Source organism: Taudactylus pleione, unplaced genomic scaffold, assembly GCF_031769625.1.
Source record: "Taudactylus pleione unplaced genomic scaffold, aTauple2 ptg000400l, whole genome shotgun sequence".
NCBI classification, from domain to species: domain Eukaryota; kingdom Metazoa; phylum Chordata; class Amphibia; order Anura; family Myobatrachidae; genus Taudactylus; species Taudactylus pleione.
Window position 1 is genome coordinate 1,916,043 of NW_028284802.1, and position 288,358 is coordinate 2,204,400.

General features: G+C 46.3%; 3 protein-coding genes and 1 pseudogene across 8 annotated transcripts; 1 reads left to right on the forward strand and 3 right to left on the reverse strand.

The window, feature by feature from the left end:
• Nucleotides 1–9,945: 9,945 nt before the first annotated feature.
• LOC148506504 (HLA class II histocompatibility antigen, DRB1 beta chain-like) lies at nucleotides 9,946–81,568 on the reverse strand. 4 transcript variants are annotated; one of them, XM_088446643.1, is made up of 7 exons: nucleotides 81,549–81,568; nucleotides 75,521–75,620; nucleotides 67,530–67,808; nucleotides 27,215–27,499; nucleotides 23,133–23,246; nucleotides 20,257–20,289; nucleotides 9,946–12,035 (listed from the first exon to the last, which is right to left on the reverse strand). In XM_088446643.1, the coding sequence occupies exons 2-7, from the start codon at nucleotides 75,594–75,596 to the stop codon at nucleotides 12,019–12,021; spliced, it is 804 nt and encodes a 267-aa protein (XP_088302769.1). In that variant the 5' UTR covers nucleotides 75,597–75,620; nucleotides 81,549–81,568; the 3' UTR covers nucleotides 9,946–12,018. The 4 variants fall into 4 exon arrangements, with proteins under 4 accessions (XP_088302769.1, XP_088302768.1, XP_088302771.1 ...); XM_088446642.1 differs by lacking the exon at nucleotides 81,549–81,568 and having other exon boundaries at nucleotides 75,521–75,641; XM_088446645.1 differs by lacking the exons at nucleotides 75,521–75,620; nucleotides 81,549–81,568 and adding an exon at nucleotides 68,047–68,183.
• A 6,278-nt stretch (nucleotides 81,569–87,846) lies between these two features.
• LOC148506505 (RLA class II histocompatibility antigen, DP alpha-1 chain) lies at nucleotides 87,847–113,969 on the forward strand. Its single transcript, XM_088446519.1, has 5 exons — nucleotides 87,847–87,993; nucleotides 99,029–99,274; nucleotides 104,473–104,757; nucleotides 107,328–107,480; nucleotides 113,438–113,969. Exons 1-4 carry the CDS (start codon nucleotides 87,912–87,914, stop codon nucleotides 107,471–107,473), a joined length of 759 nt encoding a protein of 252 aa, XP_088302645.1. The 5' UTR covers nucleotides 87,847–87,911; the 3' UTR covers nucleotides 107,474–107,480; nucleotides 113,438–113,969.
• Nucleotides 113,970–190,843: 76,874 nt separating this feature from the next.
• Nucleotides 190,844–190,962, reverse strand: LOC148506506 (5S ribosomal RNA; annotated as a pseudogene).
• A 63,166-nt stretch (nucleotides 190,963–254,128) lies between these two features.
• On the reverse strand, nucleotides 254,129–264,924 carry BRD2 (bromodomain containing 2). Of its 3 annotated transcripts, none has more exons than XM_088446647.1 (12): nucleotides 264,441–264,924; nucleotides 261,236–261,536; nucleotides 259,745–259,882; nucleotides 259,486–259,624; nucleotides 259,198–259,394; nucleotides 258,659–259,027; nucleotides 258,291–258,419; nucleotides 258,001–258,207; nucleotides 257,184–257,428; nucleotides 256,733–257,037; nucleotides 256,034–256,183; nucleotides 254,129–255,501 (listed from the first exon to the last, which is right to left on the reverse strand). In XM_088446647.1, exons 2-12 carry the CDS (start codon nucleotides 261,509–261,511, stop codon nucleotides 255,368–255,370), a joined length of 2,289 nt encoding a protein of 762 aa, XP_088302773.1. In that variant the 5' UTR covers nucleotides 261,512–261,536; nucleotides 264,441–264,924; the 3' UTR covers nucleotides 254,129–255,367. The 3 variants fall into 3 exon arrangements, with proteins under 3 accessions (XP_088302773.1, XP_088302772.1, XP_088302774.1); XM_088446646.1 differs by lacking the exon at nucleotides 264,441–264,924 and adding an exon at nucleotides 263,623–264,423; XM_088446648.1 differs by lacking the exon at nucleotides 264,441–264,924 and adding an exon at nucleotides 260,497–260,599 and having other exon boundaries at nucleotides 261,236–261,323.
• Nucleotides 264,925–288,358: the final 23,434 nt, after the last annotated feature.

The window sequence follows — 288,358 nt, forward strand, 5'->3', positions numbered from 1 at the left end:
GCGCTGCATTGTTTCCGGATGCGATAAGGTAGTGTAGGCAGGGAAAAGTATCTATTTCCCGAACAGCTGTCATCGCACAAATGACAGCTTTTTCGGAATAGAGACTTATGGAGAGGTGGAATGATGAATTCCACCTATAATTAGCTAGAACTCCATGCGAGTTCTAAAGCTAATTATCTCCAGAGAATTTTTATGTTTAATGAATAGGCCACAATGAACGATAACAATATCGTTATCATTCAAATTCTCCAATTTATCGTGTAGTGGATATGCGCCTTAAGACTAATAACTGTACCTTAGTTATTGTGTCTATTTTTGAAAAAAGTAGTATAAACAATATTCTTAAAGATACTGTCATAATAGGTTGTGTATATAATATCCAATTTTCAGATATCTATGGATAATATAGATTAGAAGAACCATTTCTCTATATATCTATATGTGTAATCACCACCTCGTTACATTTCCCTAAAAGCTCCACCCTGTTAAAAACGATTCTATGTGAGGATTTATAACTCTTAATATTTCTTTACCATATTTTCACCACAGCCCATACACGAACTTTAGTGCTAGGGATACATGTTGGACTATACATAATAACAGAAAAGGACCATGTGTAGGTAGGGACCACGATACATCCTAATTGTGGGCCTGATTCACTACGGATCGCTATTCTGCTTATACGCACCAACTGCGTTGCTAATATCAGTGGTGATATTTAAATGTTTGCATCCGCATTGGTGTTGCAGCCTGGCATAAGGACGCCCATTTCCCCTTACTCACATCCATATACTAGGGTAACATAGCGTAACAATTGGTAACATCGGACAGTTAGGGAAGCCCAGAACTCACTCAGGAATTGCTTACTTATGTGCACGCTATAACGCCTCAGGCAGCATCTGGTAGTGGATAATGTATGCACGCCCATAAAACTGCGTGCGAACGCACTGGCACGCCTGCTTTCACCCGACCACCCCTATCACCACCCATAAATGGCACTTCCTGTCAATCACTCTGCCATGGGTCTGCATAGCCGCTGCGATTGCAGTTCCGAACGCAGTGCCTGACTTGCTAATGCGCACTGCATACGCAAGTGCAGTGTGAATTAATCGATTGATTGCTAGCGCATAAGCAACTGCGTTCCTCGCTGAATCAGGCCCTGTATTCCTATAAACAAATATCCCATTTGTCACAAAAGCACTTACATTAAATCAGGGCCGTAGCTAGGGTAGTGCGGCCGGTGCCATGGCACAGGGCACCACAGATCAGGGGGCACTGTTTGGGCCGGTCACATTCCTGTTTATTATCATTCTCACTTGTAGCTTCCTCTTATTTCATCCCCAGCATCTCCTGACCTCTCCTATCTCTTCCCTGGCCCTTCCCCATGAGGCCATGGCCCTTTTTTGGGTGCATTATGTCCCTTTGAAAAATGAGGGGGGTGCCAATGCTCTTTCTGGCACAGGGCACCAAAAAGTTTAGTTACTGCTCTGCTTTAAATTACTTTCAACTACATCTCTTTGTTTGGAAGGGATCGGTCGAAATCCCGACGCCGGCAGGTCGAACAGGGTAGATCCTGACGGAGGTGAGTAAACTCCCTTACCCTCCCCTCTCCCCCCCCTAACCCTCCTTTAGGGGTGCCTAACCCTAACCTCCCTCCTGAGGTGCCTAAACCTGACCACCCCCTCCCCGCACCCTAAACCTAACCCTCCCGGGGGGAGCCTAACCCTAACCCTCCTGGGGGGATGCCTTACCCTAAATCCCCCCTGGGATGCCCTAAACCTAACCCTCCTGCCCTACAGCTATGAGGATGCACAGACCATACTTACCTCGTTCGGTCCCGCATCGTTCTAGATTCTGGCATTGGGATTATGATAGGCGTCGGTATTTCAACGCCTATCAATAATCCCTAGCCGGAATTCTGCCATCGGGATTGTGGCCGCCGGTCACATGACTGCGTCCCGTTTGGAAAGCATTATTTCTATTTTTTTTTTACTGTTACAAAGTATACGTGTAGATGTACAGGTTTTTTTTTAACTAGCTATCTATCTTTCTCTTTTTGTGTATACAGTAGATGTCACTGACTCTCATGTGCACCAACAACATTTGACATGTTCAATGCATTAATTATATTAGAGCCGTTACTAGACTTTTTGGTGCCCTGTGCCAGAGAGAGCATTGGCGCCCCCCGCATTTTTCAAAGGGATATAATACACCCAAAAAAGGGGACTGGCCTCATGGGGAAGGGCCAGAGATAGGGGAGGCCAGGAGATGCTGGGGTTGAAATAAGAGGAAGCTACAAGTGAGAATGATAATAAACAGAAATTTGACAGCCCAAACAGCACCCCCTGACCTGTGGTGCCCTGTGCCATGGCACCGGCCGCACTACCCTAGCTACGGCCCTGATTTATATTGTTGTACTCTGACTATTTTCTGTGGACTTCCAAGCTGGTGCAGAATCCTGCCCTACCCCTAAAACTTTAACTTTACATATTATTTGTAATAGAAGTCAAGGAGATTATGGCCCTCATTCAGTCGCAAGAAGCGATCGCTCTCTCTGAATGAGGGAGGCCGCTTCTTTTTTTAGTGCGGCCTCCTGGTCGCTAGCTAAGCGGATCGCCCCGTTTTGTAGGCGGGTCGGGGGGGTGGCTAGCCAAACAGAGGCGTTCCTGAAGGAACGCCTGCCGTTTGGGGGCGGCCCTACTGACATCACACGTGATGTCAGTAGTGAACTTCCTGCTTTATTAGAGCAGGGAATTCACTGGGGCCTGCGGTGGACGAGACCCTACCACAAGGATCTCGTCGCAAGCCCGATGGTCGCGACCATCACCTGGCCGTCCGCTAAAGCTCTGGGTGGTCACCCATAGCTTAGCGAGCGGCCTGGAGGCCGGCCCAAAAGAAAAAAACAGGCCGCCCTGATTCAGAGCGAGCACTCACAAAGAGCGTCCGGCTCTGAATCAGGGCCATAGATCGATGCACTTTCATTAAAATATGACCTTTATTATTTAACTTCAAAAGTCTATATAGAATGATAAAACAATGAAATATAAAAATATAGAAAAGTGTTGTAAAGAAAGAACTTAAGTGAAATAAAAACAACCAAACTGTTTGGAGCTCATACAATGACCTTATTGATGTGTATTTTATTGTGTTTAGCCTTATAGAATATATCATGTATCAGTCTTTCTGCATCCTGCCTATGGTTTACATCTTAAATTCAAATTTTTTCCTGCTATAGTCACTCCAAAGACATCAAATTCATCTGTTGGTTTGTTGAAAGATTCTTTGCATGACTCTAGAATGCTGTGTGTTATGGAGTCATGGCTACGCCCAGATGTGCGGGCACGTTTTTGTGCTCTAGAGTCCATGGTTTGACATGTGGTTGGCATGCTGGGTGTTTGTATGGTGGGCAACTCCCTTGTTGGAGATTGTGTTGCTGTTGGCTCCTCACTGAAAACTGCTGGCTATGAAAGGATAAAGATATACTATAATATATTGTACAGTATTAGTTTTCAATTTACTTTATGTTCCAACAGTTCCCATCCACATCTGGCAAGAGATTGTAGCAGAGTCTGACCACCTAACTGCGGTGGTGCTATAGATGGCAAGAATGTACGCATTATGCAGCCAGCAAACACTGGCATATCTTTTATAACTACAAAGGATTTTTCAGTATTCTACTCATGGCCATTGTGAATGCACATTACAAGTTTATTTTTGTTAATATTGGTAAAAAAAATGGTCGGGTTTCTGATGGGGGTGCATTGGAACAAACAACATTTCATGACAGACTCAAAAAGGGTACATTATGCCTCCCAACACCAACAGAACCAAGGTGTGGGTTGAATTTTGTTGCAGATGAGGCTTTTGCTTTTCAACCCCTGAAAGGTGCATATTCAACTACCGTTTGTCCCGAGCAAGAGGTGTGGTGGAAAATACATTTGGCATTATGATTACATTTAGAATTTTCCACATAAACATCAATTTATCTCTGCATAAAATCAATAAAGTGGTTTTAGCTTGCTGTGTGCTTCACAATAATCTGAGAAGGAAAAACAGTAAACAGTTAGTTGACCTTGAGTTGGAGGAAATCAGGAGCTATTAGAGGAGACACGGAGATGGACCCCACTTGAAGTCAGTGTTGGCCGTAATTTATCTGAAGAAGCTAAACGAAGCAGAATCAAATATTTAATTTTTTCAATGGGGAGGGGGCAGTTGACCTTTTGCTTTAATTCCCCTTATGTTGAGCCTCTATTTGTTGTGTTATGCATATGTAACATGCCATATTTTTGTGAACTAATGTTCATTGAAATTTATTAATGTTAAAGTGGATTGTGTTGTGTTATTTTTACATTAACGTACCATTCCAGATATGTCTATACTTCCTGTAAGTCGACTCTCAAATAGCTCTGTATTCAGGTGCGTAACTAAGGGGGGGTCGAGCAGGGCTTGTGCCCTGGGCGCCACCGGCCGCGGTCCAGGACCGCAGTGACCAGACGGAGTTCGGTCAGCAGTACACACACAGTAACAAACACACAGCCGGCAGCACTGGCGGCTGTGTGCTTGTTTTAATTAGCAGTCAATGAGAGTCAGACAGACTCTCATTGACTGCTGCACCCACTGCCGAAGCCGGACTGGAGCTCACTCATGAGCTCCATCTTCCGGCTCTTGCAGTGGGTAATGGGAGAGCCGTCATGACGTCTCTCCCATAATGCAGAGCGGGCCGGCCCAGGAGGATGGAGGAGCGGATGGCGGCGGCGGGAGCAGTAGCCGGAGCAGGGATTCAGGTGTTTTATTTTTTTACGTGTGTGTTTGTTGGGTGAGGACACCAATACCTTGGGGCACTGCATTGGGGACTACTACTGGGGGAGGGGGGGACTAATACTCTGTTACTTGCATTGGGGGGACCACAACTGGGGGAGGACTACTACTGGGGGCACCACTAGTGGTGTCTACTACTGGGGGGGACAACTACAGGGGACACTGCATCAGGGGGGAACCACTACTGGGGACTACTACTGGGGTAGGATGACTACCACTCGGGGCACTGCATCAGGGGGGGTTGACTACTGCTGGGGGCACTACTAGTGGTGACTACTACTGGGGGTGCTACTATTGGGGGCACTGCATCAGAGGGGACTACTACTGGGGGGCAACTACTACTGGAGGCACGGCATCGGAGAGGACTACTACTGGGGGCACATTATCGGAGGGGGTTACTACTGGGGGGGGGAACTACTACTGGGGGCACTGCATAGGGGGGCCTACTACTGGGGGTACTATATAAAGGGAACTGCATAGAGGGGACTGCTACTGGGGGAACTATATAAGGAGCTTACTACTGGGGGCACTGCACAGGGGGGACCACTGCTGGCCCTGGGGAACTGAATAGGGAGGACCACTTCAGTGGGCACTGCATAAGGGAGATCACTACTGGGGTCTTCATAAGGGGCACTACTACAGGGGAACGTGTAAAAGGGGCACTGCATAGGGGGATCACTACTGGGGGGCTGCATAAGGGACCACTACTGGAGGAACTGTATAAGGGGAACTAATGGGGCCTGCATAAGGGGGAACTGTATAAAGGGTACTTCATAGGGGGGATCACTATTGGGGGTCTGCATAAGGGGGACCACTACAAGGGGAACTGTATAAGGGGCCTGCATAGGGGGGACCACTACAGGGGGCACTGCATAGGGGGGATTACTACTGGGGGCCTGCATAGGGGGGACCACTACAGGGAGCACTGCATAGGGGGATCACTACTGGGGGTCTGCATAGGGGGGATTACTACTGGGGGCCTGTATAGGGGGACCACTACAAGGGGCACTGTATAGGGGTAACTAATGGGGGGGCTGCATAAGGTGGACCACTACTGTGGGTACTGTATAAGGAGCACTGCACAGGGTGGACCACTACAGGTGGCACTGCATAGGGGGGATCACTACTGGGGGCACTGTATAAGAGGAACTAATGGGGGGCTGCATAAGGGGGACCACTACTGGGGGCATTGCATACTGGGGGTACTGTATAAGGGGCACTGCATATGAAGGACTGTATAAGGGGCATTGCATAGGGGGGAATATGAAATGGAAAGGAATGTTCCCAGAGTGAGGAGAAAAGGGGTGTCATGTTGATCCGCCCCATTTTTCAGTGACCACGGCCATCCCTATGGGAGCCGCATGTGCAGACCAACAGGAAACTGCACTCTGCAGCCAGAGGAGAAGGAGAACGCCGGCAACCGTAATCAGCGTGACCATTGCTGCATGCAACCAGGATCCCATGCCCGCTGCCCCACCAGAGTCCCCAGAGAACAATGCCGCAGAGGTAAGCTGACGCCGTGGTCCAGCATGTGGTGACACCCTCAGGGAACGGCTCTCATTCTTCTTTATTGGCTGGATTTCAATCAGTGAATTGGGACTCAGTGCCTGATTCAGACCCGCTCGCATCCTGCGTATGCCAATTTTTAAAATTGACGTCATGGGATGCGATCGCTCGCCAAGACAAAAGCACACCCACTTTGGCTGTGCGGGCGATCGCTCTGCGCATGCAGCCGCCCATCAGAGTATGCAGAGACGCCCACTAGCGCACGTTATCTCCTGGAAGTGTCTTAAAACATTGGTACATCGAGCACCATCGGAAGCTAACGCAGCACTTGCGGTTGCCTTACACTACCGCTATCACTGCGAGGACTTCAGTGTAAAAAAACAGCCAAGTGACGTGGACTATGACGCTGCCTGTTAATTATGCACTCCTTAAAAACAGCGTTGAAACACTCAGGCACGCCTGCGTTCGCACCTCCACTCCCCCGTTTTTAATGGACTGCCCATGTTACCACCCACAAACGGCCTCTCCTGTCACTCACTCTGCTGGGCTGTCTTTGCTGGGCGAGCGGGCGGTATGCGATCGCAATGTGCAGTTGGCGCACGCGCACTGCGATGCGTACGCAGACGATCGGGCCACTTGCGAGAGCAAGCATATAGCGACCGGGTCTGAATCAGGCCCTCTATTTCTTATGCATCTCTGGCCCTGATTCAGAGGCGCTCGCAAAAATCGAGTGCTTGTATTTTTAGTTGCGGCCTCCTGGCCGCTCACATAGCTGTGGGTTACCACCCACAGCTTATGCGAGCGGCCAGGTGATGATAGCGATGGTCAAGACCATCGCGACCATCGGGTTTGCGACGAGACCCTTGCGGTAGGGTCTCGTTGCCGCAAGCCCCAGTGGACTTCCTGCTCTAATAGAGCAGGAAGTCCACCTACTGACATCACGAGTCCCCTGAACTGGCACCCATTCTATTTGCCCCTATAACCTTGCAAGAGATACTTAAGGCAATACACCATCTGAAACCTGGTAAAGCTCCTGGCCTAAACGGTCTAGGCATGGATCTATAAAAAAGTTTCAAAATAGGATAGGAGATACTGTTGTTGCTTTTTATAACCACATTTATTCTACCAAAACCACTCTGCTATATTTCGACTCGGCTATTATAAAGGTCTTACGAAACCAGGGTCCTATAGGCCTATCTCACTTCTCAATTTGGACTGTAAAATTGTTACAAAAATCCTTGCCGAACATTTGAAATTTATTCTCCCAACTATCACTGAGACCAGATGGATTTCATATGGGGCAGATAACGTTGAACCTGCAATGCTGGATGTGAACTTGGTTGGATGGAAGCCTAGAGGGCTGATGCATTAAATTGAAAGTCCACACAGACACAGAAGTGCAGCAGACACTGCTATGGTATTACTTGCAGGAAATCCACACAGATGCTGAAGTATGGCAGAGACGGTAGATACACACTGGACACGAGGAGCTGGTACACACAGGAGCATGAACTTAGTAATATCACCGGCAAGCAGGAACTGACCAGAATCCCTAATGAAGGGAGAGGTCTCCTCTGATTGGTCCATCAGGCTGAGGTCAGGTAACGAGACTACCAACAGGTGAGTAGCTGCACGTAACATCCAGAGTTCAGGTAGCTAGGATAGCGACTGAGAGCCAATCAGGAAGAGAGCTGCAGCGGCACATGTAAGCAAATAATAAATACTAGCAACATGAAAAAAGTTAACATGCAGATGCAATGATAAGTAACCAGTGATCACTACACAATAATGCTGTTACGGGCAGCTGTCGAGACTCATTTCTCACGCGAGTCTTGGCTGTTGCTAGGCGGCCAGGATGCTGCATCTCCTCGGCCGCACTGGTGCTTAGTCCCACTGGTTGCTAGACAACCGGGATGCCAGGTGGCCACAGGGAAATCTGGTCCCAGCTGAGGCTAGCAGCGAAGACGCCAGCTACGTGCAGCGCTGCAGCTGCTGTCTAGCATTACAATTAGGGGGATGGTTCCACACTTCCCTGCCAGTTGGCCTGGTCGACTGATTGGTTTGCCAGCGGTTTTAATCAGGTGCTGGCTCTTGGGCCTGTGTGGGTTGTTCTGTTCTGGCTGGGTCTCCCACAGGATTCCATGTCTTGCAGCTGGTTCTAGCGGTTTGCAAGCTGCCTAGGAAGGATTGCTGGCTTCTTCATCTGCTAAGTATCCAGGATACAGTCTATTACATATTATTGCTAGCAAATGTACACCTGGCTAATATACTACTCTGGATAGTCCATGTGTTTTGAAATGTCTTATCCTGCAATTTGCTGTATATCTAAAGAAATTACTGTGTTTTGCAATTACTCTCATGTTTATTGAATTGTCAGTGTGGGATTATTTTGATTGCTTAAGAATGTATTTGCTATTAATGTAGTGAAATATAACTGCATACCCTTTTGTTAGTTGCTTAATTTTAAGTAGCCAAATAGAACCCTTGTTTGTTACTAGCTTGCAGTAACATTAAATGCAGGAAAGTATTCTGGTAAACACTCTTTAGGAGTGCTATTTAGTTTGGAAAACTAAGCAGTAAGGGCTTGGGTTTATTTCTGTATGGGAGACCTCCTGAGAATCTAGGTGTAGTTCCCTATAGGAGTTCTTAGAGTGTCACATTCCTATATTTCGATGCCTGTGCACTGTAATAATTTTAAGTGCGGCAGCCGAATAACTACGAACAAACGTGTGCTCCGGGAAAGGGGGTTGTTATTGGTGAAGGGCACTTTGTTTTGACAGTGTAGGAGCTCATCAGGTATCATAACAAATTCTCTCAAGTAATCCAACCATCTGTATGTTCCGGTGTGACTAGTTTTCTAAATCATAAACTTTAAAGTGCAGGTTTTCTTTATGGAGGCATTTAACCTCTTGGCAGAGCTCAGCTACATCATGATTAGTGCACTAAAGTTGAAGCTCAGTGTCAGAGACACGCTGTGTCAGATCCTTCAGCTGCACGGAGATGTCTGCCACTGCCTGGGATTTTATGGCGTCCACTAGGTCACCATACGTTGCAGGGGAGTCAGAAGAGCGTCCTACCTGCATAGCAGCAGGGTCCAGCTCAGCCGTGGCTGTCTTTGATACGCGGGAGGCAGCATCAGTGTCAGCGTCCGGCGTCATATTAGGGTCGTGCTGCGTGGTAGCAGAGATTTCACCAACATCTGCGGCATAATATATTTGTCCACCCAGCAGCTGGGGGGTTCGGAGAGGCGGCGGGCACCCAGTTGGAGGCTTAGGACAGCCGTGAGAAGTGTGAAAAGGGCCTAGACCGGCCGAAGCTCCAGAGTGGGGGTCTTCATGCCATATAGCTGGAATTGGAAGACCAGAATATATCTATCTTGTCAGAGAGAGCAATTTTTGGTGATACAACTCAGTAACATAATCTAGTGCTACTGCTAGATAGTGTGATTCATAATACCAGATACGGGTGACTAGAAAACCAGATATTGGTCATCTAATGAGATAAATCTAGCAGGATAATTTTCCTTATTTTTATTTCTCATCCACTGTCCACAACCCAGCATTCAGACTGCTTTGAAAATTTGGTAAACTATTTAGCCGAGATAAATGTACTAAGACAGCATTTCTGTTCAATTTTTTTTATTAATCTGTATTACAGCAAAGCTCTGCAGGAATTTATCCTACATCTAATTATAAACATATAATTGCCATTTTTGCTATATTTTTTCCCCCCACTTTATTTTAAAAATCATATAATTAAGTGAAGTTTTAAAAAACTACAATCTAATTTAACACAAACAATCAGTAAGAGTGCCCTGAACAAAGACTTCTTTTCTGTAATTCCTTGATATCTTATATGACTCTAGGGAGCTTCGCCAGCTTGTTCATATTTTCCTTGCAGTGGATTATAAATTTGCATTAAGGGGGAATTCAATTAGCTTCGGTACTTTACTGTGAGCTAATTTAGTGTTCACTCCAACTCCGGCAGGGCGCCGGAGCTAGAGAGGGCACTTCCGCGCGTGCCGAAAAGGGGGCGTGACCATTGAAGAGGGGGCGTGTCTAAGACGTGTCACCTTTTCGTCACTCTTGGAGGCGTGCCCGGCACTTACGGACACGCCGGGCAGCCCCCAAGCTCTGCTGACAGGTAGAATAGATGCCGGGCGCATATGCCTAGTGTCTATTCACCGGCGGTGACCACACATTTCCCCACCCGCGGGACACTACGACCCGCGGGTGAAGACGGCACCCGCAGGCTGTCTTAGCAGTGAGGGCAGGGTGCTTTTTGCCTTCCAGGAGGGGGGCAGGGCGCTTTTTGCCCTCCTGAAGGAGAGCAGGACACAGCACCCCGCTAAAACAGCCTAACGGGAACACTAGGCTAATTGATTCCCTGGGGCTATCCAATTAGCCTCGAAGTCAGCCCGCAGCACTGCACTTAACGCACATTTATTTTCGGGTCTGGGCAGACCCAAAAACATATACGCAATAAATAGCCTGTTATGCGGTGCAAACAGCAGGTTACCACATAGAATCTGGGAAAAATTCTCGGACCGATGTGTTAACTCCCAATAAAAGATTTTATCGGGCGAGTAAAAAGGGCTGTAATTGAATAACCCCGGGGTGTAAAAGCCCAAGGCGAACCAGCTTTTTTCACCCTCGATAAATTATCAGGTCTAATTCCCCCCCTTTACTTGGTTTCTTCTCATAAACTTCACATTCACTTCATATCAACTTGGACTGAGTTGAGGATAGGGGAAGTATCTAGTGCTGACTCCATCCCAAAATCTCTTTTATATAGGTGATGTCCATAACAACATTTTTTTAGATTCAGTATTAATGCAATCATCATTTTATATCTGGGCTCATTGAATAGAAATGTTATTCCCTGGCTGAACTTTGAACTATAATGGGGAGAGGTGCAGAAGTCAGCATCTGTTACATCATTCAGGAGAAATTCTGATAATAAATCATCTGATAGTGGACACGGCCATATAAATGGTTTAAGTTTGCCAGTAATTGAAAAATATTTACATACCTGGTGCTAATGTGTGCGCGGCTAGTCTGGCTGTAGGGTACAATGTTGACTACACGTGATAAGACTAGCTCTGGGGAGTAGCTATTACCGGAGCAATCCATGCTGCCACTATGGGGTCCTCAGTGCTATGTGGCCACCACGCGGGAAGCCCCTGCTCAGCTGAGCATGGGCACTGGATCTCTATGTAAGTTTTCAGTCACACAGGACAACTGAGATTGCTAACGAGACTCCGTTGCACATACCACGGCCCAATGCAAGTACAGCAGAGCTGCGGTAAGTACACACACACTGCTCTGCGGCCAGAAGATTGTGACTAACGCCCCACGTTCCCACTAGTAGGATTTTACCAAGATACTTCTTAAAAATTCTATTTAATAAGACTGCAAGATCCCTGGTAACATTACGTTCCTAAATGATTGTATAATAGAGGTCAAAGGCAATATATCTATATCATTTTACTTATAGTTACTAATGCAAAAATTATTTACAAATACAATTTCCAGCTCTCTGTATTGTAGCAATAGCTATATCCCAGGCTTGGCTTTGAATAACTTGGTCGCTGCTGTCTCTTAATGCGGCTGCTTCAGAATTCGCAAAGTAGAAGAGAAAAATAAAATAAAATCAGCAAAGTTGTAATTCCTTTATAGCCAGACGTGCTCCGGGCTATGTGTCTATGAAATCTGAAGAAATAAAGAGAAAATCGTCATTTAGCCTCTGGCCTTAATTACTGTACATCTTTTAATGCATAAACACATACAGAACAGTCATACGTATAGCGTAAATACCAGATGGGACCTTCAATGTCACTAAGGGACAGCATACTGAAACACGGCTACATTATAGACAATGGCAAACATTTAACATTCTGGTTTCAGACATTCCCATGAACCCCTTGGGGTTGGACACAGGCACAATCACCGTACATTCTGATATTTATTCAGCTAATCGGGGGAAAAGGTTTCAGCTGACAGACCAACAGGTCACATTCAGGATATTCAGAGGATGGACTATTGGAGGCAATTCCTAATGACCCCCCAGACACATGTATACCGCTGGATACAGCACAGAGCCCGGTCATTATCTAATCTGGTGTATACACTACTACACATCAATAAAAATGATGTTACTATAAAACAATTACTTAAATGTTTTTGTCAAATCAAATATTCTAAATGGTAAAAACAAAGGCTAATGCTTATGTGGAGAGGTAATGTCAGTAAATACAATGCGAGTTGCAAGTTAAATCCAAGATCTTAATACCCAAGATTCAGGGGCCTATTCATCAACACTAAATTAAAGTTTTTAAGGACATTTTCCTTAATTACCGTTATTTTAGTATTCATGAAGAGACTTAACCAGGAGATATCACTGATATCTCCTTGCTAAGTCCCCCTGTGTTAATTTCCACACTCCCCATACATTAATACATTAGTATAGGGATGTGGATATTATGCTATTCATCAAATTCCGAAAATTATCTATTTTCGGAATTTGATTGAGTTACTATCCACCACTGTGAGGTGGCATATAGCGGGTTACACTTACCTGTGTCAGCGTGTGCAGGTCCCCCGGCGTTTCCCTCCGACGCTCTGGTCCATCCTCTAGCTTCGGTGTCTGCTCTGACACGTCTTCTCCCAGCAGAACACAAAGTTTTTTTTTTTTTTTTTTCTAAACTGTACTGTGGTCTGCTGGGAGAACACGTGTCAGAGCAGACACCGGAGCTGGAGGCGCTGACACAAAATTACCGCAGGTGTAGGCAGTGCTGCGCATGAGCTGATTTTATGAATGTAACAGCGCATGCGCAGCACAGATTCCAACTGCGGTAACAGAGTAGAGAGGGAAAACTATTTCCCGAAAAGCTGTCATCGCAAAAATGACAGCTATTCGAAATAGATAGTTATGGGGAGGAGGAATGATGAATTCCTCCGGTAATTAGGTAGAACTCCATGCAAGTTCTAAACCTAATTACCTCCATCGATTTCTTTACGTATGATGAATAGGTCAGTCAGAAAGAAAATTGTGTAAAGTGCTAAAATTTAAGTGTGGCCTTATGTATTGTAGCAATGACCAGCACACAATAACATAGCATATTATACACACACAGAATGACCAGCATATTATACATTACTATAACAAGCATATTATACAAGCTGAAAGGTCAGCATATTATACAACCCCTATTAAACCGCAAATACTGGGTGGCAAGGGTTGCATTATATACATGGGCAGTTTAAGAGAGGAGAGGGCCTATGTGCAGCATCCACGCAAGCCCTCTCCTCTCCAGAAGCGCAAAGTCCACTGCGCACGCGCAGCTCTTCGGGAATATGGTGCTAGAGCTGTGGGCTTGATTCAGACCCGCGAGCGCAGCGGGTCGATGGTGGCCGAGTGCGCATGTGCATGACGGAGCCGGCTCCGTCGTACACATGCGCGAGACCCGGAAAGCGACAGGCAAACCCACAGCTATGCGAGCGGCCAGGAGGCCGTTCAAAATTAAAAAAAAAAAAAGAAGAGCCCAGCCCTGATTCAGAGCGAGCGCTCTGTCAAGAGTGTCCGGCTCTGAATCAGGGCCTGTGTTCCAAGAGACTTCTCTATTGTACATGTGCAAATCACTGGGAAAATGGCCACCGCATCATTCTCCTGATGATTTCTGTCTGCATTGCCAGCCGATGCAGGACTCCTGATCGGTTATTATAATTATATGGGCGCACGGTGTTTGCGGTGTGGGCCCAGGGGCCCGTGCGCACCGCACTCATAGATATGCCAATGAATATATGGTGTCCTTTAGAACATGGTCGGCATTGTATAGAAGTCACAATTAGCAGGGTGTTTTGTAGTTGTGGCCGTCTGAATGATCCCTGTATTGTAGGTTGGTCACTAGGACGGGCTCTGTATTGAGAATACTTCACTAGAATGCTCTCTGTACTATACAGAGGTCATCAGAATGCTCTTTGTATTTTGAATCTGCTCTCTGTATTATAAATTAGGTGCCGGGAATAACCCTGGTAATGACCAGAGTCAAGGACCGGGGACGTTGAACCTGGGTAGACTCTTTCACACAGAGAAAGGACCCGGGTTGACCCGGCTTGCCATTCAATATTCCGGGTTCAAATATCGGAAAGGAATGTGACAGTTTGACCTCCACCCCATCACAAATTAGTTTGGATTTCCACTGGATCATGGGGTATTAGGGTATCCTGTTATTGACTCCACTCACTGCGCAGGGGGCAGATACATTGCTTCCACCACCAGGTCCTACCGCCGGCCCTGGAACCGCTTGCTGCTGCATATGCGTCGATCAGTGCGGTCACACCTCCTGATTGGTGTCAGCTGATCCCTCGCAATGGACCAGGCTCTGCACGGTAGCTGGCAGGGGGCTTGAGCTTTGAGACACTGGGCTCAATCCAGAACAGACGGAGAACAGGATAGAGTTTGGCGCAATTCTGTTGTCGGAGGATTCAGATGTAGTCGTTGTAAAGGCAAGATGTTTATTGCTCAAATAGTCTTTAAAAAGACTCTTCCCCTTAGTTTTAGGGGTCAGCATACAGATGTTTCACAACAGTACAATCCTTCTTGATATTCAAAAAGATACACACCTAACCAGGATCGCAGGCCCTCTTTTATGTCACACCGCCCTGTGGTTTTTACCCAATCAAATTAAGTGACTGTGCCTCGCATGCCCACCTTTAGCATTTTCCCTAATTGACAGTGGGGAGTGGTCATTCCCCTGTGCCTTAGCCCACCCACAGGGCTCAGCGTCGCCCAGGCTAAGTCACGTTTGGGATGAAAAACATTCCCTCCAAAATGTACTTCCAAGAATCTGCTAAGGGACCAAGCCTGCCACCTCTAGCCTGAATCGGAGCTCCAGAGGTGGATCAAAGTCACCCAGGCAGGGTTTCCTGGCCACAGAGGGGAAGCTCTTTGGAGCTCCCTGAAAATAATTATCTGACTGCCTTGGCCAGTTTCCCATACATCCCCTCATACCACTTTCAGGCATCAGGCTGCATAGGAGGGCAATTTATTTCTCGGGAAGGGTCTGGAGGATCCAGCAGCCCACAGAGCAGTCTGGATCTCCTGGTCTTCCAGATAACGCAAAAGGTAAGTGCACTTTCCTTTAAAAATATACATTTAAAATACATACATTTGATTTGTACTATACACCCTTTAAAAATAAACACTCTGAGCCTGTGCCCTGCAACAGGCCTTACCAGACTGCAGCACAGGACTGCTCTCCTGGCCCAGTGCTGCACAAAAATTTTAAAACACATTTTAGACATTTTATTTTTCAAACTGCGTGCCCAGCACTCCGCTGGGGCTTTACTAACACAACCCTGCAGTGCTGGGAGCTAAGCTCCCACTCCCCAGCCTAGGGCACTTAGCTCTGCAGCCTGGGACCATGTCCTGGCTGCAGCAGCTTTACCTTCACACTGCTGTGCTCAGCTGCTGTCCTGTTTTTCCTCATCGCTGGGGGATCCAGGGAGCGTGCTCTCCCTGACCCCCAGCGTGCATGCATACAGCCCCAGCTGCAGTGGCTCCACTCCACTGCGGTAAGTAGCCGGCGCGGAGTTACTGGCAGTAACCCTCGAAGTGCTAGGGCGCCGGGAGCCAAGCACCCAGTCCCCAGGGGCTCTATGCTCCTCCTAGCCCTGCTTCGCCGCACAGGGAGTCTGCTAGCGCGAACAACACCAGTGTGCGGCACTCAGCCCGGCTGCCCTTTAATGCTGGGCAACGGAAGCCAAGTTCCCGGACCCCAGCAGTCACCTCACACAGCCCAGGCTGTACTGTGCCTGACGCTCCCGACCCCCAGCATGCGGCTACTGTGCTCTGCAGTCCGGGACAAGTGTCATTCTCCCGGTCCCCAGTGTGGAGCACTCAGCGGCTCCTTACAGCTAACCTAGGTTAACACTCAGCGCTGCCACGGCCGCTAGAAGGGGTCTGGGGCCGCGGCACATAAAAACGGTTTAGAATAACATTGTAAAAACAGTTGACGCCTAGCACCGGCATTATATTGCAAAGATGGCGCCCCAGCTAGGGGTATGAGGAGTATGAGTAGATGAAATAGATCTAATTTGAATACCGGTCAGGCGGTGCTCATGAAATTGGATTAATGCTTTTTGAAACAATTTTTAATCTATTTTGCCGTGTAAAGCCACGGCCACATTATACAAACCACGCCTACATAGTTCTATCACACCCATTCCTCTGATGAGGTGCACTGCTACAAAAACCTAGGGCACATACGCACATTTTCAAAACTTTGCTGGTCCTCCCGTTACACAGTATAAATGATCAGCCTAGTATACAGCCCCAACCACCAGCACCGTTCAAGGACCTTCCAGACCACCCGATACAGCAGCCAGACAATAACAGAGTACATTAAATAATCAACCCACATTAGTTTATTTATGGTGCAACTTTGCAAGAATGTTTTTGCATTTAGGAAAAAAAGGTTTAGAATTTGTCTTTTTATTCAATATTACAATGATAAATGCTACGGGGCAAAGAAGAGCAAGTAACTTTGTATCTAGTTGCAATGCAAATGGTGCAAATACATGTATTATTTTGCATGCAGGGTAAATACTGGCTGCTTTTGCATGAAGTCCACAAATGCTGGACAGCGTTATTGTTACACTGCAATTTACATTTCAGTTAGGACTCACACCTCCCAAATCTAAATTGCTCTGCAAATGTTACATCTGCCCCACCTGTAGTGCAACATGGTGTTACCAAGGTGCAAATTTACATGCTCATTTTTGCTTTTCTCCCAACTCAGAATCAGCCTCTATGTTGTGTTGATTAGTGGTTGAAATAAATAAATCCATTTTCATACAACTATGTCAGACAGGGGCGCCAGGACTTTGGACATGAGACTTAGGGGATCTTGACATTTTTGTAAAGCCTGTGTGTTGAACTACCTAGTCATTTATTGTATATGTAGTATGTCTCTGTATATTAGTCTAGTACCATCACACCACCTCCAGCAATTTTGTTCCTTCATGCATCAACACTAGCAGCAAAGTACAGAGGGCCTGATTCAGACCCGCTCGCGAACGCTGAGCGCTCGCAAGCGGGTCGATGTTGGCCCAGTGCGCCTGCGCACGAGGGAGCCGGCTCCGTCGTGCGCATGCGCGAGACCCGGATAGCGACGGGCAAGCCGTCGCTCCGGGTCTCGCTACAAAGGGGGCGTGCTGTTGATGAGTGACAGCACGCCCCCTTTGGTGGGCGTGCCGGGGGCGTGGCTGCCCAGACGGAGGCGTTCCCATGGGAACGCATAACCGTCTGGGGCCGGCCCCACTGACATCACAAGTGATGTCAGTGGGAGTACTCTCGGCTCTGATAGAGCCGAAAGCACTCCAGGGCTTGCGGCAACGAGACCCTACCACAAGGGTCTCGTCGCAAGCCCGATGGTCGTGATGGTCTTGACCATCGAGACCATCATCCTGGCCGCTCGCACTAGCTGTGGGTGGTCACCCACAGCTATGTGAGCGGCCAGGAGGCAGTTCTAAAAATACAATAGGCGGGCACTGATTCAGAGCGAGTGCTCTGAAAGAGTGTCCGGCTCTGAATCAGGCCCAGAGTGAGCTATTCCAAGATAACAAAACACCAAAACTGAACTTCATTGTCCACTTTTTCCATATCCAACACTTTAGCCAATGTCCTATAGTGCCTGCTTCTATTCTCACTGGTATCACTAGAACAAATAAAATTCTTCAAGGCACCTCTGTTGTTCTGGCTGTAGCCCTGCCCCAATGACATCACACACACGACAAAATGTGGAATTTCCGCTAACCGATGTCGTGGCTCTAAATCAATCGGGAGATTGGGATGGACCAGTATTTAATGGCAGATACGTAGATGGTAGGTGGCAGTGGCATGTGATGGAGGTTAGTCCACACAGCAGATCAACTCAACCAGTGATTAGTTTATTAGCAGGTACAGAATAACACAGGGTTAACAACATGACACAGCATGTACAGGATACAAGGATTGCCCCAGTTGCATCCAAGAGCATTTAAGAGTATGATGGTATCTATAGAGCACCTATAGTAGCACTCTGGGGCAAGGATGTAGCTACAATGGGTGCAGGGAGTGCGGCTGCTATGGGGCCCAGTGGACAGATTGCCCAGGCTGCCTCAGGGGCCCTGCCCTCTCTGTGCACACACTAACCCTGCCAGCTTCTCAGATGTATATGGTTGGCTAGCTCCGTCTAGGCATGGCCATCGACCATCAAAGTTTTTAAAACATCGAAGGTGGCCAGGCAATGTCATCTAGTTTTGCCAATGGTCTCTGCCATCAGTGGATGAGTGGTAGCCGATTTTTATTTTTTTTTCCCCCTCGACAGACGGAGCTTAGCCCCATCCCCATTTTTGATAGCCATCGCTGCGGGACCCATCGAGGGGGGCTCCATAGATGATTTTTGTGCCATCGATGGTAATGATCGTTAGGGCCCATTGATGGTAACCATTGATGGACACCCCACCGATGGCCATCCCTAGCTCCGTCTTTTCTCACTGGGAGAATGTGTGGCTTCAAAGTACATCATGTCTCCTACAGAGAGCATAACTTCTGAGCTGATTTTTTAGTGAATCAATGTTCTTTTATACCACATTATATCATTATCAGCTACAATTATTTTAAATATACAGTATTTTTTCAATTATAATACTTACCATATGGTTATCGCCATTCATTGGGGGCGATTCAATTCAACAAGATGTTGAATAGCCGCGGGAGGGAGCTCCCGCAGCTATTCAATACACCACGCTGTTTGGGCGGGCTAAGGATTTCTTCTCACACTCCCCTGGGGATGCGAGGAGAAATCCGACCAAAGTGCCGGGTGCGTGGCTGTTTTTCTGCTTAGCGCGGCGCAAACAGCCGCTCGCCCGGCACTTTGGACAAAGAATGCCGGTTACCGCGCCTTAACACCCTTGTTAAGGCGCGAGAACCGGCATTCTCCGACCACACAGCGCACTGAATTGAATAGCTCCGGGAGCTCCCTCCCTGCGCTATTCAATGCGCGTTGAATTGAAATCGCCCCCATTTAAACCTTTTATGTCAAATAAACAGGTAGAAAGTGCAAACATTACATAATGTACAACCATACTGCATAAACTGCAAAATAATGCGGAAATGCAGAGTAGCAGCTTCCTCCCGGAAGCCGATCTATGCTAATAGCAGCCTGGACTGGCAGTCCCAGGGGGAGGAGATCCCTCCACTTGGGGCTGCCCGTTGTATATGTGAGTGGCAGGTGGCCAATAGGAAGCCACTACCCATCACAGTGTAGCCAATGGCGATGGTGGCATGAACCATTGATGGTATAAAACTATGCAATTACATACCATCGATGGTTTTAGACCATTGGAGATTTGTGCATGCACAAAAGAAATTGCCTATAAAGGTGGGCAGTTTCCTTAGCGCATGCGCAGCGGCCGGGCAGCTTCCTGACGCAGAACCCATATTACGGCCATCGCAGCTGCTACCATGTTAGCAGATCGATCCTCTGCTGAATCAAGCCCAAAGAACTACACTCATAAAAACGAAATTATCAATTATCTACAGTATGTGCCATGAGGTCTCCTCTTGCAGGAGCAAAATACATTTTACATATTAAAATAATGTTTCCGTATGAAGGCCTTTTACTTCTGCAAAAGTAATATCACATCTGAAAAGTAAACGCATTTTCATTTATTAAAAAAAAAAAAAAAATACACAAAAATCAGGTTTGAAGAAAGGGTTTAAAATTTTAAATTGAGGATTGTCAGTAAATTTGTACGTGTAATTTGATGTTTTATTTCTAGTAGATGGTTCTGCCTAGTCTGCATAACCACTGGCAAACAAGAATATAAAAAAAGTTTTATGCACAGCTAAATTTATACAAAAAAACAAATAACCAAAAAAACTTACGTTCGGTCTGTGGTCCTCGGAACGAAGTTTGGACTGAAAAGAAAAAAAAAAATCAAATGATCTAGTTAAGGCTACAGGATTCTTTATTACCTTTCATTGTCACTCCTATATATACTGACCGCTGCTGCCCGCCTCATTTACCGCTCCTGCCGCTCTGCGTTAGCCTCACCTCTCTCCAGGTTATTTGCAGAGTAAATTATATATTTTTTTGACTATCCTCCTTGTACCCCAGCATCTTCTTTTTACTGCATGGCACTACGTCTCAGCATAGTAGCGCCTCATATTGGGGGTGATTCAGAGGTGGACGCAGTTGTTTTATGCTAATGCTGCAGCCGATGGGTGGCCTATTGAGGTGCCCACTAGCTGTGGTGCGAATCCAGCGATTTGCGTACAAAGACGCACTATTGCCGCATCATCAGACATTGCACCTGCCTACAACGTGCCCTGTTAGCCGGCCCCCAGTTACGGGCAGCCCAGAAACGCCCATGGATCTCCATGCAATGTTATTCTGCGTCCTTCAGCAGACGCATGTACAGAGGGAAAACATCAGACGCATGCACCCAATGCTTTCCCTGCGCCCACTTCTGAATCACCCCCATTATGTTTAGGGCGTGTGGTCCAAACCCTCCCCCACACTCCTCTGTCAACTATGTCACTGGCTCCTCATCCACCTCAAACTCCTCAACCTCACATATAGAGCCCTTACCCATGGCACTCCCACCTTCATCACCTCTCACATTTCTAATCACACTCCCCCACTGACCAATGCCTCAACTCTGATCACCTCTCACATTTCTAATCGTATTCCCTCCACCCTCTCATTGCTCCTCCACTGACCAATGCCTCAACTCTGATCACCTCTCACATTTCTAATCGTATTCCCCCCACCCTCATTGCTCCTTCACTGACCAATGCCTCAACTCTGATCACCTCTCACTCATTCACAATTTCTCACATCTAGACCTTATTACCTCTCCCTATCAGACTCTTCCAGTATCCACACATTCAAACGGGCCCTGGAGACTCACCGCTTCATAAAAACCTCAGCCCTCCATATAACTCCTTACTCTACCCATCTGACCTCCCTCCTATTCTCTTTTCCAGTCCACCCTCATGGTTACATCCCTCCCTTTGGACTCTAAGCCCTCACAGGCAGGACCCTCTTCCCCTGTTCTCTTCTCCAAGCACTAGTGTGCCTCTGTTCCAGTCTCCAATCCTTCACCAACGTCTCTGGTCCTGTGTGCCCGACAACTTGTTAGGTACAGGTTCACTGACTGCCATTTACTAACAATTGCTCCATAACCTGAATTTTCATTGCTTGCTCTCACTAGCCATAATGAGTCGCTTTACCCTTCCCCTCGCTTCCCCCCGGTACCCCACTATGTGCTTGGTTTTATCGTTTTGTTATACAGGTATAGAAGTTCATTTATATTGTAGTGTAGCACCCTGTACCTGTCACAACCCGTGCGGATCCTCTTTCCTGCCTGGGGTGTGTCTCTCTGCTCTGGTGCTTCTAGCACACTCTGGTCTGTATCTCAGCAGTTTGTTGCATCAACTGAGTGTGCTAGAAGCACCAGATCAGAGAGCGACACCCCAGGCAGGAAAGAGGAACTGCGCGGGTTGTGACAGGTGCAGGGTGCTAGAATGAACACATAAGCGGCCCATACACGGTGCGGTTTTTTGCACAATGTGCAGGATTTCGATCGATCGGAACGATCAATCGTGCACATCGTGTGTTTGGTAGGTTTTTGATGCGCGTCCACGCTGTCGTATAGTTGGATCGTACATCTTACAAAAAAGAAACTAAGAACACGATTTATCAGTTAGGATGTATGATGGTAATGATTAATCGTACACCATTTGACCACATCGTACGAAGAATTTCAAGGGCAATCGTACAACACATCTGACCAACTGAAAATCGCACCGTGTATGGCCGGCATAAGGGGCATATTCAATTAGGTGTGAAAAGTCGAAAAACTTTTCGCATGCCGGACTTTCCACTGTCATCGCGGGTTTTGCACGCGGAAAAGTTTTGCGCGCGTCCCCACTTTGCCCCGTATTCAATTAAGAAGTAGTTGAAAATGACACCCAGCGAATTCGGACCTGGCGAAAAGTGCTGTCACAAATGGGGAAAACAGTCTGTACCCCCCGAAAAGCTGCACTAACATAGGGGATCACTATGGATGAGTACTAGCACCCCTAATAAAGCTATTCTGGGTACTTAAGTTCTCTCATTTGCTTGCTATTAGTGTCTTTGCATAAATGGTGAAGATTGGCATTAAGCAATATTTTTTCAACAAAATAAGTAGTCCCAGCAAATTTGGGGTACATGAAAATGGGTGCTAGCATATTTAAAAGTTGCTAATGTGAAGTTTTAAAAAACGTAAACAAACAATCCACCTGCCGCAAGCACCTGCGAACTTAAAAACACCTGGCGCATACTTGGGGGACCCCCTGGAGTCTATTTCGCTAGTTTTTAAGTTTGTCCCCCAACTTTGGTCTTTTTCACCCACATATTGAAAGTACTTTTTGGGGGTGTTCTTAAGTTTTTTTTAAACAATTTACCTTTAGGGGGCTGTCCCAAGGGTGCAGAGTGGTTTTCTGATGTTTGCACCCCAAAACTGCCCTTTTTTCCGCCTGCTTTCATTTGGCAAAACTTTTCCGCCGGGTACAACGCATTGACTTTCCGCACCGGCGAAAAGTCTCCGCAACTGAATACGGGGATAAGTTTCCGTCTGGCAAAATTACGTCACCGGAAAAACTTCCGCCAAAAACGGCTTTTCGCACCTAATTGAATATGCCACTATATTGTGTACCCCTGTACGGCACTGCAGGTACCTTGAAGCACTATATAAATAAAAGATAATAATTACCTTTTCGGCCTCTTATGTACATAACCAGACCAACAACGATGAATACCGTTCCCAGAACGATTCCCACAATCCCTGTCACCTGCTTGCTTCTGGCGGAATCTGATGTCTCCGGCTCTAAATCAGGAGGACAGCGGAGAAAAATTAATATCTCATGACTGGGGAAACCAGCAAATACTCCATTAATATACTGGTAGATACTCAAAAAGCAGAATTATAAGTCTAGGCGTCGTCTGGGATCCATATACGAAACTCAGGATTTATCTCAGGCAGCAGGATCTCGGACACAGGGCCCGATTCAGAGCCGGACGCGATTTGCGGACGGTCGTTCCAAAAAAGGGGCCGGATATTTAAATTGAGCGCTCGCTCATTGCGGTTTGTTGACGCCTCTATGTCTGAGCGAGCGAAAAATGCGCTCGCTATTTTGTAAAAAGACGCCCCTTTGCCGTTCGCATCACACGTCATCTCTGGTATTTATTAGATTAATCAGGAACATCGAAAGGCATCTGAACTGCTCGCAGTGCTTGTGGTAGGAATTACTTCCCGCTGTCACTGCGAGCAGTTCAGGCTAAAAGACAACCAAGTGACGTGGTCGATGACGCTGCTTTGTTAATTATGCACACCCATGAAATGCCCTTTTGACCGTTAGGCACACCTGCATTCTGATCTCCACACCCCCGATTTCAAGCACCTTCCCCTGTTACCACCTACAAACGGTACATTCTGTCAATCAAATTAGCAGCCCCTCGCTATTTTGCGAGCGCACGATTTCCGAACGCAATGATTGGTTTGCGCATGCGCAGTTGTGCGAACATCGCTCATAGCGAACGAGCGGCTGCTTACGAGCGGCTCTGAATCAGAGCCACAGTCTTATAGCTGTCTAGGCCATCGCTGATCACACTTTTGTTGTATTACCTTTAATGGGGCTACAAGCTCAGTAACTCATTTACAGAATGATATTTTTGATACAAAGCAGTTGGCGAGTGTCAAAATACAAAAAGAGGACATAACTACAAGCGCCATTAAAGTAGATACTGCAAGAAACCCAAGTCTACTGTTAACCCATCCTTTATAAAAGGTGATTTTATTTTAATGATTTCTTAATATTCTCTTATATTAAACTTTTTTTTTTTTTTTTTAAACATTATAACAAAACTTGACTATTCCCAATGACTACATTTACCTAATTTTTTGGTCTATTTGGGTTTGGCTTATGTAGGGTTTTAGTGTGGCAGATACCATTTATACCATTATAATGACCTTTGCTATTCAAAATTGACTTAATTTTCTATCCATTCATTTTATTTGCACTTACTGCTAAATGAATAGGAATATACTAATTATTGAAGCAACAAAGTGTTAACTGTGATGTCACCAAAAGGAAAATGTCTGCTGTGGGAGTAATTGCACTACAAGTAGCAGCAAAATGATGAAGAGTGGAGCGGGATAAAGCCTGACGACTAACAATGACTGCATGGCGTTCGCGTTCTCTTTTGGTCATCAAATATGAGGCCTCAGCAAATTGCCCATATCATGTCACCGCCTACAAAGTCAGCAAACAAGATGCCAAGCTAGATATGTGGCATATAACAGTTGCCAAAACAGGGTCCAACATGATCTTACTGCTATCTGACTGGTATATAAGACACAACACTCCCACACTGCCTGGGAAGCCATGGGGCGTTGGAGGTTGGAGCGCTGGTTACAGTTTGAAGCCAGGCACCATGATTCCTGTAGTGACCACTACAGGACTTTGATTAAACCCAGGTCATCATCAGAGTATCTGTACATAATAAATTTCAATTTAAAGGTGCCTACACACTTAGCGATATTTTACACGATTTGCCCGATTCCGACGCATCGTGACGACAAATCGTGTATAATATGCAAAAATCGTGAGTGTCCACTCACAATCACGTTGCCGATGCGCGTCCCTGCAGGTCGTACATCACACCTTCAGATCTGCCGTGCCGTAGGGCAGATCTGACAATCTCAGTCACGATGCACTGGAATAGTTAGGAGGCACGATGCACTGGAATAGTTAGGAGGCACGATGCACTGGAATAGTTAGGAGGCACGATGCACTGGAATAGTTAGGAGGCACGATGCACTGGAATAGTTAGGAGGCACGATGCACTGGAATAGTTAGGAGGCACGATAGATCGTTTGTCACATTGGACAGTTTTTTAACACCAAATCATGTCCACGACTGCCGGGGAGAGTTCAAGGGGAAATCAGACAAAATATCGGATTGTGAGCACATCGCCAAGTGTGTAGGCACCTTTACACCTGGTAAGAAGCAATTGTGGCTAACGCATGGTTTTTGTTCTCGGTGTTTATCCAAGTTGATGATTTTTAAATGAATTGTGGAAAAAAAAAACGGTGAGGTAACCTTTTCCATTTACATTATTTATCCTATGGTATCCTTGGTGTATACGGTCACAATTGGAAACAAATAAGATACATAGACTTATGAGATATGCCCATTAATTTCCAACTTCTTGTAAGTTGATGGTGGGGGCTGTGTGATGTGCATATCCATTTGAATTGGAATTAACATAACCCCTTTTGACTGCATTGCTCACACTTGGAATTTAATACTCAAAAGTCCTTTTTTTTTCAAATACTATGCTGAATAAAATGTAATGTATTTAATATAGTTTAAAATAGGATGTTATGTGAGAAAATCACCACCATCAAGGATTCCATCTGAAGAACGTCTTGATGAACCATTTGGTTATGGACTATTAGTGTTGCTTAGATTTGAACTGTTATTTATTGGCACCAGGATAAGAACCATCTTTTATTTTTGTACTGGCGTCGGCATGCCTGCTGTGACTATTACAGCTCATCTCGTACAAGTGTTAAGATAACTTTCTAGTTGGGTGTCATAAACAACCAGCAGCGCCAATATACCAGAGTGCCATTCACTAACCACTATACATCAATGCAAGTAAAGTAAATAGCGTTCCTAAGAAAAAGTGACGGCTGAACCATCTTCCTTTCAATAGAAAAAAAAGTAAATATACAAAAAGATAAAGATCTTAATATGCTGCAGACAAAAAAAGCCAAAACAAAATGAAGTTTAAAACAAAACACAAAAAAACAAACAAAAACAAAAGCAAAGCAAGAAATAAACGCCTGAAACACAAAATCATAGATAGAAACTTTTTGGTCAGAAATGGAACACAAACATTCCAGTTAGGAACAAAATATATTGTTTTGAAAACCCACCGCTTAAGAAAATCTTTGGACTTTTAGTTGTTCCTTTGGAATCGGTATGAATAGCTGGCAGCTGAATTGCCGGCAGTTCAAATCCCGACACTGGAAGCCTGATGGTGCGGAATCCCAACAGGGGTGTTAAGTACCGTAACCCACCCGCTCTCCTCCCCTTAACCCTCCCTCGGTGGTGCCTAATCCTAACCCCCCCCCCCGTTCCTACATCCTAAACCTAACCCTCTCCGGGGGGGGTGCCTAACCCTAACATCCCCCCGATGGTGCCTAACACTAACCCCCATCCCAGTAGCCTAACCCACCACGGAAGGTCGCTAAACCTAACCTCCCCATCCCTGGGCTAAGTGTCATACTTACCTTCTGGATGGCGGGAGTCAGGATGCCGACATCAGTATCCTGATGTTTCCAGGATGGTGGCATTATGCTGGGTGTCGGGATTCCATCGTCGGTATCTCGACTTCCGGGATCCCGTCCGCCAGCATATTAGACGTATACCAGTCCTTTAATAAACTGACTAATAAATGTAAAGTTGTGCTACTTGCCCTACACATAAAAGCATCACAGAAACATTGGGCATGGAATTAGTATGCTGAGTGGGACTCAGGGCAACAGGTTTGCACTACCCTGTAAGGAAGGTTCATAAGCCACTTTCTTATAGGTTTATTAGGCAATCACTATAAGCATCCGCCTTTGTTCCAAAACATAGGTCTACAGTTTGGTCTGTTTTATTGGGCTCTGTGATATGTTGAACATATATTGGTTATCAAATTGCTTTCCTTTATCAATGCTTAATAACCACACGTTTTGCTCCCTCCTATACTCAGGATTTACAGATAGGTGACAACACTTACTCCAGGTCACACGATATGGGGACGTCAGGCTTATGTGATGAACCTCACAGGTGTAATCGTCTCCTTCCTTAATGTCGGTCTCCAACATCACATGGATTTGGCAAGTCCAGTCTCCATTCTGAAAGAGCTCTGTAGACTGAACCTGATCAGACTCCTCCTGGCCATTCCGGTACCATTTCACCTTTATCTCAGATGGGAAGAACCCAAACACATTACACATAAGCATCTGCTGATCACTATCGGGGTCCTCATGTGGCATTAGGGACACTCTGACTGATGGTGGCTCTGAAACATAGAAAAAGGGATAATTGTGAGTTAATGGTCAATACATTGAGCATCATGATGGATGGAATTTGCATCTAAACCGCAAGCGCAACATACAACCTCCAAAAAAGTGTATTTTGCCTAGCTTGCAGATCTGGCCATTATACAAAATGTGTGCAGCTCGACAAGGGCAGTATATGTGCCTGGGTTACACCAGGAGAGAACAGTAGTATATGTGCCTGGGTTACACCAGGAGAGAACAGTAGTATATGTGCCTGGGTTACACCAGGAGAGAACAGTAGTATATGCGCCTGGGTTACACCAGGAGAGAACAGTAGTATATGCGCCTGGGTTACACCAGGTGAGAACAGTAGTATATGCGCCTAGGTTACACCAGGAGAGAACAGTAGTGTATGCGCCTGAGTTACACCAGGAGAGAACAGTAGTGTATGTGCCTGGGTTACACCAGGAGAGAACAGGAGTATATATGCGCCTGGGTTACACCAGGAGAGAACAGGAGTATATATGCGCCTGGGTTACACCAGGAGAGAACAGTAGTATATGTGCCTGGGTTACACCAGGAGAGAACAGTAGTATATGTGCCTGGGTTACACCAGGAGAGAACAGTAGTATATGTGCCTGGGATACACCAGGTGAGAACAGTAGTACATGTGCCTGGGTTACACCAGGAGAGAACAGGAGTATATGTGCCTGGGTTACACCAGGAGAGAACAGTAGTATATATGCGCCTGGGTTACACCAGGAGAGAACAGTAGTATATATGCGCCTGGGTTACACCAGGAGAGAACAGTAGTATATATGCGCCTGGGTTACACCAGGAGAGAACAGTAGTATATATGCGCCTGGGTTACACCAGGAGAGAACAGTAGTATATATGCCTGGGTTACACCAGGAGAGAACAGTAGTATATGTGCCTGGGTTACACCAGGAGAGAACAGTAGTATATGTGCCTGGGATACACCAGGTGAGAACAGTAGTACATGTGCCTGGGTTACACCAGGAGAGAACAGGAGTATATGTGCCTGGGTTACACCAGGAGAGAACAGTAGTATATATGCGCCTGGGTTACACCAGGAGAGAACAGTAGTATATATGCCTGGGTTACACCAGGAGAGAACAGTAGTATATATGCCTGGGTTACACCAGGAGAGAACAGTAGTATATGCGCCTGGGTTACACCAGGAGAGAACAGGAGTATATGTGCCTGGGTTACACCAAGAGATAACAGTAGTATATGTGCCCAGGGCCGACGAGAGCCGCGCCGAGCCCAGGCGGCGTGACCTAATCGCGGGAGGCGTGGCCACGCCCCCATAGAAACAAACAAACAAAAAGGTTTTGCAGCGCCACAGCGCACTGGGGAGGGGGCCGATGTGTGCCCCTCAGCCCGGCACACAGCCAGTGGGGGGGCGCAATCAGCGTGATCGCGCCCCCCATAGGCATAGGAGACTGCTCCGGCTGCTGCTTTAGCAGCCTAGAGCCGTCTTCCAGTGCAGCCCAGCACACAGCTGGGCAGCTGTGACTTACAGTGCATCCGGAAAGTATTCACAACACTTCACTTTTTCCACATTTTGTTATGTTACAGCTTTATTCCAAAATGGAATAAATTCAGTTTTGCCCTCAAAATTCTACACACAATACCCCATAATGACGTGTAAAAAGTTTTTTTTGCCATTTTTGCAAATTTAATTAAAGAATCACATGTACATAAGTATTCACAACCTTTGCTCAATACTTTGTTGATGCACCTTTGGCAGTTTCGCCCATTCCTCTTTGCAGCACCTCTCAAGCCATCAGGTTGGATGGGAAGCGTTGGTGCACAGCCATTTTCAGATCTCTCCAGAGTTGTTCAATTGGATTCAAGTCTGGGCTCTGGCTGGGCCACTCAAGGACATTCACAGAGTTGTCCTGAAGCCACTCCTTTGATATATTGGCTGTGTGCTTAGGGTCGTTGTCCTGCTGAAAGATGAACCGTCGCCCCAGTCTGATGTCAAGTGCGCTCTGGAGCAGGATGTCTCTGTACATTGCTACATTCATCTTTCCCTCTATCCTGACTAGTCTCCCAGTTCCTACCGCTGAAAAACATCCCCACAGCATGATGCTGCCACCACCATGCTTCACTGTAGGGATGGTATTGGCCTGGTGATGAGCGGTGCCTGATTTCCTCCAAACATAACACCAGGCATTCACGCCAAAGAGTTCAATCTTTGTCTCTCATGGTCTGAGAGTCCTTCAGGTGCATTTTGGCAAGCTCCAGACGGGCTGCAATGTGCTTTTTACTGAGGAGTGGCTTCCATCTGGCCGCTTTACCATACAGGCCTGATTGGTGGATTGCTGCAGAGATGGTTGTCCTTCTGGAAAGTTCTCCTCTATCCACAGAGGAATGCTGTAGCTCTGACAGAGTGACCATTGGGTACTTGGTCACCTCCCTGACTAGGGCCATTCTCCCCCGATCACCCAGTTTAGACGGACGGCCAACTCTAGGAAGAGTCCTGGTGGTTCCGAACTTCTTCCATTTACGGATGATGGAGGCCACTGTGCTCATTGGGACCTTCAAAGCAGCAGATATTTTTCTGTACCCTTCCCCAGATTTGTGCCTCGAGACAATCCTGTCTCGGAGGTCTACAGACAATTCCTTGGACTTGCTTGGTTTGTGCTCTGACATGCACTGTCAAGTGTGGGACCTTATATAGACAAGTGTATGCCTTTCAAAATCATGTCCAACCAACTTAATTTACCACAGGTGGACTCCATCCTTGAGATGTTCCTACAGCTTAATTGATCAGTGGAAACAGGATGCACCTGAGCTCAATTTTGAGCTTCAATGCAAAGGCCATGAATACTTATGTACATGTGATTTCTAAAGGTGCATACACACACAAACGATTTAGTTAATGAACGATTTTAGTAAAAGATTTTCTACCTTGAAAAAATGAACTAAAATCGTTTACTAAAGTTGTTCATTTACTATGTTCATTTAAATGTAATGAACGATTTTTTTAGAACTACAAACGATTTTTGCATATTAACTTAATGAAAATCGTTCAGTTGACAAGTCTGACTGAACTACAAACGTGAACGCGCATGAACAATAATCGTTCATCGTTTGACTCAGAAAGTGAACGATTTTTTCAAACGATTATCGTTAAACGATATAGTTTAACGATAATCGTTCAAAAAATCGTTGTGTGTATGCACCTCTAGTGGTTTTTTTTTTTTTTTAATTACATTTGCAAAAATCTCAAAAAAAACACAAAAAAAACAAACAAAAAAAAAAACAACAACTTTACACGTTGTCATTATGGGGTATTGTGTGTAGAATTTTGAGGACAAAAATGAATTTATTCCATTTTGGAATAAGGCTGTAACATAACAAAATGTGGAAAAAGTGAAGCATTGTGAATGCTTTACCGATGCACTGTAAGAGGGAGGGGGGGCGGTGCCGGACCCGGGCCCCTGCAGCAAGCCCTGGCCCCGGTAATTTGTACCCGCTGCCCCCCCCTCCCTCTCGGTGCCCCAGTATGTGCCTGGGTTACACCAGGAGAGAACAGTAGTATATATGCGCCTGGGTTACACCAGGAGAGAACAGTAGTATATATGCGCCTGGGATACACCAGGAAAGAACAGGAGTATATGTGCCTGGGTTACACTAGGAGAGAACAGTAGTATATATGCGCCTGGGTTATACCAGGAGAGAACAGTATTATATGCACCTAGGATAATCCTGGAGAGAACAGTAGTATATGTGTAATCTGTCCGCTAGGTAGCCCAGGCCGGGGATCCCTGAGGAAGTGGGGACCCCCCCCAATAAATGGTCCCCCTCTCCAGGGCACCCCAGGCTGATAGCCCGGGTCTATCCCTGGCACCCCTGCCTGGTGGGTGCAGGGTTGATAGTGTAAATGTGTGGTGTAAAAGATAGAAGTGTAACTATTATCTTTTGCAATAGAACTACAGGTCCCAGCAAGCCTCCCCTGCATGCTGGTACTTGGAGAACCACAAGTACCAGCATGCAGGGTATTACAGGCCCGCTGGTACCTGTGGTTCTACTGCAAAAAAAATATTAAAATAACGACAAGACACACACCGTGACAGTACAATTTTAATTTAAACACACATACACACTCACCTAGTATCCCTGTAGCCCATCACATCCACTTCTCCAAGGAGCATCCACAGGTACCTGAAAAAAAACAAAAAACTTCATGCTCACCTCATCCGATGCGTTGATCATATCCTCTTCGGTCCATGTAGGCATCCACGGGGTTAAAAAAAATATATAAAAATATGAGATATGGTAAGAACTTACCCTTGTTATCTCTATTACTACGAAGTCCATAGGGTTCCACAGGATACCTTGGGGTATAGGTGTGACGTCAGGCATCGGGCACCATAGAGTTAAGCTTTCAGCCTCCCAGGATGCACTAGGGTCCCCCTCCTATACCCCGCCCCCGAGCCAAGGCACCTTAGTTAGTTACCAAGCCATAGGCCGGAGGAGGAGAAGGAAGAGAGAAAAAAAGATCTGGACACACACACAAGAATCACATTCTCACCAGAGGGAGATGGAAAAACCGGTGACCAGAGCAAAGCCCATCTGCAGCACAGGTGCGACAGGGCGGGAGTCCTGTGGAACCCTATGGACTTCGTAGAAAGAGAGATAACAAGGGTAAGTTCTTACCATATCTCATATTTTCTACTTCAGGGTCCATAGGGTATGTCCCAAAGCAGTATCCTTTAAGGGTGGGGACGTTCCAGTGCTGAAAGGAGAATCCGCCGCCCGAAGGAAGCATCCTGAGAGGCGAAGGTGTCAAACCTGTAATACCTCATGAAGGTATGGACAGAGGACCACGTAGCAGCCTTGCAGATCTGGACTGCAGAGGCACCACGTCGAGCTGCCCACGAAGGACCCACAGACCTAGTGGAATGAGCCTTCACAGAAGGAGGAACCGGCAGGCCTTCATGAAGATAAGCTTCAGAAATAGCCATACGGATCCAGGCTGCCAAAGTTTGCTTTGAAGCAGGCCAACCCTTTTTACGGAAGCCATAGAGGACAAACAAAGCGTCCGACTTCCTAAACGAAGAAGTGCGGTCAACATAAGTCCTTAAGGCCCGCACAACATCCAAAGAGGCCTCACCCACGGAAAGACCAGGTGAGTTAAAGGCCGGAACAACGATTTCCTCGTTAACATGAAACTGGGAAACGACTTTGGGAAGAAACTCGGGCCGAGTGCGGAGCACTGCCCTGTTCCCATGAAAAAAATCAAGAAAGGGGGTCTACAAGAAAGAGCCCCTAAATCAGAAACACGTCTGGCCGAAGCAATAGCCAGAAGGAAAACAGTCTTAGCTGTTAGCCATTTAAGATCCACTGAGCCCAGTGGTTCAAACGGCGGTCCCTGGAGAGCCCTCAGGACCACAGCCAAATCCCAAGGCGCCACAGGTGGAACAAAGGGCGGTTGAATGCGGAGAACACCTTGCATAAAGGTGCGCACATCCGGGATTGTAGCAATCCTACGGTGAAACCAGACAGACAAGGCTGAAACCTGTACCTTCAAAGAAGCAAGGCGAAGCCCATGAGCTAGTCCCGCTTGTAGGAAGGCGAGAATCCGAGACAGACGAAACTCCAGCGGTGCATAACCTCTCGGTCGACACCACTGGAAGAACGTATGCCACACGCGATGGTATATCCTCGCGGAGGACGGTTTTCGAGCTCGTAACATGGTACGCACCACAGAGCTGGAAAAAACCCCTGGACCTCAGCATGGCTGTCTCAACAGCCACGCCGTCAAAGACAGCCGAGTCAGGTCCGGGTGAAGACAAGGACCCTGAGACAGAAGGTCCGGTCGCAGCGGCAACCGCAGAGGACTGTCCACGGACAGACCCTGAAGGTCTGAGAACCAGTGCCGTCTGGGCCACGCGGGAGCTAGCAACAGGAGCGTCCCTCCTTCCTGTTTGAATTTCCGGATTACCCGTGGAAGAAGGGAGACCGGAGGGAACAGGTATGCGAACCGGAACGTCCACCGGACGGACAGAGCATCCACCAGAGACGCCCCTTCGTCTCTTGTGCGAGACCCGTACACCGGCAACTTCTTGTTGTGCCGGGACGCCATGAGGTCGATCTCTGGAAGACCCCACCTGTCCACCAGCAGTTGACAAACGTCCGGGTGCAGGGACCATTCCCCCGGATGAACGTCCTGGCGACTTAGAAAGTCTGCCTCCCAATTTAGCACTCCCGGGATGAAGACCGCTGATATGGCCGGAAGATTGCGCTCCGCCCAAACCAGGATCCGAGAGACCTCTACGAGAGCCGCCCGACTTCGGGTTCCTCCTTGCCTGTTTATGTAGGCCACGGTGGTAGCGTTGTCCGACTGGACCTGCACCGGGTGACCCTGGAGAACCCGATGTGCCTGCTGGAGAGCATTGAAGACCGCACGGAGTTCCAAGATATTTATTGGAAGCTCCGCTTCTGTCGGCGTCCACCTGCCCTGGAACAAGTGTGGACCCGAAACTGCTCCCCAGCCCCGAAGACTGGCGTCCGTTGTCAACAGGACCCAATCTGGTGCCCAGAACGGACGTCCCTTGTTGAGATGGGTCATCTGTAACCACCAAGTAAGGGACAGGCGAACCTCCGGGGTGAGCACAATCGTCTGGGACTTCAGAGACTGAGGCAGCCCGTTCCACTTGGACAGGATCAGGTGCTGCAGAGGTCTGGAGTGAAACTGGGCATATTCCACCATGTCGAACACCGACACCATGGAGCCCAGTAACCTCATCGCCGAGTGTAGAGACACCCGGCGGCTGTGCAGACAACTGCGCACCCTCGACTGTAAAGCAGAGATCTTTTCCTCCGTCACGAAGATCCTTTGCTGTCCCGAGTCCAATAAGGCTCCGAGGTGCAGTATCCGCCGAGATATGATTAGAGTGGACTTCTGCCAGTTTATTAGCCAGCTGTGAAGTTGCAGTAGGGCAATGGTCAGGTCCAAGTGGCGTAGAAGGAGCTCTGGAGATCCTGCCACCAATAAAAGGTCGTCCAAGTACGGCAACATGCGGACTCCCTGCAGCCGCAGAGAAGCCGCCATGACCGCCATCACCTTGGTGAACACACGTGGTGCTGTCGCCAGGCCAAAAGGTAACGCCCGAAACTGGAAGTGGTCGCTGCGGAGAAGATACAGGCAGCAGCGCTAGCACAGTCACATACAATGCAAAGAAATACAATTCCTGCACTAACAGCGCTGATCACTCAACTACGCAGACAGAGGGTCTGGTAGGACACAGCGCTGCATACACAGACCTGACCACAGCGGAGGAGAGGTATGCGGGGGGACCCAGACCACGATGCTTCCGTCCAGTGCTTCCAGCAGCGTTCACCATGCGTTCAGGAAGATGGCCGCCGAGGAGCAGAGAGGAGGCTGGCCTGGGGGAGGAGCGCTGCCACAGGGCCAGTCGGCAGTGTGCAGAGAGGGCTGTGTGCAGCGGGGGAGGCGCCGGCTGTGAGACAGGGAAGGCGCGCTCCCCTGGTATGCATTTAACCCCTGGGACACCGCAGCGCATGCCACTCAGCAGCGGCCCGCTGTCCCAGGGGGTAGTGGAAGCGCAGGTTGGTCGCCTGGCTCCACGCTGCAGCCAGTCCCCAGGGAGCCCCCTGCCTGGGGACTCAGGACCATGTGATCAGCGGGGACCCACCGCGGGACCCCGCTGCTTACCTTACTGTCCCCCTTGAATCCGGCCATGGTCCGGAACATCTGGGGTCACCGCTAGCTGTGACCCCAGATGCTCACCAGCATCCCCGGATCGGTACCGGCGTTCTGGTACCGGCGGGGGTGTAGGGAAGACAGCATGGACGTCAGGACTGACTGTCCATGCTGTACCTCCAGATGTGCAGCCACAGCTGCATAAAGGAAAGCTTCAGGGGCTCTTCTAGCCCCCACTCCGACAGGTGCACCCGACTCCGGTCGGGCACCAAACTAAACTGAGGTGCCTTGGCTCAGGGGCGGGGTATAGGAGGGGGACCCTAGTGCATCCTGGGAGGCTGAAAGCTTAACTCTATGGTGCCCGATGACTGACGTCACACCTATACCCCAAGGTACCCTGTGGATACCCTATGGACCCTGAAGTAGAAACACTTTGTCCTGTTTTTGAACACCCAGAAATGTATCCAATGATGGTTATTCTGTGCATTATTTACATGAAATTCTTATGTAACTCATTGCTTCAATAAAATATTAAATAAAAAAACAAAAACGAGAAATACAAAATACCAGGCCGGACAGGCGTGATAGTATTAGATACATCTAAAAAACCTGAATAAGAACACAACCTGTGCAGTTGCACAACTCCCTTTTCACATAAACTGGAAGATTAGATGGTACTGTAACATATAGGACAAGCATAAGTATGGTGTAAAGGGCAAGAACAGTATAGTCATGAAACTATAGATCAAACTTTATCTAGCCTCCTTCTCCTCCTCACCGAAATCCCTCCTCACCTACATCACTGACCTGACTTGTCCTAAACAGGCTGTTACCCTGCACAACCAATCCCTTGCCTCCACCAGACCATTCCCCCTCCATATGTCCCATCCTCCCCCTCCAAGCTCTTCCCTCTGCCTCTCCCCACTCCATCATACTATTCCCTTCCACTTTCTTTCCCTCAAAGTCTGCCTGCAGCTCACACATCGGTTGAACCATACCCTCTATTTTGACATTTTCTCCTCTTCTGGTGTGTCTGGTGTGTCCACCATTAAAAAAAAAAAAAAAACTCCTTTGGACCCAACTCCCAGTCAAACTAACATCTAATCTCTTTCCTTCTCTTCACCTCCAAAATTCTTGAGATGCTTGTCTATTCTCATCTCTCCACCTTTATCTCAGCTAACTACCTCCTTGACCCCCTCCAGTCTGGCTTTTGCCCCTTCCACTCCACAGAAACTGACCTGTCTCTGATCACCAATGACCTCCTCAGTCACAATCAATGCAGGGGTTAGTTAAATCAGGGGATTGATAGAGTGTTGGCAGCGTAGAGTTGGATATGACCACAGAAGTCAAGACCAACAATGGTGGATTCTCTACCATACAGCCTAGCGGTTGTGTCAGATGGGGTTGAGGTTTGTCAACTCTATATCAACTGATACAAAGAGCCCTACCGACTGCGTTTTGTTCAGATTCTGAATTTATCTCCATCCATTATATTCTGTGGTAAATTTACTGAGCTTATTATTGGGAGCCCTCAAGGATGTTAGCAGCTAACCTCATTACTAAGGTTTGGTCATTTCACATCTACTGCAGTGGTTGAGATCAGTCACAATACTCTTCGATGTATTTAAATACCGACCTTCTAAGATATATATCAAATTTCTGTTGATATTGATATTGTGGGCATAGTTAGTGCATTGCTGGGATTTATATTGGATTGAGGATCAATTGCTCATATTGATTTTTAATATGTTTAATAAATCTAGATTTAGGTTTTTGTTTTTTTCTTAGAATACTTTGCATGCAAGATGACCTTAATTAATTAGTTATACTACTATAGTAATTAAGGAATATTGCTCTCCTAAGGGGATTTCACTGAGTGATTATGCATGTGCTCCAATTTAAGGGTTTCAGTTTATGCTTTACTATGAGCTGCAATTATGAGGCTATACTAATTCATTATAACATTGTTTATTTTTATAGTTATTTGCACCTGGAACGTGTGGTTTTATTAAAAATTATACAATCTGAATACTTGCTAGAATAAAGATTTTACTAAAATATTATTTTTATTTCACCTACCAATATTAAATATGCAGCTTATAAATTATATAAATTTTATGCAGATTACAAAATACTTCAGCTAAGTGTCTAATAGTTCATTGTGAAGAATTATAACATAATGGAAGATTATATAATGGATTTAATCTTAAATGGACAGATGTACAATGAACTAAGGGCCTGATTCAGAGCCGCTCGTAAGCGGCCGCTCGTTCGTTCGGAGCGATGTTTTCCCAACTGCGCATGCGTACGGATCGTAATACGCATGCGCGAACCAGTCAGTGCGGCCGAAAATCGTTTGTTCGCTAAATAGCGAGTGCCTGCAATTTTGAGTGACAGGATGAGGCGTATGTGGGTGGTAACAGGGGAAGGTGCTTGAAAACGGGGAGTGGAATTCAGAACGCAGGCGTGCTTAAAGGTCAAAACGGGCGTTTTATGGGTGTGCATAATTAATACAGCAGCGTCATTGACCACGTCACTGGGTTATTTTATAGTCAGAACTGCTCGCAAGATTGTGGTAGGAAAAAGCAACCACAAGAATAGCGAGCAGTTCATACGCTGGTCGATGTACTCGATTAATCTAATAAATAGCGGACATGACGTAGGATGCGAGCGGCCAGGGGGCGTAGTTATCCAAAAAACGACCGCAAGTTTTGTACGCTTGTTCAAACATAGAGGCGTGAACAGACCGCAAAGAGCGAACGGTTCATTTGAATAGCCACCCCCTTTTCCTGAACGACCGTCCGCAATTTGCGTCCGGCTCTGAATCAGGCCCTGGGTTCATTAGATTTTGACTTCAATCAACAATAATAAAATAGGTGATTTTACAAACTGTCCATGCAACAATATACAAAAAAAATTAATTCAAATCCTATAATTCCGTCCTAATATATAGCCTAAGGTTTTCATAGGAATGTTATGATGAGGTCACTTCTCCCCTCCGGAAAGGATAAAAGGTCCAAAATAAATATATTTATTCCAGTATTTTCTTGCTAAAAGTCAAAACTTTGTTAAAATAGATCCACAACTAATAAGTAAATGTTACATTAGATATCCTATATAAATGGAACAGTAGTAGTTAAACTTTAGTGATATCATCAAACAAAGTGTTAAATTAAATCACCCTATGAATACAGTGTAATTTTCTGATTGGTGGAATGCGATGTAAAAGTATTGATTGTCACAAAGGGTAACCCGATCGTTTGGTTAAAGGACTTTAGATGCAAAACACATGTCAACCTTTATGAAGGGGCGATCTGAAAGATTCCAGAATTAGCTCATTCTGGGCCAAACGCGGTCAAAACTCTGAAAACTTACATTTTTGAAAGTTTGCCCTATCCAACAAGCTCCGGAAAAAGTAACGTTCTAAAGCTTGTACCCCATAGGCAATGTCCACTAAAGATGGCGTTGCCTAACAGAAGCCTATGGGCTTCATAACTCCACAGTGTCCCCTATATCTCACTCATGCGCAGTAGGACTCCCTTATCATAAACCTGAAAGTTTGGACGGCTCTTATCGGAAGAGCTGCTCTTTGTGATTTTTACTGCAGTTGTACATGCATACTGCGTAACTAAACACCACTATGCATACGATCAGTGGCGGGGTGTATCGCATCCAAAATGCTTGATATATCCCGTCCTCTGGCTGAGATTGATTGAATACAGGAAGTTATCAATACATTGTCTGCTGTATTTCAGCCCCCACTCATCATTAGTACTGTATCGTTACACTATGTGTCCCTCTACACTGGCCAAGGTAATTGTAGCACGATGGTGGTTTTGAGCTGATCCCCCTGATCTGTTTAAATGGAGAATCTCGGTGAATGATGTAATTAAACATGAAAAGCATATGTTTAAATCTCGAAACATGGCTACATGTAATGATAAATGGGATAGATGGTGTCGTTCACGATTGGGAAGAACTATTGGTGCAGCCACAGCTATATACTATTTAGCTCTATTCTTGCTGTGGGTGGGAAGTCCTCGGATGGGTCTGTGCTATAGTGGATGCCACATTTATTAATTTTAGATCTTGTTTACTATAGCAGTGTACTGATATTTTCCATCATTGATGCTTATAATAATCTGTTTTATATATTGGTTCTTTTTTATCATTTGTTTGCTGACTTATGTATACTGTTTGACAAACAAATGTATTCTATTCAGTTGTTGATACAGTAATGGTATACGAACAGATTGTAGTTGTACCTTTTCTTTTCCTTCTTATGTCGATTGTGTAACCAATGACTTTTGTATTGTTTAAATTTAAAAATTCTCTTAAAAATAAACATGATTCCAAAATAAATAAATAAAAAAAATAAAGAATGCATGATACATATAAAGTAATTAGTTCATGCGTGCATCATGGTATGCCAGGCCACAGCAGCATTCCCACCATGCAATCCTATCGATCACGGGTGTGAACACAGCATGCGTAACCGGTGGCGTGATTTTCTGCATCAGCGGCAAAGATACAAGAGGACACATCTGTAGCTGGTCCTTAGGTTCATTGCCAATCAATCAATTTATGTAAATGCGCCTGCAGCTGTGTAGCTGATCCACAGACTATATTCCATTCAGTATACTGTATGTCAGTTGTTAACCAACAGTAAATGATTTTGTTTTAAGGTTATGCATATATACTCAAAGAGAACCTATTCTATACTAAATGGAAACAGATCCTAATAAATAGGCATAATTTATCCTTGTAATGATAATGGGATTATAATATGAAGTAGCTTTACGGTTTATTAGATCCTAGATGAGAAATTTATTTATTTTTTTAAACAGGAGGCTAATACAGATGTGTCCACCACGTACATCTAACCCTCTGTGGGCTACAAGTGGCGTTAGACATAATGTGTAAGACCCACGCAACTCTAACGCAGAATGTTTTTTCGTGAAACTTTTTCAAATGTGTCTTATTCACAAAGTGATGCAGATAGGACGCACACGAGGCTTCTGATTAAAGGGATACGTGACATTCTGTGTGCAATTATGTGTGCAGCGGCTGTAACGTAGCATTCCGCATGCAGATACAGCCACACCCAGAATATAGGCCATGGTAGCGGGAGGGTACCGGACGAATCAGGAGGGTAGGCAAGTATGATATAGGCATGCTGCATATCATTTTAATCAGAAGCTGCTTGTGTGACCTATTCGCTTTGATGTGCAAATAAGAGACTAGAAGGGCTGTTTAACGAGCAAGGAGGCTAGATGTATGAGGACACATCTGTAAATGGGTAACGCTACAATAGAAGCCAGAACAAGAGAAGGAAAATATCACTGAGGATCACAGATCACGCTGGGTTACAGGAAATCATATCCTATATAAGGGAATTGTCAAATTGTACAAACCATATTATAGATAGTCCAACAGTTGGGCACAGTCCATTTTGGTAATGGGTACAGATGTACATACTGTAGATTTCTGAGAGATGACACAGATTCTCCTGTATTAATGTTTACCATAGATAAGCAATGTTATTTAAGCAGTGGATGTATTAGAATACAAAAAATGTATGGGCCGTGTGTTCCATTATATCTAAAATATCTATATACCCAAATGATGCACTAATATGTAGGATATTTATGCGAGGGAGGATTGTGTGTATATTGGAATTGATAGGGTATTTACTGTATAATGCTGAGTTTATAAAAAGGATCCTAGGTAGTGATGTCATTGGTGATGTGCGAGTGTTGATAAAGGTCTACCCTGGAGTCCAAGGAGGTGACAATCCTATGGGCCAAATTCTACGCCCACACGTTGCACCTGGAGAAGATACTAGATGATGGAAACATGGACTTTCCATCTTCTGAACACCAAAGATTGATTCAGATATTGGGAGATCTTTCTGGTGAAATGAATAAAACTGAACAAACTGACATTAGAATTATCTGCCTAAAAAGATCCCACAGGACAACATCTACCCTGACGTCAGGGTTTTCATTAATTTGGTAGGCACAGACCTTGATGAACTACACAAGAAAAAATAAATTAAAAAAAATCAATATCGGCAAATGGGACGATTTGCAAATAAAACCATCCGATAAAGTCTGTAACATCTTAATTTGGCCTCAAATACTCTACCTACCACTCTGGCCTATAGACAAATAGATAATTTAGCAGGTTATCAAAAGTTAATCTTCAAACCCACTGATAATTGCAATATATTTTACACCAGGATAACGGCACTATAACAAAACATGGATTTGAATATTTAAAAGGAGGAAAATCCAAAATATTAAGGTTTTACCCTCTACCAAAAGGTCCATAAAAATCTTAGGAACCCTCTGGGGAGGCCAATTGTCTCTGGGATAGGAGGTATCTCCGAAAAGGCAAGCACTTTTGTTTATGTGCACCTAAGAAAACATATCACAAGTTTACCATCACATGTGCGTGACGCATTCGGTATAAAAAACCGGCTGCCGCATGGCCGGCAGTTCGATTCCCGGCTGCGGCAGCCCGACAAATGAGCAGAGCCCGACAGCGCTGGAAATCCCAATCGTCCCTAAGGTAAGTAAAAACTAATCTAACATACCCCCCTAACCCTACTTAGGGGTGCCCCTCCCTAAACTTTCCCCCCAAGTGCCTAACCATAACCTCCCCTTCCCCGCTGCCTAAACCCAAGTCCCCCGGGGGAGGTACCCAACCCTACATCCCCCCCGGGGGTGCCAAACCTTAACCCTCCCTCACCCTAGCCTAACCCTAACCCTCCCGGGGAGGTGTCTAACCCTAAGTCCCCCCCGGGTGCCCTAAACCTAACCCTTCCCCCCCGTGGCTGTCCGCTCGCGGCACCCGGGATGCCTGGTGCCTGTCTCCCGGCGTCGGGAAAATGACAGGCGTCTAGATTCTAGCCGCCTGTCATTTAACCCTAGCCGGGATTGAGGAGTCGGGAAGCCGGCGGTCGGTATTGCGGCCGCCGGTTTCATAAACGTATCCCGTGCGTGACACGACAGATGTCATCAAGAAAATCCAGATCAAGGTGGAATAAATGCATTTACTGGCAAGCCTGGGCGAGGAATCACTTTACAACAGCATAGAGCACAACAAGGGCATAGCTGTGGTGAAATAATTTGACAATGTTAGGCTAGGTGATTTTGGAACGCTTAAATTTTCTACTGCACAAGATCTGTTTAACGTTAGATGACAAGTATTATGTGCAGGTGCGAGGCACAGCAATGGGCGCTGCATGTGCCCTATGCGAATCTCTTTTTAGGCTGGTGGGAAAGAGAAAAAGTCTATAATGAAAAAAATTACATCTATACAAGAATAAAAAAATAAAAAAAACACACACATGGGTGAGATCTACTGTATAGATGAGGTGTTCATGATATGGGAAGGGGGAGCAGGAGCATCTACAAGAATTTCTCACTGCTAAATCATAATGATCTCAAACTTAAATTGATGTACGAGATTAGCCAAGAGCAGATTTCCTCCTTCAATTTGAAAATCTATAAGGACCAACAAGGGATGTTGGCACGTGAACTGTTCAGGAAGGATATGGCCATTAATTGCTTATTACAAAGCACACGCTCCCATTTCCCACCAACTGTGGAGACTATATGCCATGGGGAGAATTCCTAAGACTGAGGCACAATTGCTCAAATGATGAAGTCTAAGTTCAAGAGTAAGGAACTCGCCATGAGATTAAGGGGAAGAGGATACAGTGAGAGATCAATCAAAAAAGCTAACACATCACTGGTTATGACCCAACAGGGAATCCCTTATTTTCCAGGTAACAAAACAAAAAGAAGAAACCACCAAACTGAGATTTATAGGTGACTTCTGTCAGGAATGGAAGGAAATCAAAAACATACTAGACAAGCATTGGCCTGTTTAATTTAGGACTATAATTTAGCAGCCAAACCTGGAAACAGGAGCTCCATGAGCTGGAAACAATACTCAAATTTACAGGACGTTTTGGTGCAGTCACTTTGACAGACTTCCCCCAAAAACTACTAAAATTAGAGGAAAAAAATTCTACAATCAGTGCATGCAAGGTATGTGAGCACATCAAATTGAAATAAAGAACTTCATCAATTGCCGCTCGAACCAATGTTATATATTGCATTACTTGCAACATGAATATATTGGCATGACGAGCAGGATGTTAAAGCAAAGAATACTGGAACACATTAGAAATGTAGGATATGCCGGTAATTACATTATTCGGAAAAAATACAAACAAAAAAAAAAAAACCAACAGGTTGCCAAACATTTCAAAGCTAGCTTCCTGCTAGTAAGACATCCTTCTGAAGAAATTCTCTGTTGAGAAAGAAACATGTTAGGGTGTCCTTGGAGCTAAGCCTGCATTCCTGACCTGCCTTACATCTCTGTGGAGAGATCCCTGCAGAGTTTGCCGATTTGAGCTGGGACTTTCCCCTTGATCTTACTGTGGCCGCGGGAGCTCCGGAGTTGAAATACTCCCACCGAGTGCCTCCGTTGAGCTCCAACATTCCATCACGGCTGAGGTCACACATCACCAGCCGCAATACCAGCCAGATTCCAGCCAGCACCAAACACTGTATTCAGGCCCTCATTCAGAGCCGTACGCTCTGAGCAGAGCGCACGCTCTGAATGAGGGCCGTCCTCCATAACTATTCATCATCTTAACAAACCCCTTTTGACAACCAAAGAAAACGCACACTTCTAACATCTCAATAGCCATCTATAATACAGGATTTCCCCTCCGTGGACTTCAGGATAGACCCTTTAGCTGGCCTTACACTACTACGATATTGTTCTAACCAGCCAACTAATTGGCTAGCTGGCATGATAATCATGCAGTGTGGATGAGCAAACAATAATTATTCATTTGCACCCCAAATGGTGCGTACACACTAGACGATATGCTCCCTGAGCGATATAGTCTAGTGTGTCCCTGGCAGGGTGTGCTCAATGTCATTCATGACATTGAGCACACCCGCTGAACGATATCATTAACGATATAGTTCAGCGCCGGGCTCTCTCCCCCATTCCATAACATGCAGCAACCTGACAACATCGTCAGGTTGGCCTGCATGTTAACCCGATGAACGATGATGACGAATGAGCCGAGGGAACGCGCATAGTAGTTATCGTTCATCGTTTTTGTGTTAAAAATGGACGACTGAACGATAACGATATAGTTATCGTTCAATCGTCCACTTTAATTGCCCAGTGTGTACGCACCAAAACAGTTGTTGTTCCAACTAGTTGGGAAAATCAAACATGTTTGATTTTTCCCAACTAACTGCTCTAGTGTACTCTCCCCCATCCCAACTGAATAATAAGAAGTTGGTGGACACTGGCCGTTAGTGTCTGCCTACACTGGACACAGTGGCTCGTCTCTTGGCTCTGCCACCGGGATAGCACATGTTCGTTGTCTGCTATCATAGCCATTGGAGAGGGTCCAGCCCCTCTTTGTCCAGGGGGAGCAGATGCAGTGTTACATGGTTGGCAGGGAACCGCCACAACGCTGCATTAGTAATGCATATGTTCCTAACACAGGCAGCATCTTTTACTATACAGTACTTACAATCAACAAAGCGTAGTAAAAAATAGAACTGTCAATGGTGGATGCACTCATGCTAAAATATAACTTTTATTATATGTTTATTAAAATTCTGAACAGAAGGAAAAACAGTGAAATATAAAAGAAAGTGTGTGTAATCAAAATATCGTCTAGACTAGTGTGTACATGGCATTAGAGGGATTCTTGAAAAGGCATAACTAGGAGTACAGGATGAATTAAGACTTGAAGCCAAATGTAATAGGGTGAGTTTAGCAAATGTGAGAATTTAGCAGTAACCTCACATTGGTCGAGTTTTATCTTCAAAATGGGAAAACATCTGGATGAGAATTTAAATCGCAAGAGGTTTTTTTTTTAATGTAAAAACTCAAATTTGCATGTTCTTGGACATTACCACCTTGGGCGAGTTTAAAAAGTGTGAGATTGTTTACTGCTAAGAACAGGGCATTTCAATCCGTTGTGCATGTCAAGTAGAGCCATGTGGTGGCTGTAGTGAAAATGGCTTCACTTGAGTGGAACAATATGGCCGACTTCTGTTCTCTAACAGAATTTATTCTGTAAGCTGGAGGGGAATTACTTATTTTGTGTTATACAGCTGGGCTGAGGGGTGTGTCGGGGTTGTCAGGGGGCACACTGATAGTAAAAGCCCTGGGGCCGCTCGAATGGTATCTTTTTATTAGGTCTGCCCATGTGGTGTCAGGAGCGGCTTTTAGGTAATTAGCATAGCCACTCCTACTTAATTGACATCACCTGGAAGTGGGATGCTGCTGGAGGAGTGTGTAGTGCCACCCTGCACATAGCATGCATGCAGGAGCTGGCACAGGGTCAGTGATTGAGGAGAACGTGGGGGGATGTGGGCAATAGCCAGCGCTGGGATGAAGTGTATTATCCCAGTGTTGGCAGTACTGCGGCGTGAGGTGTGTCACATCAGTCCATAAGCGGCGACGGGTAACCTTTGGCACCAATCGCGAGCTAAGAACAGCTCACGGACTGGCAGCCATTAGGAAGCAGTGGGCATTCAAAATTAGTGCGCACACACACCCCTCAGATAGAGGGCGAGATGCAATAGTGTCCGAGTTTTGGAAATGTGCAAGCATAGAGCTATACTCACACACTTTTACAAATCACCCAATGTAATAAACTTGCATGTTTCCTAAGGTGCCCATACACGGTGCGATATAGCAGCCGATCCGACGGATTGGTAAGATATCGCTGCTATATTGTACCATGTATGGGCATGATATTGGACAGAGCGCGCACTCGTGGTGTCGTACAACGCACCTCCAGATCTTATTGCAGGTTAATTTAATCTGGGGATGCGATGTACGATCCCATGCAGCGCTCTGTGGGTTGGGGAGAGGGGTTCTCGCATATCGAGTGGTCGGCCACCCTATTGCACCATGTGTGGGGACCGCCTGCTATGTCAGCCGTCGGATCCCCTGTCGCGTCGCAAGGTGCATATCGCATTACACCCCGGCAACATCTCATCTGCCAGAGTGGAGGAGTGTTAACTCCCACTCCGGGGATCCCTGCCTGCAGTGTTCTCCCCAGGCGGTTTTCTGCGGTCGCATCGCCCAGCAGAAACAGCCTACCGCCTGGCACTTTCCCCCGCCGACCGCTGCTGTGGAACGCTGGCCTCTGAAGTGACCGAGTTGCCTGCTCCACGCACCTGCTGGATCTAGTTAGATCCAGTCAGAGCGAGGCAACGGGAGTGGGAGCAAGTTGAGGTAAATTCTGGGCTGGGACCAGTCTGGGGGCACTGCATAAAAGACATTATTTAAGCCTGGGGGCACTACATAAGGGACCAGTCTGGGGGCACTACTTCAGCCTGGGGGCACTGCATAAGGGCAAAGCAAAACTACAGGGGACATTGTATAAAAGGGGAAAACTACAGGGGGCACTGTATAAAGGGCACAAATACAGGGGGCACTGCATATGGGGATAACTACAGGGGGCACTGCATAATGGGCACTTTTGACTGAGAGCCAGTGAGGGAGCAGCCTGAGACCTGCCAGGTTGAAATGGTTAGGGAGATACCCCTTTTCCCTTCCCAGCTGGCCCAAATGGGCACGCGCGGCATCTCACACGCAACCTGGAGCCGGCAGCTGCCACAGCAGGGACAGTGCTGTCCCTGCTGTGGCGATAGGGCAACGACTGCTGCAGCTGTCAATATCGGTAGCTGTCGGAACGTTCAGGGCCACTGACCGTTTATACATTGCCCTAAACTTCAGCGCCATCTTTTTAGATAGCTGTGCCGATAATGACAGGGGTGCATAGCATAGTCATTTAACACCAGACCCCACAATAATACATGTGGCAAAGTGCCGATACCACGGCTTCCCCATATAGCTGGATAATAAATCTCCCCCACAGTTCATACATTATTTGTATTCTAAAGCTGGCCACACACCTAAAGATTTTCTGTCCAACCATCCAACTAGCTGATTGGTTGGAATAAAAATCTGGTAAGGTATGAAAGCAAATGACAATCAGCAATTTACTCCCAAACGCCGGAAAATGGACAAAAACTGTTTGAACAATTGTTTAGATCAAACATTTAACAAACTTGTCTGACGCCATTTTAATCTGTTTTCTGGCATTTAGGAGCAAATTGCTGATCATCAGTTACTCCCATACGTTACCAGATTTTCATTCCAACCACCCAACTAGTTGGATGGTTGGACAGAAAATATTTCCGCGTGTATGCAGCTTAATACATCCACAACCACTTCTTAAATAACATTGCTTATCTACAATAAACATTAATAAAGGAGAATCTGTGCGTCATCTCACAGATATCTATGTGCATCTGTAACCATTAACATAATGGAAATTGTTGGACTAGCTATAATGTGGCTTTATACAAATTGACAACTCTCTTATATAGGATATGATTTCCTGTAGCCCAGCGTTATCTGTGATCTGCAATGATATTTTCCTTCTCTTGTTCTGGTTGATCTTGTAGCGTTACCTGTATAATAACCTCTGCTATTTCAGATCATTACAATCCCATTATTACAAGAATAAAACAAATTAAAGCCTATTTATTAAGATCATTTTCCATTTAGTATATAATAGGTCCTCTTTCAGCAACTGGCTAGAATCCTTTATTTGCATATATGTATAACCCCTTATAACAATTATTTATTGTTTAACAACAAGCGATATAGGGGTAGTGAGAAGAGATCCCTGCAGCAGCTGGGTGCTGTACAGTGGGCCTGGATCCCAGGGGAATACTGGCATATACTGATCAGCAGCACGCACAGCTGTAGGCTCATTTACATGCATTGCTTGGCAATGAACCCATGGACTAGCTACAAAGCTGCTGGCAAATTTGCATATGCTCACCCAACCTCCTTATGAGGAAGGCTCCAATGGTTGTCAGCCGTCATCAAAGCTGCTGTTCCAGGTTCACATGTAGAAAATGAATGGGAACTCCACAGAGATCTGTCTCCCCACACACTATCACCGGGCAAGGTATTTCATCACGCTCTCTCACCTGAGAAGTGCCAGTACATGCTCCTGCAAGGTGCATTCACAACAGCGGCATCTACTGACATCTTCTCAAACAATAGAAGGGGGCATTCTTTTTCTATATTCAAATCCACACTGGGTGTTATCGCTCTCTCATTGGCCCAATCACTGCCCAGGCAAATAGACCAACAGTAGCACTGGATTTCTTTTCATCTCTCCGATACAACACTAACATGTAATTCACATAGAAATACAAGGTAGTGGAGGGGATGTGATCAAGATGCCGGCGGACTGGACCCCGGAAGTCAATATACCAACGTCATCCCGAAGAGATCAGGAGAGGGGGAGGGTTAGTGTACTTACCGGCCCCTGTCTGTATCGTGAACATCGGGATGCCGCTGTGGCTTTTCTGACCGCCGGGAAGTGGTACAGATTCCGTAGTGTGTGTGTGTTAGATAGATATCTCTATCTATATATCTCATATTCATGCCTGTATTTTAGTGGTGGTTTATGCCCTGACTCCAGCACCATTGGAGGTGTGAATATTACACACACACACACACACAGCTCTCATCTGTTTTGGCTTTCTTAACCATTTAACTGGCATTTGATGTGACCGCAGCCAGAAGTGCTTCAGCTGGCAAGGTCGCATCACATGCCACCACGCCAACCCGCTGTGACCCCCTGGCTTTTGCAGTGGACAGCCGTCCTGCTCAATAGCAGATCGAATCTCCTCCGACTCCCTGGACCCCCTCCTGCGATGCGGCAATATGCAACCACCGACATCACTGCCGGAATCGCATCCCAGAATGCCGGGCAAATGCCACTCCGGGGCGCATGTGCCTAAAGTAAAAATGCGAGGAAGGTAACAGTTCTCCTCTGAGCACAAAATATGCCTCTGCAACAAGGCGAGGGGGTGGGGGTGAGCCATTGGGGAGGACATCTTTTGACTGGGTGGGAGGGGGTGTGGAATATACAGCTCCATAAAAATAGTTTTGGGCTGGGGGGGGAATATAGGAGGAAAAAAAAAAAAAAAAAAAGCACACACACACACAAACTAAGGGCCCATTGACACTGGGGGTGAGGGTGGGGGCTCTACCACAAGGATCTATTACCACTAGGGGGGTGGGGGTGGTTGATAATGCTAGGGATATTTTCCCAATGGTGGGGGACTGTCTTATGGGGGTGGGAAGTGATAATACAATAGGGGCTGGAGGGTGCAAAACACACACCCTAGGTGTGTGTGATATATTTATCTCTCATCCAAAATCAGAGGTGGCACTCAGACTCAAATCAAATACCCTCACAAGAGGGATTTTATTGTGGGTCGACATTTCGGGGCATTACACCCCTTCCTCAGGACAAAGTGAACAGTGTAAGACAACAGTCATAAATACAGTGTATAATCACATCCCTCTGTGTGACCAGGTCCGCCGGCCATCCGTCCTGTAACACCTCCGGTCGCGGCAACTCCGCAAACCGGAAGGGACGTCATCCGATCGGGCTGCGGCACCATAGAAACCTGATAAAGCATCAGGTTATAACATCCACATGTGAAACACCCAATAAGTAAAAACAGTGATGACCACATATAAATTAAAGAAATAGTATACATAGATAGAAAATTCTAGTAAATAAGCAATACCGTGAATATGAATGTCATAATTGTATAATGTAAAAAACATATAAAGATAATAGTGTCTCATTAAAATACATTTATAAACTGTATCATAAATGCATATATCTCTATATGAATTCCCCCCTAAGAGACCAAAAAAATAAGAGATATGGGAAGAACTTACCCTTGTTGTCTCTATTTCTACGAAGTCCATAGGATACCTTGGGGTATAGGCGATGGCGGCAGACATCTGGGCACTACAGAGTTAAAAAGTTCTCCATCCTCCCAGGATGCACTGGGGCCCCTCTCCTATACCCCCGCCCCCGAGCCTCAGGCACTTAGTTACGTCACAAGCCATAGGCCGGAGGAGGAGAAACAGAGAGAAGAAAGTCTGGAACACACAAGAATCACATTCTCACCAGATGGAGAGTGAAAAAACCGGTGACCAGAACCACAGCCAATCTGCAGTACAGGTGCGACAGGGCGGGAGTCCTGTGGAACCCTATGGACTTCGTAGAAATAGAGATATGGTAAGAACTTACCCTTATTATTTTTCTACTTCAGGGTCCAGAGGGTATCCACAGGATACCTTGGGGATGTCCCAAAGCAGTATCCTTTAAGGGTGGGTAAGCTCCTATGCTGAAAGGAGAATCCGACGCCTGAAGGAAGCATCCTGAGAGGCGTAGGTATCAAATGCATTATACCGTACGAACGTATGGACCGATGACCACTTGGCTGCCTTGCAAAGCTGAACCTCTGAGGCGCTACGTCGAGCTGCCCACGAAGGACCCACAGACCTAGTGGAATGAGCCCTAACAGAAGATGGAACAGGAAGGCCTTCATGAACATAAGCTTCAGAAATAGCCAGGCAAATCCATCCTGCCAATGTTTGTTTAGTGGCAGGCCAACCTCTCTTATGGAAGCCATAAAAGGACAAAAAGTCAGACTTCCTAAAAGAAGAAGTGCGGTCCACATAAATCTTTAAAGCCCGCACCACATCCAAGGTGGCCTCACCAACTGAAAGGTCCGATGAATTAAATGATGGTACAATAATTTCCTCGTTGATATGGAAACTACCACCTTCAACTTCGGAAGAAACCAAGGACGAGAGCGCAGCACAGTCCTGTTTCTATGAAAAATTTGAAATGGAGGCCTACATGAGAGAGCCCCCAATTCTGAGACCCTTCTGGCCGAAGCAATGGCCAGAAGAAACAGTCTTAATGGTCAGCCATTTCAAATCCACTGAGCCCAGTGGTTCAAATGGCGGCCCTTGAAGCGCTCTTAAGACCAAAGCCAGATCCCAAGGTGGAACAGGTGGAACAAAGGGAGGGTGAATGTGTAGCACCCCTTGCATAAAGGTGCGGACATCAGGGAGCATATTGCATAAAGGTGCGGACATCAGGGAGCATAGCAATCCTACGATGAAACTACACTGATAGGGCAGATACCTGCACCTTCAGAGAAGCAAGGCGAAGACCCTGATCTAAGCCCGCCTGTAGGAAGGCCAGAACCCTGGACAATCTGAACACCCGAGGAGCATAACCTCTAAGGCGACACCACTGGAAGAAAGCCCGCCATACACGATGAGAGATGCTGGCAGATGAAGGTTTCCGAGCTCATAGCATGGGGTTGACCACCGAGCTGGAAAAACCTCTGGACCTCAAGAGGGCAGTCCCAATAGCCACGCCGTCAAAGACAGCTAACCCAGGTCCGGATGAAGACACGAACCCTGAGATAGCAGGTCCTGACGTTGAGGCAACAACATCGATGTGTCCACTGAGAGACTCTGAAGATCCATGTACCAGTGCCGTCTGGGCCACGCTGGAGCAATCAGCAGGAGCGCGCCGCCTTCTTGCTTAATTTGCGTATCACTCGAGGAAGAAGGGAGAATGGAGGGAAGAGGTACACATACTGGAAGGTCCACCTGACCGCCAGAGCGTCCACTAGACAAGCCTTTGCGTCTCTTGTTCTTGACCCGAGCACCGGCAGTTTGTTGTTGTGTCGGGAGGCAATGAGATCTATCTCTGGAAGGCCCCACCTGTTCACCAGTAGCTGAAACACCTCCTGGTGAAGAGACCACTCTCCTGGATGCACGTCTTGACGGCTGAGAGTCTGCTTCCCAGTTGAGGACTCCTGGTATGAACACTGCCGATATTGCGGTGAGATGCTTTTCCGCACAAACTAGAATGCGGGACACCTCTGTCAAGAGCCGCCTGGCTGCGGGTCCCTCCTTGGCGGTTTATGTAAGCCACCGTGGTGGCGTTGTCTGACTGTACTTGCACGGGCCTTACCTGCAGGACCTGTCTTGCTTGCTGGAGAGCCTTGAACACTGCCCGCAGTTCCAATATGTTTATTGGAAGCACAGCCTCCACTGATGTCCACCTTCCCTGGAAGAAGTGTGGCGTCCATCATCAGAAGGACCCAGTCTGCAATCCAAAAGGGGCGTCCCTGTTCAGGTGAGCAGTCTGTAGCCACCAGGCCAGAGACAGCCGTACATCTGGGGAAAGCACCATAGTCTGTGTCTATATCCGTTGGGGCAACCCATTCCATCTGGAGAGGATCAGCTTCTGCAGAGGTCTCGAGTGGAACTGGGCAAACTCGACCATTGACACCATGGATCCCAATAACCTCATCGCCGAGTGATTAGACACCCGGCGACTCCTCAGGCAAAAGCGTATCTTTGCCTGTAACGCAGAGATCTTTTCTTCCGTCACAAAGATCCTCTGATTTTGGGAATCCAACAGAGCTCCTAGATGGCGCATCCTCTGGGATGGTACCAGGGAGGACTTCTTCCAATTTATCAGCCAGCCCTGAGTCTGCAATACAGAGACGGTCAGTTGCAGATGGCGCTGAAGTTTCTCTGGAGACTCACCCTATCTGGACGATCTCCTGTTGTTGGCTAACAGGCGAACCCCTTGCATCTGCAGGTGAGCTGCCATGACGACCATAACTTTGGTGAAACACCTGAGGTGCTGTAGCCAGATCAAAGGGTAGAGCCTGAAACTGGAAGTGGTCCTTGACCACTGCAAACCTGAGAAAGCGCTGGTGAGCTGAGACAATCGGGATATGCAGATAAGCATCCTGAATATCTAGTGACACCATGAAATCCCCAGGCTCCATCACTAAAATGATGGTACGCAGGGTCTCCATCCTGAACAGAGGAACCCTCAAAAATTTGTTGAGGGATTTGAGATTGAGTATTGGCCGGTAAGACCCATTGGGTTTCTGTACCAGAAAAAGATTGGAGTAATACCCCAATCCCCTCTAAGGCAAAGGAACTGGCACTATGACCCCAGCCTGGAGCATAGAGCGCAGTACCTTCCTGAATTCCCGGGTCTTGTCCTGATTGGACTGAAGACCCGTGGTGAAAAACAGTCTGGGAGGCCTTCTGCGGAAGGAAAGGGCGTACCCTTGAGAAACCACCTCTTACCCACGTGTCTGAAGTGGTCAGACACCAGTTCTGGGCGAATTGCAGAAGTCGGCCTCCCACTTTGGGGTCCCCCAAAGAGAGCCCCGTCCCGTCAGGCCGAAGGTTTGTCATCGGACTTGGGGGTAGGACGTCTGGTACTCAGAGCCTGCTTTGTAGGTTTCTTGGCGGCAGCTCTCCTTGGAAAGGACTGTACCCTGGACTTACTCTGCGTTCTATAGGGACGAAAGAACCCGACCCTGATGGGACTGTAGCCGATGGCAAGCACACAGACTTAGCTGCCGCCAGAGTAGCCACAATTTTGTCCAGATCAGGGCCAAAAAGGACTTCTCCATTAAAGGGTAAACCCTCCAAACCCTTCTTGGAATCAGTATCCGCCTTCCAAGACCGCAACCACAGGGTACGACGGGCTGCCACTGCTGCCGAGGAAATCCTTGAAGCAAGCAGACCTATATCCAAAGCCGCCTCATTAATGTAGGTTACCCACCAACTCCACCTGTTCAGGTGACGAGTCTGGGTCCAGGGATGCCTCCAAAGTACCAGCCCAATGTTCCATGGCTCTAACCACCCAGCACACGACCATAGCCGGTCTGGACACGCCTCCTGTAAGGGAATACATGGATTAGAGACATATTTCAACCTTGCGATCAGTGGGATCCTTTAAGGAGGACATTGGCAATGTAGCACTCTTCAGACGTGTGACGTGGGAAGCCACCTGTGGAGGGGTTTCCCATTTTGAGAAAATTTTCCGCGAATGGGTATGCCACTGCCTAACGGCTTTGGGGCCGATAACGTTTACCTGGCGTTTTCCTCGCCTCCTCTAAATGATCCACTAGCTGACCAGATAGGGGAAACACCGTAGAATCACCTTTAATATCCTTGAAAAAGGCATATTTTGACTTGGTACGGGAGGTACGTCATCCTCAATAACAAAGGCCATGCGGACCGCAGGTATAAGGCCCTTAATATAGACCTTAGACTCAGTCTCTTTATTACGAAAAGTCTCTGGGTCTGACAGGTCAAACATCTCTCAGTCATATATCGTCACATCATCCTGACCAGTCTGCAGCTGTCACTTCTGCAGCCGTAGGGAGCCCCTGTAAAACATCCGTCAGGTGTTGTACGGAGGTGGACAATGAACTAACCTACGCAGGTTCTTGGATGACCTGAGGGGGAGAGATCGGGAAACTCTGGGGTACTACTAACTGTCTGGGGAACCCCTGTATAGGGGATGACACCATAGACTGCTGTGAAACCCCCATCTGGGGAAATGCAGGGGGTGTCGCTAGCTGGCCCACTAGGGTTGTAAGTGCCTTAGCAAAACAAGCCCAGGGCGGCTCCTGCACAGGTGCAGTGACAGAAATCGCCCTTGCCTCTCTAAAACACACCTTACATAACCCATCAGAGTTGCCATCACCCTCCACCAGAGGTACGAGACATATAGTACACTTTGGCTGAAGAGAAAACTCATGCTCACTGTCAGACATGATGAGTGAACCGGAGTTGTATGTGTCACACCACACTGAGAAACACTTGTATAGTGAGACAGTAACACCCTGCAACACCGCACCGCAAGGGCTCTAGCAGAGAAGATAGGGATAGGTAAAATGGCTGACAGTAGAAAGTGAAAGTTACAGACAGCAGCACTTGCGTTAAGTCACATACAATGCAGAATAAACCCTGCACTATAAGCGCTTCATCAACTACAAAGACATCAGCCTGGTAGGAAACAGCGCTGCACACTCTGACCTTGCACCGAAGGAGAGGTATGCAGGGGGACCCAGACCACGATGCCGCCGTTATCAGCGTCCAGCAGCGCTTGCCAAGTCCTTAGAAGATGGCCGCCAAGGAGCAGAAAGGAGGCGGAGTCCAGGAGAGGAGTGTTTGCAGATGCCAGACCGCAGTGGAAAGGCAGTGTGCAGCGTGGAAGGCGCAGTCCCCTGTCATGCATTTAACCCCCAGGACGCCGAACATTTACTGTTTCTGTCCAGCCCACTGTCCCAGGGGGTAGTGGAAGCGCAGGTTTCTGTGGCCTGGCTCCACGCTGCAGCCAGTCCCCAGTGCCTGGGGACTTAGGACTGTGCTATTCGGCGGGGAACCGCCGCGGGACCCCGCCACTTACCTTGACCCCCGTAAATCCGGCCACAGTCCGGATAACCGGGGTCACCGCTAGCTGTGACCCCAGTTACCCACCAGGATCCCCGGATCAGTACCGGCGTTCTGGTACCAGCAGGGTGTAGGAGTGTCGGCATGGACTTCAGCACTGACTGTCCATGCTGTACACTCATTAGTGTGCAGCCACAGCTGCTAGAAGGAACTTCAGGGGCCTTAACAGACCCCCCTCTGTACAGGTGCAACTGACTCCGAGCCGGTCACCGACGAAGGCTCGGGGGCGGGGTACAGGAGAGGGACCCCAGTGCATCCTGGGGAGGATGGAGAACTTTTTAACACTGTGGTGCCAGGATGTCTGGCACCACAGATACCCCAAAATATCCTGTGGATACCCTATGGACCCTGAAGTAGAAATAAACTCATAACTTAAAGAAATACTCTAATGCATTAAATCTGCTACATCACTGATACGCTCTACAAATCTGCACTAAAAATGGTCCTATACTGCCATCTAGTGGAAAAATTGTACCACCACATTTAATACTAACAAAAGGCTCATGAATTCAAAATTAGAATGGCACAGTACCATTCGGCAATTAGAGCTGCTCTTTTGTCTGGAACCAGTGAACAACCAGTGACTCGACACTTTGCCTCTTTGAGATATAACATGGCAATGCTTAAATATAAAATTATTGATCATGTACCCAGTACATTGAAGGGCAGAGATAGAGGAAACAAATTGCTACAGCTTGAGTTCAGTTGGATATACTGGTTAGATACATTAGCCCCACAGGTCATTGGGTTTAATTAAACTTTATCTGAACATGTAAGAACTTAGGTTAAATTAATTTTCGGTGTGGTCACATTTTTTGAATTTATACTGATTTTTTTTCAATGTCTTAGATAACATGAGCCTTTTGATAGTAATATATGTGGTGATACACTTTTTCCACTAGATGGCAGTATAGGACAGTTTTTAGTGCAGCTTTGTAGAGCGGATCAGTGATGTAGCAGATTTAATGCATTGGAGCATTTCTTTAAGTTCAGAGGTTTTTTTTGGTCTCTAAAAAGGTGCCTATCCACTAAGCGAGATTTGCAGGCGACTGAATAAGGACGTTGTTATCAGTCAATCGCCAGCAAATCGTGCATGAATCGGGCACATTTATTCTGGAAACGACCAGCGATGCGCGCGTCCGCTGGTCGTTTCCGACATCTATCATCGCCCGTACATGCTGGTCAACCTGACCATCACATTAGGTTCAGCATGTGCGGGGATGATGGATGTGCCTACACTGAATGACTGAACGTTCAGTGCTGGCTCTTCACAGACGGGGAAACGATAGCACGATTACAATGTCGTAATCAGCTGTCGTTTCTATGTCTGTTAATGGATAGGAGGTCAGTCACAGAGATATATGTATTTATGATACAGTTTATACTTGTATTTTAATGAGAGACACTATGAATTATTTTTATATATGTGTTTTTTACATTATAATATGACATTCATATTCACGGTATTGCTTATTTACTAGAATTGTCTATCTATGTATACTATTTTTTTATTTATATGTGGTCATCACTGTTTTTACTTATTATTGGGTGTTTCACATGTGGATGTTATAACCTGATGCTTTGTTATCAGGCTTCCATTGTACCGCGGCCCGATCGGATGACGTCCCCTCCGGTTTGTGGAGTTGCTGCGACCGGAGGTGCGGTTACAGGACGGACGGCGGACCTGGTCTGACAGAGGGATGGGGGCAAGTTTGAGAAGTCACTGTATTTATATGACTGTTGTGTTTTACACTGGGGTGTAATGCCCCGAAACGTCGACCCACAATAAAATCCCTCTGGTGAGGGTATTTGATTTATGAGTCTATGGGGGCGATTCAAATGTTCTGCCGGCGGCTTTTTATTTTAAGACGCCCGACAGAGCAATTCAATTGTTGCTCTGTCAGGGTACGATAGGATCCGGCGCCAGCATTTCTGCACGCACTCAGGAGGGTGCAAGCACAAATGTGTCTGAAACACCCTGGTTAGGGCGCGCTAACCGCAGATAGCGCGCCCTAACCAGAAATTAATATGGGTTTAGCAGTTTTACACAGCTGACCCTCGTCTCATAGTCGACTTAGAGGGTGATAATTAATGAGCGTCCAGAACAAATGAATAGCAAACTGACGCTCAATTGTCATGACCAAAAAAACATTTCAAATCGCCCCCACTGAGTGCCGCCTCTGGTTTTGGATGCTATCTGTTTGGGGGGTACTAACCCTAGAGGAGGGCACCAGAGCCAGCTATGACAAATTGTCTATTGGAAATTGGAGTGCCGGAGCAAAATATACAATTTTTTAAAAAACACTTTTTAAACTTTATTAATTTAAAAAGAAAAACATTTTTTGGAGTCAAGTGGTCATGGGGAAAGCAACCTCTGTTATCTGAAAGTATTGTGTAAGTCTCTACTATCCTATCTGAATTGAGAAATATAATTCATTGACAGTGGATTTGGCCACATCCACAGTGTATCACAGACACTTCATATATTTGACTGTTTAGTCAACTAAAAAAAAAATTATATATATATTTTTAGGTGTCGAAGACAAATGATATGAAAGAACTGAATCCTATATCAGCTCACGAGAGCTTTCATTGCTATTACTGAACCCTGTTACAAGGTTTACCGTGTTGTCAGTGTGAGGTACTTTATGTATAACACTATTGCTGCTAATAATACATAAGGGTGCAGTAAGGAGCTTAGCAATGTGACTGACAGGTGTTGGATCAGTCCTGCTCTCTGAGTTATACATACAGGTGTACACAGGGCACTCACCTCTCCTCCCTATGGCATGTATATACAGGGCACTCACCTCTCCTCCCTATGGCACGTACATACAGGTGTATACAGGACACTCACCTCTCCTCCCTATGGCACGTATATACAGGACACTCACCTCTCCTCCCTATGGCACCTATATACAGGTGTATACAGGACACTCACCTCTCCTCCCTATGGCACTTATATACAGGTGTATACAGGACACTCACCTCTCCTCCCTATGGCACGTATATACAGGTGTATACAGGGCACTCACCTCTCCTCCCTATGGCACGTACATACAGGTGTATACAGGGCACTCACCTCTCCTCCCTATGGCATGTACATACAGGTGTATACAGGACACTCACCTCTCCTGTCAGTAGTGACGCTGTATATAATAGTATAGTTACATTACATAGTGGACCTCATTCAGAGTCGGTCGAAGCGGCCGCACGGTCGTACGCCACCGATGTTCGCTATACTGCGCATGCGTAAAGTTCGCAATGCGTGTGCGCAAACTAGCCGCTACGATAAAAAATTTCTCTCTCCTTGAACACAGCCAGGTCGGTAGTTTGAGTGACAAATTGAGGAGTTTGTGGGTGGTAACAGGGGAAGGTGCTTGAAAACGGGGGAGTGGAGATCCGAACGCAGGTGTGACTAATTATGCGAACGGCGTTTTATGGGAGTGCAAACGGTTTATGGGAGTGCATAATTAACAAAGTAATGTCATGGCACACGTGACATGGGAGGTTTTTACACTGACATGATCGTAGAGCTTAAGAGAGGGTATGGTCAACCTTAAGCTCTACGACCAGTTCCGATGGTCTCGATTAATCCTTATATGGCCGGAGATAACGTGTAATGCGTACGAGAAGGGGGCGTATTTTTATGAATTCCGGCCGCTTCCTCCCCTTGGTCGGGCAGCTAATGATCCGAACTTAGGGACGCAACATGCGAGTGCATCATTTGCATATCCGGCCCCTTTTCCCGTGCGGCTGCTTCGACCGACTCTGAATGAGGTCCTGTGTCTCCCCCTGTATATTATACATGCAATATATGATAGTATAATACAGGTGTATACAGGACACTCACCTCTCCTGTCAGTAGTGACGCTGTGTATAATAGTATAGTTACATTACATAGTGTCTCCCCCTGTATATTATACATGTAATATATGCTGGTATAATACAGGTGTATACAGGACACTCACCTCTCCTGTCAGTAGTGACGCTGTGTATAATAGTATAGTTACATTACATAGTGTCTCCCCCTGTACATTATAACAAGAGATATGGTAAGAACTTACCTTTGTTATCTCTGTTTCTACGAAGTCCATAGGGTCCACAGGGTTGACCTTGGGGGGTATAGGTTGGGAACCAAATCCGGGCACCACGCAGTTAAAGCTTTTAGCTCCCAGGATGCACTGGGTCCACTCTCCCTATAACCCCACCCCCAAGCCAGAGGCACCTCAGTTTGTAAGTAGCCAAAGGAGGAGAGAAAAAGAGAGAAAACTGGAACACTCAATAACCATACTCACAGAAATGGGAGACGGAAAACCGGTGACCAGCCACACAGCCCATATTAAGCCAGGTGCGTCAGGGCGGGCGCCCTGTGGACCCTATGGACTTCGTAGAAACAGAGATAACAAAGGTAAGTTCTTACCATATCTCTTGTTTTCTACTTCAGGGTCCATAGGGGGTCCACAGGGTTGACCTTGGGGATGTCCCAAAGCAGTTCAACCAAGGGTGGGGACGCTCCTGTGCTGAGAGGAGAATCCGTCGCCAAAAAGGAAGCATCCTGAGACGCAAAGGAAACCAATGCCTAGAACCTTAAAAAGGTGTGGACAGAAGACCACGTGGCCACCTAGTAAGGCAAAACAGCCGAGGCGCCACAGCGAGCCGCACACGAGAGTCACATGGCCCGAGAAAAAACAAGCATCAACAACAGGAAGGCCTACCCATGGGTAGGCCCCTGAGGAAGACCTACGAGGCCATCCAGCCAACATTTGGTTATAGGCCGGCCATCCTTTCCTGTGAAAACCAGAAATCTCAGACCACCAATAAGGAGTCCGATTTCCGTAAGTAACCTGAACGGATCACATAAATCCAAAGAGGCCAGACCACAGTCAATGAGGCCACACCAGCCGAGAGGACTGGGGACAGAATGGCCGTACCATAAGTTCCAGAATAATATGGAACCTGAAAACCACTAAGAAGAAACACAGGGCGAGAGCAACTCCCACCCTGACATGATGCCCTCCAGAAGAGGGAGCCACATGAGAACGCTCCCAATTCAGACACTCTCCTGGTTGATATAAACACCCTGAGAGAAAGAGAGAGCCTAAGCAATAGACCATGTAATGGCTATCACAACCAGCGGTTCCATTGACTGTCCCCGGAGGTAACGAAGAACCACTACTTACTCCCCAGGAGTCCCTCGGGAGGACAAATGGAGGCATAATCAAGAAAACACTCCAAAGGATGAACTGGATACCAGAGTGGAGCAATTCCATATCTTAACCATACTGACAGTGTAGAGATCCGCACTGTCAGGAAGACCAGGCCAAGTGTGAAACCCAAGCCAGCCGGAAGGAATGCCAGAATATCTGGAAATCCTGGACACCGGAGGATTGTATCGACAGGTACAATACCATAAGATCTATGGCTGCCACAGTTTGTGGTAGGTCCCAGCAAAAGCTGATCCATGTGCTCTAATCATTCCAACGATGACAAAGCCAGGGAAGCCGTAAGACCACTGTAAGGACACAGTCAAAGACAAACGACCCAGGTCCAAGGCAAAACCAAGGACCCTGAGACAACAGGTCCGGGCAGTGAAGCATCAGGGATGGAGTATCGATGTAGAGACTCCGAAGATCCAAGTACCCCTGACATCTGGGGCAATCAGGAGCCACCAGCAGGAAAGCATCTCCGTCTCGATTGAAAACACTTCCAAAGACCTCGAGGAAGAAGGGAGACCGGAGAACACAGGTACACAAAGTGGAAGGACCACTTCACTGACAAAGAGTCGCTGAAGGTTGCTTCAGAATCCCCAGAGCTGGACTGTAACACCATAGTGTGATAAAGTCAGAAGGCCATGAGGGTCACCTCAGGGGGGCCCCCCCTGCTCACCAGGAGATGAAACCTCTCTTGGGGAAGAGACTAGTCCCCGGGATGCACGTCGTGACGGCTGAGGACTCCCGCTTCCCAATGGAGAGCTCCTGAAATGAACGCTGCCGAGATGGTCAGGAGGAGACCCTCGGACTATGTCCGAATATGTGACATACCTGTCATTGCCACCCAACGAACAGTATTGCTAAAAAGGAAGCCACTGTCCTGACCCTGTCGGACTGAACCTTTTCAGGTTCACCGGGAAACAAGAGTTATGCCAGAGTAAGTTAATTGACAGGGTGGAATCGACAGACGTCCAACTGCACTGAAAAGGATTCGATCCAGACACTGTCCATAGCAAAGAAAACCCTGGACGAGATGGCCATAGCCACCCCGACAGGGACCGACTTGCCTCCGGAGAGAGCATCATCGTTTGAACAGTTATCCGACAGAAAAAACTCGTTCCATCTGGATATGAGCCAATTATGGAAAGGCCTGGAATGGAACTGAGCCCATTCCACCATGCATCCCAGAGTGTAAAGACATCTGTCGACTGTGCAGACAACCATGTACTCCTAATGGAAGAGAGGAGATTCCGTCTTACGCCAGAAGAATTCTCAGATTCTGAGAATCCAGCAGGGATCCTAGATGAAGAATACCCAGAGAGGGATGCAGGGAGGACTTCTTCCCCGTTGATTAAACGTCTGCACCCTGAAGAAGCCACAGTCATCCTGACCTGGCCGTAAAGTACCCCGGTGATCCCGCTAAGAGCAGGAGGCCGTCCAGGTACAGGAGCATTGGGATATACTGAACAGAAGAACTGTCAGAAAATCCAAAACGCTGGTAAACCCCTGTGGGGCTGAGGACAGTCCCAACAGGCAGAGCCCGAAAAATTGTAAGTGTTGCTGTGATACAGCAAACCTCAGCCCATGCTGAGGAAAGGTCTCTGTAAGTACCCGTAGGCACTCGTCCTGTATATCCAGTGATACCATAAAGTCCCCAGGTTCCAAACATCGTATGATGGAGCATAGGGATTTCCTCCTGAGCCCAGGTAGCTTTAGGAACTGGTTCAGGGAATTGAGACAGAGAATAGGCCAAAGAGGACCATTCAGCCACCGCACCAGAAAGAAAGCAGAACAACCAGTCCCTCACTGAGATAGTGGGGACGGCCTAATTAGCTCCGCTTACCGCAACAACTGCATAGCTTTCTGGATCTGTAAGGCCCTTGTAAAGAGGGCGTACCCTCCTACCCACGTAGCCGCGGCAACTTGACACTAATACCGGGCGAACTGAGAAAATCGGTATCTCCCAGTTGTAGGCCTGTCCCGTCAGGCTGAAGAGATATCCGTAGGTTCAGAAGCAGGATCGGCTGGCAGTCCAGGCCTGCTCGGTACTGGATATGTCGGCCCTTGTAGATGCCGACAGTCTACGAAGAAACAGATCTTTAGGCTGACCCAGAGGACAAAAAAGACTTAACAGACTTAGTCTGAGGCCTTGTAGTGGGCATAGCTGAAAGCGGTAAACTTGTCGTTAGTAATACTGCCAATGTTACTACAATCTTGTCAAGGTCAGGACCAAACAATATCAACCCTAAAGATGGTATCTGCACCTCTGCATTCCCAGAGCGCAGCCATAGGGTATTACGGAGGATACAGTCGCAGCCGGAACTCTGAAAGTTAGGAGACTGGTATCCAATATAGGCATTTCCACCTATGACAACAGCATATATTACGTGAGCGACCAAATACATTTGAACCCCCGACGTGTTGGAGGGGAAAAAACGTTACAAATGCATCAACCCAATATGCAAGAGTATTAACCAACCATGCTATAGCCATGGTAGGATGGGTAACAACTCCTGAAAGCAAGTATACTGATTTCAGGCAGAGTTACCACCTACGGATCCGAAGAATCCGACCACGCAGGAATGGGAGGCGTAGTAACGTCTGTAATCAGACGAGTAACACGCCCATCCACCCCAGGAGGGGCTCGTGATGACCCTCAGGGAATTTGGGACAGGAGACCAAACACTGTTGTAACACCTCCTATCTGGCAACAGCCAGAGTCCCGCTATGCGATCCACCCGCTAGTCAGCAACAGGGAACCCGAAGGCACGCAATACTGAGGGTGTATGATACAGGTGCAGGTCAACATTCACTCTAACCAGAATGGACCTGCTACCAGCCCTAAAGCAGGGATAATAATACCTGAAATAGGCTTCCCCCCGTGTAAGAGGGAAAGAGCCCCAAACAGTACCCAGTTCACGGCAGAGCCAACTGGGAAGTAACCACAGGGCGTCAACCACGCCAATTAGCGTTTCGTAGAAAACGACATCCACCCAGGGTGGCTGTTGTGGTAATCCCTGCAAGGGGAATGACAGACTATTGTGGCACCAGGGGGAATTCCTATACTGCGAAAAACCCCTGCAGGGAGCGGTAGTCTGTGTCACAGGGGAAGAGTGCAAGAAGCTGCGAGATACCCTGAGATGAAAAGGGCAGTATGGTGAAGTAACCCCAAGTGAGGTACAACAATGGGGCCCGCCCGGCGATCCGCAATTGAGAGGATCCCGAGAAAACAAACCGCCCAAGGGGGTCGTGAAAGAGGCCAGCACCAGATGACACCACATACAGAACCCTTTATGAGTCAAATCCTCCGCACTAACACCTGCAGCACATGACTTGCAGGATAGTAAAAATGGGTGCAGTATAACGCTCTATATCCTGGTCAGACATATCTGACCAATCTTGGCGGAAATATCAAGCAGCTCTATACTGGTCCTGACTGATGCCAAAAATTAGCTGCAGGGACCCATTTTCAGCGTATGCAACACACAGTTCCATCTAAAATATGGCAACGTGCAGCACGCAACAGTATGTGACAAACCACACAAATATTAACAAGTATATAAATGTGAGGTCTCAGAACCACCCTAAGTACAGCTGTATTAGGGCAGATAAAGAAAAGGGATAGATATACACTGACAGGTGAGAGAATAAAGTACAGTCAGCACTAGCATAAGTCACATACAATGCAGATATATACATAAACATGTCATATAATATACTGCACTATTACACTGCATTCAACTGCCCAGATTCAGTGTCTGGGAAGGCTACAGCGCTGTGTACACTGACCTGATGGTGAGGTACGCAGGGGGACTGGACTCACTGCCATCTCCAGAGATTTCTGCTGCACCACAGAGATAAAATGGCCGCTGGAGACCTCAGAAGAAGCGTGGCCCGCGGAGGAAGCAGCTCAGCGACGCCAGACTATGGATACTGAAAGGCGCGCTGAGCTGAGGGGAGGAGCCGCTGTAACAGGGAAGGCTGCCTCCCCTGGCCGGCTATTAACCCCCGGGACGCCGGCTCCCTGCACCGATCGTTAAGTCCCTGGTGGTCTAGTGGACACACGGGGTATGGGGGGCCCGCCGCCGCCTCCGGTCTGTCCCCTGAGACCGGAGGCACAGGACTGCATTTGAAATGCGCGGATCACCGCAAGCGGTGATCTGCGACCTTACCTGCTCCCCGTGGATCCGGCAGCAGTCCTGGGCGCCCACAGAGTCCGGCTAGTACAGACTCTGGGGTCCCGCTGAGATCCCCAGATCTGTATTGGCGTCTCAGCGCCAGCGGGGTGACGGAGCAGCAGCTTATACGTCCTATGGACAGTCCGACGCTGCCGCTCTGAAGAGTCCAAAGTCCATGGAAAAAACTTTGTCCCTAAAAAAATAAAATAAGCTTAGGGGCTGCTAATCAGCTCCCCCTGCGCTAACGGTGACCAGACTCCGGCCGGGCACCAACTTAAACTGAGGTGCCTCTGGCTTGGGGTTATAGGGAGAGTGGACCCAGTGCATCCTGGGAGCTAAAAGCTTTAACTGCGTGGTGCACGGATTTGGTTCCCAACCTATACCCCAAGGTCAACCCTGTGGACCCCCTATGGACCCTGAAGTAGAAAATACAGGTGTATACAGGACACTCACCTCTCCTGTCAGTAGTGACGCTGTGTGTAATAGTATAGTTACATTACATAGTGTCTCCCCCTGTACATTATACATGTAATATATGCTGGTATAATACAGGTGTATACAGGACACTCACCTCTCCTGTCAGTAGTGACGCTGTGTGTAATAGTATAGTTACATTACATAGTGTCTCCCCCTGTACATTATACATGTAATATATGCTGGTATAATACAGGTGTATACAGGACACTCACCTCTCCTGTCAGTAGTGACGCTGTGTATAATAGTATAGTTACATTACATAGTGTCTCCCCCCTGTACATTATACATGTAATATATGCTGGTATAATACAGGTGTATACAGGACACTCACCTCTCCTGTCAGTAGTGACGCTGTGTGTAATAGTATAGTTACATTACATAGTGTCTCCCCCTGTACATTATACATGTAATATATGCTGGTATAATACAGGTGTATACAGGACACTCACCTCTCCTGTCAGTAGTGACGCTGTGTGTAATAGTATAGTTACATTACATAGTGTCTCCCCCTGTACATTATACATGTAATATATGCTGGTATAATACAGGTGTATACAGGACACTCACCTCTCCTGTCAGTAGTGACGCTGTGTATAATAGTATAGTTACATTACATAGTGTCTCCCCCCTGTACATTATACATGTAATATATGCTGGTATAATACAGGTGTATACAGGACACTCACCTCTCCTGTCAGTAGTGACGCTGTGTGTAATAGTATAGTTACATTACATAGTGTCTCCCCCTGTACATTATACATGTAATATATGCTGGTATAATACAGGTGTATACAGGACACTCACCTCTCCTGTCAGTAGTGACGCTGTGTGTAATAGTATAGTTACATTACATAGTGTCTCCCCCTGTACATTATACATGTAATATATGCTGGTATAATACAGGTGTATACAGGACACTCACCTCTCCTGTCAGTAGTGACGCTGTGTATAATAGTATAGTTACATTACATAGTGTCTCCCCCCTGTACATTATACATGTAATATATGCTGGTATAATACAGGTGTATACAGGACACTCACCTCTCCTGTCAGTAGTGACGCTGTGTGTAATAGTATAGTTACATTACATAGTGTCTCCCCCTGTACATTATACATGTAATATATGCTGGTATAATACAGGTGTATACAGGACACTCACCTCTCCTGTCAGTAGTGACGCTGTGTGTAATAGTATAGTTACATTACATAGTGTCTCCCCCTGTACATTATACATGTAATATATGCTGGTATAATACAGGTGTATACAGGACACTCACCTCTCCTGTCAGTAGTGACGCTGTGTATAATAGTATAGTTACATTACATAGTGTCTCCCCCCTGTACATTATACATGTAATATATGCTGGTATAATACAGGTGTATACAGGACACTCACCTCTCCTGTCAGTAGTGACGCTGTGTGTAATAGTATAGTTACATTACATAGTGTCTCCCCCTGTACATTATACATGTAATATATGCTGGTATAATACAGGTGTATACAGGACACTCACCTCTCCTGTCAGTAGTGACGCTGTGTGTAATAGTATAGTTACATTACATAGTGTCTCCCCCTGTACATTATACATGTAATATATGCTGGTATAATACAGGTGTATACAGGACACTCACCTCTCCTGTCAGTAGTGACGCTGTGTATAATAGTATAGTTACATTACATAGTGTCTCCCCCCTGTACATTATACATGTAATATATGCTGGTATAATACAGGTGTATACAGGACACTCACCTCTCCTGTCAGTAGTGACGCTGTGTGTAATAGTATAGTTACATTACATAGTGTCTCCCCCTGTACATTATACATGTAATATATGCTGGTATAATACAGGTGTATACAGGACACTCACCTCTCCTGTCAGTAGTGACGCTGTGTGTAATAGTATAGTTACATTACATAGTGTCTCCCCCTGTACATTATACATGTAATATATGCTGGTATAATACAGGTGTATACAGGACACTCACCTCTCCTGTCAGTAGTGACGCTGTGTATAATAGTATAGTTACATTACATAGTGTCTCCCCCCTGTACATTATACATGTAATATATGCTGGTATAATACAGGTGTATACAGGACACTCACCTCTCCTGTCAGTAGTGACGCTGTGTGTAATAGTATAGTTACATTACATAGTGTCTCCCCCTGTACATTATACATGTAATATATGCTGGTATAATACAGGTGTATACAGGACACTCACCTCTCCTGTCTATGGCATGTATAGTCTCCCATACTCCATAGTCGTATATACAGAATGTCTCCACCTCGTGCCTTTTTTGCTCTATGAGAGCCTTATCACTGTTACAGTATTCCGCATCAGGTCTCCCGAGCTCGGTCTTCGGTATGAAATACCCGACATCACTGTCAAAGTAGACAATCTCCTCCTGGTTGTAGAAATATCTGTCCAGAAGCCTCACACGCTGAGTCCCGTTATAATAGTGACATTCCCCCTTTTGTTCCATCACGTAGTCCGCGGCAGCTGCGGATGAAGAGCGGAGGGTTACACACAGGGGACACAGCACCTATCCCCACATTTACACAGGGAACATCGGGACAGCATCACCCTGACCACCCCTCACCTTATCAATGTGACACAGATCCCCCTATTATATTCCACACAGCCACGCCCGGATTAAGGTGGAGCCCCTCCCATACCCGGGGCACCCTGTAACTACAGGAGAGATCGGTGCCCGTCGTGTGTACCGGGCGACAATTACCCAACAGCACGGGTCACACGACCGATCACATTGTATGTATGTAGGGAGGTCACATGGTGGTCTGAGTAACACAGCACAGAGAAGGGAATGTACAGGGGCCAGGGCATTAGCGCCCGCCCGGGAAACTGGCCAACACAAGATCACGTGACCCAGGGTGGGCGGGACTAACGTGACATCGCTGCAGCACTAGCGGATTCCTCAGTGAGCTCCTCCGTGCGAAATGTAGGAGAAGAGCTCCCCCTGCTGCTCTTGAGGTGGTATACATGCATACCCGTGGATGATTCAGGTTCTGCTGGTGAAGGCGTGTCTATAGCTCTTGTGAATGGGGGGGGGGGGGGGCGTCCTAAGGTTGTATTATGAGACGCTCCAATGTTTAGAGCATATTTTAAGGACAAGTCGTGGAATCGTACCATGTATTACACTGTGAGACATAAGCCCCTTAGCACTCACTACAGGGGTGATGCCCTCAGTTCAGTAGCTTAGTTTACAGCCTTTTGTGACTGTATTGGTTACACCATCTGTAGATGGCATTAGCAAAATAAAAAAAAAAAAAAAAAAGTATGGCTACAGCTAGATCCCCTTCCGTAGAGGTACCCTGACGTCATCAGTTACTGTCCAACAGCATTCCCTACCATCCACATGGGCATAGAGGGGGAATATAATCTTGTGGCCGTAGTTACCAAGTCCGCTTATAACAAGTGGAATTGGGCTTGTTTCTGGAAATGGGGGCATGTAGTCCCCGTTTTCCGGGAGTGGCAAGGCTAGGATCTGCATCCATAGACGCAGATTTCCTGGCCTTGCATGATGAAAGAACACGGCCAGTTTCAGCTACCGCATCCTGACCAAAGGTGCAACCATCGCGATCGATGGTTGCAATGGTGATCCAGGACTGCAACCTCGGTCGCAGCCTGAGATCGCAGATGCAGCAAGGAGATTTCAGACACCTTCTGCTGCATTTGCATTTTAGGAAGGACACAATTACAAAGCTGCTTGTGTGCGGCTTTGCAATGCCGTCCTATGCCAAATCAGGCCCCGAGTGCCCTGTGCTTTACTTCACACAGTGGAGTCTATTCATAGAGCAGGGAAAAGCCACGTTTTGCAAATATTTATATGTATTTTAATAAAATGAACAATAAACAATAACGTTTGTGCTTTTCATTAAATTACCCCCACCCCCATACCACCATATTACGTTGGGCTTATGTTTTGGGCTTTATCGGATTGGGTTGGGCTTGTTTCTCATTTCAGAGTTGGCAACAGTGCTTGTGGCGAGCGTGGTCCCCGGCTTCCAGGTTTTGCTATGAAATATCAGAAAGGGTACACTGAACCATGCCCTCTCTAAACACTTCGCAGAGAAACATCAATGTTCACTGAAAGGCATTAAACATATAATTGGTATACAAAAAGTAGAAGGAAATTAGCTAACAAAGGGTCTGGATATTTTTTGGGCAAAAGCCAAAATGAAATTTATATTTGAAGCAAAAACATTAGAACCAATGGGATTAAATGCGGATTTTGTGCTTAAGTGGTGCCTCTGATACGTATTGCCCCTACTTCTATTAAAGTTTACATAAGTATTTTAAAAACCGGTCTAATTTTATACAGTCTTTATCTTCTTAGCCCTTTTTTATTCTTTACTTATATATCTTTATTATCCCCTTTATCTGATTTGATATGATGTATTTTTATGGACTTCTGTTACGAATATGTACTATTTGACATGTGGAGGTTGCATAAATGGGGATTAACTCCGATCATACTGTAGATCAGTGATCCCACTGGATATTTTTTGTCAGTTAGATTTACCCATCTGCTATATTGATATACAGATATCCACAGGACCCTTGATTAATAAGTATTGAGTTAGGCATTAATGATGTATTTATCAGTGAGGTCCTTCTAAAACGAGTGATTTTATCCCGGCTATAACCCGGATATTACATACACGGCGAGCCACTAACTGGAACGTGTCACGTTACTATGGAGAGTAATATCACGTGGTCATGGATACATGACGTTGGATAGGGATGACGTGACATGGAGTAATACGGGGGAACATCTCACCTACCTAGAGGGGAATCGCGCACTAGGAAATTACGCAATGCATTCCAGGGTGAAGCGCACACAGTCCTTATCTAGGAAATGCTGTGGCTATTTGTTGCTGCTGGACAGAATATACACTGATTAAGGTAAATATGTTTAATAGAACTCCTTTGGATGAATATGTATTTAATTTGTGTGCAATTTAACCATCTGTGTATATTAATTGAAAAACATACCCCCACTAAGGGAGGGAGGGACTGAAGATAGTGTGTTATTAAGATCTGGTTCTGTCACCATACACATACACCTTGACAAAGACCATTAGGGATTGAAATGCGTTGGTGGATGTTGGGAGCTGTGAGCCTGAGTCAGACCCGGTCGAAAGCGCTGAGCGCTCGCAACTGGGTCGATGGCGGCCCACAGCGCATGCGCACGACGGAGCCGGCTAGCGACGGGCACTCCGTCGCTTCGGGTCTCGCACCAAAGGGGGCGAGCTGTCGATGTTGAGTGACAGCTCGCCCCATTTGGTAGGCGGGCAGGGGGGGTGGCTGGCCAAACGGAGGCGTTCCCATGGGAACGCTTGCCGTTTGGGGGCGGCCTCAGTAGTGAGCTTCCGGCTCTTGACCATCGCGACCATCATCCTGGCTGCTCGCAATAGCTGTGGGTGGTCAAATGGCAGGTGTTCCTTCAGGAATGCCTCAGTTTGTCCGGCCACCCCCCCACTCCGCCTACAAAATGGGGCGAGCTGTCGATCAACATCAACAGCCGCCCCGTTTGTAATGCTCATTACACATTATGCCACGCACTGTAATGCCTATTACCAAAGTGCCACTTACATATTTGCCCAACACCATTTTATGCCCCACAGTAAGGCTTCTAATTACTTTAAAATTACCTGCTCGTTGTCAAGGGTTTTATGCTCATTGCCAGGGGGTTCCATGCTCATGCTCATTGCCAGGGGGTATCATGCTCGTTGCCAGGGGGTTACATGCTCGTTGCCAGGGGGTTACATGCTCGTTGCCAGGGGGTTACATGCTCGTTGCCAGGGGGTTACATGCTCGTTGCCAGGGGGTTACATGCTCGTTGCCAGGGGGTTACATGCTCGTTGCCAGGGGGTTACATGCTCGTTGCCAGGGGGTTACATGCTCGTTGCCAGGGGGTTACATGCTCGTTGCCAGGGGGTTTCACGGGAGAAGATGCAGCTTTCAGCATCTTCTCCCGGCACTTGCGCTGGCCTAACAGACACTAGAGGTCCAGTAGGACCTCTAGTGTCTGTTCCTCCTTGGCAGTCGCCATTTTTGGATGGCCGTTTTCAGCACAGTACATGCGGAAGGCTAATCCGCATGGAATCTGCTGAAAATGGCCATCCAAAAATGGCCGCCGCCAACTAGGAGATAGACACTAGATGTCCAGTAAGGACCTGTAGCATCTGTCTCCTCCTTGGAGGCGGCCATTTTTGGATGGCAGTTTACTGAATCTGCAGCCTCCAAGCCACCGTGAGTTAGCCCTTTTTCACCCCCTGCATTCCCTCACCCGGTGCACGTGCACCTCTAGCCCCCTCCTAGTTGCGGTCCTGCATCGACCCACTTGCGAGCGTGTCTGAAGGAGGCCCTATGTGCATTCCCCTATTCTTGTTTTGCATATAGCGTATTAATTACGTGACCGGCTTCGAGGGGCACCAGTGTTGGAACCTTTGTGGAGGAACCAGAAATATATTGTTGGGACCAGTTGAGGAGAAGGAAGTCTGGAATTTGATCGTTTTTTTCAGTTTGGATTCAACAATAACTCATATACTGAAGAGTGACTATATTATAAGACATTATACTGATGTCTAAAAGCCATCTTTTTCGTGTTTTCTGTGGACTAAAAAAATCATATTTATTACCTGTGCAGTGCACTTATTACCAAATCAATTCTTTTTTTGCTTTGTCCCTGCCAGGCGGAAGTGCAATGCACATGCGTAGGGGGTGGCTACGCAAACGGAGGCGTTCCCAAGCAAACGCCTGCCATTTGTGGGCGGCCCCACTGACATCACTCGAGTTGGCAGTGGAAGAGCTTCCGGCTCTGTTAGAGCCAAAAGCTCTCTGGGCTTGCGGGAGACGAAACCCTACCTCAAGGATCTCGTCACAAGCCCCGATGGTCTCGACCATCTCCTGGTCACTCGCTAAAGCCGTGGGTGGTAACCCACAGCTTAGCGAGTGACCAGGAGGCCACCTAAAAAAAAAAAAAAATGCGGCTGCCCTCATTCAGAGCGAGCTCTCTCATTTTGCGAGCGGCTCTGAATGAGGTCCTTAGTTCCACGATTATTACTATATAGGCCCCTTAATCACCTTTAACCTGAAGTCCTAATAAATATGTGAATTCAGCAGAAAACACAAGGGGGTCTATGTACTAAGCAGTGATAAGTGACAGAGTGAAAAGTGATAAGTCTGTGATAAGTGCCAGCCAATCAGCTCCCAACTGTCACTTTTCAAACACAGCCTGTGAGATGACAGTTGGGAGCTGATTGGCTGGCACTCATCATAGACTTATCACTTTTCACTCTGTCACTTATCACTGCTTAGTACATAGGGGGTCATTCAGACCCGGTCGCAAGTGCCGATGCGCTCGCAACCGGGTCGATGGTCCCCACAGAGCATGCGCATGACGGAGCCGACTCCGTCGTGCGCATGCTCAAGACCCGGCTAACGACGGGTGCTCCGTCGTTAGGGGTCTCGCAGCAGACGGGGCGAGCTGTCGATGTTGAGTGACAGCTCGCCCTATCTGGTGGGCGGGCCGGGGGCGAGCCCGGCCAAACGGAGGCGTTCCATTGAGAACGCCTGCCGTTTGGGGGTGGCCCCACTGATATCATTGATGATATCAGTGGGGAGCTTCCTTCTCAAACAGGCTAACGAGTGCCCAGACCCTAACCTAGACCATCGCGACCATCACCCTTGTTGGTCGTTAGAGCTGTGGTTGTTAAGCCACAGCCTAACGACCGACATGGAGGCGGCCGTTCAGGATGCAAGCGGCCGTCCTGATTCAGAGCGACCGCTTGCAACCTACGACCACCTCTGAATGAGGCCAGTAGACCCCAAGGTCACAGATCTATGATTTTATATACATTAATAAAAGTTAATTTTTATTCTACTTTAAGAGTGCCCCAAAAACAAGTTCTCTCTTCACTGACTCCAGTTGTGCTTGAATAAACATTAGGATAGCACCACCGATTACCTGCATTCTATTGTACAAGTTATTCACCTTACTAATTTACAGACTATATTACTGCCTCTCTTATACACTCACCACTTATTCCTGTGCACCAACCTACCCTTATATCCTTGTCTCAGTTGTTCCCTTGTTTGTCAGTTGGGGGCAGCACTTACATATATTACTGTATTTTACATATTCAGCAAATGTGCTCAAATATTACATAATACTGTAACTATTTTATTATAGCAATTTTGTTATTAGCTTAACAACGTTTTTAAAAATAAGGCCACAATCAACATGTTTTAAAATATAATGCATACATAATTTCTAAGCAGTATTCTGAATACAGAAGTTCTTACAATTATGCTATATCTCAGTGATTTTCAACTCGAGGCACACTACACAAGATTTTAATATTACCAAGGCACACTATCCGGCTATGCGGTGTGTGTGACCAATAAAAAAAACATACACATTGGCTCCCACATAAAAATATACACACATATTTGCCTCCACAATAATAAAACACACTACATTGGCTGGCCCCAACAGGAATAAAACACACTACATTGGCCTCCACAGGAATAAAACACTACATTGGCTGGCCCCAACAGGAATAAAACACACTACATTGGCTGGCCCCAACAGGAATAAAACACACTACATTGGCCTCCACAGGAATAAAACACTACATTGGCTGGCCCCAACAGGAATAAAACACACTACATTGGCCGGCCCCAACAGGAATAAAACACACTACATTGGCCGGCCCCAACAGGAATAAAACACACTACATTGGCCGGCCTCCACAGGAATAAAACACACTACATTGGCCGGCCTCCACAGGAATAAAACACACTACATTGGCCGGCCTCCACAGGAATAAAACACACTACATTGGCCGGCCTCCACAGGAATAAAACACACTACATTGGCCGGCCTCCACAGGAATAAAACACACTACATTGGCCTCCACAGGAATAAAACACACTACATTGGCCTCCACAGGAATAAAACACACTACATTGGCCTCCACAGGAATAAAACACACTACATTGGCCTCCACAGGAATAAAACACACTACATTGGCCTCCACAGGAATAAAACACACTGCAGTACAAGTGCGCTGAGCTGATCACCGCAGCACACTTGACAACCGCTCGCAGCAGGTACAGTGGTTGACAAACGCTGCTCTATCTAAAAAATATATATATATATATATATATATATATATATATATATATATATATATATATAATTACATACATATCACAAGAGATGTCCGGAACCCACTGTCAGGTACATGAGTACTGCTCCCTGTTGCCTTCCTTTACAGCAAACAGAAGCATAGCTTGTTGCAGGTAATACACACAGACTTGAGGCGGCACTCAGGGATAAATAAACAACGTGGAAGATGCCAATATGGAAGCCAACGTTTAAATACCTTTAATGAGGAAAATGCATGAAACGTCGGTATCCATATTGGCAAACTCATGTTGTTTATTTATCCCTGAGTGCCGCCTCAAGTCTGTTTTTATACATATATATATATATATATATATATATATATATATATATATATATATATATATATCTGTCTATCATCTGTTCACCTATACATATACTGTATATATATTAAATAGCTGGGGGCTTGTGTATTAGAATCTGATCTGAGATCATGGAACCAGTGTGATTTTGGTCAAGTTCGCCTGTAAATGTAAAGCGGCAATTCTGTAATAAGGCAAAACCGTGTTAGCTTACTAAAGGGCCAATATGGGCTGAAACTGCTGACTATAAACCCACCAGTTTATAGCATTACTACAGGAGAGCCATTCATTTTGTACTTTTGTATGTATGTAATATATTACATACATACATAATATATATATATATATAATACACACTCACAATTGGTAAAGCTGGAAGCGCTCAGTAATCTCAGGGATGGAGGCAGCAGCTCCAAAGTTGAAGAAATACACAAGAGATAGACATGAGGCGCTCGTAGAAAGTATTGCAGCTTATGTATCATATTGTCACCATGTATTTTTGTGCAAGTATATATCTGTATACACTTCGGAAATTATACATACTTATATATATATTTTGGAAATTAGCAACAATTTGAGAAAAAATAAATTAAATATATATATATATATAAAATCTTATATGTTTCTCAAATAATTTCCAAAGTTTTAAAAAGACATTTTTATTTACAGAAACACCTGAGGAGGTCACTCACCTAATGGATTTTCACAGTGAATGATGTGGAATCGCAGAAGAAGTAGGATTGGCAGAATACAGAATACAGTTCCCATCTTGTATCTTGTAATGATCAGCTACTGGCGAGGTATAAACTGTTACTGTGACACAAACACACACACAAAGTATACAATATTACACAGTAAGATCTATGAGACTCTCCCTGAAGGTTTCGTGATTGGACAATACTTGACTAAAAAGGCCAATCAGAACACTCGTTCCGTTCATCACTTGTTACTAGGGAGAGATACTATATAGACGAGCTCTCTTCTGTCTGCTCATGCAAAATCTAACAAAAAACACTTAAGCAGAAAGGTGCATACACAATGATGGGCAGCCTGATATTCATCGAGGGTCACCTCCAACCTTCAACAGATCGACCATTACCTTTAATTTCAAGGTTGAAAAACAGCCGCACAACGACCTTGGAACGCATGTATCTCTCATCCGAAACTTCCACCACATGGGCCTAAATCTGAGTCACACGTGATGTCAATATTCACACAATGGTCGATGTTATTCAGCTGCACATGAGTCTAAGTACAGTAGCTAAAAAGTTGCACTGCCCATAGTGTGTGCGTACAGAGGGCCTGATTCAGAGCCGCTCGTAAGCGGCCGCTCACTCGCTCCGAGCGATGTTTGCACATCTGCGCATGGGTCGTAATGCGCATGCGCCAACCAGTCAGTGCGGTCAGGAAATCGTGTGCTCGCAAATTAGCGAGGGGCTTGTAATTTCAGTGATGAATGAGGCATTTGTGGGTGGTAACAGGGGAAGGTGCTTGAAAACTTGGAGTGGAGATCAGAACGCTGGCATGCCAAACGGTCAAAACGGGCGTTTTATGGGTGTGCATAATTAACAAAGCAGCATCATCGACCACGTCACTTGGTTGTCTTTTAGCCTGAACTGCTCGCAAGATTGCGGTAGGAAAATGCTACCACAAGAATAGCGAGCAGTTCATACGCCTTTCGATGTACTTGATTAATCAAATAAATAGTGGAGATGACGTATGATGCGAGCAGCCAACGGGCGTCTTTACAAAATAGCGAGCGCATGTTTCGGACGCTCGTTCAGACATAGAGGCGTCAACAGACCGCAAAGAGCGAGCGCTCAATTTAAATAGCCAGCCCCTTTTTCTGAACAAGCGAGCGCAAATAGCGTCCGGCTCTGAATGAGGTCCAGAGTCACAGTACTGGAATTGAGGTCTGATTCAAAGGTGCACGTTATTGCAGCCGCAACTGCATCTTTATGCTAACGCCACAGTTGATGGACCTCGTACTGGCTGTGGCACTAATCTGCCGCTGTGCATATTAAAAGACGCCATTGGTTGCACTACCGAAGATTGCATCAGCCCCACGGGGTTGCAATTTCTCTGTCTGAACATGGACACCGGTATCAGTGACACTGTGGCAAGAGAAGCAGTCGCCGACCGTACCACGCCCCCTGTTACCACTAGAAATGTGCCGTTTGGTTTTCCTGAAAAACTAACACTCGACCTTCGGGGTTCTGAGTAGAATTAAGTCCCGGCTCAGATCACTTTTGGGGTTCTGAGTAGAATCGAAACTGAAAACATCGTCCGCTTGCATGTGGCATCGACACTGCATCCACCTCTGAATCGGACCCTCTGAGTCTCTGAAATGGACGGAAAATGTACAGGGCGTTCCTGGACGGTGGCTATTCAGACTCCTGGAGATGTAGCGCCTTATGGGTGTCGTGGGCATGTCGTAGAAATGGTTGCAAACTCAGGGCCTGATTCAGCACAAATCGCAAATGCTAAAGCGCACGGCCGATGTTCGCGTTCTGTGCATGCTCGTGTGCAAACTCCTCACTGCAATTTCTGAGTAAGGTCTGGCCTTGTGCAAGTGTTTGGGAGACTCTGGTTTTACTCGATGTCACCGATGGTTTTGCAGACTTGCAAGGTATTACGGATGCGAGTAAAGAGAAGTGGGCGTCTTTATATTGTGCTGCGGCATTGCGATCGCATTCATTTACATAATTTTGCAGCAGAACTGCGTGAGCGATTACTACAGCGTTCCGTGCTGAATCAGGCCCTCAGAGGATTAGGGGGAGATTTATTGATAAATCTGGGCCTGTGTTTGAAAAATGACAGTAGCTGAATGACTGGTACGTTATCTCCACTTTATCTCTCTATGGGGCCCATTTATCAATGAGTTTTATCATACGCAACAAGTTTTATCATTTGCAATGAGTTTTATCATTTGCAATGAGTTTTAAATCTCGTTGTGTATGATAATGGTGCTCCAGCCAATCAGCTCCCAACTGCCATTTTTCAAGCAGATGACAGTTAGGAGCTGATTGGCTGGAGAACCATTTGCATACGCAGCGAGTTTTAAAACTCATTGTGTATGATACATTTTTTGATAAATGGGCCCCTATATTGGAGGCCATACTCTGATGGACAGTCTGCAACTAGCATGGTCTGTGCAAGTTTCGATGTTGCAACTGATTTGTTCGTCTAATGATGCACAAAGTGGGCATCCCAGTCCTTGCACATTCAGACACCAGGGAAGGGCTTGTACTGTACTGGTATTCGCATAAAGTCATAGATGCAACTGAAGAAAAAGACACAAACGAGGACGCTGCTGCGTCCGAATCATTATCAATCCCCATGTCCGAAACTTGCTCCAATATTCCACAACATGCCACTCAGATCTCCCACTTGCTCGACTATAGCCTCACATACCCTGGAGCCCCACTTGTCACAATATTTATCCACATGCACTCTATGGGCTCAAACTTATATGGTGCAAGTTTGCATCATGAAACTCACATATACTGTATACAGTAGGTTGAATGCGCACACCCAAGATATGCAAGGTCCAATTAGGTAAAGCAATTTGCAGGACCTACGGAGAGGTTGCACAACTTTTCTACAAAGAGCGACCTAGGAGCAGTGAGAAAGTGGGGAAACCATCCTTAACCCCCAAAAAGTGACAACTGAGATAGAGGATCATATAGAAGGCAGTTAGTGACAACTGAGATAGCAGGACCATATAGAAGGCTAATAGTGTCCATAAGGAAAGTACTGGAGGTTCTTAAAAGGTGTCAAATAGCTGATTTGTGTTCTTTTTATTGATGGTTTAAAAACGATAGCAAGTAAGTGTTTTTCATCAAATTAAAGTCTTTCCAGCATTTTGGGTCACAGAAAAATTAATGTAAAGTGAGTTTAATGCAAGTTTGTAAGAAGGTGGAAACAATATATTTTAGCTCCCATCTATAGTTCAAAAACTCTTCTCCCATTAATACAACTCCACATACCTGTCCAACATCATTACACCAATTTCCCGTCAATACACCTCACCATATCTGTCAGACATCATTATCAGTACAGCACATCACCATACATGTCCAACATCATTACACCCATTTCCCATCACTACATCGCCTCACCATACCTGTCCCACATCATTACACCCATTTCCCACCAATACACCTCACCATACATGTCTCACATCATTACACCCATTTCCCATCTATACATCACCTCACCATACATGTCCCACATCATTACACCCATTTCCCATCACTACACCAACTCACCATACATGTCCCACATCAGTACACCCATTTCCCACCAATACATCACCTCACAATACATGTCCCACATCATTACACCCATTTCCCATCACTATACATGTCCTACATCATTACACCAATTTCCCACCAATACATCACCTCACCATACATGTCCCACATCATTACACCCATTTCCCATCACTACATCGCCTCACCATACCTGTCCCACATCATTACACCCATTTCCCACCAATACACCTCACCATACATGTCTCACATCATTACACCCATTTCCCACCAATACACCTCACCATACCTGTCCTACATCATTACATCACCTCACATGTCCCACATCATTACACCCATTTCCCATCTATACATCACCTCACCATACATGTCTCACATCATTACACCCATTTTCCACCAATACATCACCTCACCATACATGTCCCACATCATTGCACCCATTTCCCATCACTGCAGCACCTCATCATACCTGTCCCACATTATTACACCCATTACTACACCAACTCACCATACATGTCCCACATCATTACACCCATTTCCCATCACTAGAGCACCTCTCCATACTTTTCCTATATCATTACACCCATTTCCCATCAATACATCACCTCACCATACATGTCCTACATCATTACACCCATTTCCCAACAGTACAGCACCTCACCATATATGTCCAACATCATTACACCCATTTCCCATCACTAAAGCACCTCACCATACATGTCCTACATCATTGCACCCATTTCCCATCACTACATCACCTCACCATACATGTCCCACATCATCACACCCATTTCCCATCACTAGAGCACCTCTCCATACTTTTCCTACATCATGACACCCATTTCCCATCAATACATCACCTCACCATACATGTCCCACATTATTACACCCATTTCCCATCAATACACCTCACCATACATGTCCCACATAATTACACCCATTTCCCATCACTACACCTCACCATACATGTCCCACATCATTACACCAATTTCCCATCACTACACCTCACCATTCATGTCCCAGATCATTACACCCATTTCCCATCACTACACCTCACCATACATGTCCAACATCATTACACCCATTTCCCACCAATACACCTCACCATACCTGTCCCACACCATTACACCCATTTCCCATCACTACATCACCTCACCATACATGTCCCACATCATTACACCCATTTCCCATCACTACACCAACTCACCATACTTGTCCCACATCATTACTCATTTTCCATCACTACATCACCTTACCATACATGTCCCACATCATTACACCCATTTCCCATCTATACATCACCTCACCATACATGTCCCACATCATTGCACCCATTTCCCATCACTGCAGCACCTCATCATACCTGTCCCACATTATTACACCCATTTCCATCATTACTTCACCTCACTATACATGTCCCACATCATTACACCCATTTTCCACCAATACATCACCTCACCATACATGTCCCACATCATTGCACCCATTTCCCATCACTGCAGCACCTCATCATACCTGTCCCACATTATTACACCCATTTCCATCACTACTTCACCTCACTATACAGGTCCCACATCATTACACCCGTTTTCCACCAATACACCTCACCATATATATACCACATCATTACACCAATTTCCCACCAATACACCTCACTATACATGTCCTACATCGTTACACCCATTTCCCATCACTACATCACCTCACCATACATATCCCACATCATTACACCAATTCCCCATCACTACAGCACCTCACCATACATATCCCACATCATTACACCAATTCCCCATCACTACAGCACCTCACCATACATGTCCCACATCATTACACCCATTTCCCATCAATAAACCTCACTATACATGTCCAACATTATTACACCCATTTCCCATCACAACAGCTCACCATACCTCTCCCACATCATTACACCCATTTCCCACCAATAATCCACCTCACCATACATGTCCCACATTATTACACCCATTTCCCACCAATAATTCACCTCACTATACCTATCCCACATTATTCCACCCAATTCCCATGTATACAACATCTGACCTGTCCCACGTCATTACAGCTATTCACCACCAATGCAACACCTCACCATACATGTTCCACATCATTACACCCATTTACCACCAATACATCACCTCATGGACCCCTTTTAATAACCTTTGTGACACGGTCAGATTAGGGGTCCCTCTCCTGGGGTAGATGGACTCCCTCTTTACGCACACAGCAGCCGGAGAAACAGGATACAAGTCTGGGGTTCTCATACAAACTGGTCGGCGCCAGTCTTTATTGTGCCAAATAAATGCAAACATAAACAAAACATAAACACAAGTCCTAGCCCAGCTGGGCACTAGCTACACAGCAGCTTCCCTCTCTATAATAATGGTAGGGCCTATTGCCCTCACCATCAACAAAACATATGCACAGTACTTACAAGGCCAGTAACAAAAGTGTCTCTGAACAGGATAGTCTGCCTGCTCTCCCAGGTGTGAGACACTCAGCCACAAACAAACCCAGCTTAAATCAGCCAGTTCCAGGTGGAAGCCCTAATGAGGCCCAAGACCCGGAGTGGTCTGTGGATGGAGTCCTCCCTCTCCTCACAACCACACCCCCAGAACCCAAACCGGCTTTTCCAAAAGCCGACACTACTAGTCTGCTTTCCTAACAGACTTCTCCTGGGGGTTTCAGAACACATATGACAGGAATCTAGGGCACACATAGAAGCCATTGCACACTTCTCCAGTGCTTCTATCACACCTTCTATACCAGTGGTTCTCAACTCCGACCCTTCAAGTACCTACAACAGGTGATGTTTTCATAATTTCTGTCTGTGGAAACAGGTGGGATAATTACTGATCCAGCAAAATACATTCACTCATCTGTGCATGATTAAAAAAAATATATACTTCTATGAAATTGAATAATACACTGAATATCAAACTGTGGTACGGCCTGCAGCATCACAGTGCTTATATGGATACACTGGGAGGTACGGCCTGCAGCATCAAAATGCATATATGGATACACTGGGGGGGTACAGCCTGCAGCATCACAGTGCTTATATGGATACACTGGGAGGTACGGCCTGCAGCATCACAATGCTTATATGGATACACTGGGGGGGTATAGCCTGCAGCGTCACAGTGCTTATATGGATACACTGGGGGGTACAGCCTGCAGCATCACAGTGCTTATATGGATACACTGGTGGAGTATGGCCTGCAGCGTTACAGTGCTTATATGGATACACTGGGGGGGTATGGCCTGCAGCATCACAGTGCTTATATGGATACACTGGGGGGGTACAGCCTGCAGCATCACAGTGCATATATGTATACACTGGGGGGGTACAGCCTGCAGCATCACAGTGCATATATGAATACACTGGGGGGGGTACAGCCTGCAGCATCAGTGCTTATATGGATACACTGGTGGGGTATGGCCTGCAGCATCACAGTGCATATATGTATACACTGGGGGGGTACGGCCTGCAGCATCTCAGTGCTTATATGTATACACTGGGGGGTATGGCCTGCAGCATCACAGTGCATATATGAATACACTGGGGGAGTATGGCCTGCAGCATCACAGTGCTTATATGGATACACTGGGGTGGTACGGCCTGCAGCATCTCAGTGCTTATATGTATACACTGGGGGGGTACGGCCTGCAGCATCTCAGTGCTTATATGTATACACTGGGGGGGTACGGCCTGCAGCATCTCAGTGCTTATATGTATACACTGGGGGGTACGGCCTGCAGCATCACAGTGCATATATGTATACACTGGGGGGTACGGCCTGCAGCATCACAGTGCATACATGGATACATTGGGGGGGGTATGGCCTGCAGCATCACAGTGCTTATATGTATACACTGGGGTACAGCACAAAAAAAAATAATCTACTTTTTACATTTTTTTTTTTTCACTTATTTTTTTTTTACTGTTATTGAATTTTTTTTACAGCCCGTGGACAAGACAGCACAGCACACCCCTGGATGAAGAGCACACTGGATGGACAGCACACCCCTGGATGGACAGCACAGCACACCCATGAATTGACAGCACACCCATGGATGGACAGCCCAGCACACCTCTAGATGGAGAGCAACGTGGATGGACAGCACAGCCCAGGATGGACAGCACACTGAATGGACAGCACCCCCCCGGATGGACATCACACCCCTGGATGGACAGCACACTGGATGGACAGCATGCCCCTGGACAGCACACTACTGGATGGACAGCACAGCACCCCCCCCCCCCCCCCCGGATGGAGCACAGCACAGCCCTGGACTCAGCAAGGAAATGGTGCCGATCACCATGGGGAGGGACTTATATAAAGTCCAAACCCGCGAGAATCCGATGCGGGATTGTTGACGTTTTGCCTGGCTGTTGGCAGTCATGCCCTCCTTCTGATGATACTGGGAGAAAAAGTCCCGGAGAAACGCGTTAATGTACACGGGCTACCCTCATTCATGCTGCTATATTCAAGACGCAGTGTCCTTGATTGACTGCCATCTCCTCCACTATTCTCATCACCGGCACTTTAGGCGTTACTCAGCTGTGACACCCCTTTGCCGCACACAGAGACATCTCGGCGCCCGACTCCCACTTCAACGCACTGAGCCCTGCTGCTCACACACGGGAGCCCCATACGGAGGCAGTCCGGCTGACTGCCGATGCAGAGGGGGACTGTGGACTTAGCGGACAAACAATCTGGTCCCGGCGGCTACAACAGTGCCACAGCCCATACCATAGATGTCCCAGGAGACCCGAACCAAGAATAATCATACAGCAACTATCCCAGGCTGAGGTGAGCTGTCTGGACCCAAGTGGGAATTACATCACAGCACCCTCAAAACGTCATATACTGTACACTTTATTCATCTCCATCTCTGATACTCCTGGGCCAAATTTGGAATACTTCTCCTTATTAACAAGTGGATTGGACATTGCTGACTTTATTTAGATTGGGTGAGATCCTTATTTATTACATCCATTGTTTCTTATTATATGGACTGACGATGTCAGGGAAGCTATATTGGAGGAACTTTTTACCACCCCAATCACTTCTAGCAGCTTCTATATAAGACACTTATCAGGTTCATTTAATTATATTTGTATGTGCATGTGTGTTACATTGTGGATTATTAAATTATCATTGTTGTCTACCAGCGTTACGCTTTTTTTCCTAATCCCATATAGTGAAGGAATCTGTGAGTCAGTTGCTGCCGCATCCGTGTGCGCACCTATTGCCGGTGATGCGTCTGCGACTTTATGCTAATAACAGTACAAGTCCTTCTCTGGTGTACAGCCGTGCATCTTACTGTGCAGGGACTGAGACGCCCACTTTGAGGGCCTTTAAACGCCACCTTTGGTCGCACCACTGAAACTTGAACCAGCCCCATGCCAGGTGCAGAATCTCCACTAGAATGTGGCCTCCTATGTGAGTGATTAAGCGTCTAAGTTAACATCCACTACAGCGACAATCCCATAATACGTCCATAATAAGCCCATAATACGCCCATAGGCAAATGCAAGGGAGGGTTTCTGGTTGCCTAGAAACCCCCCTCCCCAGCCCACACCATGATGACCACAATAGAAATAACATATAATACTAAAGTTGCATGTTTTTAAGATCCCCTTAGTGTCACAAATGAAATTATTAGCACCACCTGTTGATCTTTTAAAATGTGCCAGCCAGTAATGGATATACTTGTGCACTAACTAGGAGATCTGGAAAACATGCACTATTAGGGATGCACTGATATAGACCATTTATAGGGTAAATTATTAAAATTGTATCCAGTACATAAGGAGACCAATCTGTACATTAGGGTGGTCCAAAAAATAAAACATTCAAATTTTCTTTCTTCACAAGGTTATTTTTATTCATTAGTACATCAATGAGTAATACACCAAAACATTTTCCAAACAAACAATATTTAGGGGTAGCCCTATATTGACCTTTTCTAGACTTAGATCTGCTTCCTCAGATAGTTGATATGTTGCGGAGAATTGGGTAGCTGTGGACGTTTCTGATTTTTTTACATTTTTTCTTTGGTTTTCGTAGACACTCGATTGTCAAAAAATACTAAAGCTACCAAGGGGTATATTTATCAAAGTTCGATTTTACTTTCGATTTGTTGTTCAATTTAGCTCACCTCAAACCGAATGTACAAATCCATCTTCAAATCCCACATTTACTAAAATTCGATTTTAGAAGCTTTTTCTCCCCAGGGATCCCCGGCCTGAGCTGACTAGCGGTCAGAAGTAATGTTTCGGCTGGGGAACCCGGTGATAGGGTTTCCCTGGCTGTGACATAACCCAACCCCCCCCCGGCTAGAAAGGGTCCATTTTCTGTCACCTCTTACTTTAGCCTCCTGCTGCCTGTCTCTCCAGCCTCCTGACACCCGTCACTCCAGCCTCCTGCCGCCAGTCTCTCCAGCCTCCTGACACCCGTCACTCCAGCCTCCTGCCGCCAGTCTCTCCAGCCTCCTGACACCTGTCTCTCCAGCCTCCTGCTGCCTGTCTCTCCAGCCTCCTGCTGCCTGTCTCTCCAGTCTCCTGCCGCCAGTCTCTCCAGCCTCCTGCCACCCGTCACTCCAGCCTCCTGCCGCCTGTCTCTCCAGCCTCCTGCCGCCAGTCTCTCCAGCCTCCTAACACCCGTCACTCCAGCCTCCTGCCGCCAGTCTCTCCAGCCTCCTGACACCCGTCACTCCAGCCTCCTGCCGCCAGTCTCTCAAGCCTCCTGACACCTGTCTCTCCAGCCTCCTGCTGCCTGTCTCTCCAGCCTCCTGCTGCCTGTCTCTCCAGCCTCCTGCCGCCAGTCTCTCCAGCCTCCTGCCACCCGTCACTCCAGCCTCCTGCTGCCTGTCTCGCCAGCCGCCTGCCGCCAGTCTCTCCAGCCTCCTGCCACCCATCACTCCAGCCTCCTGCTGCCTGTCCCTCCTGCCACCCGTCACTCCAGCCTCCTGCCGCCTGTCTCGCCAGCCGCCTGTCTCTCCAGCCTCCTGCCGCCTGTCTCTCCAGCCTCCTGCCTCTCCAGCCTCCTGCAGCCTGTCCCTCCAGCCTCCTGCCGCCTGTCTCACCAGCCTCCTGCCGCCAGTCTCTCCAGCCTCCTGCCACCCGTCACTCCAGCCTCCTGCCGCCTGTCTCGCCAGCCTCCTGCCGCCTGTCCCTCCAGCCTCCTGCCGCCTGTCTCACCAGCCTCCTGCCGCCAGTCTCTCCAGCCTCCTGCCACCCGTCACTCCAGCCTCCTGCCGCCTGTCTCGCCAGCCTCCTGCCGCCTGTCTCTCCAGCCTCCTGCTGCCTGTCTCTCCAGCCTCCAGCTGCCTGTTCCTCCAGCCTCCTGCCGCCTGTCTCACCAGCCTCCTGCCGCCTGTCTCTCCAGCCTCCTGCCGCCCGTCACTCCAGCCTCCTGCCGCCTGTCTCGCCAGCCTCCTGCCGCCTGTCTCGCCAGCCTCCTGCCGCCTGTCTCTCCAGCCTCCTGCCGCCTGTCTCTCCAGCCTCCTGCCGCCTGTCTCTCCAGCCTCCTTCCACCCGTCACTCCAGCATTGCACTATATGGGAAAAGCATACTTACCAACTTTTATTTTCATCCCTGTAGGAGAAGCTCTGAGAGGAGATGCAGCTGACCGCTGTTGGGGCCAGAACCAGGCGCGCCCTCCCCATGCCCCCGCAAATTTCAGCATTATGCTCTCCAGGAGATTCACCTACTCTCCTGGGGTCTGGGGACTCCCTGAAAAATTTGAAGTCTCCCGAATGTTGAGAAGGAAAGTATGGGGATAAGTGTATAACTGGAGAGTGGACATTAGAGGCATTTGATGAGGGGATTAATGGAAGTTGGTGGTGCATACACTTTTACACTTGCACTAATCTTAAAGACTGGATGTAACATCGAAAGACAACTTCAGTGTTTTGTGGCCAATGGGCCTGATTCAGCAAGGATCACTATCGCGGTAGCAATCGAGCACGCAGTTCTGCTGTGAAAGTATGCTAATAATTGAAATCGCAAAGCACTCCCACTGACAACATGCAGACGGCCACTTCCCCTCTCGCACATCCGTAATACCTTGCAATCCATCCAAAACATCAGTAACATCGAAGTACATCGGAGCTCCTTGCACAATTACGGCAGGTCAAACCTTAGTTGTAAATTGCTAACTTTCCTGCACGCAGTGAGAGCTCAAGCTGCGTATGCCATCGCAGTGGCTAATTAATGCACGCCTCTGCAATGCCAGTCAAACGCACAGGCACTGCCTGCGTTTCTCCAAACCCCCCCCCCCGCCGTCACCACCTCCTAAGGGTACTTCCTGTCAATCACTCTGCGATGGGTCTGTGTAGTCACTGCGTCCACAGTCCCGATCACAGTGAGGCATTCGCGCATGCGCAGTATGCAACAATCAACCGTCTACGTACGATTTAGCAGTTGCGATCCACGCTGAATTAGGCCCAATGTTTTAGTGCTAACGATATTTTGTGACCAGTGGTTTAGTCGTATCAATGTTTTGTGTGCAATTGCAAAACATTGGTAACATCGATGTTGTCTTTTGATGTCCCATCCCCTAGCTATGGTTAACCTCTACTCAATGTCTAGTAAACCCTTCCTTGTATGCTCTCAGCAGGAACAGTCTACCCGGTAACTATGGTGTCATGTGCTACAAATACTCCTATTGGCTAATAACTCTAGAACAACTCCGTATTATGTTGCCACAGTTGTCTGTGTGTCTCTGTAGTACAGATATTTCTAAGGAGATCTGTGGACAAGTTGTGTCTCTGTGTTCTATGCACGATGCCTCAAAGACAGCACCTCCACCTGGGCTACTTATCCCTGATATCTGTGTGCTTCATGAGCACCAGTCAAGCTATTGAAGGTAAGTGGAAGCTTAGATCCTATAATGGGAGGTAATGCAGGAGATACACGGGACGATTTTTCACATGATTTTGGTCAGACCAATCGTTTGCAAATAGTTGTATTTGAGTCTTCCGTGACCCCGATGCGCGTCCCCGCCGTCGTCTAGTTGGATCGCAGATCAAATGGTTTTGCAGAGAGATCTACGATCTTTTGAGTACAACCTTATTCACTTCTATGCATCTTATCCTATGATCGTAACGATCAATCGTACACCATTTGACCACATCGTATGAAGAATTTCAAGGGAAGAATTTCAAGGGAAGTTGTACAACTAATTTTACCGACTTTGAATCGCACCGTGTATGGGGGCCTTTAGTTGCAGAGGAAAATATTTTTGCAATAGTAGATGCCTTACAGAGTGGCTGATATATTGGGAGACTTGTAGTTATAACAGTAAAATAAAAATGGTATTAAATTAATTAAAATGTTTCTAGCAGTGTAATACCTGTACTACACTTTACAAAATAAAATACTGGATGTTTTTTGAGAGTTAGTTTAGCGTCCTCAACAATAGTAATATTAGTACATTTAAAACTTCTAATGGGAAAATTGCTCTCCCCTCCCTGAGCACAGACACATATTAAATTGTTTCTTTGCTTCTTTAACCTGTTGCATTTCAGTATCTTTTCTTTACTGAATGTACTGTTCAGGATGTAGTCGGCATCCCGGTGTGCGGGATGCCGACAGTCTGAATACCGGCACCGAAATCCCGACAGGTCGGGATCCTGGCACCAGTATCCTGGCCGTCAACATCCCGAAGGTAAGTATCAGGGTGTTAGGGGGAGGTTAGGGTTAGGTAATGGTTTTGGGGTTGGGCATTAGGGGGAGGGTTAGGGTTAGGCACTAGCAGGGGGGTTAGGTTTAGGCACCGGGGAGGGGGAGGGGGGAGTTAGGGGGGTTAGGTTTAGGCACCGGGGAGGGGGTGTTAGGTTTAGGGTGTGGGGAGGGGAGGTTAGGTTTAGGCACTAGGGGGGGAGGTTAGGGTTAGGCACTGGGGAGGGATGGTTAGGCACTGGGGAGGGAGGGTTAGGGTATGGGTTCATCCAACCATCAACTAGTTGGATGGTTGGATGAAAGTTGGTCTAGTGTGTGGCCAGCTTTACAGTCCAGGTTTTATATCCATGTTTGTGCACAGATGTTATAATCAAATTGACTAAGGTACTAATTAAGTCACCTGTGCTTAAGCATGGATATCTTTAAAACCTGGACTATAGGTTTCCGTGAGGACTGAGTTTGGGAACCACCACTTAATTCTATACCAGGACATTGAAGTGTCTCACATGTCTATAGCATTCCTATTCCAAATTTTCACCAAAAATAACCATTTATATTTTTTACATGTCTATGTTATTATATATTTTATTGTAAATAGCATTGACTGAAGTTTTCTAACTAACCTGATGGCGTGGATCTCTGTATATTTGCACTGCAAAGTGGAGTTCTCATCAGAGATGAGTATTTTGTTATTCAGTAATGACAGGGGAAGTGCAGTGCTCCACCTCTATAATGCCCCCCTGTATTACTTGTACAGCAAAATAATATAGCACCCTGTACAGTTGTACTATATATAACCTCACAAGTTCCCTTTCACAAATCCTTCGCGTTTGTTACTAGTACTACTACTCAGATATTTGTTTACTAGTATTTCTGACCTGTCATTTGCTGGGGCGCTAGCTATTGTGCAGGGGTATTTATTCTGTCCTCCTGTCCTATCCCTTATCTAGCTCTCCCCATTCCCCGCACTTCCCTATCTCTTTATCTTTAGATATCTCTCTGCCTCTTGTCCTATTTCTCTTTTTCTCTCTCCCCCCAACATGTCCCCTTCCCACTCCATTATCTCTTCCCTGCTGTCTTTGCTCCGTTCTAATCTGATATATCCATTCAGTGCCGATATCGATATAATAGAAGTTGCTGTGGACTGTGAGCTACTGTGCGGGGCACCTGGGATAGCGGCTTCATGGTGTCGGAGGAGGGGCCATACTGTATTTGCAATATGGAAAGGAGTGAGATGGGGCAGAGTGGCTGGTGGGAAGGCTGTGGGCAGGAGGTGGTCACTATGTCTGTCTAGCAGCACTAAGAGCTCTGGTGGGCTTAATGGGCGTATATGTTGTCTTCACAGTTGCGCACTAGGGATGATGGAGGTTATGCCACCCCTCCACCCCGGGACCTCTTAGTACTGCTAGACAGACATAGGGCATGCACCACCACCCTTAACTCGACGGCTTCATGCAAGCCACTGTGCCCCATGTCCCTCCCTCCTCACCTACTTTCCATACAGCCAATGTGCAATGTCTAACAATATCAGAGCCCGTCCATAGGCTACTCTGTCCCACCTCTCTCCCTCCTCACCGCCTTTCGGTGCAGCCATCTGGGGTCTGTCACTGAGCCCCCTCCTTCAGCACCACAAAATGCAGGGGAGCCTCTAACCCCTGTACTCGGCGCAGCAGCACATAGTTCATGGGGAGTTTGACCATATCGATATCGGCACTGAACCAATATATTGGTCTAGACCAAAGTAAAAGGAAAAAAAGATGGTGTAAGAGGGGGAGAAATAGGTGGGGGAACATGGGTAAAGAGAGATCGGGAATGGGGGGATTAGGAGAGTCAGATAAGGGATAGGACAAGAGGAGAGAGATGGGAGAAAAGTGAGCAGATATGGAAAGGGAGGTACAGCAACAGGGAGAGAGGAAAAAAATAACAGCCACAACAGCTAGTAACCCACTGTGTACGCTCACTACCCCGAGCAGCCTCAGAGAGAATAGGAGACACTGGGGAGAGAGGAGAAGGAAACAAATAATGAGATAACAACCCCAGAAACACATACCCAGGTACCACTTACCAATAGAGACCGGCTCCTACACATACCCAGGTACCACTTACCAATAGAGACAGGCTCCTACACATACCCAGGTACCACTTGCCAATAGAGACAGGCTCCTACACACCCAGGTACCACTCACCAATAGAGACAGGACTCCTACACATACCCAGGTACCACTTACCAATAGAGACAGGGTCCTACACACACCCAGGTACCACTTACCAATAGAGACCGGCTCCTACACACCCAGGTACCACTTACCAATAGAGACAGGACTCCTACACATACCCAGGTACCACTCACCAATAGAGACAGGGTCCTACACACACCCAGGTACCACTTACCAATAGAGACCGGCTCCTACACACCCAGGTACCACTTACCAATAGAGACAGGCTCCTACACATACCCAGGTACCACTTACCAATAGAGACAGGCTCCTACACATACCCAGGTACCACTTACCAATAGAGACAGGCTCCTACACATACCCAGGTACCACTTGCCAATAGAGACAGGCTCCTACACACCCAGGTACCACTCACCAATAGAGACAGGACTCCTACACATACCCAGGTACCACTTACCAATAGAGACAGGGTCCTACACACACCCAGGTACCACTTACCAATAGAGACCGGCTCCTACACACCCAGGTACCACTTACCAATAGAGACCGGCTCCTACACACCCAGATACCACTTACCAATAGAGACAGGACTCCTACACATACCCAGGTACCACTCACCAATAGAGACAGGGTCCTACACACACCCAGGTACCACTTACCAATAGAGACAGGCTCCTACACACCCAGGTACCACTTACCAATAGAGACAGGCTCCTACACATACCCAGGTACCACTTACCAATAGATACAGGCTCCTACACATACCCAGGTACCACTTACCAATAGAGACAGGCTCCTACACATACCCAGGTACCACTTACCAATAGAGACAGGCTCCTACACACACCCAGGTACCACTTACCAATAGAGACCGGCTCCTACACACACCCAGGTACCACTTACCAATAGAGACAGGCTCCTACATATACCCAGGTACCACTCACCAATAGAGACAGGCTCCTACACATACCCAGGTACCACTTACCAATAGAGACAGGCTCCTACACACACCCAGGTACCACTTACCAATAGAGACCGGCTCCTACACACCCAGGTACCACTCACCAATAGAGACCGGCTCCTACACACCCAGGTACCACTTACCAATAGAGACAGGCTCCTACATATACCCAGGTACCACTCACCAATAGAGACCGGCTCCTACACACCCAGGTACCACTTACCAATAGAGACAGGACTCCTACACATACCCAGGTACCACTCACCAATAGAGACAGGGTCCTACACACACCCAGGTACCACTTACCAATAGAGACCGGCTCCTACACACCCAGGTACCACTTACCAATAGAGACAGGCTCCTACACATACCCAGGTACCACTTACCAATAGAGACAGGCTCCTACACATACCCAGGTACCACTTACCAATAGAGACAGGCTCCTACACATACCCAGGTACCACTTACCAATAGAGACAGGCTCCTACACACACCCAGGTACCACTTACCAATAGAGACCGGCTCCTACACACACCCAGGTACCACTTACCAATAGAGACAGGCTCCTACATATACCCAGGTACCACTCACCAATAGAGACAGGCTCCTACACATACCCAGGTACCACTTACCAATAGAGACAGGCTCCTACGCACACCCAGGTACCACTTACCAATAGAGACCGGCTCCTACACACCCAGATACCACTCACCAATAGAGACAGGCTCCTACACATACCCAGGTACCACTTACCAATAGAAACAGGCTCCTACACATAACCAGGTACCACTTACCAATAGAGACAGGCTCCTACACATAACCAGGTACCACTTACCAATAGATACAGGCTCCTACATATACCCAGGTACCACTCACCAATAGAGACAGGCTCCTACACACACCCAGGTACCACTTACCAATAGAGACCAGCTCCTACACATACCCAGGTACCACTCACCAATAGAGACAGGCTCCTACACATACCCAGGTACCACTCACCAATAGATACAGGCTCCTACACACACCCAGGTACCACTTACCAATAGATACAGGCTCCTACACACACCCAGGTACCACTTACCAATAGAGACCGGCTCCTAAACACACCCAGGTACCACTTACCAATAGAGACAGGCTCCTACACACCCAGGTACCACTCACCAGTAGAGACAGGCTCCTACACATACCCAGGTACCACTCACCAATAGAAACAGGCTCCTACACATACCCAGGTACCACTTACCAATAGAGACAGGCTCCTACACATACCCAGGTACCACTTACCAATAGACAGGCTCCTACACATACCCAGGTACCACTTACCAATAGAGACAGGCTCCTACACATACCCAGGTACCACTCACCAATAGAGACAGGCTCCTACACATACCCAGGTACCACTCACCAATAGAGACAGGCTCCTACACATACCCAGGTACCACTCACCAATAGAGACAGGCTCCTACACATACCCAGGTACCACTCACCAATAGAGACAGGCTCCTACACATACCCAGGTACCACTCACCAATAGAGACAGGCTCCTACACATACCCAGGTACCACTTACCAATAGAGACAGGCTCCTACACATACCCAGGTACCACTTACCAATAGTGACAGGCTCCTACACATACCCAGGTACCACTTACCAATAGAGACAGGCTCCTACACATACCCAGGTACCACTTACCAATAGATACAGGCTCCTACACACACCCAGGTACCACTTACCAATAGAGACAGGCTCCTACACATACCCAGGTACCACTCACCACTAGAGACTGATACTGACTACTGGAGGCAGTCTCATTCACATACCCAGATACTACTGAAGTCTGGCTCCTACATTGTATTATAAAGGGCATTACTGCATGTGGCATAATGTGTTATAAAGGCCCGGGCATTACTGTGTAAGGTGCATTACTGAAATAATTCTTTGTGAGGGGAGAGCTTGGAGGAAAGCCCAGCACCTCCGTAAGTGCTAGGCACGCCTCAAAGTGTGATAAATTGTGGGTGGCAAGGACACCCCCCTTCCCGATTGGTCACGCCCCCTTTGAACCACGCCATCTGTAAGAACTTTTTTAGGGGGGGGGGGCACAGCTGTAAACTTTCGCCCTGAGCTCCACAATGTCTAGAACAGGCCCTGTTCGCACTCTGACCCTCCCCCCCTCCCCTGGATTTGCCTCTGGATGAGGGACACAAGGCGCCAACCCCACCACACAATCCACCTCACCGTGGAGCATGATTCGCACCTTTGCGGCACAGCAAATCCTTTGTTCAAATTTTTTTTTTGTAAGATGGGGCCACGCCTTCTCACATTAGGCCACGCCCCCAAAAGTACCCAGGCCGGCACAACTCACTATTGGCCTGGGGAAGAATAGGGGCAGGGGAGGAGACTAGGGGCTCTATTTATTAACATTATTTTTACTAAAATAAAGTGAAAAAGGGTGTTTTGTGTTTTCACACCCTTTTCACATTATTTTAGTATCACCTATAGTTATTACAGGGCAATTGGAGTAGAATTCGTAAAAATTCGACTCCAACCCCTAAGTATCACTTATTTTTAGTAAGCAGATCGCATCTCCTATAACTGTAATGGGAAATGTGATCCGACCAGAGTTACTAAAAATAAATTGTAAAAAAATACCGGGGAAAGCCCTGTGATAATAACGCCACCTGGAGGTGGCGTTATCCAGGGTCTTCCCCGGTTACCGGGCTCCTACTCTGCTCTAAAAGGCAGAGCCCGGAGCCGGCCCCAGTGATAAGCTGTGTGGTCTAAACAGACCGCAAGCTGATCTCTGCTAAAAAAAAGAAGTGGAAAAAAAAAAATTCACTTACCTGGCTCGGGGCTCCGAGTGATGTCCTCCCTCTGGTCAGCTGGTCTCCCATGCTGTACTGTGGCCCCGTGATCAGGTGGTCAGGTCCCGGTGCAGTATGTGATATCAGCTGATCGTAGGCATGGCATACATCACCGGAGCACCGATGATTGCAGGTAAGTGCTATTAAGGGAGGGGGGGGGTCGCCGGGTGGTCCGCAATCGCGGGGGCGGGGTTTAATGATGGGGGTGGGGCTTAGCGCCGGGGGTGTAGCAGCGGCCTGTCCGCGCATGCGCGGGCACTTTGTCATGGTAGGTATTTTTTGCGAAAATACCGTGACTAGTGTGCTGAGGGGATTCGCAAGGACAGAGCTTTCTCGAATTCAGTCGGTAATATCACACTACAATCTGCATTACAAATGCGGATTGTAGTAAATAGAGCCCTAGGGGAGATGAGAGGAGTAGAGGCAAGAATACGGGGAAGCTGGAGATATTTAGTGACAAGAACTGGGGCAGACGGGAGAGGAAAAACTCTGCACAACAGCTAGCACCCGGGCAAATGCCAGGTCTAAAATGCTAGTTAATACACGATACAACAGTGCACTATAAGGAACCAATGCCTTTCCTACATCCCCCATCAAGTGTTGGGATCCAGCTACTTACAAGTAATGATGGGGGTACACAGGAAGGGACTTCCACCAAAGTTCTACTAGAACTTTAAAAAATATATATATATTTTAGAGAATCTTTTACTGATTCATCTGCAGGGGATGTAGTCAGGAAGCCGACGGTCTAAATGCCGACCGCGAGCTTCCCGACTCTCTAATCCCGGCGTGGTACTAATGACAGGCATCGAAAACTCAACGCCTGTCAATATCCATACACCGGGAGCCCGATGCCCGGCATACCGAACGGAGGTAAGCCGGGCGCGGACAGCCGCGTGGGGGGGGAGGGTTAGGTTTAGGGCTCCCAGGGGGACTTAGGGTCAGGCACCCCCTGGGAGGGTTAGGTTTCGGCTAGGGGTAGGGAGGTTAGGGTTAGGCACCCCCTTGGGAGACTTAGGTTTAGGCTGCGGGGAAGGGGGGGTTAGGTTTAGGACTTAGGGCGGGGTTTAGGCTTAGGCACTTGGGGGGGAGGTTAGGGTTAGGCACCCCTAAGGGAGGGTTAGGGGGTAGAATTAGGTTAGCGTTACTTACCTTTTGACAATCGGGATTTTCACCCTTGCCGGGGTGCCGCTGTCGGTATTTGAACCGCTGGCCATGCTGCCGGCAGTAATACCTACTACACCCATCTGCAGAATGCAAGTACAAGTAAAATCATCATATTTACAATTTACTTAGGGTTTTCACAAGTCATCCATAGCAGGAGACTGTCCATGTAAACTCCCCATCACAAGAAAGTAACTCCCTATATTGGTGCTATAATACTGTAAAACAAGCATCTAAACCTAACTGGGGATCTACCCAACAGAAGTGTGAACATAAGGCCTTAGTCAGAGCTGCACGGTATGGCGCAGCCGCTGCGACTTTGTACCTATTGGCTGTGCAATAAAGTGCTAATGCGGCAGGAGGGGTCTTGTGTGAATAGAGATCTCCTCCCGGCTTCTGTAATCCATCAGATCATTTCTGTGATTATCAATTACTCAGGATGACTGACTGTGTATTTCACGCTTCCGAGGTCACTGAGGCTGCATCAGAAGACGCAGACACTGGCCCCGTCACACCCAAGAAACGCCCCCATTTTCTGGGACGCTGGATGTCACCGCCTCCAAATCATACTTGCCTACTTTTGAAAAAGCATGTCAGGGAGATTGTGAAAGCAGCACCTATGAGCGCGTGTTACAGTGGGCGTGTCCTGCTACATCTAAGGGGCGTGTCCTGCTAAATCTGAGGGGCGTGTACTGCTACATCTGGGGGGCGTGTCCTGCTACATCTGAGGGGCGTGTACTGCTACATCTGGGGGGCGTGTACTGCTACATCTGAGAGGCGTGTACTGCTACATCTGAGAGGCGTGTACTGCTACATCTGGGGGGCGTGTCATAATGCTGACTTACATCCAAATGTAAACGAGCCCAAAAGCAGTCAGTAAGATCTAATTTTTGATGAAAACACACTGATACATTACAGAAAATGCATGTAGCCATAGGGATCACTGTGCCTTATAACCAATGCAGGGAAATTATACTAATCATCCCATTTGGATGTATATATCTCTGTTTATTTTTATATGTAACATTCATAATGGGAGCAAGGTAAAATCAGGGAGATTGCTAGGCTCTTCAGGGAGACAGGGAGATTGCTACTGTTTCAGGGAGTCTCCCTGACAATGAGGGAGAGTTGGCAAGTGTGCTCCAAATGGCCACGTCAGTCATGCAGTGGCAACGTCGCAGAACAGATCCTGCGCATGCGCTAATGGGCAACCACGTAAAGTAAGTAAAAAAGGATATTGTTCATTGGACAGACAAAGTCCTGGTCATTCGGGGTATTTTTTTTACCCACATTCAAGGTGTTTACGCAGTTACACTTATATACACTAACGCCAACGGCGGAGATTATCTTGTATTGTATATTGAATAGGGAGGCAGATACTGTAACATTGAGAATTGTCTTATGAGGGATATACTATTTTATTAATATATTAGTGGGAAATTATTGTTTCATTTGATTACGAGATTAGTATTTATTTATTTATTAATTATATTAAAGGAGCTTGTTAATTGGTCTTTAAAAATATTTTCAATGACGGGGCAGCATGACTACTTTATGATGTGAGCACCATTTATGCAGTTATAAAATAATACAATGTTGGCCCGTCATAAAAACATTTTTTAAACACCAATTAACTAATAAATTAATATTGCCCCTTTAATATAAATAATTATTTAAACTGCTCTCTTTATCAAATGAAATACTACAATTATCTCACTGATATATTAATAAAATAGTATTTTCGCTATATGAGAATTATCAATGTTATATACCTGCTTATTCCATATATAATAATAAACTCTCTATTGTCAGATGATGTATGTAACCACAAGTTCTTTTCAAACCATATTTTCTGAAATAAAGACACAGACCAAGTTAATGCCGTGTAAACTAATAGGTCAGCTTTATTTATTACAATAATGAGTATGGTGGCAGAGGGAAGAACGGCAAAACCACCGGCACCAGCTTGACTTAGGCAAATGGCAAAAGATGTCACACAACTTACCAGGGCCAACTATCCCTTAATGGTAAGTGAGATACTTGCAAGGGCCAACTCTCCCTTTCTGAGCAAGTAAGACACCCATGCCAATATAAAGTACTTGCAAGGGCCAACTATCCCTTTCTAGCAAGTGAGCAGTATCCAACACCCATACCGATACACCATTTTCCCGGGTGAGAGGCACTGCTGACCCCAGTAGGGTGAAACCAGCCTAACCAGTGCATTGAACGGGTGTGCACCGCTCCTACTGCAATAATATGGACGCTTTACAGATTGCCGGTCTTCCCCCACCATGAAATAAAGCCGACACAAGACACAATAGGGAAGGGAGGGTGGGAGATCAGAATCAAAGAGGCTGAACATCCTACAGCTATTACTGATAAGTCCAGTAACCACTCCCCCCTAACAACAAACAACCTATCCCTGTGACTTAACAACTGTCAATCCTCAATTACCACACCTATCACTTTATTAACCCCATCCATCCCTGCCTAGAGGTTTATATGCCCTCCGTTCTATGCGCACCTCGGTTATTTTTGTCTTCACTGTAAGTGAATTGTGATTCCTCTCCTTATCCAGATTGTTCGTACAGCAGCCATTGAGCTATCTCGCCAATCACAGCCACGTTATATATTTTTTCGGCGGGTTTGTTGGTGGGTTTGGGGCAGTTTCTAAAGCTGCAGATTAGTAAATCTGGGGTTTCTATATTTGCAATTGTAAAAACATTAATGGTTAATTAATATTTTATTCTACAGTGTAATCTCTCTGCAGCTTTGCTGTGGGTTTGAGCTTAGTAAAGCTGCGGGATACAATACAACCGGTAAACCGCAGCAAAACCCCTGGGAATAAAAGATTTCCCCCCTAGTGTGCCTAATACAAACCTTTTTGTATTCTGTTAGGTAAGTTTTCAGCGTGTAATAAAATACATTATGGAGTCAATGAAAGTGGTATACAGTATATTACTGAATCAAACTGTAACCGGTTTTATCTGCTGTATATTATATATCTAATAGTCACATTGTGCATCTATTAATTGGTATTACCTGTCTCTTCTGCAGTGGACAATGTGTTTACTCAGTCAGTCTTCTACCAGACATCGGAGCCTAAAGGGGAGTTCATGTTTCAGCTGGACGAGGATGAGATCTTTTACGTGGATTTGGGAAAGAAGGAGACCAAATGGAAACTCCCGGAGTTTGGGAAAGTAGCTACTTTTGAGGCAGCTGCATCGTTGCAGAATATAGAGGTGCTGAAACATAATCTTGAAATGTATATAAAACGGTCAAATAACACAAAAGCGACATATGGTAAGAAATGATCATTGATGCACAAATGTACAATGGGTGTATAACACAAGTGGTTGTGATACGTGAGCAGTGAGGGTCATTACTACTTCCATAGAGTTTTACCTTTCCCTCTACAGGTGTCATGCTAATATATCATGGTATGTTAGTTGTCGGCAGTATGTGTATTGCTCCCAAGTTAGATGTTGTGAGTGATGTTGGTTGTCAGCGGTAAGTGTATTACCCCCATGTTATGATGTTGGTTGTTGGCAGTACGTGTATTATCCCCAAGTTAGATGTTGTGATTGGTTGTCAGCGGTATGTGTATTACCCCCATGTTATGATGTTGGTTGTTGGCGGTACATGTATTACGGTAAGCTGACGGAGGGAATCCCGACCGCCGGCTTCCCGACTGTCTAATCCCAGCAAGGGTTAAATGACAGGCGTCGAAATCCGACGCCTGTCATTTTACCTACGCCGGGAGCCCGGCATCCCAATCGAAGGTAAGCAGGGCGCCGGGCGCGGACAGCTGCAGGGGCGGAGGGTTAGATCCAGCACTCCGGCAGGGGACTTAGGGTTAGGCACCCCACCGGGAGGGTTAGGTTTAGGCTAGGGGAAGGGGGGATTAGGGTTAGGCACCCCCAGGGGGAGGATAGGGTTAGGCACCCCCCCCCCCTCCCGAGACTTAGGTTTAGGCAGCGGGGAAAGGGGGGTTAGGTTTAGGCACTGGGGGGTAGGTTAGGGTTAGGCACCCCTAAGGGAGGGTTAGGGAAGGGCGGATAGGTTAGTTTATACTTACTTTAGTGCAGTCGGGAATTTCACCCACGTCAGGCTGCCGCTATGCCGCTGCATATCATTCTAATCAGCAGAAGCTGCTTGTGCTATCTAGTCGCATAGTTGTGTAAATAAGATGAATTTGAAGGTAAAAAGACGCTCGGCGCTACCGAGTCACGCTATGGCATGGCTCGACTAGAAGGGCTGTTTATCGCGTAAAGAGGCTAGATGTATGTGAACCCATCTGTAGAAGCTGATTGGTTTCTATGGCCAATTTCTCCACTGGTCCACTTTAGAAGGTTTGACATAATTCCTCTTATATCACTGAGAGCCTCATTTATCAACGAGTTTATCACTCAAAACTAGTGATAAATGTCACTGTGTATGATAATGGTGCTCCAGCCAATCAGCGCCCAACTGTCAACTGTTAGAAAAAATGACAGTTGGGAGCTGATTGGCTGGATCATCATTTATCATACACAGTGACATTTATCACTCGTTTTGAGTGATTCACTCGTTGATAAATGAGGCCCTGAATCTGCTACAAACTTCTTTGTATTTACTGCAATTGCTTCAAAACAATGATGCTAGACAGCTGTGGGACACTTGTAAATCACAAGGAATATTGGGCCTGATTCAGAGATGTATGCTAACCCGATGGTTAGCGCATCTTCTCCGATGGTAGGAGGACTGCGCATGCGCAGGATGTGACTGCACATGTGCAGCCCCCCAACTGCAAGTCTGCTCGCAGTGTCTCCCAGCAGGCTGCGGCATTTGGGAGGTGGGGGCGTTCCCTGGCAGCGTTCCCAGAAATGTTTTCCAGGAGGGACGAGGCCAGAGTCATGTGTGGGTGCACACAGACTTCCTGGCCTCGCAAGTTGCCAGGACCCAGCCAGGCTGCGGGAAGCTTTAGCTCCCGCAGCCTGGCCAAAGGAACATCGACAACAATCGCAACCGATGGTGGCTTGAGACTGCAACCTCGGTCGCAGTGCTGGGATTACGCAAATGCAGCAAGGAGGTCTGTGACACCTGTATTTGCATTTTAAATGGACGGAATTGCACATCCGCTTGTGTGCGCTTGCGTACTGCTCTGCAATTCTGTCCATCTCTGAATCGGGCCCATTATACCCCAGCTAGTGACTCTGGGCCTGATTCAGCTTTGGGAATAGAGTAAGAAAGAGCAGGTAACTGTGTACCTGGACAAACCATGTTGCAATGCAAGGGGTGTAAATACATACATTATTTTACATGCAGGGTAAATACTGGCTGCTTTTGCATGTAGCCCACAAATATTGCACAGCTTTATTATTACACTGCACTTTAAATGTCTGTTTGGCCAGACCCCGCCCAAATCTAACTCTCTCTGCACGTTACATCTGCCCCCACCTGCAGTGCAGCCTGGTTTTACCAAGGTCCACAGTTAAGCTGCCCATGGACTAGCAGACATGAAAACGACAGCACGATTACGACATTGTAATCGTGCAGTCGTTTGTCAGTCTGTGATGAGCCTGCACTGAGTGAGCAGTCGTTCAGTGCAGGGTCATCAATCATCTGCAAACATGCTCAACCTGACGTTATCGTCAGTTTGACCAGCTTGTTTGCACGATGATAGATGTCTAAACGACCAGCGGGCACGCACATCGCTGGTCGTTTTAGACGTTTTTGCAAACGATTTATGAATGATTGAACAATCGTTATCGTTCAATCGCTCAACTTAATCATCTAGTGGATGGGCACCTTTACTTGCTCTTTATTACTCTATTCCCAAATCTGAATCAGGCCCTTGGACTTCTGTGACCCATAGGATTGTGCTTTTTTTATACAAGTAGTTTTTATTGGGATTTTACAAACATTATACAAAAGTTGCAGGTGCATTGTGACAGAAGGGGGGGTGGGTCTAACCGACATGTGAAACCAAGTACATTAAACAAGATGAATAAAACACTTGCATGAACACGGAGATGTAACTCAAGATATATGATGCTATAAGACATGGACCACAGTTAAAAATATGGTAGATTGCATAGAAAGGATGAATAGAACAATGTGATAGACCCTTGGGTGTATAGAGCACAAGCAAGAAGGAAAAGGAAAGAAAAAAGTGGGATAGGATAGAGATAAACCCAATAGGGTCTGGGAGGGTTATGAAAAGGGGAGAAGTGAGACCATGGTGTATTGCTGAGGGACCTGAATTTAGATGTTTTATTTGCCAATAAAGGCATTGGAATCAGGAGCCAGAATTCTGGGTCGTACGGAACATCATCTCCTAAGATCTCCCGTGCCACAGAACATCACCCCATCCCAGAAGGCTTTTAAGGTGGTACACAGCCACCAAATGTGCAGAGGAGTCACCAAAGAGGCCGCACACCTCCAGCAACCTGCAGGGTCCCCTGGTAACATTTTTGAAAGTGTGCTCGGGCTGTGGTACCATTTAGAGATGATCTTATAATGTATATCAGTTGTTAGTACATTATTAAGTGAGCTACACCAGGACACTTCAAAAATGGATTATCACTAATAACACGCAGCAAGTCTTTCTCTCTTTAGACTTATAATAAGAAATTATAGATCACACATATGTACTAAAAATCACATTCAGGGCCTTCAACAGCGTTTGGTGATGCGATCACTTTACATTGTGTCTGGAACCCAGCGCACTACTGTGCATGTGTGGTCTGCTGACTGCGCACGTGTGAGTGTGGAGTGTCATGGAGCCTATGGACCCCTGTCCTGGTACGTTTTGCATAATGTAGCCCATATGCTACAAAGACTAACGACATCAGGAGATAGCATTACTTGCTGGGGCCAAGCTCCAGAATGGTAAATGCACCAATTGAGTAATCTATGGGAGTCTATGGGAGCTGCTTTTGTAATCAGAAAAGGAGGGACCACGACAGATATCAGAGATATATTCTATGATCTCTCCATGTTACATCTAGGGGATACTTTTACCTTTTGCAGGGATCCCCCAAAACAGCTGTTTGTGGGGGATTTCTCACAAAAGAACATTAGCAAATATGCCCCATAGACTTCTTCAGCCCTTAGTAGTGAAGCCAGATTCCAGATTCTCCATATCCTGAATATTAAATGGTAAGAGCCTTACATAATGATGACCTGTGATGTCACCTCGTTATACAAAGTTCCTGACCAGACATGGGACTGCAAATCCATAGAAAACATCTTCATTGCTGAATCCAACATTGCACAACCGCACATCTCCGTTCTCACACAAGCAATCACCTTCATACTATACCACAGCTGCAGATGTGTCCTCCTACATCCAGCCTCAATACGCCACACCGAGTGACTTGCCTGGCGTGAGTGAGCCACCAGGTCCCGTGCTACTATGCTAGCGTCGGGCGTCTTTTTTTTTGTCCTGGATGCACCGCGTTGCGACTTAGATGCATTTTCGGCAAAAAAAGACGCCCAAAGCTATCAGAGTCTCACAGGACCTGCCGCTATGTAGAATGACTGCAGCAAAGATGTGTAAGCAGGGCCGTAGAGAGCCCTGGCGGGCCCAGGTACAGAGGGGGCATGGCCTAATCGTGGGAGGCGTGGCCATGCCCCCTCGAGCAAAAAAAACCCCTTTTGCAGCGCCGCAAAGCGGGGCGCTGTAAGCACCTCAGCCTGGCGCAAAGCCAGGGGGGGGCACAATCAGTGTGATCGCTCCACCCCCACAGACAAAGGAGACTGCTGTGGCTGCTGTGAGTTAGAGAAGGGAGGGGGGGCAGCGCCGGACCCAGGCCCCTCAGGAAGCCCGGGTCCAGGTAAACAGTACCCGCTCCCCCCCCCCCCCCCCTCTCGGCGCCCTTGTGTGTAAGGACACAGCTGTATTTCTAGTTTAAGGATGTATGCTACAGACAAAAATGTTTGTAACTTACTGGGAAAATAAGAGCCTTTGGACCAATAATTCCTTTTTGGAAATGATCATGTGACACAGATACATCGATGATGCTAATTGTAATACAGTAGGAAGGGTACTGAAGAGGACCTATTAGGCTTTATTTGTTTTATTAACTCCAGTAACATGTAAAATCTTTCTACTCAATAAATCTATTTATCCCCTGCATGTGTCCAAGCTACACCACGACACTCTTTGAGTGTGTACCATGAATTGCAATGTCGGTAGATGATACAGCGGTGGGTGGCTGGAAAAATTCAGAAGTCTGCACACAAATCTTCCTACGTGTATGAGCAGTCTACAGCTGATGGTACTGTACCATTAGATACATTCTATATAGAGTGTATCTAACCAACCAATAGCCAGAGGGACTGATATGAAAATTTGCCCTTAAGACCTAATTAAGAAGAAGGCCTATAAGATTTAATTACATAGACAAAAAATAAGTCCACCAAAATATTTTGAAACAATTTTAAGATGACACAAATGACAAAGTATCAGATAAAACTCATTTAGGTCATAATACTGTGATCTTGTCTTCCTGCAGTTGGCCCGCAATTGCATGTATTCACAGAGGAGCCTGTGGTTCTAGGTCAACCTGCTACAGTGATCTGTCTTACTACCAAGTTCTTTCCCCCGGTGATCAGGATGAGCTGGCTGAAGAATAATGAGCCTGTGACGGACGGAGTGTCAGAGACAGACTTCTACCCTGCACCAGACGGTTCCTTCAGTAAATTCCTGTATTTGGGCGTGATACCGAAACAGGGGGATGTGTATACCTGTTCTGTGGAGCATGGCGGACTAACCGTGAATCCCACCAACAAGTTCTGGAGTAAGTAGCACCATTACTTTACCCGTTTGATGTGTTACTGTGTGGTATGTGTCACTATTGATACTCTAAGGGAATGAGCTGATTTATACTGTATTATAAGAATCAGGGGCCTATTCATCATCAAAGTCCGTATGGCCTCCGATTATGAAGGAATTAACTCGCTGCGAGGGATACTTTAGTATCCAACTCGTAGCCAGGGAAGCGTGACACTGGAGCAATTCATCATTGCTCCGGAGAGGGAACAAATGTTCCGAAAAGCAGTTGTCCCCGTGAAAAGTATCGCAGCTACTTCTGTAGCTGCGTTACGTACCTGCTCCCCGCCGGCGCAAAGCCGCCGGGAGGGAGTGAGGAGGTGGCGGAGGGATCCGCTCGGATCCCTCTTCGCGTCCCCGGAACTCCTTCCCATAGGAAGGAGAAGTGATCCAAGAACAAGCGCTGTCGGAAGATGGCGCTTGTTCTCGGCAGCAAACTCTGAAAACTTTCCGTTTTCTGAGTTTGCTGAGTACCGGGGGGTCCTATCGGACCCCTAATGATGAATAGCCCGGTAACCTAAATATGCGGAAACTAGCTTTCCGGATGGTTACCAGGGCATTTATCGTATGATTAATAGGCCCCTCATTGTTTTACTTAATTTCAACAGAACACTGTGAACTGTAGAATGCAGTGGGCTTCTTTTAAGAAAGTGTGAAAGTGTAGTTATGGGAATGTGCCTGATTTCCCCTGGAGACTCTAGTATTTCAAACCCCTCCCTGCACCCCAATAAAATAACTTTTGAGCTCCCATCTGACCAAGGCAAGCAGCTCATGTTGCACTAAGCGGGGGTCACTGACAAGTTGTAAAGCTGCCTAAGTGCAGTGTAAGACCAGCTTCCGTGTCCATTTCTGCGGGTACTCCTAGGTTTTGAAGTTAGCCTTACACAGGGTAATATGTAGTTAATATGTCGGCATTCCAAATGTAGACCTATGTCAATATGTTCTTAATGTCAACATTATGTATGACCATATGAGGTTTGGGATGGGCTGCAGGTAAGGTTAGGGTACAATAGTGTTCTGGTCATTCTAACTAGGGTATATACACCACAAAGCAAAAAGACCACTATCTGATCATGCTGTATACCTAACAGGGAAATATATAAAGAAAGTATCTTAAAGTCTGAAAAATGTTCGCGTATCCATGAATCAGTGAAATACTGACATATAAGTCATGTCATTATAAATACTGATGCTAGGCAGATGTACTAAGCTCTGGAAAGTGATAAATTGGAGAGAGATAAAGTACCAACCAATCAGCTCCAAAATGTCATGTTACAGGCTGTGTTTGAAAAATGACAGTTAGGAGCTGATTGGTTGGTCGTTTATCACTCTCTACTTTATCACTTTCCAGAGCTTAGTACATCTAGTAACAGCAGTCCCTGTCAAAAATGAATTTAACAAATAGGCCCAAAACAGTATAAACGTGCTCAACTGAACTGAACTATTTCTCACATTGAGGGTGGGATGCATCAAGCATCGCATGTTAGATGTGCTGCATCCCGCCAATGATCGCATGCATACCGGCGTTTAGTAACACCATATGCATGAAGATTTAAGCAAAGGACAGCTCTCCAGATTAGAGCCGTCCTTTGCGGTGTAGGGACTTCAGGGTTTATGACCCGGGAGTCCTTCTGCGAATGCGCAGCTGTTGGCCAGCATATGTGCTAACCGTGAGAGACCCTGGGAGGGATCCTCTTGGATCCCTCTTGGGAAAAACTCCAATGCATTCAGTAGTTACATCCAGAACAGAAAACTAAAGGGGTAAATTTACTAAGATGGGAGTTCTGTTCAGAAGTGATATTGCCCATAGCAACCAAACAGATTCCAGGTATTATCTTCTAGAAGGTGCTAGATAAATGAGAAGTAGAATCTGATTGGTTGCTATGGGCAACATCACTTCTGAATAGAACTCCCATCTTAGTAAATTTACCCCTAAGTTTGGCTGGTTTGATCAAGATGTAAGCTGGCAATAGACTGCATGATAGTGCAGCAGACACCTGGGAGGGGAGGAGCGAGGGGCCAGTAATCAGCGCCCCACCATACAGTGCAAGATGTATGAAGGTGATCTGCACTAACTAGGGATGTGCGAGCGGTGCCTTCCCACAGGATGCAGAGCCCTTGGGGCGGCACTGCGGCTGCCTGACTGCTCCTGCATCTGTCTAACTCTGGCATTGCACCCTGCAGCCTGTACTGGACACTCTGGGCAGTGCTGTACTTCCCAGTGCTGGAGGCCCTGCCCCCACGGAGCAACTTCATGATGTCATGCGCTCAGGGGAGAAAGGACCAGCACAGGGCGCACAGCGCCGATGATCAGCATTCACAACATGAACTTGGCTGAACAGCAGTCAAGTTGATCGGATAGATCCAGACCATTTGTCAGCCGTCATCAGATTGTGAATGATTATAGTACAGCGTATAACCAGCATTACACTGATATAGGTGTGTATGTGACTGTGTACTGCATTGTGCAGCTTTTTCCTGATCTCTATATATTAATTTTTATTAACATTATTGTTTATTGTCTTTTACATATGACAGGACCAGAGGCCCCCCGTCATGCTTCAGAGACGTCTCATAATATACTGTGTGGCTTCGGCCTGGCTTATGGAATATGCGGAATCATTGCTGGAATTGCGCTCATTTGTAAGGGGAAGAAGAACATTAATGTGGGAAGAGGTCACTGACTTGCAGGTATGACACACGTTTCACTCCAACTGACTGATACATGCTAGTCATTTAGGTAGAATGAAGTTTTATATGAGATAATAAACCCTGTACTGTAATTATAAGGCTATTATAAGTAACTAAGGAATTCTGTAATATAAAGCAGTGTTTCTAAACTCCAGTCCTTGGGGGACCCTAACAGTGCATGTTTTCCATAGTCCCTGCTGTGACACATTTTATTCCCAGGAATGTATACATATATTAGCATCACTAATTACACCCTTACTAACACAGGGCTTTCATATGGATTGTTTAATTCACACCCCAGTTACAGTATTGCCACCCCTGACCTTCAGTTGTGAATTGTCGAGTTTACATATATTCCTGCACTTAGAACCACTTTTTGGCACTGACTCCCCGGCTTGGTTACTTGGTGTTGAAATGACTTGTAGAATACCTATGTACCTGTATGCTGGTTAATATATTCTACCAGAGTTGTGACCATGTAAACATTAAGGACTCATTCACACAGATTTTTTGAAGGGATTGCTGAAGTGCATGAGATTCACCCTATAATCGTGTCATTGAGGTGCTGCTGTCTATTCTTCAGCTGGGTACACACTTGCCAATGTGGGTACCCAGCGATGCGACACCCGACCGCATGATATATCGGGCAGTCAGTACACACTGCATAATACGGCCCAATATGTCGGCCCAGCTCCATATCTCTGTCTGCAACTGTGTCTTGAAGTTGTAGAGATTCTGGCGGCTTGGTCAACATATTATTACACCACATGTCATAGCATCATACATTGCTATAAGTACCATATTATTACACCACATGTCATAGCATCATACATTGCTATAAGTACCATATTATTACACCACATGTCATAGCATCATACATTGCTATAAGTACCATATTATTACACCACATGTCATAGCATCATACATTGCTATAAGTACCATATTATTACACCACACGTCATAGCATCATACATTGCTATAAGTACCATATTATTACACCACATGTCATAGCATCATACATTGCTATAAGTACCATATTATTACACCACATGTCATAGCATCATACATTGCTATAAGTACCATATTATTACACCACATGTCATAGCATCATACATTGCTATAAGTACCATATTATTACACCACATGTCATAGCATCATACATTGCTATAAGTACCATATTATTACACCACATGTCATAGCATCATACATTGCTATAAGTACCATATTATTACACCACACGTCATAGCATCATACATTGCTATAAGTACCATATTATTACACCACATGTCATAGCATCATACATTGCTATAAGTACCATATTATTACACCACATGTCATAGCATCATACATTGCTATAAGTACCATATTATTACACCACATGTCATAGCATCATACATTGCTATAAGTACCATATTATTACACCACACGTCATAGCATCATACATTGCTATAAGTACCATATTATTACACCACACGTCATAGCATCATACATTGCTATAAGTACCATATTATTACACCACATGTCATAGCATCATACATTGCTATAAGTACCATATTATTACACCACACGTCATAGCATCATACATTGCTATAAGTACCATATTATTACACCACATGTCATAGCATCATACATTGCTATAAGTACCATATTATTACACCACACGTCATAGCATCATACATTGCTATAAGTACCATATTATTACACCACATGTCATAGCATCATACATTGCTATAAGTACCATAATATTACACCACATGTCATAGCATCATACATTGCTATAAGTACCATATTATTACACCACATGTCATAGCATCATACATTACGATAAGTACCATATTATTACACCACATGTCATAGCATCATACATTGCTATAAGTACCATATTATTACACCACATGTCATAGCATCATACATTGCTATAAGTACCATATTATTACACCACACGTCATAGCATCATACATTGCTATAAGTACCATATTATTACACCACATGTCATAGCATCATACATTGCTATAAGTACCATATTATTACACCACACGTCATAGCATCATACATTGCTATGAGTACCATATTATTACACCACATGTCATAGCATCATACATTGCTATGAGTACCATATTATTACTCCACATGTCATAGCATCATGCATTGCTATAAGTACCATATTATTACACCACATGTCATAGCATCATACATTGCTATAAGTACCATATTATTACACCACATGTCATAGCATCATACATTACGATAAGTACCATATTATTACACCACATGTCATAGCATCATACATTGCTATAAGTACCATATTATTACACCACATGTCATAGCATCATGCATTGCTATAAGTACCATATTATTACACCACATGTCATAGCATCATACATTGCTATAAGTACCATATTATTACACCACATGTCATAGCATCATACATTACGATAAGTACCATATTATTACACCACATGTCATAGCATCATACATTACGATAAGTACCATATTATTACACCACATGTCATAGCATCATACATTGCTATAAGTACCATATTATTACACCACATGTCATAGCATCATACATTACGATAAGTACCATATTATTACACCACATGTCATAGCATTATACATAGCTATAAGTACCATGTTATTACACCACAGGTCATAGCATCATACATTACTGTGAGTACCATATTATTACACCACATGTCATAGCATCATACATTGCTATGAGTACCATATTATTACACCACATGTCATAGCATCATACATTGCTATAAATACCATATTATTACACCGTTACTATGAGTACCATATTATTACACCACATGTCATAGCATCATACATTGCTATGAGTACCATATTATTACTCTACATGTCATAGCATCATACATTGCTATGAGTACCATATTATTACTCCACATGTCATAGCTTCATACATTGCTTTGATTACCATATTATTACACCGTTACTATGAGTACCATATTATTACACCACATCTCATAGCATCATACATTGCTATGATTACCATATTATTACACCGTTATGAGTACCATATTATTACACCACATATTATATAGTATCACACATTACTACGAGTACCATATTATTACACCACATGTCATAGCATCATACATTGCTATGAGTACCATATTATTACACCATTACTGTGAGTACCATATTATTACACCACATGTCATAGCATCATACATTGCTATGAGTACCATATTATTACTCCACATGTCATAGCATCATACATTGCTATAAGTACCATGTTATTACACCACAGGTCATAGCATCATACATTGCTATGAGTACCATATTATTACACCGTTACTATGAGTACCATATTATTACACCACATCTCATAGCATCATACATTGCTATGATTACCATATTATTACACCGTTACTATGAGTACCATATTATTACACCACATGTCATAGCATCATACATTGCTATGATTACCATATTATTACACCACATGTCATAGCATCATACATTGCTATAAGTACCATGTTATTACACTACATGTCGTAGCATCATACATTACTGTGAGTACCATATTATTACACCACATGTCATAGCATCATACATTGTTATAAGTACCATATTATTACTCCACATGTCATAGCATCATACATTGCTATGAGTACCATATTATTACACCATTACTGTGAGTACCATATTATTACTCCACATGTCATAGCATCATACATTGCTATGAGTACCATATTATTACAGCACATATTATATAGTATCACACATTACTACGAGTACCATATTATTACACCACATGTCATAGCATCATACATTGCTATAAGTACCATGTTATTACACCACAGGTTATAGCATCATACATTACTGTGAGTACCATATTATTACACCACATGTCATAGCATCATACATTGCTATGAGTACCATATTATTACACCGTTACTATGAGTACCATATTATTACACCACATGTCATAGCATCATACATTGCTATGAGTACCATATTATTACTGCACATGTCATAGCTTCATACATTGCTATGATTACCATATTATTACACCGTTACTATGAGTACCATATTATTACACCACATCTCATAGCATCATACCTTGCTATGAGTACCATATTATTACACCGTTACTATGATTACCATATTATTACACCACATGTCATAGCATCATACATTGCTATGAGTACCATATTATTACTCCACATGTCATAGTATCATACATTGCTATGAGTACCATATTATTACTCCACATGTAATAGCATCATACATTGCTATAAGTACCATGTTATTACACTACACGTCGTAGCATCATACATTACTGTGAGTACCATATTATTACACCACATGTCATAGCATCATACATTGTTATAAGTACCATATTATTACTCCACATGTCATAGCATCATACATTGCTATGAGTACCATATTATTACACCGTTATTGTGAGTATCATATTATTACACCACATGTCATAGCATCATACATTGCTATGAGTACCATTTTATTACACCACATATTATATAGTATCACACATTACTACGAGTACCATATTATTACACCACATATTATATAGCATCAGACATTACTATGAGAATCATATTATTACACCACATATTATATAGCATCACACATTACTCTGAGAATCATATTATTACACCACATGTTATATAGCATCACACATTACTATGAGTATCATATTATTACACCACATGTGCCCCATTTGCAAACAATTACAGCATGAGATCCAGTTGCACATTTTATCATCCTGTTCCCCCATCATATATATTGCATTCCTCACTATTCAAGTGAGACTGCCCCTATTGGAGAGCTCTGTCTCGCTGTCACCATCAGGACTTGTAAGCTCCACTGGGGCAGGTGCCAGGGGCGGATTGGGATGCTGGGCCGTTTCCCGCTGGGCCGGTCCCTTATTATGACTTTAGGGGCTGGCGTCGGCTCTTCCCTCACCCACCTCTCTGCCGGCCAAACTGCAAGCTGCCGCGATCGGAGCTCACCACCGATCGTGCAGCATTACACCTTCCAACCGAGGTTACTTTACAAAGTATTGAGTTAAACTTTTTGATTGTCCAAATATTTTTTTCCGCAAGAATATACAAAAAAATTGTTTATAAATCATACAATGTGATTTCCATAATTTTTTGTTCTGATTCTGTCTCTCACAGTTAAAGTGATTGAAATATGATGGAAATTACAGACCTCTCTCATCTTTTAAAGTGCAACAACTTGCACAATCTGTGGCTGTCCAAATACTTTTTTTGCCCCACTTCATGTATATATATATATATATATATATATATATATATACAGTAGACACACATATATATACTATATATACATGTATATACACACACAACTAAAGTGCTGCCCATACACTTGCTATATACTGTGTATTTGTGTATATATATATATATGTGTGTGTGTGTATGTAAACAGCAAAAAAGAGATACCCCCCTCATCGCGCTCTACCACATATCACACAATATCATAACAATGAATGTTGCAAATCATAACAGAGTTCGGATCGGATGACATATCGTTTAGTGTGTACTGGCTGTGCATCATGCAAGGGATTAGTAGTAGCCACAACTGCGTCCAATTTAGAATCAGGCCCTGTAAAGTGGGAGTATCCTATTCCCTCAGCAGACCCCGCCTTCTCAACAAAGCCCGCCCCCCCATAAGGGCTGCGTCCAAAAATTTCCCCGGCTGGTTTTCCATCCCAATCCGCCCCTGGCAGGTGCTGATGTGAATGGCCAAATATTCTCTGTACAGTGCAGCAGAATGTGTGGGCACTATATAAATAACTGGTAATAAATAATTAGTTTATCTTGCTAGGAGTTTAGACTGCATAGGACAGTCCAGGAATGCTCTGCCAATGTTTCATACCTATGATGGTATAGAGTTATAGTATGGTGGCACATGTGTGATATATCTCATTTCTGTTACAGGTTTCAGCACTGTTTGATGCTCCTGGACTGCATTTTCCTGATGGCTAAAATAGTCCCAATTGCTATGTAACCTGAGCGTCAGTTTATGGGATCTGATTGGCTCCTGGCTGACTCCCTTATCTGCAGGAAACCTGACTCTACGGCCTATTTCTTATATCATATGGTCAGAGGACTGTTGTGTTATTATCATTGTTTTTACATTTGCTTGGTTGATTCGGTTTCCAAAAAGAAGAGAAATCTCAGAGGACAACTCAGAATAACTTGCTGGAAACTATTATATTGCTAAAGGCAGCTTCATAACTCAGAACCTAATTTTGTGTGTTACCTATAACTGTTCCTCACCATGTGCTTATGCTACAGATAATAGAAAATGGAGATATAAATTCTGTCACCATTGTGCATTCCGTCCTCCTTGTTGCTTTGTAAATTGTTGCAGACTCTCAGTGCTATAATGCTAAGTACAATTTGTACCACTGCAATGAGATGTTCTCTGTTTATCTCTGTCTCTACTAATAAACGTTTTTTTTCCTGATGGATGTACAAGACTAATATATGCTGCTCTCAGAGTGTTGGTTTATGTGTACATTTACACATTCATTTCCGTCACACAGTAAGGCTGGGCAAAGTCTTCCAAATATTAGGAACCAACGATTTTGTAAGAAAATAACTTGTGCTATTTGCCATTCAGAGGGTGATGTATTAAAATCCTTAGACATGTTTGTCCAGCATGTGCCAGCAGCGGCCAACACATTTTCTCAGCATGCACTATAAAGACCTTCATCGTGTACCAGTAATTCCCATCACAAAGTCTGCTTGGTTGGTCGCTGGCTGGTGCCATCCTGTGAAATTAATAAACCACCTGCAACTGAGGTTGAGCTTTGAGCAATCCATACATGCATGTAGATAGAGTGTAAAAAGCAGGTGGATGGCATAAGAAAGTAGTATGAGCAGTGTTTTGCATGTGGTCTGAGTAATGGAGTGGAAGTGGACTGACCCTAACACATAGGGGCAGTATTACCTGAAGCACCAGGAACTCTGCGCACCTCCGGTGATCGGCTTCTGCCTGAAGGGGTGACCATAGATTAGTCTTTTGCTCACCAGGGAGTGTGGAGGGAGATCAGGTCAGAGATGTAAATGGTAGAGGATTGGGTGGGGGCTGTAAGTGAGTGTGAGAAGTTTGAATTGAGTTCTGAAGGGCCTGTAGGGCTTGTAGAATTGTGGAGGCAGAGGTAGTGCATTTGGAGAGGAAGATGAGCTAAGCAGCATTGAGGACAGTTTGTAATGGAGAGAGGAGGGAGTCAGGGAGACCAGATAGGAGGAGGTTACAGTAGTCCAGTCAGGATATGACCAGTGAGTGAATGAGTGTCCTCCAGGGTGAGAAAAGGTCTGATCCTGGAGATATTTTAAAACGAAAGGTACTGGAAGTGTGGTTTGAAAAAGTGGAAGGAGTCAAGGATAACTCCAAGATAGCGCACTTGCGGGCTATAGAACATGGTGGTGCTGTTAATATTGTAGGTAGAGAAATTGTGGGAGGTGAGGGTATTCAGGAAGGTGGGAAGATGATCAGCTCAGTCTTAGACATGTTACGTTTAAGAAAGCACTGAGACGTCCAGGAGGAAATAGATAAGACATTTGGAGATACTTGTGAGTAGAGAAGGATAAAGGTCACGAGGGATGTAGTCAGCATCCCAGCATGCAAGATGCCAACGGTCTAAATACCGGCACCAGAATCCAGACAGTGTCAGGATCCCGACTTCAGTGTCCTGACCACCGGCATTCCAAAGGTAAGTATTGGGTTAGGGGAGGGTTAGGGGGTAGGTTTAGGCACTAGGGGGGAAGTTAGGTTTAGACACCGGGGAGGGAGGGTAGTAGGGGTTAGTGGTAGCGTACTTACCTACAGCTGTCGGTATTCTGACCAGCGGCATCCCGACCACTGGGAACTCATACCCAACCTGGTCAGGAGAGGAGAGGTAGATTTGAGTGCCAGCATAGAAATATATTGGAAACCAAAAAAGCTGATGAACTCATCCAAAGAGGAAGTATAAATGGAGAATAGCAAAGGTCCAAGAAAAAGCCTTGGGGGACACCTACTGGTAAAGGAAGTGGGGGGGAAGCGGAGTCATGAGAGGAGACTGAGAAAGAAGGGTCAGAGCTGTAGAATGACAGCCATGAGACACAGTAGGCAGACCAGGTGAGAGCAGTTTCTGTGGAGTGAAGAGGACAAAAGCCAGACTGAAAAGGGTCAAACAGGGAGTGGAAGGAAAGAAAGGCGGTGAGGCAGTTGTCGACATTACACTCAAGGAGTTTGGAGACAAAGGGAAGGAGAGAGATGAGGCGGTAGCTAGAGAATGTCGAGATGAACATGGGTGGATTTTTTTTAAGAATGTGGTGACAAGGGCATGCTTGAATGCAGAGGGGACAGTGCCTGATGAGAGGTAGAGATTGAAAAGATGGGCAAAATGGGAACAGACAGCAGGAGAAAAAGTGTGGAGGAGGCAGGAGGGTATGGGGTCAAGGAGGAGGTGGAAGGAGGTGAGGACTGGATTAGGGCCATGATTTCATCTCCAGTTACTGGGGAGAAGATGTCAGTCTTTGTAACATGGATAGGGAGAATGGGGAGAGGAAGGGTGGGAAAAAAGGTGTGGGGTGCTGAGGGCCTGGTGGGATGTGATGTCCTGATATCACATCCTTTTTAGAGAGGGAAAGGGCAGCACCTTAGGTTGAGAGCATACATTTGAAATGGAAGTCTGCATTGAAGTGCAATGCTTAGTAGTATGTGAACACTTTTGCAGGTATCTTGTGTATATGGAATGGCCAGGTTAAGATGTGGATTAGTGATCGCCAGAGTCAAGAACAGAAGTAAGGCAGTCATTGTATAAGCAAACAGCTTGGTCAGGGCAGGAGAGGGACAATGAGCGAGAGAAGTGAGTTGAGCAGAGAAAATAAGGCTAAGGTGTCAATAGCCTCAAGGTTATGCTTAGTGATGGTGGCCATGGAAGGCAGAGGTCGAGAAGGGGTGAGGGATAAGTTAAAAGAGAAGATGATGATTGCATGATTGCACAGTGCTCACTCTATGATATCAAAATCAGGACCGGCAAGAGAAATCCTGGGGCCCGGCACACTCATTTTTCAGGGGCCCCCTGATCCCAACCCAGTACATATATGCACGCAGGGGTGTAGGGAGGGTGTCTCTGGTGGAGCGCAAGCTCCACGCGCCAAACAGATGAGAAGGTGCTGGCTACGGAGTTCCACTAGAGGAACCAAGAGCTTGCCTGCCCACAGTGGAGAAACCCTAGGGGAGTGGAATCAGGGACAGTGGAGGAGATAGTAAGGAGAAGAAAATCTGGGAGAAGAGGAAGAGCTGAGAAGCCCTGTAGTGTGTGTATGTAGATGTGTCTGTCTGTGGGAGGGGTGGAAGTCAAGATGGAGGTATCGTGTTGTGGATAGGTTTGAAGAGAATGGGGGTGCAGCTTGGTACTTTACCACCACAATCAATGGTAATACAGTATACAGTCAGGTCCATAAATATTGGGACATTGACAGAATTTTCATATTTTGGCCTCTATTCACTACCACAATGGCTTTGAAATGAAACAAACAAGATGTACTTTAACTACAGACTTTCAGATTTAATTTGAGGGTTATTACATACAAATCAGATGAACGGTGTAGGAATTACAACAGTTTCTATATGTGACTCCCACTTTTTAAGAGGCCAAAAGTAATGGGACAAACTAAACAATCCTAAATCTAACTTTCACTTTTTAATACTTTGGTGGCAAAACCTTTGCAGGCAATTACAGCCTGGTCTGGAACGCATAGACATCACCAGACGCTGGGTTTCATCCCTGGTGATGCTCTGCCAGGCCTCTACTGCAAATGTCTTCAGTTCCTGCTTGTTCTTGGGGCATTTTCCCTTCAGTTTTGTCTTCATCAAGTGAAATGCATGCTCAATCGGATTCAGGTCAGGGGATTGACTTGGCCATTGCATAACATTCCACTTTTTAGCCCTAAAAAACTCTTTGGTTGCTTTTGCAGTATGCTTCGGGTCATTGTCCATCTGCACTGTGAAGCGCCGTCCAATGAGTTCTGAAGCATTTGACTGAATATGAGCATATAATATTGCCTGAAACACTTCAGAATTCATTCTGCTGCTTTTGTCAGTAGTCACATCATCAATAAATACAAGGGAACCAGTTTCTTTGGCAGCCATACATGCCCACACCATGACACTACCACCACCATGCTTCACTGATGAGGTGATATGTTTTGGATCATGAGCAGTTCCTTTCCTTCTCCATACTCTTCTTTTCCCATCACTCTGGTACAAGTTGATCTTTGTCTCATCTGTCCATAGGATGTTGTTCCAGAACTGTAATGGCTTTTTTAGATAATGTTTGGCAAACTCTAATCTGGTCTTCCTGTTTTTGTGGCTCACCAATGGTTTACATATTGTGGTGAACTCTCTATATTCACTCTTGTGAAGTCTTCTATTGATTGTTGACTTTGACACATATACACCTACCTCCTGGAGAGTGTTCTTGATTTGGCCAACTGTTGTGAAGGGGTTTTTCTTCACCAGGGAAATAATTCTTCTGTCATCCACCACAGTTGTTTTCCGTGGTCTTCCGGGTCTTTTGGTGTTGCTGAGCTCTTCGGTGTGTTTTTTCTTTTTAGAATGTTCCGAACAGTTGATTTGGCCACACCTAATGTTTTTGCTATCTCTCTGATGGGTTTGTTTTGATTTTTCAGCCTAATGATGGCTTGCTTCACTGATAGTGACAGCTCTTTGGATCTCATATTGAAAGTCGACAGCAACTGATTCCAAATGCAAATGTCACACCTAGAATCAACTCCAGACCTTTTACCTGCTTAATTGATAATGAAATAACGAGGGAATAGCCCACACCTGTTCATGAAATAGCTTTTGAGTTGATAGTCCCATTACTTTTGGCCCCTTAAAAAGTGGGAGGCACATATAGAAACCGTTGTAATTCCTACACCGTTCACCTGATTTGGATGTAATTACCCTCAAATTAAATCTGAAAGTCTGCAGGTAAAGCACATCTTGTTTGTTTCATTTCAAAGCCATTGTGGTGGTGAATAGAGGCCAAAATATAAAAATTCTGTCAATGTCCCAATATTTATGGACCTGACTGTATGTACTATTACAGGTGTATTGCTAGCACCACACAAATGTAAATAGAAAGAAGGGCTATTTGCTCTATTAATGCAATATAAATTTTGTTATAGCAAAACTGAGTTATTAGCAAAATAATAAAAGTTTTATTATTTGGCTAACTAGTACAGTGCAAAATGTGCCCTGGGTGGGATTCTGGATTTTTTTTATCATAATAATGGTATCTTTTGTAATTTAAAGACATTTAACTGTGTGTCTCCCCAGTGTGTCTCCGCCCATATTCCCTCAGCTCCATCTCCCCCCTTCACCAGTATACCTCCATTGCCCGCCCAAATTTCTCTAGCCCAGCCCACACTTACCTACGGCAGCTGCCTGTCCTGCTGTGCCATTCTTCTTCCAGGGTGGTCAGCTCACACCCGGCTCCAGCTCCTCTCTGTTCCAGGGTGTGATGTCATGACGTCACGCGCGCTGCGGCGGGCTGCCCCACCTGTCTGCCCAGCTTCTCTGCTCTGCGCCGGGCCGCTGGCTTCTCTGCTCTTTGCCGGGCCGATGGCCCCGGCTTCTTTGTACCTGTTGCCGTTTACAGCAGCAGGCCACCGGCAGAGGCAAGGGACAGGGGGGACACATGAACAGGGCCCGTTTGAGTGTCGGGGCCCGGTACAAGTGTCCCCTTTGTACCCCCCTGTCGACCGGGCCTGATTACCACCTAAACACACACTATCCTGCTACATAGACTTCAGGGGGTATATTTACTAAAGTGCAGGTTTTCAGAAGTGGAGTTGTTGCCCATAGCAACCAATCATATTCTAGCTATTATCTTCTAGAAAGTGCTAGATAAATGTTAACTAGAATCTGATTGGTCACATTGGGCATCATCTCCACTTCTAAAAACTCTCACTTAGTAAATATACTCCAAGGATAGTGGGCCTACGGCCAGCCCTGTATATCACCATTTGATCATAGACTACATACTTTAATTTAGCAGAATGTTCTGCTACATAAGGAGGGGTGAATGTACTAACAAGCGCAGATGATCATCAATGGACCATTCTGATGGGGGAAGCGTTAGATATGTTATTTCACAAAGTAAAGGCCAACACAGACTCTGCTGTACATAGACAACAATCACTACAACACATGGGCCCAGCAGCGTGGCTGGGAATGTGATCGCTGCTTCTGTTTGTGGAACCTATTGCTGAGATCTCATGCCTCAGCAATTACTTTCCTCCCAGCAAGCCACAACCTATTATAATGTGCAGCTCTCAGTTCCTTATTGCACAACTGTAGAAATTAAAGTTTATTCTCTATACTGTACACAGGAAACTGTAGTCATGGTTACTAAATGTTTTGTTATAAAGTGCATAGTTGGAGTAAAGAATAAATATATGTAAATAAACTAGAAGATAACAGTATCGAGAATAGCGGAAGATGCAAAATGTCTTCACTTGGAAGCCGACTCCGCTGCAAAGGTTAAAATGCGCCGCAATAAAATTACAGGATGAGACCCAATCTCTGCCAGCCCAAAGCTGGTGCAAAGAGCAAGTCCTTTTACGGTGTGGAAAAGGGCATGTACATGTGCGATCAGACAGAAATATTTATACTATGTCGCTGATTACATTCCCCCTCATTTCAACAATCTCCCTTCGCACAATGAAACCTCATTTTGTCTCTGCTCAGTGAGACCGATTCTGATATCCCCAGCTGATTCTTAAGCTGCATACACACGTAAAGATTTTCTGTCCAATCATCTAACTAGTTGATTGGTTGGAATGAAAATCTGGTAAGGTATGAAAGCAAATGACAATCAGCAATTTGCTCCCAAACGCCGGAAAATGGACAAAAACTGTTTGAACAAATTGTTTAGATCAAACATTTAACAAACTTGTCTGACGGCCATTTTCATCTGTTTTCTGGCATTTAGGAGCAAATTGCTGATCGTCATTTACTCCCATACGTTACCAGATTTTTATTCCAACCAATCAACTAGTTGGATGGTTGGACAGAATATCTTTACGTGTGTATGCAGCTTAAGTCAGATGGATCTTGGCTGGTTCTCTCTTTGCGAGTTCCATGTGATCCTGAGTCACGTGTATGTAGACGAGAAGCCTCAGACGGTTCTCTTGCATCCAGTATGCGGCTGGTGCATCTGGCAGTACTAATGATGAGGGTTGTGTCTGTGGATGGAAAAACAGTGGGCAGAGCGGCTTCCATTTTGAAACAGTATAGATCCTCTCATTAACCCTATGGATCCTCCCATTAACCCTACGTAAACTCGCATTAAGGGGCATATTCAATTAGCCGCGAAAAGTCGGAAAAGTTTCGCCTGCCGGAGTTTCCGCCTACATCGTAGGTTTTTGGAGAAAAGACTTTTCGTGCCCGCGGCTGCTTTTCACCCTATTCAATCGGAAATTATGTGAAAATTGGACCCGGCGAAACACAAACAGGCAAAAAGTGCTGTCAGATTTGGGGAAATCAGCCTGACACTCCCCAAAAGATGCACTAACATTGGGGATCACTATAGATACCCCAGGATAGCCCCACTGATGGTATTTGGGGTACTTAAATGCTCTCAATAGTTGCTATTTAGCGTCTTTGCACAAGTGGTGAAGAATGGGTTTTAGCAGTTTTTTTGTGTGAAAATAATTACTCCTGGCAAATTTGGGGTACATGAAAATCGGTGCTAGCATATTTTAAAGTTGCTAAAGTGAAGTTTTAAAAAAACTTAAAAAATCCACCTTCCGCAAGTACTTGCAATCTTAAAAACACCTGGGGCGTACTTGGGGACCCCCTGGAGTCTATTTCGCTAGTTTTTAAGTATGTCCCCAATTGTGTACTTTTTGGTCCCCTTTTTCAAAGTCATTTTTTGGGGTGTCCTACAGTTTTTTTCAAAACTTTTTTTTACACAGTTTCCTTTGGGGGGCTGTCCCTAGGCTGCAGTGGGGTTCCCACAAGTTTGCACCCCAAAACTGCACTTTTTTTCGCCCGCTTTCAGAGGCGAATCTTTTCCGCCCATTCCAATGCATTGACTTTCCGCACCGGCGAAAAGTCTTTGCTATTGAATACGGAGATAAGATTTCGCCTGGAGAAATTACGTCACTGGTGAAAACTTTTCCCCGAAAACGGCTTATCGCAGCTAATTGAATAGGAAATCTGAATTCCGCGGCGTCACGCAAAAACACAGCTACTTTATATCCAACTCAGAATTGGCCCCACTGAGAGCACTGTTGATCTGTTATAAATTGAAGATACCTGCTCTAGAACACTAACATGAGATATGTATGTATAGGGTTGCCACCTTTGTTCTGGCAAAATACTGGAAGGGGAAGGAGCGCGACCAAATTGGGGAGGCGTTGCCACGTCCCATCCAAAAGAAAATAAAAAAAATACACTGCAAACGGGAGCTTATAAATTCACACCACTGAGCGAGAAAAGCAATGCTATGGTGCTATGGTAACACAGATGGTAGCCGCATCCATGCACAGAAGAGCTTTGGATACAGTACTCTGCATATAAATACCGGGCCGTGCGCTCCCAGCCGCTCTCACCATGGCACACACAGAAGTGGCAGACAGACCCTGCAGCATTCTGCAGCATTCTGGCTCTCCCTGCACTATAGGCAGGTATCGGTCACAGCCACCCAGTACTGCACATGGGCCATGTAGATCAATAAGGGCATTTCCCCAAAATAAAGTGTCAGATCTTTGGGCCAGGAAAATTAAGTGTGTGTGATGATCCAAATGCCACCTTTATGGCAGCCAGAGGTCCGTCTGTCTCATGGGGGTAGTAGGGAAAGGCACTCTCCTCCGCTGCCTGCATGCAGCATTATGGGGTCTATCTTTTAAGCCTTGGGGGCCTATTCATTAACACTAAAAATTATCTGTAAGTACAGTAATTAGGTTTAAAACTCGCATGGAGTTCTACCTAATTACCGGAGGAATTCATCATTTGTCCTCTCCATAACTATCTATTCTGAAAAGCTGTTATGTTTTCGATAACAGCTTTTCTGGAATTGATACTTTTCCCTATCTACTCTAAGTTACCGCAGCTGTAATCAGCGCTGTACATGCACCGTTACATCCGTAAAAGCAGTGCATGCGCAGCACTGCCTACAGCTGCGGTAATTCTGTCCCCCCCAACCCTCCCCTCCGCTCACCTCCCCCCTGTCCCCCACTTACCTGGCCGCTGTAGCTGCCTCCATCTCCGGTGTTTGCTGTGCTGACACTGTGTTCTCCAAGCAGAGCACAGTAAAGTTTAGAAAAAAAAACTACTTTTTTTTTTTCTACACCTTACTGTGTTCTGCCGGGAGAACATGTCAGCACAGCAGACGAAGCCTGAGAAGCGGCCAGAGCGACGGAGGGAGCCGGCGGAGGACCTGCCCTCGCTGACAGCAGGTTAGTGTCACCTGCTATACACCACCTCACAGTGGCGGATAGTAACACCATCACATTCCGAAAATACATAATTTTCGGAATTTGACGAATAGCATAATTTCCATATCCCCATACTAGTGTACTAATGTATTAATGTATGGGGAGTGTGGAAATTAACCCAGGCGGACTTAACCATGAGATAGTGATATCTCCTGTGTTAAGTGTCTTCATGAATACTAAAATAACGGTAATTAAGGAAAATGTCCTTAAAAACGTTATTTTAGTGTTGATGAATAGGCCCCTTGGAGAGAGATAAAATGGAGAAAGATGACAGTTAGGAGCAGTGTCGGATTTCACCTTTGGGCTGCGAGGCTGCAGTTCCCCCCCCCCCAAGTAAAATCAGACATGTGACGGCACTGGCTCCACTGTGACTGGTGGTGGCTTCCTATTTGAAGCCTCACCTGCCAGTAACTCTGAAGACAGGGGCAGCTCCAGGGGGAAGTGTCTCCTCCCCCTGGGACTGCCAGTCCTGCTGTGATCAGCAGTGGAAGGCGCTGCTCTGCCTACAGGGCTTCTCGGGGCTGCAACCGATGCAGCCCCGAGAAGCTGGGGTTATGCGTGCGTATGCACGGCGCCACTGCCGCTCATGTGGATGCGCCGGACCCGCTGCCTGCCAGATTCATTGTGCAGGCGTCGTGACCCAGGCCAGCAGCAGCAGCAGCCCCCTCAAGTAAGAGTGCAGGAGCTGCTGGTTAGGAGCTGAATTGGCTGGGACTTATCTTTCTCCATTTTATCTTTCTCCAAGGCTTAGTGAATAGACCCCTATGTGCATAGACTAAGAGCATCTGTCCACTCTGCACTTGGAGAAGGAGCTCTCTACTCTGCCTCACACAGTCACCGCCGGGGGATGACAGTGCGGCACCACTACACGCACCGTGCCAGACCAAACCTGAAAACTGGACAAACTGCATCCCATAAGGAATCAATACGGGACAATTCTATATAATTCAGTAACAGGACAGGTGGCAACTGTAGTTATGGGCTCTCTCACAATAATTCAATGTCCAATAAACATGATTCTACTGTACAAATAGGGTGATCAGTGGACACTGGTCATTGTTTCAGCAATACAAGTATATAAATAGCTTCTGGAGTCTATTTACTAAGCAGTGTTAGGAGACAAAGGGGTCTATTTACTAAGGGGAGAAAAGGTGTAAAAATGCTAAAGGCATAGAAAATCCCTGTACATAGCGCTTCTCAGTATGTACTAAAGGGATTATCTCTGCCTGTAGCCTGCCAGTGCTAAGTGCAGGCTACAATATCTAGGGCAGCACTAAGTGTCCCAGGTATTACTAAGAGGAGAGGTCACTTACTGTCTGCTGACTTCTCCAGTGCTGATATCGCCTCCTGTAGCTGCCGCTATCTGCTTCTCCTCACTGGAGAAGCAGGACTTGAGTTTTGTCAGGTTGGTCGTTTGTTAATAAAATTTGTTGAAAAAAGAAAACTCTGTTGCACGGAGACCTGTTGATGGTGACTCCAGTGTCTCTTTACTGTGCTGCTTACACCGCTGAGGGGGAGACTTAGCGTTCACCCTCCTCGGCGGGTCTATTATTAGTAATACCTGTGGTAGCCAGCTCCTGCTTCGCAGCGATAGCAGGCGAAGGAGGAGTGGCACTCCATGGTATGTGGAGCAGAGTTGCCTACCCTCCCGATTTTCGCGGGAGTTTCCCGAATAAAGGTGGGAGCTCCCGCAACCCCGTAAAGTAAGTTGAATCCCCCGCATTCCCTCTGCCCTGTCTAAAAATCCGGACTGCGCATGCGCGAGTCCGGAGGTAAAGGGGGCGGGGCCCGAGCTTAAGACGCAGGGGCGCACTCACCGGGTGCAGGGAGGCAGGAGAGTGGCTGCTGTGAGGTCTCCTGGGCACGCCTTCCCCTGCTCACAGACTGCTGCTCCCAGCATTCCCTGGCCAGCCTGTGATGTCAGAGGGGGGAGGAGCCGACGCCGGAGGACACTGAAGACAGAGACAGAGGAGCTGCCTGAGACTGTGAGTGTAGAGGTCACTGCAGCCCCTGCACATGTATAACTCATGTCAGTGCCGGGGGGGAGGGAGGGCGATCTATTACTGTGTAATTCTATGTGTGTGTGTGTGTGTAGTAATGTGATGTGTGTGTAGTAATGTGATGTATGTGTAGTAATGTGATGTACAGTATGTGTGGGTGTAGTAATGTGATGTGTGTGTGTGTAGTAATGTGATGTGTGTGTGTGTAGTAATGTGATGTGTGTGTGTGTAGTAATGTGATGTGTGTGTGTGTAGTAATGTGATGTGTGTGTGTGTAGTAATGTGATGTGTGTGTAGTAATGTGATGTACAGTATGTGTGGGTGTAGTAATGTGATGTGTGTGTGTGTAGTAATGTGATGTGTGTGTGTGTAGTAATGTGATGTATGTGTGTGTAGTAATGTGATGTGTGTGTGTGTAGTAATGTGATGTGTGTGTAGTAATGTGTGTGTAGTAATGTGATGTGTAGTAATGTGATGTATGTGTGTGTAGTAATGTGATGTGTGTGTGTGTAGTAATGTGATGTGTGTGTAGTAATGTGTGTGTGTGTGTGTAGTAATGTGATGTGTGTGTGTGTAGTAATGTGATGTGTGTGTGTGTGTAGTAATGTGATGTGTGTGTGTGTAGTAATGTGATGTGTGTGTGTGTAGTAATGTGATGTGTGTGTAGTAATGTGATGTGTGTGTAGTAATGTGATGTATGTGTGTGTAGTAATGTGATGTGTGTGTGTGTAGTAATGTGATGTATGTGTAGTAATGTGATGTGTGTGTAGTAATGTGATGTGTAGTAATGTGATGTGTGTGTGTGTAGTAATGTGATGTGTGTGTGTAGTAATGTGATGTGTGTGTAGTAATGTGATGTGTGTGTGTGTAGTAATGTGATGTGTGTGTGTGTGTGTAGTAATGTGATGTGTGTGTGTGTAGTAATGTGATGTGTGTGTAGTAATGTGATGTGTGTGTGTGTAGTAATGTGATGTATGTGTGTGTAGTAATGTGATGTGTGTGTAGTAATGTGATGTGTGTGTAGTAATGTGATGTGTGTGTGTGTAGTAATGTGATGTATGTGTAGTAATGTGATGTGTGTGTAGTAATGTGATGTGTAGTAATGTGATGTGTGTATGTGTAGTAATGTGATGTGTGTGTGTGTGTAGTAATGTGATGTGTGTGTGTGTAGTAATGTGATGTGTGTGTGTGTGTAGTAATGTGATGTGTGTGTGTGTAGTAATGTGATGTGTGTGTAGTAATGTGATGTGTGTGTAGTAATGTGATGTATGTGTGTGTAGTAATGTGATGTGTGTGTGTGTAGTAATGTGATGTATGTGTAGTAATGTGATGTGTGTGTAGTAATGTGATGTGTAGTAATGTGATGTGTGTGTGTGTAGTAATGTGATGTGTGTGTGTGTAGTAATGTGATGTGTGTGTGTGTAGTAATGTGATGTGTGTGTAGTAATGTGATGTATGTGTAGTAATGTGATGTACAGTATGTGTGGGTGTAGTAATGTGATGTGTGTGTGTGTGTAGTAATGTGATGTGTGTGTGTGTAGTAATGTGATGTATGTGTGTGTAGTAATGTGATGTGTGTGTAGTAATGTGATGTATGTGTAGTAATGTGATGTACAGTATGTGTGGGTGTAGTAATGTGATGTGTGTGTGTGTAGTAATGTGATGTGTGTGTGTGTAGTAATGTGATGTATGTGTGTGTAGTAATGTGATGTGTGTGTGTGTAGTAATGTGATGTGTGTGTAGTAATGTGTGTGTAGTAATGTGATGTGTAGTAATGTGATGTATGTGTGTGTAGTAATGTGATGTGTGTGTGTGTAGTAATGTGATGTGTGTGTAGTAATGTGATGTGTGTGTGTGTAGTAATGTGATGTGTGTGTGTGTAGTAATGTGATGTGTGTGTGTGTGTAGTAATGTGATGTGTGTGTGTGTAGTAATGTGATGTGTGTGTGTGTAGTAATGTGATGTGTGTGTAGTAATGTGATGTGTGTGTAGTAATGTGATGTATGTGTGTGTAGTAATGTGATGTGTGTGTGTAGTAATGTGATGTGTGTGTAGTAATGTGATGTGTGTGTGTGTAGTAATGTGATGTGTGTGTGTGTGTGTAGTAATGTGATGTGTGTGTGTGTAGTAATGTGATGTGTGTGTGTAGTAATGTGATGTGTGTGTGTAGTAATGTGATGTGTGTGTAGTAATGTGATGTGTGTGTGTGTAGTAATGTGATGTGTGTGTGTGTGTGTGTAGTAATGTGATGTGTGTGTGTGTAGTAATGTGATGTGTGTGTAGTAATGTGATGTGTGTGTGTGTAGTAATGTGATGTATGTGTGTGTAGTAATGTGATGTGTGTGTAGTAATGTGATGTGTGTGTAGTAATGTGATGTGTGTGTGTGTAGTAATGTGATGTATGTGTAGTAATGTGATGTGTGTGTAGTAATGTGATGTGTAGTAATGTGATGTGTGTATGTGTAGTAATGTGATGTGTGTGTGTGTGTAGTAATGTGATGTGTGTGTGTGTAGTAATGTGATGTGTGTGTGTGTGTAGTAATGTGATGTGTGTGTGTGTAGTAATGTGATGTGTGTGTAGTAATGTGATGTGTGTGTAGTAATGTGATGTATGTGTGTGTAGTAATGTGATGTGTGTGTGTGTAGTAATGTGATGTATGTGTAGTAATGTGATGTGTGTGTAGTAATGTGATGTGTAGTAATGTGATGTGTGTGTGTGTAGTAATGTGATGTGTGTGTGTAGTAATGTGATGTGTGTGTAGTAATGTGATGTGTGTGTGTGTAGTAATGTGATGTGTGTGTGTGTAGTAATGTGATGTGTGTGTGTGTAGTAATGTGATGTGTGTGTAGTAATGTGATGTGTGTGTGTGTAGTAATGTGATGTATGTGTGTGTAGTAATGTGATGTATGTGTAGTAATGTGATGTGTGTGTAGTAATGTGATGTGTGTGTAGTAATGTGATGTATGTGTGTGTAGTAATGTGATGTGTGTGTGTGTAGTAATGTGATGTATGTGTAGTAATGTGATGTGTGTGTAGTAATGTGATGTGTAGTAATGTGATGTGTGTATGTGTAGTAATGTGATGTGTGTGTAGTAATGTGATGTGTGTGTAGTAATGTGATGTGTGTGTGTGTAGTAATGTGATGTATGTGTAGTAATGTGATGTGTGTGTGTGTAGTAATGTGATGTGTGTGTGTAGTAATGTGATGTGTGTGTGTGTAGTAATGTGATGTATGTGTAGTAATGTGATGTATGTGTAGTAATGTGATGTACAGTATGTGTGGGTGTAGTAATGTGATGTATGTGTAGTAATGTGATGTGTGTGTGTGTAGTAATGTGATGTATGTGTGTGTAGTAATGTGATGTGTGTGTGTAGTAATGTGATGTGTGTGTGTAGTAATGTGATGTATGTGTGTGTAGTAATGTGATGTGTGTGTGTAGTAATGTGATGTGTGTGTGTGTAGTAATGTGATGTGTGTGTAGTAATGTGTGTGTAGTAATGTGATGTGTAGTAATGTGATGTATGTGTGTGTAGTAATGTGATGTGTGTGTGTGTAGTAATGTGATGTGTGTGTGTGTAGTAATGTGATGTGTGTGTGTGTGTAGTAATGTGATGTGTGTGTGTGTAGTAATGTGATGTGTGTGTAGTAATGTGATGTGTGTGTAGTAATGTGATGTGTGTGTAGTAATGTGATGTATGTGTGTGTAGTAATGTGATGTGTGTGTGTGTAGTAATGTGATGTATGTGTAGTAATGTGATGTGTGTGTAGTAATGTGATGTGTAGTAATGTGATGTGTGTGTGTGTAGTAATGTGATGTGTGTGTGTGTAGTAATGTGATGTGTGTGTAGTAATGTGATGTGTGTGTGTGTAGTAATGTGATGTGTGTGTGTGTGTAGTAATGTGATGTGTGTGTGTAGTAATGTGATGTGTGTGTAGTAATGTGATGTGTGTGTGTGTAGTAATGTGATGTATGTGTGTGTAGTAATGTGATGTATGTGTAGTAATGTGATGTGTGTGTAGTAATGTGATGTGTGTGTAGTAATGTGATGTATGTGTGTGTAGTAATGTGATGTGTGTGTGTGTAGTAATGTGATGTATGTGTAGTAATGTGATGTGTGTGTAGTAATGTGATGTGTAGTAATGTGATGTGTGTATGTGTAGTAATGTGATGTGTGTGTAGTAATGTGATGTATGTGTAGTAATGTGATGTGTGTGTGTGTAGTAATGTGATGTGTGTGTGTGTAGTAATGTGATGTGTGTGTGTGTAGTAATGTGATGTATGTGTAGTAATGTGATGTGTGTATGTGTAGTAATGTGATGTATGTGTAGTAATGTGATGTATGTGTAGTAATGTGATGTATGTATGTGTAGTAATGTGATGTGTGTGTGTGTAGTAATGTGATGTGTGTGTGTGTAGTAATGTGATGTATGTGTGTGTAGTAATGTGATGTGTGTGTGTGTAGTAATGTGATGTATGTGTAGTAATGTGATGTGTGTGTAGTAATGTGATGTGTAGTAATGTGATGTGTGTATGTGTAGTAATGTGATGTGTGTGTAGTAATGTGATGTATGTGTAGTAATGTGATGTATGTGTGTGTAGTAATGTGATGTGTGTGTGTGTAGTAATGTGATGTATGTGTAGTAATGTGATGTGTGTATGTGTAGTAATGTGATGTGTGTGTAGTAATGTGATGTATGTGTGGTAATGTGATGTGTGTGTGTGTAGTAATGTGATGTGTGTGTGTGTAGTAATGTGATGTATGTGTGTGTAGTAATGTGATGTATGTGTAGTAATGTGATGTGTGTGTGTGTGTAGTAATGTGATGTATGTGTAGTAATGTGTGTGTAGTAATGTGATGTGTGTGTAGTAATGTAATGTATGTGTGTGTAGTAATGTGATGTATGTGTAGTAATGTGATGTGTGTGTGTGTAGTGATGTGATGTATGTGTAGTAATGTGTGTGTAGTAATGTGATGTGTGTGTAGTAATGTGATGTATGTGTAGTAATGTGATGTGTGTGTAGTAATGTGATGTGTGTGTGTGTAGTGATGTGATGTATGTGTAGTAATGTGATGTATGTGTGTGTAGTAATGTGATGTATGTATGTGTAGTAATGTGATGTGTGTGTGTAGTAATGTGATGTATGTGTAGTAATGTGATGTATGTGTAGTAATGTGATGTGTGTGTGTGTAGTGATGTGATGTATGTGTAGTAATGTGATGTGTGTGTGTGTAGTAATGTGATGTGTGTGTGTGTAGTAATGTGATGTGTGTGTAGTAATGTGTGTGTAGTAATGTGATGTGTAGTAATGTGATGTGTGTGTGTGTAGTAATGTGATGTGTGTGTGTGTAGTAATGTGATGTGTGTGTAGTAATGTGATGTATGTGTGTGTAGTAATGTGATGTGTGTGTAGTAATGTGTGTGTAGTAATGTGATGTGTAGTAATGTGATGTATGTGTGTGTAGTAATGTGATGTATGTGTGTGTAGTAATGTGATGTGTGTGTGTGTAGTAATGTGATGTGTGTGTAGTAATGTGATGTGTGTGTGTGTAGTAATGTGATGTGTGTGTGTGTAGTAATGTGATGTATGTGTAGTAATGTGATGTGTGTATGTGTAGTAATGTGATGTGTGTGTAGTAATGTGATGTATGTGTAGTAATGTGATGTGTGTGTGTGTAGTAATGTGATGTGTGTGTGTAGTAATGTGATGTATGTGTGTGTAGTAATGTGATGTATGTGTAGTAATGTGATGTGTGTGTGTGTGTGTAGTAATGTGATGTATGTGTAGTAATGTGTGTGTAGTAATGTGATGTGTGTGTAGTAATGTAATGTATGTGTGTGTAGTAATGTGTTGTATGTGTAGTAATGTGATGTGTGTGTGTGTAGTGATGTGATGTATGTGTAGTAATGTGATGTGTGTGTAGTAATGTGATGTATGTGTAGTAATGTGATGTGTGTGTGTGTAGTGATGTGATGTATGTGTAGTAATGTGATGTATGTGTAGTAATGTGTGTGTAGTAATGTGATGTGTGTGTAGTAATGTGATGTATGTGTAGTAATGTGATGTATGTGTAGTAATGTGATGTGTGTGTAGTAATGTGATGTGTGTGTGTGTAGTGATGTGATGTATGTGTAGTAATGTGATGTATGTGTGTGTAGTAATGTGATGTATGTATGTGTAGTAATGTGATGTGTGTGTGTGTAGTAATGTGATGTATGTGTAGTAATGTGATGTATGTGTAGTAATGTGATGTGTGTGTGTGTAGTGATGTGATGTATGTGTAGTAATGTGATGTGTGTGTGTGTGTAGTGATGTTATGTGTGTGTGTGTGTGTAGTAATGTGATGTGTGTGTGTGTGTGGGGGGAGGTGAAATCTTCATATGATGTGTGTGACTGACTGGGTGTCTGTGTGTGAGAGACTGTGTGTGTGTGAATCTATTCATGGGATGTGCTGAGACTGTCTGTGTGTGACTGTGGGGCCCATTTATTGATCGCATTTTGCAATGCGATCACGGCATGCAGTATCACCCCTATCTGCCGGATGTATTATCCGGGACATGCAGGGAGACGGGCTCATGTGCGGACTGCACATGAGCGGCGCCGATTGCCGGCGGAGGGATCTGGCAGATCCCTCCGCCAGCTGATATGCGGTAAGTGCCCATAGGAAACAGCGGCTAACGCTATCTTTAGATAGCGTTAGCTGCTGGGGCCAATATCGGGAATGCTTCACATTCCTGATATTGATACATTTGGCAGCATCGCATCCCCCATAGAAACCTATGGGGGAGGCGGCTGCCGGCGGCAATGGAGGGATCGCAGCAGGTATCTCCAATACCTGCTGCGGTCCCTCCTTCATACATTCGGGGGATACTAAGTATCTGAGGTAAACCCCCGAAAACAGGTGTTTTCGGGGAATTTACCTCAAATGCACTTTGATAAATGGGCCCCTGTGTATAAATCTATTCATAGGATGTGTGTGTGTGTGTGTGTGTGTGTGTGTGTGTGTGTGTGTGTGTGTGTGTGTGTGTGTGTGTGTGTGTGTGTGTGTGTGTGAATCTATTCATATAAATGAATGTGTGCGTCTGGGGGGGAATCTATTAATGTCAATATGGCAGGGTAGAGATGTAATAATGTCAGTGGGGGAGCTAGGGCGTCAGCTTATAGGAATATATACGCCCATAGGTGGAGTTAGACACGCCCTTTGGGTGGAGCAGACCACGCCCCTACAACGGCGCGTCGCATTCTGCAGCCATCTACAATCTCCCTCAAAGTCATTTTCAAAAGTAGGCAAGTATGATGTGGAGTCTTAGTAAATAGACCCCTTAGTAAATAGACCCCAAAGTGAAATGAGATAAGGTACCAGCTAGTGGCGTCCCTCCCCGCGGTGTCACCTGGGGTGGGGAGGGACGCTGTGCGCCTCCGAAAAGGGGCGTGGTCTCATGGGATGGGGCGTGGCCTTGCAGGACGTGGCGTGGCTTCGCAGCCCAAACCCTGTGGTCTTCTTACCGGTGGGGGAAGTCGGGTCACAGTGTGCAGGATGGGAGGTGCGGACTGCCTTGTGGTTACAGTGCCGGCTCCCTCACAATGTCACTTAATACTACAGTGCCGCACCCGGCTCCTGTCACTGAGGGGGAGTCTGCACCTTGGTGTCACCCCTCGGCGGGTGACACCTGGGTGTGAGGCCCGCACCCCCCTTGTGACGCCACTGGTACCAGCCAATCAGCTCCTAACTGCCATGTCACAGGCTGTTTGAAAAATTACAGTTAGGAGCTGGTTGGCTGGTACCTTATCTCTTTTCACTTTGGGCTCTATTTATTAACATTATTTTTACTAAAATAAAGTGAAAAAGGGTGTTTTCACACCCTTTTCACATTATTTTAGTATCACCTGTAGTTATTACAGGGCAATTGGAGTAGAATTAGTAAAATTCTACTCCAACCCCCAGTATCACTTATTTTTAGTAAAGCAGATCGCATTTCCCATAATTGTAATGGGAAATGTGATCCGACCTAAGTTACTAAAAATAAATTGTAAAAAAATACCGGGGGAAGCCCTGTGATAATAACGCCACCTGGAGGTGGCGTTATCCAGGGTCTCCCCCGGTTACCGGGCTCCCACTCTGCTCTAACGGGGAGAGCAGAGGCGGGAGCCGGTACCAGTAATCAGCTGTGTGGTCTAAGCAGACCGCAAGCTGATTGCTGTAGAAAAAAGAAAAAAAAAATTAAACATTTTTTTTTTTCACTTACCTGAATCCAGGGACCGGTGATCGGGCCTCTGGTGATGGCTCCTCTCCGGTCAGCTGGTCTCCCATAGTACACTGGGGCCCGGTCATCAGGTGATCGGGCCCCAGTGCAGTATGGGAGATCACCGGAGGCCAGGAGGATGCAGGTAAGTGTAATAAAGGGAGGGGGGGTCCGCTATCGCGGGGGCGGGGCTTAGCACTGGGGGGCGGGGCTTAGCGTCGGTGGGGGGGTAGTAGCGGTGGTCGGTCGGCGCATGCGCGGGCTCTTAGTCGCGGTATTTTTTCAGAAAATACCGCGACTAGAGTGCGGATGGGATCCGCAGGGACAGAGCTTTATCGCAAGCTCTGTCCCTGCAAGGGATTTATAGTAAATCCCTGTGATATTGCCTGAATTCGCAATGCAAATTCACTCGGTAATATCACACTACAATCCGCATTCAATATGCGGATTGTAGTAAATAGAGCCCATGGTCTCCTAACACTGCTTAGAAAATAGACCCCTTTATCTCTACACCAGTAACAATAAAGGTTATGGTGCTCCCAATCTGTGTGCCGCCTACTATCAGGTCTGTTGTCCGGTGTGGGTTGAAAAGACAAGAAAGAAATAAAATAATGGTGTATAAGACGGCAGAGGGTTACTATAATGCTGCAATTAGTATTAGTGTATTTGGGCTAGCAGTGACTGGTAGATGTTAGAGGAGTTCCCCTTTCTGTGACTCACTGCTGGTTTCCTAGCTGCTCCTGCCAAAGGTAATAATATTTAGGCAATCAAGACACTGGGCAGTAATCTCAGCAGAGTGAGGAAACTGGGTACTATGGGCAGACAAATGTGTGACAGACAGAGGGCCTGATTCAGAGCTGAACGCTCTGTCCAGAGCGCTCGCTCTGAATCAGTGCCCTCCTACCTGAAAATGGAGCAGCCTCCTGGCCGCTCGCATAGCTGTGGGTGACCACCCATAGCATATGCGAGCGGCCAAAAAGATGGTCGCGATGGTCTTTGACCATCGCGACCATCGGGCTTGCGACGAGACCCTGCGGTAGGGTCTCGCTGCCGCAAGCCCAGGAGTGATTTTGGCTCTATCAGAACGCCTCCGTCTGGCAGCCACGCCCCTGGCACGCCCATCAAAGGGGGCATGCTGTCAGTCACCATCGACAGCACGCCCCCTTTGGTGCGAGACCCCGAGCGACGTATTCCTCGTCGCTCGCCGGGTCTCGCGCATGCACACGACGGAGCTCCCTCCGTCGTGCGAATGCGCATTCGGCAAACATCGACCCGCTTGCCAGCGTCCTTTGCTCACGAGCGGGTCTGAATGACCCCCAGAGAGCCCAGCATACAGGTGTGCCCTCATACACTGTGGTTTCAGTTGCGCCAAACAGCCTCTTTCGGGGCGCCAAGTCCTGGGGGACTCAGTCACACCTGGCTTCTTTCTCGCTCAAAATGTGCATCTTATTCACATAACTCAGCTGCTTAATCAGTAGGATGGTTTATTGAAAGATATGTGATGTACAACCATATTCACTGTGACACACTGGTTATGATGATGGAGCAAAGCTTGAGTGGAGCAGGGTGTGATACAGATCACCAGCCGGTGACTATATATATCTTGTCAGTAGCAGTGCAGGTTTCTGGAACAGCGGTAATTGCAGGATAATACGCCGAGTCTCTCAGAGCTAAGTGGGAGACGTCCATCTCCCACTGTGTCAATCGGAATCGGTATGAAATACTGATGGACGGGATGCCGGCTGTCAGTATATTGACAGCGGCATCCCGAAGGTTCAAATCCCGACAGGGGAACGGTGAGTACTGTTCCCTTGTCCTATTTACCCCCTAACACCTTTCTTTCCTGTACCCTAATACTAACTCTCCCTACCCCACACCTTAATCCCCCCGGTAAGTGCCTAAACCTAACCCTTCCCCTTAGTGCCTAACTGTCCCCCCTTAGTGCCTCACCCTAAACCCACCGGTGGTGCCTGATCCTAACCCCCCCTGCCCGGAGCCTAACCCTAACCTCCCCCCTCCTGCAGCCTAATGCTAACACCCCCCGGGATGCCTAACCTAAGTCGTCGTCCCCTGCGGCTGATACTCACCTTTTCGCGGTGTTCTTCCGATTGGGATGCCGTCTGCAGGAATCCCAACGTTGGCATCCCAAGTCATGTCGGGATTTCGGCACCGGTGTTGTGTCGGCGTTCGGGATTCCGAAGCCAGGGTTCTGGCAGACGGCATCTTGCTTGCCGGGATGCTCACCGCATCCCGTGTCACTCTATTACAGTAAGGAGAAGATGTATCTGCACATGATCATTACTAACCCTGGTGAAATCTTGGAATAGGGAATGAAACCTCCCTGGAGGAACAAAATGGAGTATCCACAATAGCGCACTCCCTTATCAACACTCCCCCTCGTTACAAGCTTTTCCATGATGCACAAACAATCAATTTTAGCTTTTCTGAAGCAACCTGAAAGAGAAACAGGGTTAAACACATAAAAAAGCATCAACATATCACAGTACTTTAGTTTGGCCTTCTTGGTAGATATATTAGCAAGAGTCCCCTCACTGACAGCATGGGCAATAACAACAGTCTCTTGGCTCACGAACCCAGGATTGTTGTCACAGGGCCTGATTCGCTAGGGATCGCAATACGCACATAGTTCAACTGCAATAGCAAGGCACTCCACTGCGATCGCAATGCAAACTCAGCACTACATAAGGATGCCCACTTTTTCATACGCACATCCGTATGATTGTAAGCTCCTAGGAGTAGGGTCTCCCCTAGATTGTAAGCTCCTAGGAGTAGGGTCTCCCCTAGATTGTAAGCTCCTAGGAGTAGGGTCCTCCTCCCTACTGTTTCCTTCTTCTCTAGCACTTCAATGACAGCCATCACCTTCAGAGCTGTACTGTGTATGAAGAATTGTGTTGCTACTTTTGCTCTTTATATTTTGGTTACTGTACTGTAATGTTCTGTACCCTATACTGTATGTACGGTGCTGCGGACCACTTGTGGCGTCCTATAAATAAAATTTAATAATAATACTTAGCAGAATAGTTAAACCATCGGTACAATCGAGTACCATCGGACACATAGGCACACTTGCAAAAGCCCTGAGACCTCAGGCTGCGTATGGCTTCGCAGTGGAAAATTTATACCTGCCATCGCCCGACCACCCTCTCCCCCCCATTAACACCCACAAACGGCACTTCTTGTCAGTCACTCTGCGATGGGCCTGCATAGCCTCTGAGATCGTAGTCTCAATTGCAGTGACTGGTTCGCGCACGCGCACTGTGATGTGTACACATGCGCAGAGTGCAACAATCAGCCGACTGCGTGCGTATTAGCGACTGCGATCCAAGCTGACTCAGGCCCAGTAATAATAATTAATAATAATAATAATTTTATTTATATAGCGCTTTTCTCCTAAAGTGCTTTACATTTACAGTACAAAATACAAAACAAGCTTAAACAAGGGACATTAGTGAAATGCTTGGGTGAAGAAATAAGTCTTGAGTCTATTTTTGAAGGATTCTAGAGTGGAGGCCTCTCGAACTGTGCGGGGTAGTGAGTTCCATAAGGTTGGAGCCCCAAAACTGAAAGCTTAACCCCCAAACAAATTTCGGGACATTCTAGGTACTGTTAATAGTCCTTTGTCAATGGATCGCAGTAATCAAGTGGGACGGTAAGGAATCAGAAGCTGCTTTAGGTACCTTGGGCCATCGTCATGTAGGGTTTTGTAAGTTAGTAAGCCAATCTTGAAAACAATTCGCCATCTGACAGGCAGCCAGTGAAGGGAGCAGAGAGTAGGTGTTATGTGGCTGGAACGGGGCTGGTTGGTTAATAGTCTGGCAGCTGCGTTTTGTACCATCTGCAAGCGGTGCAATTCTTTTGCTGGGAGCCCAAGGTAGAGGGTATTGCAGTAGTCTAGGCGTGATGATATAAATGCATGTATGACTTTAGGCAGTTCTTCTGAGGGAATTAAGGACCTCATTCAGAGCCGCTCGTAAGCGGCCGCTCGTTCGTTCCGAGTGATGTTCGCACATCTGCGCATGCATATGGGTTTTAGTATGCATGCGCGAACCAGTCAGTGCGGTCGAAAATATTGTGTGCTCGCAAAATAGCGAATGCCTGCTAATTTGAGTGACAGAATGAGGCGTTTGTGGGTGGTAACAGGGGACGGTGCTTGAAAACGGGAGTGGAGATCCGAACGCAGGCGTGCCAAACGGTCAAAACGGGCGTTTTAAGGGTGTGCATAATTAACAAAGCAGCGTCATCGACCACATCAGTTGGGTGTCTTTTAGCCAGAACTGCTCGCATGATTGCGGTAAGAAAATGCAACCACAAGAATAGCGAGCAGTTCATACGCCGTTCGATGTACTCAATTAATCTAATAAATAGCGGAGATGACGTATGATGCGAGCGGCCAGGGGGCGTTTTTTACAAAATAACGACCGCATGTTTTGTTCGCTCGTTCAGACATAGAGGCGTCAACAGACCGCAAAGAGCGAACGGTCAATTTAAATAGCCAGCCCCTTTTTCTGGACGAGTGAGCGCAAATAGCGTCCGGCTCTGAATCAGTCCCTAAGTGCTTGATTCTGGCAATGTTCCTCAGATGAAAGAATGAGGATTTGATTGTGGCTGATACCTGATGTTTAAGTGTCAAGCCACTATCCAGGACAACACCAAGATTCCGCACATGTTCAGTGTTTTGTAATCCTGATCCCCCAAGTGTAAGTCCTGTTGGTTGGCTATGCTGTAGCCCTGACTTGTGACCTATCATAAGGACCTCTGTTTTATCAGGGTTCAGTCGCAGCCAACTGGCATCATCCACTCCTGAAGCTCAGCTAGGCAGCCATTTAGGGTTGTTTTGGGGTCCTTTGTACCTGGAGCAAAGGACAGGTCCAGTTGTGTATCATCTGCATAGTAGTGATTGACCAGGCCATGACGTCTGATAATTTCACCCAATGGTAGCATGTATACTGCAAAAAGCATGGGAGATAGTATAGAACCCTGTGGGACACCGCATGGAAGTGGCACTGGTGATGAAGAGTTTACTCCAGAAAAAACTCTCTGTGACCTGCCGGTCAGAAATTATTTCAACCAGCTAAGGACTGTGCCATCCAGTTCACAGAAATTTTTCAGACGCTCAATTAGAATCCTGTGGTCCACAGTATCAAATGCTGCTGAGAGATCCAAAAGGATTAAGACTGAACAATCACCTCTGTCTCTTGCCATCAGAAGATCATTAAGCACACATACTAGAGCTGTTTCAATGCTATGTCTTCTCCTGAATCCTGACTGGAATGGATCATAAATATCATGGGTAGACAGGCGGGTTTCCAGTTGCATTACCACCACTTTCTCAATGACCTTTCTTAGAAAAGAAAGGTTTGACACTGGTCTATAGTTGGTCATGCAGTCGGGGGTCTAAATTAGGTTTTTTAAGAAGTGGTCTAACAATTGCTTCCTTTAGTGATTCTGGAAAAATGCCTGTTTGCAAAGAGCATTGAACTATATTTGCAATTACAGGGCCAATCATGTCCATACACCCTATAAGAAACTTGGTTGAGGCAGGGTCCAGATCACAGGTGGTGGGTCACAACATTCTGATACATCCATTATGTCAAAGCTGTTCCAGGGAGACGGGTGGCTTACCTTAGCAGGCTTGGTAGTTTGGCAATCCTTTGATGGCACTGTGGGGATTCCAGCCCGGATGGAGGATACTTCATCTACAAAGAATTTTGGAAACTCATTGCATCTTGACTGGGAGAGGGTTTCATCAAGCTGCAGGCATGCTGGTTTGCAAAGCATCTCCACTGTACGGAAAAGCTGAGCTGGCCTATTGTTTGCTGCCTTGATCTCATTTGAAAGGAACTCTGGACCTCATTCAGAGTCGGTCGTTGCGGCCGCACGGTCGTACGCCACCGATGTTCGCTAAACTGCGCATGCGTAAAATTCGCAATGCGCGTGTGCAAACTAACTATTGCGATCAGAAATTGCTATCTCCTTGAACACAGCCAGGTCATTAGTTTGAGTGACAGGATGAGGCGTTTGTGGGTGGTAACAGAGGAAGGTGCTTGTGAACGGGGAAGTGGAGAACCGAACGCAGGTGTGCCTGACTATGCAAACGGCGTTTTATGGGAGTGCATAATTAACTAAGTAGTGTCATGGCACATGTGACATGGGAGGTTTTTACACTGACTTGATCGTAGTGCTTAAGAGAGGGTATGGTCAGCCATATGCTCTACGAACAGCTCCGATGGTTCCCGATGGTCTCGATTAACCCTTATATGCCCGGAGATGACGTGTAATGCGAACGAGAAGGGGGCGTATTTTTAGTCTTACGGCCGCATCCTCCCCTCGCTCGTCCAGCTAACGATCCCATCTTAACGACGCAACTTGCGAGCGCTTCATTTGCATATCCAGACCCTTTTACCTTACGACTGTGCGGCCGCAACGATCAACTCTGAATTTAGGTCCTCTGTTTTTTTACGGGTGATTGTTGATTGATATTATCCAATATGTTTGATTAGTGTTAACTTATCCTTTACCAGGTTAGTCTTCCTCCATCGTCTTTCAAGTCTACGCTCCCTTTTCTTGAATTCACTAACACTATTGTTAAACCAAGGGGCTTGACGGTGTGGTATGCAGGGTCGTATACGCACAGGGGCGATAATATCCATTGCAGCTGTCACATCTCTGTTATAGTAATGGACTAGAGAAAAAGGATCTTCACAGGCCCCCATTACCGCAGAAAGATCCAGGTTTGCTGCAAGAGCCTGGGGGGTCATGCCCCTCCTTGGATGAAACCTTGTCAACTCCATTGGTAAAGTTCTATTTTGAGGGGTTGCAACTGAGAAGCAAATTGAGTGGTGGTCTGACCACATGACTGGGTTTATATTTAGGTCAGAGACTTCTAATCCAATCTGGAAGACAAGATCAAGAGTGTGACCACTTATATGAGTAGCTGAAGGGTTGACTTGTGTGAGGCACAGAGCATTCATTGTGCACAGGAGATCTTGGCCAAGGTGAGAGAGCTCATCATCAACCCATGCATTAAAATCCCCAAGGATCAGCCATCTTTGATGCTCCAGAACTAGTCCAGCAACAATATCTACAAATTCTTGTAGAAATATATTTCCATCTCCAGGGGGGCGGTAAATGAGAAGTACTCTAAATCCTATGTCTGTAGAACTCCGAGCAGCAATGCACTCAAATGAGTGAGTAATTTTCATTGGGAGATTGCCACTCCCCCCTCCCCTGCGGTTAAGTCTTGGGTTGTGAATGACATAGTAATTTGTTGAAACTGCAGCTTCCAAAATAGGAGCTGCATTTTCGTCTAGCCCAGTCTCTGTAATACAGGCAAGATCTGAAGATTCAATAAGGTCAGCAATTGTAGCAGTCTTGCTTCTTATAGCTCTGGCATTACAAAGGACGGACCTGATTGGGCATACCAGAGGGCCCGTAGTTTTCTTTATATTGAGTGTGGGGGCTCTGGGGATGTTAGTCACAGAGCGAGAGTTTACAGGTCTATTCTTCCAAGCACAGGGCCGTTTGATAGCTCCCCTTCTATTTGTCTCCTATATGAAACTGGTGAACATGAAGGCAAGGAACTTACGTGGTTACAGCGGATAAGAGATTTTTGTCTTCGCTTCCCACGACTGCCCCGTTGAGTTTTTTTGAAAATGCCAAGGGATATAAGAATGGAAGCCTGTGCTGGATCAATAGGAACTGCTGCTCATGGTGGGCGGAGTGAAAGCATAAAGCTGGAGGTGTAAAAATACATTGGGTCATCGATGAGAGAGCATGAATGGCATTTGGTGATGAGAGAAGATCAAGCAGTTTTTATTTTTCTGTTTTCTCAACTCTGTGTGAGATCCAGAAGTTATAATGGGATTCATGAGCAGTCTAATTTAATTTGCCTATTTCTATGTCCAGTTGCTTCCTAGGTGGTCTGCCAATACACACAGGTAGGCAGCACAGTGGAGGGCTCCGCATCGGGCTGCTGCACACTGCACATGTATGGCTCCCCAGAGTGGGTGTGAGGCAGAGACTTTTCAGGGGGGAAACAGGCAGACACAGGCCTGCGGCGGTACCATGAAGGGCTCCGCAGCATAGCAAGAGTGAGCTGAGAGAGCCTTAGCCAGGTGCCGTGGTGGGCTGTATGAGAGGCTGCCAGTGTAGCGTGGGACGGGGCAGCACAGCAGGGCTCCGGAGCAGTGTTGGTGTGGCTGGCTGAGCCCTGGGGACACTTAATTGATTGGGCTGCCCCCCCCTCCCCAGTACAGCATTTGCTGCCACTCAGTCACTGTTTCCTGTACTGCTTTCTGCTTCCCTCCGAGTCCTCATCACTCCTCCAGATGGATCCCTCTACACTCCACCTTTACAACCCTCATTCACAGTCAGTCAGCCTCCTCAGCTCTGTATGGAAGCAACTGGTGAGTATAATACCAGGATTCACAGTTACACAGTTATTGTCCCTCTGCAGAGTGCACCCCACCACCCTGTGTCCCTCCACACCTCTATGACCCTCATCTCTTCGGTGTACCCTGCCACCTCAGTGTACCCCGCCACCCTGGTGTCCCTCGCCTCCTCAGTGTCCCTCACCACTTCTGTGTCTCTCACTTCCTTTGTGTACCCTGCCACCCCTGTGTCCCTTATCTCCTCTGTGTCCTTCACCTCCTCTGTGTACTCTGCCACCCCGGTGTCCCTCGCCTCCTCGGTGTCCCTTACCTCCTCTGTGTACCCCACCACCCAGATGTCCCTTGCCTCCTCGGTGTTCCTCACCTCCTCTCTGTATCCCACCACCCCTGTGTCCCTCGCCTCCTTGGTGTCCCTTACCACCTTCTGTGTCTCTCACCTCCTCTGTGTCCCTCACCACCTTGGTGTACCCCACCACCCCTGTGTACCTCATTACCTCTGTGTGCCTCATTATCTCTGTATGCCTCACCTCCCCTTTGAATCCTCATTACATCTATGTATCCCATTACCTCTGTGTATCCCATCACCCCTGTGTTACTCACCACCCCTGTGCACCCCACCACCTCCGTGTACCCCACATTTTCCTATTGGTGTCAATGTGTATGTGTTGTTTCTTTTTATATATATATAAAGCCTATGGACGGGATGTACTAAAGGGGAAAATGCGGTAAAACCCCCGAAAATACCGTTTTCAGGGGTTTACCGCTTTCCCCAAATGTACTAAGCAGCAGAATGATTCCCGTCCCTAGGTAATGCCACCTTCGGTGGCGTTATCCAATAGAAGCCTATAGGCTTCTTAAAGCGACACTCCTGGCTGGGGGGGATCCTCCCATGAGCCCCCGCGGCCTTCTGTGCATGTGCAGAAGAACTTCTGGGTGTTCAACTTGGAAGTCCCTCTGCCTGGCAGCATCGCAAAGGACAGCTCTTATCGAGAGAGCTATCCTTTGTGAAATCCTTGGTACATACCGCGGTAATGAACCGCGGTATGTACGCGAAGTCAGGGGGGATGTACTGCATCGAGGAGGCGATGCTTAGTACATCCCACCCTAAATGTTTTAATTTCTTTTCCTGTGGGGACCTATGTATTTCTAAATTTTATTATTGGTGCCAATGTGTGCATTTTTTTTTCATGCAAAGCCTATGTGTGTGTTTTGTTTTTTCATGCAAAGCTTATGTGTGTGGGGTTTTTTTTCATGCAAAGCCTATGTGTGTGTTTTGTTTTTTCATGCAAAGCTTATGTGTGTGGGGTTTTTTTTCATGCAAAGCCTATGTGTGTGTTTTTTTTTTTCATGCAAAGCTTATGTGTGTGGGTTTTTTTTTCATGCAAAGCCTATTGGGGGAAATTAACATTTTCTGGGTGGCGTCTAAAGTTACCCATGAGAAAAGAAGATGATGCAGAAGGTTACAAGGAGAGGGGAGGGAGTGAGAGGTGAAAAGGGTTATAGATGGAGGCTGACACCCCCCCATTTTGAGAAGCCACTTCCCTTGTGACATGTGGCCACACCCATCTTTTGTGCCGCCTCTGAGTGCCTCCATACTCCCACTTCAAATTTTTCACTTCGACCACTGTCCATGGCAGTAGCCAAGCATGATTCACTTTACTGATTTTGAATCCAGCTTGTGTCTTCTTTCCTTTAGTATGTGTACATACGGTAAGCAGTACTTCCAAATGTTCTGAGATGTCTTACACTTGGGTTTCTCTTTGACCAGGCTCCAGGGATTTCTGTCTCCTGGCAAACCTGGGAGCCTTCTAGTTTGCAGAGACATCTGCCGAGAGTGGAGAGTTTGCGTGCACCTTGACAGATCGTCTAGCCCAGGGGTCTTCAACCCATGGCCGGCCGTCTGTGGAGCTATTCCCCGTAGCCTGCCACCTGGGGCACCTTGGAGCTGTTTCCCATGGCCCTCAGACCGGGAAGTAGCTGATTGTTTCACACTGTCAGCTGTTACCACACACCTCCTCACCCCCAGCCAGTGGCATCACACTGCAGCGCAGCTCTGTCCTATCAGCCACTGGGACCACACAGCACAGCGTGGCTTTACTTGACCAGGTTGTTATGCTAAGCCGCTGCAACATTGAGTGTCACTGGACACGGGGTGGACTGATCACCATTGCTGCGGACCGGAACGCTGGGAGACAGAGGCCCTGATTCAGAGCCGGACGCTCTGACAGAGCGCTCGCTCTGAATCAGGGCCGTCCTTCCTAATATTGGAGTGGCCTCTGAGCCGCTCGCATAGCTGTGGGTGACCACCCACAGCTTATGCGAGCGGCCAAAAAGATGGTTGCGATGGTCAAGACCATCGTGACCATCGGGCTTGCGACGAGACCCTTGCAGTAGGGTCTCGTGGCCGCAAGCCCTGGAGTGCTTTTGGCTCTATCAGAGCCAAAAGCACTCCCACTGACATCACTTGTGATGTCAGTGGGGCCGGCCCCAGATGGTAGGCGTTCCCATGGGAACGCCTCCGTCTGGGCAGCAACGCCCCCGGCACGCCCACCAAAGGGGGCGTGCTGTCACTCACCATCGACAGCACGCCCCCTTTGGTGCGAGACCCATAGCGACGGCTTGGCCGTCGCTATTCGGGTCTCGCGCATGCGCACGATGGAGCCCCATCCGTCGTGCGCATGCGCACTGGGCTAACATCGACCCGCTTGCGAGCGCTCGCGAGCAAGGTCTGAATTAGGCCTGAAGTTCCTTAAACAGGTAGTATATGTGCAGGTGGCTGGGGGGGGGGCAGAGATTGGTGGCAGGGACACTAATGCTGAAGGGGTTGGGAGGCAGAGATTGGTGGCAGGGACACTAATGCTGAAGGGATTGGGGGGCAGAGATTGGTGGCGGGGACGCTGGTGCTGAAGGGGTTAACGAACCTAAAGTCTCTGCTGTCAGGAAGTGATAGGATCTACAACAAACTAAATAAACCGAGGCTAGTCAGAATATCTGACGTCCTCAGACTATGCATGGAATAGTTATAATTGAAAATTAAAAATGAAAAACACATGTATTAAAGAAAAATAATATAAATAAATAATAAATTGAAATCTATGTCCTCCACAGCGCAAAGCGCTGCAAAACTTAATGTTAGTTGCCAATCTGACAAACAAAACTACAACCATATGAAAAAGAAAAAAGTTGTGCTGCTATGACTGTGTAATCAGATGTGCTTGATTGATCAAAAATAGCCTCTCTGAATCATAAAAAATAACATTTATTCATTGCACACACAATGTAAAATATCATAAAATGTAACTCTTAGAGTGTTTTCATCACAATGATACAGTTGTTGCAACAACTCATAAGTTATTGGAATGTATCAATTTATATGTTAAATCCCCATGAGAGAAAAGGGTCTTGACTTGGGTCAGATTGTGGGTAATAAAGTTCAAAAGCTCACCGCTTGTTACCACATAAGGATGTTTGAATGTCCAGCAAATTCCTTAGTATATGTCAGCGTCCAGCTGGTACTTGTAGTGCGCAGGAGCTCCCTGGTAAAGATGAATGCTAAAAGGAGCGCTGAATGTATCTGAGAGTCCGGCAGGGCGGCGCTGCACTCAGCAATGGGATAGGCGGTAAAGTCCCCACAAGGCAGTAGTGTAAAACAAATGTCTGTCCAACACAGCGGTCTAATAGGCGGTCTCCTGTTTCTGCCAGCAAGAGTACCTTCGCCGGACTGCTCCACGTCCCAGCTTCCGGCAAGTGTTACTCCAGTCCGAATTGGAGCTCACGCCTCACTGCATGTATGTGGGTGGTCGCGGTGAGCGGCAAGATGCATTTAGAGTTGCAGAACACTGATCACTGTGTGTTAACCCCTTCAACGCATTTCGCTCCCTTCTTGGAGCTTTTTCTAGATCGAAGACCCCTGGTCTAGCCACTCAGCAGCGAATCCAAGAAATGATGCCCCCTGAGAAGCAGACTGTTTCTATGCACTCAGGGTCATAGAGAGCGGTGCCAAGCCGGGGTACTGTAGTGGGCATGACCTAATTGTAGAGGCTTAGCCATGCCACCTACAAAAAACATAAGAAACATATTAATTGGTGTCACACAGAGGGGTGCCGGGGTTCCCTCAGCCAGGGGCAGATCCAGTAGGGGCTTGTGATCAGTACGATTACTTACCCCCTCCGCACATCAGGTCCAGGCAGAGGAGACTGTTGCAGAGCTCAGCGGCAGCAGCCTCCTTAGACCCACTGCAGCCCAGCACATAGCAGTGTGTGCTAGGCTGCTAACCAGGTAATTAGTACCCATCACCACCCCCCTTCCCTTCCGTGCCTACAGTCATAAACACCTGATGTGATGATATTTATTGGCCCCTCCTCCTTTCTGGTCTTTATCACTCCCATTTCTGCAATTTTGATTACAATAGCGAATACTTTCCAACACTGTCTGTAGCGAAAAAGCGGATTTTGCGTCCGCATGGGCATGACTGCACATGATTGCGCCAGCAAATCCGTAACTGACCCTTGTAAATGTGCATGTAATGTTATTTGTGTATAGGAAATGACAAGCCTTTGAAGATGACCAGCAAAGGTTTAACGAAAGGTTATAGGAAATTCTGTTTCCCTGCTAGCCATATTGTCCAAATGGTATATGGCACATAAGAAAGATGTCCCTTGAAATTACAAGACATCTCACCAGGCTCTGCTAACATAAGTCAGTAAGAGCTTTGTGTACTGTTCATGAACAGAAACCAAAGTAGGATTGCTATACCAGAGACACTCAGTCCCTAGAGGTGTGGATTCCCTCACTTAATCAGTGTGTATGTTTATTGACATAAGCCTAGGGGCCCAAGCTACACAAAAGAACTGAAGGTACTGAAATAACCCCTGCCCAAATGTCCGAGAGAACCTGGGGCTCCAGCTAGAGGGACAATACACTCTGCGCTGACAAGGGTTAAAATCACCCCAGTGAGGGGGGTGAGGGGGGATGCTGGTGAAGCAGGCATAAAAATGTAACATACTAGTAATTCAGTGTTCATTCTGAGAGGGGCTATCGTAAGGTACAGATGATCTAAAGTTCATCATTGGGATTGCCTCATCCCCGGACCACTTAAGTCAATGGTGTGGTTCGTTTCTCCAAATTTGTTATTTTCTTTTATTTCTTGGAACTTGTAAGTAATTATGTGAACCCTTTTATTTTAATATTATTATAATCTTGTAACTTTTTGTAACTAAGCTTTGAAGATATTTTTGAATTAAAACATTAATTCTAGTTCTGGAACTGTAATTTTATGACCCAATGCCTCATTTGTCCCATGTTACCTATTTTACTAAGTGCGCATAATCATATAGCAGGTAAGAGCAAAGGCTTACCCTGTATTTAATACTAAAGTTCCCCTTTGCAGGTGGCATTTACCCGGTTTATTTAACCACACGTGCTGAGGTGACCTGGAAGAATCACGGACGGCGATTCTCAGATTGGCGTATCTGGAGGATCGGCCGGCAGATGCGTGACACTGTCTCTCTGCAAAATATACCACAGGGTATATGGGTTATATTTTTTAACAGTTTGAAGAATTCACTTTAGTTTTCCTTTTTCCATTTGTATTTATTTATAAGATTTAAACATAACATTCACTTTACATAATGTTTATCTCAGAAAATATTGTGACCCATAATTTATGCACGGTCATTAGCATTTATATGTAAGGCGGCACAGATTCAAATTACAAGTATGAATCATACAGGTACAAATTTAAGTAGTAGAACGAGTGTTTAATTCTGAATCCTTTAAGAGAAGTCTCTTTGCTACATAAATCCATCCTTGGAAAAGTCAGACATCTGGAAGAAATGCATTGGATTCTTCCATTGACTCCTACCTTTTTGAGCCTCCCATGCTCCCATACCAGGAAGTGGTGATCACACTCATGTGTTCTACCATGTTCCAGCTAACTCCCACATTCCCTCACCCGCCTCACCATGTGGATTCTCTTTGCTCACCACCAGCAACTAACTTAGGGACAGCAAACCCAAAGATTGTTACAGGTCAGTTTATATATTATATACCAATGTGTCCTCATACACCTATTCTCTTTGTGCCATATGGCGCGAGGCACATGACGCAACTTTTACCCTCCGCCACGCCTGTCAATTCTATGACTTTAGTATTTATTTCTGAATTTATCGTCTTATTCACATGGTAGCTGAATCCATAGTCTATTACATGGGCTTCAGTGTGTGCGTCTTTTGCCTCCTTGCTCAGCTGCTATTGGGTAACTTTTCCACTTTATCTCTCCCCAAGGCCTGGTACATCTCCCCTCCAATGTCTCCCTACTTATGTAAAATTAGGGAAATTGCATCATTTTGTGAGAAAAATAGAAATATAATTTTATTACCTATGACCAACTGAGTGGGCGGCTGGTCATCATCATTCTGTTGTGATTACAGGACTATTTTTATGTGAGGGCCTGGGGCTGTAGTCTCATCCACCGCAATGTAAATACTGTTTGGCCCTGGTTCTGCTATACATTTGCATCAAGATAGTGAAGATCTGCTATAAGTGAGCACCAGAGCTCTGTGACCTGCTCTAGCCTAGCCACCAAGTTGGAGCTGCTTCATATACTAGCCATCATTATATACAATAGCTCCTGCTTTATATACTAGACACTAGATGGGGTGAGTTGTACAATTGATATCAGAATGAACTATGCTGTGTATTCTGTACTAAATTATACTATTCACTATAATAAACTGGTTTGTATGCTTTCCAACAGATCTGGTTCAGAATTGTATAGCTACCACTAGGGTCAGCTCTGCTCTGTATACCGGGATGCAGTTAAGATGCTAGCGGTCGGCATCCTAAGGGGGCAAAGGGTGTAGGGTTAGGATACCAACCGAGCCCCAGAGCTGTAACAGATAGAGCATTGGCGCCCCCCATTTTTTTAAATAGGGACATAAGATAGTGCACCTGAAAAAGGGCCATGGCCTCATGGGGAAGGGCCAGGGAAGAGATAGGGGAGGCCAGGAGATGCTGGGGATAAAAGAAGAGGAAACTATAAGTGAGAATGATAATGAACAGGAAAATTGACAGTCCCAAATAGCACTCCCTGCCCTGTGGTGCCCTGTGCCATGGCACAGATGGCACTACCCTAGTTACGGCCCTGCCAAGCCTCTGTCGGGATTCTGAGCATCGGGATGCCGCTGTTGGTCTTCTGACTGCCGACATACTGACTGCCGGACTCCTGTATATATTCCTGTATACCTACAACTAGACCCCTAGAGAGTACTGTACTGTAGTTACTATAATGAGGGAAGGGCTCTGTTCTGGAGCACCAACTTTTTTAAAATGCATGGTTGGAAAAGGGGGGCCGGGTGAGTGGGAGGACCAATCACAAGACACAATCTTACCCCTGCCACTTAATTTTAGTTAACAACATTTATTTCCAAGTGTTAATCTCTGTGCTGTATAAATGTTAATAAATAAGTGTCAGTATTACAGGAACAGCAGAGCACCAAAAAAAATGGCTGCATGTAGCGACTAGGGGGCAGGAGTCCTGCCCTGCCACCACTTACTAGGTCCTAGTGTAGCTTTAAGGTGCACAGGTAACTGCCTCAGTATAATCCTGATGGGTGCACTGTTTAAGGTGATACTCTGTGTACATATCATGTACATTAAATGCAGAGTTGTATAATACAGAATGGAGAGCGACACCGTCTGGGTTGTGGCTGGCTGTAAGGGAAGAGATTTCTGAGGTGGAAAGTCCCTGGCAGAGAGCACAGAAACTAGTTCCACAAATAAACCACATTCCCAGGCACGTTACTGAGCAGGACTCTGGGAGCCAATAGGGAAATTTATCTTCTGGCAGTCACTTGTTGCCGGGTAAGGGACCAGACCAGGGAGAGGAGAAGCGTATCTGCTCCAATACATTAGTGGTGAGGTGCAGCAGACAACTGTCTCATGTACATAGAAAGTGTCTGATACATTTTTATTCGATGTGGAAAGACTGTGAGTTACTGTAGGTATTTGCTGGCCTTGGTCACTCACCCAGCATACTTCCAATACATATCGAAGACTGTGCATCATTCTCAACCGGTACTGCAACTCTGTACACACACCATGAGACGCATGCACAACTGAAAAATATTGACCATTTACATGAATTGCAGCGTCCAACGCGCAATCAAGGCCCTATACTGTGTGTCAGAATATACAATAAGAGATTTTGTGTGCGTTACCCAATAGAACCTATTGGCTTCTTGTCACGACACCTCCCCTGAAAGGGATCCAATCGGTAGCCTCCCATCTCCCCCTGAGATAAACAGCATTGTGAAGCAGGGGGTGGGGCCACGATGACGCGATACAGATCTTATCTGGAGATATGTCCTTTGCGATATTCTAGGTACATACCGCAGTAAGAAATTGTGCAGAGCAGCAAAAATCACTGGGAAAAAAGTGGCTCGCGCATGTGCAGTACTACTGTCCCCGGGAAAACAGTGCAGGTGCCATTTTTCTGGAGACCCGCGCATGCGTAGTAGATTCTGGCACTAAGCCAGAATCTACTGCACCACAGCACCGCCAGAGAGAGAGCGGGTCTGCACAAGGGGCCCCCTCCTCTCTTATAATGCCCCTGTATATATATATATATATATATACAGTCAGATGCATAAATATTGGGACATTGACAGAATTTTCATATTTTGGCCACTATTCCCCACCACAATGGCTTTGAAATGAAACAAACAAGATGTGCTTTAACTGCAGACTTTCAGATTTAATTTGAGGGTAATTACATCCAAATTAGGTGAACGGTGTAGGAATTACAACGGTTTCTATATGTGCCTCCCACTTTTTAAGGGGCCAAATGTAATGGGACTATCAACTCAAAAGCTATGTCATGGACAGGTGTGGGCTATTCCCTCACTATTTCATTATCAATTAAGCAGGTAAAAGGTCTGGAGTTGATTCTAGGTGTGACATTTGCATTTGGAATCAGTTGCTGTCGACTTTCAATATGAGATCCAAAGAGCTGTCACTATCAGTGAAGCAAGCCATCATTAGGCTGAAAAATCAAAACAAACCCATCAGAGAGATAGCAAAAACATTAGGTGTGGCTAAATCAACTGTTTGGAACATTCTTAAAAAGAAAAAACACACCGGAGAGCTCAGCAACACCAAAAGACCCGGAAGACCACGGAAAACAACTGTGGTGGATGACAGAAGAATTATTTCCCTGGTGAAGAAAAACCCCTTCACAACAGTTGGCCAAATCAAGAACACTCTCCAGGAGGTAGGTGTATATGTGTCAAAGTCAACAATCAAGAGAAGACTTCACAAGAGTGAATATAGAGGGTTCACCACAAGATGTAAACCATTGGTGAGCCACAAAAACAGGAAGACCAGATTAGAGTTTGCCAAACAACATCTAAAAAAGCCATTACAGTTCTGGAACAACATCCTATGGACAGATGAGACAAAGATCAACTTGTACCAGAGTGATGGGAAAAGAAGAGTATGGAGAAGGAAAGGAACTGCTCATGATCCAAAACATACCACCTCATCAGTGAAGCATGGTGGTGGTAGTGTCATGGCGTGGGCATGTATGGCTGCCAATGGAACTGATTCCCTTGTATATATTGATGATGTGACTGCTGACAAAAGCAGTAGAATGAATTCTGAAGTGTTTCGGGCAATATTATATGCTCATATTCAGTCAAATGCTTCAGAACTCATTGGACGGCGCTTCACAGTGCAGATGGACAATTACCCGAAGCATACTGCAAAAGCAACCAAAGAGTTTTTTAAGGCTAAAAAGTGGAATGTTATGCAATGGCCAAGTCAATCCCCTGACCTGAATCCGATTGAGCATGCATTTCACTTGATGAAGACAAAACTGAAGGGAAAATGCCCCAAGAACAAGCAGGAACTGAAGACATTGCAGTAGAGGCCTGGCAGAGCATCACCAGGGATGAAACCCAGCGTCTGGTGATGTCTATGCATTCCAGACTTCAGGCTGTAATTGCCTGCAAAGGATTTCCAACAAAGTATTAAAAAGTGAAAGTTAGATTTAGGATTGTTTAGTTTGTCCCATTACTTTTGGCCCCTTAAAAAGTGGGAGGCACATATAGAAACCGTTGTAATTCCTACACCGTTCACCTTATTTGGATGTAATTACCCTCAAATTAAATCTGAAAGTCTGCAGTTAAAGCACATCTTGTTTGTTTCATTTCAAAGCCATTGTGGTGGTGAATAGAGGACAAAATATGAAAATTCTGTCAATGTCCCAATATTTATACACCTTACTGTATATATATATATTATATATTAGGGATGTGCAGGCTCGGTTCTACTCGGTTCCGTTCGTTTTTTTTTCCCGAATCTTATTGGGTTTCAGCTGTCACAAGTTTTGGATAGCCAATAAGATTCGGTAAAAAAAAACGAACGGAACCGAGTAGAACCGAGCCTGCACATCCCAATTATATATATACATATATATATTTATTTATGCTATAGTATGCTGCAGGGAGGTTGCTATTTAGAGGCTGATGAGGAAGAAGTGTCCCACCCTCCTCCTCAGACCCATCCTCATTAGGGCTGCTGTTTTTCATCTAAATCTACCCCTGTTCAGCTACAATTATTCAGTGTTCAAAGTCACTTAGATCCCATTTATTACCCATGCATAAATCTCTGAACAACATCTCCTGATACTATCTGAATGCATCGAGTTGCTGCCACCTCATTAGCTGATTAGATTATTGCATTGATAAGTAGGTGTACAGGTGTATGACAGGAGGCCACTGAGCGAATGTTTTCTTTTCACCAGAAAGTAGCAGAAACGTTAATAATAATCACTGTTACCAGTTGGTTAATAGGTATTAAAAATTGTGTGGATTTTCTGTTCTCTGGTGTTTTTAGGGGTGGACCCCAATGGCAGGTCGAAAAATTTTTTTTTTTAGGTTTGCAAATTCTTGAAAATAATATGGGGTGCGGGGTGGGTACAGATTACACAGGCGCAGACCTCTGTAGGGCCTGTGGGTGCAGGAACAGCATAACCCTTGTGATGCCATAAACACTCCCCCAGTGTGAGAATGACAGCGCACACGTACATACTAAAAAAGGGGGCTCCTGTAGCCATGCCCAGCGGTACCTGGGCTTGCCGAATGTCTCTGAGGCACTGACATCCACAACATAAACAATGCATAAAAGCAGAAATGTCTTTGTGCCTTTAGTACTGAATATACATAACGGGTGTGAGCAGGATAAATAAGCCACAGAAAACCAAATGTTCATAAAGTAGCTCATTCATGTACTGTGTAAGGCGCTGTGGAACCTTTGTGGTGCCATATAAATAAAGGATGCTAATAATAATAATAATAATAAAGTAGCGTAGCGTAGATCCACGGGTTCTAGTTTTGCACAATTATAATGGTATTGACAAAGCAGCTGCAAATCGTAAACTGGTCCTGTGGCTCACTGAGTAGAGGCTGCACAGCTGCAGCGCAGACTGCATGGCATGAGGCAAGGGCACAGCCTGTGACAGTGGCATTAGAAATCCTTGGGCAGTGGAGCTATTGTGCAATGCCCTAATAGAGGTGCAACCTGAGCCGACAGCCACTGTGGACCCACAGAACTTGTGATACCTGCACCAATTGGCTGCAAATGCCCTTAAGGTAGTTAATTGGCATCTACTAATTTATTTCCGCATGATCTATTATTGCCATCTCAATCACAGCCCTGCTGGCATCAAGCTCACCGAATACTGTCTTATCTTGTCTATGATGCTCCCTCATGTGCATGTTGAATACACTTGTATTTATTATCCTTTATAGCAACTGCAAACATTATATAGGCAACATCAACATTTTTATTGCATGATGGATTTCCCTGGCTGTAGATAATGAAGAGTGTATGACACAATACACTGTTATACAATGGCCACCACGGATTGGAGGTCTGCAATACACTGGCCACCAAAGTCTGGATGCCTGATGGACACTGATCAACCGGAGACTGGAAACTTGCTGTACACTGCTGGCCGCCAGATATTGGGGTCTGCTCAGGGCTGTATTAAAGGCTGAAAATGATCAAGGGCTAATTGTGAGACGCTGTGACCAGTGCTGTGTGGGTGTGGCCAGTGCCGTGTGGGTGTGACCAGTGCTATGTGGGTGTGGCCAGTGCTGTGTGGGTGTGGCCAGTGCTGTGTGGGCGTGTACGCCCCCTACATTATCAGCCTCTGGAGAGGTGTATGAAACCTTTGAGAGAGATAAAATTAACCATAGCAACCAATCACCTTCTAACTATCATTTCATAGACTCTATTAAATAAATGACAGAACCTGATTGGATACTTTGGACAACTTCTACACTTTATCTCACCCCAAGGCTTGATACATCTCACCTCCAATGTCTCCCTACTTATGTAAAAAATAGGAAAATTGCATCATTTTGTGAGAAAAATAGAAATATAATTTGAATACCTAGAATTTATGGACAACCATGTGGCCATGCTGTGTATACTGCATACGTCCCAACTGTCATTCAGCGGGACAGTCCCATTAATCTGGGAGTGTCCCACCCGTGGGCCGCAGTGTCCCGCGGTGGGGGGGAAGTTGGGGAGAGCACACACCGCTGCCCTGCATAGCAGCGGGTATGCAGAGTGAGAATAGATGCAGTGCGCATGTGCACAGCATTTATTCACAGTACAGGGGAAAGCCCGGGAGCAGCCCAGCCCCTTAGTGTTGTAAATGGGGGGTGCCATCAGACCAAGCCCACTTTACTATCAGACCACGCCCCTTTTTCGGCTGTGCACACCTCTCGGTGTACGGAAGTTCCGATTCATCTGAGACAAAGTGGTATATAAGAAGGCTAAAGCTGGGTACACACTAAAGGATGTGTACCCAGCGCAATGTTGTTTATAGCAGGACACACTTGCCGATGCCGGGAGCAACAGCGGCGTCCATGCTGCATTCGGCATCATGGCCACCTCTGACAATAACGCCCGTCGTGTAAGGAATATTTTTATTATCATTTACACTTTTCTTATGGGACTTCCTCTGCGCTGACAAATCGATTTTTCACCAGCCTTTTCCTCTATGAGATTAACACCAGGTCCATATTGTTGCTTTTAATTTGTGCTACATTCTGCATGCTATGTAACAAACTTGGCATTTATTTCAGGAACTGCAGTTCTGTGTATTTTATATATTTTTATACATTGTTGTTCTTTGATACTTTGAATTAAACAGCCAACAGCTGATCGTTTATAGTTGTTATATTTATTTAGTAGTCCCATGCGCATAGACATATTCTTTATTTTCTGTTTTGTTTCGGGGGAATTTAGGCAGGAATCCCCTTGTGTCAGCTGCCAGCTATCTACTATTCATCTCTGTCTGAATTAGCGCAACACTTTTCTGTTATATTGTTTAATTTGATACTCTGGGCTCAATTCAGTTAGCCACAATGGAGGTGAGTTCCCATTGCAATGGCATCGAAACACCGGCAATGGCACCGCAATTCGACCCTCTCATGACCCGATCTCACCCAGGTATCACACTTTTTTCTTTTGTATTCAGCGCTATGGGGCTGCAAACAAAAATCCGCAAGTCCAGAAGTCCTGTTAGTGCAGCATCCAGCCGCACCTACCTGCACCACAAGGGAATTTGCACCTAATTGGACTGAGCCCTCTGTGTACATATCGTACATTAAATTCAGAGGTTGCATAACTGCAACAATCAAGAGATTTGGGAGGCCTTAATGTACCCTGTATACGCATTTTTGCATTGGCAACTAACTACAGAATCGCACTAGATTGGATAAGAGGATGTAACACATATACAACAAAGAATTTGGAACAAACCTTTCTACCACACTGGACTTAGTATCACTCTTACATACACCCCCACAGGCCATCCCAGAAATTGTTAAAAACAATGTGTTATTGTCAACTACCTGCATAGCATGGCGAGCGGTTCGCCTAAAAATTAAAGGTATCAAGATATTCCTCTATTTTTCCTGCCATTATGGGATAATCCTAAATTTGACCCACACAAATCTTCTCCAATATTTCAGATATGGTATAATGGGGGTCTTCGTTATGTCTACCAATTTTTACAAAATGAGACTTTGACTCTCCTTACCCATTCTCAGATACAGGAGAAATATCCCTCACTAGCTATCCCTCTGTTCCGATTCTTACAAGCTAGTACCGTATATACTCGAGTATAAGCCGAGTTTTTCAGCACATTTTTTGTGCTGAAAAAGCACCCCCTCGGCTTATACTAGAGTCATGCCCGCATGGTACGCTGCTGAGTAGCGTACCATGCGGGCCGCGGTGCAGACTGTGTCACTGTGACACAGCCTGCACCGCGTGTGTAGCGCTGACCGGACGGAGTTCGGTCAGCGCTACACACTGCTAAACACACAGCCGCCGGAGCCGGCAGCTATGTGTTTGGTGTAATCAGCACCCGCTGAGAGTCTGTCTGTCAGACTCTCAGCGGCTACTGCTGCTCCCACTGCGGGAGCCATCTTCCGGCTCCCGCAGTGGGTAATGGGAGAGACGTTGTCATGACGACGTCTCTCCCATTATGCAAAGCGGCGGAGGAGCCTGTAGCAGCGTCGGGACCAGGAGCGGGGTTACAGGTAAGTGTTTTTTTTTTTTACATTTCTTTCTACTGGGGGGGCTACTACCGGGGGGTACTACCAGGGGGGGATATCGCTACTGGGGGCACTACCAGAGGGGGGGGGATTAATAATGGGGGAACTACCAGGGGGGGGATGTTGCTACTGGGGGCACTACCAGGGAGGGGGGGAATACTGGGGGCACTACCAGGGGGGATGTTGCTACTGGGGGCACTACCAGGGGGGGTTAATACTGGGGGCACTACCAGGGGGGGATATTGCTACTGGGGGCACTACCAGGGGGGGGATTAATACTGGGGGCACTACCAGGGGGGGATATTGCTACTGGGGGCACTACCAGGGGGGGTATTACTACTGGGGGCACTACCAGGGGGGATATTACTACTGGGGGCACTACCAGGGGGGGATATTACTACTGGGGGCACTACTAGGGGGGGATATTGCTACTGGGGGCACTACCAGGGGGGGGATTAATACTGGGGGCACTACCAGGGGGGGATATTGCTACTGGGGGCACTACCAGGGGGGGTATTACTACTGGGGGCACTACCAGGGGGGGATATTACTATTGGGGGCACTACCAGGGGGGGATTACTACTGGGGGCACTACCAGGGGGGGATTACTACTGGGGACAGTACCAGAGGGGGGATTACTACCAGTAGCTGCTGCATTTCCCACCCTAGGCTTATACTCGAGTCAATAAGTTTTCCCAGTTTTTTGTGGTAAAATTAGGTACCTCGGCTTATATTCGGGTCGACTTATACTCGAGTATATACGGTAGTTATATTTCAACTATTCTTTCATCCTTGACTGACGGGGATGGGGTTCGTTGTTTAGATGGGATGGTGCGACGTAAATCGGGGGCTTCCCTTACCACCTCTCTTATCTATACTCATTCCCGCCCATTGCTTAACTTAAAGTCTGGTAATGTGGGACTGTTGAGATGGCAATCGGATTTCCCTGAACTCACAATAAACGATAATCTGGAGGCTAACACCAAACTAGACAAACAACTGGTGTCTATCAAAAAAATTCTACACAGATCCTATTTCACACCCAAATTGAAATTCTTTATTGGAGATGCCCCTAATTCTAACTGCGGATCACCAGAGGCGGACATTGTACAGAGGGTCTCATTCAGAGCCGCACGTAAGCGGCCGCTCGTTCGCTCCGAGCGATGTTCGCACATCTGCGCATGCGTATGGGTTTTAGTACGCATGCGCGAACCAGTTAGTGCGGTCGAAAATCGTGTGCTCGCAAAATAGCGAATGCCTGCTAATTTGAGTGACAGAATGAGGCGTTTGTGGGTGGTAATAGGGGAAGGTGCTTAAAACGGGGAGTGGAGATCCGAACGCAGGCATGCCAAACGGTCAAAACGGGCGTTTTAAGGGTGTGCATAATTAACAAAGCAGCGTCATCGACCACGTCACTTGGTTGTTTTTTAGCCTGAACTGCTCGCATGATTGCGGTAGGAAAATCCAACCACAAGCACTGCGAGCAGTTCAGACGCCTTTCGATGTACTCGATTAATCAAATAAATAGCGGAGATGACGTAGGATGAGAGCGGCCAGGGGGCGTTTTTTCCTAAATAGTGAGCGCATGTTTTGTTCACTCGTTCAGACATAGAGGCGTCAACAGACCGCAAAGAGCGAGCTCTTAATTTAAATAGCCAGCCCCTTTTTATGAACGAGCGTCCGCAAATAGAGTCCGGCTCTGAATCAGGTCCATTGTTTGTGGACTTACCCATAAGTACAGACACTATGGAATTCGCTTCAAACCTATATTACTATAGCGTTAAAAATTCAGTTTATTATTGATAAATCCTGACCTTTTGGAATTTATCCCAACACACGCTCGAATACTTTGACAAAAGGTAATTGTATATTACTTAATAAACTAGCTGCAGTCACAAAGAAAACCATACTTTCTCAGTGTACCACCCCCGATCCGGTCCCTATCTCACTAATGTATCCTAGGCTCTCATTCCTGTTTTCAATGGATTGGACTAACACCACATTACAGAAAGAGAAACTAGCAAGAAAGTTTTTTTAAATATGGCTCCCATATATACACACCTTATCAGCCACATTAAGGGAGGCCTTAAGGAAATGTTTTGTTTGCACATCATGGTATAATAATATGGAAATACTCAGTTCTGGGGCCCCTTTTTGAATTGTCTTAAGAATTGTCTCTTCATTTATTCTGTCTAAATATTATCTATGAAGGTTTATTGATGCTTATATGATATACTCCGCTTATATTTAACATGAATGTTTTCAATACCACGGTGTGAATATCTATACGGAGACAATTGTTTTTTCTACTTCGTTGCAACATGATTGTTGTGTTGCTGTACTTTGGTTGTGTACTATGTACCTTGTGCTAAATACCTGTCAATAAAAAAAAAATAAAAAAATAAAAAAATTCAGAGTTGCACAATACAGAATTGAGAGCGGCACAGTCTGGGTTGTGGCTGCTGTAAAGGAAGGGGTTTCTGGAGGTAGAAAGTCCCTGACAGAGAGCACAGTAACCAGTTCCATAAATAAACCCAGTGATCACATTCACCAGGCACGTTACTGAGCAGGACTCTGGGAGCCAATGGGGAAATTTCTTTTATGGCAGTCATTTGTTGCTGGGTAAGGGACCAGACCAGGCAGACGAGAAGTGTATCTGCTCCAGTAAAGTGGTGCTGGCCGGGAGACTTGGTCACTCTTCCGGGGGTTCGGAAGGCTCCCGGCCATTTCGGGAGAGTAGGCAAGTATGTTCTAATGAAGTATCCAAATGTACGAAAAAACAAAAATTTTTAAATGGCACCAATGCAATACAAAAACTCAGAAATAGAATTACACATTATTGTTCTGTTGCATTATGGGCACAGATTGGTAGGTGTCATATATTTTACTGACAGCTTATAGATGTATATGTATAGGTGGCACTTTACTTCCTGATATCAAAATGGATGTGTTTGGGAATTCTCACCATTGATGAACACAAAATACTTTGCTAGTCCAAAGAAAAACAGCAACTAATGTGTTTTGTACATTATTAAAAAAAAATCTCAATGTACTACTGTATATACATTTTCAACCTCCTTGTTTTTCTTCTCAGTGCTGGAGCAGGGCTCTATGTAGCCCGGTGCCAGCCCTGTGCCCCCTAACATGTGATGTCATGACATCATGCTGAGGGGTGGATCAGCCAACACCAGGTAGTAGAGTACTGCCTGTAGGGTTGTTGCTATTTCCTATAGGGCTAAAGGACCTCTGTGACGTATCCACCACGTGACCGCTGCAGGAGGCTGGACCGCTCCTGCGTTACCATCCACTAGGGCACAGAGGGGGAACAAATATTTGTGGCGAGCGCAGCGAGCCCGCGAGAGGACACTTTTTGGTCCCCCGTTAGCATCCCGCCCCTCCCCCTTTCAGGCCGGGTCACGTGGGTGTGACATCACAGGTCCATCAGCGCTGCAAAGTCTAGACCTAACCCTGCCTGTAGTGTCCCTAGGGTGCTCTGGGCGGCTCTACAGGACGCAGGGTGCATTGCTGGAGTGTCCAAATCACCACTGGCTGCAGGGTGTCATTCCAGGCACTGTGCAAACCAAATGCAGGTGCCGTGGGCAGCAACAGTACCTCCCCGGAGGGCCCTGCACCCTGGGCAATGGCACTGCTTGCATCCCTCTAGTCGCGGCTTACAGCTTTCAGGCTATTTGGATAAGTTTCCTTCCGCATTTGCACATCTGGTCACTGGGATTATCACATGTTTGTCATTGCAGTATTGCTTGCAAGTCTCCAGATTAGATGAATAATTTTCAGAAAAATTCGTAGACTGGTAAATTGGATTTTTTTAATTTAAACTAGGGATGTGCAGGCTCGGATAGGTTCGAGTTTGCAAGCCGAGTTTGGATTTTTCCCTCAAAAAAACGGGACTCAGAAAAAGGCAAAACGTCATCTTGCATGGACAAACATCATCATTCCTGGACAAAAGTCCTGGAATGATGATGTTTGTCCATGCAAGATGACATTTTGCCTCTTTCTGAGTCCCGTTTTTTGGAGGGAAAAATCAGAACTCGGCGTGCAAACTCGAACTTATCCGAGCCTGCGCATTCCTAATTTAAACTACTCCAATGTGTTTTATGAAGTTTCCCTTTGCCCTAACCAATGCTTTAACCTACTGCCCCTTCATTCTCCAATACCCTGCCCTTCACACACTTTCGCTGGCCTTTGAACCATGATCCATATGTTGTTGTCATCAAGTGACTCCATTTTCTTATCTATCGCTGACTTCCACTCATTCTAATCGGATCTTGAGTGTGCTTCTCGAATATCCTGAGGCTCACCGAATGCAATGTTTGCAAATTCCTTATCATACCTTTTTTACGTGGTCTGCTGATATTTGATCTTGCAGAAGATATTTTCTGTGGTTGAACTTCCACGCTGGTAGCTTCTGATTCAAATACATCTCCAGCTGTTGGCATGTCCAGTGACACATATTTGTTCTGCATGTCAAATTCCAGCTCTTCTACAACTTGTGTTGTTTACTTACATATAACATTTCTGTATTTGACACACTGTTTGGTACTTGGATTCCATAATCTGTAGCCTCTGCTTTCATGGCAATACCCAAGCATGATGCACTTTACTGATTTTGAATCCAGCTTGCATCTTCTTGCCTTTGGTAGGTGTACATAAGCAGTACTTCCAAAAGTTCTGAGATGCTTTACACTTGGTTTTCTCTTTGACCAGGCTTCAATAGGTGTTTTAGGGCATATGTGAGAACAACTTTTGATATAGACTGCTGTGGAAATGATTTCCACCCAAAACTGTTTGTCTAGGCTTGCATCTTCAGCATATATCTTGCTCAAGACAGTCAAAAGTAAGTGTTCTGTCAAAAAAGTGAAGACAGATAAGAGCATTGCTACAAGGCTCGATTGGTTGCAAAAGGCTTCACCCCAAAAAATCAGAACTGATTACAGTGAGACTTCTTCTTCGGGAGCAAAATACAGTACCTTCTACCTGGTTATGGCTATATCAGCTCTACAGAATACGTTGCTGTACCAGCTGGACTTTGATTTAGCTTTCCTAGATGTTGAACTGATGGTAGGAATATATATGGAGCCGCCAGAGCTATATAGTGCAAAATCTTCTAGGAAAGGGTAGTCTGCCTACTTAAAAATGCCTTATATGCTCTAAAGCAGAATGGTCAATGCTGGTATATAAAATTAGAAGCTGTATTACAAGTAATGGGCTTTGAACGATCAAAGACGGATCACTGTCTTTACCACCAACACATACAGAAGAAGCTCTTCCTCACTGTCCTATATGGTGATGACTTGCTATTGGGAGGCCAAGAAGAGCACATTAAAGAGGTAAAGGGGCTACTTGGACAGAACGTTAAGATGAAAGACCTGGGTCCAGCATTACTTGGCCTAAGGATCAGTCAAGACCTTGTGAAAGGTATCATATCTGTCGACCAACAAATTTACGTTGAAAATACACTCGAGAAATATGGGATGTCACATGCCAAACTGATAAGCACACCCAGGGCCCTAACTAGGGTGGTGCGGCCGGTGCGCTCGCACAGAGCGCACATGCACTGTGGGCGGAACCGGCCCCCTCCACTCGAGATTACCCCCTCTTATCTGCCGACTGCTGCAATGTATAATAGTAGCAGTGTGCCTGGCTCCTTCTCTGCTGGGTGCACTGCTACTAAGACACAATACAGCGGGCAGCGCTGCAGCTGCCTGCCCAGTGTGGTCCTCCCCGTCTGTTGTAGTGTCTTCCGGGGCTGGGAGGGGCAGATTGGGCCAACGCTCATCTGGCTTCCTCTCTTCTTAGCAGGGACTGGAGGTGAGGCCTGGCGAGGTTGACTGACGGCATCGCTGCGGTGCAGCACAGCTCATCTCTATGGCCATCGCTCATGGCCCCACCCCCTTACCTTTATAACTGGTGGCTTCATTAACTTCTCAAAATAAATGCAGCTCTGTCAAAATGCTGTGCTGCGGGACACGCTCCTCCTCCATGGCGGCAATGTAGCACAGGTGTAAAAGCTTGTGCTGCTTACATATGAAAAAAAAATAATCCAGCCAGTGGGGTATATGGTTAGGAAGCTGGCGGACGGAATGCCGACCGCCGGCTTCCAGACAATTTAATCCCGACGAGGGACGAATGACAGGCGTCTAAATCTATTCCATTTTACCGACGCTGGGAGACCGGCATCCCGATCGAGCGGATGCTGGGCGCCGCAGCGGACAGCCACGCGGGGGGGGAGGGGTTAGGTTTGGGGGATTTAGGGTTAGGCACCCCCCGGGAGGTTAGTGTTAGGCTAGGGGGAGGGAGGGTTAGGCACCCCCCCGGGGGATTTAGGTTTAGGCGGCGGGGAAGGGGGGGTTAGGTTTAGGCACTTAGAGGGGGGATTAGGATTAGGCACGGGGGGGAGGTTAGGGTTAGGCACCCTAAAGGAAGGTTAGGGGGAAAAATAGGTTAGTTTACTTTATACTTACCTAGGGACGATCAGGATTTCCTCCTCTGTCGACCAGCCGCTGTCAGGATTCGAACCGCCGGCCAGGGGTCCGGCAGTAATTAATTCCAGCCAGTAGAGGGCACAGGGCACCACACTACACATATCAGGGCATATCAAAGTGGGCTGCGCATATCAGCCCGCCACTTCCTGATGACCTACTCCTTGACAGAGTCACTGTGGTTTTAACAGGAGGAAAGAAAAAAAAACCAACAACAGGTACCATGGGGTACTGGGTGTATTGGGGGGTAATATGTGGGCACTGTGTGTACTGGAGGGTAATATGAGGGCATTATGTTTACTGGGGGGGTAATATGGAGGCGATGTGTGTACTTGGGGTGAAATGGGGGTGCTGTGTCTACTGGTGTAATATGGGGGTACTATGTGTACTGGGGGCAACATGTGGGCATTGTGTGTACTGAGGGGGTAATATGGGGGTACTGTGTGTACTGGGGGTAATATGACAGTGCTGTGTGTACTGGGGATAATATGAGGGTGCTAATGTGAATAAGGGGCACTAATTGTGGCGTAATGTGAATTGGGGATACTATATTGTGGTTATGCCCTTTCCCTACGAGACCACACCCCTTTTTTGTCCCGCACGCCTGCGGCACGCACTGCCTCTTTTTACTATGGGGGGGGGGTACACCAAAGCACTTTCTGGCACAGGACACCAAAATGTCTAGCTATGGCTCTGCACACACCCATTGAGAAAGGTAAAAAAGTTGACCAAGGATATGTCACCTAAGGATGAAAAAGAGCACATGTAGAATGTCCCATATCAAAAAGCCATCGGACACCAAATGTACACAAGTATTGGGACTCATCCTGACATCACCCATGCAGTGAGCAAAGTGAGTCAATTTGGAACTAAGGCCCTCATTCAGAGCCGTACGCTCTGAGCAGAGCGTACGCTCTGCATGAGGGCCGGGCTCCATTTTCATGGAGCGTCCTCCTGGACGCTCGTATAGCTGTGGGTCACCACCCACAGGCTATACGAGCGTGCATTTTGATGGCCGCGATGGTCGTGACCATCGCGACCATCGAAATTGCGAGCCGGAGCCTGCGGTTGAGGTTCTCAACCGCAAGCTCCGGAGTGATTTTGGCTCTATCAGAGCCAAAATCACTCCCACTGACATCACTAGTGATGTCAGTGGGCCGGCTTCTGACGGGAGGCATTCCCGTGGGAACGCCCCCGTCAGGGAGGCACGCCCCCGGCACGCCCACCAAAGGGGGCGTGCTGTCAATCAACATTGACAGCACGCCCCCTTTGATCGGACACAACGAGCGAAGGAAAGTCCTTCGCTCGTCGTGTCTGGCGCATGCGCACGACGGAGCTCCCTCCGTCGTGCGCATGCTCAGTGCAGACCATCGACCCACTTGCGAGCGGACAGCCGCTCGCGAGTGGGTCTGAATCAGGCCCTAAGCCAACTAAACTGATGTTTAATGGCCGCCAGTCCACTTCCTGCAACTAGCTCATGCCGGCGCCAAATTTAAAAGGACGCTGCATCTTCCTCAGGCCCGTGACCCGGTGCTCCGTCCCAGCACAGGCCGGCCGGACACATTTCCCCACAATGCTGCCGCCACTGCTGCACTTCTGGCAGTGGGATCCATTGAGAACCAGTGCAGGCTGCCGCATGTTTGTCGCAATAAGATTCTAAATGATGTTTTCTAGTTTATTTAGAAGATTCTTATTGGTTGCTATGGGTTACAGCATATCAGAACATATGTAACTGTGAGAGCAGGAAGCTGGTTGTTATTTTGGGTAGTACGTGGTAGGACACTGGATTTGATGTGCGGTTCAAACTTTTGTACAATGCATTTCTTCAGGGAATTTTACCTCCTGGCAAACCTTCTAGGTTGCAGAGACATCTCCCGAAAGTGGATAGTTTGCTTTCACCTTCGATCGTCTAGCCACTCAGGAGCGAAGCCAAGACATCCAGTGCAATTTGTAAATGAGGCCCATGGACTTGCAGACTGTCTCTACGCACTACAGTCATAAATACCTGATATGATGATATTGTATTAGCTCCTCCTCCTTTCTGGTCATTACCACTCCCATGTCTGCCATTTTGATTAAAATGGTGAATACTTTCCTTCACTGTCTCTGTGCACAATATACCACAGGACACACGGGTTATATTTTTTTAATAGTTTGAAGAATTCACTCTAGTTCTTCTTTTTCCATTATTTATTTGTATTTTTAAATATTTATTTATTAAAAATAAGATATTTAAAATATAACATTGTTATTGACTTTACATAATGTTTATCTCTCTCAGATAATATGATGACCCATCATTTACGCACAGTCATTATCATTTGTAAGGCGGCACAGATCCGCAGTGCCAGCATATATAGCGCACAAACACAAACATAATAATAATATGTCACATACAAATTACAAGAATAATTCATGCAGGAACAATTATACATTAAGTAGCAGAACAAGTGTTTCATTTTTATTTATTCTGAATCCTATAGGAGAAGTCTCTTTTCTACATAAACCCGTTCTTGATAAAGTCAGGCATGTGGACGAAACGCATTGGATTCTACCATTGACTCCTACCTTTTTGAGCCTCCCATGCTCCCATACCAGGAAGTAATGATCACACTCGTGTGCTCTACCATGTTACAGCTAACGCCCACATTCCCTCACCGGCCTCAAAACGTGGATTCTCTTTGCTCACCACTAACACCTAACTTAGGGACAGCAAATTAGGGTAATACTGGACTCTGATTCATAAACACACTACACCTATTGCAAGTAGTATAATATAATTTAAAGTTCCGTCTTTTTTATATTAGTTTTTCTGTAACCCAAAGATTATTACAGGTCAGTTTATATATACAAATGTGTCCTCATACACCTATTCTGTTTGCGCCATATGGCATGAGGTCAGGGCCGGATAAATGAGTCTATTTACTAAGGTTTGGATGGAGATAAAGTTGACCGAGATAAGTTACCAAGCAACCAGCTTCTAACTGTCATTTTTCAAACACAGCCTATGACATGGCAGTTAGGAGCTGATTGGCTGGTACCTTATCTCCGTTCACTATATCTCCATCCAAGGCTTTGTAAATAGACCCTTAAGGGAGGGGCGGCAGCCCCGGGGTCCCCACACACAGATGGGCCCCCACACAGGGTCGGTGTGACCCTGCCGGGAACAGGTGCCCAGTAGCACCTGTTCTTGGATGGGGGCTCAGCTGCCGTGGCTGTGTTCTTACTGCATGCAGCGCAGAGCGGCTCCCGTCCCGACTGACTCCGCTAGTCACGTAGCACATAACGTCAGTGACGCTGATGAGGGGACTAGGGAGCAGCTTTGCCGGAATCAGGAGGATGATAGGTGAGTAATCAGGGTTGGGGATGGATGCAGTAGGTTTGGGGGGAGTCTTGGAGGGCTCCATGTGGTGGGGGAGGGGGGTGCAGGCTCCATATGGCTTGAAGGAGGAACCCACAACTTAGTTGCTATGGGGCCCCCACAAGCTTTACTCTGGCCCTGCGCGAGGTGCGTGATGTGACTTTTATCCTCCGCCCCGCATGACAATTCCAGGACTTTAGTTTTTATTTCGGAAATTATCATCTAATTCACATCCAAAAGTCGCTTATAGGGGCTGATACTGAGGGGTATATTTACTAAAGTGCGGGTTTTTAGAAGTGGAGCTGTTGCCCATAGCAACCAATCAGATTCTTCTTATCATTTATCTAGCACCCGTTAGATTAGGGTGGGCAATAAGTGCCCCTCCATGTGTAAAACTACACATCCCAGAATGCCCTGCAACAGTTTTGCTATTTGGCCATGCTAAAAATGTTGCAAAGCATGCTGGGGTTTGTAGTTCAACAACAGCTGGAGGGCCGCTTATTGCCCACCCCTGCGGAATACTTAGAATCTGATTGGTTGCTATGGGCAACATCACCACTTCTAAAAACCCGCATTTTACCGTTGTCCGTGTGTGCGCCTTTTGCTGCACTAGTGTCTGCGACTTTATGCTAAATATTAGTATAAGACCTTGCCTGGTGTATGTCCTTGGGTCTGAATGTGCAAGGGCTGAGGCTCCCATTTGGTGCATCTTTGGACGCAACCATTGCATGCAACATCGAAACTTGCACCGACCCCATGCTAGGTGCAGTATCTCCAGCAGAGTATGGCCGCCAATGTAGGTGAAAACGCGTCTGAGTTTGCACCCGTCTCCCCGATATGCCCCCAACACTCCCACAACAAGAAGAAAGTGCATCTCTGCATAGCCACCGCCCAGTCACCGCCCGGGAACGCCCAGCACATTTCCAATACATTTCTGAGTTAGGAGCTGATTGATTGGTAATTTATCTCTCACAATTTTATCTCTCTCCAAACTTTGATAAATGTCCAAAAATAAAAAATAAACTCCGGCTCTAGGAGTATACCAATGAGTCCAATGTGCAAATCAAATCTGAATATTAAATGTATATATTAGTTGTTCAGTATACAAAATGATATTATAATGATGCTGCAGGTACGTTAAAAAATTATATATATATATATATATATATATATACATATTTCAGACAAAATATATAGTGAACAAAGAATAAATAAAAAATATCTAAAAATACACCATTTTACTTATCAGTCATAATTAGACAAATTTGTAAAAACATTTGTTATATAAAATAAATTACATATACAAAATTGCAGCATTATAATATTTTTTATACTAAATAATTATTATATACTTTTATTATTCAGGTTTGGTTTGTACATGGGACTCATTGGTATACTTGCAGTGCTGTTATTCTCTTTTTTGATAAATATCCCCCTTACGGTGCGTACACACAGGACGATTTTCTCCCCAAACGGAATCGTCCTGTGTGTCCCTGGCAGGGGTGTTGCTCAGTGTTCTTAACGACACTGAGCACTAAACACTGAATGAAATCAATAACAATTTCGTTCAGTGCTGGGCTCCCTCCCTCATCCCTGAACATGTTCAGCCTGACAATATCGTCAGGTTGGACAGGAGGTTCAGGCGATGAACGGCAACTACCATCTGCAAACGGGAGCGCACATTGGTAGTTATCGTTCATCGTTTTGGGGCAGAAACTGGACAATTTTTTTGGATAACTGAACGATAACGATGTCGTTATCGTTCAGTTATCAAAAAAAATCGACCCGTGTGTACGCACCTTTAGAATTACAGGAACAACAGAGCACTGAAAAAAATGGCTGCATGTAGCGACTGAAGGGAAGGAGTCCTGCACTGTCACTATTTACTAGGTACAAGTGTAGCTTTAAGGTACAATTGCCAGCAATATTAACTATGCTGTGTATACTATACTATACTATATTATACTATTATACTATTCACCAAAATAAACTGGCTTGTATGCTATCCAACAGATCTGGCTCAGCATTGTATAGCTACCACTAGGGTCAGCCATGCTTTGTATCATACTCTCCCGGGACTGCCGAGAGCCTCACAAAAATCGGGTGCCACTCCTGGCACCCCGCAAGAACAGGCAAGTCCCCCGGATTGACGGCCTCCCTCGAAAGTGGGTGGTCCGGGGGTGTGATGGCGTAATTCACGATGAATCACGTCATCGTAGCACCGCCCCCTGCTTTATAATGCCGGTAATATCTGCATTATAAAGAAGGTAAAGGGGCCGCGATGACGCAAACGCATCGCCCCGCTCCCCCTCCATAAACCGCCCCTACCCTCCTTGCTGCACTGACCTTGCAGCCCCCTTCCGGAGGGGGCTGCCAAAATGTCGGTAAGTATGCTTTGTACACGTGTCACCAGAGAGTACTGTATTGTAGTCACTAGAATGAGGACAGGGCTCAGTCCCAGGGGCCCTACTTTATTAAAATGCAAGCAGAAATATTCATAGTTGGAAACAGGGGCTGGGTGAGCGGGATGACCAATCATAAGCCACAATCTTAAGGTGCGTACACACACGGTACGACTTTCATGAACGATACAAACGATAACGATATCGTTATCATTCATATCGTTCCCAACGATGTGCGTTGCGGCATGGACGATAAAGATATCTTTCACCGTCCATACATGCAGGCCAACTTGGACGATGTCATCAACTTTGCCGGCTCAGAGATGTGGCAGGAGGACTTCACTGAAAGATATCTTTTTAGTCGTTGGTGGTACAGATTGTACCGTGTGTATGCACCATTACCCCTCCTACAAGGCCACTTAATTTTGGTTAACTACATTTCCGAGTGTTATTATTCTCTGTAAAACGCTGTGGGATATGTGTGCGCTGTATAAATGTTAATAAGTGTTAATATTACAGGAACAGCAGAGCGTTAACAAAATGGCTGCATATAGCGACTGAAGGCAGGAGTCCTGTAAAGCCACCATGTACTAGTGTATAACTGCCTCAGTATAATCGCGTTGGGTGCACTGTTTAACTTGATACGCGAACTCTGGGCTCAATCCAATTAGCCACAAAGGGGGCACGTTGCCATTACAACGGTGTACAAAACGTTGGTAATGGCACCGCAATTCACCCCCCTCGTGGTCTGATCTCTCCCCAGACTAACACTTTTTTGTATGCAGTCCAGGACTGTATATATGCAGACCCCACAGCATGACCCCTTCCATCAGGTACAAAATGCTCTGCTCCAGGATTTCCCTCTTAATTTAGGATTGCAGCCACCTGTGCTGAAACACCTGTCTCATCAATTAACTAGTTCAACACAGGTGACTGCAATCATAAGTGAAGTGGGAAGTCTAGGAGCAGAGCATGTTGCACCTCATGGAAGGGGTCATGTTGGAAGGTCTGTAAGTGCAGCATTCAGCATTTACATGAGCCGCAAGGGAATTTTCACTTAATTGGACTGAGCCCTCTGTGTACATATCATGTACATTAAATTCAGAGTTGTATAATACAGAATGGAGAGCGGCACTGTCTGGGTTGTGGCTGGCTGTAATGGAAGAGATTTCTGATGTGGAAAGTCCCTGGCAGAGAGCACAGAAACTAGTTCCACAAATAAACACAATGATCACATTCCCAGCCACGCTACTGAGCAGGAAGCTGGGAGCCAATGGGGAAATTTATTTTATGGCAGTCACTTGTTGCTGGGTAAGGGACCAGACCAGAGAGACGAAAAGTGTATTTGCTCCAATGGATCAGTGGTGAGATTCAGACAACTGTCTCATGTACGTAGAAAGTGTCTGATGTTTATTTTATTACATCCACTAGGCGATATTAATGAGCGATTGAACGATATCGACATCGTTATCGTTCAGTTGCTCATTAATCGTGCACAAATCATGCACTATAATGTCGGAAACGCTGATTGTTTCCGACATGAATCACCACATTAACATGCTTGTCAATCTACCGATAACGACAGATTGACCATGTTCAGGGATGAGGGAGGGCGCCTGCACTGAGTGATATATCGTTCAGTGTAGGCACTGCAGGGGAAGAGGAACGAATGTATGATTACAATGTTACTGTCGTTCCGCTATCTGCTAGTGGATACGCACCATTAGAGTTGATATTTGCTGGCCTTGGTGATTCTGCTTTCAGAGCAGGTTAATATTTGCTATCCCTATGAGGTATGTTTTATAGACATTTTTACAAAACAGTTATTTCTGGTAAATTGTAATGTAGTATCAAAATGTTTCAACAATTAAATGTTTAATGTCACCAATGCAAAACAAGAAATAGAATGGGGAGATCGCAGTCACATTATTGTTTTGTTGCCTTATGTGTGCAGGTTAGTAGAGTGGGAGGATGTCATATGTTTTACTGATTTACAGTTTATAGATGTATACGTATAGCATACTTGGTTATTCTCCCGGAACGGCTGGACGGCTCCTGAAAATCATGTGGCGGCGCTCCCGGCCGCCTGGATTGCAAGTATACTGGCATACCCCAGACCCCCCCACACACACCTGCAATTGATGCGATTCGTGGTGAATCGCGCCATCATGGCCCCGCCCCCTGCTTCACAATGTCGGTAATCTCAGTTCTCTGCATTGTGAAGCAGGGGCGGGTTCCATGATGATGCGACCACGTGGTCATGCACCCCCTACACTACCCATAATGCCAGGTAATGCCCCCAGCCACGCAGTCTGGCTGCAGTCCAGACGGACTGGTGCCTGCTGCAGGCAGTGTTCAGGATCCACTGCTGCCCAGTGTAAATGCTGCTTTGTGGATCCAATTTTATATTTCATAACAAAGTGATGCTCAGCTGTCTGACAATACTGACCGGCAGCAGTAAGCAGAGATTAACCACATTACCGACCAGTCGGGGCTCCTTCTGCACATGTTTCACCTGCTATTTTTGGGTCACAATGGCCTGTTGCACTGGAAGCTCAGTCTTGGGCTATTCGGTGCATATGCAGTGAGAATTAAGCAAAGAAAAAAATATTACATTTGGAAAAATTATAGATTTGTTTTAATGAAGACAAAATGTTTTATTTTATTAATAAACCATTTTTGCATACATTCCTCATCAATATCGCCATCGCAAGATGATGATAGTTATTGGAGGACAGTGGGGCTGATTCAGCGTGCAATGCTTCCCAACTATTAGTAATCTGTGCGTGCGCAGGACCCATGCTGCGAGTGTGCTTAATGGGTCCTGAGTAATTGCCCTGATTTACAGTCAGAAACATTTAAGGGGTGGTGCGGGTGCAGGGGTTGTCAGCATTCTCAGAAATGGGGAGTGTCCATCCCGTTTTCCTGGGAGAGACAAAGCCAGGGACTGCCTTGTCAGATGCAGTTTCCTGGCCTCGCAAGCCCGCCAGCCTGAGTAAGCTTAGGCTTACTCAGCTGGCTGGCGCCGTCCACCATCGCGACCACTGATGGTCGCAATGGTGATCCCAGGCTGTGACCACGGTCGCAGAGCTGGGACCGTAAATGCAGCAGGGGGTGTAATACACCTCCTACTACATTTGCATATTAGCAAGGACGGAATTGCAAAGCTGCCTGTGTGCTACCTGCGTGCTGCCTGTGTGCTACCTGCATGCTGCCTATGTGCTACCTGCGTGCTACCTATGTGCTGCCTGTGTGCTACCTGCGTGCTGCCTATGTGCTGCCTGTGTGCTACCTGCGTGCTGCCTATGTGCTTCCTGCGTGCTGCCTGTGTGCTACCTGCATGCTGCCTATGTGCTGCCTGCGTGCTGCCTGTGTGCTGCCTGCGTGCTGCCTGCGTGCTGCCTGTGTGCTGCCTGCGTGCTACCTGCCTGCGTGCTGCCTTTTAAAAATGATATGTAAAATAAACATTTACTGTACCATAGATAGGATTTGGCCGCAGTGGGATTGACAGTCAGGGAGTGTTTGCTGGAGGTAATCGCCGTGGCAGCTCAATACAATCGTTTTCAGGGTATACTGCAGACTGCGATTGCGATCCCGTACACAGTAAAAATTGCTCCGGTGTCTCATTTCACACAGCCATTCTGCGTGGCCATAGGGTTGCTCAGATGGCCGATTATCAACTGATGTGCGTCCGATAGTTGTATCCCCACTGCTCGATATCGGGAGATTGAGGCCAAGATTTTCGATCTTAAACCGACCGATCAGATAATGGAAGGAATGCGTTTGTGGGTGTTTTCTAACCGTTTTACCAGTGAAACTCTGAAACACTTGTTCATACACACTATACAATAAATGAGGCCGAACATCCGCTTATTAGCAAATCGACCAAATAATTGTATAGTGTGTACCTACTGTAGCTTTAGAGCATGGATTTACTTTATCTGAGAAGCAAATAGATTCCTTTCTTTCGAACAGGTCTTGGTGTTATATAAATAAAGTAGCTGGGATAGCCGGCATTGCCATGGTTGAAGAATGGACCTTGAAGTCCATCTACCGCCTTAATTTACAAGACGAAAATCAGTATAGCTTCCTAAATCACTGCGGTTTCAGAAATCACTGCAGAACAGAAATCATTAATGAGCACAAATCTCTGCAGACCAACATTGGAGAGCATGGCATATGAGAATGTGCTTGAAGGAGATCAGTAACTGTCAGTGCAGGTGCAGTGTGGCAGTTGATCCTCCATCTCACTGCTCTTCCCTTGGAGCTCTGCCTGCCTCCACTGGTACATATCAGCCTTTGCCTTCAGTCAGTGCAGTTCTAGGCACTAGAAGACATCCTGAGCAAACTGGCTTAAAGAAAAATTTCAAATCAGAGACTCCACAGCCTACTTGGTGGGCACAGTGTAGACATCCATGGGCCTGACGAACTTCAAACATACCAAAAACCTAATCCTGGTCAAACTACACCACCATGGCAAATGTGGTGGAGCTAGGTACAAAACTCTGGGCGTGCATTAACGACAGACAAACACAAACACACACTTTCTCGCTTATTATATAGATTACAATAAGTAATAATGATTGAAGATCCATGATACAACACTGTCATCTTGTGGTTAAGATACAAATGACATCAACTATAAGGAATATTACAGGGTATTCTTAACCCAGTGGTTCCCAAACTGTGTGAATAGACACCCTGGGGTGCCTCGGGACACTTGCAGGGGTGCCTCAGGTTGGTGGTCTAGCACAAAATCATTATTTATAGGCAATGTAATTTCAATATGTGGACAAACAGAAGCGCAAACCTGTCCACCACCATATAACTGACCCTAAAGGTGACAGGTCAGCACAATTTACTTTACTACAATTTTTTCTGAATTTCTCAATAACAAACATTTGGCTTAGGGGTGCCATGAAATCAATGCTGATACTCTAGGGCGCCGTGATTCAAAAAAGTTTGGGAACCACTGCCTTAACCTATTAACTGGCTAATATTTTTTCCAAAAACCACTCATAATGTTTTTTATTTTTGCAATCTACTTAGGTCAAGAACATCTATATATAACTTATCCAACATGATTTAATAAAAAAAAAAATTGTTGAGTGTGTGTTGGTTACCTGGGGAAGAAGTGCACTATGGGAAGAACGCAAGCCGGCGGAGGCAGTGTGATGCACTGGGCAATTTTCTGCTAGTAACCCTTGGGCCCTGCCATTTACATGGATGTTGCTTTGAATCGTACCACCTACTTGAACATTGTCGCAGACCATGTTTCCCACATGGCAATGGTATGTGCCCTGCCACACTGCAAAATGGTTTGAGGAACAGAGATCAAGGTGCTGACTTGGCCTCCACATTTCCCAGATCTTAATCCAATCGAGCATCTGGACCATGGAGGCCCAATCTCTCAATTTAAGCTGGGTACACACTAGGCCGATTGGTAAGTGCTGTCACTCATTGGCGGGTCCCTGCAGCATGTGTACAGGCGATTGGTGGGTCGTCTGTACACATCAGCAGATGATCAATATATTTTTCAGATGTTTTGGCCATCTGTTTGGGATGCAATCAGGAAACCGGCTATTTTAATCCCGACAGCCGGCTTCCCGACTGCTTTATCCCGGCGAGGGTTAAATAACAAGCGTATATCTAGACGCCTGTCATTTTCCCAATGCCAGGAGACAGGCGCCTGGTATCCCAATCGAAGGGATGCCGGGCGCCGCGAGCGGACAGCCGCGGGGGGGAGGGTTAGGTTTAGGGCACCCGGGGGGGACTTAGGGTTAGACACCCCCCCGGGAGGGTTAGAGTAGGTGGAGGGAGGAATAGGGTTAGGCACCTCCGGGGGGACAGGGTTAGGCACCCCCCCGAGGGACTTAGGTTTTAGGCAGCGGGGAAGGGGGGGTTAGGGTTAGGCACTTACAGGGGGGATTAGGTTTAGACACTTGGGGGAGGAGGTTAGGGTTAGGCACCCCTAAGGAGGGTTAGGGGGTTAGGTTAGGTTAGTTTTTACTTACCTACGGACGATCGGGATTTCCAGCGCTGTCGGGCTTCCGCTGCCGGGATCTCTGCTTCTGTCGGCCTGCCACGGACGGGATTTGAACTGCCGGCCAGAGGTACGGCATCTGCTGTGCTGCAGGGCTGATCTGATATGTCTGTGAACTATGGGCCTGATTCAGACCCACTCGCGAACGCATAGCGCTCGCAAGTGGGTCGATGGCTGTGCAGTGCGCACGCACGTGCGCGAGCCCCGTAGCGAGTGAATTTTCACTCGCTGTGGGACTCACTACAAGACAGCTCGCCCCATTTTGTATGCATGCAGCATAGGCAAACGCAGGGGGGGTTTCTGTCTGCCTGGAAACCCCCCTCCCCAGCCCACACCATGACCACAATAGAACTAGTAATATAATAGAATTTTACTAGTGCTGCATGTCCTTCTCAGTATCACAAATGACATAAATAGCACCACCTGCGGATCTTTTAACATGTATCAGTCAGTAATAAATAACCTGTGCACCAACTAGGAGATCTGGAAAACATTCACTGTTAGGGATGTGCTGCTATAGAGCCCAATATGTGCATATATGTCCAGGGCAGTGCTAGGTCATTCTGCTGCTCCCAGACTCCTGGACTTGCTCTAATACTCTGGAATGGTGCCAACGTCTAAAATAAAAACATTCAGCTCAGGCAGGATGGCCCTACTGCCCCATCTAATGGGTTACTGTGATCACTGGTCCTGTATATGCTCGAATTATGACACACAACATACTTTGTATGATGCATATTAAAGCTGGTTAAATGCTAATTCTATCCTCTTCATGGACTGGCCACACTCACTCTAAAATCAAGCATTTGGAAACCTCCCTCTAGAAATCCTGCGTTTGCCACTGTGCAGGGGGGGTGGCTGGACAAACAGAGGCGTTCCTGAAGGAATGCCTGCCATTTGTGGGCGGCCCTGCTGACATCACCCGTGATGTCAGTAGTGAGCTTCCTGCTCTATTAGTGCAGGAAGCTCACTGGGGCTTACGGTGGATGAGACCCTACCACAAGGGTCTCGTCGCAAGCCCGATGGCTAGTTACCGCTGGCCCGGTCACCTTGGTGGCCGGCGGCCGCCCTGCCCACCCGGCCTGCACCCTTCAATGACCCAGCTCCGGCTCTCTCCCATCGCGCTGCGCGATCAGTTCCGATCGGGCAGCTGAACTTTAACATGGCGGCTGCCCGGCACTTCCACATTCTAATGCCGGCCCCACATCCCGCGCAGACTCCTCTTCCCCGGCCGTCTCGCTGCCGCGATTGGAGCTTAGTTCCGATCGGGCAGCTAAACAGCTCGGCCCTGTCTAACCCCACCTACCGCGCAGTCACTTCACTCCTTCCCCGTCTGTCCCGCTGCCGCGATCGGAGCTAGGCTCCGATCGGGCAGCTGCACTGTGCACCTTCTGCGCAAGTGCAGAAGTCTTCAAGCCAGTGTGACTGGCTTTTAAAAAAAATATATATATATGGCCGACGGGGGAGCTGCTGCGCATGCCCAGCCGCAGCAGCTTCTCCCATAAGCCTTTGCGGAGCCCGGGGACGTCAGTCAATTCTGACGGCCCCGCCTCCTGCCACAGGGAGTCAGGGACACAGGCTGCAGACGCAGCTGCTACACAAAAGCAGGCGAGGGGATGGTGGTGATTGGGCTGGCATGGAAACTAATTTTGCTGCGTCACCAGCAGAGAAATAATATTATTTAAAGTAAGTGTATATTTTAGATTCATGATATACTGTGTATATATATATATATATATTGTATATATATATATATATATATATATATATATACAGATCTATATATATATTTGGGGGCAGCCTCATGCTGCATCCCAATCGCACTCAACAAACTTCTGGATGCGACAGGCTCTCACACTCGAACGAGGGAAATACTTGATGCAATCATGTTAACCTGTTACAGTTTACACCGTTATTTTTAATTTCTAATTAATTTGAACATGGTTTTTACCTTATAATGCTGTCGCTATTCTTTTAAGATGGCCTTTTTATACCTTTGTATTTAGCCTCTCATTCATTATTTGTAGTTTCTCTACGCCTGGATGTTATACTTCCGCTACTTGCACACCCTGCCAGATGTAACCTACACATTGCGCCCCAGATGGCTGCCTGGATGGTTATTTCTTAGCAGGATGAACAAACACATGGATCTATTCAGTCAGGGTGTATTATATTACTAATGTTTCAGTCACCCATATACATCATGCCCAAACTGCATCACTGTTTGCAGTATTTGCTATTCCCTGTTTTGTACCATGTACTTCCACCTCACTGTATGATATGCCTGCGTGCTATACCTCCAATGTAGTGCATCCTCCTTAGGCAGTATGTACTTCACATGGATCTATTCATACAGGGTATATCATACTGCCACACACATGTCAGTTTTCCCATATATGCCTTGGGACCTTGTATGGCTTATCTTCCACATTGTAACCTTCGTAGTGCACCCAACATGGCTGGATGGGATCATCCCACTCGTGGATGGGATGAAAAATACATAGACCTGACGATTATGGTGAGACCCTACTCCTAGCGTTAGGACGCTGCAACCACTCACTTTGTGTCATCTCTTCTCGGCATAACCTATTCCACCCAGGGTAATCCTATGTAGTGCGCCCAAGACGGCTGCCTCATCTGGTACCTTTGTTGGTGAAATATATAACCCGTGGAAGTTATTTCTCAAAATATCTGCACCAACCATGCAATATGTTTATTGTGCTCTTTAGTTTCTGGTTGTTTTTATTTATCTCTGTGTGGTTTTCTATTTTCTGCAATACCTAATCCTTGAACAATGTACCATGTTTTCTGTAAAGCGACTTTGAGTCCTGCGGTAGAAAAGCGCTATATAAATACAATTATTATTATTATTATTATTATATATTATATATGATAACTATATATGATATTGATATCTATATATAGTGATATATATAGAGTCTGAAAGATATATATAATCTCATATATAACACGTATATATATATATATATATATATATATATAAATAGTTATACATATATATCATGTATATATATATATATACAGGGGTGGATTGGGCTGCCGGGAAACCGGGCTGGTTCCCGCTGGGCCTGTCCCCTCAGTGGCCGGCACTTGCCCACCCCACGCTGCTGCAGCTCCGATCGGGCAGCGCTATAGTTCTTCAACACATGCGCAAACGCTGCTGAGCTGATGGGGGGGAAAAAAAAGGCAGCCGCAGCAACTCCTCCCACAAGCCTTTGCGGAGCCTGTCAGTCACCACTGACAGCTCCACCTCCATTCAGCCCTTTTGCGGCCCGGCTCCCCCATTCCAAGCAGCAGCCGCACAGCAGCACAGTGACGCCACGCGACCGAGTCAAGCTGCCGGCAGACTGAGGAACTGTCTGTAAGTAAGTGGCGGCGGTGGTGGCTGCACGGGGGAATGGGGGGGGCAAGGTTAAGAGAACACTGGGGCTGTTGGGAATGAACCTGACACACGCGCTGGGCATACATGAGACTGAGACACACTGGGGGTAACACACACACTGGGGCTGTTGAGAATGAGCCTGACACACGGGCTGGGGCACACGGGTGCTGCTGAGACACACATGGGCTGGGGGGAATGAGACTGAGACACACTGGGGCTGACACACACACTGGGGCTGAGACGCACACTGGGGCTGACACACACACTGGGGCTGAGACGCACACTGGGGCTGACACACACACTGGGGCTGACACACACACTGTGGCTGACACACACACTGGGGCTGAGATGCACACTGGGGCTGACACACACACTGGGGGTAACACACACACTGGGGCTGTTAAGAATGAGCCTGACACACGGGCTGGGGCACACGGGTGCTGCTGAGACACACATGGGCTGGGGGGAATGAGACTGAGACACACTGGGGCTGACACGCACACTGGGGCTGAGACGCACACTGGGGCTGACACACACACTGGGGCTGAGACGCACACTGGGGCTGACACACACACTGGGGCTGACACACACACTGTGGCTGACACACACACTGGGGCTGAGATGCACACTGGGGCTGACACACACACTGGGGCTGACACACACACTGGGGCTGAGATGCACACTGGGGCTGACACACACACTGGGGCTGAGACACACACACTGGGGCTGACACACACACTGGGGCTGACACGCACACTGGGGCTGACACACACACTGGGGCTGAGACGCACACTGGGGCTGAGACGCACACTGGGGCTGACACACACACTGGGGCTGACACACACACTGGGGCTGACACGCACACTGGGGCTGAGACACACACTGGGGCTGAGACGCACACTGGGGCTGACACACACACGGCCTGAGACGCACACTGGGGCTGACACACACACTGGGGCTGGGACACGTGCTGACACACACACTGGGGCTGGGACACGTGCTGACACACTGGGGCTGACACACACACTTGGGCTGGGACACGTGCTGACACACTGGGGCTGACACACACACTGGGGCTGACACACACTGGGGCTGAGACGCACACTGGGGCTGACACACACACTGGGGCTGGGACATGTGCTGACACACTGGGGCTGACACACACACTGGGGCGGACACACACACTGGGGCTGACACACACTGGGGCTGAGACGCACACTGGGGCTGACACACACACTGGGGCTGGTACACGTGCTGACACACTGGGGCTGACACACACACTGGGGCTGGGACATGTGCTGACACACTGGGGCTGACACACACACTGGGGCTGGGACACATGCTGACACACTGGGGCTGAGACGCACACTGGGGCTGGGACACATGCTGACACACTGGGGTTGAGACACACTGGAGCTGGGGGGAATGAAGCTGACACACACTGGGATTGGGGAATGGGGTTGAGACACACTGGGGCTGGGGGGAATGAGGCTGACACACACTGGGATTGGGGAATGGGGTTGAGACACACTGGGGCTGGGGGGAATGAGGCTGAAAGCTACAGGTGGGCCTGGGTATGGGGAGGCGCAGGGGGTCCTAAGAGACATATGGGGTCCTGGAGAGAGACATGGAGGCCTGGAGATGGAGAGACACAGAGAGTCTGGAGAACCACATGGGGCCTGAGGATGGAGAGATGTAAGGGGGTCTGGAGTAACACTGGGGCCTGGAAAGACACAAAGTCTTTGATCAGGGTAATTCATGTTTTTCCCTGCACAAGATCTTCTGTTACTATACATTATCTGGTTATGATGATGACATTGGTTATATTTCTATGTAAACAGGCATCTTCCAGACAGTGTGATCTACATGAATAGTGAATACCGGCTGAAGACGCTGCCCAGAGAGGCTCAAATTCGTCAGAGTTTCCCAGTTGCAGAGAAAACACAGTATAGGTAAGAAAAGAGACTTCCAAACTGACTGGCCTGTACCTAGTTCAGAGGGATGGGGGTCCCCAAAAAGAGTTTATCATTCACCAAGATTTCTGTTGCCGACCCTGCAACCCTCAGTGGCTTGCAAAAGGCCCTCTAGGCCCTAAGAGGAGGGAGTATCCTGCCCTCCTCCACAGACCTCGCCCCCTCAACAGACCCACCCCCTCAACAGACCCGCCCCCCATAAGGGCTGCTTCCAGAAATTTCCCGGGCTGATTTTCCATCCCAATCCGCCCCTGGACGTCGCAACGCATGACTTCATTACACATGACAAAATAAGAATGTCTCTGATCAAACAATTTTATATTATTAAACTATGGCCCTGATTAAGGGCCGCTCGCTGCCACTGCCCGCACGTTGGGATTGTGGGCATTTTTTTTTGTTGTTCTCCGGCCGCTTGCAAAGCTGTGGGAGCCCACCCACAGCTTGTGCGAGCGGCCAGGAGACCATCGCGATAATCACGACCATCGACTTTGCGACGAGACTCTACGGTAGAGTCTAGGCTGCCGCAAGGCCGAGTGGACTTCCTGCTCTAACAGAGCAGGAAGTCCACTACTGATATCAGTAGTGATGTCAGTAAGACCTCCCTACAAACGCCAGGCGTTCCTAAGGGAACGCCTGCATTTGTCCAGCCACCCCCCCCTACCCGCCCACAAAACGGGGTGAACTGTCACTCACCATCGACAGCCACCCCGTCTTGTTGCGAGCCCTGTAGCGACTGAACTTCAGTCGCTCGGCGGGACTCGCGCACGCCGAACGCGGTGCATGCGCAGTGCATGAACATCGGGCCGCTTGCGAGCACACTGCGCTTGCGAGCGGCTCTGAATCAGGCCCTATATCCGTTAATTTGGTACTATTTGTATCAGTAATATGGTTTCTTTAGAATTGGAACCTTAATGAAGATTATTGTCCCCTGCCTTCTGTCACAACCCGGGCTTATTACCCTTGGGTCACTCACCGCTCCTGTGGCCAGCCAGCTCGCTCCCTGAACCCGGTTCGTGCGTCCACTGTCATCCCAGTGAGGCGCAGGCTACATTGTTTCCGGCCTGCTAGGCTGCAGCTCACATGTAGCCAGCCCCAGAGTACTACTGCCCCGATCACCTGATCGACCTGGCCAATCTCTATCCAGTCTGAGTCAGCCAGGACTATCTGACGCTGCTCACCCAAGCCTGGCTAACCCCGGGGTGTATATTCTAGCTTTTGGCTCTCAGTCATTGCCAGTACAATGTCTAGCTCAGTCCCTTCTGAGTGAAGCTCAACTGTGCTTCGGTTACATTTGTTTGTTACCCTGCTGGTGCAGTTCTGTTTATATTTGCTGCACTAGCTTTCCATGTCATTCTTCTCCTGTGTAATCAGCACCAGTAATTCCAGCTTGTTCCAGTGTGCTGAACCTGGGCTACACCTGTGCAAATCATCCACGTGTCTGCTCAGGTATATCAGCTGTTCCGGCTTCCCTGGTTCCGTGTCAGATTATTCCACAACCACCATCCATTCCGGTGTTCAGTCTATTGGGGCGATTGAGACCTGTTCGCTAGGTTGCGATCGCTCGCAGCCGACGGGCCAGGGAAGGAAATTCCGCGATCACACAGCCTGGCTTAAGGGCGCCCTCTATGTCTTAGTGTGCGACGGCAGAGTGATCGCATGCCGGTGTAAAGACACCCATTTTTCTTTCTGAGCACACGTCATCTCCAGGAAGTGTATGATTAATCAGTAGCATCGAGACCCATCGGAGCTGCTCGCAGCCCTTGAAGTAGACCCTACCCCACCGCAAGCACTGCGATCTTTGCAGGCTGAAATACACCCAGGTGACATGTACAATGACGCTGCCATGCTAATTATGCATGCCCAAAGAACGGTGTTTTGATGCTCAGACATGCCTGCGTTCACACATCCACTCACCCGTTTTTCAGGACCTTCCCCTGTTACCACCCACAACGGCACTATCTGTCACTCAAATTAGTGCTCCGTCTGCAGGCTACGAGCGATCACTTCCCGATAACAAAGATTGGTTCGCGCATGCGTATGCGCAGACGGACGAGAATCACCTATAGCGAGCGATCGCGGCTTAGCGAGCGGGTCTGAATCAAGCCCTGTGTCTGGTCCTGTCATCTTAGAGTGCTCCCAGACTACAGAGAAAACCCAGTCCAAGCCTGGTAAATCCTTCTGCCAAGATCTGCCACTCAGTGTCCTGGACTACAGAACTAAGTAAGACGAGTGATTTATTATTATCATCAAGTAACAACAACCCAGTTCAGCCTGGTAATCTACTGCTACACTCTTCTCTGCTACATACATCATACCATCAACGACACCGACGTACCTGGTGGTCTAGTGGGTACCATACGGCATCTCTCTGCCAAGACCAGGGTTCGATTCCCATCAGGGAAGCATCTACTCACATGTCAAGAGGTCTCCCCAGGCCTGCCAGCTTTGCGTACACACCTCCCACTTCTCATACAGACATCTACCTGATCCCGGTCTACAAACAAACACAAGCGTGACACCTTCTCCCTGTAATCAAGACAATAACATGTGGATAATCTCCAGCCACTTCCTCTTTTCAGCCTCATCCCCCTTGTGTCTCTCCAGCCTCCCTGTGTTTCTACAGACTTACCCCGTGTCTCTCCAGCTCCAGCCTTCTTGTCTCCAGCCTCAACTCCTGTGCTTTCCCAGCCTTATTTCTGCCTGTATCTCTTCAGCCCCCCAGTGTCTGTCCAGTTCCAGACACCTATGCCTCTCCAGCCTCACCCCCTGTGCCTCTCCAGCCTCACCCCCGTTCCTCTCCAGCCTCACTCCCCTATGTCACTCCAGCTTCCCAGTATCTCTCCAGCTCCAGCCCCCTTCTGTCTTTTTAGCTCCAGCCACCTTATGTATCTCCAGCCAAGCCTCCCAGTGTCTCTACTGCTGCAGTCCCCTTCACTCTCTTCAGTCCCACAGTGTCTCTCCAGCTCCAGACTTTTATCTATCCAGGCCAGCCCCCAGTGTCTCTCCAGCCCTCAGTGTATCCCCAGCTTTAGCCCCCTTGTGTCTTTCCTGCCACCCCTGTTTCTCCAATTACAGCCTCCTTGTGTCTCTTCATTCCCCCAGGGTGTCTCTAGTTCCATCCCCCTTTTGCCTCTCCAGCTCCAGTCTCCTTGTGTCTCTAAACCCCAAGTCAGTGTCTCTCCAGATCTCTTCCATCTCTGTACCCCTCCCAGTGTCTCTCTGGCTACAGCACCTTGTGTGTCAACAACCCCCTAGTGTCTTTAGAGCTCAAGCCCCCTGCATCCCTCCGGCTCCAGCCCACAGTCCCTTACCTTTTTCTGTGTCTTCTGGCTGCTCCTCTTTGTGCCGTGGCTCTTCTTTGTACCATGGCTCCTCTACCTTTCAGTGGTGCAGTCTGGTGTGACATCATGACTTTACGCTTGCTGTGCCACAATAAACAAAAAAACTTTATTTAGCTGGCTGCCATTGTCAGAAGATTAAATGACAGGGCTCCCTGTCTCCCATTAGAAATTAATCAAATTTATCAGGAGTAGATGGTTTTATCTGTGGGCCCTTGAATGGCCAGGGCCCCTTGGAACATCAGGGCCTGGTACAAGTGTGCCCCTTGTACCCTCTTGTCACCAGACCTGCCTATTACCCATTTTTTTCCAACCATATATGGAAAACAAATTCTTAAAATAATTGTATAATCGGAATCTATGCCATACGATTCTCCAGCCTAGTACCCAGTCCAGCAAGTATCGGGACTGAGTACTAGCTAGGTAACTATTCAGCTTCTGTATTCCATATAAGGCTGGTATTAAATGTCAGCCTGCCAACCTGATGTGCTTGGGCCATAGTCCGCAGCTACATCATGACTTAGCACCGCTTACAGTATGCCATGTTGTTGTATAGCCTTCAAATCAACAGGAGTAACATAATCCTGCTATAAATAGAAATTGTTTGACCATGAAATAATATGAATGATTGTCCCATATACATGAATTGTGAAACATCTTCTTACAGAGCATCCAAGTAGCAGTTTAACTAAGGCTCATTTCGCTTATGTTACGCTTATTTAATTCAGCTACATGTTTCAGCAAAAAATATATTTAATGTTTGTTTCCTCCCAGGTTCTAGTTTACTTTAGGACCAACCTAAGATGGGGTATGGCTCCTCCTAGTGGTGATAATTCATAATGCACATATTCATTCTATTCTTCTGCCTAATTCGAATATTGTGACATGACAACACTAATATTATTTATTGCTACCAGTATGTTTTTGGAGTGTGGGAGGAAACCGGAGCACCTGGATGAAAGCCATGCAAACACTGGAAGAACATACAAACTCCACACAAACATACCATGGTTGGAATAGAACACATGACCCCAGTGTTGTGAGATAGAACAGATATGATAATAACTTCATGCCATGTTGCTATATAGCTTTCTGAGCATTCAGACCTATGCATTAAAAATTATATTTATGAAGAGTATATAATCCTATCATAAACAATAATTGTTTTGCAATTAAATGATTTGTATAATTGTTGTATTGTTCGTCGATTATAAAACACTTTCTTATAGAGCATCCAGCTTAAGGCTCATTTCATATATGTTACATCCATCTCAGAAGGCCGCATGTTTCACTAACAAAGTTGTTTCCTCTCCAGTTTACTAGATTGGTTACCATAGAATAGAAGGGGCATGTCTCCTCCTAGTGGGCATAGTTCATATTGCAATTGATCACTCAGTTCATCTGCATAGTTTTTATCCTACATCATATAATTTATATTTTTGTACTTTTTGTATCAATAATTAAATCAATTTCTCCATACTTTGTCGCGGGCTTATTCCATACCCTGTCTAAACACTGTCCAAGCCTCCCTCTATGCAGAGCAACAGTGAATGAAAAATAACTCCCCAATTGCAAGGCTGATCGTAACCGTTTGGAAATGGGAAGGTGGAAAAGAGTCCTCTAATTGTGCCAGTCCCGCTGATGTATGATAATATCATAGCACTGCCCATGCCATAACCTTAACTCTCACGACACATCCTCTCAGGACTAAGCGGCCTGGATCACCCTGTCAAGTGGTTCACAAATTTTTTTTAGAGCAACTAGCACCGTGACACTTTCCCACCATGCACCTGTTCTGTGGCTCTGCCAGGATGAATTTTTCCGCTAACAATTCATTAACACTTGTAATAGTTTCTCCATTGTTCACCTGAGAGCTCATTGCACGAGAGATTGATGTAATAACTCACATTTGACATTGATAGATAACTGATCCCTCAGGTTACAAAGATCTCATTCGCAGGGCCTAATTCCTATTCGCAAAGCAAAAAAGGGTCACCTGTAACTATAACACATAGAATTGTATTTACTCACTAGAACCGTCCAAGTCAATCATATTTTTATATTTTTTTTTTCATTTCCACTGATAGAATAACTCGGAAGAGACAAACCCACATAAATCACGAGCCTTTAAAAACACATCTGGCTTCACAACAGTCATTGATGAGAACACAAGCTGGGATTAAATATCAACTAATATCTACCAAACAGTGATAATGCCCAGAGAAATGGTATAAGCAGATGTGTAATTATCCTCCATTTAGCAACAATGTACTGGCAGATTTAAAGGACAGCTGGAAGGAAATTGAAGAACCAGTAGCAGTTTTATACATATATATTTTATTTATATATATTCTGCTATCCTGAACCTTCCTAACCTGAAAGTGAGACCTAATTGCTGCTTGGATGTACCTTATCTATCCATTTGTTATATTTTATTTTATCTACTTTTATGTATTGTCTATGTGCATTTTTACTGTGCAAACCATTATTGCACAGTCACTTTCTTATTTGTTAAATAAATTGTGTATTTATTATATAGCTAACACTTGTGTTTTTGTTTTTTATAAATACATACATATTTCCTTATCTGCACTGATAACACTTTCATTAAAAAAATGTTGGCATATTTTATTTAAATTGGTACATGAGAAATTTATTTTAATGAACATTCTACTTTTTCTGCAAATATACACTTTGTTTTTACTTAAGGAGTGTTTCATTTGAATTATATTCTTATACTATATATTTGTTTATTTATTAATTGTTACACAGCACTTAGCACTTTCAGGCGGTCTATATCAATTTCATTTACTGAAAATTTGCATTGGTGGCAGAACACAACTGACACCATATTGTGATAGAACAGACCCCCATTTTTATAAAAACAGGGGAGTGTAAGAAGGTTATTATTGCATAATCTCTGTTCGAAGTGTCTCCATTTTATACATTCAAGAATGGACTTATATATGCCACTGATATTTCATCTATTACTATATATATATATAACCGCCTGTATCTGGCGGGTATCCACTAGTCAATGTGCTCCAACAGGGGGCGCCGAGAGGGGGGAGGAGCAGGTACTAATTACCCGGGCCCAGGCTTGTTGGAGGTCCGGCCCCGCCCCCCCATCTTTCATCACAGCAGCCCAGCACGCGCTGCTGTGTGCTGGGCTGCACTGGGAGACTGCTCGCGGCTGCTATGAAATAGCCACAGCAGTCTCCTACGCCTGTGAGGGGAGCGATCAAGCTGATCGCACCCCCCACTGGTTATGCGCCGGGCTGAGTGGGCTCACTGCGCCCCCCTAGCCAGCGGCGCTGCAAAACTGTTTTTTTTTTTTATACCTAAGGGGGCGTGGCCACACCTCTCACGATTAGGTCACGCCCCCTTTTTAACCCAGGCCCAGCGCGGCTCTTGGCGGGCCTGTGCTCCATGAGCGATATCGTCTAGTGTTTGCCCTGCAGTGCTGGGCTCAATGTCGTTAACGACATTGAGCTTCCACACTGAACGATATAATTAACGATCTCGTTCAGTGCCGGCACTCTCCCTCATTTCCGTACTTGCAGAACCTGACGATATCATCAGGTTGCCCTGCAAGTACAAGCGATGAAAGATGTCGTCTTAGACCAGCGGGAGCGCGCATCTCATACGAATCGTCCAATTTATCGTCTAGTGGATACCCGCCTATACACAGTTTTTGAAATGAGAGTTAGAAGCTGATTGGTTCATCAGGGAAACATCTGCACTGTATCTCTCTCCAAAGCATGATACATCCAGTCCCCTCTGAGATATTAAACAGTAACAGGGCCGGATTATAGGCAGGGCGACAGGGGCGGTCGTCCCTGGGCCCCCACACATAGGGGGCCCCCACACCCTGTCCCCTGCCAATACTGAGACCGGCGGAGTACAGCATTTAGCTGTCTCCGCTGCGGTCCCCTGTCACTTCAGCCGTGCAGCGCTCGCTGAGCACTTGGGCTCAGAGCGCTGCGCTGCTCTGGCCGACCGGCGGGCAGGCTGTGCAGTGGGACTGTACAGCATGCAGGCATGACGTCAGAGGTCACGCTGCGCAGCCCCACACCAGCCCACCCCCTCAACAGGCACGTCTGGACTGGAGCCAGCGAAGGTGTACTGAAGACAGGAGCTGCAGGCGCTACCTTGGGTCACTGGCTGTTGCCTTAGCCCGGAGGGTGAGTTAATTAATGTATTTTTATCTTAAAGTGTGGTGCTGCTGGTGGGCTGGTTGTGGGGTTGGGGGGGACACTCTGTGTGTGTGTGTGTGTATATATATATATATTATATATATATATATATATATATATATACACACATACTGTGATCACTGTTAGGGGCCCCCACAGACCTTAATCCGGCCCTGAACAGTAACCACATTAAAAATATATATATATATATATTCCTATAATAAAGCTGTTATATGTTTTTCGATATCTCTATAGTTGTCCTTTAACAACTTGATGGGCTGATCATGTGACTGACTTACATCACAGATAACGTTTGTGATGTCACTGAGTTCTGTATAACAGTTAGTGCTGGGCACAGAACAGTCACCTGCCTGCATGTAGGTATGTAATGTATACCTATCCAGTGTTTAGTCCTGTGCCAGCACAGAGTATAAGGTAAGATTATTTTATAGATTTCAAAATCACACTGACAATGAAGTAACTTAGGTTTTATTAAATTTTTGTAAATCCTATAAGTAAAACTCCCAAATTCGTGGCTTTATTTAGTTCAGTTACATTAGATATTAAGTCACCAGTTTTTATGATATAACCTGCTATATTGCAGTTATAACTGGTCATAAGAGAACTTATGCGGCCCATACACGGTGTGATAAAGTAGCCGATCCGACGGATTGGTACGATATCGCACCATGTATGCACCTGATGTCGCACAAAATGCGCTCCCGTGGGGTCGTACATCACATCCACTGATCGCACTGCAGAATCAGGTGATCACGGCATGCGATGTGCGATCCCATGTATATCGCACAGTGTGTGCGGACTGCTCGATATGTCGGATGTTGGATCCCCCATCGCCTCATCGCACCGTCTATGGCTGGCATTAGATTTGCTATATGTAAAACCTGAAGATCACAGATTTGTGCTCCTAATGTAAAATGTAATAAAATTTGCGAGAGAACAATCAAAATGCATTGTTCATGTTTAGGGTGGCAAGACACCCTAAACATAAAGATTTATATTTCTATTCCCCTTGGGGTGAGATTTATCAAAGCATGGAGAGAGATAAAGTGGAGAGAGGTAAAGTACCAACCAATCAGCTCCTAACTATGATGTTACAGACTGTGTTTGAAATATGACAGGAGCTGATTGGTTAGTACTTTATATCTCTCCAAGGTTTGAGTAATCTCCCCCAAGGTGAATAGTAGTGGTAGACTTGGGGTTGGTTCATATTTAAGACATGTTAGGGAACAATGCAGGTTTTTACGCAAACACATCAAGTTTAAAAGAACCAGTATTTTATTTTGTATTTTATTAAACTGATCCTTAGGGGTAAATGTACTAAGAATCATGTTTGGTTGAGATTGCAATCTCGGGAGTGTTTAGGCAATTTTTTTCAACTCACAAATTTACTAAAGACAAACTCGGTAATGTTTTTTCTTCTGACACACGAGAACTCAGGTGAGATTGCAAACACGATTAAATACACCATCGGCCAAACTCGAAAGTACTTTACTTAATATTATACAACTTGCTAATTTACCAAGAATCGTAATTATAATCACGGGTGTAATTGTAGCAAACTCGAAGCTAAATAGAAGTTTCAAATAGACTACCTCCTGAGCTGCGCGCTTTGCTGAAAAATACACAGATCAGTGTAAAGGGCTCCCCCCCTCTCCCGAGCACCCCAGGCTTAACTTGAGGCCCGGGGCTCTTCCCTGCACCCCTGGGCAGTGTTGAAAATAAAATTAAACTATTGTTTTTTACAGTGCAACTACAGGTGCCAGCGTGCCTACCGGCCGGCACCCGTACCCCCACTTTAAAAAAAATAGTCAAAAAAACCACAAGACACACACACCGTAGATTGTACAATTTTATTACATACCTACCACATTCACACATACTTACTTGCTGCCAGATGTTCTGTGACCTTCTCCATGTAGAAATCCAATGGGTTAACTGTAAACCAAATCCCTATACTCACCTCCGTCCTGGCGTAGATTCCGTCCCCTTCTCCAGTAGGCTTCAATGGGTCTCGTTAAAACAAAAAAACGAGTGGCCCGTTCCAGCTCAGACAAGCATAGGTATATGTGTTATTATCACTTATACTTCGTGGTATGACAGAAGATGCTACTCTTCTGAAATTCTCACTCTCCGCCAGCCAATCGGAGGCCGCTCTACATGTAGTGGCTGCTGATTGGCTGTGACCCATATGCCTGTCACTCTACAGCACGTGGGTCACAGGAAATCAGCGCCCGCTACATGGGCACTGCACTGCACACCTTGCATCCAAAGTATATTTACTTTGCTCTGGAAAGCTGGTCCTACCTCCTCTACGGTGCCATCTTCCCAGTGCCAGAGCCTTTGCCCTCTTGTGCGCATGCGCAATCTCACTGAATATCACTGGAACGATCGCACCGCGAAGGAGCAGTGCATCTGGAGTGTAAGGGTATTGCTGGGTGTTGTAGTGTGCCAGATGGCAGGATAGTGTATGCCCGGTGGTTAGTGGTGCTATGCCCCTTATTAATAGCAATGGTGGTACAGGGTACTTGTGGTACTCGTAAAGGCTCTATATGGCTTTTGGCACTGGGAGTGTAGGAGGGCACATCCAGTCTCCTGGAACACTGGGGAAGAAAGACACGAGAACAAGGCATGCACATGTGCACGTTAGAGGTCAGGCCTCCTGCTGAGCCACGGTGGGTCCTAGAGACAGCCATTTGGAGCGCTCCTTATCCAACACACCCCCTCACTCAAGACTGCATCTCATCACAATACAAATCAATGAGCATCCCGCAATATGAGACGCCCCACCTGCAATGAGAGACAAAGGAAGGAAGGGTTAAGTAACATGGCTCAGTGAGAAAATATTAGCATTTCAAATATGCTCTAGTCCACATTCCTATGACCCATAAAGAAGAGAAAAGTAGGGCTTGTTGTTGGGGCACTCTTTAGTAATTGTTTAATACAAGAATATAAAGTTTTAAAATATAACTTTTAATGGATGCACATAAAATTACAAAGGGACGCGTGCTACACACAATAGTTCATAGCAATACATTTATACATTTTCAAAAAATATGTATAAATTGGTTATAGAAGGCGAAAATATTAGAAAAAGAGAGTACCTTAGTCCTACAAACTATAAGTTAAATCTATATATCACATTAAATGAATGTGGGACTGGCATTAGGAGGTAGGTACCCTTGTTGTAACCCTAATATTGTACATGAGTCGTGATTATCTAATATCTTAAACCAGATGGATGTATGGGAACAGATTAGTATGAAAATTTGCTGTGTCACCACTCTTGCCAAATCAATTCCCTTATATGTAGACCTACAGTACCTGGTGTTCCCAGGTGGTCTCCCATCCAAGTACTAACCAGGCTCAATACTGTATAGCTTCCAAGATTGAACGAGTTTGGGCACATCCTGTACGGTATGGCTGTAGGTACATAATCGCTTATGGAAAGTGTGAATGCCCAGGTGAGCACAAAGCAATATGGTTTGTAGGACTGTCTTTTTTGAAAGAGTCCACTTTGTTAAAAAGTTACATATAACAAAGAAAGTATTACACAAGCATAATAAACACAGAATAAACATCACAATGGTTACAAAAATAATATCATATATATGTCACAGATGATATCATATATTCACATATAATGTAGTTTAGAAATGCAAAGAAATTCCACAGGTGGCTGCATGTTTATTTATTAGAGATCTATTGGAAATTAGAAGACTGGTAGATATATATATATATATATATATATATATATATATATATATATATATATATATATTTTTTTCTCTCTTATTCATTATTCCACATTGTCTCTGAATCACATAAGGAGGATGTCAGGTTACATAAATGTGCACAATAAATCAACTATGAGGAGAAAATTATGCTATGTGAATCAGAGACACTGTGGAATAACATAACATAATGCCAGTCCCACATTCATTTAATGTGATATATAGATTTAACTTATAGTTTGTAGGACTAAGGTACTCTCTTTTTCTAATATTTTCACCTTCTATAACCGATTTATACATATTTATTGAAAATGTATTAATGTATTGCTATGAACTATTGTGTGTAGCACGGGTCCCTTTGTAATTTTATGTGTATCCATTAAAAGTTATATTTTAAAAATTCTTGTATTAAACAATTACTAAAGAGTGTCCCAACAACAAGCCCTACTTTTCTCTTCTTTATGGGTCATACAAATTTTTTTTGGGCTTTGGGAGCACTGCCAACAGATATTTATGCTCCATTAGGATAGATAAATACAATATTCTTGGCCTGTACCGATTGAAAACTAAAAGGTTCTGTGCGGAATCACCCCCTTCTTGTTACAATCTAGTCCACATTCCTGTAAGCTATTCATCAACATGTCGGCAACACGGTTTTCACTGGACATATACAACTCACTAACTGAAGCATTGTCTACCAGCTCCATGATAAATGAATGTTTGGTAGCAATGTTAATGATTTTCTCAAAATTAGAAATGTCTAAGTCACACTTAGGGCCCGATTCAGACCTGTTCGCTAGGCTGCGTTCGCACGCTGCTGGGTGATTTTCGCTATCTGCGCATGAGTATGCGACGCACTGCGCGGGTCAGTCATTGTGATCGGGAAGCGATCGCCCAGAACACACAGCCGGACCGCTAGTCTGAGTGACAGAATGTGCCATTTGTGGGTGGTGACAGGGGAAGATCCATGAAAACGGGGAAGTGGTGATGCGAACGCAGGCGTGTCTGAGCGTCAAAGCGCCATTTCTAAGGCGTGCGTAATTAAAAGGCAGCGTCATTGTACACGTCACCTGGCTGTTTAAAACAATGAAGCACTCTCAGGGCTTCATTCAGAGGCGGCGGTACGGTCTACGACCGCACGGTCGCCTCGATGTTTGTCGAGTGCGCCGGCTCCTTCGTGCGCATACGTGAGACCCGCTACGACCGACAGCGCCGGTCGTAGCGGGTCTCTTTCCAAAGGGGGCGAGCTGTCGATGTTGATTGACAGCTCGCCCCGTTTGGAAGGCGGGCCGGGGGGGTGGCAGCCCAAACGGAGGCGTTCCCATGGGAACGCCTGCCATTTGGGGGAGGCCCCACTGACATCACTAGTAATGTCAGTGGAAAGCTTCTGGCTCTGACAGAGCCAGAAGCTCTCCAGAGCTTACAACAAGTGAGACCCTACCCTAGGGTCTCATCGTAAGCCCCGATGGTCTATGACCATCGCGACCATCACCCTAGCGGTCGTTAGAGCTGTGGGTGTAAACCCACAGCCTAACGACCGAAACAGAGGCGGACGGTCAGGATGCAAGCGGCCGCCCAGTTTCTGAGCGACCGCTTGCATCCTCCGACCGCCTCTGAATGAGGGCCTCATTGCTTGTGGTAAGGTAGGCTCAATCACAAGCACTGCGTATGCCTCCGATGGTTCTCGATGTTACCGATGGTTACATACACTTCCTGGAGATTACATGTAGTGTGAAGGGAAAGTGGGCACGCTAAGACATAGTGGGGGACTAATGTCTTGCCGTGCGATCGTGGCTTTTGCATATATTAGCAGCTGACGGCTGCGTGCGAACACATCTAGCGAGCGGGTCTGAATCGGGCCCTTTGTCCCAACAGCAGTAGGTAAGGAAACTGCAAGTTTATCTTCTTCTACTTCTCCAATTGCAGTTGGACACAGAACTGCTGATGCTTTTATGTCGCTTGGGCACTTGGGGGCTGACTCAGACCCATCCGCTAGGCTGCGATTGCTCGCAGCCGGGCGATTGTTGCAAACTGCGCATGCGTATAAGTCGCAGTGCACGAACCAGTCACTGTGATCCAGAATCGTGCGCTCATAGGCACAAAGACGGAGCGCTACTTTGAATGACAGATAGTGCCGTTTGTGGGTGGTAACACGGGAAGGTCCAGGAAACCGGGGGAGTGAATGTGTGAACGCAGGTGTGTCTGAGCGTCAAAACGCCGTTCTTTGGGCGTGCAAAATTAGCATGGCAGCATCATTGTACATGTCACCTGGGTATATATCAGCCTGCAGTGATCGCAGTGCTTGTGGCGGGGTTGGGTCTACCCAGGGTCGGCCCTAGCCCAAATTTTTTGGTAAGCAAGTATATTTCTTGGCATCCCCTATGCAGTGCCCCCGGTAGTGGTCCCCCCTGTGCAGTGCACCTTGTGCCCCCAGTAGTAAGCCCCTTATAAAGTGCCCCCAGTAGTTGCCCCCCCTTGTAGTGCCCCCAGTAGTAGCCCCCCTTGTAGTGCTCCCAGTAGTAGCCCCCCTTGTAGTGCTCCCAGTAGTTGCCCCCCCTTGTAGTGCCTCCAGTAGTAGTCCCCCCTTATAGCACTCCCAGTAGTCCCCCCTTGTAGTGCCCCCAGTAGTAACCCCCCCTTGTAGAGCCCCCAGTAGTAGCCCCCTTGTAGAGCCCCCAGTAGTAGCCCCCCTTGTATTGCCCCCAGTAGTAGTCCCCCTTTGTAGTGCCCCCAGTAGTAGTCCTCCCTTGTAGTGCCCCCAGTAGTAGACCTACTTGTAGTGCCCCCAGTATTAGCCCCCCTTGTAGTGCTCCCAGTAGTAGCCCCCCCTTGTAGTGCCCCAAGTAGTAGTCCCCCTTGTAGTGCCCCCAGTAGTAGCCCCCCCTTGTAGTGCCCCCAGTAGTAGCCCCCCCTTGTAGTGCTCCCAGTAGTAGCCCCCCCTTGTAGTGCTCCCAGTAGTAGCCCCCCCTTGTAGTGCCCCAAGTAGTAGTCCCCCTTGTAGTGCCCCCAGTAGTAGCCCCCCCTTGTAGTGCCCCCAGTAGTAGCCCCCCCTTGTGCTCCCAGTAGTAGCCCCCCCTTGTAGTGCCCCCAGTAGTAGCCCCCCCTTGTAGTGCTCCCAGTAGTAGCCCCCCTTTGTAGTGCCCCCAGTAGTAGTCCCCCCAGTAGTAGACCTACTTGTAGTGCCCCCAGTAGTAGCCCCCCTTGTAGTGCTCCCAGTAGTAGAGCCCCCTTGTAGTCCCCCCCAATGGTAGTCCCCCCCCCCCCCCAGTAGACACACACGTAATAAAAAAATAAAAAAAACACTTACCTGAATCCGCGATCCTGGTCCCGCCGCCGCTATCAGCTCCTCCGTCCGTCCATCCAGGCCGCTTTGCAGTATGGGAGAGACGTTGTGACGTCTCTCCCATTACCCACTGCGGGAGCTGGAAGATGGCTCTGGCAGTGGGCGCAGCAGCCGATGAGAGTCTGACAGACTCTCATTGGCTGCTAATTAAAACAAACACACAGCTGCTGGCACCGGCGGCTGTGTATTTGGCCGTGTGTAGTGCTGACCGAACTCTGTCCGGTCAGCGCTATACACGCGGTCAGCTGTGTCACAGAGACACAGACTGCCCACGGCCCGCATGGTATGCAGCTGAGGCGCCTTCCACTATGTGGCGCCCTACTGCTGCGTACCATGCGTAATGGTAGAAACGGCCCTGGGTCTACCTCAAGGGCTGCGTCCAGCTCTGATGGTTCTGATGGTGGATATTACTGATTAATCATACATTTCCTGGAGGTGACGTGTGCTAATAAAGAAAAGTGTGCGTCTTTACACCGGCGTGCGCTCACTCTGCCGTCGCGTCCTTAAGCCTGGCCGTGCGATCGCGAAATTTGCATTCCCAGCCCCTGTCGGCTGCGATAGTGCGCTGCGAACGGGTCTGAATGAGCTCCTTGATGCTATCTTTAGGACTTATAGCAGATTTCCACTCTTGCCGGTCATAACTTTGTTTTGGATTATGAAATCTCTGAATTGCCCCCCGGAGTGAATGAAACGGGGGTTTGGGGTGTGCGGCCACGCCCCCCTACCCATGTGGACATGCCCATAAATGAGAGATCACGCCCCCTTTTGCCGGCGCACCGGGTGTCACCACTGAGAGGGACGCCACTGACTGCTGTCCCTGCAAGTTATGTCCCTGGCAAATTGTAGAAGCATACCTCCCAACTGTCCCGCATCCAGCGGGACAGTCCCGTTTTTCTGGGACTGTCCCGCTGTCCCACCCACGGGCCGCAGTGTCTTGCGGTAGGGGGGGAAGTTGGGGAGAGCACAAACTGCTGCTCTACATAGCAGAGAAGCGGGTGTGCAGGAGGAGAACAGATGCCTCTTCCTGTCACTCTCACCCACTGCACTTTGAACTTGGAGTAGGGCGGAGGAGGGGGGCCCAAAGCAAATTTTTACACCTGGGCCCACCCCTCACAAGTTCCGCCACTGCCATAGTTACAATACATAAATTTATGCAGAAACTGCATTTTCTACATAATTTTATGTTAAAAACAGCTTGATACATAGGCAGCATCATGTTTTATGTGTTTTAATGTATTTGTATGAATAGGCAACTGCTATGTTTCTGTATAGATGTAGTTAGTTGTCCGCCGCATGGGATGCCAGCGGTCGAAAATCCCCGCGCCAGAATACCGACCCATGGGCAGAACACCGGCGCCGGAATCTTGACATCAGTTGAGATGGCGGCGCCGGAATCCTGACAGATGGCATCCTGAACGTAGCGGGCCGGGTTAGCTTTTAGCCGCAGGAGGGGGGGGGGGTGTTAGGTTTTTGCACCACGGAGGGTTAGGGTTAAGCTGCAGGGTTTGGGAGGTTAGGGTTAGGCTTCAGCCGGGGGGAGGGTTAGGTTTAGGCACTAATGGGGTGGGTTAGGAAGCAGGAAGGGAGGGTCTCCCGTACCCAACCCGTTTCTGTAGTAATCTACTTTTACAGCAAAAATTGTTTAAACAATCGGGGAGCGCCTAGTACTTCCCTTTGCCATGGGCCCCCGGACCCCTAGATATGGCATTGTCACTGAGTTTAAGAGGGATGCTGACCAAACACAAAAGCTATAGATGAGCAAACCGTATGTATCCCTTTATTGTCACTCTGCACGCAATCTATAAGAGGGAGGCACTTAATTTTAACTTTTAAAAAAAAAAATAGTTAAGCATACTTGCCTACTCTCCCGAGTGTCGCGGGAGGCTGAAGATTTTTCGCACCCCCGAAAGAGTAGGCAAATCTCCCGCATCCCGCCCACTTCCTAGTGAAGCAGGCAGGATGGGGAGATTTTCCAAGCAATTTGCAGGTCCGTAGGGAGGGGACGGGGCTACATGACGCGAATCGCAGCATTTAGCCCTGCCCCCTCCTTACGGACCCGCAAATCGCGGAGCTTTCCTGTAAAGCGGGCGGGCCTAAAGACGGCTATAGTCAGGCTCCGCCCCCCCAAAGATGACAGCAGCCAGGTCCCCTCCCGGCAAGGTGCAGCAAGAAGTGGTTAAGTATGTAGTTAAGCCATATTCTACAAACAGTCTGGGGGTTAGTGTTAAACCTTCTATCGGATGAGGTGTTGTCATGTGTGCAAACCACTTATCATACTAACATAAAATAAAGACACTGAGACGTGAATTTGGCAGATAACTTGATGGCGATTTATTGGAGCAATAATAATTATTATTTATTTAAGGATGTATGGTGGCAAAGAAAGGACGGCCAGAAATCAGCCAAATCTGCTATGCCAACACACAACAACAAAAGGCATAGCAGGCGTAGATCGCCCAGAGTGCATACACATAACCATGTAAATCATGTCAACAACAAAAGGTAACGCTCACCCCCATCTTGACTTCCCACCCGTTTAGGTGGTGATACTGCCCCCCGTTAGGTTGGTACAGCCAACTACCAGTCAACGAAGGGAGCGCCCTTAAATCATAATTGCACCCGGACTGGGAACCGCCGCACCGCCACCATACCAAGTACTACCCCAATAACGTCAACTCCTCAAAAAGATCCCCAATAAACAATGACAAACCCTCCACTGTTAAATGAACTCCATCAGGTCTATACATATAACTAAATCGAAATTGAATGTTCTTATGGTAAATGACACGGCCATAATTGGCCATCACAAATTTGGCAACTGCGAAATTACGTTTCTTCCTAGCTTCGTCATTAGCAGGAAAACTCCTAACCCCACGCCAGACCTGTCGAGGTACAATGCAAGACCAAATTAATTTACACAAGGGCCAGGCCGATAGCACCCTCGCCAAATCGAAGACAATATCAACTCGTAATTCTACAGTGGAGCTCTGCCCTAAGTCGTTGCCTCCTAAATAAGCCACCAAAATACGTGGCCTACCAAAAAGCCTTGCATACTCTAACAGTGTAGGACAGAAGGAATGCCATCTCATACCTCTGGAACCTATCCAACGGACCCTAGCTGAATATTCAAAAATTGGAGCTTGATCTGAACTCAAAAACCTAGCAGCCCAGAAAATATATGAGTGGCCTATAACCCAAATGTCCTGCGTGTCAAAGAGCAATCCTAAAGGTGGAGGAAAGCAGTAAATAAAAAATTAGTAATTGTCATAAAACAATAAAATTTTATGGTGTATTAGTGGGATCTGATAGAACATAAGTGAGTATCTGCCAAAAAGAAAAATTTTCTATTGGTCGCCGACTTTGCTATTTAAAGTGGCTGAGACAAACAGAAGACACAAAGGGGAAGAATGGGTGGGGGGGAATTGGGAAAAAACAGGTGAACTCGGCAAGAGGTAAAATAAAAACCTGCTGAGGGATGGACTATGGCCTAATTAAATGATTGAGAATAGCCGAATTGAATCCATCAGTTCAGGTAAAAATTGTAAAATCCCTCAAGACTCCCATTGCCAGCAATGGCGAGTAGCTAATCCTGAGTAGGACGGACAGGGGTAACAGACAAGACAAGACAGGACAGTACATGAGACAAGACAAAAACCAGGCAAGCATAAAATATAAACGTAACCAGAACAGACTGTGAAATGACTTTAAACAAAGGGCCTTAACGCCTAGGTCGAATGTAACCTTTATAACTATCCGATTTCCAACGTCCTAGGGCCTTAATTTCTGATGCCGAGCAACCCGCAGCTGCCGCCGAAGTTGCTGCTCCGATCCGAAACGAGTGTGTTCCAAAATCTTGAGACGGGAGGCCTAAAACTGATACACACCTCTTCAAAAACCAACCAAACTGGTATTTGGTAAGCGGAGTCCTGTCCATATGCATGAGTCATGAACCAGGAACATCCGGCCGCAATAACTCATACCGCATAGCTAGTGCCACGGGGCAGATCTATTCGTCCCTAGATGGACCCAACGAGATCCACCTACCCCTACCAGTCTGGTCGGTCTTCGACCGCCGAATCCTACAGAGAACAGACCTCTCACTGACCAGGATATCCGAGAGGAGCATGGCGGCATCAACCCATTTGGATGATGCCACCAGCTCCGATACCCTCAAGGTGCCGTGAAAAGCCTCCGAAAACACCACTTGAATCAGGACCGCCTCATACGCAGTAAGAGCCACTCCGTGAACCGCCCCTAATACTGCCGGAAGCAGATGAGCGTCCACAGGTCTCCTACAGTCAGCTACTGGCCGGGAGACCCGTGCCCAACCCTTTAAAGCCTTCACAGTCAGAAAACTTTTAGTAAAGTCAGGTTGGCCCTTCAATTTACAATAAAATGCAATGCCCCCCAAAGAGCGCGCAACAGAAGCCCTGGATCTGCCAGCCAAACGGAGACTCCAAATAAAAGAAATCATCGAACGATACTGACTCTTACCTGCCTGTTTGCTGCTACGGGAATAATCTTCCCATTCATTCCATGCCTGCCGATATGCTCGCAACGTGGAGGGGGCTAGAGACTGTTCTGCTAAGCCTTCCATGCCGGCTCGATCACCTGCCAAACATAAGAGGGGCAAAGCACAACGTCAGCACCAGGGGCCACAGATCGGAACCTAGCCCACTGGAAACGTGATACGCATCGGCTATCTCATTCTCCACCCCAGGAACGTGTCTTGCCTTAAACATGATGTTACAGCGCAAACATGTGAGCACAGCTGCGCTAGCAAGCGCAAAACCAGCAGGGAAGCCGCACGTTGCTGATTGTATCGCATGGACCACGCCCAGGTTGTCACACCCGATAATGATGCTGCGATTGCGTAACCATTCCCCCCAGATTTCCAAGGAAACCATTATGGGAAAGAGTTTGAGAAGGAGTAAGTCCTTAGTCAAACCCTTTCCCACCCATTCTTCCAGCCAACGGCCAACGCACCAGGAGCCATCAAGGTAACATCCGAACCCCGTGCAAATTGTCAGCGGCTGGAGACATCCACAAGCGAACGCCATTAAAATCCCGAAGAAATGAGACCCAGACAGAGAGGTCCTGCTTAATCTCTGAGGATAAACGTAGCAAATGTCTCGGTTAGTGACACCAGCCGTGGCCCTTTCCAATTTACGTGAAAAAAACTCTGCCCATTGGAATTACTTTACAGGCCCAGGAGGGATTGCGCCTGACGCAGGGTAATTCTACTGGAAGCCGTGCATTCCGCTATGGCATTACACAACTTGACAGGCTTATCGAGAGGAATGCGACAAGAACCCGCTGAGGTACAGATCTCGATACCCAGGAATGACAAGCAAGAGGAAGGGCCCTCCGTTTTGTCCGCAGCAACGGGAACTCCAAATTAAAAAACAGCGCTCGTAAAAAAAACAAAAGATAACTGCATCAGCCTGAACCGGAAGGGCCGACACACAGAAAGTCATCGAGATAGTGGGCTATCCCATGACTACCGCAAAAATTAAATAAATAAATTCCGCGCAAAAGTGTAGGAAGGTGCTAAAACGCTCGAAAAACGCACAGGACACAGTACACCCCATAGGCAAGCATTTGTCTATGTAATATCCGTTGTCCAAGCGAAAAACCCATAAACCGGAATGACTCTGGGTGCAAAGGAAGTAGACGAAAAGCTGACTCAACATCTATCTTAGCCACTAGTGCACCCGGACCATAACACCTAATGACGTCCAAAGCATCGTCAAAAGACTGGTACACCACCGAGGACACCTCAACTGGCATGGCATAATTTACTGACGAGCCTGGTGGATAAGACAGATGTTGCATGAGCCTGTATTTTCCTGGAATTTTCTTGGGAACCACTCCCACCGGGGAATTCACAAGATCCCTAATGGGGGTTCTGCAAAAGGCCCTGCCATGCGCCTGACGCTAACCTCGCCAGCCACTTTTTCCCTAAGAATGTGAGGCAATTCAAAGGCAGACTTCAAATTTCTAGGCGAATATGTGTCGACATCCCTGCAAATAGGTAAACGAAAACCAAAACTGAAGCCTTTTAACGAAAATTCTGCGTCCTGCAGAACCGGGTACCAACTCAACCATTTTGCTATCGCTGTTACACGGACAGGGGATGGAGCTTTACTTAGCACTTGTGCCTTTTGCTGGCTGTGCAGGCTGCTGCTGGGCACCCACCTTGAAACACTTGGCAACTGGGTGGTTGCCACCACATCGCAAGCAGAGGTGACGAAAACGCCATTTTCGTCCCTGCGTACAGGTGGAATTATTAAAGGCGAAGCATTTTCCCCCAGACGCCTGCTGTTAGCCCTGACGAACTGAACTAGCTGCTTTGCTTGCGTTGTACCCCTCATAGGCAGGACGCGAAGGCTGCGTGACCTCCAGCAATGTATATTTGTCGAAGTAGGAGTATAGCTGAGAATGGAGCTTCCCGGTGATAGCTGCTTGGGGCAGTGATTGCAATAATAAGCTGTGCACCCTGTAGAAATTCACTGTAGCACATGTATTCTGTCTATATTGTAAGTTAAATGCTCAGAATACAGTATATAATACAATCTCCTCTATTGACTGATAATAATGATTCAAAGGAGATAAAAGCTAGATCTTAGGTGCTATACATAAATAAAGCAGTGTCAAAGCCATTACCCCTTACTGTCAGATAACGCATCACTAAAGCATTCTATTCCCCCAATGGGACCTCAATGCCCAGCATAATACTGACACTGTTTGCTGCAACTGTTTTCTACCAGTAAGAGGGCATAATCAGCACTTAGACCAGCTATAAAATACATCATACTATTGTACTGAATGAAATAATTCTGGCATATACAGGACCAGCAAACACAGTAAGCAATTATATGTAGAAGTAGAGCCATCCTGTCTGAGCTGAATCTTTTTATTTCATGTGCAGGCTCCTTTACAGATCATTTGAGCAAGTTGGGGAATCTGGGGGAGGGCAGAAAAAGAAACCGTGCACTGCCCTGGACATAGATGTACAGATTGGTCCCCTTATGTACTGGATGGTGTATTATCCAGTATTAATAATTGATCCAATAGGCGGTCCATATCAGTGCACCCCGAACAGTGCATGTTTTCCAGATCTCCTAGTTGGTGCACAACAATATTCATTACTGGCTTTTTAACTTTTTCTACTGGCTGACACATTTAAAAGATCAACAGGGACTGTAGTGCTAGTTATTTCATTTGTGACACTGAGGGGATCCTTAAAAACACGCAACTTTAGTATTATATGCTATTTCTATTGTAGTCATCATGGTGTGGGCTGAGGGGGGGGGGGGGGTTCAGGCAAGGCACTCATAAACCCCTCCTGCATTTGCCTATGGTGCCTGAGGGGGGATAGAACTATCAATAGGGGAACCACACCTGCAGCCCCTAATAACATGGGGGCACTGTGGAGCCAGGGACCAGGGTCTGGGGATGCTCATTACTAGGCATGGCATAGCTACACCTCCCCCAGCAGAACAAGAAATCAGAAAAGACAGTGATTGAGGACAGAAAGGAAAAGTAAAAGCAATGATATGAAGTAAATGAAAATAATGACTAAATACAATAAGGAAAAGGAGGAGAGAAGAAGAGAAGGAGAAGCACTAAGAGAGTTTTATTAAGGAAAATGACAACTGACAAAATGCACTTCCCTGTCCTGGAGGAATCTGGAACAAAGGCCCTCATTCAGAGCCGTTCGCTATTTGCGGTCGTTCGTTTAAAAACAAGGGGTGGCTATTCAAATGATCCGTACGCACATTGCAGTCTGTTCACACCTCTAAGCCTGAACGAACGAGCAAAACATACGCTCGTTTATCTGTTAAAAACGCCCCCTGGCCGCTCGCACCATACGTCATGTCCGCTATTTATTAGATTAATCGAGTACATCGACCAGCGTATGAACTGCTCGCTATTCTTGTGGTTGGTGTTTGCTACCACAAATTTGCGAGCAGTTCTGGCTATAAAATAACCCAGTGACGTGGTCATTGACGCTGCTGTTTTAAATATACACACCCATAAAACGCCCGTTTTGACCTTTAAGCACGCCTGCGTTCGGATCTCCACTCCCCATTTTCAAGCACCTTCCCCTGTTACCACCCACATACGCCTCATTCTGTCACTCAAAATAGCAGGCACTCGCTATATAGCGTACAAACGATTTTCGGCCGCACTGACTGGTTCGCGCATGCGTACTAAAAAGCGTACGCATGCGCAGATGTGCAAACATCGCTCGGAACGAGCGTACTGCCGCTAACGAGCGGCTCTGAATGAGGGCCAAAGAGGCTTTGGCCCACACTTCTAGCCCATTATATAATGTTCCTGTTACAAACCCGCCCCTGCTTGCCATAGGCTAACTCCAACAAGTAATTTGCATACATGCCTGCCCCCATCATAGAGGTTTAACACACCTCTTTTCTTACGCAATCTTTCGGTTTCTCATAACCTAAATTTATATCCCAGGCTGCCACATAATGTGGGGAAGAGCAATTATTGAGAATTTAAATATTATGCTGACCTCTAGCAGATCAGGAGGAGTTGAACATAGCAACCAATCAAATTCTAGCTATCATTTTATAGAATGTACTAGATTAATGATAGCTAGAAGCTGATTGGTAACTTGTCCTCTTGTCTTCTTTAACAGGTCTGGAGGAGAGAGCTGACCAATCACCGATCAGCGGACACGTGGGTGCAGATAAGTGGTTGATTTTATTTTTTTAAACAGTAATCAGCTTGTGGTCTATTAAGACCACAAAGCTAATCACAGGGGCCTGCTCCCGGATTTGCTCCGCGTGATATAGTGGAGTAGGAGGCGGGGTCCAGGGGGAACCATACTTAAAGCTATCTCCAGATGGCGTTGTTGCAGCAGGGCTCCCACCCGGTATTTTTACAGGTAAGGGAAATGCGATCTGCTTGCTAAACAAATGCAAATTAAAGGTATTGGAGTAGTTTTTCTGGAAAACTATTCCAAATGCCCTTCAATACTTTTCAGTGATACGAAAATAATATGAAAAGGGTGTGAAAACAAAATATTGATATATATGGCCCCTAGTCTTATCTGAAAATGGAGAGGGGCATAACTGGCTTTGTAAGGGTTATCAATCATGGTTATTAAGAGCACCTAGGACCCATTTCAAAATCAAAAAGTTAATTTCAAAAGTTCGACTTCGTCATCAGACATAGGGCCTGATTGGCTACGGACCGCTATTGCGATCGCAGCTGCGAATACTCACGCAGATCTGCTGCGCAAATATGCTAATGGCTGCAATTGCAAAGACAGTACAGAGACGCCCAAAGCCAGCATAGAGAAGCCCACTACTCTTTTCGCACATCCGTAATTCTTTGCAATTTTACATATACTTCGAGAACATCAGTCCCTCGCGCACATTTACAATAGGTCAGGCCTTGTCACACGCAGTGAGCACTCATCTGCGTATGCCGTCGCAGTGGCTAATTTATGCACGCTCAAGTAACGGCGTTCAAAAGGACAGGCACTCCCCTGTCAACACCCCAAACGCTGATGACCCGTCCCACCATCTGCGATGGCTTTGTATCTAGGTGAGTGATCTGCAGAACGTTCACAAGGCTAACTCACTCGCTCACACTACGGTGCATGCGTAATACGCACCATCGGCCGATCTGCGTACGCTGTTGCATTTGCGATCTGTAATGAATCAGGCCCATGGAGCGTTGTCCGGCTTCCGGCATTGAGCAATGTGAACGCAAACTGGAGACATCTGTACATTTGGTGATGTAAGGGGAGAGGAGACATAGACAGCAAGTTATTATCTGTGAATAGGCAGCATTTAGGCCCTCATTCAGAGGCGGTCGGAGGATGCAAGCGGTCGCTCAGAAACTGGAGCGGCCGCTTGCATTCTGACCGGCAGCCTCTGTTTCGGTCGTTAGGCTGTGGGTTTACACCCACAGCTCTAACAACCGCTAGGGTGATGGTCGCGATGGTCATAGACCATCGCGACCATCGGGGTTTACGACGAGACCCTAGGGTAGGGTCTCACTTGTCGTAAGCCCCGGAGAGCTTCTGGCTCTGTCAGAGCCGGTAGCTCTCCACTGACATCACTAGTGATGTCAGTGGGGCCTCCCCCAAACGGCAGGCGTTCCCATGGGAACGCCTCCGTTTGGGCTGCCACCCCCCCGGCCCGCCTTCCAAATGGGGCGAGCTGTTAATCAACATCAACAGCTCGCCCCCTTTGGAAAGAGACCCACTACGACCGGCGCTGTCTGTCGTAGCGGGTCTCACGCATGCGCACGAAGGAGCCGGCTCCCTCGTGCGCATGCGCACTGGACAAACATCGAGGCGGCCGTGCGGTCGTAGACCGTACGGCCGCCTCTGAATGAAGCCCTTATTCTCAACCCTACCCCATAGTATTCCCTTAGTACTGGAGATATGTTTGATAGGAATGACTTAAAGGCTCCATAAAGAGTATAGAGACAGGGAATAACAATTACTTACAATTTAAAGAAGTAGCCTAGGATGGAGATTGAAGCTTTAGGAGCACAATAACAAACATTAAATAGGATTAAATACGCTATTACTAAAGATGTACCATCACAGTGGCAGGACATAGAATAGATGGAATCCGGAAGGGAAGGGAAGGCTGTTCTGAGTTCCGGAGGTAACTGTATCGCTCTTCCATTGTCCTCACCACCCAGATTACTCTTTTCTATTTTTAATTTGAGCCAGGAGATGATAGAATCATCGTGGCCAAGCAGTGACTGAGCTGACGGCGGAGACTCTGCTATCTCAGACACGATGGTCTCTAGCCTTCTTAGGACACTTCTTGTGGCTGATTTTCCTTTTAATTAGCCATCACAAGGAATTTAATGGTGGGCCCTTTGTCTAGTTTGACCCTGGGCAAATAGTTTAGTATGAACAAGCCCCGACTGTACAACACAACCTCTCTGACAATCATTGCTCTTTTTGGAATGGGTTCAACAAAGTTCTATGTATAATTATTCAGCTGCCGTTCAAGACCATTAATAGTTATACACCTACGATTCCTAATTATGTTTCCTACTGAGGTTTGATATTAACAGAACTCCTGCTCTCTCCTCATTACACCAACAAGACGTAGGCATCACCTGATCTGGACAAGCCTTTAGCGCTTCCCTGAGCACTCATCATGCTTCCCTGAAAATCATGAAACCATCACTAGTGTATACAACATTTTTAAGTGTGTTTTTGGATGGTGTACAAAAAAATGTTCTGAGTTGATTGCTTTAACAAATGCTGCTGATACGGATACGATTTGCCTTTACATTGATCTTGTTCCAGCCTCATGAAACCACAAACATTACTGCAGGTATTATTTCTGGAGGTATTTGGTTATAGCAAAGGATGATTATCGCTTAGTACAGGGGCGTCTTAAGAACAGAGGGGGCCAAGCTTGCCTACCCTCCCGAGTTTGCCGGGAGTCTCCTGAAAATCGGGTGCAGCTCCCGGCCCCCCAGAAAGGCAGGCAAGCTTCCCAGCAGCCACCGATCCCCCCGACCCCCCCTCGCGATTAATAGTTAAATCCCCGCAGCGGAGGGTGCCGATTCACACTGAATCACGTCTTTTTGGCCCCGCCACCTGCTCCACAATGCCTGTATTATCGGCATTGTGTAGCGGGGGCGGAAGCAAAATGACGTGCCCCCGCCACGTCCACAAATGTCCGTCGCCCGCCTGGCCACTCCCCCTTGTCCCAGCCATGCCCCTCCCACCCTGCCGTATGGAGGGGGCCCGTGTGCACTCCTCGTGCGTGGCCCCCTCCTCTCCCTGACGGCCGGCAGCCGTCTGATGCTGCTGGCCAGCCACCGGAGCATTAGTAGACTCCGGCACTATAGTGTGTCTGGAGTCTATTGCGCATAACGCCAGAAAAATGGCCACGACGCCCATTTTCCGGTGTTCTGAGCAGCGCTGACACCCGACGCGAGACCACGGACAGGTGAGTTTAAAATAATATGGGCGCAGGGTGTGCCCCGCACACGCTGCGCCCAATATAGATACGCCACTGGCTTAGTATGCCTAGCAATTGGGACCCATGGACCAGGCGACTAAAATTGGATAAATTCTGAGTAATACGGATTACAAAGTGATTGCACTGCAACTCTTTCCCCCATATCATCCTCCTCCCGATCACTTTGTGAAGCCTTATAGGGAAAGGGCTTGCCTGCTGGGAGATGGGGCAGGGTTAGGGCTTGCGCACGAGGTAATGAGAGTAATGATTCCCGTGTGGCATGTGCGCCACTCTCCACGCTCCCCTGCGTACCACAGTCCTTTGTCACCTCTGAGGTACAATGATATTTACAATGTATGTAATAATTAATGTAATAATTAAATGTTACACATACTAGTTCTCTGATAAGGAAATGGAGGCTCTATGTATGTTAGTAGAAAATAACCCTCATCTGACAGAAGTGTATGCCTCTAGCACTGAGCTGTATTAGTTACTAGCAGTGCCTACTCGTCATTGCTGAGTGATTATGAATTGTATTCAGTGATGACGAGTGATTATGAATTTTATTCAATAGAATTGATGATTAAAGTATTATGTGGATGGGGACTCTCTCACCTGGTGGTCAGGGGTATATTTACTAAAGTGAGAGTTATTAGTAGTGGAGATGTTGCCCATAGCAACCAATCAGATTCTACTTGACATTTAACTAGCACCTTCTAGAAGAAAATACCTGGAATCTGACTGGGTGCACACACAATGCTCCACATGCCGAAAACAGGAGACACTGGCGCGTTTCATCTGATGAGAATTTTTTCAGTTGGCCTTGGTCTTCCGGTGTGCATGGTCTAGTTCAGAATTGCACTTCTTATATAGGTGCATCTATTATCACAACCTGTCACATGATCATCCTGTGAGACTAAACAACTCGTTTACATATATATAGGTAATAAAAACATGACATTTCATAGTGACACAATGTAAATAGTGAAATGAACCACCTCCATTCTGTGTTTGATCAGCTAACCCTATGTTCAAGTTTAAGTCTTCCTAACACTATTATCTGGTATGAGGATTGTCCCTATAGCACTACATTGTATTATTCACACAAGTCATGGTGGTTTATTGAAAAATTATCAAGATACCTTAAATAGCATACAGTTATCCTGCTTGTGGGATCCACATCTGCCAAGCGGTTTGGAAAACCACTGCTTAACAAATCCGCTGGTTTCCTGCCAATTGGTAATGTAGGCTTAGACCTGGCGCATTTCATTGATGTACTGTGATGTGCGGTGTGGCCTCTAGTAAGTCTCTAAGTTTACAAACTGCCAGAGAACCTGTGGTTTGAACAAGCTGCAGGTTAGTAACTCTCCCCAAGGGGTAGATTTACTAAAGCATCTAAAACACACAAGTGGTGGTGTTTTCCATAGCAACCAATCAGATTCTGTCTATCATTTTCTAGGACGCAAAAGAGAAATGATAGCTAAAATCTGATTGGCTGTAATAGGAAACGCCACCACTTTTAATTTTTAGAAGCGTTAGTAAATGTACGCCCTAGTCTTAAAACTTACACATGCTCATTCTGAGACTCCATTAATTCTTCTGTGTCAGCGTCGGATGATAGGAAGAAATGAAACGTAATTTTGGTGGACATATGTCTTTTATCAACCTAAGCAACTTTGTAATTGTGTAAACTTAGCGTTCCCGCTAGGCTGTTTTAGCAGGGCACGGTGCCCTGCCCTCCAGAAGGAGGGTAAAAAGGGCCCTGCCCTCACAGCCTGCGGGTGCCGTCTTCACCCGCGGGACACAGTGTCCCGCGGGTGGAGAAATGTGCGGTGACCCGGTCACCGCCGGAGAATAGACGCCGGGCGCATGTGCCCAGCATCTATTCTCCCTGTCTGCAGCGGTTGGGGGCTGCCCGGCGTGTCCGTAAGTGCCGGGCACGCCCCCAAGTCAGACGAAAAGGGGACGCGTCTTATAGACATGCCCCCTTTTCATGACCATGCCCCCTTTTAGGGCGCGCGCACAAAGTTGCCCTTCTCTAGCTCCGGCGCCCTGCCTGCCGCCGGAGCTAGAGTGAACACTATAAACTTTATAACTATATCATACATCAAATTTCTGTGGACATTATACAAATGCAAACCCTAGGATCTCAGTGACCAGACAGATGGTTTTGAATGCCCACAATTAATCATATTACAAGTGACTGATGCCTTGATAGCAACACCTGCGATTAATTTGTGACAGCCGCCAGCTGTGGTCCCCAACTCTGCTCCTGACACTCCCTGTTTTCTTTGTAAAGCAGAGAATGTCTTAACGGGAGACGCTGGCTTCTGTATCATGTGACGTCCTCTGCACACGGCAGTAACATGGAGCACATCGGATCACGAGGACATACAGGACGCTTTCCCTTCCTATGTGGGCTGGGAAGGTGTATATTTGTATTTCTCTCTGAGTGAGGGGCATGAGTGAAATCAGATTAAGGGGAAGGTGTGAGGGACATGTTTGCAGCCATCAAAGTAGGCGGAGCTTACATGGGAGAGGATTGGGGCTGCTAATGTCCAAATTTTTGTCTTTAGAAACGTTGGGAGGTATGTGAGTGGCATGCGGAAATGTCTAAATGGCATGTGACAAAGTTGGGGGCTTGTGGAAAGGTCTCAGTTGCATTCAGGGAAATCTGAGGGGCATTTAAGGAGGTTTGTGGGGCATATGCAAGCTTGTGTGGAGGCAAGTAAAATGGGGGGGTCCGAGTAAAATATGGGGTGTCGCATGTGGTGTAAGTGGCCAGCGGGGCATGTCTGAGGTGCAGGTGGGAGCGTTTTGCTCTTGTGGGATCTGAGGGTTTTTGGCAGAATTTTGGCACCATGTGGGGGCATTTTGTGATAAGTTATGTGCGGCTGCTGATGTCATATCATTTTGGGGCTGGTTTTTTTTTCCTTAACATTATGGGTAATTGTGATAGGATGACCTCTCTCCCACCAAGCAGCCACAGATTGTTGTAATCCAACTGGATCTTGGGGTATTAGGGAATCCCTCTCCCTGTCAGTAACTGACTATTACTGACTAAGGGCCTGATTCAGACCCGGTCGCTATGAGCGTATGCTCGCTCGAAGCATATGCAAATATTTGAAAGTGATGCGGCGGGGAGCAATTGCTCGCCAAGGCATAACCACGCCCATCTTACCTGTACGAGCGTTCGCTTTGTGTATGCAGACTCCCCTTAGCGAATGCAGAGACGCCCACTGCCCCACGTCATCTCCAGGAAGTTTGTGAAAACATTGGTACATCGACCACTATGGGATGTGAACGCAGTGCTTGTGGTAGCTTTTTTCTACCACAAGCATTGCGAGGAAAACAGAGTAAAAAATGGCTGGTGACGTGTACTATGACGCTGCCTGTTAATTATGCATGTCTCTAAAACGGCGTTGAAACACTCAGGCACGCCTGCATTCGCACCTCCACTCCCCCGTTTTTACTGGACTGCCCCTGTCCCCACCCACAAATGGCCTCTCCTGTCACTCACTCTGCTGGGCTGGCTTTGCTGGGCGAGCGAGGGATCAGTGATCACACTGTGTAGTTTGCGCACGTGCACTGCGATGCATACACATGCGCAGATTAGCAACCATCGCCAATAGCGAGCGCACTGCGGATAGCGACCGGGTCGGAATCAGGCCCTTTGCCCACTGCACTGTTGGTGTGTAACTATGCTCCCTCCACCAAGCTCCTACACCGGCACTTGGAACCGCTTATTTCCACCCAGGCTCCTACACCGGCACTTGGAACCGCTTAATTTCATCCAGACTCCTAAACTAACACCTGGAACCACTTCTCCCAGGCTCCAACGCCTGCACATGGAACCGCCGGCGTTGGAGCTTGGGCATATAGGTCGCCAAGCTGCAGCCGCACCTGATTGGTGTCGCCTGATACCTCCTGATCCCTCACAATGGACCATGCCCTGTTCGGTAGCTGGCAGAGGGCTTGAGCTTGGAGACACTGGGCTCAATCCAGAACAGCTGGAATAGCGTTTGGCGCAATTCTGTTGTCACAGGAATTGGATGCAGTCTTAGAGGCAAGATGTTTATTGCTCAAAAAGTCTTCATCAAGACTCTTCCCCTTGGGAGTATCACTGCATACAGATGTTACAGCAGTTCATTCCTTCTTGATGTCAAAAAAGATACACACAGGGCTCCCATGCCCTCTTTATGTCCCATTCTTGCACACAATACTACAGTAAGTGATTCCGCCCTATGTTCCTTTTAACCAATCATGCTATCTCATAAAATATAAATAATAAACACATCTTAAATTTCAAAGGCACTAACCATACTTTCTTGTTACCACACAAAAGCAGTTGACTTTCCTAAAGCACAAACTGAGCTGGCATATACTGTCTCGCAATAGGTATATACAGTGTATCCGGAAAGTATTCACAGCGCTTCACTTTTTCCACATTTTGTTATGTTACAGCCTTATTCCAAAATGGAATAATTAATTTTTGTCCTCATAATTCTACACACAATACCCCAGAATGACAACGTTTAATAAGTTTTTTTGAGATTTTTGCAAATTGATTGGAAAAAAAACAACAACTAAGAAATCACACGTACGTAAGTATTCACAGCCTTTGCTCAATACTTTGTTGATGCACCTTTGGCAGTAATTACAGCCACAAGTCTTTTTGAATATGATGCCACAAGCTTGGCACACCTATCTTTGGGCAGTTTCGCCCATTCCTCTTTGCAGCAACTCTCAAGCTCCATCAGGTTGGATGGGAAGCGTTGGTGCACAGCTTCTCTCCAGAGATGTTCAATTGGATTCAAGTCTGGGCTCTGGCTGGTGCCACTCAAGGACATTCACAGAGTTGTCCTGAAGCCACTCCTTTATTATCTTGGCTGTGTGCTTAGGGTCGTTGTCAAGAGTACTTTGGAGCAGGTTTTCATCCAGGATGTCTCTGTACATTGCTGCATTCATCTTTCCCTCTATCCTGACTAGTCTCCCAGTTCCTGCTGCTGAAAAACATCCCCACAGCATGATGCTGCCACCACCATGCTTCACTGTAGGGATGGTATTGGCATGGTGATGAGCGGTGCCTGGTTTCCTCCAAACATAACGCCTGGCATTCATGCCAAAGTGTTCAATCTTTGTCTCATCAGACCAGAGAATTTTGTTTCTCATGGTCTGAGAGTCCTTCAGGTTCATTTTGGCAAACTCCAGGAGGGCTGCCGTGTTCTTTTTACTAAGGTGTGGCCAGGGCCGTAGGGAGGGTGGTGCGGCCGGTGCCTCCGCACAGGGCGGATTCCTCCAGGGTCACCGGCCACACACTTCCCGGCTCCTGAGGTCTGCAGGACCATACAGGCCTGATTGGTGGATTGCTGCAGAGATGGTTGTCCTTCTGGAAGGTCTCTTCTATCCACAGAGGAATGCTGTAGCTCTGACAGAGTGACCATCGGGTTCTTGGTCACCACCCTGACTAGGGCCCTTCTCCCACGATCGCTCAGTTTAGACGGCCGACCAACCCTAGGAAGATTCCTGGTGGTTCCGAACTTCTTCCATTTACGGATGATGGAGGCCACTGTGCTCATTGGGACTTTCAAAGCAGCAGATATTTTTCTATACCCTTCCCCAGATTTATGCCTCAAGACAATCCTGTCTCGGAGGTCTACAGACAATTCCTTGGACTTCATGCTTGGTTTGTGCTCTGACATGCACTGTCAAGTGTGAGACCTTATATAGACAGGTGCATGCCTTTCAAAATCATGTTCAATCAACTGAATTTACCACAGGTGGACTCCAATTAAGCTGTTGGAACATCTCAAGGATGATCAGTGGAAACAGGATGCACCTGAGCTCAATTTTGAGCTTCATGGCAAAGGATGTGAATACTTATGTACATGTGATTTCTTAGTGTTTTTTTTTTTTTATTACATTTGCAAAAATCTCCAAAAAACTTTTTACACATTGTCATTCTGGGGTATTGTGTGTAGAATCTTGAGGACAACAATGAATTTATTCCATTTTGGAATAAGGCTGTAATATAACAAAATGTGGTAAAAGTTGTGAATACTTTCTGGATGCACTGTATAACTCAAATTTCAATTGCATTTGTCTTTATATATGAGTACCTATACATAAAATCAGTTTTGCTTTCCCAGTCTTAAAACCTTCAGTTCTTAGGAAGTTCCACACAATGGCCCCCATTTATTAATGATCAGTTTTGCAACGCAATCAGGGCATGACAGAACCGCCCATGATCACATTGCAAAATGCGATCATAGCGGCTGCATTTATTACCCGGGACATGCAGGGACAGGGGCTCCAGAGAGCTGCCGGCCAGTGCAGGGGGTGGTGCGCATGGGCAGTCCCGCGGTCTGCATATGCACAGCCACCATAGCCAGGGAGGGTTCCGGTGGATACCTCCGCCGGCTAATTATGTGCTGTGTAGCCCATAGGCTACAGCAGCTAACATCATCTTCAGACGACGTTAGCTGCGTGGGCCAATATCTGGAATACATCGCATTCCGGATATTGGTTAATTTGGCAGCATCGCATGCCCCATAGAAAACTATGGGGGAGGCGGCTTCCAGCGGCAAAGGAGGGATCACAGCAGGTATCGGAGATACCTGCTGTGGTCCCTCCTTAATACATCTGGGGGATACGTAATATTTGAGGTAAAGCCCCGAAAATCTGTGTTTTTGGGGATTATACCTGAAATATACTTTGATAAATGGGTCCCAATAGGAGATTCTGAAGAACAACAATTGTCTTCTCTCCAAACCTGCGGGGACATTTCATACCATGGCACACAGGAGAACACTTACTGTGCATTTCAAAGAAAGGCTTGTCCAGTTCACCATTATCACTTCCTATGCGAGGATGTCTAAAGAGCAATTTGTCAATGTCGCCAAATGTCAATACCCTTTAGAACAAAGGGCCTGATTCTGACCCGCTTGCGAGCGCTGCATGCGCGAGACCTGGTGAGCGACGGGGAATCCGTCGCTCGGGGTCTTGCACCAAAGGGGGCGTGCTATCGATGGTGATTGACAGCACGCCCCCTTTGGTGGGCGTGCCGGGGGCGTGGCTGCCAGACGGAGGCGTTCCCATGGGAACGCCTACCGTCTGGGTCCGGCCCCACTGACATCAGTAGTGAAGTCAGTGGGAGTGATTTTGGCTCTGATAGAGCCAAAATCGCTCCAGGGCTTGCGGCAGCGAGAGCCTACCGCAGGGTCTCGTCGCAAGCCCGATGGTCGCAATGGTCTTGACCATCGCGGCCATCATCATGGACGCTCGCTATAGCTGTGGGTGGTAACCCACAGCTATGCGAGCGTCCAAGAGGCCGCTCCATTTAGGTAGGAGGGCACTGATTCAGAGCGAGCGCTCTGGTCAGAGCGTCCGGCTCTGAATCAGGCCCAAAATACCTTATACATTCCCCATAAGTGCATAGTCTGTACATTCAAACATGTTTCCCCCAATTTAACAACTGCGCACAACATGGTAAAATACAATATTACCTATACATTTGCAGTCCTTTTAAAAAATGGCACCGCAGTATGAGGGTTAACCCCTTTAGTGGCGCAGCAGTTATTTTACACACGTGTGGCTGGCCTCCAGCCACAGATATGTTCATCCCTTTTTGAGGGTTGGTGGCCCTTAAAGCATGTCAGATTTTCCATCATTGGGCGGAATTAAATTGTTTTCGCGGCCCGCATCTCCCGTCTAAAGTGACAGGAGATTGCGGGCCGCTATTCAATTGCGCCAGCTTTTCACGCTGATCGCACCCAAAGTGGTCGGGTTTAGCCGCGTAAAGCAGCTAAACCCGACCAAAGTGCTGGTCGCGATCGCGAAAAGTGATGTTTGGGCGCCCAAACATGTCACTTTTCGCACATTTCAGCTCTCATCCCCCAGGGGCTGCGAGCTGAAATGTAGCACTTGGCAGCTGATCGTGCCCGACAGGAGCAAGAATAGAATAACTCCGTCGGGCGCGATAGGGGATGAAAAGAATTGAATTCCGCCCACTGTGTTAGATGTTACCATCTCTGAGAACAGCAGGTATGCATACAGCCGAAACTTGGAGCCATGATGCTAGAAGCAAGCACATGTTATGGTGCCCCCTGTACTGAAATGTGCCTGGGGTAGTTGATTGGCCAGTGCTTGGGTGCAAGCTGAACAATAAATAAGTAGCAGCAGCAGTGTTGTGCTTGGGCAGGAAGGGGCTACTAGGTGAAATGCAATGGTAGAGGCACACAAAGAGGCTAGAGGAGGATAGCTAGAATTAGGCAACTACAAAGCACAATCTCGGTCCGGTCTCCAAGGACTGACTGACAAATTGTAGCCTGATGGCAAGCACACAGCACTGGCCCATAGTGCACGAGCAGCGGCCCATCTCTTACGGTGGTTTTAGGTAACATAATTATGATGGACGTTCCACCTACAGTGTATTATGTAACTGTTAACCAGTGCAAACAATGGCTCTTCAGCTATTTTGGAAACACAAGTACCAGCTTGCCCTCTGGCTGTGCTATGTAGTTCCACAACACTGAAAAACCAGAGGCAATGATAAAACTACAGTGCCGCTGATTGAAGGCCACCTACTTTGCTAAAAAAAGTCGCCGATAAGGGTCCAATTGAGCTGATGATCTTAACAACTTTGAACAACTTGCAAATATGGAGGAGGGAGGTAGGAAATGGAAATAATAATGGGACCGTGTATATTGGTGAAATAATATACACAGTCCCATAATTTTTTTCATTTCCTACCTCCCTCCTCCATATTTCAAAAGGATTATGTAATGAAACACTAAACTGCTGCATATAAATTATTTTTACATAAGCAACACGTAGATCCATTTTTAATCATAGATATGGGATCTCTCCCCAACGTTTTTCTTAATATGTCTAAAGATCCTGCAATATTCTTCCTGCAAAAAGGAAACTTTCCCTTTTATAAATTTACAAGTTGTTCAAAGTGAACACAGACAAAAGAAACTATGTTGCCACTGAAAGACAGACAATACTGTTTTAATTAAACAAGATGACAACTAATCCCCGCAACAAGTGGGAGGAGCCAAAGCACAGATTTAAGGAGACTCCCAGTACTCAACCCACAGCCCTGACAACGGCCCGACCCCATTGTACGGGTGAAACGCCTTGGTAACCCCCCCTTCTCTTCAGTGTACCGGGCAGTGAGGAACAGCGTGCACGCACACTGCTTATTACAGACTTACATGGCCATGATTATGCTAAAACCTCTATTTATTGCAAAAATGTATTGCAAATGTATTGTATATAATTAGTAATTTGGAGTTGTGCACTTGTAATTTGTCTTTTTTTGTCTACAATAATAGTCTCAACAAGAAGCACCTCCCATTATATATATTCAGGGTGTGTAGTCTAGGGTGTTTTTCCAAGATTCCACCTTTCTATCCGTAGGATCCTTCAAAGAGGTTACAGTAGGGATAGGCAACATAGCGCTTTTCATTAAACGCATAACATGTGAATCAACCGCAGGAGGGGGGTTTCCCATTTAGAACAATGAGCTACAGGAAATGGGTAACAGGAGGTCAGACCTTTTTGGGGCTGAAACCTCTTACCACAGAGCTCGACAAATCCCAGTTTACAGACCTGGTGACTGGATTTTGTAGGGAAGAGAGAATTCCTTAGAAGTTCTGGAGATCCCAGACACACAGGCCTCTGGGTCCCGGTGTCCCCGGCGCAGCGGTCTCTGGTCCCGGCGCGGGGGTCTGTGGGTCGGGGCATCACATGTTGCTGCTTCTATATACACATTTACATCACGCCATCACGCCACCGTCCGGCAATTACAGCCGGCAATGCTAGGCGGTCCGCAATAGTAGCAAGCACCTGAGAAAAGGAAGCCCAGGGGGGAAGTGCAGGCGCTGGGGGTTCTGATGGGCCTGGTGGTGTATAACACTTAACACATAACCCAACTTGCATGATAGCAGTATGGGAGCAGATGCCTGCTTGTTACCCTTGCCCTTGCTAGATATACAGTAGCTGCAGAGTAGTATAGCACACAATATGGCACTGGGTATAATGCAACCACTGGGTATGTAGGATACAAGTAGGAATGCAATATACTGATCCTGTCTTATGCTTGGGCAAGCTGCAGGAGCACACAGCACAAATATGGCACAGTGCAGTAACCAACTGTATGTGACAACCCTCACAAATACATTTGTTTTAGAAATGTGAGGAACAGGAGAAACCCTGAATACACCTGTATATTAGGGCAAAGTAAAAAAAAAAGGGAAAGATATATATTGACAGTATAGAGAGAGAAACAGACAGGCAGCGCTAACATAAGTTACATACAATGCAGAAATACCATAACTGTAGAATGGCACTACAATCATCTACACAGACTCTGTGTCTGGTAGGCTAGAGCACTACATACACTGACTCCAGGGAGAGGTATGTAGGGTGACCGGACCCTGCGTTTCCCTGAGAGAGCTGTGGCTGAGCCTGGAAAAAATGGTCACCGGAGACCTCTGAGGGGGCGTGGTCTGAGGAGGAGAGCAGCTCAGGGAAGTGAGACCTCAGAGGAATGGCGCCCTGAGCTGAGGGGAGGGGCTGCTTTAATGGGGAAAGCTGACCTCCCCATGCTGATTATTTAACCACCGGGATGCTGGATTTCCGCTCCATATGTACCCTGGTGGTCTAGTGGATCACATTGGAAGGAGCCTGTGTTCACACACAGCGCCTCCAGTTTGTCCCCTGAGACCGCAGCTATGACTGCCAATACGCGGGCCACCGCGAACGATGACCCACCTTACCTGTCTCCTTGCGCCCGGGTTGCAGTCTGGCGCCGTGCGCGGGGCCGGCTAGCGAAGACCCAGGGATGCCCGCCGAAATCCCTAGCCGAAACTGGCATTGCGGTGCCCGGAGGGGTGACGGAGCGCCAGCGCAAATGTCCTTTGGACAGTCTGCTGCTGCACGCCCATCAGAACAAAAAATAGATAAAACAAATTGTAAAAGAAAGCTGTTTGGGCTGCCTAAGTGCCTCTGGCTCGGGGGCGGGGTATAGGGGGCTGGACCAGTGCATCCTGGGAGCTGAAAGCTTTAACTGTGTGGTGCCCGGTCCTCAAACACCACCTACACCGTAAGGTCTCCCTGTGGAGACCTATGGACCCTGAAGAAGAAATTGGACATAATGTCCTTTCGAGCTGAGGAAACCCGAGTTCAAATCATAACCGGACAGTGTGGGTGGAACTACCTCAACTGGAGGGTCTGCGTCTGAAGTGCGGTCCCTGTCTAGCATGTGCTGGAAAGATGCAGACACTTGAGCTAAATGCGAGAACTGCATCCAAGGCAGTATGCTGTAAGGTACCATGAGATGTTACAACTGGGGGCCACTGGTCCCCTGTAGGGATACTAGTAGGGGGAGCGGGACCTGGAGTTGCCAGTCTGTTAGTCAACTGCAACATTACCTGTAAGAGAGGTAGCCCAAGCTGATTCCAGGTGGAAGTCATGGCTGACTGATCTTGTGGTTGCGAATCTGCGAAACACCACAGAGTCCATCGTGGTCTGGAGCCTGAGAAGAAACTACAGTGGTACAAGTCCTGTGAAAATAGCCAAAATAGCGCTGATTGGAGTGAAAATAAAAATATAATAAAATAAATGAATGACCCTCACGCAGCTGTCAAAATCAGATGGCAAACCAATGAAAAACTACAATATGGAAAACAGACAGCGCTGGATGTTATAAATCCTTTTTTAGGAATACTGTTGTGGTTATCTAATTTTTTCTTTATTTGCACATTCAAATTTCTCTTGATGTATTATATTGAATATATGTAGAATTATATAAAAGTTGTGTTTCCTTTTTTATGTAAATTGTATTTTCATATGTTTTAGCAGATTAGTAATTTATTATCTATTAAATGCTATTGTACCTTATTATTTATATGGGCTCATCTATTTTCATTTAAGTTATATGTTTCCTCCTCCAGCGCTGTCTATGTTTTCCATATAGTGGTACAAGTCCTGCAGTTACGCAACACTGAAGCACCCTTATACCTGGTTTCCTTGGCCTTGGAAGACATGGTACCGCAATCCAGGGCAATCCCCACTCTCCAGATGAGTAACTAGTGTGTGCAATAAAAGGGGAAGTGCAATAAATGTGACCTCACCACCATAAGTGGGGCTTTACAGACGAAGGTTTACTAAATCGCTCTAAGATATGTCAAAAAGAATTAAGGTAGACAAAAAATGAGAGAACAGGTGAGAAAAAAGCGGCAATCCTAAAAACAAATACATGCACACAGAAACATTCAATGCTATAACAATGGGCAGTTAATGCTCAACAATCCAAACCACACTCGGCGGGAAGGAGCTTGATATATAACCTGACCTCAGAGGAGGAGGTATACAGGGAGACATGGCCGGAGATTGGGCCAGGATAAGATCATTCAGGCAAGGAAGAATCCTGACACCTCTGCACCGTAAGTTAGCTGCCATGACTTTCGAGAAAACGTGAGGAGCCGTGGAAAGACCAAAAGGCAATGCCCAAAACTGGTAGTGTTCCCCCCGGACCGCAAATCAGAGGAAGTGTTGGTGACGGAGCCAGATAGGAACATGTAAATAGGCATCCTGGATGTCAGAGGAGTCCATGAAATTCCAGCACCAGGATGGAATGCTGAGACTCCATGCAGAAGCTGGGAACCCATAGATACTTGTTGCGGGACTTGAGAATTGGTCGTAAGGAACCGTTCGGCTTCTGAACCAAAAGTTTGGCGTAGAAGCCAGATCCCCTCTGAGCTAGGTGGACAGAAACTATTACCTTGGAGGCCAGCAGAAAATGAATGGACTCCCATAGTGCTTTTGCTTTTCCCGCATCCCCTGGAAGACCTGTGGAAATAAACCTTGCCAAAGGATGCTTCTGGAAGGTTAGAGCGTAGCCCTGCGAGACTATACCGCATAGCCAGGCATCCTTCATGGGCCTCCCACGCCGGGGTCCCCAGGGATAGGCCTGCCCAGTCAATCGGCTAGCTTAGCAGATGGGCTTCTGGTAGGCCAGGACTGCTTGCTTCTGGGCTTGGAGGAAGAACTCTGGAACCTAGAAGAGAGCTGTCCCTTGGCTTTCTTTTGCAGGTGAAAGGAACAAAAAGACACATTGGCCTCCATAGGAAAAAAAAACACATACATTAGCCTCCACAAGAAAAAATAAAACACGTTGGCCCCCAACTGAAAAGAAAAAACAAATCAAACACATTGACCCCAACAGGGAATAAAAAAGCACTTTGGCCCCCACAGGAAAATATAAAAAACATTGCCCCCCCCCCACAGGAAAAAAATTAAAACAAGAAAATTGGCTGGGATAGTGTGGATAATGTATGTCCCTGGGTTGGAGGTGCTGTGTCTAGGGGGCTGGGGGAGGTAGGGTAGGAAGTGTATGTCCCTAGCTATGGGGGTGGGGGTGTCGTAGAGTGGATAGTGTGTGTAACAGGGGCTGGGGTGTGGGGTGGTCAGTGAGGGGGTGGGTAGTGTATGTATAGGGGGCCGGGGGGGTGGTACGACGGGTTACAGGTATGTTCTGTAGTCGGGGTAGTGGTTAGGGTGGGCTAGGGGATAGGATCGGTTAGCCTATTACCCCCAACATGGCTATCACTTGGAGCACAAGCTCCATTCACTCCGAGGCCGCTGTGGGCAGTATGGGGGAAACAGCGGGCAGGATGGGAGTAATAGACATGGGAAACGGGGCAGGATGGGAGTAGTAGTGGGAAGCAGGAGGTCAGGATAGGCGGAGTAGTGGGAAGCAGAGGGGAGAATGGGAGTAGTAGTGAGAAGCAGGGGGCAGGATGAGATTAATAGACATGGGAAAAATAGGGCAGGATAGGAGTAGTGGAAAGCTGGGGGCAGGATAGGAGGAGTAGTGGGAAGCAGGGGGCAGGATAGGAGGAGTAGTGGGAAGTAGGGGGGGAATGGGAGTAGTAGTGGGAAGCAGGGGGCAGGATAGGAGTAGTGGGAAGTAGGGGCAGGATAGGAGTAGTGGGAAGCAGGGGGGCATGATAGGAGTTGTAGTGGGAAGTAGGGGGCAGGATAGGAGTAGTGGGAAGGAACTCACCGGGAAGAAGTCCTCTACGCAGCTCCTGGGTCCTGAGGTGTCTACTGACTGCTGAGGGTGAGGGGTTAATGTACTGTACAGAGTCCAGTGCAGCAGCAGGGAGACTGCCCCGGCCACCAGGGACTGGCTGCTGACACCACCTAGTGCTGCTCTGTAAGGGGCTGACGTCATGTTTTGATTGCTGGTGCACAGGCAGTGCTGGTGGACATAACGGGAAGGAGAGGAGACGTGCCCTGTTGCTCTGCTTTTGTGGGGCACCCACTATAATATCTATTGAGGCAGGGAGTGTGGTGGACATGGACAGGAGCCGGGAGTTTCCAGTTTGCGTTCCCCAGTGGAACGCAAATTCTGGAAGCGCAGCAGCCGGCCCTTGTACTGCAGACACATGAATCTGCCTGGGCTGACAGGCAGTGTCAACCGGCCTGGTAGATTCATGATTGGCACTCACCTCTGTTATAGCACTGCAGCAGGAGGACATGGAACGGGGAACAATGGAGGAATGGAGGTGCCCCCTTCAGGGATGGCGCCCGGCGGCATAAGACTCCATTGTCTCCCACAGTTCCGCCACTGGTTATAGTGCTGTGTACACTAACCCAAAGGAGAGATACACAGGGGCACTGGCCAAACCCTGTCCTAGGAGATCTGCGATGCAACATACAAGAAAATGGCCACCGGAGACCTCAAACGGGGCGTGGCCATAGGAAGGAGCCGCTCAGCAAAGCCAGACCGCAGTGGAAAGGTGCGCTGAGCTGAGGGGAGAAGCTGCTACAACAGGGAAGGCTGTCTCCCCTGGCTGAATATTAACCACTGCGACGCTGGCTTCCCGCGCCTATACTGTCCCTGGTGGTCTAGTAGAAACGCAGGGTATGGGGGACCTGCGTCCACCTCAGCATGTCCGGTCTGTCTGCTGAGACTGGAGGCAATGACTGATAATAATCGGGTCACCGCAAGTGGTGACCTGCCTTACCTTGTCCCCGTGCGTCCGGCCGCAGTCTGGGAAGTCCGCGGGACCCGGCTAGCATGGACCCCGGGGTCCCGCTGAGATCCCCAGATCGATACTGGCATCACGATGCCAGCGGGGTGACGGAGCGACAGCACAGACGTCCAATGGACAGTCTGTTGCTGCGCGCTCTGAAGATAGTTCAGAAACTACCAAATCATAAAATAAAATAGCTTGAGGGGCTGCTAAGCAGCCCCGCTGCGTTAAAACAGTGACCCGGATCCGGGCCGGGCACCAACCAAAACTGAGGTGCCTCTGGCTCGAGGGCAGGGTATGGGGAGAGTGGAACCAATGCATCCTGGGAGCTGAAAGCTTTAACTGCGTGGATTTGGTTCCCATCACCTATACCCCAAGGTCTCCCTGTGGAGCCTATGGACCCTGAAGAAGAAGAAAGGATAATAACCGCCAGGACATCTGAAATTATTTTACCCGGATGTTCCCAAGCTGAAATCAGAATATAATCCAGCTCTTCTGAAATTGGAAATGCAATAGCTTGTCTTTGATCCTTTAAAAAGAAAGGCTGTCGTGCAGTCCTCCTCCTTTATCTGCAATACCTGGAGGATTGCAGAAATTAAAGCCTCTATCCCATCGGACACCAGCTCAGGCTCCTCCTGGAGCTCTTCATGCGAATCCTCGTGGTACGGGAAAGAGCCATGGCTTTTGTGATCCCATCCATAGATTTTGCTAAGGACCGTGCCCATGCTGGTTCCTCTAGAGCAGCTGACCTGGAAGCCTCCAGCTCAGCAGAGAGATGGGACATAACAGATGCAACCCGCGCCGTCCAAGACGGCAGATCTGACATCTCTGATGATTGTTGTTCAGGGGAGTTAGATGACTGCCCCTGTGTAAACTTTCCAGCACACTTTGTGCAGGTAAATGACCTTTGAGACGCCTTAGAGCCCTTCCAGCCATGATACATACAGACCCCACACAAACAACAGTAAAGTGTAGTGAAATAGGTCAAGGTAGAAAATGGGATACAGAGAGGCAGGAGAAAGCCACACTTGCAATAATAGCGCTCCTAGCAGTGCTAAAAACCGCTAGGCATAGAAGTAACCACTGATAAGTAAAAGTAGTTAATATCTGCCTTAAATTCTCTCCTGACCAGCCTAAACCCCACTGTCTACTTACAGTCTAGGTCGGGCTAACAGTTTCATGCAGCAGCTTTGCTTAATGCAGCAGTCAGTGTCCCTCCGTGTAATGGCCACCAGCACACTTCGAGTGAAGCGCTGAGGCCGCTGGGAGGAAGAAGCAATACTCCCCCCCCCCTCCGCCCCGCTATGGCACTTAACTTGAATCTGTAAGAGTGCTGTGTGAGGGAGACCTCACACAGAGTATATGCCGCTTGGCTGCTCCGCCTGCTGCTGAAAATATCGCCTTTTATGTTAACCTGGCTACCCCACTAGTCAGGGAGCCAGGGAAAACTCACGCCGCTGCCGGTGTGACTAATGGGGGACCTCTATGCGGCATGCAGAACCCCCTTTTTGAGACAGTGGTCTCTGTAGTCGGGGACCCCAGGCGAACTGCAAGCGGGTCCCCCCGTCAGCTCCAACAATGCAGACAGGCAGTACAGCTGCTGCCTGTCTGTTCCTCATATGTATTCTTCTTCAGCGCAGCAGCGTTCTTACTACACTAAATCAAAGACCCTGAGAAGTGTAAAAACTCTACCAGCTCCCCTTGGGCACAAACTAAGACTGGGCTTGTAGGGGGGCATAGAGGGGGAGGAGCTAGTCACACTTCTAAAATTTAAGTGCCAGCTCCCACTTAGCATGCATCTATACCCCACTGTCATGAAACCTCCAGTGTCCCCTTGTGGATGAAGGAGAAATACAGGGTACAAACGACATAGGGGTCCCTTGTATTTAAGCACAACCAGCCCCAGGCTTTCCTGAGCCAGCCCTGGTTGCCAAAGTACAGGGGACAAAAGACGTAGGGGGTTCCCTGTATTTGATGCAAATCATACTGTGTGTGGGGGGCCTCTAGACTGGCCTGCCTGGGGCTTGGGTATAGGGGAGGAGGAGCCTGGGCTGCCAGAGTGTGAAGATTTTCTTTAGTGCCCAGACTCTACCCGCCAGCCTATACCCCAGCGTAGTCCCAGATGGTGCATGAAGAAGAAAGTGGGTATCCCTTTGTTTCAAAGTCCAAATCACTCCTTACTAGTCACCGGACTAGGGATGCAGCAAGAGCCCCAGACCATCATGTTTCCTCCTCCATGATTGACAGTTGGGGACACAGGGGATTATTTACAAAGCGGCAGCAAGCTTCCCAAAATGTAAAAGGTCAATGCTTTTAATTGCAAAACATGGGGTGTTTCTACTTCAGGGTCCATAGGGTGACCTTGGGTATATGTGATGATGGGAGTCATCCGGGCACCACGCAGTTTATTTTTTCTTCCCAGGATGCACTGGGTCCCTCTCCTATACCCCACCCCCGGGCCAGAGGCACCTCAGTTTCGTAGGGTGCCCGGCCGGAGTCGGGTCACTGACGCGCAGGGGGGCTGTTAACACAGCCCCTGAAGATTTTTTTGGTTTTCAAAAGATTTCTTCAGAATAGTGGCAGCGTAGACAGTCCAGGGGACGTCTGCTCTGCCGCTACGTTACCCCGCTGGCGGCGAGATGCCGGTACTGATTCGTGGATGTCGGCGGGCCTCCGGGGTCTTGGCTAGCAGGGACCCCGGAGGCTCCCTGGACTGCGGCCGGACGCTACGGGGACGCAGGTAAGCAGCGCATCACTGCAGTGGTGCGCACCAAGTCGCAGTCTTTTCCCCCAGGGCTGGGGACTCCCTGGGGATGACAGCAAGTGGGGCCAGGCACTAGGCCACCAGGGACATTGGGCTGGAGTTCTGCGGAATGCTCCAGCATCCCAGGGGTTAAACGCTGGCCAGGGGAGGCAGCCTTCCCTGTCCAACGGCCAACTCCTCCACAGCGCGCCTTTCCACCGCGGTCTGGCTGAGCTGTGGCAGCTTCCCTCCTCAGGATCCGCCCCTCAGAGATCTCCGGTGGCCATTTTCTCCTGGCTAACAGTCGCAGATTGCAGCAAGCAGTGCGTAGCCCGGGTACAGCGGAGTTAGGGGTCGGAGACATGATACTTTAAGGATTATGTCTGAGGTGTTATGCCCCTCCAGGTGCCTCTCTGCCACTCCGCAGGAGCCTCCGTGGGCATGCTTTGCACAAGCACTAACAGCCAGTGCGGGACGTTTAGCTGCCCCTCCTGTGTTTTCCCCCCTGGGGTTCACACGGCAGCAGTTTATACCCTCTCAGAGCTTGCTTCAGGCGGCTGCACCCATGCAAGTGCTATCCCCCCAGTGGGTTAATACAGTTCCAACTGCATTGCAAAATGTAGCAGAAGTGCGACAGGAGGAGGCCCCTCAGGGCAGACCAGCTAAAAGATTTTTGCCGTTGTCCCAATCTACTCTAGATGATGACGAAGAGGTCTCAACTGAAGATGGGGCGATCCCGGATGACTCGAACTCCCTTTCCTGTGTAGAGGAGTCGAAGTCAGTGTCTAAGATATATATTCCGGGTCTGATACAAGCTGTCCATGCAGCTTTTATCATAGAGGACGAACCTCCAGCACCTAAGTCCAGACATGCCCTTTTTAAGCCTGTAAAGGTGGCCGTGGCGATATTTCCTTTGTCCGACCAGCTGGTAGACCATCTGGAGGTGGCATGGGAAAATCCTGGGAAGCGTTACCAGCCGCAGAAGCGTCTGGCCCATGCTTATCCCTTCGCTGAGGACTATTTTTCAGAATGGGAAAACTTCACCGCCGATGGATTCCCACGTCACACGCTTGGTTAAAAGCGCGACTCTCCCTATGCCTGAAGGATACCACAGATGGTGGAGGTTTGCCTGAAGTTAATTTATTCCCTTTCAGGTGCCACGTGCAGATCAGCTATGGGTATCTGCTGGGTGGCTCGGGTTATGGAATATTGGGCAAACTGGAGGGATCCTCGTCTTCAGATGCGACCAGGGAGCAGTTGAATCTTGTGGACAACCTGCGAGATTCAGTTACTAATATAAATGAGGCGGCCTTGGATGCCAGCTTATTGAAAGACAGGATCTCCACTGCAGCTATTGCGGCTCGCAGCTGCCTGTGGCTTCGCTCTTGGAGGGCAGATGCAGTCTCTAAGAGGGGCTTGGAGTGTTTACCCTTAATGGTAAGGTCCTGTTCGGCCCGGATTTGCACAAAATTGTGGATACACTGGCAGCAGCTAAGTCAGCTTGTCTGCCATCTGCTCCCTCGGGGTCGTGGGCTTCGTCCTTACGGACCTATCGGGCCCCAGCAGGGCCGGATTTAGACCTCATGGGGCCCTAGGCAAGACCCGGGTTTTGGGGCCTCCCTCCCCCAAGCAATCCATAGCACTATACTTTCATTCCAAAATCATGCTGCTGTACAGCACCCTGGTGCGCCACGGCCTTGAAATGTCGGCTATGTATGTATAAATTAGGGTTGAGCGGGTTCGGATTTACTCGGATTTACTCAGTTTTACTCGGATCTCAGCATGGCATTTTATTGGCTATCGACTATCACTTGTTTTGGATAGCCAATAAAATAAATCCGAACTAATCCGAAATTGCGGTAAAGTGGCGATAAGAACCGAGTAAATCCGAACCCGCTCACCCCTAGTATAAATACACCTGATTTTTGCTAAGCTTTTCAGAGTTTGGCCCCACTGATTGCCCCCTCTATAGCTCTCACTGCCAGTCCATATCACACTGACTCACTGCCCTCTCACAGCGATCACTCATTCAGCACACTGACCTTCATCCCCACTAACTTGTTTCCCCCCATAGCACATCGACCCCCCAATGCACACACTGACCCAGTTACTGCCCACTTCACAGCACTACATACTACCCCCTTCACTGCCCCCTCACAGAACTACATACTACTCCATTAATTTCCTGTCTCACAGCACAGAACCCCTCTCCCCTCACAGCACAAAAGCCCTGTCACCTCAGAGCACAGAACCCACTCAGCACAGACCCTCTGCCCTCACACACAAACCCCTCTCCCTTCACAGCACCCCTTTCCCTTCACAGCACCCCTTTCTACTTACAGCACAGACCCCTTTTACCTCTAAGCACCCCTCTCTACTCACAGCACAGACCGCTCTCCCCTCTCAGCTCAACCCCCCTCTCCCCTCACAGCACAGATCCCCACTCTGCCCTTTCAGCACAGACCCCTCTCAGCACAGACTCCCCCCTCTGCCATCACAGAACACACCCCCCCTTTGCCCTCACAGCACAGACCCCTCCTCTGCCCTCACAGCACAGACCCCACTCCCATCTCCTCACAGCACCTTTCTCCAAACCCCCAGCCAAACGTATCTGCCGGGAACACTTGTATTTGTGCCGCGGATCTGCATGGCTCCTCGAGTGGCTCATCCTCTGCTTCCTAGACAGTATAATTGTGATGTGACATGATGACATCATGTCGTATAACTGAGCAGGGCAAGCCTCCTGAATACGCAGGGAGAGGGGGTCCAAGTGAGTTACTCACCGGCGCTCTACACATAATGATAGAGCCGCGCCGGCCCAGGCCTGCAACCTTGCCTCCTCCTCCCCCGTGCTGCTGCTATCAGACTCATAGTTGCATTAAGACTTTGGAGGGCCTGGAGCACTTAAGGCAGGGGGGCCCTAAAGTCTAAAATGAAAATCATAGTGTCATCAATCACTAGAGAAAGAATTACCGTATGGTACAATTATTTGGTGATTATTAATATTATATATAGCATATAGGTATCCTGTAGAAAGGAAGCGGCTGCACTCCACAAACTTTTAAAATAGTTTAAATCTGTATTAATAGTTACCGATATTTCAAGATCTCTATCAGTCTTTTCCTCAGGGGACAGATTTACACTAATATAAAAGTATGTGGAGTGATGCTTCTTTCTATCTACAGGATACCAATATGCTTCTACTAAAGTAGGAGGGCAGCCCGGATTACTGTTTCTTTTCCTGAGTGCCAAACTTCACACATTGGCCGGGATGTACTAAATGGGAAAATGCTGTAAAACACCATAAACGGGGGTATTACCACATTTTCTTTATGTACTAAGCACCTCGTCCCAGAGGGTAACGCCACCATATGTTCTTCGGCACTAACACTGTGTAGTGGCTAACGTTGCTCAGGTGACCTCCTCTCCGACAGTATATGTATACATATATATATATATACACACATACATACACACATACATACACACACACACACAAACAAACAAGAAAAAGGCGGCACACCCAGATTAAAAAAAAAACAAAATAATAGCTGGTGCTTTACAGATGACGGGGGGCTGACCCCGAAACGTTGATGAGTAAAGCACCGGCTATTAATGTGTTTTTTTTCAGTCTGGGTGTGCCGCCTTTTTCTTGTTTGTATATGTGGAGGGGTATATTTCCCCAGGGTGAGCACCTCAGCAAGCAACCCGTTAGCTTGGATCAAGTATGAGTACCAGTAACCTTTGTGATAGATAGATAGATAGATAGATAGATAGATAGATAGATAGATAGATAGATACACACACACATAAATTATATGGTGCCCCCACAAAGAGTCCAGTATACATATGTAAGGTGCGGCACTCGTCCCAAAAGAATCATCCGAGTCAGGTATAATGTTATCGACATTTCAGTGTTTTTAATACATTATCTCCAGGATACAAAAGAAATAACAATACCTTATAAACACTTCACCCCTGAATACCTGATGCGGATGATTCTTTTGGGACGAGTGCCGCACCTTACACACACACATATATATATATATACATCCATATTTGCTACATACCAAAGTGCATAGACACAAGGGCACTCACCAGATTTCTTCATAAACAGTGTTCAAGAATTTATTTCACATCTGTGAGAACAAATCATTCCAGGTTCCATTCAAATAACTCCAACGTTTCGGTCTAGAAACACCTTTTTCAAGGCTGGCAATCCATGTTTAAATACATTAAACTCGCAAAAGATCAATTCAACCGTCCAATACAGCGACCATCACCAACCGCATTAGGCCAGGTCCCGCACACAAATACCCAAATTCCAATTACAAATACCAGTAAAGCAGAAAACCCGGTCAGTAATCCGCTTCTTTTTTTTTTTTTGAGAAATATTTTTATTGAATCGTTTTTTATATTCCATTCCATTTAAAATAGTAACATTACCATAATTGACACAGAAAATAAAATAACATAATCACAGAAAAAACTCTGTGAACTACAATAACATTAGAATTAAGAAACATATATCACAAGATATATCACAAAAAAGGAATACATTGTATATAGATACAGAAACATATATATAAACATTGAATACAAATATGCAAAAGAATAGGTTATACAGAATAGTAAAAATTAGGAAAAAGAGAAGGGAAGAGGGTGGGGGGGGGTACCAGTCAATTAGAGAGCAAAATCGCTGAGACAAATTATGTCCAAATAAGACAGAGCTAAATCGTTGTCAGGGGTGGTTCAGCTGAAAAATGTGCGGTCCATGGGGACCATGTTTTAACAAAGTGATCTGGAGTGTCATGTAGGACAGTTGTAATTCGTTCCATTTTATAGGTGTGCCATATGGCGTTAATAGTAGCTAAAACAGAAGGGGGAGTGGATGACTTCCAAAGGGAGGCAATCGTACATTTAGCTGCATTCAAAATATGTTTGATTAATTTCAGTTCGGCTCGTGTGGTATTTGGAATAGGCCGAGAAAGGAGGGTATATAAAGGAGTATTTGGACTACATCCTTAATCAATTTATGTATATCCACCCAATACCTCTGAATACTAGGACAGGACCACCAGATATGCAGCATGGATCCCACCTGGCCACAGAGCCTCCAGCACAAATTAGGGGAAGAGGGGTAAATAGCATGAAGTCGAGTGGGGACCAGGTACCATCTATAGTAAACTTTGTAGGAGTTTTCCTGTATGCGGACTGAAATAGAGCTCTTTGCAATCTCATTCCTTATATCTGACCATTCCTCAGGTGTTAATATCTCGCCCGCCTCTCTCTCCCAGGCCTCCTCATGGGCTTCTTTTACGGGTTGATTATGTTGGATTAATGATTGATAAATTGTGGAAATAAGACCCTTAGTTGAGTGAGGATGTAGACAGAGTGATTCAAGTGTAGTTTTATCAGCTATTATAGAGGTTTGCGTCTGGGAATGAAAAAGATGGCGTAATTGGAGGTACTGAAAAAAAACGTTATTGGGTAGGGAGAATTGAGATTGCAATTCAACAAATTCCGGGAAAGTCTGCAAGGGAGCTAAATCAAATAAAAATAAGATATCAGATTTAGTCCATTGGCGAAAGGATTTATATTGTGTACCTGGGACAAATTCAGGATTGTTCCATAGAGGGACCATTAAGGGATGAGATGAGCGAATATTATAGAGACGGGAGCATTGGTTCCAAATCGAAATCGTAAATCGAACAGTGGAAAGTATGTTTAGCTTAGGTGATCGTGAGAGGGCAGGGCACCAAAGGAAAGAATAGGGAGAATAAACAGATAATGCTCCGGCTTCGATAGATGTCCAAACTCTCTGGCTAGGCGGAGCGTGCCAGAGAACACACGAGACTAAGTGGGTTGCCCGATAATATTTGATTAGATCAGGAATACCCAGCCCTCCATCACTACGAGGTCTTTGTAACAAGCGCATCTTTACTCTGGGTCGTCTCCCAGCCCATATATAATGTGAGATCTCTACTTGAATATTTTTCAGGATTGTGATTGGAATATGTATCGGGAGAGTCTGCCACATATATAGCAGCCGAGGAAGAATGTTCATTTTAATTGAAGCCATACGTCCTATCCAAGAGATTATAGATCTATTCCATGTATGAAGGTCGGACTTAATGGAGGCCAATAGTCTAGGAAAATTGGCTGCGTATAAGGAGGAATACGTCTTAGTTAAATAAACCCCTAAGTATTTTATCTTATCCGTTTGCCAGCGGACAGGGAATGCAGCTTGAAGAATGCGAAGGTCAGCAGGGGGGGTCTGTAAGTCTAAGATCTCCGTCTTATCTGTATTAATTTTAAAATTAGAGAGTGTGCTATATTTATCTATCTCGAAAAAAAGATTTGGGAGGGATGAATGGGGGTCAGTTAAAGTTAGAATCACATCATCAGCGTATAAAGCGATCTTGTGGTCAGTATTGCCAACTCGAATACCAGAGATATTCAAACTCGATCTAATCTTTGAGGCTAGGGGTTCCATCACCAACGCAAATATAAGAGGGGAAAGGGGGCAGCCCTGACGGGTGCCGTTATAGATGGAAAAAGGGTCGGAAGAAAGGCCATTAACTAAAACGGAAGCTGATGGATTATGATATAATGAGAATAATCCATTAAAAAACGCACCCGAGAACCCCATGTTAAGCAAAGTTTGCTGAATAAAGGGCCAAGCCACACGGTCGAAGGCCTTCTCAGCATCGAGAGCCACCACCAGGGTCGGGTCTGATCTGCCCTGAGCAATTTGTATTAGATCAATCAGACGTCTCGTATTGTCTGAGGCCTGTCTATTGGAGATAAAGCCCACCTGGTCCGAATGAACTAGGTGGGGTAAAATTGGGGCTAACCGAATAGCTAGGATCTTAGCCAATAACTTCAGGTCTACATTCAGAAGTGAGATTGGTCTATAATTTTTCAACTCCAGGGGGTCTCGATCAGGCTTAGGAATGACAACTATATTGGCCCTGGTGGTGGCCGCATCAAGCGATTTACCCTCCAACAAAGAATTAAATAGTAGCTTAAGCATAGGAAGTAGGGTTATAGTAAATTTTCTATAATAGAGAGCGGAAAATCCATCAGGACCAGGGGCAGCTGACCTACGTAGATGCTTTATAGCTGCTATAATCTCCTCTTCAGTGATAGGGGCATTAAGTAAGGCAATATGTGATTCAGAGAGTTTAGGTAATTGACAAGATTCCAAATATTGGCGTATTCCATTAAGAGTGTGGGGGGTATTTATGTCTACAGGTGGGAGGTTATATAAAGATGAATAGTATTCCCGAAATAGATTAGTCATAGCCTTGGGGTCATGAGTTGGTGAGCCGTTCGAGTCTCTTAAGGAGATAATCCTGTTACGAGTACGTTTGGCTCTTAGTTGGCGGGCCAATAATGTGTCTGCCTTGTTAGATTTCTCATAAAATCTCTGGCGTGTCCACAATAAGGCATTCGCCGCTTTTTTAGAGAGAATCTGAGATAGCTGACCCTTTACAGATAAAATTTTTAGATACGTGCGTTTTTTGGGAAAACGTTGATGGAGCTGCGTGAGGGAGGATAATAAAGATTCCAGTTCATTTATACGCGTGAGTTCCGCCTTTCTCTGAGCAGAAGATAGGCTGATGAAAAAACCTCGCAGTGTGGACTTATGGGCTTCCCAAAGTATTGAGGGGGAGATATCCGGAGTGAGATTAGTGGCGTAAAAATCTTTTAAAGCAGATGTAATTTGTGCTATATGAGCCTGTTTCATTAATAAAGACTCATTTAAGCGCCAACAACGGGTCAAGGGCGTCGGGCTTGTAACCAAAAGCTCCATCTCGATAGCTAAATGATCTGACCAAGGGATAGGTAAGGTCTGTGCCCCCAAGAGCCTTTGGGTGGATGCCCGGTCAACTAAAAAATTATCGATTCGTGTATGAATATTATGTGGCGGGGAATAATGTGTATAACCTCTAGCTGAGGGATAAAGAGTTCTCCATGCGTCATAAAGATCGTTAAGTGACATGTGAGAATGCAGTCGTTTGGTGAGTTTAGCTTGAGTGGAATAGATTGAGACGGGACGAGATCTGTCTAGAATGTTATTTGAGATGGTGTTAAGATCCCCCCCAATTATAATGAGGCCCTGTGGGAGTTGGGATATATGATTGAAGAGGCTAGTAAATAGGGATGCCTGCTGCATTGCCGGGGCATATACCGATGCTAAAACAATCGGTGAGTTACTATACGTCCCTGATATGATGATATACCGGCCCTGGTCATCAGATATCACTTTGTCTATATTGATAGGGAAGTCCCTATGTAGCATAATTGCCGTGCCTCTACGCTTAGCTGACATATTCGAATAGTAAACCTGTGAGTATATTTTGCTTGCTAGAGATGGATGAGGGGCTTTAAGATGCGTCTCCTGCAAGAAAACAACATCTGGTCTACGACGATGGAAAAACTGGATGGCCATGGCCCTTTTAGTGGGGGAATTTAACCCGTTGACATTTAACGTAAGAACCTTTAACTTCATGGTGGATATGTATCTAGATAATTCCGTAGTATATGAATTGGACATATTGACTGGTTAGAGATCCAGGGAAAAAAAGAGGACAGATTAGGGGAGAAAGGAAAGAGATCAGGAACTACCAAGGTAGTAGAAAAGAAAAGACCTTGACCAACACAAAGGACAGGCCTAAATTTGAAAGAGAAGGCATTACAAATACCTTCCCTTTGGCGGGGGGCATGACAAAGAAAGAAAATAAAAAGTAGAAGAACTAAAGATGTATAGTACATGTGTACTAGGACAGTATAGAAGCTGTGACCATTTGTCCAGAGAAAGTGTTAGAGGTAACAGACATAAGGAGAATACTGTAGACATCGTGAGCGAAGAATAACAATAAAAAACATAATAATAAATGTAGAATCACTGTAGATACGATAGAAGGGTACTCATTAACGTTCCAACTTAGGAAAGGATGGTTCTACTTGAGAACCCGAACCATCCTAAAATTTAGCTAACATAACAGATGAACTATGACATCTTATTAACAACAATAAACATACAGACATTATACTTTCAGAAGAATGAATAACCCGGGATGATACCAATTTAACTAACAGTGACTTCTCCTAAGAAGAAAGCATTTAGAAAACACAAAAATAGGATATTGACACGATGCCAATTTGAAATAAACAACATCAGTTAGGCCTGAGACCATTTGGGGGATGGTACTGAAGGGCTTTGCTGTGGTGAGGCAATTTGTTTACGGATGGATTCAGGAAGATCATCGATAAGACCAAAAGTTTTAAGAAGCTCGTAGCCTTGTGTAGGGGTTTTAACAATATATGTGCCTCCATTCCTTGTGATTTGGAGTTGAAAAGGAAAACCCCATTTATATCGAATAGAATGATTTCGCAATGTTTTGGTTATATTGATAAGGTCCCGGCGTTTCTTAAGAGTAGACGGAGCTAGGTCTTGGAACACTTGAAGTTGATACTCTGAATAGGAGATTGTAGATAAGCCACGGACAGAATGCATGAACCGGTCTTTTGTTTTATAATAATGAAATCTTAAGATAACATCCCTCGGGGGTTGATTCAGAGGGGGTTTCGGCCGCAATGCCCTATGCGCCCTATCCAAGTGGAGCATATCTTTTGATATATCTGGTAGCAAGTGAAAAAAAAGTCCTTCCAAGAACCCAGGAAGAGTATCTGCCGTTATGTCTTCAGGAATGTTGCGGATTCGGATATTGTTCCGTCGGTTCCGGTTCTCTAAGTCCTCCAGGTGATCTTTATACGTATCAAATTCCGAGTGCAGATCAGCAAGCTCTTGCTCCACTACGCTTTGGTACTGACAGACTTCGTCCATCTTCTGTTCCAGAACATCTGTGCGGGAACCAAGATCTGCTAATTCAGTTTTAAATTCTGTGAGCACCGACCTCATTTCTGACTGGATAGTTTTAGTAACAATAGCTATAATGACTTTAGTTGTCAGAACGGCATCCGCAGAGGTATCTTCCTCAACGTCGGAAACAATGTCTGCAATCGGCGTTTGTCGAGTCAGAGAACCAGATTTTTCCCATGCTCTGAGTATGCTAGGCTTAGGAGCGGCAGAGTTTTTGCGACTTTTTTGTGACATATTGGAATGACAAAAACGGATTATTCAATCAACAAGTGTGCCGAGATTTCCAAAGATGAGGGAGGGGAACATTGGCGAATGCTAGCCGAACAGTGCAATGAATTCTCTGGAGCAATCGCAGGTCACAGCATGATTTATAGAAGAAAAAACATCTGGAGAGTCATGACTAGATAAAAAGAAGAAAGTCGGCTAATGGTATATCCATCTATAAGGCAATATATGAAAGCAGCATTAGATGGCGCTGTAATTCCACCTTGTAGGAGATGAAAATGAGATTCTCCAATAGATTATAATCAGTTAACACTCACTAAATTATAGTAAGTAAAAAAAATAAAAAAATAAAAAATAATGAGTGTTATAGATGATTGTAGATTATTGCAGTTATATATATAGATGGATCTATAATTGCAGCTGCATCCGGCTTGTACCATCAGAAACTTAATTAGAAAATGGCTCCCTGCTGAGGGCTGGTAAGTTATGTTCCTTAATTACTTCACAGTCCAGGCAGCTAGTGGGCCGTGGAGCGGAGTATGATGGCAAGAAGAGTAATCTGGGTCAGAAAGGGCAGATTAACATCCTCAGTCAGGCAGGTTATAAGAGTGTGTGGATATATACAGCTCTTACCACACACCTCCGGGCGGTGAGTCCCAACGGCGCTGACAGCCGGACAGCAGGCGGCAACAACCTCTCTCCCTCCGGCAGGACAGTCAGGGAGAGTGACAGCAGAGAAGGCAGGGGGGACCACGCTCCCGTATACAGGCGATCAAGCGCCGAAATCTAGCCGCGGCCACACCTCCGGACTTCAGGCCATAAATCGAGGCCCCGGCTTCTGTGGAAGGACCAGGCCGTAATCCGCGGGAGCGTCCAGCAACTCCCCGATTCCGCGACCACGGCACCGGACACGCAGAATAGTCTGAGGGGGTTATTATAGGCAGTGGTACATCATTTATGGCCCCCTAGAGTGTCACCAGCAGCCGGACAGCAGTATATTCCTCGGGAGCTGCAGGGAAGCCCAGCTTTCTCAAATGGCTGCCAAGCCACGCCGAGAGTAATCCGCTTCTTAATACCAACACATCCTACACTTACTTCCAGCTAAGGTGCTGCATGCCCCTCCGGCTTCCATCTCTGCCACCCTCATTCCTAAAAGAGCATCAGCTGCTATAATCCACCCAGCGCTCGCAGCATCAGAGCCCGGCGCCACATTCCTGAACCACCGGGCCCCGATTGCCACTCTAGCACCCTAGTCACACAATCCACGGCCGCTGCGAATGCGCAATAGCCAAGCGCCCCATTCCTGGCGCGCTGACCAAACGTCATGCCCGATGCAGTCCGTGCTTCATACCAGTGGCTCATCGCTGCCGCGCATGCGCAGTGACCATAGGTCCCACTCCTGGGACGCAGGCCACAGGACATGCGTGCGCAGCATACAACTAATCATTATATTACAGCCATCTCATGAAGACACAGGCAGGATACCCGGGGCTGCACACACCATCACCTAAAGTAACAGGGATATTAAATAAAAATAATAGTAACTGTATACTCCTGGGATAATTTATGTCTTGGGACCCAGCCATAATTATGCATCACACATGTGCAATATACCTTAAACGTTAAAATCAGCTAAACTAATGCACATATATCATATTTATATAGTAAGTGAACTGTACCTACTAATATCCATCAGGCACCTGTATGACATATATAATTTCATCTACAAGACAAAATATTAAACCCACGAGTATGAACATATATCCCTATCTAAGGTAAAAAAAAAAAACGAGAGGAGATTGAGTTCATTAAGACCTCTAGGTGAAACAGTGTCCAAACGACTAATCCATCTGCTTTCTAATTGGTGCAGTTTCTTTAAACGATCACCGCCTCTTACCAAGGGGGGTACCCAATCAATGATCCTACACTTGAGCGTTGATACCTGATGGTCCTTCTCAACAAAATGTCGGGCAACTGGTTTATCAGTCACCCGTGACGTTAGGGCAGCCCGAATAGATGCCCTATGATTCGCCATTCTCTAAATGGGTGTGATGTCAACCCCACATAGTGGAGACTACATGGGCATACTAAAACATAAATAACATGATCTATCAGACAATGTAGGCGATATCTCATTTTAATCTGTTTTCCCGTATGCGGATGTGGAAAAGATGATCCCTGGAGTAAACTCCTGCAAGTTATGCAGTTGCCACAACTGACACATCCCAACTTCTTCTGTAATAGCCAATCAACCCCCCGTGGTGGATCCGGACTAGCCATCGGTCTTAACAATAGCTGCTTTAAGTTAGGATTTCTCTTAAACGCCACCATTGGCGGTGGTACCTCTTTCATTCTTAACATGGTGTCAGTAGTTAATAGAGGCCACTTATCTTTTAATGTCCTCCTCAATGGGTTAGCTCTATCATTATATTTAGTTGAGAAGATAATACGTCCATCCGGTTGACCCTTCACTGATCTCTGAGCGACTGGTGACATAAAGGCTGTCCTGGCACTTTCAAGACTTCTTTTGATCTCATTCCGCGTATAATCCCGCTCCATAAACTGCTCACTTATCTCGCTAAGTTGTTTATCTGCAATCTTACAGTCTGAATTGTTCCAAAGTACTCGAAGAAACTGTGACTTCGGGAGACTGTTTTTTAGTGCTGGGGGATGGTAACTTTGTGCGTGTAGAATGGTATTTCGATCCGTTTGCTTTCGGAATAACTTCGATAATAGTTTTCCTTCAGATTTAAAGATAGTTACATCAAGAAATGTATCTCAGTTAAATTCACAGTGGATGTAAACCTCACTGTAACAGTGATCCCACTGTTTGGTCAGCGCGCCAGGAATGGGGCGCTTGGCTATTGCGCATTCGCAGCGGCCGTGGATTGTGTGACTCGGTTGCTAGAGTGGCAATCGGGGCCCGGTGGTTCAGGAATGTGGCGCCGGGCTCTGATGCTGCGAGCGCTGGGTGGATTATAGCAGCTGATGCTCTTTTAGGAATGAGGGTGGCAGAGATGGAAGCCGGAGGGGCATGCAGCACCTTAGCTGGAAGTAAATGCAGGATGTGTTGGTATTAAGAAGCGGATTACTGTCCGGGTTTTCTGCTTTACTGGTATTTGTAATTGGAATTGGGTATTTGTGTGCGGGACCTGGCCTAATGCGGTTGGTGATTGTTGCTGTATTGGACGGTTGAATTGATCTTTTGCGAGTTTAATGTATTTAAACATGGATTGCCAGCCTTGAAAAAGGTCAGTTTCTAGACCGAAACGTTGGAGTTATTTGAATGCAACCTGGAATGATTTGTTCTCACAGATGTGAAATAAATTCTTGAACACTGGGCCTGATTCAGAGCCGAACGCTCTGACCAGAGCGCTCGCTCTGAATCAGGGCCCTCCTCCCTAAAAATGGAGCAGCCTCTTGAACGCTCGCATAGCTGTGGGTTACCACTAGGGGTGAGCGGGTTCGGATTTCTGAAATCCGAACCCCCCCGAGCCCCCCCGATCCGAGTCCGATCCGAATCAGGCTCGACTTTTCCCGCCTGACTCGGATCTGAAATCGAGGCAAAACGTCATCATCCCGCCTTCCGAGTCTCGCGGGTTTTGGATCCTATATAAGGTACCCGCGTCGGCGCCATTTTCTCACTCGGCTGTGGACAGTGAAGAGGGAGGGTGGGAGTTAGTGCTGTGTAGTGTAGTGTAGTGTAGTGCTGCTGTTGTCCACTACTTCAAAGTCCATAGGGGCTGGCTGTGTTGTGCTGTGCTGCTGTTGTTAATAGGGGCTGTGTCCACTACTTCAAAGTCCATAGGGGCTGGCTGGACTGTGTTGTGCAGTCAGTTCTCCATAGGGGCTGTGTCCACTCCAAAGTCCTGTGCAGTGTCCCAGTCCTAAAGGAGTGCTGTAGTGTTGTCCAGGGGGTGCTCTGTCCATCAGGGGTGCTCCCCCCAAGTGCTAAAAAAATAATATATTTTCTGTGTTTGTGAATTGTGTGCGCAGTAGCCGCACGTGCATCAACAAAGTAGTGCCAAGCGTGCGCCTGTGTCATAAGTAAAGGGCCGGCTGGCTTGACCGTTAAAGGGTGCTGTAACCCCCGAAAGTACACTCCAGTCCAAACCAAAAAAAAATTATTTTCTGTGTTTGTGAATTGTGTGCGCAGTAGCCGCACGTGCATCAACAAAGTAGTGCCAAGCGTGCGCCTGTGTCATAAGTAAAGGGCCGGCTGGCTTGACCGTTAAGGGTGCTGTAACCCCCGAAAGTACACTCCAGTCCAAACCAAAAAAAAAATTATTTTCTGTGTTTGTGAATTGTGTGCGCAGTAGCCGCACGTGCATCAACAAAGTAGTGCCAAGCGTGCGCCTGTGTCATAAGTAAAGGGCCGGCTGGCTTGACCGTTAAGGGTGCTGTAACCCCCGAAAGTACACTCCAGTCCAAACCAAAAAAAAAATTATTTTCTGTGTTTGTGAATTGTGTGCGCAGTAGCCGCACGTGCATCAACAAAGTAGTGCCAAGCGTGCGCCTGTGTCATAAGTAAAGGGCCGGCTGGCTTGACCGTTAAGGGTGCTGTAACCCCCGAAAGTACACTCCAGTCCAAACCAAAAAAAAAATTATTTTCTGTGTTTGTGAATTGTGTGCGCAGTAGCCGCACGTGCATCAACAAAGTAGTGCCAAGCGTGCGCCTGTGTCATAAGTAAAGGGCCGGCTGGCTTGACCGTTAAGGGTGCTGTAACCCCCGAAAGTACACTCCAGTCCAAACCAAAAAAAAAATTATTTTCTGTGTTTGTGAATTGTGTGCGCAGTAGCCGCACGTGCATCAACAAAGTAGTGCCAAGCGTGCGCCTGTGTCATAAGTAAAGGGCCGGCTGGCTTGACCGTTAAGGGTGCTGTAACCCCCGAAAGTACACTCCAGTCCAAACCAAAAAAAAAAATATTTTCTGTGTTTGTGAATTGTGTGCACTGTGGCTGCACGTGCATCAACAAAGGAGCAGCGCCAAGCGTGCGCCTGTGTCCCATAAGTAAAGAGCCGGCTGGCTCATTTCTTAAAGGGTGGTGTAACCCACAAAGTGCACTACTCTCCAGCAAAAATAAAATAATATTTTCTGTGTTTGTGTGCGCTTTAGCCGCACGTATATATATCAATATAACATAAATGGAGGACCAAACTTTCTCCGATAAAAATAAAATAGGGAAAGATCAAGAACCTCTTCCTCCTAGTGCTGTTGCTGCTGCTGGGAGTTGTTCATCATCCCAGAGAGGAAGTAGGAACATCACTACTTTTACTAAACAATTGACCCTCCAACAGTCCCTAGCGATGAGGATGAAGTACGACAGCAGTCATCCTGAAGCAAAACGTATAACTGAGGCCTTGACTGCTATGTTGGTGTTAGACGTGCGTCCGGTATCCGACATTAGTGCAGTGGGATTTAGACAATTGATGGAGGTAGTGTGTCCTCGGTTCCAAATCCCGTCTAGATTCCACCTGCATCCTCAAAGCAGCAGCGACAAGCGTGCGTCTGTCTGTTAAAGGGTGGTGTAACTCTCAAAGTGTTCCAAAAAATAAAAAACTATTTTTTTTATGTGTTTGTGACTTGTGTGCGATGTAGCCACACTTGCATCCTCAAAGCAGCAGCGACAAGCGTGCGTCTGTCTGTTAAAGGGTGGTGACACCCTCAAAGTGTGCTACACAAACAATTAAAATATTGTTCTTTTTTTTTGGGTCTTTGTGAAATGTGTGGGCTGTAGCCACACCTGCATCCTTAAAGCAGCAGCGACAAGCGTGCGTCTGTCTGTTAAAGGGTGGTGACACCCTCAAAGTGTGCTACACAAACAATTAAAATATTGTTCTTTTTTCTGTCTTTGTGAATTGTGTGGGCTGTAGCCGCACCTGCATCCTTAAAGCAGCAGCGACAAGCGTGCGTCTGTCTGTTAAAGGGTGGTGACACCCTCAAAGTGTGCTACACAAACAATTAAAATATTGTTCTTTTTTCTGTCTTTGTGAATTGTGTGGGCTGTAGCCGCACCTGCATCCTTAAAGCAGCAGCGACAAGCGTGCGTCTGTCTGTTAAAGGGTGGTGACACCCTCAAAGTGTGCTACACAAACAATTAAAATATTGTTCTTTTTTTTTTGGTCTTTGTGAAATGTGTGGGCTGTAGCCGCACCTGCATCCTTAAAGCAGCAGCGACAAGCGTGCGTCTGTCTGTTAAAGGGTGGTGACACCCTCAAAGTGTTCTACACAAACAATTAAAATATTGTTCTTTTTTTTTCGGTCTTTGTGAAATGTGTGGGCTGTAGCCTCACCTGCATCCTTAAAGCAGCAGCGACAAGCGTGCGTCTGTCTGTTAAAGGGTGGTGTAACTCTCAAAGTGTTCCAAAAAATAAAAAACTATTTTTTTAATGTGTTTGTGACTTGTGTGCGATGTAGCCACACTTGCATCCTCAAAGCAGCAGCGACAAGCGTGCGTCTGTCTGTTAAAGGGTGGTGACACCCTCAAAGTGTGCTACACAAACAATTAAAATATTGTTCTTTTTTCTGTCTTTGTGAATTGTGTGGGCTGTAGCCGCACCTGCATCCTTAAAGCAGCAGCGACAAGCGTGCGTCTGTCTGTTAAAGGGTGGTGACACCCTCAAAGTGTGCTACACAAACAATTAAAATATTGTTCTTTTTTCTGTCTTTGTGAATTGTGTGGGCTGTAGCCGCACCTGCATCCTTAAAGCAGCAGCGACAAGCGTGCGTCTGTCTGTTAAAGGGTGGTGACACCCTCAAAGTGTGCTACACAAACAATTAAAATATTGTTCTTTTTTTTTTGGTCTTTGTGAAATGTGTGGGCTGTAGCCGCACCTGCATCCTTAAAGCAGCAGCGACAAGCGTGCGTCTGTCTGTTAAAGGGTGGTGACACCCTCAAAGTGTTCTACACAAACAATTAAAATATTGTTCTTTTTTTTCGGTCTTTGTGAAATGTGTGGGCTGTAGCCGCACCTGCATCCTTAAAGCAGCAGCGACAAGCGTGCGTCTGTCTGTTAAAGGGTGGTGTAACTCTCAAAGTGTTCCAAAAAATAAAAAACTATTTTTTTAATGTGTTTGTGACTTGTGTGCGATGTAGCCACACTTGCATCCTCAAAGCAGCAGCGACAAGCGTGCGTCTGTCTGTTAAAGGGTGGTGACACCCTCAAAGTGTGCTACAGAAACAATTAAAATATTGTTCTTTTTTTTTCTGTCTATGTGAATTGTGTGGGCTGTAGCCGCACCTGCATCCTTAAAGTAGCAGCGACAAGCGTGCGTCTGTCTGTTAAAGGGTGATGACACCTCAAAGTGTTCTACACAAACAATTAAAATATTGTTCTTTTTTTTTTCGGTCTTTGTGAAATGTGTGGGCTGTAGCCGCACCTGCATCCTTAAAGCAGCAGCGACAAGCGTGCGTCTGTCTGTTAAAGGGTGGTGACACCTCAAAGTGTTCTACACAAACAATTAAAATATTCTTCTTCTTTTTTCTGTCTTTGTGAATTGTGTGGGCTGTAGCCGCACTTGCATCCTCAAAGCAGCAGCGACAAGCGTGCGTCTGTCTGTTAAAGGGTGGTGTAACCCTCAAAGTGTGCTCCACAAACAATAAAAATATTCTTTTTTTTTTTCTGTCTTTGTGAATTGTGTGGGCTGTAGCCGCACTTGAATCCTCAAAGCAGCAGCGACAAGCGTGCGTCTGTCTGTTAAAGGATTACATCGGTGACAGCATCCAAGTAGGCATGTCAGACAGTCCGTACCTGTACTGGCAGGAAAAAGAAGCAATTTGGAGGTCCCTGTACAAACTGGCTCTATTTTACCTGAGTTGCCCCCCCTCCAGTGTGTACTCCGAAAGAGTGTTTAGTGCAGCCGGGAACCTTGTCAGCAAAAGGCGTAGGAGGTTGCTTCCACAAAATGTGGAGAAGATGATGTTCATAAAATGAATTATCAACTCTTCCAGGGAGACCAGCCTCCAGAACGTACAGAGGGACCTGTGGTTCCAGCAGGGACGAATTAATACTCTGTGAGGATGAGGATGTACACACTGAAGAGGGTGAGGAATCGGTGGATGAGGAGGATGAGGATGACATCTTGCCTCCGTAGAGCCAGTTTGTGCAGGGACACATTAATTGCCAGCTTGTTTTGTGGGGGCCCAAACGAACCAATCATTTCAGCCACAGTTGTGTGGCAGACCCTGGCGCTGAAATGATTGATTTGTTAAAGTGTGCATGTCCTGTTTATACAACATAAGGGTGGGTGGGAGGGCCCAAGGACAATTCCATCTTGCACTTCTTTTTTTTCTTTGCATTATGTACAGTTTGGGACCTAGTTTTTCTAACTGCCATCCTGTCTGCCACTGCAGTGTCACTCCTAGATGGGTCACGTGTTTGTGCCGCCCACTCGTGTCGCTTAGCATAGTCATCCAGCTACCTCGGTGCAACCTTTTGGACATGAAAACACTATTGTGAGGTGTGAGGTGTTCAGAATAGACTGGAAATGAGTGGAAATTAAGGTTATTGAGGTTAATAATAGCATAGGAGCAGAGAAACCAACAAATTCTGTGATTTTAGCTGTTTTTATGCTTTTTTTAAAAAAAATACAGATCCAAAACACAAAACCCAGAACCCAAAACACGGAAGGGTGGTTTTGGCAAAACCAATCCAGATCCAAAACACGAAGAAAGATCCAGATCCAAAACCAAAACACAAAACACGAAAAGTGGCCGGTGCACACCCCTAGTTACCACCCACAGCTATGCGAGCATCCATGATGATGGTCGCAATGGTCAAGACCATCGCGACCATCGGGCTTGCGTCGAGACCCTGCGGTAGGGTCTCGGTGACCACAAGCCCTGGAGTGATTTTGGCTCTATCAGAGCCAAAATCACTCCCACTGACATCACTAGTGATGTCAGTGGGGCCGGACTCAGACGGTAGGCGTTCCCATGGGAACGCCTCCGTCTGGCAGCCATGCCCCCGGCATGCCCACCGAAGGGTGCGTGCTGTCACTCACCATCGACAGCACGCCCCCTTTGGTGCGAGACCCCGAGCGACGAATTCCATGCGCACCATCGACCCGCTTGCGAGCGTCCTTCGCTCGCGAGCGGGTCTGCATCAGGCCCACTGTTTATGAAGAAATCTGGTGAGTGCCCTTGTGTCTATGCACTTTGGTATGTAGCACATATGGATGTATGAATATTTGGCTTAAGTCCAAAGGAGGAGCACCCTAGTAAAAAAGACTCTCTAAGGTGTGAGTGCAGGACATAAATGACTATATATATATATATATATATATATATATATACACACATATTATACATTATACATATATATATATGATGATGCTGACAGACTGTGTGACACACTGGCTCAGTCACAACCGCCCTCAGCTGCATCGTGGCATGTTCCAGCTTCCACCTTCTCTTCTGTGGCTGTGTGCCCACTCTTCCCTGCAGCCTGCGCGCCAACCAGTCACTGGGAGCCGCAGGCTGCTACTCGACATCTGATTGGTCCACCGCCGGCCCGGCAATTTAGCACTGCTCTGCGGCGCCGGCAGGGACTCTGTGAATACTACTTCAGTGGCTGCGGATCGCGGGATCGGATCCGATCTGCAGGCGGGGGGGCCCGGGAGGACTTGCCTCCAATGACCACCCCCCCACCCTTTAATCCAGGATTGATCAGACTGCTTCCTCATCGGGCCCCGGATGGTGCGCTCAAAGCTCAGAGCAGCACTGCAGGTTCTCTCCAGGGCCAGATTACTGGAGGGACCCGCAGGGCCCTAGGCGGCCGCCTAGGTTGCCTAGCGGTAAATCCGGCCCTGGGCCCCAGGTAAGGCTAGAACCCAGTCCTTTCCTAGGCCATCTACCCCCAAGAAAACGACCAAGCCTAAGAAACAAGCCTGTAGTGCAAGACTTCCAGCTGCCAAGCCTGACGACAAGCCCTCAGACTGACGGGGCAAGCCTCCCCCAGGGGGATCCCAGGGTGGGAGGCCGACTTCTTCAATTCACCCAGCGCTGGTGTCAGACTTTTATTTTAGATTAACTATTAAAGGTTTGTTAGTTTTATTTCACTCAATTGATCTCTTTACACATATTTTGTTATTGCTGCTTTCTTTCTCCCTTTTTTTTGCCCGGGGTGTGCCTCATTTTATGGAGTCCTTTCTCTTTACCTTTCCACTGGTGTCAGACTACCACAGACACCTGGGTGAGAGAAGTAGTCTCTTGGGGGTACGCCCTCTGCTTCCGCAGAGGGCCTCCCCATCAGTTCTACTGCACAGGCCTCCTGTCCAACAAGGCCTTGGCTATTCAAAAGGCAGTACAATCCATGCTTCAGGCAAGGGTCATTGTACCGGTCCAGTTATCTCAGAGGAGAACGGGTTATTATTCCAGCCTTTTTCTGGTTCAAAAACCAAACGGATCCCACCAACCTATCCTCAATCTCAAGTCACTAAACAAGTTCCTCGGGTACGTCGGTTCAGGATGGAAACTCTACGTTCCATTATACTGGCTATGGAACCTGGGGATTTTATGGTGTCTCTGGATATTCAGGATACATACCTGTATATTCAGATTGCTTCAACTCACCCGCGTTTTCGCAGGTTTGTGGTGTCAGAACTGCATTTCCAGTTTCAGGCCCTGCCGTTTGGCCTCTCTACTGCACCTCGGGTGTTTGCGAAAATTATGGCGGTAATGGCAGCCCATCTGAGGCTACAGGGGGGTTCACCTGTTACCATACCTGGACGACCTCTTGCTGTTGGCAGGGTCTCCAGAGGTACTTCACCACCACCTACAGCTGACAATATCTGTACTACAGATGCACGGGTGGTTGATCAACTGGAAGAAGTCATCCCTGATCCCACCTCAAAGGATGCTCCAGCTGGGAGCTCTGTTGGATTCTCATCAGCAGAGGATTTTTCTAACCACAGACAAAATTTCCACTTTGCAGACGCGAGTTCGCAGATGCCCCCATAGTCGCTGAGCGTCCATACACTCAGCCATGCAGTTACTGGGATCCATGGTGTAGACGTTCGACATGGTGGAACATGCCCAGTTTCATTCCCGGCCTCTGCAGAAATTGATCCTCTCCAGGTGTCCCTACCTGGGAGAGGATCAATTTTTGCAGAGGCCGGGTTTACATCGGATAAGGACACAAATGATGGTACTTTGTCCGAGGGGCGTCTACTTCTGACTTATTGGCTGCAGTCGGCCAACCTCACCAAGGGGCACCCTTTTTGGATTCTGTACTGGGTCCTTCTGATAGACACCAGTCTCCGGGGTTAGGGTGCAGTAACGGGTCCACACTCCTTCCAGGGATGGTGGACGGAGGAGTCTGATCTACCAATCAACATATTGGAACTTCGGGCAGTTTTTAGGACCCTACAACAAGCCTAACTCATACTTCACGGAAAACCTGTGCAAGCTCAGTCAGACAACGCCACGACCGTGGCTTACATAAACCATCAAGGAGGGACTCGAAGTCCAGCAGCTATGTCAGAGGTGTCACGCATCACGACATGGGCGGAAGGTCATCTACCAGCCATAATCGGAAGTTCATTCCAGGAGTTCTCAATTGAGAAGCGGACTTCCTCAGCCGTCACAACGTACATCCCGGGGAATGGTCTCTCTCAGTTTCTAGTGGACTGGTGGGGCCTTCCCGATGTGGACCTCATGGCCTCTCGACAGAATCACAAACTGCCACTGTACGGGTCCAGGACAAGAGACGCCAAGGCTCTCTTGGTAGACACTCTGTCACTCAAGTGGACCTTCCAGTTTGCGTACCTCTTCCGCCCAATCTTCCTTCTTCCTCGAGTGCTTCGGAAGTTAACTGTCCTGCTGGTGGCTCCAGCATGGCCCAGACGTCACTGGTACTCAGATCTTCATAGTCTCTCCTTCGACACTCCATTGCCTCAACGTCCAGACCTGTTGTCTCAAGGTCCTTGCCTTTACCCGGGTCGTCTGTCTTTGACAGCGTGGCTCTTGAGACATCCCTCCTAAGGTCCAAGGGTTTTTCCGGCTCTGTGGTTAACACCATGCTGAGAGCACGGAAACCTGCCTCTGCCAGGATTTACCAGTGGCATACCTACTTTGACCGGTTCCGTCCCAGAGGTTATTGCTTCTGCCAGAAGAGTGTCAGATCTGGGGGCTCTCTCGTCGTTCACCATTTCTGTTTTTTCACCAGGACAGGGCGGTGCTTTGGACTCGCCCTGGTTTCCTTCCTAAGGTGGTCTCTAGTTTCCACATTAATGAGGAAATTATTGTGCCGGCCTTTAATTGCCCAGACCTCTTGGCAGGTGAGGCCTTTTTGGATGTGGTACGTGCCATCAGGATTTATGTGGACCATACCTGTTCCCTTTGGAAGTCAGACTCCTTGTTTGTCCTCTACGGCTTTCACAAGACGGGATGGCCAGCCAATAAGCAAACTTTGGCTAGGTGGCTTCGCAGGGTGATCTGAGGCTTAAACTCACGAGGGCCTTCCAGTGCCACTCTGTTACTGCTCATTCTACTCAGTCTGTGGGTCCTTTGTGGGCAGCTCGCCGTGGCGCCTCAGCTGTTCAGCTTTGTAAGGCAGCCACGTTGTCTTCTGTCCAGACCTTTCTAAGGTATTATGCTATTGATACCTTTGCCTCTCAGGATGCATCCTTCGGATTCTCTTCTCTGCACAGGAATGTCCCCACCCTTGAGGGTACTGCTTTGGGATATCCCCAAGGTCACCCTGTGGACCCTGAAGTAGAAAATAAGAGATATGGTAAGAACTTACCTTTGTTATCTCTTTCTACAACGTCCATAGGGTCCACAGGGCACCCACCCTGTCGCACCTGTGCTTCAGTTGGGCTTCGCTCTGGTCACCGGTTTTCCGTCTCCATCTGTGTGAGAATGTGAATTCTTGAGTGTTTTAGACTTTCTTCTCTTTTATCCTTCTCCGGCCTTTGGCTTGCTACGAAACGGAGGTGCCTCTTGCCAATGGTATAGGAGAGGGACCCAGTGCATCCTGGGAAGAAAAAAAAATTAACTGCGTGGTGCCCGGATGACTCCCATAATCACCTATACCCCAAGGTCACCCTGTGGTGGACCCTATGGACTTCGCAGAAAGAGATAACAAAAGGTAAGTTCTTGCCATATCTGTTGTTTTTCCTATTAAAAGCATTGCCTTTTTTACATTTTGGGCTTAAACACACCAGGAAGCAACAGCTTATAGTAAAAAGAGGAGATATGGTAAGAACTTACCTTTGTTATCTCCCTTTCTACGTTCTACGAGGTCCTTAGAGTCCACAGGTGATCTTGGGGTATAGGTGGATGACGCAGGCATCGGGCACCATATAGTTAAATTCTTTCCCCCAGGATGCACTGGTCCCCCTCCATACCCCGCCTCCCAGCCAGGGCATTACTCAGTTTAGTACCAAGTCAGAGGCTGGAGGAGAGTACTGTGAGAGAGAGAAGGAAGTCTGGAACATACAAGAATCACATTCTCACCAGGAAGGAGACAGACTGTAGACCAGACAACACCATAGCTACAGTACAGGGCGTAAGGGCGGGTGCCCTGTGGACTCTAAGGACCTCGTAGAAAGGGAGATAACAAAAGGTAAGTTCTTACCATATCCTCCCTTTTCTACTTCGGGTTCCTTAGGGTCCACAGGTGATCTTGGGGATATCCCAAAGCAGTTCTCCTTAAGGGTGGGTACGCTCCTGTACAGAAAGGAGGACCCGCCGCCCAAAGGAAGCATCCTGAGAGGCGAAGGTATCAAATGAATAATACCTCACAAAGGTCTGAACTGAAGACCAGGTGGCCACCTTACAAAGCTGAACAGCCGAGGCACCACGCCGAGCTGCCCACAGACCTCGTAGAATGAGCAGATACAGAAGGCGGAGCTGGAAGGCCCTCCCTAGAGTAGGCCTCCGAAATTGTCAGACAAAGCCATCGTGCCAAAGTCTGCTTCATGGCAGGCCAACCCTTTTTATGGAACCTGAAAAGGACAAAGAGTCTGACTTTCTGTATGACCGGGAAAGGTCCACATAAATTCTGAGGGCTCGCACCACATCCAAAGAGGCCTCATCTGCTGAAAGACCCGACCCAAGAAAAGCCGGAACCACAATTTCATCAATGTGGAAACTTTTTCACCACCTTAGGAAGGAAACCAGGGCGAGTACGAAGAACTGCCCTGTCCTGGTGGAACACCAGAAATGAAGAGCGACACGAAAGAGCCCCCAAATCTGACACTCGTCTAGCCGAAGCAATGGCCAGAAGGAAGACGTTCTTAAACATAAGCCATTTCAAATCCACTAATTCCAGTGGTTCAAAAGGCGGGCCCTGCAAATCCCAAGGCTCCACCGGAGGCACAGAGGGAGGCTGAATCCGCAGCACACCTTGTAAAAAGGTGCGCACATCCTGCAGAGTCGCAATCCGTGGCTGAAACCACACAGACAGACAGGGTCAAGACCTGTACTTTCAGTGAAGCCAGGCAGTCTTAGGTCCAGGCCTGCCTGGAGGAAAGCCAGTATCCTGGAAATCCTAAACGTCCGAGGATCATACCCTCTAGGGGTGCACCACTGAAAGTAGGAGTGCCACACTCTGATAAATCCTGGCAGAGGCTGGCTTCCGTGCACTCATCAAGGTGTTAACCACTGCACCAGAGAAGCCCTTTGACCTTAAGAGGGATGCCTCAAGAGCCATGCCGTCAAAGCCAATCGACCCAGATCCGGGTGAATGCGGGGACCCTGTGACAACAGGACCCGACGTTGGGGTAACAACCACAGAGTTTCTATTGACAGACTCTGAAGGTCTGAGTACCAATACCTCAGTGGCCACACTGGAGCCACCAGTAGGAGCTTGCCTCCTTCCTGCTTGAACTTTGAGTACGCGAGGAAGGGACACCGGAGGAAAGAGGTACGCGAACCGAAAGGTCCACCTGACCGACAGAGCATCTACTAGTAGAGCGCCTGCGTCTCTTGTCCTCGATCCGTACTCCGGTAGTGCAATTGTGTCGGGAGGCCATTAGGTCCACGCCCGGAAGGCCCCATCTGTCCACCAGGAGTTGAAACACCCATGTCAGGATGCGTGACACCTCTTGCATGGCCGCCTGACTTCGAGTCCCTCCATGGTGGTGGATGTATGCCGTCGTGGCGTTGTCTGACCGCAACTGCACAGGACTTCATTGTAGGATGTGTCTTGCTCTTGTGAGAGCCAGGAAGACTGCCCTTAGTTACAATATATTGATTGGAAGACGGTTTCTTCTAGAGTCCGCCGACCCTGAAATGAGTGGGGACCTGGCACTGCGATCCAACCCCGCATACTGCCATCCGTTGTAAGTAGAGTCCAGTCCGGTATCCAAAAGGGGCGTCCCTGGGTGAGATGCTGAGTTTGCAGCCACCAAGTCAGAGACAACCTGACTTCCGGGGAGAGCACAATTGTCCGTGCCTTCAATTTCCGAGGTGATCTGTCCCAACGGACAAGGATCAATGTCTGTAGAGGCCTCGAATGAAATTGTGCATACTCCACCATGTCGAACGTTGACACCATTGACCCCAGCAATTGCATTGCTGCATGCACAGAGACCCGGCGACTGTGAAGACATCTGCGTACCCGTGTCTGATGTTAGGAAGATCCTTTGCTGTTGTGAATCCAACAGAGCACCTAGATGCAGCATCCTCTGCGACGGAGTTAGAGACGACTTCTCCCAATTTATGACCCATCCATGCGACTGAATCACCGTGATGGTCATCTGGAGGTGATGGAGAAGAACCTCTGGAGATCCTGCCAGGAGCAACAGATCGTCCAGATATGGTAATAGGCGGATCCCCTGCAGTCACAGATGGGACGCCATTACTGCCATAATTTTTTGTAAATAACCGAGGGGCCGTGGATAGGCCAAAGGGTAACGCCTGGAACTGGAAATGTTGCTGTTGCACAGCCAACCTGAGAAAACGTTGATGTGAAGCCGCAATAGGGATATGCAGATAGGCATCTCGGATGTCCAGGGATACCATGAAAACCCCCGGTTTCTTAGCCAGTATGATAGTACGTACCGTCTCCATCCGGAAAGAGGAACCTGTTTAGGCCTTTGAGGTTCAGGATAGGGCGGTAGGTCCTATTGGGTTTTTGCACCAAAAAAAAGTAGGAATAAAACCCCATGCCCCGCTGGGGCTCCGGTACTGGGACAATCACTCCTGCCTTGCGCAGGGAAGATACCGCCTCCTGTTATCAGTAAGGCTTTGCCCTTGTTGGAGACGTCCAAGTGGAAGAATTGGTGAGGGGGGTCGGCTGAGAAACGAAAGGGCATAACCCCGAGAGACCACTTGCCCTTCTGCTCCACGGGAGGTTTCTGTCCACCCTGAGCTCGCCTTAGGACACCTGCGTTACGGTTTGACAGGTGTACCGCCCCAGTCAAACTCCCCACCTGGCTCTTACCCAGGCATCCGTTGTGGTCTGATGCCAGCACTGGGTAAACTGAAGAAGTCGGCCTCCCACTGTGGGGTCCCCCAAAGGGAGGCCCGTTCCGTCATGCTGTGGACTTGTCGTCCGGTTTAGAGGCTGGACGCCTTGTACTCCAAGCTAGCTTTTTGGGTCTGTTAGTCTTCCAGACAGCCGTCTGGTTGGGAAATTACTGGCTTTTTAGCCTAGTCTGTGCTCTGTAGGGCCGAAAGGAGGGAGTTCGGGAACCAGAGGGTACCGAGGCTGATGGCACACGAGCTGACTTGGCCGCTGCTAAAGTGTCCATGATCTTATCTAGATCTGGGCCAAACAATACCTTCCCGTTGTAGGAAAAACTTCCAGTCCTTTCTTAGAGTCTGCATCCACCCTCCAGAAACTGAGCCATAAGGACCTGCGCGCTGTGACAGCCGCGGCTGACACTCTGGAGGATAACAAGCTAACATCCAGAGCTGCCTCATTCATATAGGTAGCCGAGTCACGTATCTTGCCCACCAGGGACAGCTGGTCCTCTGAAGCATCAGGAGACAGGGACTACTCCAACAGAGCTGCCCAGGATTCCACGGCCCTAGCTACCCAAGAGATAGCCATAGAAGGTCTGGCCACTGCTGACAAGGAGTAAATGGACTTTAGGCAGTTTTCCACCATCCGGTCAGTTGAGTCCTTTAAGGACGCAATGGAAGGCATAGGTAAGGTCGCACTTCTGACAAGCGGGTTACATGGGAGACCACTACAGGTGAAACCCATTTCTTGAAGTACTCCTCAGGAAAGGGGTATGCATTGACCAGACGCTTTTGCGGCTGGAACCGCCTCACTGGAGCATTCCACTCCTCATCCAGATGATCCACTAGGTGATCTGAGAGGGAAAATGGCTGAAGAACTTTTAACCCTCTTAAACAAAGGGTGTTTAGATTTAACAGCTGGAGGAGTATCTTCCTCCTCAATGACCAACACCTCTTTTACTGCTCGGACCAAGCCCGTAATGTAAATACTGGACTTGTGCTGCTCATCCCTTGGGGATAGTTCCGAGTCAGACTCTGGAAGTACCCCATCGTCCTCGACCCGTTATCCTCATCCACAAAGGGATGGTGAGGAGACACAGATGGCCTTTTTGCCAGCACCCTAGGGATCCTAGATAGTGAACCAGGGCAGACAGGTTGACCCAAGACCATTGTGGTACATTAACCACCTGCGGTGCCAACTGGATCTGTGGCATAGGAGCCAGAACCAACGGTTGCTGTGAGGACCCCACTTGGGGGAGCATAGGGGGTACAGCCAAGCGAACAATAAGCGTCTGCTGTGACTGAGCAAAGCACGCCCACGGGGGTTCTTGCGCAGTCCCAAGGACCGAAGGAGGACCTGGAGGGGCATAACACCTGCCGCATAAACCCTCACGCAGCACATCCGTCTCCCCAATGCCAGTAGCACAACGCACACAAGACTGCAATGCGGGGATAGACACCCAGGAATTATCCTCACCGCTGGACATGGTGAAAGGATTATATATAGGTGTGTAAATTGGGGTACAAGTAACACTATACACAGAAACTGTTTGTGACCTAACCAGACCTGGACAGCAAGTCAGAGGTTAAACGTAAAAACAGTGTGCAGTAATATTTTTAATAGAAAGTAAAGCAGACACATTCAGATGCTAGCAAACAGTCACAAACGCAGGAGAAAAACTCCGCACTACCTGGCACTTTAAACCAATCTTAAAGTCAAAGAAGACTGAAAGGGTTAAGTGCTGCAAATCAACTTCAAAACTAAAAGGGTTAATGAAGGCTGCAACTACATACCAGATCCAGGAATCAGAGTATGTAGGGGGACACAGGACACCAGCTACTCACCATTGCCTGGGAGTCAGAAATTGGCCACCAAACACTTGGGGGGGTGGGTGTTTAGGGGTGGTGCCTGCAGGAGGAGTCCACTTCAGCATGGCCTGAGAGCGGAGCAAAGGCGCGCTGAGTGTGGGGGGGGGGGGGGGCCGATTGCTGTGCCGGGCCCTTCCTCCCTCCTCCAGAGCCCGGCGGTTGTGTCCCTGGTGGCCTAGTGGACGCCGTGGTATGGGGGGCCGAGCGCCACTGCTGACCGGCGCCGGGCGTCCCCTACCCGGCACCAACAGGCTGCCTGCGGCGGTTTCCATCCAGGGATACCGCACGGTTTCTTTAACAAACTTCCCACCCCCCGCCGCTGCAGCCCTGGGAGCCAGCGTGTCCCGCTGGCAGGGACACGCCACTCCCTGCCGAGACTCACAGCTCTGTACCGGGACGCGGCTCCGCCGGGGGTGTAGGAGCGGCGGTCCTGACTTCCACTGGACTGTCAGGGCTGCCGCTCAATCCCGCTGACTGTAGTCAGCTGATCCAAACTTCAGGAGCTCTTCTTTGATAGCCCCCCCCCCCCCTTTGATACGTGGTGCTCCCCAACCTTCTCCTGCCGGGGCACCACACTAAACTGAGTAATGCCCTGGCTGGGAGGCGGGGTATGGAGGGGGACCAGTGCATCCTGGGGGAAAGAATTTAACTATATGGTGCCGACGCCTGCGTCAGCCACCTATACCCCAAGGTCACCAGTTTATAAATCCTTCTCTTCCAGTCTCCAGATGCTCAATGGCCCAGACGGCCTCTTTATTGCAACAAAACAGCTGTAACTTCTTACATTACTTGTTCCAGGCTTCAATTTAAGCTCCATCCGGTCACATAAAGCTGGGAGTGGGGGGGGGGGTTGCTAGAAGTAATGTGTACAAAGTCCCTTTGTTTGGACGCCATAACGGCAATTTGGGTGCCCAAACCACTTCTTTAGGATGGTTTAGTCGCTTTACACAGCTAAACCCAATGCTTTTAGGCACTTTAAATACTAATAGGCGTCCAAACAGAAAAAAACAATAAAAAATTGTATTGGTTCGCCTGGCACCTATTCGTATAGACGCCCAACAGGGGATGCTAAACAATTGAATTATGTATTGTGTAGGTTATGTGCTAATATGTATATTTGTAAATTTACATATTCATCTTCGCAACACATTTTGTTTTAATTAAACACTCTGAATAGGTTTATACTACCTTGCCAGACCTTAGCGCTATCATTGTGTCTCTGGTACTCATTATTGCGCTGTTAGATGCCACAGCTTTGAAATGTTACTTGGTATACATACCCCCCAAGACTGTCACAAATAGCTCATCTCTCCTCCTAGTTCTACAATAATCGATGTAACAAAGATCGGAAGTATATTTTCTTTATTTACATGTTTCCAAACTAAAAGGGTTTCAACAAATACAAGAGACAAAGGAATAGAGACAGATTTATACATAGCAACAAACAAAAGAATGGTTAGGAAGAAAATAACTTTTTCCCCCCCAGGTAAAAAATAAAAAGTCACCCTTTACATTGAGAAACATGCCGCTTGTGCAACTTGGAATAATATACACACACGTATATATACAGGCTTATAAAATCTTACATCTACACTGGCCCCTGTGTCAACAGGGTACCCTCTGAAATTATTTTACAATATAAAACAAAGAATAAAGTTTGTTTTTGTTTTCCTTCTTTTGCTTTTTAAAAAAATAAATAAAGAAAAAACAAAGGCTGCGTAGGCGTTCTGGAGGTGGGATGCTCGTTACAGATGTATCGTGTCCAGGGAGAACTAGCCGTTGCCTGACACCACATGCAGTAAAAGGGCTGTAGGGCTCTTCAGAACTTTGTCCACCAGTAACATGAATAAAAACTCTTTCAAGTGCCATTGAAATTATATATATATATATATATATATATATATATATATATATATATATATATATATATATATATGAAGGCGAATGTTTTCTGGACCCTTGTGCAGGCTCTATGCATGGGTTTAAAGCTCCCTTAAAAAGCAAAAAATCCCGACACTTCTCAGCAATATTCCAAGACTCTGGCAATGGAGCAATGATCTCAAGAGTCTGTGAGCATCATACCATAGACAACAGTGGGAAGGAGATAAGGAGAATCAACTTTAACACTGCACTGAGCAACACCTACATCAGTGGGCATGAGACACCTGCCCTTGACAAGCCGAACTCTACCTCTTCCAGGTTGTCTGTACGCTCCATGAGAACTTGTAAACAGGATAAAATAAAAGGACACACTGCATCATTTCCACCACATCCCCTCCCACCCTCAATTATGCCTTGTTTGTGTATTCCACACAGGAGCCACAAGTCCGATATTAAGGGTGATGCCTCATGTTCCAGGAGTTCCCCCAGCTGTGCTTATGTGTAGCTGCGGGGTAGGCAGAGTTCTCTAAACACCAAAGGCCTCAGTTTGTTTTCCCCCCTCCCCAAAGGGTGCCAAGTCTGGTTCATTAAGGTTCTGATCCTGCAGATCCTTTTTAGAACCACTTATGAAGCAAAAATCCAACCTTCCTACTCTGCTCCAGTGGAAAGTAAAGTCCCTAAATATATATATTTTACACCCATCCCTCAGCCAGAATCTGAGTCACTGGTATCTGAAGAGCTGGAAGTAGAGCTGCTGCTACTGTCAGAGTCTGAACTGGAGCTGGAAGCACTGAGTCGGGAGACGGAGACCGGCTGAGCAGATTCCACTTTCTCGTGGGCTGTGAAACAAACACAAGTGTTAACTTCTTATACAGTACATGAGCAACGGACATTAATAAAGGACTTGTGTACAGAGTTTTAAAGAACGTCCTGATTCTTCATTATATTTTTATAGTTTTCAAAGTTTTACACGTAAAAATGTGCTAAGTTCTAGGGAAGTGCAGGCACGGATTAGTTCGGATTTTCCCGCCAAAAAACGGGTCTCAGAAAGAGGCAAAATGTCATCTTTCATGGACAATCATCATTATTCCTGGACAAAAGTCCATGAAAGATGACATTTTGCCCCTTTCCGAGACCCGATTTTTGGCGGGACAAAGCCGAACCTGCACATCTAAGTTCATGTACCCCTAAAACACAAATTAGTACGGGTTATGCTCCATGGACTGTAGCATCGGTTCTCCATAACATTGCACCCTTTAATGGGTATGGTCTCCACGTACCAATCAACAGGCTACATTATGAGAAGCAGCTCTGACAACGCCCCCTATGTACATTTTATTACCTCTATTTAGAAAATCAGGGGACACTGACCTTTTTTGGGTGGCTTCTTGGTGGAGTTCAGTTGTCCGCTAACATCCTGCAGCCTCTTCTCCAGCTCCCTTTTCTTCTCCAGTGCAATCTCCTCCTTAGTTTTCCCCACTGTCTTCTTCAGTGCTGCAGAGAGCGCTGAGTTAAGGGGCGCTGAGGAAAGCACAAACAGGGACATTGTTACCTCGAAACACAAACCTCATTAGCAACAGAAAGTATACATATATGGTGCTTCCATTAACTTTTACCTTAAAATTATTCTGGTCTGTAAAGCACAGACTACAACGGATTACCGTAACATTTGACTATTTACCATTTAACTTCTTGCCAAGACTTCATGTGACAATAGCTGAAAATTGTGCTGGACTTCACAATAAGATTATGGTAGTATATATCACCCATGATCTAGTGCTCAGCAACCAGAGCACAGCGGTATCACTACTACCTGGCTATCTGGCCACAGGAATCATGGTTCTCTCAACTTGGGACAGTACAAATAGACATTCATTAGGAGCTGGGAAGCGCTATACCCAGCCATCCCTTAGATCACCTCACACTTGTCCATGAATGATTCAACTTGGACATTAAGATGCTCCACATTACGAGTGTTGTCCCATCTTTCTCACTGTATATAAACTTGGAGTTTGCAATAATGAACAACTGCAAGAGCTGTGCTTTTCGTCATAAGGAGTCAATACGCACCATAGGGCTTCCTGGGCTTCTTTCGGAGACAGGACATCACATATCTCTCCAGCTCACGGAGTGTGGAAGGTTTTAAAGTCTCAAAGTCTATCTCTATTTCTTCAGGGTTGGAATCCCGCAAAGAAGGCTCCCGTGACTGGATGATATGTACTACACGACCCAGCTTCTCTCCAGGCAACTTGTTAATATCCAAGCTCAGCTGACGCTTCTCGTCATAAGTCATGGGCTTGCATTCCTCCTCTTCATCAGAGTCGTACAATACAGGTGGAGGTGGGGGCAGTGACTTTACAGTTTTCTTCGAGCTCCTAAAAAAATTAAATCAGTTAATAAACCTCCATGGAGCAAACAACAAACAAAAAAGTGGAATACTGAGTAGCTGAACAATATGGTCCGAGTAACTTGTAAACCTCTGTGGACCGTCCCTTATTAAACAATGCCACTTAAAACTCACTTTGAGAAAGCAGGGGTGGTGGAGCTGCTGCTTGTGCTAGTGGTCCCACCGCCAGAACTAGACTTTTTGGAGGATTTTTTATTCTGGGACGGCCGGGATTTGCCACACCTCCACTCGTCATCATCTTTCCCTTTTCGCTTATCCGATTTTTTCTTTTTCTTCTTTTCCTTTTTCTCGCGCTTCTTTTTAGGCTTGGAGATCGGGCCCTGGGAGAGCGCAGCCAGCTGCTCATGTACTGCTCGGAGCTGAAAATAACATGCATGAAAAGGTTTTTATACATAACAAACAACTTAATGGTCTTTGTACTACATTATAACAAAGACAATGATGCTGAAAAAAAAAAAAAAAAAGTCCAAGCCAATATTCAAAAACAACCAGAAGAGACTTTTACCAGTTGTCTAAGATGCACCCTGATCTGTTACCTACATAGCACCTCACATTAGGTGTATTTAAGGTGTACATACTGGCCGACAAATCGGCTGTTCAATTGAATGGCCGATATATCATGTGTACAGATGTCCACAGACATTGCGTCAGCTGTGCAGCACAGGCGATAGCAAATATATTTGCTCATCGTGCTATGTGTACGGGAGGTCAGCTGACCGCCCATAGACTTGCTGCAGGGGCAGACGGGGTGGGGGTCGCAACACCTGTCCAGCAGGACTGCAGTGATGGTTGTTCAGTGTGTATGAACCACCATCATCTGTAGATATATCTTTCTTGTGTGTACCCAGCTTTAGAGATAATTAATATATCATTACTAGTGAAAAATGTTCCAGTTCTTTAGTTTAACTAAACTGGAGCAAGCAATGCATACCTGCTCCTGAAGCTCTGCCAGTCTATTTGCCCTCTCCTCCTCAGAGTCGTCAGAGCTCTCGCTGTCATCCGAACTCTCACTGCTGCTCTCGCTGGAGGAATCAGAGGAGGATTTGGAGTCGGAGGGGGGCATTTGTGTGGAGGTGGTGGGAGGATTAACTGCAATAGGCTCATCTGGCATCTTCGCATAACGGAACTCAAACACATCCTGGAAAGCAGACCAAACACTCATGAGCACACAGTAGCTACAATAAGGTGACAGAAGTGACAAGAATGCAGAAGAATTCTCACCTGCAACTTTCTAGCCATAGCCACAACATCATGATCTGGAGGGTTATACTTGTAACAGTTGGAGAACATCAGTCTGACATCCGCAGCAAACTCTTGAGCATCACGGAATTCTCTATTTTCCATCTTTTTCTGTACATGGATAGAGGCGAAGGAGTATGATTATCACCCATAATTGCCTTAATTTAAGACACATTTCTGACTTGTACATTTTTCCCATAAAGACTGTCCCACAGAGATGGTCAAAGTCTGACCCTTTACTTCAACTAAAATATAAGTATTTAATGGGTTTCAAGTAGAACAGGATACCCTGGCCAGCCTTACAATAAAACATATCTGATGCAATAAGATTTGTTTGCTCATAGCCTCACCTTAATAGTACTGAGGTCCATGGGATGTTTGATGATATCATGGTAATCGTGCAGTCCCAGAGAAGAGGCATCCACAGGTTTGTAGAATGGCCATGCATAAGCTGCATGTTTCTTGGAGAGAAGTTCTTTTAGAATACCATTGCAGTATTTCAGTTGTTCAGACAGTTTGCCCTTCTTGGACGTTTGGTGTTGCTGGGAGTCGGGCAAGTCTTTACGAGGTGGCTTGATGGGCCGGCCACTTTCCCTGCGGGCTGGGATCTTACAAGGTTTGTTTTCGGTTGGCGTTAGGGGGAAGGAATCTGTACTGGTGGCAATAATAGCCGTGGTGGTCGGAGTAGTAGTGTCTGCTTTCCTCTTCACACCCTTCTTCTGTTAGGAGAACACATCAGTCAACTCGGAAGGTCAAACACATATTAGCCCTCGCCATTAAAAGTTGTTACCCATCTGATGTTACCACAAAATGTGAAGCATACCAGGACAAAAAGGCAAGCAACACAAAGAAAACATGAATGCAGAAGTGTAGCATTTTAAATGTATACCTTTGAACTTGGTTGTGTGGTCCCTGGGATAACGGAGAGAGTCTGAGAAGAGGGCATGGATTTCAGTATTGGATTAGAGAGGACTGGTGGATGTGGTAAATTAATAATGGTGGTGGGAACTTCTGGAGAACTTGGGTACAGTGAAGACTGTGACATTGAGGAAATGGCTGGCACTTGATGGGCAGTTGTGATGCCACCTGGGGAAGAAAAATGAATTATAAAATCAGATACTTAACAGCATGAGTCCCATCTCCCAGCAATGGTAAGAAAAAAAAAAATGCAACTTACCTGGAGGCTTGGGGCTTTTTACAGGTTTGATTTTGGTAGCTGTGTTGGGGATCTCTTGCTCTTCCTGTGGCATCTGTGCTACTTTCTGAAGGAACATCTTCTCCAGGCTTTGGGCCATTAGTACAATGTCATCAGTGGGCTTTAATATAAAAAGACATCATTATTAATACAATGGGAGCACACCTGGTTATTCCAAAACAACAAATTTTGCAACTTCAAAAACTAGGAATAACGCAAATACAGGGAGATGCTGTCTCACCTTGTTGTAAATGTAGCAGTTAGTGAACAGAGTGTTAAAGTCCTGCATACACTCCAATGCACTCCAGTAATAGTTGTTCTCTAATCTCTTCTTGATGGTCCCCATGTCCATAGGTTGCTTGATGATCTTATGATAGTCCTGTAGACAGCACGCCCACCAGAGATGGAGAAAAAGCAAGAGCAATGGTGAGCTCCATCATAACACTCTCAATACTATTATAAGGTAGTTATACAATTCAAAGAGTGTTCACAGTAAGATCACAACCATAAAACACAATGTACACATTTTCGTGTTATACAATAAAACTCTTTAGAAAAAATAAAAGCTTGTTACATCCCAAAAACAGCTGCATCTTCCCCACAGTGTACAACAGACCCTGGACTGAACGCTAACCCAGCAATGACTGCTTCTGTGTACATAGGACCTGATGACAGCTCTGGGACATTTAGAGGATTGAAAACTTACACAAGCGGATAAAACAATAGAAACTAACGGTATAGGCACCTTATTTCATCCCTGACATGATACAACCATATTACAAGTTTAAACAAATGTTAGGGTCCAGCAACAAGACAGCAGGCCAAGTTCTGGCCTGCTCTGCAGCACGTGGGGGGGGTCATGCTGGAGGACTGGAGCTACTACGAACGTTTGATGGAAGACAGATTTGCCAAACGTAGCAGAATGACAAGATGGTTAGGTGGTGCAGGGCAGAGTATGACTGTATTCTAGAAGCTAAATAATAGGACACCTACCAGTTTAATGTACCTTCATACTTCTAATCCAAGACATCTCAGTATGTGTAGCGTTAAATACTTTCACACTTGGGTTCCTGTACAAATTCATGGATGTGCAGATCTGCAAAACGTATCAATTGGAAATTTGCATTTCAAAGTAAATCAACCAGTTCACAAAATATAGGGAGGCGACTATATCAAAAGAAGCTTTAACTACGCAGCGTGCATCAAGACATCCATACATTTGTAGGGATGGATGGGAAGGGGCAGTGGAGTGCAAGGTATGAAGAAAAAGCTGAACGAAAGGTGTTTATCTAGCCTTTATGTAGAAACTAAATAAGATGGGGGAAGGAAAAATAATAATTAACCCACAACCCCAATCTTAGGCATTCTGCTCTATACTTTAGCACAAAGTTAGAGCAAAGGCGAGACACAGTCCATCAATAATACAATGTCAAGCAAGTTGCCCTGAGCCCGGCAGCACCAGACGCCTCAAACCCAGAGCTGTCATCAGGTTGTGTAAGCAATCTGTCGCTAAAGTGAAAATAAAACTTGTGTTTGTGCCGGGGAAAACATAATGGCAGACATGCTGAGAATGCTGCTGGAACTAAAAGTGGTGTAATCTGCTGAAGCAGACGATAGCTGGTGTCAAGTATAACTAGACCTCAAGTGTCCGATTCCCTGTTGTGTATTTGTGTCAGTTATTAAATGCAAACTTTGTCATTCCCAAGTCAACAAAACAACCCTATAAACGTACCGGTAAACCCAGCTTTACAGCATCCACAGGCTGGCGGAAGGGCCAAGAGAACTGGTGCTTCCATAGAGACTTCATGACCACTTTGTGCAAGTACTGCAGCTGATTCGTTGAGCGGCCAGGCTTTTTGGGATTGCTGACCTCAGGAGGTGGGGGGTTGACTTGTGGCGTGTGATTAAAAACACTGGATGTCATGTTGGGGCCCTCAAAGTCTTCGTACAAAAGAGAAGGCTTGCGAATACGTTTGCCTGGTGTTCCCTCCACAGACTGGCCCATCATACCATGATTTAAATCCAGAGGAGGCCTGCAGGTAGGAGAGAAAATTTAGTCAGGGACAGTTTAGCATGTCCTACTGCTACAATTCAGCCATGCTTATTGATGGCAAACTACGAGATGACCTTCAAATATTAATATTTACAAAGCAAACTGAATAATCAAGACATTGAACATATAAACGTAATAGTCATAAATTACGTTTATAATCAAATACTAGGAAAAGTAATTTATCTACACAGCTGATTTATGGATTCATATGGGTGCAGTATTGCTTGCTCATAGTAAAGTGTTACCCATTGCTAATGCAACAGTGCCCCCAGTGGCCAAATTAACATTAAAAAGGTCACAAAATGTAGGACACTCAGGTGACACAAATCAGCATTGATCAAGTAATCACCTTATTGTAACTGGGCTACTCTATGGCAGCAGCTCTTTTTAGAATTGTACCAATTAAGAGCTGGTCAGAAACACTAGGTGATTGCAGACAATCACACTTGTATAAAACAGCTCTGCCCAGGGATTTCCCACCCTTGTGCCAATTTATAGGTAAATAGATTATCCGGGAAGTTTACGAATACAAAAAACCAGATCATAGTCCACAGGGTGACCCAGGACAACAGATTAAATAAATTATATAAATTTAACCTGACCTGCATTCTATATAGATAAATCAGAGGCAGGTGACCACAAAACAGAAGCATCAATAGATTCTAAAACTATTTGAAGTTCTGAGGATGATTTGCGTGTGACACTAAAACCACCCAGACCCAGTGGCATAGCCCCTGGCAAATGCTGCAGCTGATCATCACATCGAATGACTCCAGTGAAAGTGATCATATTAAACCCTCTGACACACCACTCACCAACCAGGAAGTGTTGACTCACCCTGCCCAGCACAACCATTAGACACAAACAGTGCTGTGTATAAAGCAGTGACCTCACACCTTGTGATCCCTTCATATATAAACATTACATCAACCTAACCTGCACGGATATCAATATCCATGCATGGTACCAAAACACTGACCAAGCACTAACATAGGAAGACATCGTAACTGGACATCTAATGCATACATTATACGCTTATATACTGTATCTATGCTCACTATACTGTACTATATAGAAAACACTGTGTACAGTACTGCCATAGGGACAGGTATCAATGGAGCACCCAATCTTGTATAAAGTTAGCAAACATTTGCTTGGTCACCTTTACTACATAACAGGGATGCCAGAAAATGTTGGATATTTTACAAAGTAGAACAGGAGTGACACTGGATTCCACAGCAGACCAGACTCAGACAGAACACAGATCACCGATTAGACAGGTTACAAATGTGTAAAATAGTAGGAAATAAAAAAAAAAATCCCATTCTTATAAGGCCCTTTAAAAACCTTATAAATTTAATCCATAGTATAAAATATAAACAGGCTGACCAGATGGAGGTTACTAGAAGTGGAACAGAACAATACTCCATTCAATCATGCAGAAATCGCTGCTCACGCTTAATAGGACACAGAACCAGACTCCTCTAATAAAAACAAATGGGTAACCCCATGTAACGGATGTCTATATAAGCAATAAACAAACGCTGCTGCTAAGCAACCACTGGAACACTATCAACCGCATACAGGTGCAGATGAGCCGCAGGTGAGACATCCGGGATATTGTTCCGGCCCGGGGGTACATGAATGGACCTTGCAGGGTCTCCCCCCTCGTTGCCTGGTAACGCAGCGTCTCCTCCCCCGGGGGATATAGAAGTCTGGGCAGCCAGAAGAAAATGGCGGCGCCGCAGTTAGTAGGGCGCAGCTGAGAAACCCTCCGGGAGAGACCCCGACAGCGGTCCCCCTGCGCAATATGACTAGAGGAGGAGACAAGTGCCGGCTGCGGGTGTATCAGCAGCTACCGCGGCAGTCGGAGGACGGGGCGAGGCGGATGGAGTTGGATTGTGTTAGGAGGGATTGATAGGGATGAGGAGACGCCATCTCCATGGAGGCAAGGCCGGGGAAAGGGGGGGCTGACTGCGGGAGCCGGCGATATGAATAAAAATGCGGTTTTATGCAACAATAACGGTCTAGGACTAGTGCAGGGAAGGTCCGCTAAGCACCGGTACCTTTTAAACGCTGGGTTTAGGGCTGTCTCCATGCGGATGGACGCGGATTGTGTGGAAGCCCGCTCTCGGAGCGAGGGCGTAGCGGTCTCTTTGGCTCAAACCACCGCAGCCTCTCCCGTTCCGACCCTTGCTCTCCGCTTCAGCGAAATGGCGCCTCGGCAGCCGAGGCCGGTCTTATATAAATACAACAGCCGCTGACGATTGGCCGGAGCGAGACCACCTCCTCGGGAGTCGCGGCGCTCCCATTGGCCGCCGCGCCCATCCATTATGACGCCATCCGCCCACTCCTTCTGAGACCTTCTCCTATTGGTCGCCATGCCTCCCGTTGTTCGGGCGCCCCCCGGCGGCCGAGCGGGGCACGGCCACTGCAGCAGCGAGCGAGGACGCGCCCTTTCCTTAGCAGGACTCCAGGACAAGTGACTCAGCGCTGCCTCCACGTCACCCAAAGAAAACCTCCATCGTCATTGGCTGGAGCCAAGCAGAAGTCTGCTGCCCAACGTTGTTCCATTGGCTGTCACTAGGCAGCCGAGCTCAGACTGGGCGGTCCTCCCGTGTCGCGTGACGTGGCCGTTGTTGTCTTCTCCTCTCTGCAGCCCTGAAGGAGACGGCGCCATCTTGTTGTGCAGTTGTAAATGCTCTCTGTTCATGCGGCTGTGTGTAAGCCCTCCGCCATTTTGTGTCGAAGCCTTAATAAATCCCAGAAGACATAAAACCAATATAAAACACAATATCCACGGCCTGCCAACCTGCACTCTCCCAGCCATAGGTCACCACAGTTCAGGCATCGTCCCTAAACCTAGCTGAGGTACTGAACAAACCTTGGGCGGGAAGACAGGCTCCAGAACCCTTCGAACCACAAGTAGTTGTCGAACCATTATATGTTTTCTCCTCAGCGTAGGCTGCACCGGCTCCATTCCAGTCAGGGCACTCCCAGAACCGTGCATCGCAATTCGACGCCTTTTCTTCGACGAATAAGCCGCCTGCAGGGAAAGGACTCTGCTGCCCCGGTACATCCGAATGCGCCTGGCAAAAGGGGCCGAATCCCGCTGGTTTCTAGAGCCGGAGGGTCTCTCCCTGTCCCCGCCGGCACACGCCGCCCCCGCCTGCTCAGAGCCGCCGCCATTTTGTTGTCAGGAGCTGAGGCGGCAGCAGCGCCTGTGCTTCTCCTTCCTCTGGCTCTCTTCTCCCCCTGCTGCTGCCCGCTCTCCCGCAGCTACTGGGACGCCCCGGCCCCCGGATGCTAGATCCTTTCCGCCACCTACTGGCGGCAGCATTATTATTATTTCCTCTCCCTTCGCTCCACACACACATCCACCTCCCTCCTCCTCTGCTAAGTGCACAGTCATTGCTGTAAAATGGCGGCCGGTCATTGTTCTGTGTGTGCTTTCTCCCCCCTCCCCCCAAACACACCAAAATGAAAGGCGACAGAATCTCGTCCATCTCCTAAAAACCGCATCACGACTCCCCACGCCGATTCCATCTTTAGTCGGTCTCCTCATTATCGCCCCCTTGTACAAATAACGCGTCATACGTGGCACCGGCTATGTACTAACTATGTGTAGTCAGCCTGGCAATACTCCATGTTCTCTGTCCTGATTCCGCCACGATTTCTAACCTTCATGTACAGTCACGGTGTGAAAAGGCAGAAGATACCAGTGTAAGGAAAGCGCATGAGGCCGCGTTTGGCACAGCCTGAAAAGGGGGCATTTTTTTATTTTATTTTTTTGGTCTACTTTGAGCCCCTCCTGCTATTATATAATACAACGTCCTGACTTTGGATGTACAATGGTAGCTTGTTGCAGCAGGCTCTGTTGCTCCCCCTGCCTCACAGAGGCTCCTTGTTGTCGGTATCAGACAACTATAGTATGTATATCCTCTCTGAGGCATGTCACACTGAGAAAGTCAGTGTAGTTAGTAGCAGTGAGGTTCACGAATGCTTATTGTTTTAAATATATATATATATATATATATTTTTTTTTAAATATGTAGGTAGATCTGACACTAACAATCACTGCCAGTGTTACCATACCCGCATGCTGTTCTAACTGGTGTTGCCATTGTATTTTTTTTCTGGATACAGCTTTCTTCCTTTTTGGTAAGTTTCAGCACCCGATTTAGACCCGTTCGCACTCTGCTGGTAGATAGTCGCAATCTGGGCATGCGTATAAGACGCAGTGCGCGAACCAGTCGCTGCGATCGGGCAACGATTGCAGCGAATACACAGACGCAAGTTTGAGTGACAGAATGTGCAGTTTGTGGGTGGTTACGGGGAGGTCGATGGTAACGTGGGTATGGTGGTGCAGTTTCAGGGCTGTGCATAATTAAGACGCATCATCAGCTTACACGTCACACTGCTGAAATAAAGACGGTAGCGTTTGCAGTGCTTGCAGTAGTGTAAAGCCAACCACAAATGCTGCGTATGGGTCCGATGTTGGCCGAAGGTTTAAAACACTTCCTGGAGATGATGTATGTTACGAAGGGCAAGTGGGCGTCTTTTGTCAGGCTGGTGTGCGTCTAGTTACATACCGCGATCGCATGGCAAAACAGTGGGCGTGTTAATGTTTTGCTAGCGATCACGGGATTTGTATACTTTGACGGCTGCGTGTGAACGCAGCTTTGTTAACGGGTCTGAATCGGTACCTCAGTGCCACGATTATTAATGATACTAATTGCGGTGGGAATACACTTTATTTTTTTTTAATACATGATTATCTCTACTATGTATTAAAAATGACTGTCTACAGAGACAGTACTTTTGATAAAGTGCTGTCCCTGTGAATGATTGCCCCGCACATTGGAGGAGTCTTTCGTGGTTTCAAAAGACATGTACACAATTTCTGACACTGCGCATGGTTTCAGTTTCTGAAACTCCATGGCCGAGGCTGTGCTCTCCAGTGAAAATGCCTTCATAACTCCATAACTGCTTCAGGGCCAAGCACCATAAAGACCACAATATTGAAGCACTAATTCAGCCTTTTGCAGGAGATTTCTATAATGTCCCTTAGTCCCCTCTAAGTACAAAGGTGTTGAACACCAGTGGGTGCATATTTTTGTTGGGTTTTGTACAATTCCTATAGGTCAAATCCCTATACATTCTTTCCATCCAAATTGTCCCTCATATGTTTAGCTCTGTATGGATAAGCAGTGAATATACACAGGTTTCTTCTGCTTAGGTCCTGAATTCAGTCATGAATGATTTTGTGATGGTTTTTGCTCATTTGCATAGATTACAGTGATGCCCAAAGTGAACAAGCTCAGTTGTGCCTGCTTGGGGATCAGTGATCATGCTGCTTGCAGTATTTTCAGAAGATTGCTCGTGATATGCATTATGTTTTAAGGGGATGAGGTCCACAAAGTGCGTCTGGAGCGCTGACCTCTCTTGGCCACCAACCTCACCAATTTTCTCTCATACCCCATAGAGGCGGTTTGGAAACTTAGTTATGTTGAGCTACTGTAATTATCGGCAATGTGTGCATTTGAATGCCGCACGGCTCATCACTGGGAACTGAGTTTCCCTCTTTAGTGTAATGAGTGATTTTATAGTTATGAAGTATTGGTGTAGGGAGTTGTGACATCTGTAGGTTCCCACACACTGGACGACTCGCAAAAGATGCAATGTCAACGATTTTCCTTGAACTCCCCGGGCAAATCACCGGCACTCCTGGACAGACGATATCTTGCTAAACTGTGCATCGTGACTAACGCCCTATCGTGCGTCCTTTCTAGTGCATCGTTAAGGAAATTGCCAGTTCTTACCTGCAGTAGGTAAGATCTGAAAATACAACAGACTAGCTGCGGGACCCCGCATCGGATCGTTATCGTTCCTAAAAGCTGGACGATTTGCAAGTTTTTAAACAATGTAGATGTGTCGTTTTTGTGCAAATGGAGCCTAAAATCCCCCAGTTTGTGGGCACCGTAAAGAGTAGTGGTGATGGTCAGTCAGGACAGGAGAGTAGATGTTGACCTGTAATTGGAACGGAGAAGCCAGAGAACTGAAAGGAGACCAAATGTAATCGAGCCCTTGCACTGTTTGTGGACTGAGGAAACTATACCTCTGGAGAATATTTTACAGTTCTTCAATCCTTACCCAAATTTGTCCCCTGATTGGCTGTAGCTCTTACATTTATATTAAGCAAATGATCATATGCTAAATTTCAGTAATCATATCCTGGATAGTTGCTGCACCTTCAGCAGAGCTATGTCAAGATGTACAATGTGGTTTCAAAACAAAGAACATTTGAAGCTGGTAAGTTACGTTAGGCTGCTATAGCCGAGCCTGCACCAACAAGAGATTTTAAGTGCTTAGTTTAAAGTGTAATTAGAATTTTTAAATTGAAGCCGGAGTTATTCAGGAGTTAAACAGGAGGATAACAGAATGAAAAAAAATCAAACATCAACTACTGCTATTAAGGACTGTTTTCATCTACCACCATGTTACCACCATGCATATGGATTGTGCTTGCTCCTGGATCCCCAATGCTGCCCGCAGTCCTGAACCACTCCTGGTTGATCTCCCTGTGCAATCTGCTTATCCACTCCAACTGTGCCATACTGAATGATGCAGCAAGGTGACCCCTCAAATGGACCTTGGGTTGGGGTCACCAAATAAGGCTTGGTGCAATTTTGCTCTATAGATTAATCTTTCCATAAATATTATTACTCCTCACCCTTGTATTAATACTGCCAATTTTGCCTCTGTAGTCAGCTTTTCTTGTTTTTTTCCTCTGGATGTTATACTTCTACAGGTTGCACATTCTGCCAGATGTAACCCATGTAGTGCACCCAAGATGGTTGCCTCAAATGGTCCTGACATTGGCAGGATGAGCAACTTGTGGATCTATTCATGCAGTACATATCACACCACACGTTTCAGTGACCCATTTTTGTTCCTTGTATGATATCTTGCACACTGTAACCTTCGTAGTGCGCCTAAGATAGCTGCCTCACCTGGTACACCTGCATTCAGTCTTGTGCTTCATTCTTTTGCTCTATAGTGTTGGGCATATGGTGCCTACCTAGATTGCAATCTTTTGTGGTCTGCTAGACTGCACACCCATCTGATATGGCACATTGGTTGGGTAATCCAGATTTTAACAACTTCTTAAAAACAGAAGATGACTGTTGTGCATTTAACGTGGGTGGTGAGTGTTTTTTTCTATATAACAGAATCCCAAGCCCAAATGCTGTTTGGATGTCCTAGGGTTTAAAAAGAACCATTTCGGGTGGTATATGGAAGTTGGAAATTGTTTTGTTGTGAAAGTGCTATATTGTTATACATCTAATGGTGCATACACACGGTCAGATTTTCTGTCAGATCTGAGCGATAACTATTTAAAAAATCATTCATATCTGAAAGAAAATCTGACGTGAGCCTGCAACGATGAACGATGCGAGTTCCCGATTGTCAGATAACGATTTCTGACATCCAATGTGTTTGCAGTCAGATTTGGTCGATTTCATTCCTTTTAATGCAGTCAGAAATCGTTCAAATCGTTTGTAAAATCGTTCAAATCTTATGAAAAATTGTTTAATCATTCATCTGACAGATTGACCGTGTGTATGCACCAATAAAAGTAAATCTTGTCACTATTGTCAACAGAATATCCTATGACAACAGAGAGGAGCAAGAGAGCCTCAATTCAAGTCTGTCCTACCAACATTCAGCAATTGAACCATGATAAACTAAATTTAATGGTTACTAGCCTAATTCTGGGTACACACTACATGCTGCTCAATCTGTCAACTTGTTGAACGGCCCCATGCTTGTGATTGTGGCTGCAGAACAACACATTGTGTGGTTGTTCACCAGATTGTGCAGTGTCGATATGTCTTTCATCGCATCGTGCATCGGACTGGTACATACATCTACTGTGTACCTGACATAAGTCAACTTCTAAACTCACTGTGTGATCCTATTTTCTCTGGAAGTGCTTTGGTCGAACTGTCTATGCACAGAATGGATATAGCTAATGCAATTTGGCCAACCATGTGTAGACCGATTGGAAAATTTTATCTGTTGCTCAGTGTTCAGGAGACAATATTCTCGCACACGTAGTTGGACTAACACAGGTCAGTTTTTATACTATAATCAGAATAAGGATTCCATTTATATTGGGGCCTATCTTCCATTTCTACCCGTATGAAACTTCGGTGCTGTGGGAAATGTAGAATTTAGGATGATCTTAAGAATTTCTGTAGAAATTGTTTCTCTTGAAACATCTGAAATTCAAGTAGCTTTGTAGTCAAACTGTTCAATCTAATTTCATTTGAGGTGTCCTTTCAGTTTTATTTGACTCTGTGACAAGTGCTCTACCTAATCCCCCTTATTGTCTGAAAAGATCAGAATGGGATCATTACAAAGAGACAGCTAATTGCCCAATGCATACCTAATTAGATTCTTTTTAAAACAAAACTTGTAACTAGTCTACAATTCAATGGATGAGTCTTACATTGTGTTGCTGAGCATTTTTTGTACATGTTTAGGGAGGTCAGAAAGACAATCAGATCTGACTTTGTCTTTGTTGGAGTGTTAATTTTTACACAGCATCAGGAACTACCAAAGATATACCTTGTCCAATACAGACAGTCTCATTTTGTGCTACTCCCTACAAACGTGTGGAGTCTAACGTGGTGTAGGTATGCGACCAAAAAGTTAATATTTTCTTGGGAATCCAATAATCAAAGAATTTCTTGTTTTCAGTTTTGAGAAGTTTTTGTATGGTGTGAGAGGGTTGGCATAACTTCTCTATAGGTGAGCAGCTATAGTCACTTGAGACTTTTATTTAAAATACACTCCCCATTGGCGCTAGGATCTCTTATTGTTAAATGATTTAGAATCGGTGGTTTCAACAGATATTTGGAAGACGTTGGGGATGCAAACGGAGGTCACTTAAGTATATAGGCCACTGGGTTTATTGCTTGTAAAATATAAAATTGACCCTCATAATTAAGCACAAATTTCATGCTGTATAACTAATTACGATTACAAGAGGATTTCTTTTTTTTTTTTGCTTATACTTTTTCCGTGACAGGCAAGGTATTTCAAAAGTTACAAAGTAGAGAATCCACAGATGGTGGTAGAAAAGAACATTTTGGAAAAGAGGATGGGCTTCATACACCATGAGTGGTTCTCAAACTCTTGAGTCCTGAGGACAAACAGTTCATGTTTTCCAGGTCACCTGTGGATCTTTAAAATGTGGTGCACTTGTGTATTCAATTAAAATATAACTTTTATGAAAATACATTTATTCTAGTGGATCGATATAGGTAGATTTAAGTGCTATAGGTAGAAAAACGTGGGTTAAAAAGAAAAAACACTGTCCAATATTGATCGTTTTTTTTTATTACTACTGCCTTAAATGAATGAGTAATGGTAGCACATACTACAACAATTATTTGTTGTTGTTAGAGTTGGTAATACACCTGTACCCAGCTGGGTGGTCTGGAAAATGTGAACTGTTAGAGATTTTGAGGAATACTGGTGTAGGTCAATGGAGCACTCCCAAACCCAACTGGATGGAAGATCTTTGGATTATTATTGTTTTGCTTAATACATCTTGGAAATTTGATGTCCGTTTGCGGCCTGGGATCGGCCGCTGCTCACGTACGCGCCGGCGTCCTTGGGCTTAGGTGTTCAGTCACCAGGAGTGGAGGTGAGTGGTGGCTGAGTATTCTCCCAGGGGTCTGCTAGGGTTTCCATGCGTGCATCCTGGTTCCCGTGGTGGCAGGCTGGGGTTCAGCAATGTTGGTCCATATCACCTGACTAGTCTCTCCCAATGGTAGTCCTGCGGTCACTCAGCTGATCTTTTGATCCAATGACCAACTACCTAGGAGTATTTAGTCTGACTCCAGGAACAGGAAGCTGCTGTTCAACTTGGCTTTCCCAGTGACTAAGATGCCAGTATTTTCTCCAGGCATCTAGGTTACTTTCATAGCGAATCCCACAGCTAGTCTGCAACAGGCTCTTTAGTACTATTGGAGCCAGATCGCGTTTCTATCACCTGTGCCATCCCGAGCATATCCGCATGTGGATTCCTAGTGACTTCTTTTGTTTAACCTCAAGTTTCGCTTCAGTTAATCCTCGTGTTTACCCAGCTCTGGCTCATTTACCAGTTTTCTGTGCCTCCTCCTGTACCATTCCCAAGCACTAATTTCAGTAGCTTTCCCTGTGCCTGGATTCATGAAGCGCCTTCCGTTACCCCCACGACTATCTACACTGTATCGGGTTCACTAACCATCGTCTGAGTTTCCTGCACGGTTATTTGTATTCCGTGACTGAATCTACAGTGTATCAAGTTCACTAACCTGCGCCTGAGTTCCCTGCACCGTTATCTCCATTCTGCAACTGGATCTATAGTGTCTATACCAGTGATTCACAACCTCTGTCCTCAAGGCACACCAACAGTCCTGGTTTTAGTGATATCCATGCTTAAGCACAGATGGTTAAATCAAAATAACTGAGGTACTAATTAAGTCACCTGTGCTCAAGTATGTCTCTCCTTAAAACCTGGACTGTTAGTGTGCCTTGAGGACCGTGGTTGGGAACCCCTGGTCTATACACTACCCTGCGTCTGGGTTCACTGTACACCCAATGTCTCTCTGTGTCTGATTACTGAACTTTCATTACCCTATTCTGCATCCGAGTTATCCAAAGCAACCAGTATCTAACCTTTCATTATTCCTCGTCACACACAACCGGTCTGTGCCTGGATCTCCTGTGTCACTTCCTGGTGTATCCTACCTCTGAATCCTGCAACGATCAAACCAGTACATCATTCTATTCATTGTATTAGTGTAATTCCCTAGACTCCTTGTCATTCCCAGGTACCTAACCAGAGGGCCGCAACCTGCTCACTCGGTGCGGCGAAATCCCAATCCCAATAGGAGGGGTCACTGGTGAAGACCACCGAGTGGGTTAGACTCTGCGCCTCTGCTTAGGTCTAGCCAACACCTGGTTTGACCTTTATTGAGGACACTAGTACTATCACTCCTTTAGCGTTCTCCTAGCCATCCTGGCTCCCTGTCCTCCACAGAGGAACTCCTTGTACTGGATCGTGACACTTTAATATTGTGGTGAGATGGCCAAATTCACAGTAATAGCCCTGCCAAATCTTGAGGCTGCACTCTTTTGTGGAAAAAGTGATCTTGCTATGAGGGGCCCTAAGTGAGTATCTGAGCAGATGTCCAGTCTGGATGGTGGTGAATGCATTTGGAGCCAAGGAATGCATAGAGAACCTGAACTCGTGATGTGAGGAATTACTCAGAAAGCGGTTGTATCTTTATGTAGCCCCCTGCCTGGAGAGTCAAAGCAGCAGTTTGAATTATACCACTAAGAATCCTACTGCTATGAATGGCAGTTAGAGACATGGTAATTTAAAGAGGCAAAGCTAACTTGGTTACTATCACTGACGAAGTGCACCAGAGTCTAAAGCTGAGTACACACTATACAATGACGCGGCGACCAATGTAACAATTCATCACACACGCCGTATACACTGCATGATCCAGTGTATGATGGAGCTGTATCGTTACATGATGCATGTAACTATACTGCGTCATTCATTGCATCATTCCATCTGCCATGCAGGACAGCAGATGGGACGATGTGATAAATGACTGTTCAGACGTACACACTATATGATGTGTACGATATATTGTTGCAATCCGCGTCAGAACGATATATACTACGATTCTTCGTATAGTGTGTGCCCAGCTTAAAAGTGTAGAGAGAGATGGATTCAAAGGGACAGCTAAGGTTAATGGCGATGGAACAGTCATCATAACCAGAAGCAGGAAAGTGGGAGGTAGTACCTAACTTGGTCTCTCTTGAACCAGAAAAAAAAAATTCTTCGGGGTCCATAGGGATCCACAGGGGTACCATGGGGATATTATGGTTGGAAGACCAGGCACAAAACAGTTAAATCTTCTGCTCCCAGAATGCCCAGGGTCCTCCACCATATATACCCCGCCCCTAGCCATAGGTCTTCAGTTGTTTGTTTGGTGCGGCAGGATCAAGATGCACCTTTGTAACGGGACTGCTCTGGCAGTCCTAAGCTTTTATTTTATGTTTTATTTTCTTATGTTTGAGTCCGCAGTACTGTATTAAGATGCAGATATGCGACTCCATCTACCTCCGCCGGGCCGCAACATCAGTAATTGTGCTGGTGATTTTGGCGAGTCATGGCTGAGCTTAGCTAGCAGCAATGTTGCGACCTGGACTGCACCAGATACTTGGAGATGTCAGGTAAGGCAAGTCCTCGCTTACGAGGAATCGCTCGTGGCAGTACTTGCTTCTGGTGTCAGAGACTCACCAGCAGCCAATGCTCTCAGGGCCTGGAATTGTTCGCGTCCTCATTACACCAGGCAGGGCCTTATCTTACGCCGGGGACCATAAGGCCAGCGCATGGGAGGTAGGCGCTCCCTCGGCAGCTCCGACCCAGATGCAGTCCCTACCAAGGGTTTTGCGTGTCTGGGTTGCTCCACCTACCCTCCATGTCTATATGAGACACTCATGGTCTATGCTTAATGCACCCTGTAGCTGTGGTCTCAGGAGGGTCTGGGTCAGTCTCCCTGTATACCTCTCCCTTGGTTAAGGTATATAGTGATTTTTGTCCTACCATTCCTTTTGCGTTCCTGTAATTAATTTAGAGCCGATTGTAATTATATTACATATTTATTGTTTGTGGCTGCTGATTGACACTGTGTCTCTTATTTTCTAAATCTGTCAATTATACCTATCACTGGTTTCTCTCCATCCTCTTGGGGTGGAAGTTTCTTTCTGAGTACTTCACATTCAATTGAGTTTTGTGAAGGCTGTCACATAACATTGCAATTATTGCCTTTATTGACCATGTCAAAAGATAAAGGGAAACAGGAGGGGGTGCAGCCTGTGCCGTTCCCATATAAGTCATGTACGGCTAATTTGTCCTCTCAGGACATAATGGATGGTTTGTGTGTTGTCTGTAATAAAGAGTCACCTCACCAATCCAGTTTGCCTGTCCCTGGACAGGAGTGTTCTTGGGTTTCCTCTTTGTCCCAGTTTATGATGAAGGTTATGAATCGTATGGCTGCTTCTACGATGCCTTCTTGGATGGGGTGTCCACAGTATACTATGTTTGCACCTCCTATGCATACTACATGGAAGGATATTTCTGGCCATTCTAGTCAGAGTATGGCACCATCTAATGTTAACAGACCGGTAACCAAAGTGCCTAAGCGCAAGTTATCTTTTTATCAGTCTGCCCAACATATGGGTTCAGACGCATCATTAGGGGAATTGGATGATTCACAGGGTTCCTCTCCAGGATCTATCTCTGGGGAGTGTCGAAGTCAGATAATTGGATATGATCGCTTGCAATTGTTAACTGACGATTTAGTCGTCCATGCTCTGATGACGAATTGCTTGGATGCTGCTCTGTCAGCGCAATTCCGATGCGCACAAATATATGTTTATATTACTACAAGGTTTAGTTGGAAGACAGGTTTTGATGTGTATTTCTGTGAGTGTTTTGAGAGACTCTGCATGCTAATACAATATGCCTGTGAGAAATAATTAAAAATGTAGCACAGTCTGAATGCAAGGTTGGGAATCATTGTCAGAGGCCTGCAGGTCGTTAGCAATTGTGTGCCTTTTTGTTCAATACTGTTTTGGTTCATAGGAACTGACACCTACACCCTAGTCAAGTGAAGAAAGGCCTGTCACAGGCTACCAGACAGGGTGGCAACGGCAAACAACTGGGGGTCTGCCCCTGCTTAGAAATACACCTTTATTTACAACTTAGAATTTGGTTCAGGCAATGTCTAAATATTAAAATGTCAGAAATGGATAATATATATATTAATCCATCACAAATACACTGAATTACATAACACACACATAGACTTACATGCATACACATATGCACGTACCTTCGAAGTGCGCACAAACCCTCACATACGCGCAACGCAAACTAGCGAAACTACACAATATTCTCACACACATACAATAACATAAAAAGGGTCCTTCACATTAAACGTGATATTAGAGGTTTTATTAGCAAATAATTATGTTGTGAAATGTAATGTATACAATATTTAAGGTACATAAGCTAGTAGACATATCATATTTGGTACCATTCTAAATCACTGTTTATTTGCAGATTTCCGGTTCGACCCGCAAGGAGATCGCAGCATGCGTTCGAGTTCTAGGTTAGAATGTATCTCTGTATGTAGTGTTATTTTTTATTAGTTCTTCGGAGGGAAACCTACACAAAGAAGCAGTTGGAAAGCTGATCCATACCTCTGATGACACCATATGAACTAACAAATGAACGGAGTGACCTGAAGCTAGAACCAATGAGCATCTGTTATTCTGTGCCTTTGTTGTCTCTGAAACCTGTACCGAATAAAGGCTTGTGAGCTGGGGCAGTAGGCAGTCATTTCTCTATATTCTTGGGTGAAGGTGACCGCAGATTCAGGATTGAAATACTGCATACTGGGCCAGTGCACACGCGTATGTATCGGTTTGTACCTTTGTATTTACTTGCTTTGGCGCTAATTGTGTTATATCTAAGCGTGTAACTTTCTTTTTTTATTGTAATATAACGTTTTGTGTTTTTGGGTATATAGATTTAGGGGTATTGATAGGAGGAGGATCATCCGGTGGATGTTCCTTATTTGTTGAGGGTGGTTAAATTAGTCCCAGATATGATATTCAGGATGATGAACCGGCTCATAGTAAGAAGGCTCCAATGTTTAATCACCACCGGAAGGTGATCAAAACGGAGTTCCCTGTATCTGATAACAGCTTATCAAGGAGGCATGGGGTAACCCTGATTAAATGATTTTATGTGATTTAAAAGAATAACATTAATTTTATCCGTTCTCACCTTCTGTATGTACTAAGTGGGAGGTACCTCCTACTGTGGATGCTCATGTAACACATTTAATCAGAAAATGCAACATTGCATATTCCATCAGCATCTTCACTGAAGGATTCCATAGATAAAAAGATCGAAGCCTGTCTTAAAAATATATTTTTGTCATCTGGAGTGGTTACTCCTCCAGCTATGGCTGGAACCTGGGTAGCCAAAGCTGTTGAAGAATGGATAGGGGCATTGGAAGATCGTTACAAATGCTACCAGAGAACAGATGATGAATATCTCCCACGTGAGGGAAGCAGATTCCTATCTGGGAGGGGCTGCAGTAGATGCTGGAATTTTAGCTTCTAGGGCATCAGCAGCATCAATAGTGGCACGCAGGGCCCTTTGGTTAAGATCTTGGAAAGCTGATACAGGATCTAAGAGGGTGCTGGAAGTCTTACCTTTCTATCGAAAGGTCCTTTTTGGAGAAGAGTTGGATAACATAATCACTACTCTGACTGCTTCAAAATCTGCAGGTCTGCCAACTACATCAAAAACTAGATCCAGGCAGGTTGCTTTTCAATCCTTGCGTCCTCAGGGATGAGCAAAGGAACAGTCTTCTTCCAGGCCAACTAGTTTCCGCAAGTCTAAGCAACAAACTAGGAGGTCTGGCCCGGCAAGACGTACAGCTTCTAAGCCGGGCAACAAGCCCTGGTCTTATAGAGCGGGCCTCCCGGGGGATCCCAGGGTGGGAGGCCGACTTTTTTAGTTTGCGGATTATTGGCATCAGACAACTACAGATGCCTGGGTCCGAGAAGTGGTCTTTCAGGGGTATGCCTTCAATTTCAGGAGACATCCCCACCAGAAGTTTTTTTGCACAGATCCTCCATCAGATGCGGTCAAGGCCTTGGCCCTTCAGGAAGCCATTCGTTCACTGCTGCAGGTAGGGTTAATAATCCCGGTTCCTGTGTCTCAACAGGGAAGGGGTTATTATTCCAATCTGTTTCTGGTTCAGAAACAGTATGGGGTTTATCACCCTATACTAAATTTAAAAACCCTCAACAGGTTTATCCATATACCCAAGTTTCGTATGGAAACTCTCCGGTCAATTATTTTGGTAATTGAGCCGGGGGATTACATGGTTTCTCTGGACATTCAAGATGCATATCTGCATGTTCCCATTATACCATCCCACCAACAATTCTTACGGTTTGCTGTCCTTCAGCAACATTACCCTTTTGGCCTATCCATGGCTCCCCGGGTATTTACCAAAACAGGCGTCAGGGAGTCAGAATTTTGCCATATCTGGATGACCACCTGATATTGGCGCAGACTCCGGTTATGTTACAAAACCATCTTCAGATGACCATAGCCTGCCTACAAAGGCACAGCTGGATAATCAATTGGAAGAAATCATCACTTTCTCCAACACAGCAGATAGCACATCTGGGAGCGTTTCTGGATTTTCGGGCACAAAGGGTGTTTCTGCCAGAGGACAAGATTGTGGATCTATCATTGTGAATACACAAGCAAAGGGTATCCATTCTGTTAGCAATGCAGGACCTGGGATCAATGGTATCCACCTTTGACATGTTGGGGTATGCTCCGTTCCATGCCAGGCCTCTACAAAGATTGATTCTCTCCAGGTGGAACGGACAGCATCATCTTATAAGGTCTCAGAGGATTTTTCTCACTCTAGAGGTTCGCAACTCTCTCCTGTGGTGGCTGAGAAAGGATCATCTAAATAAAGGGTAACCGGTCTGGATTGCAAATTAGGTGCTTCTCACAACAGATGTCAGCCTTCGCGGATGGGGGGGGCAGTGACAGGTCATCACACTTTTCAGGGAAGATGGACAAATCAAGAAAGTCATCTGCCAATACACATTCTGGAACTGCGAACAGTATACAGAGCACTGATCATGGCACAGGACATGCTCCAGGGCAGGCCCGTCCAGATCCAGTCCGACAATACGACTACAGTGGCCTACCTCAATCATCAGAGAGGCACAAGAAGTTATGCAGCCATGAAGGAAGTGATAAAGGTTCTGATTTGGGCAGAATGCCATCTTCCATGCACAAGGCTATTAAGTCATCTAATGGGAATTGATAATTAAGGTTAGTTCCTCTTTAATTCAATCTAAAATACCATGCCAGAATGTTGGAAGAGACCTTTTGTTCAACTGTACGTAGCTTCAGTGCAAGCATGCGAAATTGCACCACATACTGACACCCTGTCTGAATACCCTGAAGGAGCCGAGGCACACTACTGGCTGCAAAAGAGGCACTTGGCTCATTAAAGCTTCCAGGATGGCATTCAAATGGGTCCAGAGTCTTGCAGAATTTCCATAAACTGTGACTGAGTAGCCTTGTCACTATATCTTACCAGTGACATTTTGGAGCAGATCTCTGCTTCGAATCTCCTGTGAGAGCCAAGTTTGGCCAGAACTTACTATAGGGTTCTACCAATCGGGAAGCCGGTGGACGCAATGCCGACCGCCGGCTTCCCGACTGCTTAATCCCGGCAAGGGTTAAATGACAGGCGTCGAAATCCCGACGCCTGTCATTTTACCTATGCCGGGAGACCAGCGCCCGGCATCACGATCAAAGGGATGCCGAGCGCCGCCACGCAGGGGGGGGGGGTAGGTTTAGGGCTCCCGGGGGGGACTTAGGGTTAGGCCCCCCCGTGAGGTTAGGGTTAGGCACGCCCGGGGAAAGGTTAGGTTTAGGCACCCCCCGGGGGACTTAGGTTTAGGCGGCGGGTAAGGGGGGGTTAGGTTTAGGCAGTTAGAGGGGGGTTTAGGGTTAGGCACTGGGGGGAGGTTAGGGTTAGGCACCCTAAAGGAGGGTTAGGGGGGGGAATTAGATTAGTTATACTTACCTCTCTAGATGATCAGGATGTGTCTAGCAGACGCTGTCGGGATTTGAACCGCCGGCAATGCGGCTGGCGGTAAATCATTCTGATTCCCTTCCAATCTGATATGGCCAGTCTGGTGTGTCACTACTCTATACAAAAGTGGAGAGTGTAAAGTGGCACAGATATTTACCAGAAGGTTTTTCTTTGCTGCTGGCACCACGCATGTCTCGGAGTCCCTCTGTGAGTACCAGATGTGAATGGGAGATAGGGACAGATGGAAAAGGTGTATGAGGCACACAGGATAGTCTGATTGAAATGAGGAATGTACTTGGAAGGATGTGACACCTGAAACCCTGTGCAAGGGAACTGGATACAGGAGTCTAGCCGCAAGGAACACCAGATACCAGTGTCCAAGTATCAGGGCTGACATAGATTGAAGTTCTGGAAATCTTGTCTTGTTGTGTGTGTATGGTAGGACATTCCAGAGAATGGCTTCAGCCCAAAAAAAGGCCTGTAACCATTAATGGGAGCAGGCATTTGAAAATGGCTCTAAGTCTGCTCTGTGCTTAGCCTCCTGTACAATCATATTTCCACAAATATAAACATCTAAGAATTTATGAGGATCGTGGATGGTGCCAAAGAGTCTTCACACCAAAGATAGGGTTGTTTAAAACATCTGAGTACCATCTCCGCACAGCTGATGGACCCAATGAGTTTGGCGGTCGCTAATGGGAACTTTGCCATTGCTATCTTGATTCCTCTCTGGTCGCAGCAGCTGCCAAAGAACAGATTGAGAAGCAACTGTACTGGTTCATTTTTCAGCAGTGACCATGACGCTTAAGAAGAACACTTGGCACCACACAGTTACCCGAAAAGGACAGGCAGCTATAAGAGTACCTGTGGAGTACACAAGCAAGATCCTTCCCCAGAACAAGCAGAGAAGACAAGGTCAGTAATGGGAAATGATGAAGGACAGCCATGGTTGCTAGCAACTAGTGGTTTTACTGTATTTGCACATGGCTGAGCAGAGAATGTTTGAGGAGTAACATATAGGTGAAGTTTATGCTTGCTTCTAGGTGAAGAATAGGAAAAATGTACAGCTTTAAAAAATAAATAAATAAATACTCCAGATCCTTAACTCCAGTTGAGTCTATGTGCCTCCATAATCCCTTTTATGAAGGTTATCATATCTGTTCTTTACAATCTCTTGCTTAATGTTAAATTACCAGACATTCCAGTGGGAAAATGATTTAGGCAGCCCAATTAATGCGGACACATGGTCTGTAGTACGGGAATACTCCTCTATTTCCTCAATGAAGGAAAACGCATACAAGATATGTTATAGATGGTACCTGCCCATTTACACAGAATGTATAACTCTGCCTCAAATCAGTGTTGCAGAGAGGTGGGTACTTACGTATATGGTGGTCTTGCCCTAAAATAGTTCTAATCTGGGATGGGGTTACCAATCTTCTGTCGGAAGTTCTTAAGGTACCTTTGACTAAGTTCCCTTGGTCTTTTCGCCTTGGCTGCCCACTTGAGGGCCTTGCCAAGCAAGCCGATAAGCTCTCTTTACATATTTTAAATGTGGCACGATGCTTAATTGCAAGACAATGGAAGTGCATTGATCCTCCTTGTCAGCAACTCATAAATAAAATCTTGCATGTGGCAGCCATGGAAAAAATATCAGCTTACCTTCACAACACCTCCCATAACTTTCTTATGGTTTGGGGCGACTGGTTTCTATATAGTAAAACCAGGCCACATGGGACCCTACCCTCTGGCTTTTCGGACCTCCTGCTCTGATGTTACCACTTCCCCATTCTACCATGGTGATTTCCCCTTTTCTCAATTTAGGGATTTTTGCTTACACTCCCCTAATTTGTAACATTGACCCAAACTAGGCCTCTTCTCTATTTTCCCTGTCCCCCTTTACATCTTTCTCTTCCCTTCCTCTTCTACCTCCTATTTCTTCCTTCTTTCTCTTGTTTGTTTTTGTTCTCACTTTATGTTCTGTATTGTTATATATTTATTTTAATATGTGTTTTGGCACTTAATCGTTCTTTTTTTCTGTATATTTGCTTTTAGATCAATTTTATTGTTAGATCTATATTTTTATGTGTGTATGCAACTCCACGTATTTTGTTTTGGTGTATTCTAAATATTGTTTTTGCCATTGCATATACTGTTTTTCTGTACTTTTCATAAAAATTTTAAATAAATACATTGGGGGAAAAAAAATACTCCTTTTCAGATATAGCCTTATCATTTGCCAAATCACCTCTTCATCTTGCTACGGTGTAGTTGGGAAAATTGACATTTCAGCAACTTGTTTGGAATATTAGAAATTGCAGTATCATAGTGCTCCTGAGCTTTTTCTTAAAATATCATAACAGTGGCCCAACTTTACTAACAGTCAATGGAGTAAAATCTGGCACATTTAATGAATGAAATGAGTGGAGATTTACCCAAAAAATTGCCACAGATGGAGGACCACAAAATTAGTTAAGGGTTCTTTGCTGAGTCTTATTGCAAAAGACTCAGCAAAGAGTTCTTTGCTGAGTCTTATTGCAAAAAAAAACTCCACTAAAACTGATAAATATTTTTAGATTAAAATTTTGCTAACTGCGATGAGATATACAGTATAATGACACACAGTAGTGCCCACAATTCATAATACGCCACACTGTAGTGCCCCCGAATGCATAATATGCCTCATAGTGCCACCAATTAATAATATAATGCCCTCAATGGATAATCCACTGTAATTTATTATATACCAAATTGATTATATACCATACTGTAATGCCCTGCAATTGATAATAAGCCACTGTAATGCACCAAATTGATGATCTAAGGAACAGAGAGAGGTTAGTGACTGGCGCCACTAATGAAAGAAATTATATTACTTTGCAGCCAAGGAGAAAAATAGGTGCTTCCCAACAACCCCTCTGAATTTCAATAGCAATACGTTATTTATTCGGCGCTAACTAGGGTATTTTAAATAAAATGTTATAATGTCTTTGTTGGGCAATCCTCCTTATACAATAATGAGCTATTTGTAAATAAAGAAATGTCCATTCCATAGTGGTATCATCATTCTGCCCTTTTGAAATCTGAGAGGACACGGCGTCTTGCTAAAACAGCCTAGCGGGAACACTACCATTCACATTGCAATTAGGCCCAGTGCCATCAGTAAATCGAATTTAGGAGTATTTGGGCAGGTTATGGAGCTGTGGTTAGTCCTTAAAGAGGAGAGGAATATGTGTATGTATGGAACACCATGACCCTTGGGGAACTGATAGTGGTTTCAAACGTCAAAAAGGGCGTTGTTTTAATTCGGGCAGGCACTTGTTGAATGAAGTCATAGAAGGTTTTTAAAGTGTTTCTTGAACTCCAAGTGTCATGATAGCATTGTAATATCTTTTTTTGGATGAGTAGAAGCTTAGCTTTATAGGGTAAACAGCCGTCTCCCTGAATCACCATTCTTGGTGTCCACTTCGTCATCTCTTGCGTGTGGCCATTGCCACTCTCGTGCATACTATTTGGGAACTAATTTCTGTTTGTGCTGGTAGAACGGTTTTTTGAGGTGTTAGTGACATTGAATTTGCTTCTTGTCTGGAGATGGCATCAGCCTTTCCATTTTCAGAACCAGTTTGATTGCTAACCTGAAAGTTGAAGTTGACACAGCAGCAGGACAATGCCCATCTAGCTTGTTGAGAGGGTTAATTTCCTTGCTTATCTTCAAATACTCAATGTTTTTATATAGTCCATGTAAATGATATGCATGACCCTTCAAATGTCACAATTTGGAAAAATACATTTTCATAGCAATACTAATGTTGCATTCTGCTGGTAGGATGTAGATGGAGAAAACGTCACAAAATCAGAAGGTCATTTTGTCCCCTCCCTGCTGGGATGGGACAGCCCCTAATGGCCATATCTGATACATAAACTTCCAACATGAATGCTGACATAAAAGCCTTTTGTTTTTCATATAGTGAGGCTTTACGGGCAGCTAACTGCATATAAGAACCTCAGGGATGGGAGAATTTCTGCATTTGGTGAAACTCACAAAACACTGAATGACTTTAACATAGGTGAGCACTGGCCACTAATCAATGTCCTTGGTTTTGAATTCAACTTTAACTACTAGGCATTACTCTTCTCAAAACCACACTTTACTATTTTTGGTATATAGATGACAAAATGATCTGGATGCATCTTCTGTGTATATAAATTTTAAGAATAGATCAGAATGTTGTCTGAATAGATTACTACAAACTCATCCAGTAGGTCTTTGAATACATTATTGATAAAGAGTTGGAAAGTGGCCTTAGTGTTGCAAAGACCAAAAGGGATTAACAATATTAAACATTTCCGTAGCAAATTCTCCCTTACTCTGACCAGATTATACACCCCTCTGATGTCTAATTTCATGAAGGTATGTAACTTAGAAAAAAGGAAAAGTGTAGGGCCGTACAGAATTTAGTATTTTATTATACCAGTTGGGAGTTCTTTAAAAGGCCTCAGATAACATCAATTGATAACACAATTCATGCATTAACCTAAAACACACAATGTGCACAATAAAGAGCATGTAATAAAATAGACATATGGTTCTCATTGGCAAATTGCTCCGCAAAACATTACATCACAAGCTATGATATGCTGTTAGATATTAACAGTCCCTATATTATTAAAATAGAACAGATGTAGTGTTCAATGGTCATGTTCAAAGGGAATGGGACACAGTATATCCAATGGGTATAGATATAGATAGTCTTAATGGACAGTTCTTCCAATACACTCACCCCTGTATGATACAGACCTCAGTGGTCAGAGGCTGCAGTACTCGCTGATAGTTCCTATGATTGGCAAGGAGAAGTGCAGAGAAAGGTGAAACAGCCGCTGGGAAGGAGATCCACTATAGTACTTTTCCGAACAGAGACCTCACCTGCACTCTGGTATTCAGTCCAGATATGCGTCAGGTGGCAGCAATAAGTCAGAAAGTTTGGTTATCCCTCCGTTCCAGTTATATCGCGGCCAGACTCCACTGTGCGTCCTTATCCATAGGCATGGGTGTATAAAGCACAGGAGTTTCTGTAAAGTGTGTACAGTTCACAGGGGGATTGAAACACTGCTCCCAAAGTAGGCACTGAGCAGAGAATCGGACACAGAGCTGTGTACAATCCTTGACACGTTTCTCCAGGTCAGTACCACTCCCGGTTTCATCAGAAGGTAGAAGTCTACCTCTAGTCTATATTCACATAGGAACTGGTAATATCGGCTGCTTTTACCATCCATTTTTTAGACATTACAACCAATGGTTCTGAGTCCAGTTTAATGTGGTATATACATAGTAGGAAGAGCTGGTGTCTGAGTAGTTTGAACAGTGCTGCTCCTGGTTGCCTGAAGATTTATAACACCTTTACACCATGGTTCCAACCCGGATCATAACTCTTTCATACTGCGGCGCCGACCCAGGATATTCCAAAGTTGGCGTCGTTCTGAAGTGACCCGGCTGTTCTGGTGATGTTGTAATTTCCAAGCGCCACTGAAGCCGGCCAATCGGACAGCATGCGCCACAATCCGGATCATCATGACCCGGATTGCGCCGTCTACACTGCAGGCTGACACGGGTGGATCCGTTTACACTGCCAAAAATCCTGGGTTGATGCACGTTCATGTGCATCAATCTAGGATTTTTATGTTGGTGTAAAAGGGGTATGCTGTGGATTGGGTCATGCTTGCCGACATTCTAGCTGCCCCTTCCCGGAGGGAGCAGCCAGATCGGCATAGCAGTGGGGCATGGCCGGACATATGGTGCATACACACGGTTAGATTTTAATTCAGATCTGAACGATAACTATTTTAAAAATCATTCATATCTTTGTGGACAGAGCTGGGGGAGTGGCCACGTGATCGCATCATTTTGGCCCTGTCGCCGCTACACAGTGCTGAGATTACCGGCATTGTGAAGCAGGGGGCAGGACCAAAATGATGTGATTCAGCGTGAATCGTGTCATCGGCCACCCCGCTGTGAGGGTTTCTCTTGTAACCGAGGGTCGGCAGCCACCGGGAGGCTTGCCTGCCTTTCTGGGTGGCCGGGAGCGGCACTGGGGAGGGTAGGCAAGTATAGGATTGGGTGGTATCCTGATATGAGAATGCTTCATGTAAATCCTTAATGTGTAAGTAATGGCCTGGTCTGAACTAAACAGCAGCTGCTCTTACTCACCAGGCAGAACCACTGATTCCAGGTCCACAGTACCAGGGATCAAGTGCTGTATAGTCTGTCTGCATTTTGTTTTCTCATAATAATAAATAGCTGTCCTTTGTCCCTTCTATATCACTGTTGGGGGTTCCCTAGTCTGCACGGCACTGTTATTATGCCTAAGTTTATGCTTTTTTCTTTTTATTTGCTTTTGGTTTTTTTTGTATGATTTCAAGTTTTTTTTTCGTTTTATAATATATATACTGTATATAAGTTTTATTTTAGATTTGTTTTGATTTAAAAAATGTCTTGTCATTTGTTTATTATGTGATATTTGTTGGATACATTTATGTTCCTTATCTGTATCTATGTCTATTTATGACATTCTATATTGTATTGATTTTTTTTTTTTGTCAAAGATGCTTTTGAATCAATAAAATACACATTTTAAAAAAAAAATAGCTGTCCTTTTAGCAGAGCATCTGTCTATCCTTTGTAAGAAATAAAAAAACAATCAAAGATGCAAAGAGTTTCTTGATTTTTTTATGAAGTTGTTTTGGTGTAACGACTCTTTCGAAATGGATGAACCATGAAAATCAAAATGAAAAAAATATATATACAGTAAATAGTGTAGTAAGTAGCACACGTGGAATGGTTATATTCAGAGCCGTAACTAGACTTTTTGGTGCCCTGTGATAGAGAGAGCATGTGCCCCTTCCCCCCCCCCCCCCTCTCTCCCCATTTTTTAAAAATAGGAACATAAGATAGTGCACCTGAAAAAGTGCCATGGCCTCATCGGGATGGGCCAGGGACACGGGAGGCCAGGAGATGCTGGGGATAAAAGAAGAGGGGGCTACAAGTGACAATGATAATAGACAGGAAAATTGACAGGCCCAAACAGCGCCCCCTGCCCAGCGGTGCCCTGTGCCACGGCACCGGCCGCACCACCCTAGTTACGGCCCTGATTATAATATAATGCTTCATGCATCATTCTTGAATAAAACGTGGTCCTGTCAGCAAAATGCCATAGCAATAACGATTATGTGAAACCCTTCCAAAATCACACATACAAAATCTTTTATTCGGATCAAAACCTCTACTTGACACGACAGCCTTCTTCCCAGTGCTTCTTGGAAAAGATAAAGATAATGGCAAAATAGTGAAGAATGGGCTAAAATGATGTCTGTAGTGGACTTGTGTTCCACTGTAGGGATGGACATCGATGCTTGATGGTTCAACGCCACTGATGTCTTTCTTCCGATGGTAGTGTTTTAACCATTTGATTGTGGCTTTCCAAAGGCAGCTGGCATCGAATAGCAGAATTCAGCTGTTTAACAACAAGACCGGCCACAGTTTGCTGTTGCACGTGAGCATACATGTTTTTTTTAGTGCATGCGCGAACCATCGCAATGTTTTTCTTTTTCATCTAATTCTTTTGATGCGATGGTTAGTTACAATCGCAATGTAAGTTTTGATGGCGGTAGCCCAGCCACCCTTTGATGGTGGGCTTCTGATGTCCATCCCTATCACTGTTCAGAAGCCCTTCATCTGTCACACCTCCTTTTCTTCTCTTAATTGTTAGTAACCAGAGGCAAATTAACTCACCTATCTATTCAGGCGCTAATAATGAATGCATAAAAGCCAAATAAGTCATAACAGCTCACCTCCCAACTGTCCCGATTTCAGCGGGACAGTCCCATTTTACAGGCACTGTGACACCCGTGGCCCACAGTGTCCCGCGGGCGGGGGAAAGTTGGAGAGGACACCCTCACACCGCTGATCTGCATAACTGAGCAGTGGTGAATGAGTGATGCGCGCGTCATCCATATACTCATTGCCGACTCTGGAAAAGGCTGGGGGACTATCCAGCAGCTCCCAGAGCACTGGATGAGCCCCCAGCATGCCGAAAATGGGGGCGTGGCTTGCCCAGCGGCGTATCTATAGTTGGTGCAGGTTATCTAACACTTATCTCTCCGAGGTTCCATGTCAGGTGTCTCAGCCCTGCACAAAACTCTGGCAAATGGCTGCCACGTCCATTTTTCGGGTGCTTTGCGCATGCGCAGTAGACTCTGGGCACAGACTAGTGCCCAGAGTCTACTGATGCTGTGGTCACCGGTCAGCCGCATCAGTCTGCTGCCGGGGAGAGAGGAGGTGGCCCCGGAATGGGAATGCAAACGGCCCCCCTCCGCTCTTAATACACCCCATGGCCACGTCCCTTGTCGATAGGCCACAAACCCTATTTTCGGGCGCGCGCCTGTGTCCCTACTCACAAGAATCAAATGTTGGGAGGTATGTAACAGGAAATATATAAACAGCTGCAGACACCCAGGTGCACGGGTGACCAGGCACCTATGTATTGGGAGAATGGGCTATCCAAATTAAGGACAACTATTTCTCTTCTATGAATTAACGATCGATTGGTTGAACAATACAGCAATCAATTGTAATATGACATATTAACAAGCTTTTCTACTTCAGGGTCCATAGGGGGTCCACAGGGTTGACCTTGGGGTATAGGTTGGGAACCAAATCCGGGCACCACGCAGTTAAAGCTTTTAGCTCCCAGGATGCACTTGGGTCCACTCTCCCTATAACCCCACCCCCAGCCAGAGGCACCTCAGTTTAAGTTGGTGCCCGGCCGGAGTCGGGTCACCGTTTAGTGCAGTGGGGAGCTGATTAACAGCCCCTAAGCTATATATTTTTTTCTAAGAACAGAGTTTTTTATTTTTACTTTGGACTTTCAGAGCGGCAGCGTCGGACTGTCCATAGGACATCTAAGCTGCCGCTCCGTCACCCCGCCGGCGCTGAGACGCCAGTACAGATCTGGGG

Bases quoted from the DNA above. Each gene is read 5' to 3' on its own strand.
- LOC148506505 (XM_088446519.1), top strand. From the start codon at position 87,912: ATGCCTCAAAGACAGCACCTCCACCTGGGCTACTTATCCCTGATATCT. The intron at 87,994-99,028 runs GTAAGTGGAAGC...TCTCTTCTGCAG, and splicing joins CACCAGTCAAGCTATTGAAG to TGGACAATGTGTTTACTCAG. The intron at 99,275-104,472 runs GTAAGAAATGAT...GTCTTCCTGCAG, and splicing joins TAACACAAAAGCGACATATG to TTGGCCCGCAATTGCATGTA.
- LOC148506504 (XM_088446643.1), bottom strand. From the start codon at position 75,596: ATGGGAACTGTATTCTGTATTCTGCCAATCCTACTTCTTCTGCGATTC. The intron at 23,247-27,214 runs GTAAGTGTTGTC...CTCCTGATTTAG, and splicing joins CCCATATCGTGTGACCTGGA to AGCCGGAGACATCAGATTCC. The intron at 20,290-23,132 runs GTAATTATTATC...TTTTCTTTTCAG, and splicing joins GTACATAAGAGGCCGAAAAG to TCCAAACTTCGTTCCGAGGA.
- BRD2 (XM_088446646.1), bottom strand. From the start codon at position 263,654: ATGGAGACAGCCCTAAACCCAGCGTTTAAAAG. The intron at 259,883-261,235 runs GTACGTTTATAG...TGCTGTCTACAG, and splicing joins CTGTAAAGCTGGGTTTACCG to GACTATCATAAGATCATCAA. The intron at 257,038-257,183 runs GTGAGTTTTAAG...TAATTTTTTTAG, and splicing joins ACCACCCCTGCTTTCTCAAA to GAGCTCGAAGAAAACTGTAA.